Below are 235967 nucleotides of genomic sequence, written 5' to 3'. Positions count from 1 at the left end.
AGTTGTCTAAATTTAAAACAGTTGGTCTCTTCAGTAAAAATTGTTTATCTAGAATCAAAGTCTGCTCCAGAAATAGTTGGGAGCATAAAACAATTTAGAATTTAGATCTCAAAGAATCGTGGCTGTTTCATATTAATTTGAGATGAAAGTTTAAATCCAGTATTTGGAAAAATACCCTATTGGGTGGGAATAATTTGGAGTTTGTGAACTTTGAATTGAATATTCCTGATTTACTGAAACTAATCTTCCACATAGCTGAATTTCATCCCAGTTTTACTCTATGTACTGTCCTCAAGACATCTGAATTTATAAAGGATCCACATAGTATAAATTAAATCACGTTTAAGTGGCTGTAGCTTCAACAGGATATCTGACTATAAGGTTGTTCTTTGTTTCCTTGACCAGACTTCTGGAGCTCATCTAGTTAGTCTGTCTTTTTAAAAACTATATTGGCAATATCAAAAGTTCTCTACAAAGATACGGACAATCTTGAATCCTGTTTGTCAGTAGCAATCTCCTACACTAAAGTACAATGAAACTGTCAGATACCACGTGTGTAACTACTTATACAGGTGAAATTTGAACACACAACTTGAAGTAATTAGTATATATAACAGTAAAGTCCAGTAAGATAAGAACTTTATTATAATACACTCAAAGCATTTTCGTGACTGTCCTTTACCGTCTTCCTATCTGAGAAAGTTACCTGTCTTGCTGATGTAAAAGTTGTAAATTGTTTCTACAAATTTATTGAATACCTACTATTCTAAACTCTAGGGATTTGTCAGTGAGCTAGGCAGATGAGAATCATGGCCTCTCTAAGGGGAAGTAAAATTCTAGGTTATGTAGAATTCATGTCTAAGTAAAGGCCTGCCTTTTTACTAAAATAAGCCTCCAATGATCTTCACTTTATCTTAATTTTGGGATGAGCTTGGTGGAGAGGAATATTCTCTACAGTGCCTTGCTTTCTCAACACTAGTTTGCATATAAACGAGCCTAATTCCCATAGAAGAGCTGAGAATAAAAGTATGAAAGGGAGTGCAAAGGGATACAAGTTCAGAATTTATGCAACAGAAACCGCTTAACTTACATTGCAGAGGTTCTGCTCGTCCCCCTGCTCTCAGACAGCCTATCCCATTCTAAACTGCCTTGAGGACGCTGCAGTTTAGAATCAGACTAGTTCAACGGGTGTCCTGGCTGGAGATCATACTCGAGAAGCCAGATTAGGAGTGACCTTCTACACAACTTGACCTTTTGCACTGGAATCCAAAGAGTAAAACTCTTCTGCCTCCCCTCGGTCTTGTCTTCATTGTTGTGGTTTCTGATCTAACACAAACTTCCCTTGATGATTGACACTAGGAATGGCCACGTATTAGGGACTTGATTCAATTCATTTATTTTACATATGAGTAAATCTATATGACCTTTACTTACACTTATCTATGTAGGTTTCCTTATACCTTGTCTAAAACTTGCTTGTGGCTGAAACAGTGATGACTACTGCATTTTTAAGTGCTACAACTACCCCATACTTATTAGCCTCCCTTTCTCTCGCCAAACCCGCTTTCCCTACGTAAAATTGTATAGTATCTCTTCGCTCCAAATCAAAATTCAACTAACCTGGGACAAATTTAGAGCGTGGTTCCTGGATTATTGCCAGTCCTTGTAACTTGTAGGGCTTAGTACATTGCCTTACACGAGATTGGTCAAGGAGTGTACCCACAATGTGTCAAGCAGTCACAATAGAGCAGTGAAAAAGATGGGCTTGGACCTGCCCTGGTGATCCTTAATAGTCTGGTAGGGAACAAACATTACATTATTTCAAGTGCCGTGAGGTACTATGTTGGAGTGGGAGGCATAATAAATCTTACAGAATTTTGGAAAAAACATTTAAGTCAATTCTTGACCTTTGGTTCTTAATACAAAGTAATTATTGTTGATAGTCTTTTTACAGCTAAAAGTGAAAAAAAAAAGTGAGGCAATCATAAAACTTTGGAACTGAAAAATCCGAGATACTCAGCAACATAGCAATATGGAACCAACTAAGTTTAACGAAAGCTAGACCCAAGTATCAGGAGCATTCTGTCAGTACTCACTAGCTAGAAAATAGGAAACTAACCCACTCGTACTGATCCCAAAAGAGAGAGGGTAATTTAGTAGACTTTGAGTATATAAGGAGTTCCTTTGGAAGTTACTGAGTGAATTAAAGTAACAGATAAAGTGATATACCACATTTTTGGATGTAAAGAATGTTAAATTACTATAAAAATGTCTGCAAAACCGTGAAGCTTAACAAAATTCTAACAGGCATATCCTCCAGGAAAGACTATAGTAAATCACAAAGTTTTAAAAAATATGGTCAGATTTAACAAAATTACAAATCTGTGTATTAAAAAAGGGACTGCAAGGGACCGGCCCGGCACCCAACAGCATCAGAATACACATTGTTTTCAAGTGCAGAAAGATTATTTACCAAAATGGACCATATCTTGGGCCATAAAATAAGTCACAAATACATTTAAGAGGATTGATACCATGTAGGCCATGTTCTTTAACCACACCAGAACTAAACAAGAAATCGATAACTGAACTATCTGGAAAATCCCCCAAATATTTGGAAATTAAACAACATGCTTCTAAATAACTCACATCTAAGAGGAAATTGCAAGAGACATTATAAAAATTTTTAACAGGAGAATGAAAATTATATCAAAGCTGTGGGATTAAACTAAAGAAGTGCTTTTAAAGGATAATTTATAGCATTAAATGTAAATATGAGAAAAGAAGATCTTGACTCAAGGATCTAAGCTTCCACCTTGAGGAACTAGAAAAAGAAGAGAGAAACAAAGTAAGCTGATGGAAGGAAATAATAAAGAGCAGAAATCTATAAAGTTGAAAACAAAAACAATAGAAAAATGAAACCAAAAGCCACTTTGAAAAAATAAAATTGATAAACCTCTCCTCTAGTCAGACTGAACAAACCCCTCTCCCATGCCCACCTCCCACAGAAGACACAAATTACCAACATCAGTAATGAAAGAGAGGACATCACTGCAGGACTTACTGACAATAAAAGGATAATAAAGAAATATTGCAAACAAGTTTATTAAATAAATTCAACAACCTACATGACATGGGCAAATTTTTTGAAAGACAAATCACTCAGGTAACTCAAGAAGAAAGAAGAAATAAAGTCTAGTAGTTCTGCAAAAAGTTAAACATAGAGCCACCATATCTCTCTGCAATTCCATGCCTAGGTATATACTCAAGAGAAATGAAAACGTGTCTATGCAGAAACTTGTACCCAAATGTTCATAGCAGTGTTAATCACAGTAGCCAAAGAGTGGGTGGAACCCAAATGTCCATTAACTGATGAATGGATAAGCAAAATGTTTCATCCATACAATGGACTATTATTCAGCCATAATGGGTGAATTGTATGGTGTGTGAATTTTATGTCAATAAAGGTGCTACCAAAAAAAGGTCAAATATTAAAAAAAAAAAGAATAGATAACTTCAATAGCCTTATATATATGAAAGAAATTGGATTTATAGTTAAAATTCTTCCCACGAAGAAAATTCCAGGCCAAAATGGATTTTCTTGTGAATTCTATCAAATATTTAAGAAAGAAAGAATACCAATTCTACACTCTTTAAGAAGATAGTAGAGGAGGGGCCAGCCCTGTGGCCGAGTGGTTTTGTTCAAGTGCTCCGGTTTGGCGACCCAGGGTTTCGCTGGTTTGGATCCAGGGTGCAGACATGGCACTGCTTGTCAGGCCACACTGAGGCAGTGTGCCATGTAGCACAACTAGAAGGACCCACAACTAAAATATACAACTATGGACTGGGGGGATTTGGGGAGAAAAAGCAGAAAAAAAAAGAAAGATTAGCAACAGTTGTTAGCTCTGGTGCCAATCTTAAAAAAAAAAAAAATAGTAGAGGAAAGAATATTGCTTAACTCATTTTATGAGAACAGCATTTTACTGATGCCAAAACCAGACAAAGACATTACAAGAACACTATAGATCAGTGCTCCTCATGAAGACAGGCAAATCCTTAAGAAAATATTAGTTTATCAAATCCAGCAATTTAGTAAAGTGGTATCTCATTGTCACATAGGATTAGTCCCAGGATTAAAAGGTTGATTTAACAATTGAAAATCAATTTGTGTAATTCATCATAGCAACAAATTTGAAAGAAATATGTGATTATCTCAATAGGTACAGAAAAAAATATTTTACAGAATTCAACACTCATTCATGATAAAAACTTTCAACAACAAAAGAATAAAAAGGAACTTAGTTAGCTTGGAAAGGGTATCTATTAAAAACCTACAGCTACCATCACGCTTAATAGTGAAAAACGGGAAGCTTTATGTCTAAGATTGGGAAGAAGGCAAGGATGACTGCTCTCACTATATTCAGGTGAGATATATACATATATATACTGCTCTCACTATATTCAGGTGAGATATATACATATATATACTGCTCTCACTATATACAGGTGACTGCTCTCGCTAGGTACACTATATACTCTTCTCACTTCTATATAGTATCGCAGTGGAAGCCCTAGCCTGTCCAGTAAAATAAATAAATAAATAAATAATCATGAAGATTGAACAGAAAGAAAGAAAATGGTCATTATTTGCAGATGATATGAAGTAGAAGACACTAAGATAACTTAAAAAAAGCTATTAGAACTAATAAGTGAGTGTAACATGGTCACAGGATACAAATGTCAATTGTATTTCCAGCTACAAAAATTACAAATTTAAATTTAAAAGATAACATTTACAATAGCATAAAAATATGAGATGTTTAGGGATAAATTTAATAAAATATATGCAAGATCTATATACAGAATGCTCTAAAACACTCCTGAGAAAAACTTTTAAAGATCCAAATAAATGGAGAGAGAACATACTCATGAATCTAAAGACTCAATATTAAGTTGTAACTTCGCCAGTTCGAATCCTGGATGTGGACATGGCACTGCTTATCAAGCCATGCTGCAGTAGGCGTCCCACATATACAGTAGAGGAAGATGGGCATGGATGTTAGCTCAGGGCCAGCCATCCTCAGCAAAAACAGGAGGATTGGCAGCAGTTAGCTCAGGGCTAATCTTCCTCAAAAAAAAAAAAGTTGTAACTTCTCCCTAAATTGAATTATAGATCCCAGTCAAAATTTTAGCAGGCATTTTTTTTAACTTGACAAGCTTAAGTCTATATGGAAATGCAAAGGACCTAGAATAGTTAAAAGATTTTTTAAAGGAACAAGAAAATTGGAGGACTTACACAACTTGACTTCAAGACTTATAAAGCTGCAGTGATCAAAACAGTGTGGTATTGGTGTCAGGATGGACAAATAGATCAATGGAACAGCATAGAGTCCAGCAATGCACCACACGTATCTGGTCAATAGAGTTTTGTCCAAGGTACAAAGGCAACCCAGTGGAGGAAGGATGGTCTTTACAATTGGTGCTGGAAAAATTGATTTCCCAATGCAAAGATATAAACTTTGATCCATACTTCCACAATATACAACAACTAATTTAAAATGCATCATGGATCTAAATATGAAACATAAAACTTCTAGAAGAAAAGACAGGAGAAAAGTCTGTATGACTTTGTGTTAGTGAAAGATTTCTTAGCTGTGACATCATAAGCACAATCCATTAAAGAAATAATTGATAAATTGGACTTAAAATTAACAACTACTATTTGGAAAGCATAGTTAAGAGAATGAAAAGATAACCCAGGAACTGGGAGAATACATTGCATATCACATATCTGATAAAGAATATGTATCCAGAATATTTAAGAACTCTTGAAACTCAATAAAAGCAACCCAATAAAAATGGGCAAAAAATTGCAACAGCACTTCACAAAAGATAACAAATGGCTAATAAGCATGAAAAGATGCTCAGTATCATTAGTCACTAGGGAAATACAAATTAAAGTCACAATGAAATACCACTGTACTCCTATTGGAATGACTAAAATTTTAAAAGACTGACCATATTAAGTGTTGACAAGGATATGGTACAATTTAAATTCTCATACTCTACTGGTGAGAATATAAAATGGTGCAACAACTTTGGAAAACAGTTTGGCAGTTTTTTAAAAAGTGCACTTACCACATGACTGAGTCATTTCACTAGATATTTACTCAAGTATTACCAAGGAAGATGAAAGCAAATGTCCATACAAAGATTTGTATGCAAATATTCTAGCATCTTTATTTATAATAGTCAAAAACCGCAAACAATCCAACCGTCCACCAAAGTGAACATATATGATATATCCATACAATGGAATACTACTTAGCAACAAAAGCTAATGAATTATTGATATGCACAACAACGTGAACGAATCTCCAAAAAAAAGTATGCTGAATGAAAGAAGATAGACAAAAAAGAGGATATACTGAATGATTCCATTTATATAAAATTATAGAAAATGAAAACGAATGTGTAGTGACAGAAAGCAGATTAGTGGTTGTCTGGAGAACAGGATAAGACAAAAGTAAGGAATTAATAAGGAGGATGAGGAAATTGGAGAGCAAGATGGGTATGTTTATTTTTAATTGTGGAGACAGTTTCACAGATGTATATATATGTCAAAATATCACGTTGTATATTTAAATATGTTCAGCTTATTGTAGGTCAATCATACCTCAATAAAGCTATTTTGGTTTTTTTTTCAAGATATAGATTGGGTGAAAATATTTGCACAATGTATATCTGAGAAAGAACTTCTATCCAAAACACACAAAGATAAGCATTCTGATTTAAAAATGGGCTAAAGATTCGAACAAACACTTTACCCAAGAAGATATGTAACCAGCCAATAAACATACGAAAATAGGCTCAACACCGCTAATAATTAGAGAAATGCAAATTCAAATCACGAGAGACCACACCCATAATAAGGGCTAGAATTTAAAAGACTGACAATATCAACGGTTGGAGATGAAGCGGAGTATCTGGACGCTGCATATTTCGCTGTTGAAAACGCGAAATACTATAACCACTTTGGAAAGCAATCGGGCAGTGTCTTTGGGAAACACAGAAGTAGATTTTAAAAGTTGACCATTCGCTTGTAGCGCTGCCACTCGTTTCTGAAAGTTTCTAAAAAGAAACCGCAAGCGTGGACAGCCTCTCCGGCCGCGCGCGCATCTGGGGCCGGGCGCAGGGCGAGCCCCCACCGGCCTGGCACCAGGGGGCGGGGCGCCGGAGTTGGGGAGAAAGGGCTGCATGCCGCGCCCTCACCCTACCAGGCTCCGCACGCAGGGGACCCCAGAAAGGAGGAACACTTTGCGCTGCCCTCGCCTTCAGGAGCTGGGAGAGAGCGGATGGGGCAGAGCCTCGAGCCGCCCCCTGAGCCGCCCCTCGCTTAGGCTGTAGGCGGCCCGCTCCCCTAGTCATTCATCCCCAGGAGTAGGAAAAGAGATGTCACGAAACGGAACTGGAGATAAGCAACTGGAGTCGCGCAAAAAGTCTTTTAGAGCCATTGAGAAGTCTTAAGGATGTGGGTGAAAGATTCACTCGAGCCGCGTGAGACCAGTTTCACCTGGCCACCACATTTCATCACCGGTATAGGCACTGTAAACACAGGCCACCTAGCCCGGAAATTGGACTGGTTCGATTATTTGATGCCATCCTCTCATATTTAGTGCAGTAAACCAATGTTGAATGGGCAAAGCAAGTAAAAAGATCCATGATTACAATTTGGGCTTCTTCAGGAATGATGATTAAATTATAAAGCTAACATTGAGATCTTTTATCAAACAGAAATTTCTCTTATTTACACTTCTAAATTGTGCCAGAAAGGTATTTTTAGCGGTGGTCTATATTCTGTTTTCTGAACCATCAAAACTTTTCTGATTTTACTTTAGACTCTGCATTGTAGTTGTTTAGAAAATCATACATACCCTATACATATTTATTAGCTAGAATAGTTTTGTAACCAGAATACCTTATATTCTGATCACAATGGAAATTATTTCCTATAGCTGGACGTAGCATCCCTATTAGGCTCTGAATCCTTTCTCATCTGCAGCTTGGATTTGGGTGCACTAAGTCCATTCAGAGGCTAATTAGACCTTCATATGCTGAGATGCAAGAGTTAAAGAAAATTTCCAGACTGTTTATGGTACCATAGTTTATAAGCAACACTAAAGGCCTTGTTTCATCATAGCTTTTAAACTGCCGTACAAACACAAGACGCAGTTACTGTTTAACTTGACACTTTTTCTCAATACTAGGTCAGCTTCCTCTGCACACAGGCTCAAGTAATTCTCATTATGCCATGCCCTGTGTTCACCTTCTGGAAGTTACCTGGTCTAGTCCTTGGACATCTAAGATCTGGGACATTTACAAACCCGGTTGGGGAAGGGTTTGGGAATCTTTCACCACCAGTAGGTGGAGGACACCTATTTCAGGAGGGGAAGGGTTATGAAATGTGAAGCGAAACCAGGAAAAGGGAGTCGTGACCACGGTTCCAGGACTCCACACTCATTTCGGAGTTAGGGAACCCTCAGGTCTCCATTCCATCACCGGCGGCTCTACATGTCCCAGATCTAGCTCTCTAGGCACCCAGGCTTGAGATTCCAAACCCCATCTCCCAATGCCACATATTCTTTCCCCCACCTGGGAGGACCCCAGGACATTTCGGAACACAGTCATCGCCAGTTCGAAGGAATCCGTGCTTTGTTGCAAATGAGGGATGACAGATGACCACAGTCTACAAATTCGAGCAGCGTCAGGTCGGCAACGATCTTCCAGTGAAAGGGCAGTGAGAGACGTCTGGATTCTCTTCTTCCCCACCTCTTATTACAGAGGCATCATCCCGCCTTCCTGCCTTCTAGGCTAAGAGGAGCTTTTTAATTATACTTGAAAGCCTTCCGTTCCCTCATCCTTTCTAGTTTTCCCACTTCCAAACTCCACCTGAAAGACGTGGAAAGCAGAACAGACAACGGAATACAAAGAAGTTTCTTAAAAACCTGCTTTTCTAGGTTCTCAAGGCGTCCCCTTTAAGGAACCAGGCCCACCTCTTTCCCATTCACCTACTGGCTTTCCTCCCTGCCCATCACTCTACCTTTAAGAATATTTCCTGTTCCTTCAACCCAACTTGCACACCTCCGCCCCCCGGCCCTCCTCATTGGGCCGCCCGAGGCTCGTTGACTCTCCGGTTTTCCCTCCACCTCCTCCCGCCCTCCAGCCTAGTGCAACAGCGTCCCGGGTTCTGATTGGCTACCGCGGCAGCCTCCCCGGGGCCGGGTTGGTGGGCTGAGTGGCAGGGGCGGGAGCGCGGCGCACCCAGGGTAGGCTGTTCGCATGCCGAGCGGCGGCCGCGGGAGGGGCGGGGAGGGGCGGGGAGGGGCGGGGGGAGGGGGGCTGGGAAAGTTGAGGCCGCGCTGCCGCCGGGTCTCCGGCCTTGAGGGCTCGGGCTCGCAGCGGCGGCGGTGGCCGCGAGAAGAGGCGGCGGGGGCGGGGGGAGAGGAGGGCCTGGGCCCGCACTCCCCCAGCCCCAGAGGAGCAGGCGGCGGCCGCGGACGGAGAGATTCGCCCGGGCGGTCGGACACCCCTGCTGTACCCGCCTGGGATCATGACCCAGGCGGGGGTCGCCGCCGCCGCCGCCGCCGCGGCCGAGACCGCGCAGCCCCCGGGTGAGTGACTGCGGGAGGGGGCCGCTGACAGCGGGGCGGGGGGCCGGGGCTGTGGGGGCGGCTCCGGGGGCGGCTCCGGGCTGCGCTCCACCCACCCCCTCCCTGCCCCGGGAGGCGAGGGCAGCGCAAAGTGTGCCTCCTTCCTGGGGTTCCCTGCGTGCGGAGCCCGGCGGGGCGCGGGCTCGGGCGGGGCGTGCAGCCCTTTCTCTCCGACCCCGGGCGCCCCGCGCCCCCTGGTGCCAGGCCCGTGGGGGCTCGCGCTGCGCCCGGCCCCAGATGTGCGCGGGGCCAGAGAGGCTGTCCACGCTGCCCTGGGTGCATAAAGAGCTGGGCGGCCAGGGTCCCAGCGGATGGCCTCTGCCCGCCGTCGACACCTTTTCCTGTCTCCTTCGTCCCCTCTTCGTTCCTTGCCCTCTGGATTTCCTTCGGATCCCCTGGGCAGAATCCTGTGACTTGCTTTTTAACTCTCACCTCTGTGTCGGAGAGTTACCCTTGCGTTTTCTTTTTAGAAGCCTTTCTTTTCTTTTCTGAATAGGAGCGGTACAAGCGAACGGCCAACTCTTGAAATCTAGTTCCAGATTTCTGAGGAAAGCTCTCTGGACTCTTGTTCATGTTTAGCATTTTGATTGTTGGATTCTCCCATACTCACTGCCCCCGTCCCCGCTTCCTCACTCCCTCCCCCCTACGGTTACAGTGGGATATGGTCCTTCGAGTTTATTAACTTTATCTGGAAATAAGACTGCATGAACATGTGCGTGGAGTCTCAGCTGTAGGCATCCAACTCACGTTCTCATACCATTTTTACCATTAAGTAGATATAGTGACCTAACACCACACAAAACAAGACAGTTGTGGTTAACTTAAGTTTACATAAAGAAGACCCTTCCTTACCTATAAACAAAGTACAGATTTCTTGAATAATCCCTTCTGTGAGTAACATGGATGCTGAAGCATATTTGTACCTTTGCTTTTACTTAAAAAACAAGCAAGCAAGCAAACCAACCTGCTTTTGGAAGGGTCGACATGCTGTCATAATACATAATCACCTTGATCACATTTTCCTCCCACACTGGACGCTTGTTTAATGTAGTACAGAGTTGCTGTATGGGATACATTTGTTGTTTCCCTTTATTTATGAAGTACTTTGAAAGTATTTGTTACAAAATAAGCAAATTACTTTGTAATCATTGCACTTCTGAAACCAGGAACAGGCTAATGTCTCCAGGTACTGCAAGAATGAGTACTTAATCTCACATTTTGCTCTAGTCTAAGTGATATGACTTTTGTGTGCATAGGTATTACATTCTCTCTGTATTTAAAAGAGAAGTTCTGTAAAATCCAGACATGCATGCAGCCTAGAACATTCTTTAATATAAAGCATTTCGTTGCAGAGATCTAAGGGCAGCATAAAGTTGCGAGAATTATTTTCTAAGTTGTCTGTGGGATGTCATGGAAATAAAATTCTACAGTTGCAGACTGTGCAGTGAACCAGTCATGTAGGAGAAATTGATGGGTTATTTTCAGAGCTTAGCATTGTCAACAAGGGAAAAGAAACTCTAAGAAAACTGAGAATGTTTAACTCAGGTTAGAAGATAAGCTTCCACAGATAATCAGCTCAAAATTGTTGCTTATAAACAGGGACGGAAATCAAGCCTGGGTCTTAACTATGTCTGTCATGTCTCACCTTCCTGTCATCTAGCCCAGTGGTCCTCAGTCCGGAGTGCTCAGTGGAATCACCGTGTGTGCTTTGATATTTTAATCCCAGGCCACTCCCCACAGAGATTCTCCTACTTTTGCTATGGGGTGAGCCTCAGGCATAGGTATAGTTTTTAAAGCTCCCCAGGTGTTTCCATTCAGCAGTCAGGACTGAGAACTACTAAGAGTCAAGAACAATGTCCAGTCTGCTAGGCTTGTGTTCCAGGCTCTTCTAAATTAGGCCTTCACTCACATGTCTAGCTTTTTCCCCACTGCGTCCCACCATGAACCTCTGGACCTCGTCATGGTCCCGCAGATAAGCAGTTCGGATCCTTGCTTTTGTGAATGACGTTGATCTTTCTCACCAGATGGACGCCCCCCCCCCCCCCAACAATAGTTCTAACTCTGCTTTTATGGAGGTTTTCCTGACAGCTCTCTTAGTGATTGGCTCCCTTTGAACTTCTACGCCACATATTGTTTGAAAGACTCCCTTTATGCTTATACCATGTGGTGGTTTAACTTCTCTTGTATATGTGTTTCATTATTCTCAAACTTAATGGCAAGGAGTATCTTATTGTTTGGCTCTTCTACAGTGGTTTGCTTTGAGTTGTACTCGTTTGCTTTGAAGCCCTCTCGACTCTTCTTGCACCATAGTTTCAGGTTTGATTCCATCCCAGATGTTTCTGTCTTGGTAGCTTCCTCATACCTTAACTCTCATCGAATTCATGTACGGATGTCAGTTCCTTCCGTATCTTTTCCTGATTTCTTCAGTAGGTTGATTATGTTCTCCTCTGTGGCCCCGTAACAGCTTGTACTTAGTTATGTGTTAACGTTAATCATATTGCACTATGTGTTTGTCTGCCTTCTCCACCAGACTCCTCCCTGCAAAGCATCCATGTTGAGCAACTCCAGGAAGTATGGCTCATGTTGTATTCTTGAGTACCATTGCCACATGGCAGAGCTAGAGCCCCAGCAACATAGGAACTGTGTTCTCTTCATCTTTTTATTACTGGGACCTAACATAGCACTTGTCATTAGTAGGCACTTAATAAATGTTTGTTGAACAAGTAAATGACTGTTGTGTTATATATTATGCAAAGATAACCGTATACATCTGTAGCATAGGTTGACTCGGCGTTAATTGATTTTGCTATTAAATATTCTTATGTCTTGTACTCCTATTATGCGTTTGTTAAGGCTTAGTAGAATTTAAGTAATGATGGTTGTGACAGGCCCCTTAAACCCGTAATCTTCCTTCCAATATGCACAGGGATATTACCTTGAGTCTTTTACTCTGAGCTCTAGAGGTTGACTCTTGTTATCCATAAAATATTTGTGGAACTCTCAGTAAGAGAAAAGCTGTTAACTGTCCAATTGGATAATTTTTCTTTTTCTCATTAAATTTTCCATATGGGTACAATTGCACTACTTCAGAAGGCCAGATCTTTTAATTAGATCAGTAGGGCATGATAAGTTGCTCCTATTAATGTGCTAATACTGTGTTTTTAATTCAGTTCATCAAGTATTTATTGAGTACTTACCACGTGCCCAACACTCTTAGGTGCTAGAGAGAATACAGAAGTAATAACTGGTGTGGACTCAGCTCTTAAGAAGTTTGTAGACTTATTAGAGAGATTGGGAAACACCATGTCAATTAATTAAGGGGCTGAATACAGTATTCATTAGATGCTAATTTAAAGAAATAAGTATTCAAAATCTGTGATGCAGTTGTTCATACCATGGAAAATTTGAAAGGACCAGATATTCTTTCAATGGACATTTATTACTCTCTTACTGAATACTAATTGTTGGGGATACAAATATGAAAGATGTGGTGTCTACCATTTAGAAGCTTGCAGTCTAGTGGGAAAAACCAGTAAGCATGTAGAATGTATTTTATGTAAGGACATTGTGGAGTGTCATGTAAGGGTTGTGGACACTAACCTCTAGGGATCAGAGAAAGTTTCAAAGGGGGTAATTAGGAGTTCCCAGTTGGGAAGTTGGTATTAGCATTCCAGACAAAGTAACTGGTACAGAGCATGGAAATGAGAAAGGGCGTTTCTTGATTAAGGAACTGCAAGTAGATTGATATCAGTAGAAAGTAGTATGTTAAAGAGCATGGACTTTGGAGTCAGACACATGTGGTTTGCAAACTTTTATTCCACATGGTCTGAACCCCTGCCAATCTTGCTGATCTTGTGTAAGGTGGCAGTAGTCTATTTGGTAACTTCACAGCTAGTGTTAGTACAAAGAGGTATCTCAGGATTCCCCCAATTCCCACCTATGCTCCTTGTAACTTCCCTTTTGTCTATTGCCTGGCTACATGAGGAGCCCCAGACAGCATTACCTCCCAATTAAGGAAGCCATTATTGGGTCCCCTGGCAAAAGCATTCTCCCCTTAGCTACTATAATTTCTTTTCTTTCCTTCCTTTCTTCTTTCTTGTATAAACTGCTTGTTCAAGGAGTTGGTTGGGAGGGAGAAAGCATGGGTACACCTAGAAGCTGTGGCAAGATCAGAAAAAAAATCATTTTTACTTTTTAAATGGAAAAAAATGAATAAGGATATATCTTAATAGAAAAACACTAATAGGGAAGGAAAGATTAATAATATCTGAGAGAAAAGATATATTTTGTAACAGGATTATTAAGAAGTGGAAGTGATAGAGTCCAGAACAAAGGTAGAGGGCTTAGTGTTAGCTGGAAATATTAGGGAAGGTTTTATTTATTTTTTTCATTTTTTATTTTTTTGCTGAGGAAGATTCACCTTGATCTAACATCTGTTGCCAATCTACCTCTTTTTGCCTGAGGAAGAATTGCCCTGAGCTAGCATCTGTGCCAATCTTCCTCTATTTCGTATGTGAGTTGCCACCTCAGCATGGCTGCTGATGAGTGGTGTAGGTCTGTGCCTGGGATCCAAACCCACAAACCCAGGCTGCTGAAGCAGAGTGCACTGAACTTAACCTCTAGGCCACGGGGCTGGCCCCTGGGGGAACATTTAGAGAGGAAGACAAACTTGCACTAGACTTGAAAATTAATAGGATTTGGATAAGCTGAGCAAAGTGGAAAGGTCATTTCAGTGGGAAAACAGCACAGATTTAGCAAGAAAATGAATGGGCTGATAGGCAGCTCAGGGCAGAACCTGTCTGAATTGGAGAGCAGGGAATAGTAGGTGACGTGGTTAGCTATGACCCTGCTCCTGTGTGTGATGTACTAGGTGGAAGTGGATGAGGGAGACTGCCACTGAAGAAGGTAGTGTTAGGGTCATGAAAGCTGGGAAGCAGGAGTTTGTATTCGATGCAGTAGATGTTGGAAAATAGTCCTGTAGATTCGGGAGCAGGAGAGGCACATGATGGAATACAGTGAACTGGTCAGATTACTGAGACATTGGAATCTAAAACCATGGAAGAATAGGGAAAAGACTGGGAGCAAAAAAGACTATTAACAGCCAGATGTGTAAAATGAGGCCTAATCTAAGGTGGTGGTAACAAACAGGAGGCCATGAACATCGTGAAAGGAATCGATAGGATTTGGTGAGAAGATTTGAAGATTATTTTGGGGTTTAGAGCCAGGTTAAAGTTTGATAAAATGGAGAAATTGGAAGGAGGTCTCTTAAGAGGCAAGGCAATTTAACATGTTGCACAAACATGTTAATTGGTTTTGAAATGAAATGTTCTGAAGAGAGCTTTGCCTAACTAAAGATTTGCAGCAAGATCAGTGTTGAAAGGTAGCTTTATTATAAAAACATAATGGCTTTTACACAGAAACAATTTGAAACTTTGTAGGGAGAAAGCAAATAGAAGGATTGAGCCTTGAAAGTCAGCATGAGAGAGACCAGGATTCATGTTAGAGAAAGAGGGTGCGTAATTGGAGAAGAGGAAGACAATCTGGGAGGAGAATTTCAAGAAAAAGAGAGCAGCATCTCAAATCCTGCAGAGAGGAGAAGGAAGACAGAAAAAAAGACCTCTGATTTGGTGAAAAATAGTCCCTGACCTCCACGAAAGCAGTTTCGGTTGGCGGGAGCCGTCAGAAGGCGTTCTGCCTCGGGTTTAGGAGGGATTGGCCAGTGAAGGAAAGGCCAGAAGTGTCACAGAAATAGTAGGAGAGAAACGGAATGAGAGATGGAAAAGACAGTAAATTCTTGTTTAATGTGAGGAAACTCTTTGTGTTTTGGAAGCAAAACAGAAATGCTTATGAGGAAATGAAGCGCTAAAGAGGGAAGAATCAGGTATAGAGCGTCTCTCCTCAGACAGCACAGTTAGCCTTAGGATGTTCTGGCGGGCTGAAAGGATGGATGTATAGGCAGGGGTCTTTTATGATAAATGTAGGATCCATTAAAGAATTCATGCCAGATAGCCTCCCTGTTCCCAGTGAATTAGGGGGGAAATGGAAGAAAAGCAACTAATATGTCTGAGCTCTTGTTGTGTACCAGACATTTGCTTGATCCATTAAATGTATTGTCATGTAAACTCGTAACAGTCCTCTGAGGGGTTGGTAATAATCTCCCAGTTTTAAGTGAGGAGTTGCCCAGACTTCAAGGAATACTTATTTTAAAACCAAATAGCTAGTGAATGTCAGCTTTGAGGTTTGATCCTGGGTCTGATATCAAAGACTGGTCCCATTCCACTATACCATTCATTCATTAATGTGGGTGAAAGATATGTGGGGGCTTGAGAGGATCTGTACTGGTGATTACAGTGACTGTGCCTCAGAATCACTTTAGGGGCTTTAAAAAGTTCCTGCACCCTACCCCAGCCATTCATTCCTTCATCAGCATACTTACTGATTACACACTAATTAGCCAGGGTTCCCCAGAGAAACAGAACCAGTAACAAGGTATATATCACAAGATGAGCCTGGAGCATCTTATAGTGCCCAAAAGTAAGGAAGTCCTAAAAATGGGGGTGGGAGGGAGGTGGAGGCATGTGAGAAAGACACGGGAGCCAACCTGAAAGAATGCCCAATGGGCAAAGCTTCAACGATTTGAACAACAAAATAACTATAGCATTACATTTTGACCTGAAGAATAACATAAACACCCTCGAGTCCATACTGATACAAATAAATCATTAAGTAAATGGGGGAGAAGAGACAAATCTCCTTTGTCAGAAGAATTGTAAAAAATATATTTAGATGCTCCCTTCTGGAAGAGATAGAGATGAATTTCCCTCTCCTTGAGTGTGGACTTAGTACTCACTTTCAAAGAATACAGTATGGAAAGGGAAAAAGAGTAAGAGCAGTAATTACTTGAGTAGTGTTAACAGGAGATTTGAGGAGGAAATTGGTGGGGAAGACTCCTTTTACCAGGTACATCCTTCAGTATGATCTGAGTAGTTCAATATAAGCTTGTTTTTGTATAATGGAAGAGTCTAGTTAAGTAACACATAAAAAGAATAAGAAAATAGAAAAATACGGATACATCTTTATTAGTGTTGAAAAACTGGGAAGGGTGTCATCTAAAGATCAAAAATTTGAAGGAATTTATGAAAAATGCAAAGCATTTGGGATCAGATTGATGGAAAAACCTTAGAGTATGGAGAACTCTGCAACCTAACACAGGCTTAAAGGGGAGATACTAGGAAAGTGAGTTTTCCCAACGCAATTCTGGCTTTCACACAAACCGTAAAGCTCAGAGACGTCGAAAAGTAGAAGGCGGTTGAGGTTGGTTTTCATAGTCCATTTGGGTGGCTGTAACAAAAATGCATAGACTAGGTGGCTTATAAACAACAGAAATTTGTTTCTTACATTCTGGAGGCTGGAGTCCAAATCAGGGTGCCAGCATAGTTGGATTCTGCTGAAGGCCTTCTTCTGGGTTGCAGACTGCTGCCTTCTTGCTGTATCCTCACGTGGTGGAAGGGGTAAGCACGCTCTCTGGGCCCTCTTTTATAAGGGCACTAATTCCATTCATGAGGGTTCTGCCCTCATATCCTAATCATCCCCCAAAGGCCCCACCTCGCCATACCATCCCTACCATCACCTTGAGGGTTAGGATTTCAACACAGGAATTTGCGGGGGGACGCAAACATTCAGATCATAGCGGTGGTCAAAAGCTAAGCTGTACCAAGATCAATTAGAATAGCTAATGACAGTGTTCACTCACAGGTTAGATGCTAGAACATATTTGGGGGTATCTCCAGTGTGGGCTTTAGGGCCAGAGAGAGAATCAGGGTTCTACCTCAGAGAATCAGAGACCTTCTAGTTACCACTGTGAATGTGGAGCTCTTCTTTCCTTCAGAAGGTGCCCATCTAGCTGCTTGCCACCACCCATGTGCCATACTCTTGATAGCCAGGACTCGTAATCAGCGTGCACATTCACGGCAGGGAGAAGAGTGATTTTCACAAATGGTAAAGCAGTGGTTCTTAGTGGTTGATCAACATTCAAATCACCTAAGGAGTTGTTTTGAAAAAAAGGTGATTTCTACAGTGCATTCAGAGTCAAGAACCTGTGCTGGGGAAACCAACTTTAGCTGCCAATTCAGTTAACCAAGACTCACTAAGTATTTAAGGAAAATCAACAGGGAGAAAGAGGGACACCAAGCTGAACAAACAGAGGAAGCGATCTTTGAGAAAAGAAATTGAATGTGATAGACAAAAAATAATATTTTTTGTTCAAAAATATCCTCAGAGATTTGAGAGAAGATAATTTCCATAAAATAGGAATGGGGTGCTGTGAAAAAGAAATAAGAACAAGCAAGTTTTTGGAAATTGAAAGTGTATGTTCTGAAATAAAAACTTCAGTAGCAAGCTGAATAGCAGCATGGTTGTAATACATGGCTAAATTAATGAACTCGTACATCAGACCAAGGAGTGCTTTCAAAATGGTACAAAAAGGGCACAGAAGAAAATTATGAGCTGTTGGACGTGGAATATAGATCTAGGAGGAGAACACTCTAGAACTAAGACTCTACACAATTTCAGTAAGTCTGTGGCAGAGGTGGGTGATGGGCAGTTGGTGGGTAAGAAATAGAGCATGTTAAAATACTTGCAGGGCCTGGCCTGGTGGCGGAGTGGTTAAAGTTCTGCATGGTCCATTTCAGCAGCCCAGGATTGGGGGTTCAGATCCTGGGTGCAGACCTCCTCTACTCACCAGCCATGCTGTGGTGGTGCCCCACATATAAAATAGAGGAAGATTGGCACAGATGTTAGCTCAAGGCTAATCTTCCTCAAGCCAAAAAAGAGGAAGATTGGCAACAGATGTTAGCTTAGAGCGAGTCTTACTCAGCAAAAAACCCCCCAAAAAACCACTTGTAGTGCTAGAGGAGGAGACCATAGATACTGTTTTTAGTAGGAAGAAAAATGTATTTAAATTTTAATTTTAGTATATTTTAGGCTATTGATATGTGATTCCTTTTCTCTCAACTTTGTCTTCTCAGCTTTGCTTTTCTTTGTGTGAATTTCATTCTCAGACTGGCTTCCTTCTTTTCCAAGTTCAGTATTTGGAATGACATGCTTTCTCCTTAAATTGAGAAGAGAACGAGCATAGCTACTCATACCATCAAAGAAAAGGCTGAGCTTTGCTATAAATGGGCCAACCTGAAACCAGTCACTGTAGCCAGAAAAATCAGAAGCACAAGGCCTGGGTTGGGAGGGGCACACATCTGAGTGAAAATGGGACCTCCATGAAGTGGAGAGGAAAAAATATCTAACAAATGTCCACTACAGGATGTTTCTTAGCATTGTTAAAGATATTCATGAATAGAATAGATATAAGAGGAAAAAAGACCTTGAGGAAAATAAAGAGAAACAAAAAATCAATCAAGGAAAAGTAAAAACTTAATGGGAGAGGGAGGAGAGAGAGAACAGAATAAGACCAAATGTAACAATAGCTACAATACATGTGACTGGAATGAATTCTCATCTTTAAAAAAGGCTCTTAGATTGTATAGAAACAAGTCTCCAGATTTGTGTTATTTCAAGCAAATATAAAACAAAATAATGCACAAAAGTTAAAAGTAAAATACACACAAACACACTCCAGGCAAATGTTGAATGGAAAAAAATGCATAGTAATTGGTTATCAAAGTTTAATTCCAGACAACAAACATTTAATTTTTTAAATATTTAGGGCCAGCCCTGATGGCCTAGTAGTTAATTTTGGTGTTCTCACCACTTCAACGGCCCAGGTTCGTTTCCTGTTGCGGAACTGCACCACCCGTCTGTCAGTTGCCATGCTGTGGTGGTGGCTCACATAGAAGAGCTAGGACGACTTCCAACTAGAATATACAGCTATGTACTGGGAGGCTTTGGGGGGAGGGAAATTAATAAAACTTTGTACCTGAAGAATCAATAATACGTACTCTTTTCATATACTCATATAACACTTAACAAAAATATATCATGTAAGGCTACAAATAGAATCTCAAATTCTAAAAATTAGATATTTTTTATTGCCAATCATAAGGCAAGGAAACAATTCACACCCACGAGTTAACAAAAGGGGAACCAAAAGATATATAACTATTTGGAAAGCTTTTTACTTCAACTCAGGTTGTAGAGGATATAAAAGTTGAAAGTACAAGGAAGAAAAAGTCAAGATAGTGAAAATAAGCAAATCACCAAAAAAGAAATATATATGATTCATAACATATCAAAGGGTATTCAGCCACACTAGTCATCAAGGAGACGCAAGATAAGTAGTAGTGAGCTATCTTTTGTTGCCTTTTGGACTGATAAAAATTTGTAATATGTTGATTGCAGCCCTTTTTTTGACATTGTTTTTAATAACAAATAAATAAATAAATGAAAAGGGAGAGGGAAGAGAGGGGTTTTCATGAATGGGGAACAGCTAAATAAATTATGGCTTATCCGTGCAATGTAATGGTATGCAAGTAGTAAAAAGAATAAGGTAAATTGATATGTACTTACCTGGAAAGATGTCCATAATATATTTCTAAGTAAAAATAAAGCATCTTTTGGAGCAACAAATATAGCATGATTTAATTTTTATGTAAAAAAGATATGTGCATATATGTAGAAAGATTTATATATGTAGAAAGATCAAGAAAGTTCATGCCACATTGATTCCCAACTGGGAATTGAATAGGATGGAATTGAATAGGTGATAGTGGGGGACTTTAATTTTCCTCCTCAAAAAAGGATGTGATTAATATTTAATTTTTCGTTTTTAAGTATAGTATTTTTAAAATAATTTAAAATTTTAATTGAAACTACATACTATTTAGAAATTAATGACTTAAAAATGTTACATTTCAAAATCTGGGCTGTGGACAAAGTTGTATCTTGAAGAAATAGTATAGTCTTAAATGCATTTATTGCAAAGACTGAAAAATTCATATTTTGGAAAAGAAAATACATGCATGTGGCAAAAAATTAAAATTGTATATGAAGATGTACAGTGAGTCTTCCTTGTACCCTGTCCCTCATTTCCCCTCCTCGAGGCAATCCTGAGAAATTTTGTGCGTTTATTAACATACACATATATATTCTTCTCTCCATCCCAAAGGATGGGTATTAGATGTAAGTTGGTAACTTAAAAAATTTATATATATATTTATAACTAGCATATTACATATTATTTATTTATATATATATATAAAATACTAGTTTGCTAGGGCTGCCACAACAAATACCACACACTGAGTGGCTTAAACAAGAAAAATTAATTTTCTCACAGTTCTGGAGGCTAGAACTCCAAGATCAAGGAGTCAGCAGGTTTGGTTTCTTCTGAGGCCTCTCCCCAGCTTGTAGATGGCTGCTGCCTTGCTCTGTCCCCACGTGGTCATCCCTATGTCTGTGTGGTCTGTGTTCTGATCTCCTTTTCTTATAAGGACACGAGTCCTACTGGATTAGGCCCCATCCTAATGACCCCACTTTAACTTAATTACCTCCTTAAAGGCGCGATCTTCAAATACAGTCACACTCCAAAGTGTTGTGGGTTAGGACTTCAGCATATGAATTTTGGGGAGACACAATACGGCCTGTAACATATATGTATTTATTTAACTGTCAGTACATATAACTATATTTTATGTGTAGAGCTATTAGATTGAACCATCTGAAATTGCAGTTTCTAGAGGCAGAAAAGATCAAATATGGGCAATTTCAGATGGTTCATCATAATACCATGACATATTAAATCAGTCAGCTTTTGATGAGCCTCTCCTTGTGTTTTGCTACTCACATGCATGAATATACTTGTAGGGTAAATTTCTGGGGGTTGTTGCATTAAAGAGGTATATGCGTCTATGGACCAGGTGTGGGTTCACAGCATGTCAGGAGGGAGCTGGTCAGGGCACTCTGCTGCAGGCCTTCCTGCCAGGCAGGGGTACCTCAGCAGAAAGAGACTGGGCTGTAACATCAGAGGCAGAAAGTGGGAGATGGGGAGAGAGTGTAAGAGGCTGTTGTCGGGGAGACATTACCCACATCAAAGGAACTGTATTGAGATATTCCCAATCGATCGTTTTTGTGACTAGAAATGACTAGAGGATTTTTATTATGTAACTGTGACCAGTAAAGTCATGGAATCTGCCCTAAATTTTATGCAGGGAGCAGGATCACCCCACAGGGGAGATATGAACTGGCAGGGGAAGGTATTTTCTACTACTTGGGTTTTGTGTGTCCTGCTCTTTCAGTGTAACGGTTACTAACATGTATGTAAGTAACTGCTTGGGCATACATAGGGAAAATGTTGGGAATTGATACCATCAGACTATTCAAAGTGGAGGGGCCTTGGTACTGCACGTGGCTCTGTGCTGTTTGAAATTTTTACAATGAGCAGGGATTATTTTTGCAATTGGGTTTTTTTTTTAAAAGCCTTAAAGCATAGATTCTCTTCGGATTTACTTATGATATAATTTCTGAGTCAGAAGTATTTGTAGTTTGTATGGGCAAGAGCAAGGAAAAGGTCTAAAAAATGCCAAATTCTTTAGAGTGGTTACTCCTGAAGAGCATGATTGTAACTTTTCCATTTAACGTTATACATTGCTGTACTCTTCAAAAATATTTTTTTAATAATACTACACTGTATATTTGAACGTTGCTAAAAGAGTAGATCTTAAAAGTTCTCATCACAAGAAAAAAATTTGTAACTGTGTTGGTGATGGATGTTGACTAGACTTACTGGGTGAGCACTTCACAATACGGTAGTCCCCATGCCCCCTTACCCGCCGGGGGTGCATTGCAAGTCCCCCCGTGGATGCCTGAAACTGCGGATAGTACTGAACCCTATGCAGACTATGAATTTTCCTACATTTACAAACATATGATAAAGTTTAATTTATAAATTAGGAACAGTAAGAGATTAACAACAATAACTAGTAATAAAATAGAGCAATTATAACAATATTTTGTAATAAAAGTTACTGTAGATCTGAGCAACCTCAGGATACGATTTCTTTCCTTTTTGTATTAAATCGAGAACTTTCACCTTTTCACTTAAAGGAAGCACTTTACGGCTTCCCTTCAGCGTATCCAAATTGCCAACATTACTGCTCTTGCACTTTGGGGCCATTATTAAGTAAAATAAGGGTTACTTGAATACAAGCACTGACATATCACGACAGTCAATCTGATTGATAGCCCAGAGGGCTACTAAGTGACTAATGGGTGGGTGGTGTGTACAGCGTGGACCCTCTGGACAAAGGGATGAGTCATGTCCTAGGTAGCACTGAGCGGGTGGCACAAGATTTCGTCACGCTACTCAGAATGGCGTGCAATTTAAAACTTACGAATTGTTTGTTTCTGGAATTTTCCATTTAATATTTTCAGACCATAGTTGACCATGGGTAACTGAAACTGCAGAATGCGAAACTGCGGATAAGGAGGGACTACTGTATATACTAAATATCAAATCATTCTGTTGTATGCCTGAAACAAATATGTCAATTATATCTCAATAAAAAATTTTTTATACAAACAGGTTACTTGTGTAGTTTAAACATAAAAATTTAAAACTGTATTTAGCAAATTGTGCCTTTTGGCTGTTATCTTTTTCTGGAGATATAGTTTGACTCAATTTCACAGTGAAAGCTCTGGTGGCAGGACTTCGTTATTTCACATTCTTATATATGTCATAGTATCTCAAGTTTGGCACTTATCAACCTCCATGACTGACTGCTGCCAAACATGACGGCGACGTGATTGTCAGGAAGGAGCCAACAGACATTGTTCAGGGATGTAAGATCTCTGTAATGGCAAAGGCAGTTAGAACTTCTGATAGCAGTTACACAAAACAGCAGACAGACAACACAGCATACTCACAAACAGCTCGTCGAGTTCCCACTGAGATGGACAGAGCTGCTGAACTCACAAACGTGGAGGAAGGATTCTTTGGGTGTGAAAAGCATTGGTGCTATCCTTGTACTATAATGCAGATATGCTGGGTTTCAAGGTTTCAAGTTGAACCAGGTAGATCAGGTAATAGGACGTTCCAGGAGAGGATTATTAACCTAAAAGGCTGGAGAGGATAAATGCACATGGTAGGTCATGTAGCAAAATACAGAGAGCAAAGCTGCCTAAAGCATTAAGTAAGGTGGTAGGAATTAGACTATAAATATCCAAGATATTAAACATAAGTGCTGTAATCACGATTTTGAATATTTGGTGACATGGAGAAATGCTCACTTTAAGTAAAAAGCAGAATACAATGTTGCTTATAGTCTAATATTTGTAAAAAATCAGGTGTGTGTAGAAAAAAGTTCAGAAGGAAATCCATCAAAATGTTAACAGTGATTCTTGCGGATTCTTGTTGAGTGATGTGATTGAGTAGGCTTAATTTTGTTTGTATGCTTTGCTTTGTTTTCTAGGTACATATTACTTTTATGATAAGGAAAAACTGCTAAAACAAGATGATCAAAATAAGGAGACATCTTTGTTACAGAGTGTCAAGTGGACTCGTGGTATAATGACTGTGACCCAGTCCAGGGAATTGAGCTTAGTTGATTTGTAATTTCCTTAGATCATATTCTAGTTCAGTAGGCAAGTCATTTTGATTGGAGACGACTGAGGATTTACTAGAGATCTCATAGAAAGAGATAGAACACATTTAAAACTGCATGTCGGGGCTGGCCTGGTGGCATAGTGGTTAAGTTTGTGTGCTCTACTTCAGCATCCCAGGGTTCGTGGGTTCGAATCTGGCTGTGGACCTACACACTGCTTGTCAAACCACGCTGTGGCAGGGTCCCACATACTAAATAGAGGAAGATCGCCACAGATGTTAGCTCAGGGGCAATCTTCCTCAAGCGAAAAGGAAGATTGGCAACAGATGTTAGTTCAGGGCCAATCTTCCTCACCAAAAAAAAAAAATGCCCCAACAAACTGTATGTCTATCTAGTCATTCCGTAAAACATTTTTAATAATTGTAAAATACTTAGGAATGTATTAAACAGCAGCAAAACAGAAATACAGAGGTTGACAAGATCATCTCAAACCATGGACAAATAATGTTTAAGCAATGTGCCATAAGATATTTTCAATTAAGACACTTTAATTCTAACTTGGAAATTTTATAAGAATTACATTTTTCTCTTCATTGTATCTAAAGACACAATTTAAATTAAGCTTTACCACTAATATGCTTCTTGGAAGGAAGAAAACATAATTTGCCACTGAACAGTTAGACCAAGTTTTCCCCTAAATATTGTGAGTACTTCTTTTCGGTGGCTGCACATTTTCCCCGTATTAGGGAAATTGAGAATGATTGGTAACTAAATAGAATTTTGAAATTATATGTTGAAAGAAAGCAGATGTATAAACTGATGAAAAAAATGAATGAGTAGAGAATTTCAAATTACCCAGAGACTTCTATCAGAGGGTTTCTTTTTTTTGTTTAACAACTCAATTGAGATACAATTCACATACCATAAAGTTTACCCATTTAAGTGTAATTCAGTGGTTTTTAGTATATTTGCAGAGCCGTTCAACCATCACCATAATCTAATTTTAGAACATTTCAGCATCCCGAAAGGAACTCTGCCCCTGCCCCCCTCAGCAGTCATTTCCCATCCTCTTCAGCTCCTGGCAACCGCTAATCTGTTTTCTGTCTCTATAGACATTTCATGGAATGGAATAATACAATACGTGACCTTTTGTGTCAGGCTTCTTTCACTTAACGTAATGTTTTCAGGGATCACCCGTACGTGGCATCTATCAGTACTTCATGTCTTTTGTTGCTGAATAATATTCCTTTGGGTAGATATACCACATTTTATTTATCATTCATCATTTGATGAACATTTGGCTCGTTTCAGCTCTTTGGCTATTATGAATATTGCTGCTACAAACATTCCTGTACAAGTTTGTGTGTGAACGTGTGTTTTAAGTTCTCTTGGGGATATACCTAGGTGGAATTGCTGGATCATATGGCAACTCTGTGTTTAACTGTTTGAGGAGCTGCCTGTTTTCCAAAGTGACTATAGCATTTTACATTCCCAACCAGCAATGTATGAGGTAATATCATACTTTTGAATATATACAAATATTTTTCTGCCTTTATCGACATATGATTGGCAAATAAAAATAGTATATGTGTACAACATGATGTTTTGATATACGTATACGTTGTGAAACAGTTACCACAGTCAAGCTAATTAACATATCCATCACCTCACATAGTTACCTTGTGTGGTGAGGACACTCAAGATCTTCTTTCTTAGCAAATTTCAAGTATACAATACTTTATTATTAACTGTAGTCACCATGCTGTGCATTAGGTCTCCAGAACACATTCATCTTGTAACTGAATGTCTATACACTTTGACCAACCTCTCCCCATTTCCCCCACCCTCTAGCCATTGGTAGCCACCATTCTCCCCTCTGTTACTATGAGTTCGACTTTTTTAGTTTCCACATATAAGTGACGTCATGTAGTATTTGTCTTTCTGCATCTGGCTTATTTCACCCAGCATAATGTCCTCCAGACCGATTCATGTTGCCACGAATGTCAGGATTTCTTTTTTTTTAAAGGCTGAATAATATATATAATATTTTCTTTATCCATTCATCTGTCAATGGGCACTTAGGTTGTGTCCATATCTTGGCTATTGTGAATAATGCTACAACGATGGGAGTACAGATGTGTCTTCGAGATAGTGATTTTATTTCCTTTGGAGATATACCCAGAGGTAGGATTGCTGGATCATACAGTAATTCTATTTTTAATTTTTTGAGCAGTCTCCATACTGTTTTCCATAATGGCTGTACCAATTTACATTCCCACCAAAAGTGCACAAGGGTTCCCTTTCCTCCACGTTCTCACCAACACTTGTTATCTTTCGACTTTTTGATAAAAGCCATTCTAACAGATGTGAGGTGAGATCTCGTTGTGGTTTAGATCTGCATTTCCCTGATGGTTAATGATGTCGAGCATCTTTTCACATACCTGTTGATCATTTGCATGTATTCTTTGGAAATATATATTCTTCTTTGATTATATATTTTGAGGGGGAATTTCAAGGGATTAAGTGGCAGGGACCTCAGGAGAGCCTCTTGAGATGCTGGTAGTGTTCTGTATCTTGATCTGAGTGGTAGTTACATGGGTGTATTCATACATAAAAATTTACTGAGCTGTGAACTTAAGTTAGTGACTTATTGTATATAAGTTATATATCAATAAAAAAATTCTTACTTTATTCCTCTCTTTTCCATTTTACTGTCAGGGGGACTTTGTTTCAGACCAGTGCTAGTGGGTGGATTGCTGTTGGAGAACCACTGATCTTAAGATAAGATCCGAATACATTCATCAGGCATAGAAAATTCCTTTGCAGTCTGGTCCAAGTTCTCTTTCTGCCCTTGCCTCCTGCTTCTTTCCCTCCCTCCCATGTTTCGTATATTCTCCGGACGGTGCTCAGACTCACCAGGCTTGTTTATGTTTCACAGCTCTTGCAATTGCTCATCCTTCGGCCTTGTATCCTTTTTCCTGTTCGTTTCCACCTGGCAAAATCCTAACCATTCTCCAGGACCTCGCTTTCTTTGGGTCCCACAGGAAACATGCTTGATGCTCTGTTCTCACATAGCATTTTATTAATAAATCTTTGAGGTAGCACTTACAAATTTTTAAATTCACTTTTAAAAACTTTTTTATTTTAAAATAACTATAGATTCAAAGGAAGCTACACACATAGTTCAGAGTCCATGTACTCTTCATCCAGCTTCCCCCAATGGTGACAGCTTGTATAGCTGTAGGACAGTATCAAAACCAGGAAGTTGATGTTCATTAAACAATTTTTTCATCATCTTTTTTCCTACTTTTTCCATTCCCTGTGCTGTCCATTACACTAGCTACTAGCCACATGTAGCTATTTAATTTAAATTACTTAAAATTATATAAAATTAAAAATTTAATTCTATGTTCTCACTAGCCACATTTCAAGCACTTAATAGCCACGTGTGACTAGTGGTGACCATATGGACAGTGCAGAGAATATTTTCATTGCACAGAGTTCTTTTGGATAGCCCTGATCTGGACTGCATTCTTCTTGAGGGCAGACATGTCTCATTCATCTTTATAGCTGCAATTCCTAGGCAGTAGGGGTACTCAATTCATAATTGAATGATTGAGTCTAGTCCTACCCACTCATTCTAGAAATGAAGAAATTTAACATGCTAAGTTATGGTAAATAAAATGATATCTAGCTACTGAATAGCAGATCTAGAAATAGAACTTAGGTTTCCTAAATTCAAGTTCATTGGTCTTTCTATGTGGATCTTAATTTATGAGCTTTTCGATTTATATCAGTTTTCGAGGAAGGAGTACTAAAGTAATGTAATACTTCCCAAACTTTAGGGTGCGTAAAGAATCAACTAGGAACCTTGTCAGAACTGCGTTTTCCTGGACCTCTCCCTCCCATGGTTCTGACTCAGTAGGTCTTGGGTGGGGTATAGGAATCTATATTTTAAATATATGCTTAATCAGGACTGTGTAGTAATAACGTAAGGATAGATCAGAATAGAGAACCTAGAAATGGAACTGCACCAAATGGACGTTTGATTTTTAAGAAAGATACCATTGAGGAAGGGAAATGTCTTCAGTGAATGGTGTTAGAACAACTGAATATCCATATGAAAAAAGAGAACTTTGACACCTACCTCTTGCCATAAATAATACAGATCATTTACCTCAATATGACAATTAATTATTAATTAACATAATTAATTATAAACCTTCTAGAAGCAATCATAGGAGAATATCTTAGGGATGGGTAAAGGTTTTTTGGACAGGACACAAAAAGGAATAGTCATAAAAGAAGAAGTTGATAAGTTATACTTCATCAAGAACTCTTGGGTCACCAAAAGACACAATTAAGAAAATGCATAGGCAGGCCACATTATGGAAGAAAATATTTGCAAAATATATTTCAGACAAAGGACAGATATCTAGTAGATATAAAAATTCAGAATATATAAAGACTTCTATAAATCAATAATAAAAAGGTGTACAATCCAATTAAAAAAAACTGGCAAAAGATAGGCAGACAAAAGGAAATCTGCAAATGGCCTTAATATGCACATAAAGTATTCAGTATTATTAGTCATCAGGAAATGCAAATTAAACTATAATGAGATACCACTATATACCCACCAGAATGGCTAAAATTAATAGGTTGACAGGGGGCCGGCCCAGTAGTGTAGTGGTTAAGTTTGGGGTGCTCTGTTTCTGTTTCGGCAGCCCAGGGTTCGCAGGTTTGGATCCCAAGCATGGACCTACACACTGCTCGTCAAGCCATGCTGTGGCAGTGTCCTACATACAAAATAGAGGAGGATTGGCACAGATGTTAGCTCAGTGACAGTCTTCCTTAAGCAAAAGGAGGAAGATTGGCAGCAGATGTTAGCTCAGGGTCAATCTTCCTCACCAAAAAAAAAAAAAAAAAAAAGACAAAACCCAATGTTGGTGAGGCCATGGAGCCACCTGAACTCTTCTGTATTGTGAGTGGAAGTGCAAAATGGTACCATTGCTCTGAGGAAAGTGTGGTAAATGTTCTTGTATAAGTCTTTTTGCGGATGTCGTCTTTCACTTTCTTGGGTAAATATCTGGGAGTAGATAAGTAATGCTTATCTACTCCAAGATAAGTGAAAGACGACATCCACAAAAAGATTTATACAAGAATGTTCGTGGATAGCAGCTTTCTTCTTAGTAGCCAAAACATGGAAACAGTCCTGGTGTCCATCAACAGAAAAGTGAATAAATGAACTGTTATAAATTCATACACAGTTATGTATTCATACTCAGCAATAAAAAGGAACTACTGGATGAATTTCAAAAAGGTTATGCTGAGTGAAACTTGACCCAATGGAAATTCTCAATTAATCCATTGTATAAAGTTCTTTGGTGAGAAAAATGAGAACACTGGCTGGCTCTGTGGGAGCAGGGAAGGATTGATTGGGAAGGGGCATGAGAGAACTTTCTGTGGTGATGCTGTACCTTGTAGGTGTGTGCATCAGTCTGCACTCATTGAATGTTACACTTAAGATTTGTGCATTTTACTCTATGTAAGATTTACCTCAAGGGGAAAGAAAAGTTTTCAAAGATGTGAGTTTGATGCAAGTGATCTGAAGACCACACTTTGAGAACCATTTGGTTTGACTAATTTCAGAAATAATTCTTTCTTACCATGAAAAATAAGAATTCATAGATTACTAGTGTAACATTTTGAAATTTTTATTTAAAAATTCATGGCACTTTAAATATTTTAAAGGATATATTTGTACTTAGTTATATAAATATTGTATTAGACGTGCCATTTCCTCATTAGCAGGTTAGTTAATAAGCAGACAAAGATTTATGACAATATTAAATAGCTCCTTATTCCAGTGAATGTTCTTTTTTAATGTTAGGAATGCAATTTTAATATCAGGAGGAACTGGACATGGAAATAATTTTGCATTGACTTAGATGTAATTGAATTGGTTAGAATGTGGTTTGAGATGGACATTTAGAGTGACATTTGGTGAACTGGATGATTTGACTTGCAATTGTATTCCTCTTTCAGTTAAACTCTGGCTTTGCCCCAGTGCGGTGAATACCTCTAGTGTCACCTACTCGAAGATTCTAGACGTTTAGGAAATTAGCATTTTTACTTCTTGTGTCTTAATTGTAACATGAACCTGCAAACTTTCAAAAGTGCTACAGAGGAATGAAGGGAACTGTGATGCTGATGACCAAATGCTGACTCACATGGCTTTGAGGCAGATCTGATCCTACTGGTTTATAGGTGAAACGACATGGTCAGCTGTCATGCCACATCCCAAATAATCTCTCCTGCAACAGGGTATCGGTCAGGTGCTTGAAATCTCACCATTAAATGTACCTACCTGTTTCCAAATTTTCCCGATAAGAATCACCTGGAGCAATCAAATTTCAGACACTCCACCCCCCCTCCCCCATTAGAAATTGGAATTCCTTCCTTAGAGATTGGTTCATTGAGTCTGGGATGGGCTGAGAATTTGTATTTTTTAACTACTATTCTCAGATAGGAAACGTTGCCCTAAAGTAGAATTAAGTTTCTCAAACTTTTTTGTACCAAAAAATGAAGAAAGTAAGAAAAAAAGGAATCACCCAGAGACCTTGTTGAAAATACAGATTCCTGGGCCCTACTTCTCATTCGTCTGAGACGAAGCCCCCAAACCTACATTTTTTTAGAGCACATACAGCACATAGATCTGAGGGCTGTCTTCCTAGTGTCACTGCCTTCGTGGAAGGGGAAGGTCCTTGAGTAGGTTTTCAGTCACTCTCACAAGAGAAAAGGGGGAAGTAGAAGATCGAAGGGAAGATAATTTTAGAATTGAGCACAGATCTTCGAGTAAGAGCTTGGGGGAGGGGAAGGAGAACCTAAGGGACAGTGAGCACAGGTGAGAGAAAAGAGAGAGTCCCCTCGTGGGGACCAGCCAGTGGTGCAGGGCTGCCATCTTTGTGGGGGTGGAGCGTGGGTAACCCATTGGAAGTGACTTGAAAGCAACTACATTCATTAACTTTCAAGTGGTGGAGAGAATTCAGGATCATTCTATATGCCACTAAAAATCTGCCTGCACGCCATAGGTGGCCAGCCCTTGTTTTACCTGCTGCTAATGGAAACCTAGCGACTGTAAACATTTATTGATTTTTCTCCTGTGTAGTAAGAAGAAAACATAACTTATAGACCATCTTCTGGCAGAAGATGATAGATTTGGATCAGAAACGGGAGGCGTTGGAAGCCAGGAATCAAAAGTGAAGAAATTCTGCAAGCCCTGGGTGAGAAAGGTGACAGGGATTTCTTGATTTACTCCCATGTCCCTCATTATCATTCTGTGGTTATCCAACGTGCACCTGTTGCTTTTAGGCTGATAGGTACCTTCACAGAGGTTAGGGGGAAGATGGAGTAAGCTGCTGGAAATAGGTCTGGAGCTCACATTTCTCCTCAGGCTGCTTCAGTCAGTACTTTGTGTCATCACCTTGTCTGTATCCACTTCTACTTATTTCCCAGGACCCTTCCCCCTCCTTTCCAGGGCTAAAGTCTTAACCTCAAATAGCTCATTAATATTCATAGCTAACATTTATTGAATTTTATTACTGTTACGCACTGTGCTCTCCCCGCACTATTTCATTCCTTTCTTGAAACAAGCCAATGATCTAGCTTCTGTGGTTATGATCCATTTTGTAGAGTAAACATCTGAGGTTCCAGGAGGTTCTAGAACTTGCCCAGGCTCTCACAGCTGGGAAACACAGAACCAGATGTGAAACTCATGCTGACTTCTGATTACATACTTGCTGCCTTCTTTCTCTCTTGGAAAGAAAACGAAAAACCACACGTGCACCTCCTCCAGTTACCAGAACAGGTATCCCAACTTGACAGACCTCTTTTGAAAGGTTGTCAATTCCTGGGATATGAAAGCATTAAAGTTTCATTGTGGAATTTTTGAAAATCAGAGAAGAGAAAGAAATCACTTATAATATTTCTGGCCTCATATAACTATGATTGATATTTTAATATATTTGCTTTCAGGCTTTTTTGTCATGTGTACATTTTCCTTTGGTACATAGAGTCTTTAGTATCATGATTATTTTAAATATAAATAGAATTATATACTCATATTCAGATTTTAATGACTCAAATGATAACATAAGACTTGTAGCAGTGTGCAATGAAAGAAGCCTAGCGAATGAGTAAATGAGTGAATGAACGCTTGCTTCCATGTATGGAATATTACATGTTTGTGTGCTCGTCACTTTTGTGTTTTTCTCTGTTCAGAGCGGGAGACTATTGTTCTGGTTTAAATTTTGTATCGTGAGCAAACAGCATCAGGAACAAAGAACATACTCTCCCAACTCAAGTATGCTGTGCCTATGTTTCCTGGTCTTGCTCAAATCCACACCCCCTTTAAGCTTTTCTTGATTTCCAAGCCCGCAATGATCTTTCTCTACTCCAGTCTTCTCAAGCACTTTCTGGCTATACCTCATATTTGACATTCACCATGTTTGCCATCTGCTAGTTATAATATTTTTTTGTCCTCTTTTCTTATAGCTTTTTCTATCCACAACCCCTAATGCAGTGCTTTTTCAGGATGTTACTTTTATTTTTTTAGCATTTTGATAGTTAAACCAAATTGCTATTAGTCAATTTCTCTAAGATACTAGAATGACTTTAAACTTTCTGGCCTGTCTTTCCATGCCTTGCAGGTTCCTATCACTGTAACCATGCCAGAAATGACAGAGAATGAGACTCCTACAAAAAAGCAGCACAGGTATGTAACCACAGTCCAAAAATATGTAGTTTCAGCAGATAAAAAGCAGAATTAGTCCCTATTTTGCTAAGTAGGTAGTCCTTAGGGAACTTTGATTTGAATGCCTGGAAAACCATTACTCTTCAAAAAGATGTGTGGTTAAATATAAATAGATTTACTCAAAGGGGTGTATAGTTAAAATTCACCTGTCCTCCTTATTCTACTGGTAGTGTAACAAGTAAAATGACTATCAGTAGTTAAAATAGTATAATATCAAATCTATGCCAAATGCTTAGCTTCTCCTGAAAGTTTTACTTGCATACAGTGTTAGTCTTTGTGGATCCTAAGTTCACTTAGGCTGAAGTCAGTTACTGAATAGACATTTTGTGACGTTATAATTCATTAATGTCAATATGCACATCAGTACAATATTACTTCTGGTTCTTTGTCTAGCACCCCCTTCTGAATTCTCTCCTTTTGGGCAGTGTTACTGCTTAGAATTGTATGGCCAATGCTTCCATTAAAATTAAAATCACTATTCTCTTTCCTTACCAAATAGCTATTAGAGAATGCTAATGTATTGAGTAATTGTACATAAAAGGGAAAATTGATGTTTTCAGTAGAGAAGCATTTAAGAAAATTTAAGAGTTTGGATAACCTAAGGTACATAAATGCAAAAGATGGCTCACACGCTAGTTGTCAGTGCAAGGCTGCCACACTTCCCTCCCTGGGGATTGTAGGGTTCCTCTCTACTGTTGCTCCTCTCCTTTACACACTCACCCCCACTCCTGGCCGGGTGCCAGGGCACACATCAGAAGGCACCTTCTTGGAACATACTTTGAGAATTGACTAGCTCCTTAATTACATTTTTCAAAAAGCTGAGGTTTTCAGTGACTGATTTACTTCCCAGCCAATGATTTCTGGGTATGGAAGAGCAGGGTATTATAGTTACTTTTGGAAATTGTGCATTCTAAATTTGTATTGATATGTCTGCAGTTAGGTTTTCATACCATAATACATATTAAGAAAATTTTTCTTCACATAGTTTCTTACTGATGCAACAAATGTAAATTTATAAAATTTATTTTTATGGTTCTCAAAATATAAAGTGGTGAAATGTTTTCCCATTATTTTCATTTTCCTTTTATCTCCACTTTTTGTTTCAGGAAGAAAAACCGGGAGACACACAATGCAGGTAGAAACAACAATTTAAATTTTATTTGCTAACGTTTTTTGCATTGGAAATGATTATTCTACTGTTGATTATAAGTTTTTATGTTATAAACAAAGAATCATTATTCATTATGTTTTAGGAAAGTGTTCCTTTGTTGATTTTAATTGACAGAACGCTCCCTGAGTCTCGTGAAGATGGTTTGCTATCGTCTGCTGATTCACCATCTATTTAGATAATTTAAGGATGAATATACCTTTGGAGCTAGTGTTTTTAGTGATTTCACCCACTGAGGAATTCTAGATATACTTCTCTTGAGTAGAATGAAGAGTGTATGTCTTTGCAGAAATTCCAGAAGGGGCTGGCTGCCTAGAGGAGTAGGAAGAGGTGAGCAGGAGGCTGTAGGTCTTAAATGTACTTGAAATGTGAACAGTCTTCGATTACATTGCAGCATCCTCAATTATAGGAAGAAATGTAGAAAATAAATAATTGGTTTTATCTCAAACATCAAAATTATAGGCTAAAGCCAGGTAAACATTTATAGAAGTAATTGTGCATTTACAATTGGGTACATTTTATAACATTTTATTTTCCATCAGGGACTGCAGTCAGATCTAAAAAAAATATTTTAGAAGTTGATTTCTATTATTCTATAAATCATATCTTCCTTTCCCTAAGGAAAGGACCCTGGGGAAATGTTATCTATGGAAAGATGTGTTGAACACTGGTGGGATATTGCTGTTCCCCACATGGAAGTTTACTCCATTGAATTCCCCTTTATCACTATGGGTAAAGAGTTTTGATGTTGTTGTTTTTTTTACCTCTGCACATTAAAAAATCCACTCTTAGGGGCTGGCCCCGTGGCCTAGTGGTTAAGTTCGCGTGCTCCGCTGCAGGCGGCCCAGTGTTTCATTAGTTCGAATCCTGGGCGTGGACATGGCACTGCTCATCAAACCACACTGAGGCAGCATCCCACATGCCACAACTAGAAGGACCCACAATGAAGAATATACAACTATGTACTGGGGGGCTTTGGGGAGAAAAAAGGAAAATATAAAATCTTTAAAAAAAAAAATCCACTCTTGGATAACAACAAATACTCTTATTAGAGAATTCAGAAGAAAGATGAGCTATACTTTATTGTTTTGCTTTTTTTTGGGCCATATGAATTAAATCTGATTTCTTTGGTTGTATTAACTAAATCTTTTTATTAAAATAAACTGTCATATGCTGCCATAAATATGTCCTGATAGTAATTTATTAAGAGAGGGCAATTAGATGTCATTGAAAAGAGTGTCCTTACTGCTAGATTATGAAGCAAAAAGTACATAGTTTGCAAAACAAAACCTACTTATGCTATGATCTGAAATATCGTCCTCCTAGAAGCACTGGAATCCTTTGTTAGAAAGGAAGGTTTTAGAAAACTTTCTAACAGAAAATAGCCAAGGCTAATGTTTCTACTTACAGTATCTTATAGAAATTATTTAGGTCATTTCTTATATCCTCTTGCCCCTTCCATACAACTTTTAAAGTTGCAGCATGCAAGCTTGGAACATTTCTCAGTTAATTGAGAAGTTGTCAGTTGCCCAGTTTCTCAGATAGGAAAAATACTACGTGGCCAAAGTGAACAGCCCAGACCCTCTGGAAAAAACCAACCCTTTGCCTTTTTTTGGTCTGTTTTAAGTCATAAATAATAGCTGTTTCTATTCCAAAAGTCCTTCTAGTCATCCTGAAGGGTATTTTAAGGTACTTTAATCCGTCTAGAAATGTCTCGTTTGCCCATTTGCTATAAAGAGACAGCTTTCTAGTAACTAAAAAAAGAGAGAGAGAAAAAAGAGAAAAAGACAAAGAAATCATATTATAGTTTTTTGTCTTCAGTAGATACTCGTTTATTTTTGTTTTTTCTTTGGAAGATTAGCCCTGAGCTAACTACCACCAATCTTCCTCTTTTTGCTGAGGTAGACTGGCCCTGAGCTAACATCCATGCCCACCTTCCTCTATTTTATATGTGGGACGCCTACCACAGCATGGCTTTTTGCCAGGCGGTGCCATGTCTGCACCCAGGATCTGAACCCGTGAACCCTGGCCTGCTGAGAAGCTGAACGTGCAAACTTAACTGCTGTGCCACCTGGCTGGCTCCTAGATACTGTTTGATAGCATTTTCTTAGAGATTTCTTTACATAAAATTTCTTTACCCGGGGAGAATGAGGCACTTTGGCAGTAGTACTATAAGGTTTGATAAATGGACTTTTCCCTCTATCTAGTGGAGAGGCACAGAAAGAAGAAAATCAATGCTGGGATAAACAGAATAGGAGAGCTGATCCCATGTTCCCCTGCACTGAAGCAGGTAAGTCCACTCATATTTTCATTCATTAGTTGTTAACAGATAATTCCCTAAGTTGTTTCTCTGCTCAGAATGATTATTTTTGTTCCCTGTCATTTATGGGTTTTTTTGGAGTTAATAATTGCCTCATTGTTTTTCATTTGTTTAATTTTCTATATGCCTGTCTTTAATTCTTCCACACTTCCAGCAATCTTTTAGTACAGTTTCCTACATAATCAAATGGACCATATAATTTCTAGATCTTTAATACTCAGTTCCACGATTACACTTACATATGTACCACTGTATTTACCAGACATTTCTTTTATTTTCTGCCAGTCATGTTCTATACTGTCTTTAAATTCTTAGCTAGAACACTCCAAGGATCTCTTCTTTATTTTATTCTCCGTGCTCTACCAACCTCCAGTAGTACTTAAATCGCGTCTTAATAAAGCTGACAGTTTTCCCTAATGAAGATAGTTTTTGTTTCCTCTGATAATGAGGATAAAGTGTGCTCTCTGCAAATAAAACAAAATTGAAACAATATGGAAGGCATAAAGAAGTTTAAAAAAAATTGACATCCTACTCGCAAGTTATAACCACTATTAAAAGTGTTGTTACACATCTCTCCAGACATTGCTTTATGAATGTATCTGTATACATACCCAGTGCTATTTCATAACCTGCTTGGCCATTTCCACAGTGGTACTAGTAGACTTTTGGTTGTAGATACCTTTCCTCGTATGAGCTCCTCCCTTTTTAATGGTTATATAGTATTCCATTATAATGGAATATCAAAATTTGTTTTAGACTTTGTTGGTTAGCTTTTAATTAAATTAACATATGCAAAAATCAATTTATACACATAGCAAAATAGCACTAAAAAGCTTAAAACAACAAACATTAGTCTCCTGCCTGCCTGCTTTCCAACTCTAGCTCCTTCGAGGCAACCATTCTCAACTGTTTCTTCTGGTGTTTATTTACCTTTGTATTTTGAAATAACGTGCTTATATTACTATATCTTAATTTTTCCATTTTAGATATTATCTATTAACTTCCTATTGTCCTTTTCCCTTGGCTTCCCCTTGTCTAATCCTCTCATGTAATTCTCCCACAACTTTTGATTAAATCACTATTTAGTTTTCATGTTAAGACTGTGTAAATGTTGTTTACAGTTGAGCCAAGTAGTATACTGTTATTATGTTTCATTTCATATGTAACTTTTGAAAGTTTTTGAGTTGATAATTGCCTCATTGTTTTTCGTTTGCTTAATTTTCTATATATCTATCTTTGATTCTTTCCACATTTCCAGTATCTCTTAGTATGGTTTCCTCATGGTCAAATGTACCAATTCATTTCCATTTTCCCTTTTTTTTCCTTTGAGACTTTACTTCTGGAACCCTCTACCCTTCTTTTTCAATTTCAATTGGTTGATCTTCTCCAACTCTTCTGTTTTTAATTTTAGCTCTCTTACTTTTAATTTTCTCGAGTCTTTCTTCTTATTCCCTTTGTTACCTTTCGTACCACGTCTTTGTTTCATGGATGCAATATCATCTCATCTCCGAGAATGTTACATAGGATTTCAAAAAAATTTCCTTTTCTTTTCTGTGTTGTCTTTGTTTCTTTTGATATCCTCTTTTTCCCCATTGTTTTGATGTTTGGTCTTTCTTTTGGGAGCCATTCCTTAAATGTTGAGTTTTTCATATTTGAGAATGAGGCATTAAAAAGCTGATTGAATAGGCTTGTCTTTTAGTGGCCCTAACTGTTGAGTGATTAGGTGGTGAGCTAGTATTGTTGTGGAACTCAAAAATATCAGTATTTGTAGCTTTTTTTCTTTTGAGGGTAGCTATTAATTTTTACTTTCCAAGGAAGAGCCTTCAGCCCCCTACCTAGGTGTGGGCATAGTGGCAAGAGGAGTATAAGGCTAGTTGCCATTTTGTCAGAGCTGGGCTGGGAAGGGGATGCTGAAGAGTCTCATGCTTTAGGAGGCAGAGTTTTACTTTACCCTCCTTTTCGCTTAGGAGCCTGATCTTGTCCACTTCTGTGCCAAGTACCCCTGAGGCTGAAATTCTCAGTTCAAATTCACAGAAAATAAACTCGTCTCCTGTGGCTGGAGCAGGAAGGGGAAGTCATCCAGCTGCATAGGGTGTGTGTGGGGGGGGGGTGGGTTGGTTCTTATTACTGCACAAGAAGAGTCTTTCCACCACTCCCCTCAATTTTAACCCCATACCTCACCCCACTTTCCATGGTAGCTGGAGCTTCCCAGTCCTGAACCTTCCCAGGCTTCCGGAGGGCCAGATTAATATGCTCGCTTCTTAACACTATCTCGCTCGGCAAGGTCTTACACTTAGTTTCTTTTCATTTTCCCCTATAGAGTGGTACTTAGTCTTGCATAAATATGTTTTTCACGTGTTTTTTAAAATGTGCTTTGTTTCCTTAACACAATAACAAACTTAAGGGCAGACATGGTGTCTTCTGATTGTTTTTCTTTCTCTACATCTCAATGTATAGTAAAAAAAAAACTTCTCAGTAAATATCGGTGTTTTCCCAGTAAAATCTTATTTTCCTGCTCTTGGCTTTTATTCCTACATGTTTCTCTGAAAGGAAACCATAGTCATTTCACTTCCTTGGTGTCCTAGAACGTGCAACAGAAGTCAGTATTTGGCTCCCAGAAGCCGAGTAGATTAAGATTTCCTTCACTATTGCTACTTGTCCCTACCCTGTCTGCAGTAGAGAGGCAGTAGGTGGCCATTATCAGGTTCTGCCTTTGTCTCAACTCTTGCTTTAAGAAAGGACAATATCAGTTTTCTCTCTTTAAATTAAAGCGTTTCCTGGGTTATATTGGGTCTCTGTTAGGACTCAGTCTAAGGAACCTTGAATTGTAACTTATTGAACCAAAGCCCTAAATCACTGACTCCAACGTGAAAAGAGCTGATACGTACTGGAGATCTTTAATAATATACATACTGGAGGAGAAGTTAAACATTCACTGCAACATTTTTCATAGCTGAAGCATTGAAAAACTGGAATGCCTTTTACACAGCTTAAATATGTATCATTAATAGAATGGTTAATGAAATAAATATATCCTTTAGAAAGTCTAACATAGCTATAGATATCTAAATGCTGTATGGAAGTATCTCCAAGAGATATTTTTAAACTAAAAAAAATAATGTAACTTACTAATTTTAGTATCCTTCTATCTGGGTTTTCAAAAAAGACATATAGAGATGCTCGTATTGGCATAGACTATTTCTGGAAGGATGCACAAGTAACTTCAAGGTGGTGCCTCTGGAAAGGGGTCGAAAGAGCTAAAGCCAAAAGGAATTTTATATCCCTTCATATTATTTACATTTTTTGCCATATGCACATATTATGTTTTCAATTTTAGAAATTGTTAATTAGGAATAAAGAATAAAGGGACATTTGACAATCTTTTTGAAAAAGTTTAGGACTGGAATATACTGGGAGCATGACACCAAAACTCAATCAAGTGACACTGTTTTCTCACTCTATAATTTAGAATAATGTGTAGCTGTGGTTGACAGTAAAGAACAACATTAAAATCTAAAGTCTCTATGCAGTCTTGAAGGCCCTCTCTGGCCTCTTCTTCTGCCACTCTTCCTCTTTATTCTCTGCTCTAGTCCCGTTCGCCTCCCTGCTGTTCCTCCAGCACGCCACACGCTGCCCTGCTGGAGGGCCTCTGCCTGCACTGATCCCGCTGCCTGCACTTCTTGCTGCAGATATCACAGGGCATACTTCCTTGTACTCCTCAGGCTTTTGCTCAAATATCATCTTACAGAGAGGGTTTCCCCAGCTTCCCTATGCAAAGTAGGTTATAGCAGAATGTCTTAGTCAGTTTGGGCTGCTGTAAGAAAAATAACGTAGACTGGGTGGCGTAAACAAAAGACATGTATTTCTCACAATTCTGGAGGCTGGCAAGTCCAAGATCAGGGTGCCAGTCAGTTCTCTTCCTGGCATGGGCTCTCTTCCTGGTTATGTCCTCACATGACAGAGAGCGATCCCCTCTCTCGTGTCATTTCTTCTAAGGGCATTGATCTCATTCACGAAGGGTCTACCCTCCTGACCTGATCACCTCCCAAAGGCCCCCCTCCAAATACCATCACATCAGGGCTTAGGGTTTCAACAGGAATTGTAGGGGGACACAAACCTTCAGTCCATGGCACAGAGTAACCTCTGCCTTCTCTCTGGCGCCCTCCTTATCCTGCTATATTTTTCTTCATAGCACTTCTCACCACCGGATTTAAATATACATATATAATATACTCCTCAAGGTCAGGAACTTTGTCTGTTTTGTTTGTTATATCCCCAAGGCCTAGAACAGAGCCTGACATACAGTGCCTGCTCAGTAAATACTTAGGAAGTGGAGATGAACAGTAGAAACTTTTGAATATGGTGCCTGTTTTAAATTTTGAAAAGCTGTATATCACATATATGTGATACAACCAAAATTTTAAGGCTCTTCTGGTAAATTCTTACCCTGCAGTGAAACTTTTAAATGGTTAATTTTCTTTGGCAGAGCAAGAATATGATCCTGGACCAAGCCTTTAAATACATCACAGAATTGAAAAGGCAAAATGATGAACTCCTGCTTAACGGAGGAAACAATGAACAAGGTAAAGATTTTAAGATTCTTACTTTTTGTTATTTTTTCAATATTCAGACCTTTGTGTCCAAGGCTTTTTTTTTTTTTGCCTAAAAACATTATTAAGACCATGTATTTAATGGGTCTGTGAGAAAAGTATTGCAAATAGGTTCTTCTTAGTTTACCTCTTTTCCCCTTCTGTGAGCAGCTCCAATCTTGCAGGCATGCATAATTTCGATTTGTGTTTTTCATGTTTGCTTAACTTGTGACACAAATAATATTGAATCTCCTCTATTCCAGTTGGATCTTCCAGTGAGGGGAATCCTATAAGAGGATGCAGGGGGAAGATCTGCTCTGTTTTTAAGTGTAACTTAAAAACAAGATAAGGGTATGCTTGTGCCAAGATCCAACTGTGAATTAACTCAAAAGGCCAAAACGTTCTGTTCATAATTGTTTGTATTGTATATAATATGTGCATCAGATTGCCTGATCAGTTAATGATATTTGATTTTTAGGTAGAGTGACTTTTTTATGCTATCAAATGAGGTCTGTTTTTCTGGTTGCACTGGAGAGAAGGTCTCCTTATTACAGCTGAAAAAAGTATCCCAGGCAAGTGTAAATTTCAGAATGGTAGGCCAGTTTGAATTGTCCTTCATTTATGGCGCTGACAAGAGCAGTGAGAGGATTTCCTGTGACAACTCAGTAGGTCACTTTAAAAGGAGAGAAACAAAGGCAGGATTTGCTGAGGTGGGGGCAAAGCTGGGCCCTGTTAGTTCCAAGAAGTGGGAAGGCTGTTGGAAAGCCTATCCAGAAGCTCAGCCTTCTGAATTCTCCTTGTGTACTTTTAGTTACATGACAGTTAAACCCCTCACCTACGTCAGCTGTCTTTTATGGTCCAGGACCTGTTTTATGATGCTGTTGGGTAGTTAGATACATAATATATGTTTGATAACCATTTTGAGGCATCTGACAAAAAGGTTGTTTAGGCTAGAATGATGTGTAGACTTTTCTAAGGAGGGCTCCTTTGGTTTCACAGCCCAGAGGCTGAGGCAATCAAGTTACCTTAGGGAAAAGGAAAAGTTGAAAAAATACATGTTGCATGGGGCTCAGGAAAACTGGACAGCCAGGCCACAGGCTGAGGCAGCACGTGAGGCAGCTTAAGTCTGTCTCTGTTGTCATCATCCTTTCTTTGGTTCTTTTGGTGCATCTCCTCTCCTTTTCTTCTCCCAACAGCTTCTTCCACATACTCACTGTCCACATGACGGTCTGTGCAGTGGTCAGAACAATGGCGTTGGGAGTCGGGCTCACCTGTGTTTGAACCTCAGCTTCATTTACTCACTCAGTACCTTTGGCCAGTTACTTAATCTCTCCAAGTCTCAGTTTCCCTATCTTAAATGAGGATGATCATAGCATCTATCTGGTTGACTTTAGACAAATTATGTAGCAACTCTGAGCCTGCTTCTCACATCTGAAAATGGTGATGACAATAGGTAGTTCCCATCTCATGTTATGAGGATTAACAGGGATAATGCAGGTAAAGCACTTAGAGTAACGCCTGGCTCATAGTAAATGCTTGATGAATGTTACCTGTTATCACTGTTGTTGTTATTATTGTTATCATTATTACTAAATGAGACAGTGAATAGAAAGTGCCAGACATACAGTAAGTGTGCAATAAGTGAGAATAATCATCATCATTATTTGGTCCATAATACTCATCCTTTAATTTCTCATGTCCGTGGCACATTGGCGTCTTTCTTCTGAGCCTCTTAGTTTAAATGTCTGAGTAAAATAATCTGCTAGTCTCAGCTCATCCTTGTGAGAACAGAACTTCTCATGTCAGGCTACCTCATCGGGCACTGGCCTTGAGGATTGGCTGCCTTTGGCGGGGGGGCGGAGAGGACTTACCATTCTGGTAAGGCAGGTGGGGAGGTAAGTTTGGGGTCACAGAGCATAAATGCCCACAGCCAAGGCTGCCCCCATTGGTAGGATCCATGGGTAAGTTCTCTCCCTATGAGAGGAGTCGGGCTGTGACAGATGCCTTCATTACTCAGTAGCACACATACATGGGCCCCACCAAGGAAAATGCAAGTTCCGTTGTTCATGATTTCTTCAGTGGTTACCACTTCTTGCATATTCTACTTCGTCTCTATTGTTTCAAAGGGTAAAGTAGAAACTGTTTTAAAGCTATTTATAAAAGAGCCTATTACCACCATAAGTACAGTTAGCTGCGGCAGCGTTTAAAAGCTATTATATTGATGTTCCTAGCATGTTACCATCATATCAGTGTCTTCACTTGGTTCACCTTTGTAGCTGCCCTATTGGGAATTTTTGAATTGGGAATTTTGAGATTTCTACATTATGAGTAATTTTTGACCTTTGAGTTGTTGATCTTTAACTTTTAAAAAGATGAGATAGAGGTTTCAGATTCCATTCTAAAAAGAGGAAAGAATTTAGAAAAGAGCTGAAGATTCTCAATTGAGGTATTTAGAATGCTGGCATTAGAATTTAGTAGTTCAGTACACAGTTCTTTCTTAGGTTGTCAATACTGACATTTATGGGTATTATTTTCCTTTTTATTTTTAATATTGTAGCTGAAGAAATTAAAAAGCTACGTAAGCAACTGGAAGAAATTCAAAAAGAAAATGGCCGATATATTGAATTACTGAAAGCAAATGACATATGCTTATATGATGACCCCACAATCCACTGGAAAGGAAATCTTAAAAACTCAAAGGTCTCTGTTGTTATTCCCAGTGACCAGGTTCAAAAAAATATCATTGTTTATTCCAATGGGAGTCAGCCTGGTGGACACAGCCAGGGAACAGCTGTTCAGGGGATAACCTTTAATGTTGGTCATAATTTACAAAAGCAAACCGCCAATGTGGTGCCAGTACAGAGGGCTTGCAATCTTGTGACTCCTGTGTCTATTTCTGGAGTTTACCCTTCTGAAAACAAGCCATGGCATCAGACCACGGTTTCTGCGTTGGCTGCCAACCAGCCTGTTCCTCTTTGTCTTCCTGCTACCATTTCTGCTCAAAATATTCTTGAGCTTTCCACCTCTGAAAGTGAATCGAGCGTGCTTGGTGCCACCGGTGGCTCACTGATCACTGTTCCCATTGGGCCTGAACCTCACCAACATCATTCCTTGCACACATGTCTAAATGATCAAAATTCTTCTGAAAATAAGAATGGGCAAGAGAGCCCCAAATTATTGAAGAAAACGGTCCCTTGTGCCACAAGCATCCCCTCCAGTTCCTCAGCAACTGCCATTAAAGTGCACCATGGAAGCAAGTCCTGCCTGAGCATACAGGATTTCAGAAGTGATTTTCAAACCACCTTTGTTGTTTCAGTTGCCACCACAGTCTGCTCCCAGCCTCCCAGATCTGCAGGTGATTCTTGTCCTTCGAGCATTGGCAAGGGTGCAGACACAACAAGTGTTACCGCAGTGGTGGCCCCATCTGCCCCTGGAGGAGGGAAGACCACCACTCCTGTAAGCAGTCTTTCTGCAAACCCTTTAGACAATGTCTGGACTCTTTCTTGTTCTTTGCCTTCTTCAGCTGTTAGTGCTTCAGATTTGAAAAACATTAATAGCCTCACCCGCATTTCCTCGGCTGGAAACACGCAGACAACGTGGACTACTTTGCAACTGGCGGGAAACACTATTCAGCCCTTAAGCCAGACACCGTCTTCTACTGTGACTCCGGTATTAAATGAGTCTAGTACTAGTCCCACCACAACCAACCCCAGTAGACATGTGGCTACAGGCATCAACTTGAATAATTCCTTTCCAGGAGATGGGCAACCAGTTGAGCAAGTAGTTGTCACCCTGCCTTCTTGTCCATCTTTACCTATGCAGCCACTAATTGCCCAACCACAAGTTAAATCTCAGCCTCCAAAAAATATCCTTCCATTGAATTCAGCAATGCAAGTGATCCAGATGGCTCAGCCAGTGGGGTCGGCTGTTAATGCAGCTCCAGCAAATCAAAACGTTATCATTCTTCAGCCACCCAGCACCACCCCTTGCCCAGCAGTGATGAGGGCAGAGGTTCCCAACCAAACAGTAGGTCAACAGATAGTAATCATACAGGCAGCTAATCAGAATCCTTTGCCACTCCTCTCGGCTCCACCTCCTGGTTCTGTTCGATTCCCTGTCAATGGAGCCAATGCTATAATAGGGTCTAATAATTCAGTGCAAAATGTTTCGACCCCACAGACTTTTGGAGGAAAGCATCTTGTCCACATATTACCAAGGCCTTCATCTTTATCAACATCTAATTCAACACAGACGTTTTCAGTTACCATGTCAAACCAACAACAGCCTCAAACCATTTCGTTAAATGGACAGCTCTTTGCTTTGCAGCCTGTGATGTCTTCATCAGGAACTACAAATCAAACCCCTATGCAAATTATCCAACCCACCACCAGCGAAGATCCAAATACCAATGTTGCCCTGAATACATTTGGCGCGTTGGCCAGCCTCAATCAAAGCATATCGCAGATGGCTGGCCAGAGCTGTGTGCAATTGTCTATTGGCCAGCCTGCCAATCCTCAAACTGCTGCAAACAGTCAAACCACCCCAGCTAACTCCGTTTCATTAACAACAACCATAGCACCTCCCATGACAACGGAAAATTCAGCCACACTACCCAGTACTTATAATGTAGTGACTACTCCCTCAGTGAACACTGCAGCTTGTTTGCCTAACATGAAGTCAAAGAGGTTGAATAAGAAGCCAAGTGTCAAGAAACACTTAGCAGCTAGCAAGTCAGTGTGCCCCCAGAATCCAGTCAGAGATGTGGGCAAGTTAGACTGCCCCAGCGCTGAAGGCTCAGCAGAGCCGTCCTGTAGTGATGAGCTGCTGGGGAGCCTCCCTGTGGTGTTACCATCTGTGGCTGTGTCCCAGGAAAATAGCGTAAATGTTTCTGGTTCACATTCTTTGGATGTTCTGAATTCTGAACCAGTGATACCTGAGTCAGTACCCAAATCTAAGTCAGCAGAAGAGTCTAGCTCGCCCTCCCAAGAATCTGTAACAAGTGAACATTTTGCAGTGGCCCCAGCAAAACCCAAAGATTCTGCCCCCATTTTGCAACGAGCGACATCTCAGGATAAGCCACCGACTAGTTTTGCATTGTCAGATGCTGCCAAATCCTGCCCTTCAGCCCACGTGTTGATTCCATCTCCAAATGATCCCCATATTCTGGTTTCTCAGGTTTCTGGCTTGTCATCTACCACAAGCACTACAAATACTGACTGTGTTTCTGAGGTAGAAATCATTGCTGAACCTTGCAGGGTTGAGCAAGATTTATCAGCTACCATGCAAACCACAAGTCTCTTAAAGGGGCAAGGTTTAACTGCATTGCTCTCCGGTCTTGCTAAAGAAAAAGACCCCCAGAAGTCATCTCTTCCAGTCCAAGTGGATCATTCTGACTTCTCTTCAGAAAATTCTAAAATAGTTGATTCAAGTGTTGATTTACATCCCAAACAGGAGCTATTACTGCTGAACAGTGATGATAGAGATCCAGGACAGCATCATTCCTGCCTCCCTGACCAGGAGGTTATTAATGGTTCTTTGCTCACCAGTAGGCAGGCTGACTCTCCCATGTCAACCAGCTCTGGCAGTAGTCGTAGTTTCTCAGTTGCATCCATGCTTCCTGAAACAACCAGAGAGGATGTCACCATCAACACAACAACTAATACGTGTGACAGCTGTACCTTTGTAGAGCAAACTGATATAGTTGCTCTGGCAGCAAGAGCTATTTTTGACCAGGAGAACCTTGAGAAGGGAAGAGCCGGCACCCAGGCTGATATAAGAGAAGTTACTTCAAAGCCTCCTGAAGCATCATCTTTAGAGGGAGACCAGCCTTTCAAAACACAGGTATCTAAAGAGACTGACCCAGGACAGGCGGAAGCAACACCAAATGAATTTAATTCTCAGGATTCAGTTGAAGCAACTGTGGATAGGCCCCTTGAAAAACCAAGTTGTTCTATAGGAATTAAAACATCAAATGCCTCTTTGCAGGTTTCGACTTCTCAGCCATCAAGCATCACCAGTTTAAGTGTGAATAATCTTATCCATCAAAGTAGCATCAGCCATCCTCTGGTCAGCTGTGCTGGCTTATCCCAAACTTCAGAGCAAACTACCGTTCCTGCAACAGTGAATCTGACTGTTGCATCTAGCTCCTATGGCGGTCAGCCTCCTGGGCCATCTCTGATGACCGAATATTCCCAAGAACAGTTAAATCCTATGACCGCTACCATACCAAATCCACAGATTCAAGAGTCACTCTTAAAGCCAAGTCATGAAAGCCGTAAAGACTCTGCTAAGCGTGCTGTCCAAGATGACCTTTTACTCTCTTCAGCTAAACGTCAAAAGCATTGTCAGCCAGCTCCCCTCAGGCTTGAAGGTATGTCTCTGATGAGCCGAACTCCGGACAGCATTTCTGATCAAACTCAAATGATGGTTAGTCAGATCCCTCCCAACTCTTCAAACTCAGTTGTGCCTATTAGCAACCCAGCGCACGGAGATGGCCTTACACGATTATTTCCACCTAGTAACAACTTTGTGGCCCCTGCCTTGAGGCAAACTGAAGTGCAGTGCAGTTCTCAGCCTTCAGTTGCCGAGCAGCAGCAAACCCAGGCCACTCAGCATCTCCAGGCCCTGCAACAGCATGTTCCAGCTCAAGGGGTATCTCACCTGCATAGTAACCATCTCTACTTAAAGCAGCAGCAGCAGCAGCAGCAGCAGCAAGCAGGACAGTTAAGAGAGAGGCATCACTTATATCAACTGCAGCATCACGTACCTCATGCAGAGAGCTCTGGCCTCTCTCAGCCCCATAATGTCCATCAGCAGAGAACTCTGCAACAGGAAGTTCAGATGCAGAAAAAGAGAAATCTTGTTCAAGGCACTCAGGCCTCTCAGCTTTCCCTACAACCGAAGCACCATGGAACTGACCAAGCCCGATCCAAGAGTGGTCAGCCTCATCCCCACCATCAGCAGATGCAGCAACAGATGCAGCAACACTTTGGGAGCTCCCAGCCAGAGAAGAGTTGTGAAAACCCTTCAACTAGCCGGAGCCACCATAACCATCCCCAGAACCATCTCAATCAAGATATTATGCACCAGCAGCCGGATGTTGGAAGCAGGCAGCAAGGTTCAGGGGTTTCTTCTGAACATGTATCTGGGCATAATCCAATGCAGAGGCTTTTGACATCAAGAGGCATAGAGCAGCAGATGGTGTCCCAACCAAGTATTGTGACGAGACCTTCAGACATGACGTGTGCTCCACACAGGCCAGAGAGAAATAGAGTTTCAAGTTATTCTGCTGAGGCACTCATTGGAAAGACGTCTTCTAATTCAGAGCAGAGAATGGGTATATCAATTCAGGGTTCCAGAGTCTCAGATCAGCTTGAAATGAGAAGCTATCTTGATGTTCCCAGAAATAAAAGTTTGGCCATTCATAATATGCAGAGTCGTGTGGACCATACTGTTGCCTCAGATATCCGCCTTTCTGACTGTCAGACATTTAAACCAAGTGGAGCCAGTCAACAGCCCCAGAGTAATTTTGAAGTACAATCTTCAAGAAATAATGAAATAGGTAACCCGGTATCATCATTGAGGAGTATGCAGTCCCAGGCTTTTCGAATTAGTCAAAATCCTGGTCCACCATCGATTGACCGCCAAAAGAGATTACCTTATCCACCAGTTCAGAGCATCCCAACAGGAAATGCTATCCCACCAAGGGACAGTGAAAATACATGTCACCAAAGTTTCATGCAGAGTTTACTTGCTCCTCACCTTGGTGATCAGGTCATTGGGAGCCAGAGATCACTCTCAGAACATCAGAGGAATACACAATGTGGTCCGTCTTCTGCAATTGAATATAATTGTCCACCAACTCATGAAAGTGTCCATATTAGAAGAGAGAGTGACAGTCAGAATAGGGAAAGTTGTGACATGTCCTTAGGTGCAATTAACACCAGGAACAGCACCTTAAATATTCCTTTTTCAAGTTCTTCTTCTTCAGGAGATATTCAGGGTCGAAACACAAGTCCCAATGTTTCTGTACAGAAGTCCAATCCCATGAGGATTACTGACAGTCATGGAACCAAGGGCCACATGAACCCTCCAGTCACAACCAACATGCATGGGGTTGCAAGGCCAGCTTTGCCGCATCCATCTGTGTCTCATGGAAATGCTGATCAAGGGCCTCCTGTACGTCAAACTAATTCTTCAGTTCCCCAGCGATCAAGGCATCTCTTGCAAGACAGCAGTGGTTCCAAAATTCGTCAACCTGAGAGGAATCGTTCTGGAAACCAAAGACATAGTAATGTCTTTGATCCAAGTCTTCCCCATCTTCCTCTGTCTACTAGCGGCAGTATGATTCTTGGACGCCAACAACCCACTACAGAGAAGAGAGGAAGTATTGTTCGTTTCATGCCTGATAGCCCACAAGTACCTAATGATAACTCAGCGCCTGACCAGCATACACTATCGCAAAATTTTGGTTTTCCTTTTATTCCCGAGGGTGGCATGAATCCACCAATTAATGCTAATACTTCTTTCATTCCACAGGTCACTCAGCCCAGTGCCACTCGGACTCCAGCCCTCATCCCTGTAGATCCCCAAAATACCCTACCCTCCTTCTATCCCCCATATTCTCCTGCTCATCCTACATTGTCCAATGATATTTCAATTCCCTATTTTTCTAATCAAATGTTCTCAAATCCTAGCACAGAGAAGGTAAACAGTGGAAGTTTAAATAACCGATTCGGATCGATTTTATCTCCTCCCAGACCTGTTGGGTTTGCTCAACCAAGTTTCCCTCTCCTCCCTGAGATGCCACCAATGCACATGACCAACTCCCACTTATCCAATTTTAATATGACATCTTTGTTTCCAGAAATAGCTACAGCGCTTCCTGATGGCTCAGCAATGTCACCTCTGCTTACAATAGCAAACTCCTCTGCCTCTGACTCTTCCAAGCAGTCTTCAAACAGACCTGCCCACAACATAAGCCATATTTTAGGTCATGACTGCAGTTCAGCTGTTTAGTAGTGACAGACTAAACCTAAATGTAATGGGTGAGACTACACATGTATTTGTGTGTGTATACACACACACATGCACATGAAGAGAGAGATTGTGTGTGCGTGTGTCTTTTTGTGTGTATACAATTTCCAGTTATCTTCTGAATGTGGGGAAGCCATGTCAGAGATGGTGTAATCACTGGGTCGTCAAAAACAAATTCTCTTTCATTTTTAACTGCATGGTGTGCTTTTTTAATTTTCCAAGGAGATTTACATTTTCAAGTTTGATCTGTGATCTTCTATTCCCTAAATATTAATCAGCTGGAAATTGGGGGAGATCATCTTGGTATGTGCTGGGTAATAGGAAGAAACCTAGATTTTAAACTTGATTATTGATAATTTGTAAAATAGATGGTTGAATTGCTCTCCAAAAATCCAGACAGTTCAGTACAACAGTGACTCATAACCAAATGCTGGCCGATGTCAGCAGCTAGGACAGTTTCTTACCCATGGCAGGTGCTGAACTGATGTAGAACGAACGTCCATGGTTTAAGTTAGGCAGTTGGGAAATCAGTGAGTTCTTTAATCAGCTTTCATTCCCAAGGTTTGGTTAGAGTAGAGGCTTCTTTCTTAATTGTAACAATTCATGAATTACCTGAATTTCATGTCTTGTTTTTCAAATTAGGGAGCTACGTTATCCTCAAATGTGCCAAGATCCCGTAAAGCAAAGATCTTCCTTAAACAATTAGCCTTAAAAATAGAAAGCTAAAAAGCAAAGGATGTCGATGTTCTCCATTTTGTCCTTGTGTTTTGTATCAGGCCATAAGGACGAAAGCAGTGGCGTAGTGGGTTTTCACATGTGTTTAGTGAAAGGTTGTTCTTTCATCAATTGAATTGTATTTTAGTATTCTCTCTTCGTCCTATTTATTTGATCTTGAAATAAATTCTTTTCCATTTGTTTAATCATTAGGGACTGATCAGTAAATAGTGTGTTTGGAATCTACACAGTTATTTGAGCCTTACTTTTTAAATATTTCTGAGCAGAGTCTTAAGCTCTGTCAGTATTTTCATTTACTGATATTTATATTTAAAATATGGCATTGTATATTGTATTATTATCCTTCATAGTAGAGTTATAATGAGAAAATGAATTTGTTCCTTATTTTTCCAGATGGTAGATGTGAAATGGTGCTTCAAAAAATTGTCTTTGTATATGTCCATATGTGTGTCTGAGTGTGTGTACACAGACAAATTTTAAGGTATATACTGGTCCTCTGAAAAGAGGCCTGCCATCTAAATGGGAAATTGAGACCTGAGACCTGCTGAAGTATAGAAAAACTTAATGCAAGGGTTTCAAAAAGCCTCACAGAAGTTAGTAATAAATTAAAAAGCGTGTATATACTCACGTATTAAATTTTGAAAAATTTTTTAAAAACTAAGAAAACAACCACATATACTCATATTCTCAGACTCACTACTTGTTGTTGTTCTGTTCTGCCAAAAATGGGACGGAGTCGGGGAGATGCATATAAATTGTTCTGTCTGCTCAGTTAACAAAATGAACCCAAGGACCAGAGTTTTATTTTTTCCTCCTTAAAAAAGCCTCCCAAGTCTTGGTGAGATCAGTGAACTGCAGCCAATACCTGTCCTAACGACCCAGCCCGAGGGCCGTCCGTGCCTCTGCACCTGTTCTCGCCAGCCCTTCCTGGCTCTTCTGCAGCCCACCGAAGCAGCCTCCGGGGGCAAAAAAAAAAATAGCGCAAACAAGAAAAACTCCTGTATTTTCTCCCTTCAGGATGGTCATGGGGAGGAATAAGAGAGCTTCGTGAATAAGTTACTTAACAAAGGCTGCAGACAGACACAGCAGTGAAAACTTTTAATTGAGAAAAAAATGTGAGATTTATGTCTGACAATTTCAAGGACAGTTTTCAATGCGTTTGACTATTCATTCTCTCTCCCTCCCTCCCTCTCTCTGTCTCTCTGTCTCTCTCTGTCTCTCTCTGTCTCTCTCTCTCTCTCTCTCTCTCTGTCACACACACACACACACACACACACACATCCACACACAGCACAGGGACTGTTAGATGTAATTGGAACCAAGGTAACAGGCTAAAGAGAAGCTTAGTTTGAATGCTGCAATGGAAAGACCTCACAGCCTGGTACTTCCAGATATTTCTCTGTTGCATTGATTGTATTTTTCTGCTCAGCTCTGTTCAGAGATAGCATTTACATTTCTCAGAGCTTTCATTCCAAGCATCCAACACTTGGATCCCAAATGAGTCTCTACCCCTAAGTAAGGCTTATTTGACCATCTGAGGAAAGACATGACCATCTGCAAATAATTTGGCTCCTGCGTACCTGTAGCTCTAACTGTCTTACAAACGTGTGCAAATATATGTAAGAGGTCATTTTCTGTATGAACTCAATTCTGAAAGTGTTCGGAGCATAGTAATCTTATTTGACTTAAAAGCACAAGTGTGTGAGATTCACCAGCAGTATTAAGTGTTTGATAATTAGAACTACATGATTTGGGGGAGGAAACTTATTACTTAATACCTAGCAATCTCTGGATATAATTTTTGGCAAAGCAATGGCAGAGAACATGGTCAATTTTGGTTATCATAAATTTAATGTTATTCCTAGCTCACTAATATATTCCCATAGAATGTAAAACCATTTCCATAAATAATTTTGTAATTTCTGGAAATATACAAACTTACGAATGAGTCGTAAGTGAGAGCCATTGATAAATCATTCTCCTCTCTTTTAGTGTTATTGATCATATAGAATCAGTTACAGAAAATCGTTGCTTCCTCTAAACATTTAGTACAGTAACTTCTAATGAGGTGAAAATTTTCAGATTTCTCATCATGTATAAACTTTTAATGTCAATCATGGATAGAAGAAATCAAGTTTGAAGTCATTTCTTTTTTTGGTACATACAGGTTGTTTGGGGATGTTTTATACCGCTTCAGGAAATTTATTTTTGTTTTTATTGTAAGACATTTTGGGGGTACCAGAGATGGCACCCTTTTTCTAAGTAAGGAGTGAGAATTCCGGAGTGATTGTGCTTTATAAAATTTAACATACCAGAACTGTGGAAAGAGAAGAATGAGGAGGGCATGTTCTTTTGCAGCAATTTCCAGTCACATATCAGGGTGAACTGCAATGAGGATCAGCTTTTTAAAATCAGCCTTCTTAAATACACAGTTATTTAAACATTTTAAAGATAATTCATTTGCCTTGTTCTTGCCTTCTAACGTTAGCCATTTCATGGAGAGGCTAAAGTTTGTACTCCAAAAAAATGTGGAAACATATTTTAATAGGAGTAAAGTTTTAAAAATTGGAGAAAGGGTAAAGACTTACTAATATGCATCTTCTTAGCTTTATTCTTTCTTTGATACATAGATCCCTAGGCCCTCATGTTCTTCCGTCTGCTCCCTATCAAACAGGTGGCAGGGAACCTGGTCATTTCCTTAGCAGGATCGTTACTCCTTTGCCTTGCCAAGTTTCTTGGGTTAGTTTATTGGGTTGGTGTGTGATAGGGAGTCATACTCCCAAGGTGTGATCCTCAGTTCTTGGCTTTGGGAACCACTAGTCTCCTATTCTATTAAGAGGCAACAAGAATTTCTTGAACTAAAAATAGTTCACAGTTGATTTAAAATATCGAATGTGCCATATCGCTCTGTTCCTTGTTTTGGTGAGCTTGTTTTTTTCCCATGGAGGAGTGAAGAAAAGGCAAAGGTGGTACCAAAATCAGATGACTTTGGGTTGATATCCTTAGGAAGCTGGAAGTCATTGTAATTCTGTTGTGTGTATCAATCCTGTCTTTGGAGATAATCGCCCATGGCTGTGTACATCCAGTGGGCAATAGTAATAGCCAGATACACTAGTGTGAAGTTAATCTGTGAATGATGATTTTATGATACCTATACGCAAATTAAAGGCCAGAAATTAGTTTCTTCTTGAGATAGCTTTTTGGCTGGAGTGCTACCATTTCTCCTTCCCCAGAATTCAACAGAAAAGGGTCTCTCTTTTTTTTTTTTTTTTTTTTTTTTTTTGTGGACTTAACCATAGTCTCCCTGCATTCTACACTTCCTGTGTGAGCTTGAGAGTTTCTACTAGAGTCTGTGGGGGACATCAGGTTTCGAGTGAGGCAGTCCAGACATGCTGGTAAGAAGTGGTGAAGACCTTCTTGGACACAGAGCTCCTAGTTCTGCCCACACGCCTCTACCCTGGTACTGCACTTGACCTGAAACTGTGCCTCTGGTCCTAAGACCAGCCGTTGGAACATATGTCTCACCTGCTCCTCTCTTGTAGCAAAGGACCAGCTGGGATGGTACATGCTGCGCAGTTCAACACCTAGAAGACAAGTACAGCGCATGTTTCTCACTGTTGCCTTATCATTCTCTGAGCCATCTTTAATGCCGATCTTGTAAAAAACTTAGTAGTTAGAAGCAAAACTCCTTTTAAACTCAGAGCTTGTATGTGGTGGTCATTCAACATCCTTATTTCTAGATTTGCACAAACCCTATCAACCGTGATCTTTTTCTGGCACATACATGTATTAAGATGCTTCATAAACATGAGCCAACTTGGGTTGAAAATATTGGGAATAATATCCAAATTGGTGTTACTTTGGATGACTGCATAATCTGTCACTAGGGATTTCATGAGGCGTAAAAGATAACTTCATTTGTAATTTAAAACTTAAAAAAAATTATTATTACTATTATTTTTTGGCTCAGTTTTGTGTACAGCTACACGCCGTACTATGTCATAGGAACTTAATGTTTACTCCATGTAAATCCCCTCTTGACTTTTCCGGATCTCTGTTCCCCTATCCCCTAAGTCTTAAAACCATTTTCCATCTGTGAGGTCACTGAGGCACTGGGCTTGACTATGTTGGTAACCTTTAAGGGGAGTTGAACTGCTGATTTTCCAAGAAGAAAGGGACCAGACAGTGTTGCTTAAAATGCTGCAGTTGTGTTACTGTGAAGAAGAGATTGCTTCCACTTTCAGCAGGCCATATATATATATATATATGTATACATTTTGGTAAAAATAGGTGGAAAAATCTGAGAACATAATTACCTTCACAAATTATTTATAGATACACTGGGTGAGAAGCTTACTGTAGGGCAGTCACCAGAAAAAACCTAACTGTAGTGTCATATTTGTATGTATTCCCATGCCAGCAATATCTGCTGTGCACTCTGTCCCATTACTGTAAATCCCCTGGTTTATAATTCTAATGGGAATTAATTTGTTTTGTAATGGAATCCAGAGCAGATATGTATAATATGATCAGGATTGTCCTACAGTTGTAAATAAGAATAGGTCCTGTTTATTTTGACATCTTTTTACAAATGCATTGTATTAGGGTGTGAATATTCTGAACCATGCTCTTGTTTAAAGTTTTGAAATTTTTATTGGTAAATGTAACATTTTAATGGTTGTAATAATTATTTGTATAGATATGAATATAGTATTTTATTTAAGAAAATAAACTTTGCATTTTTGCATTGTGAATTCTGTCTTTTCTGATCATTGCATGTGCCACTTCAAACCTAGCATTAAAACGACTTGCATACTGAAGTTTTATATTCAAGTGACCTTTAAATTTTGCCAAAGTGTCTAAAAATGACACCATGACATGTTTCTCCTGGGGACTGTGTTCCTGGTGAAAGAGTCAACCTCAAATAAATCCTAATTAGGACCGGTGCTGTATTGTTAGAGTACACCATACACCTCTGTACTTACTGTAAAAAGTAAAATTAGGATCTCAGATCTGGAGAAGTGTTGAGAGAGGATTCAGGTTAAACTCTGCTTCTGTATTTATAGTGGAGGAAACTGAAGCACAGAACTTTGGGACGAGAATTAGGTTTTTCATTACAGCCACATCAGCTTGGTCACATCTCACAAGCAGGACGTTTGAGGGGAAAAAACAAGTTGCAGAGGAACTTACACAGTATAAAGCTGTATGAAGTTTAAATGCCTACACAGCAAACGATTGTTTAGCAATAGCCTGCAGATGTAAAAATTATAAATTAGGGAAATGATAAACCCAAAGTTCAGAAAAATGGATACTTCTTAGGAAAGAAGGGAGGGACATGATATCAAGGAGAGGCGCTTCAAAAACATTGGTATGTTCTGTTGAATTGGATAGCAGACACCTGGTGTTTATCTCATTTATACCTGGAGTTTTTGTCTTACGAATATGTAAAATATATCCTAATGTCAACACAGGTAAAACGAAGACCTTCAGAGATTATTTACTCTCACATGTGCTCTAGGAAATTAATGCTCACAATATTTTCCTTGTCCTAGCTTCACAGTTCAGATTAAACCTCAGTATTCTGACTATCAAGCGTTTGGTGTTTTCCTACTGTTGCACACTGCCTCTCATACAGAGGTCATGGATGTATCATATAGTTTGATTACACAAGGAGCCCTTATGTGCCATAAAGGGTATACAATCCATACAAATGCAACTGCTAAGCGTAAATTTGATCTCCCTAAAATGAATGTGCAAGTTATAATAACTATATACTTTAAAGTTTTGTTAGCTTTACAGTTTAGTTAGATGTTTGAGGTGAAATGATTTTAATAAGTGACATCTCTTTAAAAAGCTATCCAGGAGATTGTCACTTTTAGGTAAGATATAGTAGCTAGTGGCAGGTCATCAGTCCCACTCCAACAACCAGAACAAAAAGCGAGAGATTAGAAAAATCATTAAAAGATCCTAAAACACATCAAATATAAGAGGACTAGCTGAACAAAATTCCACAGAGAGAAAAACCTTCCCAAGGTGAGCTGAGATCTCTGGCCTGCCTTTTTCCCCCTGGGGATGTTTGATGAGTCTGGGTTGAATAGAAAGAGTGAAAGCTCCCAGAGATTCATGAAGGTTAGAAGACATTCCTACTGAAGGGAGCAGTCTCACCCTGCAGACATTTACAACCAGAAGTCAACTGAACCTAACCACAGCTACATCCCAGCCCTCACCCAGCTCAACTCTCCATCTGCCTAACAAAGCAAAAGCGTGATCCCTGTCTGGTGAAAGAGAACGTTAGCTTCAGCCTCTGCAGTTCTTTTATGTACAATGTCCAGGAAATATACACAACATCCAGGAAAATGTGACTGATAAGCAGAAGGAAAAGCAGACATATGATAGAGAAAATCAACAAACTCAAAAGTTGATCCTTGGAAAAGGTTGAAATGCAAACAAAAACTCCTAGAAAGACAGATCAGGAAAAAAAAAGAGAAAATACCAATTACCAATAAAATGAATGTAAAAGGGAGCATCACAAAAGATCATATGAAAATTAAAAACATAAAAGATTATTTACAACTTCATGCCAATGTCCTTGACAACTTAGCTGAAATGAACAAAATTCTTGAAAAATACAACTTACGGAAACGGACACAAGAAGAAATAGAAAGTCTTTATAGTCCTATACCTGTTAGCTAAATTGAATCTGTAATTAAAAACTTTCCTACCATGTATTGTATGATTCCATTTCTGTGAAATGTCCAGAGTAGGCACATCTGTAAAGACAGGAAGTGGATAGTGGTTGACTAGGGTTGGGGAGTTTGGGAGAATGTGAAGTGTGACTAACAGTTACAAGGTTTCTTTTTCAGGGTGATGAAAATGCTCTAAAATTGATGTGATGATGGTTGCATAACTCTGTGAATACACTAAAAACTGTTGAATTATACACTTTAAATGGGTGAATTTTATGATATATGAATTATATCTCAATAAAGCTGGGTTTTTTCTTTAGCACAAGGGGTTTTAGTGGAAACGTCCTCTATTAAAAGAAGAAGTAACACTAATCTACTCCAAGTCATGAAATGGGAAAACAAGAATCACTTCCAAACTAGTTTTAGGAAGTTAACATAACCTTGATACCAACCTGTCACAACATTATAGTAAAAAAAGTTAGAGGCCAATATCCCTCATAAACATAGACGTGAAAATTCTATAAGATTGTCAGCAAATTGAGTCTAGTGATAGAAGAAAAGAATAGTACATCATGACCAAATGGGGTTTATTTCAAGAACGCAAGTTTGTTTTAAGATTTTAAAATCAACTTATGCAATTCATTGTATTAACAAAATAAAGGAGAAAAAAACATACAATAACTCAGTTAGTAAAATTGAGCATCCATTTATGGTAAAAACTCTAAACAAAATAGGAGAAGGGAACATTCTCAATCTGCTAAAGCATGTCTACAAAAAAACAAAACCCAAAAACTACAGCTAATATCATACTTAATGATTTCCCCCAAAGTTGAGACAAGACAAAGATGATCTGTTTTTTTTTTTTTGAGGAAGATTAGCCTTGAGCTAACATCTGCTGCCAATCCTCCTCTTTTTGCTGAGGAAGACTGGCCCTGAGCTAGCATCCGTGCCCATCTTCCTCTACTTTGTATGTGGGACGCCTGCCACAGCATGGCATGCCAAGCGGTGCCATGTCCGCACTTGGGATCCGAACCGGCGAACCTTGGGCCACCGAAGCAGAACGTGCAAACTTAACTGCTGCGCCACTGGGCCGGCCCCAAAGATGATCATTATCACCCATTTTTTCAACATTTTATTGGCATTCCCAGCCAGTGTGTTACCAAGGAATAAAGCTACTCATCAAACACTATAAAACATTGCTGGGAAAAATTAAAGGAGACCCCAAAAATAATACATTGTCATTAAGATGTCAATTTTCTTCAAATTTGTCTATTGATTCATGCAATTACCACTGAAATCATACAGGGATTTTTTTCTTGGGTTGAAACTGACAGCCTGATTCTAAAATTTATGCAATATTTTATATGTAAATATTTACATAAATGTAAATAATTATATAAATGTGTAACATTTATATAAATATTATGTATATAATAATTATATGAATGTAAAAGCCCTAGAATAACCTAGACTATCTTAAGAACAAAGTTAGAAGACAAACTACCAGATTTCAAAAATTGCTATAGAGAGTAGATCTTAAAAGTCCTCATCACAAGAAAAAAAAATTTTGTAACTATGTATGGTGACAGATGTTAACTAGACTTACTGTCGTGCTCATTTTGCAATATATGCGAATATCAAATCACTGTGTTGTACACCTGAAACTAACATAATGTTATATGTCAATTATACCTCAATAAAAAAAATTTTTAATTGCTATAAAATTCCAGTAATTAAAACAGTGTGATATTGGCACAAAGATAGACAGTAGACCAATGACATGGAACAGAAATTTCAAAAATAGATTAATTACAATATAGTCGATGTATTACTATATATTATATATTTTTTTTAAAGATTGGCACCTGAGCTAACATCTGTTGCCAATCATTTTTTTTCTTCTGCTTCTTCCCAAAGCCCCCCAGTGCATAGTTGTATATTCTAGTTGTAGGTCCTTCTAGTTGTGCTATGTGGGACAATGCCTCAGCACAGCTTGATGAGTGGTGCCAGGTCCGTGCTCAGAATCTGAACTGGCAAAACTCTGGGCCGCCCAAGTGGAGCACATGAACTTAACCACTCAGCTACGGGGCCAGCCCCATTACTATATGTTATTATACAGACTATAGAATACAGTATAGTCACTTCATTGATGACAAAATTGCCAACTGCATTCAGTGAGTAAAAGATGGTCTTTTCAATATATGGGGCTGGAGCCATTGGATATGAGGATGGAGAGGGAAAAAAAACCATAGACCCCCCTACTTCACACCATACACAAATATAGTTTGAGTTGGGTCATAGACCTAAATGTAAAAGGTAAAACACTAAAGCTTCTAGAGCAGTGGTTCTTCAAATGTAGTCCCCAGAGTCCCTGGGGTTCTCTGAGACCCTTTTATGGAATCTGTGGAGACAAAATTATTTTTACAATAGTACTAAGATGTGACATGCCTATACACTGTGTTGACATTTGCACTGACTGTGCAACAACAATCAAGGCAGTGGCACCACTACTGTGTATTTTTAATTGTCATAAACTCACAGTAAAAAAGAAAAAAGCCAGTTTCACTTTAGAATGTCCTTGATGAAGCAATAGAAAGTAATAATTTCATTAAATCTTGACTTCTGAGTAAGCTTCCATTTCATATTCTTTTTAAACATTACACTAATATTTAGTATTCTGTGAGAAGATGGAAGCGAGCATAAAGCTCTTCCACTGCAAACCGGAGCTTGGTGGCCGTTGTAAGGAAAAGCACTGGTGTTTGAACCATGGACTCAAACAGTGGCTTTCTTCATGGAATATTATTTTAGTTGCAACAATGACTAAAATCTATGCCTTTTCAGATTTGAATATTTGGCAGACATTTTCTCAAAAATGAGTGAAATGAGCCTATCACTGTATCCACTACTGTGAGCTTGACAGGTTCCCACTAACCTCTTTGATGAAATCAGTGGTGATATCAGTGACTGGTGTGTATATATATTTCTTTATTAATAATTATATAATTAAACGTGTAAATATTGGGAAGACTTGCACAATTCAGTGAACCAATATTTTCCAAGTGACCAAGGCATGCTGTTACAAAACCATGCATGGGTAAAAAGATCCATTCAAATTACAAGATAGACCAACAGATTTTAACGTTAGAAAACATGAAAAGTTCACTGATATGGTTTCAAATTCCAGTTGCAACTAATCTTTGGGAAACTACTATTTGCTGAGTTTTGGTGTAGTATCAAAGAATATCTACAATTATCTGGAAAGTCTACTTCCTTTTCCAGCTACATATTTATGTAAGGCTCGATTTTCTTCCTTTTAAGCAAAACCCATGCTTGCAGCAGAGTGAAGGCAGAAACCAACATAAGAACCCAGCTATTTTCTATTAAGCCAGATGTTAAATTGATTTACAAAAATGTGAAACACTGGCCCTCTTCCCACAATTATTTTGTTTTGGAAAATATAGGTATTTTTTCATAAAATATGTTATTTGTGTTATGTAATGAGTTTATCATCTTTAAAAGAATTAATAAATATTTGTAAATTTTCCATTTTTATTTCTAAAGTGGTAAATATTGATAGATATAACTCACATAAACAAAAACCCTTTAGGGTCCTCAATAATCTTTAGGAGTATAAATGGGTCTTGAGACCAAAAAATTTGAGAACTGGTGTTCTAGAAGAAACCATAGGAAATATCATCTGACCACAACCATAAAAGAAAAAATTGTTAGATTAGACTTCACTCAAATTAAGAATGTTTCTTCATCAAGCCACAGACTGGCAAAGATTTTTTTTTTTAATTTTAGTTTTTTTTTGTTTTTTTAAAGATTTTAGTTGTCCTTTTTCACCCCAAAACTCCCTGGTACATAATTGTGTATTTTTAGTTGTGGGTCCTTCTAGTTGTGGCATGTGGGACGGCACCTCAGCATGGCCTGATGAGCGGTGCCATGTCCGTGCCCAGGATTCGAACTCGTGAAACCCTGGGCCACCGAAGCAGAGCGTGCGAACTTAACCCGAAGATTTTTATATATATCAAAAAGAAAAAGATTCATAAGCTGATTTAAAAAATAGGCAAAGAATTTTTTTAAAAATCCCTCACATAAATGGCCAAGAAATCTATGAAAAGGTGATCAACATCAGTAGTCATCAGAGAAATGCAAAATAAAATACAGTGAGAAACCATTACACTCTCACCCAGAAATGCTAAAATTGAAAGAACTGACAAGTGCCAAGTGTTGGCAAATATATGGAATAACTGGAACTCTCATATGGTGTTGAAGGGAGTGTAAACTGGTACAACCACTTTGGAAAACTGTTGACAGTATCTTTTAAAACTAAAGACTTATCTACCTATAACCCAGCAATTCCGCAGTGCACTGCGTATATATCCTGGAAAAAAAAGTTTGTAAAAGTTCACCAAAAGACACGTATAAGAATGTTCATAGAAGCTTTCTTTACAATGGCCACAAACTGGAAACAACCCAAACATCCATTAATAGGCAAATGGATAAATGAAATGTCATATGTTCACAATATGAATGAATGAAGTTACTGATACAGCTGAATCTCAGAGACATTATATCCAGTGAAAGAAGTCAGACAAAAAGGTGTACATACTATATACTTCCATTTATATGAAGTCCAAGAACAAGCAAAATTCATCCATTAGGAGAAAAGTCAGAAGAGTGGTTATCCCTGGGGCAGGGATTAATTTGGAATAGGCACGAGGATACTGGAACTGTTTTGTTTCTTACTGTGGGTTTCAGTTACATTGGTGTATATGTGTGTGTGTGCACACACATATAAATAAAAATTGACCATTTTATGTGCAGTTAAGATTAGTCTACATTTTGTACATTACTATATTTTATACCAAAAAAAAGGTTAAAATAAAAACTATCTATGTAAGTCGGAACTGACGTTGGTTTTCTCTTGATAAATTTCTTGAGTCAGCAAAATCGAAACATTATTTTACTATTGTGATATTGTGATTTATGAGAAATACATATTTGGACATTCAGATGACAAAAATATGTTCTCATATATACGTGGTCTTCTTCACAGTTCCTGGCTCACAGCTCCCAAAACCCTTGGAATTTCCTAAGTGTGAGAGTGATAAAGGTGTCTCATTTATGTTAATGAAGGTGACCTTTGGACCCCACCCCAGGATGGGGGCTGGTGGCCAGCAGAACCAGCCATGTGACCAGATGACTGGAACTTTCGGTCCCATCCCCTGATTTCCGGGGAGGGGAGGAAGCTTGAGGTTGAATCAGTTGCCAAACGACCAATGACTTAGTCAATTATGACTACCTAATGCAGCCTCCATAAAAAACCCCAAAAAGAAAGCTCAAAGGCCTTTTTTCAGAGCGCTTCCATGTGCCACTGCGCTGGGCCAAATTCCTTTGTTCAGGACCTCGCCCCATGTATCGCTTCATCTGGCTGTACATTCGTTTCCTTTAATATCCTTTGTAATAAATTGGTAATCTAGTGAATAAAGGTTTTCTTGAATTCTGTGAGCTGTTCTGGCAAATTAATCAAACCTAGGAGGGTGGTCTTGTGGGTCTGAGCCCTTTACCTGTCGAATCTGATTCCATCTCCAGATCGACAGTGTCAGAATTGAGTTGAATTCTCAGACATCCTGCTGGCATCTGAGAACTGCTCTCTGGTGTGGGGAAGCCTACACACACACACACACACACACACACACACACACGTGCGCGCACACGTGCATACGTTGGAATTGGATCTAGGAACCTTTTGCAACTGTCGCTCTTTAGAAAAGGAAAGAGCGATGGCACTATTTTGTATCTGGCTCCCGTTACCTGGCTGTGTGACTTTGGGTAAGTGGCATAACCTCTTGGCATCTTAGTTTATTTGTTGGTACATTATCTGTTCTGTCTACCTCACAGAGTTGCTGTAAAAGACAAATGAGGTTGTATATTTGAAAATATTTTCATTATGTTGCAAAGGAATATTTAAAGGTAAAGTGGCAATTATTTTCCATGACCTTCCTCATTTCCATCTCTCCCACACATGAGACTGAAACGCAGGGCTCCAGGAGAATACACTTTGTTTGTCAGTGTCAACAGCTCCTTTGACTTTTTCTTCTTCCTGTGAGAAATTAAGGAGATAATACTAATTTGCTTAGGTTCAGAAGTCAGGGAGATTGCTCAGCTAGTAGCAATGTGCCACTTAGTTTCTCACACGATCAAGTAAGCTACAGAATTTTGGGAGGATATGAAAATCCAGCTTTTAACGACATTTGTGCTGTGCAGGTCTGGTTGTTGTTGGCGTTTTCTTACATTCCTTAATCACATTCAGATCTGAGGTTTGGAAACAGGCTGAAGCCAAACTGTAGTGGTGGCGAACTTACTGTTTCAAGGAAGTTTTCTGAGAATTCATGATTCATTTAGGCTAAATCCTATTTTTTGAATGCTTCGGTGTGGTAAATGTGGAAATTCACATTAAATGTTAAAAAAAAAAAAAAAGCCCAAAAGACAGCTTAGTGTAGGAGAAGAAAATTTGTTAGTATGTCAGTGTTTCAAACCAAATCATTGTGTACCCCAAATGAAGAATTACGATTTTCCAGTTCAGCGCTGCCTGGTCCCTCTGCCTCAGTTTGGCCAGATGAAATCACTCCCCTGTAGGAGGAGAGGGCTGGGCCCCACCACTGAGAACAAAGATGGTTCAGTCATTGATGGGAGTCATTGATTCGGCCTCATCTGTTGAGCCAGCAAAGATCAGCTCCAGAGGCAACTTTGGAAGACTTTTTGACTCTTGACAGTTTTTTGAGCCTCTCAATGCTTTGTAGGAAATTAAAAAACACATTATATCGCTGTGCTTTCTCTCCATTGTTAATGTTGTTTCTGAAACAACAGGCTCCCAGTGGAAACCTGACACCTCACGCCATGTATATTTTAATTTAGAAGGAATCTTTGGTCTATAGCCCTTTGCCAAGTGCAAACATTGAATTTATAAAAAGGACTTTGGTTCTTAACTTTCCAAGCTTAGAAACTGAAGCAAGTCTTCACGTGAATCCAGCTGTTCCAGTTTCTGGAGCCCAAATGATCCAAGGCGGTGTTATTGGTTGGCTTCCCTAAAGCACAGTACGTTTCATTGCTGCTTGGGTTCAGATAAAGGACAGATCTTCTGAATGTTGGAAAAACCTTCTCTTTTTGTTAATACGTTCAATAGTTACATAATTCCAGGCTGTGCTATTTGCATATATAGATACGTGCATAAATACAAATTGAATCTTCTTTGTAACACAATCTGTCTGCCCTTTCTCTGGTCTCCTTACCTGAACTACTCATTTCTGACTACAAATCTAGGTTTCTGCACTGTTCACTTCATCTCGTGAACAGCAACTTTTCTACCTTTCAGTTTCTCCATCTGGGAAATAAAATAACAATACTGACTTCAGCGGAGGGTGTGTTTCAGGATTAAATATGGAAATGTATATAAAACCCTTGGCAGAATGCCTGATGACAAATGTTTACTGTTTCAATGATCAGTTCTGCCAACTTTAATGGTCTGGGGGTTAGAGATGGGAATTGAGGGCAACGCTTCCCCATATTAAGATCCCACTAAAGGACAGACCCGGAAGTGCAGTCCGTGCTTGTCCTCCAGCAAGGAGCGGTTGTTGCGATTCCTAAGGCTTAGGGAGAGGGAGCTGTTTTTATATCTTCAAGGATGGATTAAGATGATCCCACCACAACCTTCTCTCTCTAATCTCTGTTCTCTGCTGGGATTAAATCTGGAATTTTCATTTTTCTTAGGAAAAATTTGAGATGGTCAGTTCAAAGCATCTCTCTTATTTTTCTGATTTCTCCCCTTTTATGTAGGAGGACACAGTGATTCTTCTCCTCTGCGCATGACAGGGCAGGTTGTGAGAGTCCAACGGGTTTATTCTTCCCTCCTTGTCCGAATATGACCTTTTCGAATACGGCCCAGCTCTTCAGTCTCAGCTCAGTGAGGCCAGGGGTCTCTTTCAGGTTGCTTCCAGTCTGCCTGAAAACAAACAAAATCAAACCCACATATGCACCACATCAAATGTTTATCCCTCTCCCTTTGGGCCAGTAGCCTTCCCATCCCTTTTTACAGAGTTCTCACTGGAAAGACATCCCTTAGGTTCTATCCATCTTGAGTGCCGCCAACATGGCCGCCCACTGCTTCTCCAGAAGCTAAACAGCTTTCTTTTCCTTCTGGTTTACTCTTTAACTTTCATCACTCAGAGAAGCAGTTACTTTCCCCTCCATGTCCCAATCAAGTCTCAGTTTACCCTCTTCCACATTTATAGTTTTTAGCGATCGTTCAGGCTGAAATCTCGTCTGTTTCCCTCCCCTTAGGAAAACACTCCTGCTTGAACCTGACCTTCAACTGAATCTCATTAGGTGTTCCAGGTTTACATTTCTTTTTCTTGTCTCATTTCAGTTTTGTTTCTCGTTAATGCTCCATCCACCTAGTTACTACATTGTTCTAGTACTCGAAAGTCCATTTGAAAGACATATTTGGAGCAATCTTAGCAATAAGCCTATTTCTTCAAAGTCACACAACACCAAGAACTAGCGCCCTCCTCTCTGATACTGAGCAGGGTCTCCTCTGCTTATTTCATCTCTTTCTTTGATTGTGTAGTAGAACTGGGAACCACAGATGGAGAAAACCGGTACCTCCCTGAAGAGGTCTCTTCCAGAGACCTGTCAAATGTTCTTTCCAGGAATTTGGTTGTGAGAGATGCCATGTTGTGTCAGCAATTTAGGGCTTCACATCTGGGAATAAAAATTGATAATTATTGGGATTTTTTTTTGTTCTGCACCTGAAGATAAGATTCTTATAAGGCCATTCTCTTCTTGGAGCTTTTTGCCCACTTATAGTGAACAACTTATAATTATTTGTTTCATGTCCATCCTCCCTTTTGGACCATAGGCCCCACAGTGGAAGAGACTGTACATTCTGCCCATTGCTGTGCCCAGGGCCTCAGTGCCTGGCCGGAATATTTCTTGATTGACTATGGACTGAGCAGTATTTCTGATTCTATGTAAGTGAACGGAGAAGTCGTGAGGAAGGAGGGGATAAAGGGGAAATGGACCCCCTAAAAAACAGGTGACTTTACCAGGTGTCCCACATTGAGAGAGAAGCAGAGCAGCCCTCAGGCTTGACTGCCCTCTTCCTCGAAGAGGCCTGCCTAGAACTGGGTGCTGAGCCTTGAGACAGGCTCAGATAAGCGACATAATAAAAATCATAAAATGCAAATCAACTTTTTCTGTGATGGCAACATTATAGCACCCTAAAATGGAGAGCTTTTGAATTATTTCAGATAATCTTCTGTTTAAATGACTTAGAGCCTGAATTCATGAAGAATGTTGAGAGTTAGAGGAAATTAAGGGCCCAGGAGCTGGCCATTGTAGGACTGTATGTCAGATTCCTCTTGTCCTGACTTGAGAATCTTTCACCGTTTAATATCTTGTTTTCTAAATCATAGCTATAATGCTGGGACAAGGGGTGAGATACCTAGACTTTATTTAGTACTTGACTCAAATGTGATATGACTTCAAGGCTATTCCATGTTAAAATATGGTGGTTGGCTATTATTCATCTCTAATGAAATGGGTAAGTCATAGATGACAGGAACTTCAAGGCAATGAAAAGGATGTAGGATAGAGGCAAGGAATTTTTCAAAACTTAAAGTTCAGGGAAAATGATGAAATCTCCAAGTCTAGAGATATTTAGGAAAAGGGCAGAGCTCCGTTTCCCTAAGATTGGGGGACCAAAGGGTAATTCTATTTAAATGATGGTAACAACATAGTCTTCTTTGTATTTTGAGAATAGCAAGACCACAGTTCAGGACAACTGTAGGATGTAAAAGGTGCCCCTTGGAGTTCACAGAGTGGGGGTCTCTTTGCAGAGGCGTCCCGTCCAAGTGAAACTCTATTATGATGGCCTGTTGGAAACTCGGCAGTGAAGGCTGATCTGCGACCCTTGCCAAGGTTATTCAAATTCACACGTGTTAGGGCCCGAGATTTAGCAGGCACTTAACCTTGTTGACAGTGGCACTTTAATGCTGAGGAGACATTAAAACTTAGTCACACGAATATATCTTGTCTCCACCAAACAACGTTAAAAACAAAACAAAAAAACTAGTATACACTGGGCAGAAGCACTGTAAGCAAGGGTGTCACATGGCTCGGGCAGAGGCAAATCATATCTTTACTCATAATGCTTTTCCTTAGCGTCACCAGGGGACATTAGAGTCATTTCCAAACCTGAGGGACCCTCCGCTGCTCCCTCTTTCTGGGACCTGTTTGTCCCCCGCAGGCTGAAGCCTCTTTTCATCCAGGCTGAACATGCAGGCTCCCCCTACAGAACACATGGGAGAAGGGCGGGAAGGGTGGGGGCACACTGGCACATGGCATTCCCCGAACCCGGGCAGTAACGGCTGCTCGAGAGAGGAGAAAAATCTAGATTGTCTTTGAGGTTCCCAGGGCAGAGACGGTAGTAATGAGGTGTGACCTTATACACAGCCAGACTTTCCATTTGGCCTTAGCTTTGCTAGCAATTTCTCATTTGAGTTGGACTGAGTATTAAGGGCCACAGGCAGTGAAATGCAGCCATAAAGGGCGAAGAAGGGCTGGGGCTGGGAGGTTTGATCACTCTGGGTAGTGTCTCTGAAGGTGAAGAGGCCGCCTGGAGCTGAGGACAGGAAATGGAACAGCTGGTTTAACTGGCGAGTCCCCGCTGAGGGATCCGCTCTTGCCTTGGCCCCGTTGGACTCAAGAGGTATGGGGAGAGGATCTTCTCTGCGCCAGCTCTGCTCCTGGTGCTCTGCACACTGCCACCTTCATCACCCTCATGTAGTGTCAGGTAGCTGTGGTAGGTGAGGATCAGAGAGTTCTGGTGACTTGCCCAAGGTCAAACAGCAAGCAAGTGAACATACTTGGACTAAAGTCTGACTCAGGAATCCTGAAACTCAGAACAGGAATCCTGTTCCTTCCATGGAGAAAATTTATCTTTGCTTCCCCTTTCCCCCAAGTTTTACATGAGAGACTATCTCCCAGAATGAAGAAACATTTGGGTATTATTCACTTTACTGACACATGCATTTTACGACCCCACAGAACGTTCTGGTAGGTGCTTGGAGCTACAAAGGAAGCAGCTGCCACTTTCTTTGCCCCTGGAGCTGGCTCAGTGATCCCTTCGGTCACGGAAAGTCCCTTCCCCAGATAGATTCCAGTTTCCACTGGCTTCTCCGGCTGCTAAAATAAACCCGGGCTAATCCCTCACCGTCCAGTGTCAGCAGGTGCGCGGCCCAGCCAGCCCTCGCCAGCGGTGAGAAGAGGTCATGTTTCATGTGCACAACTTTGTCCCTCTGGCTGCCACATCTCTGTCCCGCTCTAGCTGAACTGCTCTCATTACTCTGCACAGTGGCTGTCTCTCTCCGGTTCCCCTCCTGCTGATCTCGGCTTTCAGAGATGCCTGACCCTTCTCTTTTCAAGAGTGACGTCCCTGAGCACAGGCACAAGTCGCACAGGCATTGCACCACATGTGGACGAGTGACCGCTCAGCTATTAAAAACTGGTTGCCCCTCCACCCTGCAGTCTTATCGACCCCACAGATGGCAGTCACTGGCTTTCTTGTGTCCTCCAACCACGAGATTGGCACTGTAGAAAGAATTAGCAACAAGGACATTTAGAATTGATGTTTATAAGAGCAGGCTTGGGCTGGGGTTTTAGTCCTGCAGAGAATAAAACTGACCACAATATGTGAGTTTATAGCACATGACAGACATCATCAGGAAACGGTGAAGAATACAGCAGCACGATCCGTCCGTTTCTGCAGGCTCCCCCGCCCTTTTCCATGGACTTATTTCCCAAACAGGTTACTGAAGAGTGAACACGTCTTAAAATTTACTGACTTCAGGCCACAGGGCGACTTAACAAGCTTGGTTCACATATCCTTAGCAGATCTTTCTTGGATTTGAAACCATTAATGCATTAAAATAAAAGAATTAGGTCAAATCAGCCATAGTTAAACAGGTTTAAAATTTGTTTTAGATCTTAGATTAACACAACCACTTAATAGGTAGACTTCCTATGGCCTGTGGAAGCCAACAAGTTTTCAGGAATAAAGAATAACAGAGGGGCCGGCCTGGTGGCACAGCGGTTAAGTTTGCATGTTCCACTTTCGTGGCCTGGGTTCACTGGTTCTGATCCTGGGTGTAGACCTACGCACCACTTATCAAGCCATGCTGTGGCAGGCGTCCCACATATAAAGTAGAGGAAGATGGGCATGGATGTCAGCTCAGGGCCAATCTTCCTCAGCAAAAAAAGAAGAGGATTGGTGGTGGATATTAGCTCAGGGCTAATCTTCCTAAAAAAAAAAAAAGAATAACAGAAAACCAATTAAAAATTTAGGGGCATTTTAGAAAAAAAGTCACAAAATAGTTCATTAAAAGCATCTTTGTGTTTTTAAAATCAGGGAAAGTTTGCTGTTTGAACGTCCAAAATGTTCTTTTGAATATTACACAAGAATTTTAGAGACAGAATAATAAATTTTTAAAAAACGGAATGCCTGATCCATTTCTCTAATGAATGGTCAGGAAAGCAGAGGGGAGAGGTGGATCAATTTCACAGGCAAACATACATGTTTGCACATTTGTGTATATTTTCTGATGACATCATACTCCAGGTAACAAGGGAGTGTGGTCAGAATGGGACTTCTTGGGGGCAGAGCTGCCAGACAGTGGGAGTGAAGTGGGAGCTTTTCAACACCTTTCTGGGGAGACGACGGGAGTCAGGTGCAACCAGGAGACAGTCCTAAATCGGCTGGGTTCTTTGCAGCTAGAGAGGAGGAGTAGAATGTGTCCACCCTGAGAGGTACTTTTAAAGAACTTCAGGGAGAAAGTCCGGAGCCTCTGATCTGCATAGGGTGACAGAGAAGGGGCCTGGTGGGTGGTAGAGGACCCCTCATGCAGTGCCCCTGGTTAGAACACCTATTTCTTTGCCAGAGGTGAGGTGGGCACAGAACTGAGCTCTGGAAACTGGAGGCGTGAGGAAGCACTTTCGCCTTCGCTCATTTAGCTCTGTGTGCCCACATCCTTAGGGTAGGCCTGTTTGCTTGGTGCTGCTATTGCCAGTCTCTTAGTGCTGCCGGTCATTTCTCTGGCTCCTCCTGCTGCTGGGAGAGTGTCCCCGTTTCCCCTTCCACCTTGGAGCTGGGCTGTGGAGTGACAGGGCCTTCCTGAGAAGGCAGAGCCTGAGTTATGGGTCAACACACAGCAGTGAGATGAAGACACTAAGGAGGAGGTAAGCACCAAGACTTGGTCCCAGAGATGGTCACCCGTGAGGAGGACAGTGTGACACAGCCCAGCGTGAGTCCTTCGAATGGGGTCAGGAACCTGGGGGAAACCTACAGCATTCCTTCTGAGGAGGCGACTAGCTGGTGCTATTGGAACATCTGTCCCAGTTTGGAAGGACCTTGGGTCCACCCCTCTACCAGACTCCAAGGAATCCCGTCAGCCCAGGACCTTGGAGAAGAGAGCTGGTGTTGGGATGCCCAGAGTATCGGACGTTACAGAGGTGCAAAGGGGGCCAACCCGAAGTTTCTAGAGGAGGGAGGGGGAATCCGAGCTGCTGGCCTTTCCAGGCATGGAGGCAGCTGGAAGGAAGACGGCAGCATCGTCCTGCCATTGCTGGCAAATCTCCATGAGGGTGGGAGGGGTCTCAAGAGAGCAAGCTGACTCTGATGCAGCTTTTGTCCATGTCTAGCTTAGAGTTGCAAAGGAATGGGATGGTGTCTCTCGACCCTTAGGCCTCGCCTCTGTCACAGCCGTGGCCCCACTTCTTGCAGGTTTGAATCTCCCCATGCCTCTCTCCTCTCTGTGTCAACGCATCCAGAGCTGACTCCACAGAGGCAGGTGGAGCATTTGGCAGTGGTTACTTTGCTGCAGTGCCTGTATTTTCAGGAAACAGCACCAAGATCGATCGCTCCATCTCCCCCTCTTAATGCTGGAAGGCTCAGAAGACACGGATCTTGTCTCTCTGAACCATATCCAGATCATCATCCAGGGTTAACAAAACCTGAAATGAGAGGGGCAGAGAAAGGAAAGGAATGCACAGTCACAGTAAGGCCCCACTTTCTCCCTAAGACTCACGCAGACTGAAAACTCCAAGTGTCCTCATGCGTTTTCCTGTCTTCTGCAGCTTTCTGCAATGCCGTGCTCTTAACAGGCACTTATTATAATTACATAGTTCATTTACTAATTAATTCAAATGCTTATCAAGGATCTATTACATGCTATCCTAGATGCTGGAGATATAGCTTGGAATGAAAGAGACAAAAATCCCTACCCTCCTGGAATTAAAATCGAGAGAGTGCTTCAGATATGACACAAACACAGGAGTAAAATACAGACGTTAGATAGTGATATATTCTAAGTACAGTATGTTAGGTAGTAATGTGTACTAAGGATAAAAATCAAACTATGGGGAGAATATAGGAAGTATGGAGTGGAGGGAGGTAAAAAATTTCGATAGGCTGGCCAGGGAAGTCATTACTTAGAAGGGACACTTGGGTCAGGACCTAAAGGGAGTGAGGTCTTACTGCAGAGGGTATTGCTAATCTATAAGAAACGGACCCTCCTCCTCCCTTTTTAGTTCCCTCCTCCATCCTTCTCTCCACATGGAACCCTTAGCTCCACTTTTGTTGTCCCCATCTCTCTAATGAAGGTAACTATAAAAAATGAAATCCTTAAGGAACGTTTATACAGATTGGTTAAACTTCCCAAGCTGGCCACCAGGGGGTAGCCCTGCTCTACTTGAGGTTATATGGCAGAGACTAAAGTGGGCAGTCCGGGAGGTCTAGCGGTAGCGTTATTTGTCAAATGATCTTGTGTACAGGCACCAAGGACTTTTAATTTGGAAAAGTCAAAATTAAGATGAAAGGATGCCGAGGGTTATCAGCCAGGGTTGGTGTAATATGCATGGCTCCTGGGAAGGTGTTTGGGCAAAAAAATGGAGGGACCACAGGAGAGACTTGGAAGAGACTGGTTAGAAAGCAGGAGAGGCCTGGCTGCTCTCCGGAGCCACTCCAGGAATTTGTAACATATTTGTCAGAGATTCAGTGAGACTGGAAGGCAGGGAGGAACGTGAGTACAGCGCAAGAAGGAGTGACCTAATGTTACAGAAATTGTCATGGATGCTAAAAGTGGTTCCTGGTGGGATTCTGGGCATGTGAGTTCTCATAACCAATTCAGTCCAAACATTATGCAACTGAAGGAAAATCATTTTGTCACTCTGTGTCTTAAAATATTGAAGAGTAAAAAGAAAAAGAAAATAAAGATCTAACTGAAGGATACAATGTGAAAGAAAAAGATAATCTGTACGTTGAATTACAATGAGGACTTGGAAAGGGAAATGAGAGGGGAACACAAAGGGGGATATCAGGAAGAGGAGAAGAGAAAAAAGGAAAGTACAGCATTAAAGAGAGAAGAAATCAACGAAAAGGTATTATAAACTCACCAAGAATGAGAAAAACAGGGCAGTAGCAGAGAGGAAGTGCCAGATGTCATGGTCATCAAAGAAATCGAACAGGATACACCGCCGGTTCTTCTCCCGGGATTCGGCTGGGGTTCCCTGGAGGGAATGGAGGCAGGATGTTGGTGGGAATTCCCACAGTTCAACTGCCAAGAGGGCTGTGCATCTAGAAAGCTACAAAAATACTACTAGATGCCTGGCTCAAAATGTTCACTTCCAAGAAAACATATGTCCACACCAAAACCTGTACACAAGTGTTCACAGCAGCAGCATTCATAAATGCCAAAAAGTAGAAACAACCTAAATGTCCCTCAACTGATGAATGAATAGATAACAAGCAGTATATCCACACAATGGAATATTATTCAGCAAGAAGAAGACATGCAGTGGAGATACATGCCACAGTACGGGTCATCCGCGAAAACATTCTTAAGTGAAAGAAGCCTCACACAAAAGGTCACACATTGTTTTATTCTATTTATATGAAATGTCCGGAATAGGCAGATCTATAGACACAAAAGATAGATTAGTGGTTACCTAGGGCTAAGCGGTTAGGGAGAAATGGGGAGTGACTGCTAATGGTGTAAGGTTTTTTCTGGGGTGATAAAAATGTTCTGAAATCTATTGTGGTGGCTGTGCTGATGCAGAGCAGCGACTTCTTCCCAGTTCTGTGCCTCAGCTATATTGCTGATTTCCTAGGCCTCAACTTTCCTATCTATGAAAGGGATTTATAAACACCTGCACTTGGGGATCTGTTTATGAATGGTGATTATAATGAGAAAGGAGGGGAAAATACAGTAATCAAGCTTTTTGCACATGTTAAGCATCCATCAGGAACAAGATCATATGAACAACGCTTAATGAAGGTCAGATTTGCAGTGTCAGTGGGGCTTACACATTTAAGAAGTGCTACCCTGACAATGGTGACAACATGCCATCTAGTGACCATTTATGTGTAGGTATTAAAAATCATCCCTTTTAGAGAAAGTTTTCATGTTAGAGAGTATAAAAAAGATGAACAGCAACAAGCACATGAGGACAGGGAGGTGGGAAGGTCAAAAAGGCAGGACGGAGAGAGCATCTTCTTGGACAAGAACACTGTCCTCTTACCTCCCAGCTGCTGAGATTCTGGAAAAAGAAATACAGGGCAGCGGCCCACACCACAGCGGTGGCGACGATGCAGACAGATGGAATGGGGAGGACCCTCTCGTTGCTGCGCAGCTGTGGGTGAGAAGCAGATGCTGCCAAGCTGCAGGCATGGCCTGGGGAGGGCCCCGGCGCTGCCCGGCTCCCAGCTGCCACTCTTACCTTCATGATGATATAAAAGGCCAGGTAGAGCAGCAGGTTACAGATGAAGATGCCCAGCATGTAGGAGGCGAAGTCCCTGGGTCGATAGATGAGTCCAAAGAAGGCACTGAGCACACGGGGAGAAATTATTTTGCAGCCATGAAGGTGGATTTGTAACATTATTGGCTTTTTTACTCCCCTACTCCCATTTAGGGAGGAGCGGAATTTAAAAAAAGCCGCTTTAACATGTCATAAGTAACTTTTCACTTATTACGTCTCCCTCAGAACATTCACTGTTAATGATTGCAAGGTTCCCATAGGTGGGTGTGCCATGAAGAATCGTCTTTCCTCTCTGGCTGAAATAAAGTGTTTTGCCTTCGCACTTCAGTTTTCCACGATTATAAAGACCACTGCAACGGATAAATGAATACCTTCAGACATATCATGCTTTTTTTCTTTTTGCACTTAAGATTAATTCATTAGACTAGATTACTAGAAGCAGAATTATTTCAATAATTGGCTTGACACTATAAAATTTTTGCTAGGTGTTTATGGTCTTTAATACTGAAGTTTATTTTGGTTGGAGTTCAGCCTTAATTTTGTTCCAAATTTCTACTGAGTTATAACAAAACTCTATTATATAACCCTTTCTTATTTCCTTGTTTTGGAAAGCTTGTTTTTAATAAACACACAAACACGCACATAGATAGAGTTGGATTTCTGTCCTCTTCATTCTGATTCACTAATTTATGTTTCTGATTTTGGATCATTGTTTTATAATATGTTAGACTCTCTGGTTAGGCTGGCTTGTACTACCCGATATGGTAGCCACACATGGCTATTTAAATTTCAATTAAAATTAAGTAAGATTGAAAATGCACTTCCTCAGTCACAGTAGCCACATTTCAAGTGCTCAGTAACCACATGTGGCTAATAGCTACCGTATTGGACCCTGCAGTGTAGAACACTTAGATCATTCCAGAAATTTCTATGGATAATGCTGGGCTAGCCCTATACATCTCTGCCTCTCTTTCCTTCTGTTAATTTTCTTTTGAAGAGACCTTTGAAAATTTTGCCTAAGTAGGCAAATAAATTTCAGAATAAAATCTTATTAACTTAATTCCAAATCTAATTCTATATTTTTACATTAACTTGAGAATTGACATCCTTACAACAGTTAATTTTCCCACCCAGGGCATGACATCACTATTCATTTAGCTATTTTCCTTTATGTCTCCTAATAAGGTAATTAAATTCTGCACATCTTTCAAATTTATTCCTAAGTATTTCAAGTGTAAAGCTGTTATTAATGGACTTTGTTTTTGTTTATTTTTTATTGTAACCAACTCTGTTCTATATAATAGAGGAAATTTCCTCCTCTCAGAATTTGAAATCTTTAGTATAACAAAAAAGCTCTTGTATATTCTTCAGTCAGACTCATCAATTATTATATTAGTTTTATTATGTGCACATTTATTTTATTCTCTCTCTGAATATACATACATAAGTATATACACACATACGTACATACGTCTCTCTCTACATGAATACACACACACACACACACCATTATTCTTCTTCAAGACTGTATGAGAGTGATTCCTCTTAAAATAACATTCAAGGTTCATATGAAATCACTCCATGTCTTGTCCACAGGTACTGAGGACGACGAGAGGGAAGAAACCCTCTACCAGGTAGTCACGGTATTAGCGTGTCATCATGCCTCATTTATTCCCTCACTCCTTGGAGTCCCACAGAGCTCCTTTCCAAGAAGAGAGAGCCCATTCACTCTGTCTTCTGACCAGAGTGTGGGTCTGATCTTAGTTATATAAAGAGGCAGGGATAAGCCAGGTGATTCTGAGTGCTGTGGACAGTCATTGGTTGCTCACTATTAAGCAACTGGTCGCCTTTCTCCCACCAGCACCCTGAACGCTACCTTACAGAGTCACCAGCACTGTGGAGTCTGCCATAAAAGGGTGGTCAAGAAAAGCACCTCAGGTGACCACTACCAAGAACCACCATTTCCACTTGCCCCCAAGTAAATGAGGGGTCCTTCACAGGTCTGGACCTTACCCAAAGGTAATCCTTGGGGTGACAACATTATGGGAAATTTCTTCCAGAAGCATATGGCACCCAAATAAGATCTGAATTCTCATGACTAGATTCTGGCTTCCCCTGAAGGTGTGCCTCTTTCTTCATCCCTCTTATGTCTTAAGGGGGGCAGGAGTAGGGAGGCATATTTCTATCAAAGATCATCAACCCAGAGGAGAACATCAAGTAAGAGCCACTAATAAAAGCAGCTATACTAACTCACCCCTTTTTTGAGACATCAATATTTCACTCATTCACTTTTGACTTTTTTGGTGAGTAAGATTGGCCCTGAGCTAACATCTGTGCCAATCTTCCTCTTTTTGCTTGAGGAAGAGTGGGTCTGAACTAACATCTGTGCCAATCTTCCTCTATTTTGTATGTGGGATGCCGTCACAGCATGTCTTGATGAGTGGTGTTTGGGTCCATGTCTGGGATCTGAATCTGCGAACCCCAGGCCAAAAAAGCAAAGTAGATGAACTTAACCACTATGCCACTGGGCTGGCCCCCTCATTCACATTTTTAAATTGAGAATAGGTTGCATAAGATCATTACAGCTAGCAAAAATATACATCTGTTGTACTGTTTTATTTTGAGGCCATCTAAGGAAAAAAGGCCAAAGTGATGATGGAAAAGAAAAGGAAGAAAAATAATACACGTGGAGTAAGAGGGATGAGACCTAGAGAGAAAAACATAAAAGGAAGGAGATTTGCTCATACACATGTGCACACACAGACATACACACACTTAGTAGGAAAGAGAAATGCCTACTGGGTAGCTTTTATGGAACGTTCTACAAAAGAATTTAAAACTATGTTACATTTTTTTTTTTTTTGAGGAAGATTAGCCCTGACCTAACTACTGCAAATCTTCCTCTTTTTGCTGAGGAAGACTGGCCCTGAGCTAACATCCATGCCAATCTTCCCCTACTTTATACGTGGGACACCTACCACAGCATGGCTTTTGCCAAGCGGTGCCATGTCCACACCCAGGATCCGAACTGGTGAACCCTGGGCCACCGAGAAGTAGAACGTGCGAACTTAACTGCTGCGCCACCGGGCCGGCCCCTATGTTGCATTTTCGCATCTACTGGCATAATATCTATCTATCTATCTATCTATCTAATCTTCCACACACATGTAACAAATTTGATGTTGGTCTTGTTGAGCAAATGAACTCAATGCATCAATGCATTGGACTCAATACTTTCAGAGAGGCTACTATTGGTACACAAGAGCTTCCTAGTGCATTCTTTGCAGGAGAAAAATACCTTTCTTTCAAATCTCTAGGGCAAGCACAATCCTACACTCTCCTTAATTTCAGATTTCTTTATAAAAATGACAGGCAAGGAAAGCTAAACCACAGTGCTATAGACATTCATAAAGAGAAAAGCATGTTTTCCTAAGACTACTTACAAGAACCAGTTAACCAGATTCCCCATGATGAGCAACACCATTCTGTCCTGGAAAGGAGGACGGAAAACACCAAATAAGATGCCGCACACATTGCTTTTCTTTTAACCTACCGTAGGGGAGGCATCAACTATGGGAAAACAATTGCCTTGGTGAAAAGGAATTTTCTATGGTTCTAAGAGAACTGTGCCTACGGTCAAACCCTAATCCTTGATGCAGACTAAATGGCAAAGCCTCTGACCAAACAGACATGACCTTGTCTCTGGAAAGGGAAATGTGGCAAGTAAAGCAAGACCTTGCTATCTCCCCTCAGTGTTTAGGGAGCTGGGCACCAGGGCCCACTTCTTGGTTGGGAGATTGGTAAGTGTGTCCTGATTAGTCAGTAGTTAAAAGAATTCTGCCACTGGTGCTACAAATCATTTCCCTGGGTTGTGTTACTTGGTGGGCTCCAAGGCAGCTCTCGAAACTCATCCATGAAGAGTTGGGTTTCCTACAAATTACTCTGGCCCCGAGGAGACCCTGCAGCTCCCAGGCTCCTGGTCTCTAAATACACAACCTTAACATTAAAGGTATTGGTAGGGGAGAAAATAGAGAGGAAATGTCCATCTCAAAGGACAGCTGCTCTGATAGAGATTAATTCACAATCTGGTCCTGCTCCTTTGCATGCCACTTAAACCTTCTAGGTACTATCCGATCATACTTTAATTTGCATGGCCACTCATCTCCTATTTATTTATTTATTTATTTATTTTTTTTTTTTAAAGATTTTATTTTTTCCTTTTTCTCCCCAAAGCCCCCTGGTACATAGTTGTGTATTCTTCCTTGTGGGTTCTTCTAGTTGTGGCATGTGGGACGCTGCCTCAGCGTGGTCTGATGAGCAGTGCCATGTCCGCGCCCAGGATTCGAACTAACGAAACACTGGGCCGCCTGCAGCGGAGCGCGCGAACTTAACCGCTCGGCCACGGGGCCAGCCCCCACTCATCTCCTATTTAAAAGCAGTGATTCTCTGTCTTTTGGGTGATCCACCCAATTTGAGGAAATGTTTTTGTTTAAAAAAAAATAATTCACCTATCAGAACGGCCAAAATCCAAGGCACTGACAACACAACATGCTGGCAAGGATGTGGAATAACAGGAACTCTCATTCTTTGCTGATGGGAATGTAAAATGGTATAACCACTTTGGAAGACAGATTGACAGTTTCTTTGAAAACTAAACATACTTTTACTATATGATCCAGCAATTGCCATCCTTGGTATGTACCCAAAGTAGTCGAAAACATATGCTCATGCAAAAACCTGCACACATATGTTTACTGCAGCTTTATTTATAATTGACAAAATTCAGAAGCAACTAAGATGTGCTTCAGTAGGTGAATGGGTAAATAAACTGTGGTATGCCCAGACAATGGCATATTATTCAGCACTGAAAAGAAGTGAGCTACCAAGCCATGGAAAGACATAGAGAAACCTTAAGTGCATATTAACAAGTGGAAGAAGCCAATTAGAAAAGGCTACCTACTATATTATTCCAACTATACGACATTCTGGAAAAGGCAAGACTACAGAGACAGTAAAAAGATGACTGCTAGGGGTTAGAGAGGGGTAAGGGAGGGATGAACAGGTGGAGCACAGGATTTTTAGGGCAGTGAAACTGCTCTGTGTGATACAATGATGCTGGATACATATCATTATCCATTTGTCCAAACCCACAGAATGTACAACACCAAGAGTGAGCTGCAATGTAAACCACGGACTTTGAGGATTGTGAAGTGTTAATGTTGGTTCATTGGCTATAACAAATGTACCCCTTTGGTGGGAGGTGTTGATAAAGGGGAGGCTGTGCATGTGTTGGGGAAGGGAGTATACGGGAAATCTCTGTATTTTCTGCCCAATTTTTCTGTGAACCTAAAACTCTAAAAATAGTTTATTAAAAAAAAAAGATAGCCTGTATCATTTAATGTAAACAAACAAAAACATTAATGTCCCCTCATGGTTCACAGCTCAGGCATGCTTCACTCTCAAAATACTCACAGGTCCTAATGGGTTTTTAAATTCTTGCTGAAATAAAATCCTCCAGCCTCAATTCCCTCAGTTTTTAGTGCCTATCACTCCTGCCCGATCTCTATGGAACTGAAAGACCCTCACATTCCTTTATGTAAAAATCCTTCAGATTATACATCATTAGCGGGTACTTACTGAACTCCTGTGTGCCAGGCCCAGAGAGCATCACTAGTTCTGACTACAGAGTTATGCAAGGGTTCAGGCAGTGGCTCAGAGGAGGTCTGTAGCCTTCCCAAGGCCACTGGCCAGTGAGCCAAGACAGCTGGGACCAGGGCCCAGATCCCTCTGCTTGGTATAGAAATGTATAATCTACTGAAAACTATAAGGGAGAATTTTTAAAAGTTATATTTCAACCATCAAACAATAACCACAATTTTGAAAAGTATTCTTGCTCATTGTAAAAATCGAACAATGTATAAAAATCAAAGAAATATATAAGGTGGAAAGTGTAAGTTCCTAATGAAAGTGATAGGAGTGACCATATGTCCGTGTTTGCTGGGGACAGTCCTGGCATATGTCTGCTGAACTGGGGCAATTATCACTTTCAAGGTGAAATAATCATACCTCTTCAGATGATGATTTACAGGGACACCCTATCTTGATCCTCCCCTATAGTAATTAATGATGTGGAATAGTTCTGTTTATATATATATATGTATTTTTTTTCTTCTTTATATACTAGCAATATTTCACGCACAAAAAAGGAACCACCCCCGCTTGTCATTTATGGGTGAGAGTCAGCAACACGCTTCATCCTCCACCACCTGGACCTCCGCCACCCTGGGCCATCTGGCCCCCTTGATTTGGGAAGCCTGAGTGACTGCCCGAGCCTGCCCCTCCTGCTGTTCCCCTGCGCTCTGGGAGAAGGCCAAGGAACACAGGAACACGCACGTACCGTGTACAGAGGCCGGCTGCACTGCTGGAAGCAGTCCGTGTAGACCACCGTAAGGGCGCGCCGGAAGATTCCCAAATCTGCTGGCGACACAATTGCATAGTAAGAAGGCTCAGTCAGAGGTAACACAAAATACTCCCAGATGGCCCAAGCCTTTGAGGCCAGAATGATGTCATCTTCACATCGTAAAAATGGTGCTTTGCACCTAATAGGTCAGCAATAAATGTTTGCTTTAAAAAACGGCTCCCACAACCACCTGTGCTGTCATGGAGGACACATGCCATGTCCATGCATCATAAACAAGAAGGGCAAGCAAGATGGACACCAGGAACAAACACAAATAATTTGGGTGGTTGGCCAACCCTTCTACGATCTCCTTCAGCTAGATTTCCCCTCGTTTACAATTTCCTCCAGCAGTGTTTCCTTTAGAGCAGAGATGCTACGGGGCCCCTCAAACCCACCTTAAAACCTCTGCTCTCTCTAGAGGATGGGAAATCTTAGCTTGCAAAAGTTCTACTCTGTATCTTTCAGTGCAGTTATAAGTCAGTAAGAATCGACCCAAGGGATACTGGGGTCTACTAAGCATGTTCAGAAAGCCTAAACTCGCCCTGAAACAATAGCCTAGGGAATGTAAGTTAAGACAGGGAGAAAAAGAGAGGAAAGGTTTTTTTAATGCAATCCTTCAAAAGGATGGTATGAAACACAGCCAGTGGGTGTGTTTTAATTGTTACATGAACAGAGTCAGAGTCACGGGTGGGGCTCTCTTTTTTTTTTTGCTGAGGAAGATCAGCCCTGAGCTAACACCTGTGCCAATCTTCCTCTATTTTGTATGTGGGTTGCCGCCACAGCATGGCCACTGATGAGTGGTGTAGGTCTGTGCTCAGGGAACGAATCCAGGCCTCTGAAGTGGAGCGTGTGGAACTTAATCACTAGGCCATGGGGCCGGCCCCTGGGGTTCTCTTTCTATGAGCTGTCCACACTGTGGACATCACATACAAGGCTGGGGTCTGCCCAGAGCAAGGGTTTCAGGGAGGGGGATCCCAGCTCTACTGTGAATGCTGTTCATCTTCAAGGCGACTCCCAAGGTCAATTTAACCAGCTTCACCAGACTAGCTATACCGAGGGAGGACGGGGATGCGCGTCCATGCAGTAGTCCAGAAGAGGCGCAGTGTGGCTGGGCTGGAGGGCATGCTGCCTCTGAGCCTATTGGGCTCCTCCTCCCACTGGTCCTGCCCAACCTGTAAGGGGTGTGCAGGGAGCAGAGCTGGCAGGACAGATTGTTAAGCAAACAATCTAGGACCCTGGGAAGGGCGGCTGAACATTACCTGTGTCAGACACATCTGAATCAGTGGGAAGCAGAGAAGAAATGAGAAAAAAATGATTTGTAAGAAGGTAGCCAAAAAAGTAAACTACTGATCTTTTTGGTTTTTTCTCAAAATGGATGACTTTAATTTTACTTTCTGATTATAAAAGTAATGTCTGTTCATCATAAAGGACAAAGAATCCTTCTTCCTGTCCAAACATTCAAAAGTTCACTATTCCTCAAAGAAAGAATCAGACTTTTCTCGCTCCCTGTCGACTTTTGTGCACCACTTGCAGCGTATAATCCATCCTCTCAGGAGCCATCCCTGCAGCCCTTTGCTGGGGTTCTGGTAGCAAGGGACATGGTATGATCCGGACAAGCAGCTCCACAGTTTTCTGTCCTACTTATGAAATGCTCCACTGCACCGCTGCTGCCTCTCCTGTGTCCATGTTTATTCCAGGCGTGGCCTGAGGGCCACAGAGAAAGGAGCACGTGACTTGAGAAAGCCAAGGCAGCTTGTGAAATGGGCGGAGAGGTTGGTGTTGCCTGAGCCACTGTCCACTAACCCAGCTTCCTGCCTTTGGACTCAATTTAGATGCAATTGTCACAATGAAATAGCTAATTTTCCTTTTGACTTTGGTAAATCTGTAACCCCTTGGGGAAGACTCCCAATGTCCAGAAATCCAAAATATTCAGTTGAGCTGTACCCTGGCTATCTTCCACTTGCCCTTCCAGATGCACTTGCCACGTCTCTCTGTCCTGCACCATGCCCCGGAGGCTGACTATCTGACCTCATCAGTGGATTTCCTCATTCCCCATGGATCTGGACAACAGGAACCCAGGCAGGAGACTAGAGGGACAGAAGGAGAGTGAGCTCAGAGTATTTATCTACTGGTGACCTCCCTGTGAGGTTGCCTCAGGCTGGCTGGGTCTGTCAACTAAAGGTCACTGCTCCTTCCAGTGTGACTTCCTCTTCCGGATGCTTTCCTTACATGTTTTGGTAACCACTTCCTCCCTGTCCTTCTGGGCTTATGGGGATAGTAAAAGTTACTCTGCTATTGACCTCAGGTTACTGTGCTACCCTCTTCATTCTTTTCTACCCCATCCTTGTCTTATGAATAGTCCCTTTGTGAAGAAATCCTTCTCTCACTTTGCGTGTGACATCTTTTTCCTGTTGAGACCCAGACAGATATATTTTATTGTTAGTGCCGTCGAGTCCACTCTGACTCCTAGTGACCCTGTGCACAGCAGAGCGGAGCCCTTCCCAGTTTTTTTGCACCACCCTCTCACCTTCCGGCGATGTACCAGACAATGCTCCACTGCTATTCATAGGGTTTTTCTGGCCAATTTCTTTGGAAGTGGGTTGCCAGGTCCTTCTTCCTAGTCTTAGTCTGGAAGCTCTCCTGAAACCTGTCCACCATGGGTGACCCTGCTGGTATTTGAAATACCAGTGGCATAACGTTCAGTGTCAGAGCAACACGTGCTGCCAGAGTATGACAACCAACAGATGGCTGGTGTGGTTCCCTGACTGGGAAGCGAACCCCGTGGCGGTGAGAGCAACACCTCTTAACCACTAGACCACCAGGGATGGCTGACAGATATATTACATTGGTCATAATATAATACACTAAATTTCTCCTTTTTAAAAAGAGAAAATAATTCCATGTTGTAAAATTGTATGGGGCAAAGGTGGTATAAATATATTAAAAGCTCCTCTATGTATTAATGGTCCCTACCATTGGATATGTCTGCAGTCCAGTTTATTTTTCCAACTCTGAGAGAACCCAGAACAACAATGCTCCAAAGCATTTTCCTTTTGAAAGCTTTACTTTGTATGACTTCACTCAGCTTTGAGTCTGGAGGATGGGAAATGACCACAGTGCTAAACCAAATGTTCTACACAACCAGCTAATGATGTTTCCACTGGGGGATTTGGAGGCACACTGGCCGTGTTAATGCCAAGGGAAAATCTACTGACCAAGCCAACAGGGAAAACCAAACCACGAAAATGAGAAATTGTCTTACTCAGCCTTCTAAACTTAGAGCCACTTGTTTACGGAGAATCTCTCTTAGATCTGGTCAAGAGGGGTCTTATATTTTAGAGGCCCTCATTCCCCACTGAGTGAAGAGTCTGCCGGGCAGGGGCCTACTCCTTCTCCTTCTAGGCCACACTCCAGATTCTCTGCCCAGATGGCCATGAGCCTGTCTCAGAGTCTATATGGCCCCTGCCCTAGTCTATCTTCCTGAGGGCAGATGGCACCACTAGACGGTACACCTCTAGGGGCAAGGAGTGGCCAACCGGATACTGGGCAATGGTGCCCATATGCATACCTACAAGAACTCTGAAGATGTAGGACAGAGATGGAGGTGGGAAGAAAAGAGGGGCAGAGGTTGGGGCCAGCTGTCCCATAGAGCTATGCTCTGGAGTGTTCTTCTGAGGAAATGAGAATTCTAAATTTGAACCTGGACCTTTTAGATTGTTATGATGGCATATTATATTTATCAGTTTGTTGGTCTTCCTTTCTTCTCTCTCTCCCTCCCCCACTTCCTTCCTTCCTTCCTTCCATCCTTGCCTTATTTCACATGCTTAGTAGTTTTTCAGTCTGCTATATAACTTTACATTTTTACAAATATGGTATGTGTGCTTTTATTTGAACTCCTGCCCTGGGCTCTGCAAACATTAGGCATAGGCTTATGTTATATAGAAATATAAATGCTCTAAAATAACTTAAACCTGCTCCCAGGAATGATGTCTGATCAATAGCAGATCAGAAGCTGATTTCTGGAGAATACTCAGTGTTCTAATGTGATGCATTTACATGGTTGGAGGGAGTTCTGCAGGTGTCCTGCCTCTAAGATTGGCATGTTGGTCTCAAAAAATTCTAGTCCTAGAATTTGAAAATAATATATAATTAATTCTTGATAACCCTTTAGCATGGTTAGAGAAAATGCTCCTTTTAAATGCTACAAACCTAAAAATATTCCGCTGGGCAGAATAGTGGTGTAATGATCATACAGTGCTACAAACTCACTTTCAAAGTTTGGTGGATTGTAAAGTGGTTAGGACTTGGAGCTGGAGGTATGACTGAGCTCTGAGGACAGCAAGCTTAGTTTCTCAGCTGAACATAACCAGTGATCATAGTTTATCGCAATCCTATAGAGGAGAGGAAGCTCCTGGGGAGAATATATGCTATTAATTAAACACAACACAGAACCCGGTAACACTTCTGTTTAGGATAAGCAAAGACAATGCTTTCTTAGGCTAAGTTAATCAGCATGTTTAATAAAGAGTAACAGGTGACTCACCTATCTTGAAGCGACCCATGTAGTAGATCTGAGTGCTGAGGGCCAGAGAGGCCAGGATATGGATTGCAGAGAAGATGACCCAGAACCACGTTTCATTTTTTCCACACACCTAGGAGTAAAGATGGAAGTTACCTTCATCTGGGGATTTTCCCAGAGAACTCACTAAAATCATTCTGGCCCTCATGTATGCTTAGGGAGTCAAAACCAAGCTATGCGTGCATTTTGGATGCCCTCTTCTCTGAGCTTACACAGCTCTTAGTGCACCCAGGGCAGGAAAAAGAATGGCTACCTGGGCAAGTGAAAATGGAAAAGGGAAGAAATGGGTGAGGCAGCTGAACAATAATGGCGAAGGGGCAATAGGCCTAAAGTTGGGGGCTAACGCCCTTCAAACAACTGAAGACAACCAATTAGTTGCTGTCTATGCACATTTAGAAAGCAGTTTCTGTTCTTCAAGTCAGTTTCTCCAATCAGCTTGTACATCTCTATTCAGTCTCACATGAGTCAGGTCCCAGCTTTACATTAAAACTCTCTAGGGGTGATTTTACAGGGGTCTGTTACATTAATAAAAATATCTAGCTAAATAATTAAATAAAATGCCATGAATGGACCAATGGTGGGAGTGTGTCATGAACCAAGGATTATGATTAATTCAAACCTGTTCACCCAAAGAATAAACAACAAAAACCTCCCAAGAGGGCGCTTTTTGTGAGCTGGGCTGGAGGCTGTGAGGAGGGACGCACCACTCCGAGGACGGTGACAGTGATGACCCCGGCAAAGGAGGCATAGGCAGCATAAGCACTGGCATTGATGTCTGGGTGGCGGGTCTGGTAGAGCTTCAGCATGCAGAGGCCAGCAATCATGTACATGAAAGAGGTGTCTGCGGGCACAGAGGAAGGGCCGAGACAATCAGGATCCAGTAGATGACAGACGGATTTCTCTTCAGCCTTGGAGACTCCCCTCCCTTCAGGCCTTGGAGTATTTGCTGCCCTCACATTGTGTGGAGACCTCCAACATGCCAGCCTCCCCAGGGACATTCTCTAGGCAACCTCCACTTACTCCACTTCAACCACCCAAGGCTGTTTCTAGTTCACAGAAGAGAAGTATCTGATGATATGATAAATAGTTGACTTTCTCTACTTGCAGGAGTATTTGCATTTAAATGCTGATGTTCAATGACAATAACAAAAGAAGCCATCATGGTGACAGTTAAGGCAGTGTGACAATAAAAACAATCGTAGGTGGGTGTCAGAGGTCCTTCTCAGCATCCTGAAATATAACCACATTGATTACTGCTCATCTATAGCTTTATAGCCGAGGGATGGAAAACAGCTAGAAATTAAATGTGGCTTAGCTGCATGAGAGTTACAGAAATGCAAATTAAAACAACAATGCAATGTCCACGTTGTTCAAAAATGTAGCAAAAAAATTAAATGTCTAACAAAAACACGTTAGTGATGATGTAGGGAAATGGGAACACTCACTCAGCTACTGGGAGTGGGAATTAATACTGGATAGAAACTTGGCAGCTTTTGGTAAAATGGAAGGAGTGTAAACCAGGTGACCCAAAAGTTCTACTTCCAGATATCCCAGGGAACCTCTCTCACATGTGCACAAAGATAAGTATATAAGGATATTCATTGTAGCATTGTCTGTAATGCAAAATACTGGCAGAATCTAAATGATCAGTAGAGAAATTGATACTTATGATATATTTTTTATTACAGAATATGACAATCCTTAAAAATGAATGAACTAGATGTCCTTGATTCAATATTAATAAATCTTGAAAACATACTGTTGAATAAAAAAAGAAGGTTTCAGAGGAGTGATGTCAGCATCATGGCAGACTGAACTCTTCCCTTAGACTCTCCCCCCTAAGATACAACAAAAAGCACATTGATAAACTAACAGAGGACATTCACACAACACAAAATACATGTGAGAGGCCCACGCAGCCATATGTCTGAAAGTGGAGGTGCTGGACCTCCTGGAGGAAGTGGAAAGAGGTAAGGGGATCTCCTCTCCCTCTCCAAATGTCAGCAACCCAGGGCACAGGACTGCACATGGCTCTGAGAAAGGGGAAAGGGGCAGCTCTCCAAGGAACACCTTCACTCTCCAAGTTCTGTCACAGCCCATGGGAAAGCCCCAAACAGAGGTGGCTAAGCTATTGTGGGGGTGTTTTCATCAAGCCAGCCCCTCAGGAGAGCAGACAGTGAAGGCAAAGCAAGAATGCAGCCGGGATCACACAGGTGAAAGATAGTGCCCCTCCTCCCTCCCGGTGCTCCAGTTAAGCTGGTTGGCCAGAGTGCCTGTGCATAAGTTAGAAAAGCAGCAGCTGTGAGTGAGTGAACTGGAAATCACAGATAGGACCTGTCAGCATAGACTACAAAGGACAGGCACAGTCACCAGGGGTCACAGTGGCCTCAGAATACACAGCTCTTGATTGCCCCCAGTGGTGGCAGGTGGAAGCTGCAACCACATACCATCACTATGCAAAGGCAAAAATCCACCCCATCAAATAGGATGAAGAGGTATATTAATACTCCAGACCAGAAGGAAAATGACAAGCACTCAGAAATCAATCCTGAAGGCACATAAATTTATAACCTAATGACAGAGAATTCAAAATAGCTATCATAAAAAAACTCAACAAGTTACAAGAAAATACATATAGACAGTTCAATGAAATCAGGAACAAAATTAATAAACAGAGGGAATTATTCACAAAAGAGATTGAAACTATAAAGAAAAACCAATCAGAAACTTGGAGATGAAAAACACAATGGCTGAGATAAAGAAAAATCTGGACTCCCTGAATAACAGAGCTGCTATTGTGGACGACAGAATTAGCAGTCTGGAGGACAGAAATATAGAAATACATCAGATGGAAGAGGAGAGAGAACTAAGACTAAAAAGAAATGAAGAATTCTCCGAGAAATATCTGACTCAATTAGTAAATGTAACATAAGGATTATAGGTATTCCAGAGGGAGAACAGAAGGAGAATGGAGAAGAAAGCTTGTTCAAAGAATTAATAGTTGAGAACCTCCCAAACTTGAGGAGGGAGCCGGAAATATGAGTAAGAGAAGCTAATAGAACTTCTAATTATACCAATGTAAAAAGACTTTCTCCAAGAATGTAGTAGTAAAACTGGCAAAAGTCAATGACAAAGAAAAAATATTAAGGGAAGCAAGGCAAAAAAAAATAACTAACAAAGGAACCCCTATCAGGCTTTCAGAGGATTTCTCAGCAAAAACCTTACAGGCTAGGAGAGAGTGGAATGATATATTCAAAATTCTGAAAGACAAAAATTTTCAGCCAAGAATACTCTATCCAGTGAAAATATCCTTCAGATATGATGGAGAAATAAAAACTTTCCCAGATAAACAAAAGCTAAGGGAGTTCATCGCCACAAGACTCTCCTTACGAGATATGATCAAGAAGGCCCTCGTACCTGAAAGAAAAGGAAGTGGTTTAAAAAGCCTTAGGAAAGGAGATAAATACACAGACAAAATGAGAAAATTGCAGCTCTCTATCAGAACAGGTTAGCAAACATTTAATTAACAATAAAGATAAAAGGAAGAAAAGCATCAAAAATAAATATAATCTCATCATTTTAACCACAAACTCACAACACAAGATGGAATAAATTGTAATAATGATAACTTAGAAGGGGAAGAGGAAAGAGATGGAATTGCCTTAGTCTAAGGAGATGAGAGACTATCAGAAAATAGACTATGTCATCTACGAGATTTTTTACACAAGTCTCATGGTAACCACCAAACAAGTAATCAGTACTGAGACACAAATGATAAATAAAGAGAAAACTGAGAAAACCATCATAGAGAACTACCAAACTGAAGTGGTAGTCTGAAATACATGGGACAAGAAACAAGAGAAATACAGAACAATGGGAAAACGAGTGATAAAATGGCAGCATTAAGCCCTCATATATCAATAATCACTCTAAATGTAAATGGATTGAATTCACCAATCAAAAGACACAGAGCGGCTGGATGGATTAAAAAACAAGACCCAAAAATATGCTTCCTCCAGGAAACATATCTCAGCTCTAAAGACAAACACAGGCTCAGAGTGAAGTGATGGAAGATGATACTGCAAGCTAATGGCAAACAAAAGCAAGCACATGTTGCCATACTTATATCAGACAGAGTAGACTTCAAGATAAAATAGGCAGTGAGAGACAAAGAGGGGCAGTATATAATGATAAAAGGGACACTCCAGCAAGAAGACAAAACACTTATATATGCATGTGACACAGGAGCACAAAAGTACATAAAGCAACTATTAACAAACCTAAAAGGAGATATCAACAATAAGACAATAATAGTAGGAGACCTTAACACACCACTTACACCAATGGATAGATCATCCAGACAGAAAGTCAACAAGGAAATAGTGGCTTTAAATGAAAACCTAGACCAGGTGGACTTAATAGATATATACAGAACACTCCATCCAAAACCAGCAGAATACACATTCTTCTCAAGTGCACATGGAACATTCTCAAGGATAGACCATATCTTGGGAAACAAGGTAAATTTCAATAAATTTAAGAAGATCGAAATCATATCAAGTATCTTTTCTGACCATAATTCTATGACACTAGAAATCAAGTAGAACAAAAAAGCTGGGAAAGTGACAAATATGTGGAGACTAAACAACATGCTACTAAACAACTAATGGATCAATGAAGAAATTAAAGGAGAAATTAAAAAATATCTGGAGGCAAGTGAAAATGAAAATACACCATACCAACTCATATGAGATGCAGCAAAAGTGGTCCTAAGAGGGAAATTCATAGCAACATGGGCCCACCTTAACAAACAACAAAAATCTCAAAGAAATCTTAACCTACACCTAAGAGAATTATAAAAAGAAGAAAAAACAAAGCCCAAAGTCAGCAGAAGGAGGGAAATAACAAAAATTAGAACAGAAATAAAGGAAATTCAAACCAAAAAATAGTTGAAAGTAACAATGAAAGTAAGAGCTGATTCTTTGAGAAGATAAAAAAACTTCACAAACCTTTAGCCAGTCTCACTAAGGAAAAAAGAGAGAAAGCTCAAATAAATAAAATTAGAAATGGAAGAGGAGCAATTACAACAGATACCACAGAATATAAAGGATTATAAGAGAATACTATGAGAAACTATATGCCAACAAATTAGACAATCCAGAAGAAACAGATAAATTCTCATACTCATACAACCTCCCAAAACTGAATCAAGAAGAAATAGAGAATCTGAATAGACCAATCACAAGTAAATAGATTGAAATAGTAATCAAAAAATCCCCAAAAATAAAAGTCCAGGACCAGATGGCTTCTCTGGAGAATTCTACCAAACATTCAAAGAAGATTTAATACCCATCCTTCTCAAACTGTTCAAAAATGTTGAAGAAGATGAAACACTTCCTAACACATTTTATGAGGCCAACATCAACCTCATCCCAAAGCCAGACAAGGACAACACAAAGAAGGAAAATTACAGGCCAAAATTGCTGATGAAATAGATGCAAAAATCCTCCAACAAAATATTGGCAAACTGAATACAGCAATACATTAAAAAGATCATACACCATGATCAGGCGGAATTTCTACCAGGGATGCAGGGATGGTTCAACATCTGCAAATCAATCAACGTCATACACCACATTAACAAAATGAGGAATAAAAACCACATGATCATCTCAATAGACACAGAGAAAGCATTTGACAAAATCCAACATCCATTTATGATAAAAAAAAACTCTCAATAAAAAGGAGATAAAAGGAAAGTACCTCATATAGTAAAGGCCATATGTGGCAAACCCACAGCCAACATCATACTCACTGGGGAAACACTGAAAGCCCTCCCTCTGAGAATAGGAACAAGACAAGGGTACCCACTCTCACCACTCTTATTCAACATAGTACTATGGTTTTGGCCAGAGCAATTAGGTAAGAAAAAGAAATAAAACAAACACAAATAGGCAATGAAGAAGCAAAACTCTCACTGTTTGCAGATGATATGATTTTATATATATACAGAACCCTAAGGAATCTATTGGAAAACTATTGGAAATAATCAACAACTACAGTAATGTTCCAGGGTACAAAATCAACCTACAAAAATCAGTTGCATTTCTATACTCTAATACCGAACTAACAGAAAGAGAACTCAAGGATAAAATCTCATTTACAATCACAACAAAGAGAATAAAATATCGAGGAATAAATTTAAACAAGGATGTGAAAGACCTGTACAATGAAAACTATAACACATTTTTGAAAGAAATCAATGATGACATAAAGAAATGAAAATATATTCCATACACATGGATTGAAAGAACAAATATAGTTAAAATGTCCAAACTACCTAAAGCAATCTACAGATTCAATGCAATCCCAATCAGAATCCTAATGACATTCTTCATGAAAATAGAACAAAGGATCCCAAAATTCATTTGGAGCAACAAAAGACCCTGAACAGCTAAAGAAATCCCGAGAAAAAAAGAGCAAAGTTGGAGGCATCACAATCCCGGACTTCAAAATATACTACAAAGCTATAGTAATCAAAACAGCATGGTACTGGTACAAAAACAGACACACAGATCAATGGAACAGAATTGAAAGCCCAGAAATAAACCCACACATCTATGGACAGCTAATCTTTGACAAAGTAGCCAAGAACAAACAATGGAGAAAGGAAACTCTCTTCAATAAATGGTGTTGGGAAAACTAGACAGCCACATGCAAAAGAATGAAAGTAGACCATTGTTTTTGCCATACACAAAAATTAACTCAAAAATGGATTAAAGACTTAAAGGTAAGACCTGAAACCATAAAACTCCTAGAAGAAAATATAGGCAGTACACTCTTTGACATCAATCTTAGAAGGATTGTTACGAATACCATGTCTACTTGGGCAAGGGAAACAAAAGAAAAGATTAACAAATGGAGCTTCATCAGATTAAGGAGCTTCTGCAAGGCAAAGGAAACCAGAAACAAAATGAAGATACACCCCACCAACTGGGAGAAAATATTTGCAAATCATGTATCCGACAAAGGGTTAATCTCCAAAACATATGAAGAACTCATACAACTCAACAATAAAAAAGCAAATGACTTGATCAAAAAATGGGCAGAGGATATGAACAGACATTTTTCCAAACAAGATATATAGATGAGCAACAGGCAAATGAAAAGATGTTCAACATCACTAATCATCAGGGAAATGCAAATCAAAACTACACTAAGATATCATCTTACACCCATTATAATGGCTATAATCACCAAGACAAAAAATAGCAAATGTTGGAAAGGATGTGAAGAAAAGGGAACCATCACATACTGCTGGTGGGATTGCAAACTGGTGCATCCACTATGGAAAATAGTATGGAGATTTCTCAAAAAATTAAAAATAGAAATACCATATGACCCAGCTATCCCACTGCTGGGTATTTATCTAAAGAACTTGAAATCAACAATTCAAAGAGATTTATGCACCCCTTGTGTTCCTTGCAGCATTATTCATTAATAGCCAAGAAGTGGAAGCAATCCAAGTGCCCACCAACTGAAGATTGGATAAAGAAGATATGGTGTATGTATACACACACACACACACACACACACACACACACACACACACACTGGAATATTACTCAGCCATGAAAAAGACAAAATCATTCCATTCGCAACAATACAGATGGACCTTGAGTGTATTATATTAAAAGAAATAAGCCAGACAGAGAAAGACAGACACCGTATGATTTCACTCATATGTGGAAGATAAACTAACACATGGACAAAGAGAACAGTTTAGTGGTTACCAGAGGGGAAGGGGGTTGGGGGGTGGACATAAGGGGTGAAGGGGCACATTTATATGACAATGTGACTGACAAATAATAACATACCACTGAAATTTCACAATGTTATAAACTATTATGACCTCAATAAAATTAAAAAAAGGAAAAAAAGAAGGTTGCAGGACAAAGTGCAATAAATTAATTTACTACAAATATAGTAAAACTAAAAACCTGGAAGGATAAACATCAAATTTATCATAGTTGTTGCCTCTAGGGAAGCAGAGAGGGAAACAGCTATGGAAAGCAGTTCAAAACAGAACCTCAACTTTACACAATGTTTTATTTCTTAAAAAGTAGATGTAAGGCAAATATTTTCAAATGTTGGCATTTGTTCATTCTGAGTGGTGAATGTTACTGTTCTCTACGGTGTTCTCTGTTGAAAATGTTTTCTAATTAAAAAAAAAAATTGCAGAGAATTTCTGTGGTGTTCTGAGTTACCAGCCAGAGGCTAGAGCACAAACATAAAAATGACTCTTTAAAAAGATTCTGATAGTACTTGAGAGTGAAGGACATTGTTAATTGCCTACCACCAACATCAACTCTTCTCTTCCTTCTTCCTGACAGAGTATTGATAGTGACTCAAATATCTTAGCCCCATTTCAACTCAGACATGCACACCCTCCCAGTCCATTTGCTTTGGTAAGGCTAGCTGCACCCCTGGTTCCAGGGATGGCTCTCATTGGTCTACAGGTCGTCCCATGTCCTTTGCCACTGTGATTGGTGTAGCGACCAAGGCCTGAGCCAACCATCACGGGAAGGATGCTGGAATGGGCTCATGACTGTTTAAACTACTGAGGTGTGAGGGGATATCATCTGGGGATTTTTGCTCTTAAACGAAGGCTCCTGGAAGCCAGCTTGCTGCATCCTCCAAACATCGTTGGGTAGAAAGAGAAACCCAGGACCTGTTGTAGCTATTTTTGCCACCATCGGTTCCCTGATAGCCTGAGGATAAACCAGCATGCAGGCTGGGCACAACCAAAGGGTTCTCAGAGAAAGGGATCCAGAGTCACTAGATAGACCAACCACACGCCCTTTCTACCTTGGGATTTGCAGAGGGTGACCTGATAAATGTCCATATTATTTAATCCAATTGAATTCGGTTTTCTAGTACTTTCATCCCAAAGCAGCCTATTGCTAAGTTAGGTCAAGTTATACTGAGGGACCTTTCCAGATGTCTGTTGGTGGATTCTACCTGACCTGCTGCCTAACACCTAGCGCACGGCCCACCTACAGATCCAGCCATGGGATCAACATTCAGTGTCGAGCATTTTCTAGTCTGAAAGGTAGTCAGAGAGAAAAGATGGTACGACATGCAGAAACCACGCCCTGTGGTGAGATGCCCTTAGATCACATCAATTCAAGTAAAATGTCATTTAATTCTTACAGGCATGACTTTGGCATTTTTTTGGAAGGTCCCAGGATAAGACTCCTATAACTCAAATCCATGTAGTTGATGTAAATTCTAATTACCGAATTGGAAGTTGGAGTAATTAGGGCAGACGTGGTAACAAGCACTGAGCACTCCTTCCATCATCAGCGCGATGCCCATAGCATAGAAGAGACCAAAGTGTTTGGGGATCCCATACTCCTGAAACAGGAGAAAGCACGGTCAACAGAAAGCTACTCATTAATGACATAGCCACAGAACCTAGAAACCTAGGCTTCTGGCCTTGTGTGGTTCATTGCACATAGTCCATCATCACATCATCAAGCCAGATGTCCCTCCCCTTTGCAGATCCTATTTGGAACCATAACCCTTCCTGGCTCCTACTTCTGATTTACCCTCCCTCTCCTCACCATGGCGAAGATGTCCTTGGCTTCCAGGGCTCTTCGATGGAGAATATCCCGGTGCAAGACTATCAGCAGGAAGAGGAAGCCCAGGAGCACGTGGCCCAGGTTACTGAGGATGTTGTTGAAGGCACTAAAGGGATGAGATAGAAACCATGAGAGTCAAGGCCATCAGAGATTCAGAGAACAAATGAATCATGAATGAGTGAGTGAACTCAGCTTCTCGTATTTTCCACCACTAAACTTTCAAGAGATTTCAGGACTGGAAGATCATCAGGAATCATCTTTAACCTAGCTCCTTCATTTTAGGATGCGTAGACTGTGATAATGTGTATGTTTCCTCTCAGCAGTGCCTGCTTAGCTTCCCTAGCACCCGCCCAAGCCTCTCTTGTCCCGGTGGCGCTGGCATGGAACCAATCCTAGGAAAGAGAGCTGCTCCAAAGACAGCAGTCTGGCCAAGCTTCAGCTATACTGTGAGAGGGAATTCTCATAGATGGGCCCATGTTACGTGTCAATATTTCAGCTGTGGAACTGTGAATTTCAGGATATGTGTCTGTTGGTCACAGCCAGCAGCTTTATTTCAGGAAACTGAGGCTGGTTCAGTTCTGGAACAAGATGCCAGGCTCCCAACCCCCAGGCAAATGCTCTTCCCACTTTGTCATGTTTTGGTGGCTAGAGCATGACCTTAGAGGCAGCAGGCCTGGGTTCGGATCCCGACATCACTAACAGCGAGGGACCTTCAACAAGTCCTTACACTCTTCATCTTTAAAAGAGGTGAGAATGACCCCACCTAGCTTATGAAGCTATTTAACAGATTGAATGACTAGCAGCTCATGTCCATGCATGAGCGTCATCACAGCCAGGGACCTCATCTTTTCAAAGACATCCCTGCCTTCTCCTCAGCAGTTTATTAGGAACGTTTCCTGAGGCCCCCACACAGGAATGAGAGGAGCATAGGTTCTTGATTTTATTCTTTTTACCCTTGACTGGGGTAGTTTTCCACAGTTGTTTTTAGTATTTTTAAAACCTGAAATCACAACATTACGCAGAAAGGAATCTCTAAATGCCTCAAGAGTAACTAGAGGACTGGGTCTACCTCAGGCTGCCCAGGGGGTGAGCACAGAGGAAGTTGTAGTAGCAGATGTCCTGGTTGCCAGTGACGTGGACCACCTGCAAGACCAAGAGTGAGAAGAGGAAATGCAGATTTTCTCCGTCCCCTGAGCCCAGCCTGAAAGCACAAAAAGCAGACTCTGCTCACAGTGATAGTCAGTGATTTCCAGTGTAACCAGCGCCCCTCCTCGGCAGGGGATGGGCCATTGTCTGCCACCTTTCCCCAGCACAGGCACATTTCATTTAAATGCCACTGTCTTGCTTTGAACTGAAATATTCTGTGTCCTCCATGTCATGGCCTCAGTGTGGATTCAACTGAGTACGTTCCCTTTGTTCTCATTATACAAGAAATGTGAAAAGATGCTGACATTGGGACATGCCTATTAGGACTGTCATGATATACGATGTCCTATTTTCTAGACGAATGCTCGGAGGGTAGGGAGCTGTCCCATCCTCTATGTGGAAATGATAACCACAGGGCAGGGAGACATGGGAAGATGTGTGTTCAGTTTTCCATATTTATCATTAAGAACCTAAGAACATTCCCAAATCACAGGACAGCTATATCTTCTGACAAGGCCCCTAAATATTCAGAAAATATTTAGATTATAAACTGTGGTGCTCAAACCTCATAAAGGCCTTGTCCTCATCAGATAATAAGTATGAAATTGGCTAAATATTATAAAACCATTGGCTCCAAACTTGGCTGTATGATGGAATCACTGGGAGTTTAACCAATGATGTGACTGGTTCCACTGTCAGAGACTCCGATCTAATTGGTGTGGGGTACAGCTTGGACACTGGGACTTTAAAAAGTTCCCCAGATGATTTTAACGCACAGCAAATTTTGAGAGCCATTGCATTAGAAACACCTCCAGCCTCATGGTATTCTAAAAGGACTTTTGCATGTATAATAAATCCTAGAGAAGGTTCTATGAAGGAACAGCGGGGATTCTCAAGCTGTTTTAATTATGATATTTATTTGTTTATTGTAGTTTTTATTTTCTATTTTAATATTTTATTAGTTTTGTGAAGATGTTTTTAGCTTTACAAAAAATATTTACCCTCAATGAGAGGGCACGGACTAAATTAGACATAAAGTTTCTTTGTTCTGCTCTAGAACTTTATTCTACTCATTATCCCACGATGGTGGAAAGTTCAGACAGGTAAATAACAGATGCAGTTGATAGATTTGATGACTGAATGAGTGCAAGAGAGAATATTCTCAGCTTGGTAGACAAAATAACACAAGAGGTCCCAGGTCCCTCTGTGATAAAACAATCAAGAACTAGACTTAAAGATCAGTCAAATATGAATTATTAGAGAAGTCCGATTGGAACCCAAACGGGAAATAATTCTTGGACTGATCCCAAGTTATGCTTTTCTCTGTAAGTCATAGCAAAGATCTCTCCCTGCAGGAGGAAAGCCAAGATTCTGGGGTTCAGGACAACACTTACTGTCTGGTAGGTGATGACCAGCTGGATCACAGGCAGTACATAAAACACAGCAATAGTGATGATGTTCCTATGCAGGCAGAAAGAAATAGTTATTTCTGAATTAACAATGGAATCTTTGCTCACTTTTTTAAAAGAATGCTTGCACCTTATAACTCCCTAGTTAACTCACAAAAGTAATCAGAAACTGATTGTGTGGCTCCTCTTTCTCCAGTCATTTGTAAAACAGTGTCAACTATACTTGCTTCTGGTTTAACCAAATTATTAACGAGAGCCTATCTCTTTAGGATCTTGTTAGATTAAAAGTGACCAGAGTCTAAGTAACGGGTGATGGATCATATGAAAGGGATGTGACCCTCTGAGGTATCGCTTCCAAGGTTCCGGGGTTCCAAAATGATGGTCCCATTACGGAATTCCATGTGGCCCCACCTGTCCCTTTTTTCCCCCCTCAATATCCTTATCCAGGTAAAAGAGCAGAGAAAAGAATGGGAAGAGCTGTCACAAGCATCAGTCTGGGGTTTCTGAGGGGAGGGACCAGTCCCTGCCAGGCAGCTCAGCCTCTCAGCTCGGAGGGAAGCTGCTTCTGTGTGTTTGACCATCACATGTCTATTTATCATTGGCTGGTGATAAATAGGGTAGTTTCCAGCTACTCTGAGAAGCTCTAGGCATCTAGTCCCTGAAACCAAGAGCAAGGCCTGGTGAGGAGAGGAGGGAATGGGTACAGTTTAGCAAGTCTCCTAGAAGGTAGTGACATTAATGTTATTGTTAGATTATCTTTCTGGAAGAAGACTTTGGGTGCTCCCTAAACATATGGGATTCTGCTACTATTCTTTTTTCTTTTTTTTTTATTGAGTTAATGATAGGTTACAATCTTGTGAAATTTCAGTTGTACATTAATGTTTGTCATTTGTGTTGTAGGTGTACCACTTCACCCTTTGTGCCCACCCCCACCCCACCTTTCCCCTGGTATCCACTAAACTGTTCTTAGTCCACATTTTTAAATTCCTCATATGAGTGGAGTCATACACAGATTATCCTTCTCTAGCTGGCTTATTTCACTTAACATAATTCCCTCAAGGTCCATCCATGTTATTGCAAACGGGATGATTTTGTTCTGTTTTGCAGCTGAGTGGTATTCCATTGTATATATGTACCACATCTTCTTTATCCATTCGTCTGTTGATGGGCACTTAGGTTGGTTCCATGTCTTGGCTATTGTAAATAATGCTGCAATGAACATTGGGGTACATAGGACTTTTGGGATCGCTGACTTCAAGCTCTTTGGATAAACACCCAGTAGTGGGATGGCTGGATCGTATGGTAGTTCTATTTTTAATTTTTTGAGGAATCTCCATACTGTTTTCCATAGTGGCTGCACCAGTTTGCATTCCCACCAGCAGTGTATAAGGGTTCCTTTTTCTCCGCAACCTCTCCAACATTTGTTACTATTAGTTTTAGATATTTTTGTCATTCTAATGGGTGTAAGGTGATATCTTAGTGTAGTTTTGATTTGCATTTCCCTGATGATCAGCGATGATGTCTGCTACTGTTCTTATTTTTACTTTGTATTTATTTAATTTAGGACCAGTTTCCTTTTTTAGCTTATTTTTGTTTTTCCTATGGAATGTGACCTGGATCCTTGAAACACCTATATGTGCATCTCATTGAACACTGAGACCCGTGACATAAGTAACTGTGGCTTTTTTTTTTTTCTTAATTTTTTCTTTTTGAGGATGATTAGCCCTGAGCTAACATCCGTGCCCATCTCCCTTTACTTTATACGTGGGACCTCTGTCACAGCATGGCTTCATAAGCCGTCTGGAGGTCTGCACCTGGGTTCCAAACTGGCAGAGCCCAGGCCACCGAAGCACAGGGCACAAACTTAAATGCTACACCCCCAGGCCAGCCCCAAGTAACTGTGGCTTTTACAAAGAAAACTTTAATTCTACTTAAGGGAACCATGGTCCTGCTGGTCATCTACTCACCAAAAATAAATCTTGTACTTTTTGCTGATAATTCTTCGATCCTTCCTGGACAGATCTGACAGGTAAAGGAACATCTGGATGCCAAATAAAAAGAGAAGGCAAACTGTACTTGGCTTTTTTCTGCATAAGATACAAAGGAGAGCTTTACAAATTTCAATTCAATCCCTCACTAGGGATTAAAATTATTTAACAAGACTTTTCTTTTAATTTTGCTTTTCCCAGAATACCTTAATAAAAATTCTAGTATTTCTCTTGGAATAATAAGGATTGGCTGATGTGGGAAATCTGTTGGGAGTCTTGAATGCCTCTTATATCTCAAGAATTGGTTTCCCAGTTTTCAGAGACGTCCACTGTGTGGTTCTTGAATCACAGGGTTGAAATTATGCAATTCACTGCATATCCCTTACTAGATACAACACAATATAATAAACACACACAAGAAAGAAATGAGCTCCATTCCTGAAGGATGATATGTACAGAACTGGGCATTTTCCCAGGTACATCCCTCAATGAATCCTTTCTTCCATCTGGTTGGATCCCTTCCTCCTTTATTATCCTCAGTCAGCCCCTTCAGACTCTGGGGGTTGTTTAACGCTCTGTTCTCTTTAATGCTCTCACTTTCTTCCTCCAGAAAGAAGTGCTAATTAACAGAGTGTTGCTTTTAGTCTGTAATTATGTCTTATCTAAAAAGCCCTCTGGGAAATCTGACTTCCCCTGAAGGGAAAATAAAAAAAGGGAAACTGAGGCATTGCTGAAGTTGTATTCGACTGCCAACTTGGTGTCCTCCCCAAGAGTATGGCCAGGCATTGGTACCTTGGTCCGGATGATGTTCTTATCACTCTCAATATCCGGCATGGTGTCGAAGTCAGTCTCCTCGACGGAGCTGTCCGTATCTGACTGGTAGGTATGTCCCCCGTCAGAGGAGGACATCTGCCTGCCAGGACTGGAGCTTGACTCATCTGAAACAGAAAAGACTCAGCCACCTTCCAAAGTCCAGAAGAACCGATGGAGCCCACCCCTTCCTTTCTTCAAAAAGCACAGAGCTGACTCATTCTTGAAAATGTTGTGTCGGTAAAAACTAACTCCTTACCCATGACACATGTTCTTTCTCTCAATTCCTCCTCAATGGACTTCTAATTTTCCTCTTCTCCTATTTTTATATTTAGATTGTCTATTTCTAGGGCTGAATACATATGAGAAATATAAAGGCATCTGCTCTGTTAACTATTTGGATGAAAAGATAATATTATGCTTATATTTCATGCTTCATATTTTAAAATATGAACATAAATATATAACCATACACATGCACATAGTTATGTATAGCATCCACCACATATATGTGTAAGCACATACATATCCGCAGCTAGACATTTCTTGTAGATAAAGTATTTGTACACAGAAATCCCCCACATGCCATATCTGTGATTATATAATGAAAACAACATTCTCAGGAAGAAGAGTCCTTGTGTTCCCATGAATGTTTCCCAGAGCAGATGGGAATTTGTGCAGCTTGATGAGCACATGAGCCGAGCCTACCTTCCGCTTTATTTCTTCTGTTCAGATGGTTAAAAAAAAAACCCTGTTCTTGCAGAGCCAGAAATAAGTCGCCTGCACTGAGCCCACATGCTCCTCAAAGTTACAGAATGAGAGGGCAGGGATCCAGGATTCCCGGTCCCTCTACACTGACATTTAAGGCACTTCATAGGCCCACAGGTGCCAGGGAAGTGCATGGAAGCATCAACGCACCCCTACTCTGACAAGACAGGGGTAGGATTTCTGGCCCTTTCAGGCCACTGAATGAACCCTGGGGGTTGCGTGTGCATGACTGGGTGGCAGTGAGCAGGTTCAGTTATGAAGTTAGCCCAAATGGAAGATCATCAGGCCTCAGCCGTGTTCACCTGTAGCACAGCCTGAGTCTTCTCATCGCCCTTACTCCACTGAAACCTGAGAATGAAACAACTGGTCAATTGATGGGCTCCCTGACATCAGACTCGGACACATCTTTCATGCCCTAACTCAGGCTGGGTGTGAAAAAATTCCCATGGGGGCTTTAGAAATTGATGGCAACCGTAGTAGGGAATTCTGCTCAAGGATGGCTAGCGGACCCAAGAAAGAGAACAATAGAACTGGAGAAAGTTAGAGCTGGAAAGAGCCTTCCAGATCATCCAACCAATTCATCTTATAAACAAAAGACAATCTTCTATGATGACTGTCTTGCCAACTCTCACAGTTATTAGTGGCTGGAAAGCCCTCTGTATCCTATTTTCTGGAGAATAAAGAAACACTCGCGTGAACGGACTCATTGTAGGAAATACCTATTGCCCCATAATTGCTCCCTTCAGGGGTGCTGGCAGCAATGGGATGTGACACCGCCATATTTCCAGAGCCTGTTAAAGAGAAAAGCAAAGAGGCAGCCACTTTATGTGCAGTTGCTAAAACAAAAGAACACAACTCTAAGTAGTTTATTGAAACTTTCTGTGTATCAGCCACTCTTCTAAGTTCTTTCCAGGAATTTACTTTTTTAATTTTTCAACAACTCTATGAGGTGGGTACTATTATTCTCACCTTTTTAAAGACGATAAAAGGGAGGTGCTGAGAGATCAAGTAATTTGCCCGGAGTCAGTCAGATAGTGGATGGATAGTGGTTCATTGTATTGGTCTCGGTCAATTATTAAACTTAATTGAAAAAAAAAAAAAGAAAAAATACAGGAATTTTCCTTCAAAACATGAATAACTGGCACTAAGTGTGTTACTTTCATGGAGTGCTCACGAATATGCTTCAAAGGAGACAAGGAGGTTGAGGCTCATTTGCATCTCGACCACGACAAACTCACATTTTAAAAGGTATCTAAGCACAAGTCTCTTGCTTTTTAGCTTGACTGCTGCTGCCCGTGTGCCCCTGTTGGGTCATGCTAGTGCCTTCCTTCTGCCTAGTTCATTGCAGGGAGCCTCACAGAAACCACTGTACTGGCCTCCCCGCCGGCCCCGGTGATGGTCTTACATTTCCCTCAGTATCCTTCATGTTTTCTCTTTTCAAGCTTAAGCTCCCTTTTTTTAACCATTAACTGATGTCCCTTATTTAAGATGTAATTTTTAAAAAATATTAAACGTGCAAATAGCAGGTAAAGAATGACACTAAAATCCTAACCCCCAGAATTTTTGGCATTTTGGTGTTACTGGGAAGCCCTCTGCTGTGGGAAGAAGTGTGCATAGGAAAATGCTTGAGTTCAGTTGTGGCAGGAGGTCGAAGTGGTTTGTGGGCACCAATGTTTTTTGGGTCTGTAATCAAAAAAGGAAAAAGCACAGAGACTAAAATCAAAGGAAGCAAGCAAACAAGAATGATCCCTGTTTTGTTAGGCAACAACTTCATTAAAGAGTCAAAGCCAGCCGTGTGGGTCCGTTCAGACCTGGAGGTATCACGGATTTCGGCGCTCTGCTCCGACTTGGATCCGCGCGTGATCAGGCTTTGACTAGTCGCCAGTCCCTTCACCCTGAGAAACCGCAACACAGGCGGTTCTGTGATGGACAAGAGCATCGAGATGTTCATGTGCAATACAACTGCCAGCACATAAAAATGATTTAAATCTATGGGCTTTTATATGCACCATTTAAATATGAGACTGGCCAACATGGGATAACAGCAGTCTGTCAATTTTTCTAATCTAAAGCCTTCCTAGAATGCAAAAACTAAAGCATTCTCTCCCGAACCTTAAGTATGATCGATGCTCCCAGAAGGCAAGCCACACATGTATTTAACTATACGGTGTTTAGAAAGCAGAATTAAACACAAAATATCAGTTTATAGGACAGACCAAGCTGTTCCGGCCAGAAAGAAGCACACGTATATGGTCGTGAGTGGGCTCATCTCAATGAGCAAACTTGTTCTGGTCCGTTTTTCTCTTAGCATGAGCCTTTTGCCATCTGTCACTTTACGAACACAGAACAGCACATGCTTGCATGCTTGCTTTTTATGTTAAATGCTCCATGTAAGGAGAAAAACTTCATTTCATTTTGAGCATGTTTGGATCTTTCAGGACTTCATGATTATAATTGTCCTGCCCCGTTCTGTTTCTGGATTCAGGAGGTTGAACTCTGAAGAGGGAGTCAGAGATGATGTGAACTCGCTGCCATGAAATTTCACTTTTATCCCAGTTGGCTACCTATCCCAACCAGTTTCATGTTTTGTTCCAAAAGCTGAGGAGAAAATGAAGAAAACCACCAATCTTTACAGATTGATGTAAAAGTAAAATTCTCTAGAAGAAAACGCTAGGCAACAAAAGTCAAGGAAATTTGGAGAAGAGCAGAATTAGAGTCTGAGACCCATTGCCACAGAACCTGATAATGGCCTGTGCTCCTTGACTCCTCCAGTCTCAACACACTGCCTGTCTTATTCCCTCTGGACCCCGCTCTTTGCTGAGAGGCTGATTCAGTCATGGCTCTATCCAGGGAAGGATTTGATTGGCCACTTAGTTCTTAAATCTACATACTTTACAGGTTTGTCGAGCTCTCTCACTTGAGAAAGCAACCCTCACTGATGCTTCACTCCAGGTTCGTGTGGTCCCAGAAGCTGGTGAGGCACGCTTCATTCGTCTCTTTCCAGCTGATAACTGAATTTCTGTACAGGCTCTTTAACAATGGTGAGAAATGTGGGATTTCTCCACTCTGAGAGGCACTGGAGGAAATGTTTTTAGAGCACAGAGCCTTTTCTAGTATCCCTCAGATTCCCACAGAAGCACCTGTCTTCAGTACTAAGTGACGAAGGGAGAATACAGTGTCTGTTCACTCACGCCACAGTAATCAAGTCCCTTCACAGCCTGAAGCAGCTCTTTATCAACCTATTTTTACTTTACCTGGCCTCTAGGGTCTTATCTCCTTCTTTATCCTATGAAGTATGAAAGAGATCCTTTTGCTATTTAGTATGGTTGGAGCCAATGTCAACATTTTTCAAATACAACTTAAAGAACTGAAGGCAAATCAAAGAAAAACAAATGCAGAGTTGCTGACAGATTTTCCAACGGCAGCATTCCTATCATCATGCAACTAAAACAGAGCTGCCACCAATTTGGCAACTTATAGGGACCTGGCTCTATTTCCTCCACCTGAAGCATACCTAAGGTGAAAGCATTAGGCCAAGTTCCTCAGATGTCTAGCTCCACATTGATGTGGGCAGACACCATGCCAAGTCTAGTGGGATCCTCTTCCTCTTTCAGACACTGCTCCTAGCATTTTCTCTGGGCACCAGCCCCCAGGGCATTTCCTATAGCTCTGAGCTCCACTGAGCTTCCCAGAGCCCCACAGCCACGCTCGCTGATCCTGTCCCTTGCAAGAGAAAGACATTTCTGTCTCCTTGCTCCCCTCCCTGAGTTTCTCATACTAGCTTTCAGATAAGCTTTTCAGATAAGTGCTTTTCACTTGCTTCTGTCTCTTGCTCCATGCTGGTTTCCCAATGCTCTGTTGATGTGCTCAAAGCAATTACTAACTGATTCTTCCCACAGGTGGAGCTTGTCTTCTCTGCTCTTGTCTTAAGCATCTAGGTCTTGTCTCACTAGCGATCATGTGCCATCTTTCCCTGTAGCCTGTCTGCACGGCAGGGGTTTCTTGTCCCCCCCCCCCCCCCCCCCCCCCGATTTCAAAGCCCTTTGTGGTGAACATTCCTAGTCGCTACTTCCTAACTCAGCTGGGATTTTGTTCAGGTATCCTCACCTATGCCTGGCAGCCAATGTATATAAATCAGTGATTCTCAGTTGCAGGTGGGAGACTGTTTTGCCCCCAAGAGGACAGTTGGCAACGTCTGGAGACATTTTTAGTCGGTACAAGGAGGTAGTGTACTACTTCTAGCAGGTAGAGGTGAAGGACGCGGTGAAACATCCTACAATGTACAGGGCAGCTCCCAACAACAAAGAATTATCTGGCCTGTAATGTCAATAATGTTGAGTTTCAGAAACCCCGGCCTTGGAGAAAGATGGTCCCACTGTGATTTCATAAGTAGAGTTGATTGATCTGCAGGTAAGTCTATTCCTTTGCAGTGACTAGTATAACATGAAGGATGTGATTCACTCTAGGCCAATGAAACATGAGAAGAAGTTGCTGGGAGCTTCTGAAAAAGTCCTTCCTTCTGGACATTGTCAGGTGAGAGCACGAACCTGATCCCTCTCGCCATTGGCACTGAGAGTAAAGCAGAGGTGAGGGAATGGCAGGACCAGAACTGCTGGACTCAGTCAATCCTAAAGCTCAACCTTCCGCTCAACTTCCAGGGACAGAAGCCTCTTCATCATTTAAGCTTGTTTCAGATATATTTTGTAGTTACTTGCAGCCACACGAATCCTAACTGATGCATCTTTATTCTTTTTTTTGGTCACTCATTCATTTCTGCTTGCCCTCTCAAGGGTGCCTCTAGCTCTCAGCTACTTTTCAGAGCTTTCTTGATCTTGGACAAGGATCTGGCTCAAGTCCCAGCTCTGTCCACCTATGCTTCATTGTTTGGGGGACCCTTCCAAACATGGAATTTCTTTAATTCTCATTACAGTAATAAAATAACTTCATTTATACAATAAAAATAACAGACCACTCATTCACAGAGCACCAATGGGATCCAACCAGTCAGGCTTCCCAAGTTCAACCAGGCCTAAAATAAGAGTGAAACCTGGAGAGCACTGGAGGAAAATGATGAGATCCAGATAGAAGATAAACTCACTTAAACATTTTATGAATAAAGGGGAAAGTAGCACTTAGCATTTTAGACACTAGAGCAGGTGTCCTTTCACAGTCTTTTACATTGTCAGCTGAATGTTACTAAAACAAATTGCCTGGGTGGCTGGAAAAATAGACATGCTGACATTAAGGAAGACAAAAGTCAAAGGGAGGCAGGAGAAGCATCCTTCCAGCAGAGGGAGAAACGTTCCTGCTGGGTGGGGTAGGGGGTCGATTTGTGTCTTTCTAAGATTCTGTGGGCTCGTTGTAAGACTGTATTGTATATTTGAAAGTTTCTAAGAGAGTGGATCTTAAAAGTTCTCATCACAAGAAAAAAAATGTAACTATATGTTGTGATGGATGTTAACTAGACTCAGTGTGGTGATCACTTTGTGTGCCACATAATAACGTTTCGGTCAACAATAGACCGTATGAACGACAGAGGTTCCATAATATTAGTACCATATAGCCTGGTGTGTAGTGGGCTACAACATCTCAGCTTCTGTAAGTACACTCTATGATGTTCACACAATGAGGAAATTGCCTAATGATGCATTTCTTAGAATGCATCCTCATTGTTAAGCGACACATGACTGTATATACAAATATCAAATTGTTTTGTTGTACACCTGAAATTTATACGGTGTCATATGTCAATTATATCTCAAGTTTAAAAAATGACATTTAATTTTTTTTTTAAGTTTTGATGACAAGATCAGGCAATTGAATTCCTTTGTTCAAATTCTCAGAATGGAGGAAAGGACACATTACATTGGCTGGATAATCAATTACTCTGGATTTCCCAAAGTTGTTACACTCTTTATTACACTTGCTGGTCTCAAATATTTCAGTTTTCTAGCTTCTTGACAAAAAAGCCCCTATCTCAATTTGGGAAAAGTAAATTCTGTATCATAGCTGACACAAGTTCTTACCCGTTCACAAATCGATTTTGGGATAAGATAGGTATGAACAATTTATGTCCTAGAAAAGATTAAACATTTTAAAAAGATGAATGGCTGCCAAATGGGCCGTGGATAACTGCCAGGGACACTCCAAGCACAGGTTCTCAGTGTGAGCTCCGTATCTCAGTAATTATCAGTTCTAAAAATTGGTTCTCACCAGCTCTGCTTTCTGCAGAAAGACTGGATTAGACTACTCCATGGCATAGGAATCAAGGCAGGGTTTGAAAATTACAAAAGGCAGAGGGACAAAAGAAGTACCAAATCGGATGTTGCCACATACTTGACATCATTTTGAATTGAAACCAGGGATTTTCTTACCATCACTGGAGCCAAAGCCTTTACCGATGGATTTTCTGTGAAACCTGCAAACAAGCACATACACATGCTCCTAAGACAGTGAAACCTCAGCACTTTACATTGGTTCCCTATGGACTTTGTTGAAGATTTGTCTGCTAGGAGCTCTTAAAAGTGAGCCTTTGGATGTAGAGAAACTGGAACTCTGATACATTGCTGGTGGGCTTGTAAATGGTGCAGCCACTTTGGAAAACAGTTCAGGGGTTCCTCAAAAAGTTAAACACAGTGGTACCATATGACCCAGCAATTCCACTCCAAGACATATACATATAAATTCATTAATTTATTGTCAGATAATTCAGACCATAAAATTCACCCTTTAATGTGCACAATTCAATGAATTTTAGCATGTTCACAAAGTTGTGCAACCATCACCATCATCTAATTCCAGAATATTTTCATTATCCCCAAAATAAATTTTGAACCAATCAGCAGTTACTCCCCATTCCCCACTCCTTGCAGCCCCTAGCAATCACTAATCTACTTTCTGTCTCTATAAATTTGCCTATTCTGGGCATTTCATATAAATGGAATCATACTATATGTGGTCTTTTTTCACCGGCTTCTTTCACTTAGCATAATGCTTTCAAGGTTCGCCTATGTGGTAGCATGAATCAATACATTGGTCTTTTTATGGCTAAATAATATTCCAGTGTATGGATAGACATGTTTACCTTACTTGTTTACACTTCATGGACATTTGGGTTGTCTCCACTTTTTGGCTGTTTCCACATTTTGGCTATCATGAATAACACTATTATGAACATTTGCATACAAATTTTTGTGTGGACATACATATTAAATTCTCTTGGGTATATACCTAGGAATGGAAGTGCTGCTTATGAAGTAACTCTACGTTTAACTTTTTCTTCCAAACTGGTGTCCACAGCAGCTTCATAGCAGGAACTATTTTACATTCCTACTAGCAATGTAGAAGGTCACAATTTCTCCACATCCGTACCAACTCTTTTTCCATTAAAATTTTTTTTATTATAGCCATCCTAGTGGATATAAAGTGATATCTCATTGTAGTTTTGATTTGCATTTCCCTGGTGGCTAATGATGTTAAATATCTTTTCATATGTTTATTGGCCATTTGGATATCTTCTTTGGAGAAACGTCTATTCAAACTCTTAACTCATTTTCTTTTTTTTTTTGGAGGAAGATTAGCCCTGAGCTAACTACTGCCAATCCTCCTCTTTTTGCTGAGGAAGACTGGCCCTGAGCTAACATCCATGCCCATTGTCCTCTACTTTATACGTGGGACACCTACCACAGCATGGCTTTTGCCAAGCGGTGCCATGTCTGCACCCAGGATCTGAACCAGCAAACCCAGGGCTGCCGAGAAGTGGAATGTGCGCACTTAACTGCTGCGCCACTGGGCCGGCCCCGATAATGTCCTTTTAAAAGCACAAAAGTTTTAATTTTAATGAAATCAAATTTATCTATTTTTTCTTTTGTTACTTATGCTTTTGGTGTCCTATCTAAGAAACTATTGCCTAATACAAGGTCATGGAGATTTACACCTATGTTTTCTAAGAGTTTTATAGATTTAGCTCTTACATTTAGATCTTTGATCAATTTTGAGTTAATTTTTGTATATGATGTGAGGTAGGCGTAGAGCTTCATTCTTTTTCATGTGGATACCTAGTTTGGCAACACCATTTGTTGAGGAGAATATCCTTTCTCCATTGAATTACCAAAAATTGATTGACCGTAAATGGAAGGGTTTCTTTCTGAACTCTCAATTCTATTCCTCTGATCTGTGTGTCTTCCCTTATGTCAGCAGCAGAGTTTGATTACTGTAGTTTTGTGGTAAGTTTTGATACCAGGAATTGTAAGACCTCCAGTTTTGTTCTCCTTTTCATGATTGTTTTACCTATTCTAGGTCCCTTGCATTTCCATGTGAATTTTAGGATCAGTTTGCCAATTTATATAGGAAAGTCAGCTGGGATTTTGATAGGGATCGTGTTGAATCTGTGGATAAATTCAGGGAATACTGTCATGTGTTTTAGTTTCTATTGCTGCTGTAACAGATTATCACAAATTTAGTGGTTTAGAACAATACAACTGTATTATCTTATGGTTCTGGATGTCAGAATTCCAAAATAAGTATTATGTGGCTAAAATCAAGGTATCAGCAGGGCTGTATTCCTTCTGGAGGCTCCAGGGGAGTATCCATTTCCTTGCCTTTTCCAGCTTCTAGAGGCGGGCTGCTTTCCTTGACTCATGGCCCTTTCCTCCATCTTCTAAGTGCATCACTCCAACCTTGGTTTCCATCAACATATCTCCTTCTTCTGCCTTTGACCCTCTTACCTCCCTCTTATAAGGACCCTTGTGGTTACATTACATCCACACAGATAATGCAGGATAATCTCCATAACTTTATCACATTTGCAAAATCTCTCTTGCCATGTAAAGTAACATATTCACAGGTTCTGGATATTAGTACATGGATATTTTTAGGGGCCATTATTCTGTCTACTACACCATTTTAACAATATTAAGTCTTCCAATCCATGAACATGGGATATCTTTCCATTTATTTAGATCTTCGTTAATTTCTTTCAAGGATGTTTTGCAGTTTTCAATGTATAAGTCATATTTAGTTTGTTAAATTTATTCTTAGGTATTTTATCATTTTTGACACTATTGTAAATGGAATTGTTTTCTGAACTTCATGTCTGGATTGTTCACTGCTAGTGTATAGAAATACAATTGATTTTTGTATATTGATCTTTTATTCTGTAATCTCGGTGAACTCAGAGTTTCTTTTTGGAGGTGAGGACAATTAGATCATGGTGATGGTTGTGCAACTGTGAATATACTAAAAACCACTGAACTGTATAATTTCAATGGGTGAATTTTATAGTCTGTGAATTATATCTCAATAAAGCTATTATTTAAAAAACCAGATATACTATTTGGGAATGTCTATCAAAAATTACAATGTGAATTACTCTCTTCCCCCTAAATGAGCTTTACTTTTGGATGTAAGGCTGGGGAGGAGGTGGTGGGAGGGGGGAAAGTTGGGACTAGATGTGTTTGGGCTTTGGTGCATGCTCTCATTTACTTCCAGGTTGGGACTCTAAAAGTTGCTCACTCCAGATCTTGGTATGTTTGGTGGAAGAACTTCTCTTCACACCTCTTTTGTTCCTAGACATGCAAACTCATCCCTGCCTCAGGACTTTTGCTTTTGTTCTCTGCCTGGGCCGCCCCCTCCCCAGATCCTCACATGCAGCTCCTTCTTGTTATTCAGGTCTTGGTTCTGAGAGGTCTTCCCTGCTGAACAAATAAAATCTAAAGTAGCTTCCCCAAGCCAATCATTCTCCATCACACCACTGTGTTTATTCTCCTCCTGTCACTAGCTGAAATTATTTTCTTTATTAACTGCTGGCCTACTTATATGTTTCTTCTCTTACAATGTAAGCGTTATTAGAGCAGGGATCTAGACTGTCTTATTCACCCCTAAGCTGTAGGACAGGGCCCCAGTGCATAGGAAATGATGACTAACTATTTGTCAGATGAAGAAGGCATATCATTAAGGAAGCAGTTACAATTTGGCCTGACTGTTCTGGCTGGCAAATGAAGCTTTAGTGAAATTTTATCCACAATTTGAGTGATATTGACTGGCAAGCAATTATATGGACTCATAAAAGATGACGTGTTTGGATTCTGTGTTTGCATTAGCAGGCTTTACCCACACTTGCCCTAGGTTTTGGAGCTGATAAAATTCTTCATTAAAGGAGTTAAATGATTGACAAAGCTCGGTGAGGCAGGCAGTATACAATGAATAAGGGAAAAATAGTAAATGAGAACCAGGTCAGATTGGTTGCAAAATGGCTACACCTTGTCTTGCATCCAGTTCATTCAATCTAACGGGGGGCTCTACATTGTTACCTCTTGAATCTAGACTGGCCTCATGACTTATTTTAATCAATAGAAGGAGGGGGGAGTGATATCGTGCCACTCCTGAATGTCCTAAGTCTTAAGGAGGCCTCACACTCTTCTGCTGTCTCTCTTGGAGATACAATAAACCAGGGCTAGCCTGCTGGAGGGTGAGAGGCCAAATGCAGCTGAAGGCTGGTCTAGAAGAGCCAGCTCCTGGCTGACCTGGCAGCTGATTGCATTCTATGATGGCACTCAGCTGAGCTCTCTGAGCCCAGTCCTGATTAGCAGAATCATCCAGCTGAACCACAGATTTGTGAGCAAACTTGAATATTTATTGCTGTATGCCATTGGAGCTTTTATGGTCGATTTTTATGCAGCATTATTGTGGCAGTAGATAACTAATACAAGTTTGAACTCAATGCCTGGCAGGGTGGTGGAAAGGAATGACTAAGAGAACATGTGTGCAGTGCTTGGTCCAGGGCCTGTGCATTCACTGTGGGGGCTCCCTAAATACTTATTGAATGGATTGGAGCTGGGGATGGGAGGGGATGGTGTTTAGGTTCAAGCCAATAAGGCATAAAAACACGCTGGATTCTTAGCTCGCTGAGGGAGGGGGCCGTGACTCTTATCAATGTTTCCATCCTGATCTCATAGCGTGTACTGCAAGCCCCACATGCGTTAATAACAGGTTCAGGGGACTCATCAAGCAAATGGCGCTATGCTTCAGGGCTGGCTTCATTTGGTTATGGAGAAAACTTTATTTCTGATTAGTTCAATGAAGGAAGAATTCTGCTGGCATTTTCCCTCAGTCTAGTCCCCTGTTTAGAATGCCAAATAGTTCTTATGTCTCCAGGACCCTATTTTCAGTTTGTCTATATTTGGACAGAATCTATGCTTGTGCAATTGACTGTAGCAAAATAATCTGGCAGTGAGAGATTTCAACAGAGCCTTATACGATGACTTTCAAAACCTGTACTCACTTCAGTAGGCTGAATAACAACTTTAGAGAGATGGATATCCAGCGATCAATTTGATTTTTTGTTTATATGTTGATTACGCATGCTATCTAACTAAACAGGTGACGTCCTATTTTCTAAAATCTAAAGCATCAGGAGTAGAGACAGTCTTCCTGAGAGGCAGAAGAGAGGAACTTTTTTGATGGTGTTGGAGCTTATCCGAGTCAAAATTTGGACTCTTTTTCAATCAAATCCATGCTGGAGTGCCAGGCTTTTGGTGTGGCCTCCTGTCCTCTCTCACACGCCTTGACCATCTTGACTCCAGATTCATCTTGACCAGCCTGCTTAAGAGCCAGGGCTCTGGAGCCAGGCTGCCTGAGTTCACGTCCCAGCTTCTTCATTTACTGGCTGTGAATTCTTGGTCAAATTCCTTACCTTTTCTATGCCTCCATTTCCTTAACCGTCAGATGGTGACAATACTAGTAGCCACGGTTGTGGGGCATTAGCTGAAACAGTCTGCTTAGAGGGCTCCACCCAGAGCCTAGCACAGAGCAGGGACTGTTAAATGTTAGTGAATATGATCTGATAAATCAACCGAGCTGATGATCAATTAGTGTATATACTTTCCAGAGATAATACTTGCCTGCAGACTGGGGTTTTTGTTTTTAACTTTTTATTTGAAAATTTGGTGGTGTCCCCTTATCCGCAGGGGATACGTTCCAAGACCCCCAGTGGATGCCTAAAACCATGGACAGTACTGAACCCAATATAGACTATGTATTTGTTACACATATACACCTATGATAAAGTTTAACTTATAAATTAGGCACAGTAAGAGATTAACAATAATAACTAATAATAAAATAGAACAATTATAACGATATACAGTAATAAAAGTTATTTGAATGTGGTCTCTTTCTCTTTCTCTCAAAATACCTTATCGTATATATTTTTGGACCATGGTTGACCATGGGTAACTGCAACCACAGTGAAACCATGGATAAGGCAGAACTACTGTAACTTCAAACTTACCGAGAAGTTGTAAGAATAAGAATAGAAAATATAACACCTAGATACCCTTTACCTAGATTCACTTGTCAGCATATTACCCCATTTGCTTTATCATTCTCTGTCTATATGTGTGTGTATATATATGTACACACACATTCATACTCATATGTATATATAAAAATTTCTTTCTGAATCATTTGAAAATAAGTTGCATACGTCACGTATATTCATGCCTAAATATTTCCAAATAATAAAGATATTCTCTTACATAACCACAGTATAGCTATCAAATTCAGCAAACTTAACACTGATGTGATACTCATCTAAAACTACTGTCTATATTACAATTTTGCTATCGACCCAATAATATCCTTTATTGCATATTTTTCTTCTAGTGAAAGATCCAGTCTGAGATCAGGTATTGTCTTTAGTTGCCACATCTCTTTAGTCTCCTTCATTCTGGAACTTTTCCACAGCCTTTCTTTGTCTATTGTGACACATTTTAATAGAATGTTTGTCATTTTGAGTTGTCTAATTTTTCCTTATGATTATATTCAAAATATGCATTTCTGGCTGGGAGACTGCATACATGATGTTGTGTCCTTCTCAGATTGTCACATCTGGAGGCACACAATGTCCATCTTCCCCTTGGTCATATTAATTTTGATCACCCAGTCAAGCCTATCTGATTTCTCCACTGCATAGTTAAATCTTTTTCCCTTCAACTACTAAGCAATTTGTGGGGATACACTTTCAGTCTATGCAAATATCCTGATCATCCTCAGATTTCCTCCTAGTTTTAGTATTCATTGAAGATTCTTAACCCGATCTATGCAAAATGATGCTTTTCCAGTTCCAGCCCTCCTTCCACATTTGCTGTCAGCTTTTGGCATTCTTCTGTAGGCAAGAGTCCTCGCTTCTGCTGTCAGTCTTTGCTAAGGCCTCCTTTCTCCAATGCGTACCTGTTTTAGTAACTTTGTTGAACTCAGTGGACGTATACCTGCAGCTATTTAGGTCCGTCCTTCCTTCCTTCCTTCTTTCCTTCGCTCTTTATCAATACGGACTCATGAATTTCTATTTTTCTCAATGGTTTATAATTCATTATTCTCCTTAATTATTTTGGTCCCCAAATTGTCCCAGATGTGGCCAGTGATAGTCCCAAGGTCTTTGAAGCCAGTTTCTCAACAGTAAAGCTTCACGCAGGTCACAGAAGGGAGTTATTTTTGTCACAGAGATAGGCCTATATTGCAAGATGGTTGGATCACCGGGGTAGCCGTGAGGTTTTACTACAGCTGAAGTTATTCGTGCTCAGTAGTCTGAAAACTTGATGCTGGTTTGTTTTCTTTAGGTGTTCTTTACATATTGTAAACCTCCTGCCATTCTTTCGTAGTTGTTTCACAGAGACCACCACAAAGAACAGCATTCTCAAAGTTCAGGTCTGCTAGGAAGACTGGAGCTCCTTTTATTAGGGGCTCCAAACTCTTGGGAAGGGAATTTTCTTTGATCAAATTACAGCATGATTATCTCCCTTTTTTCTCTCCAGGGACATTTTACTAGAAAAGTGATTCTACAACAGCAAGAAAGCACCTAGTATATTGCCCTCATATTTATTTTACCTCAAGATTTATTGTAGGCATTAATTTTACTTTTTGATGGAATGTTTAAAGCTGTTTCTAAATCTCCATGTTAGGAAGAATTCATCATTTCCATAAGATTCATAGTGAGTATTTTCTGGTCTAAAAAATACCTAAGCTGTCTTTCTGTTGAGTTTTCATTAACTAGGAAAATCAACAAACCTCTACCGGCACTTAGTCTATGTAGGACATCAACATAAACACCGCAGTTATACTATTCTATGAAGTTAATTATTAGCTCATTTTACAGATGAGGAAACTAGAGCACAGAGAATTAAGTAACTTGCCCAACGTCACACAGTTAGTGGCTGAGGCAGATTTGAATCCAGTCAGTATGGCTCTAGGGCCTAATGCTCTAATCACTAAGCAGAGATAGGCAAAGAGGATTAAGATTTCTTGAAACTCTTGACCTACCTGATATAATGAACACATGCGAAAACCAGGTATCCCACATAGAAGGCGAAGAAGGTGAAGAAAGTGAGAACACTGACTCTCACATACACGGATTCTGAGGGAAGAGAAACAACTTTGGTCAGGATGTCCTCCGGAGAAAAGAGAAATATGTTTGGGGCAAGACAGCTTCAAGGGCCCATCTCCATCACACCCATTCTTTAGTCCTCTAAGATATTTCCATTCAAAGCAGCAAAGCTACTGGAGGTGACCCAGACATTATCCACAAATGGCTGCCTTTCACAGTGATGACTTCCCAGTGGAAGCTGGGAAGGACTTCCTGTATACGACTTCATAATTGAGTTCTCTTTCTTTCTGGAAGAGATTTAAAAAAATGCTTTGATTCTCTCTTCTATCTCTAAGGTAAACATTTAGTTTTCTTATGATGTTTATTGGAAAAGATGACATCAACGTTGAGTTATGTGATTGACTTCCTGACATGGGAATCTCTCCACCGAATCCTAGAGCCAATACTGACTTTTAACGGATGGAACGATGGTCACTTTAATGTTCTTTGTTCGCTGTAGATTCCAGGTCTGGTTCTCCTTTTCTGGTAAAAAAGAAAAAGACACAATGGATCAGATACTTGGTTCTTGGCCTCTCATGTGAACTTTTGTTCAAAAACTGTCCAGAATTAACTCTGGTTGCTGAATTTTTTTTAGTAAGAACTAGAGGAAGGCCTAACCCTAAACCTGCAACCACCTAGTACCCATTTTGGTTCAACTTTCAATCTGGCCTTTGCCAGTGCATTTTGATAACACTAACTGACACAAATGAGACTGCAGCCTCCCTTCTTGAATGAAGAAGGCTTGACCTTCCTCTGATATCCACATGGCTCAACATGCCACAGACATTGGAAGAAAACAACTGCAAAAATAGAAAGCTACCTCGTCTTTTGCTTTGCATTTTTCTAGCCAGGGAGAATTTGTGTTTTCTTATATAGTCATCAAAGGACTCGTGTTCTACCAAAGAACATTGGACACTGGCAAAACTCTAGAGCTCTGTGATTAAGAGATTAAAGAATACACAAGCAGAAATTTCACCTAAATACAAAGGGAACCATGTTACACTCAACAGTAAACACCCTCTGTGTTGATCATATATAGCTCATCAGCTGCTGGGCGACTGTATTTTCAATCAACAGCCTATTCCATTCCCAAGGTACTCCATGGGTAGTTACCCATAACCATTTGTATTATGCCTAAGAGCTCACACAACCCGTCATTAGGATAAGTTGTCCCACTTTGCTTTCTTACCGTCTTGCAAGATATAATTTTGGCAACTGGAATTGAGAACTGAATTTTCCTTGTACGTCCTTGTGGAAATGATGACTACTGACAAATATAAGTGGCTCCACTACTGCTGGCTACCAAACCGATCTTAGAAAATGGACCTTGATCTGTTGTACAAAATCATTACTTTATAATAGCAAGTATTTGCTGCATAAAAGGCCAACTGAGTAAATAGACCTCACACGGTCTGAGGGAGCATAAGACTTTCAGAAGAGGCAATGCACTAAGTGACATTTTGTGGTATCAGTAATATCTTTAGATCTATCATCTTCTTCCCTTTAATTTTTCTCAAGTCTCTCAGACTGCCTTGCAAGTCACTGCTGATGACGGTCACTTAGTGGCTACTGGAGGTGGTCATAAGGGGCCAATGGGATCTTTTGGCTTCCCTTCCATTTCATTAGGTTTTTCTAAGTAGCCAAGTATTCCTCACTATCACTTACCCTGGATGAAGAAAGATCCTCCACAGGCATAATCTTCAGGCTTTATCACAAATACTACGAAGAACTGCTCTCCTGGAAAATCCTTTTTCTGCATAAGATATAACAGTCTTATAACCAGGCAGGAAAGATAGAAAGAAGGGAGAAAGTCCATGGCAGTGGGGGTGGGGCCAGAAAGAAAGAGGAAAGAGAAGAAAAGTAAAGTTCACCCCGCCCCAGAGAGGACTTTCACATACCCACGATCTTCTCCAGATTATCCACAATGAAATAATTGTTACATCCAAGGAATTAAAGCGATAGATACACTATTCTAATTTCAATCTATCTTGTGTCCACTTGAGTGCTTAGAACTGTAATAGGCCCCACGTAAAGAATATGTCAACAGCCTACGTTTAACAATTAATATTGCATATTGTTTTTTTAAATCATTAAACTTTATTTTTTAGAGCAGATTTAAGTTTGCTATATTAAGTTTTTATTATTTAAAAATCTAATGCTAAATGACTTTCCTAAAAGTCACACAGTCAGCTGTTAAGTAACTAATTTAGGTCAAGGAGGCAAAGACTCAAGTGAGGAGACCTGAGTTACAGTCCTGACTTTGACCTTCTGCACGTGTGCTTCTACGTGTCCCGTCGCCTTACCCAAGAATGAATGAGAGCGGATATTTGGGATATCAAATCTGAGGCACTGGAAGGTTAAAGCCTGACTGATAGGAGTTTTCAGGTCTGATACCTACATTATAATTAACCTCTCCTCCTCCTTTGCTTGTTATTCAACAACAGTTTCACTTCACCTAAGAACAGATCAAATTGTAGGTACCTCAAGTAAGTATCACCTGAAGGCAGGGACAGAATCTCCTTGAAAATTTAGTGACCTGATGAGTGTACACTTTAACTATAAAATTACCATTGAAATGATTTAATGGTAAAATTAAATGCCAAAGGGCAAACTGCTGTACCAATGTGGTCCATATTCCTCTGAACCTATCCATTCCGTCCAGAGTTGAAGGCCTCTTTTGGTTACTGTTATTGGTATAAATTATTAGAATATGTTTAATTGTTGTAAATGGATCAGGTAAACTTTACCCTAAATTGGCATCCTCCAAGGAGCAGACTATAATCTGACCTTACCTCTCTAAGCAATCTGTCAGATCTATGTCCCACAGTTCCCCAAGGGGAGTGGGGCACCTGGCAGAGTAGCATTGTCCACCATCACCCAGGCTTTGGTTCAAGAACAGCTATCTTTGTTTTAAAACCAATCAGAAAGGAAAGAGGTTCAAGGTACACAGTGAATGACCATTCCCTTTGGGATGCTGGTCCACTGGTAACCCGACTGTCAACTGTGCATTGTCATTGACAATGGTGACCAGAGAAGTAATGTCTCACCTGTAGTGTGATGGCAGCTTTCTTGGTCATGGACTGATAGACACCATTAAACTCCACATTGTCATCGAGATCATACACTGGGCACTGTAACGCGCATGAGGGATAAAAAAGAAAGCATCACTAAAGTCACACTACACGTACCACACACCCCCTGGGTCACAGAGGAGGAGGTTCCTTACTAAGCCGGAAACCATGAGAAGTTTCCCCCTAGAACAGTCATGAAACAGTTTTCCTATAACTTGGTGTCTTGTCCTCTAAAGTTGCTTTGATATAAAGACCACTTTAAATCAAAGAGAACTGAAAAGATTGTTTTAAAGTATGTCACACCTTTCTCATTTTTTGTTAGCACCTTATGAGACAGAAAGGGCCTAATGTTATAATAAAAATTAAAAAACATAAAACAAATGGTAGATTTCTATTTTTCTTGTGCAGCCCACAACTTGGTCTTCCTTGTTCTTTGTCATGATCCTCTCGCCCTTCCTTCTTCTATTTTGGTGACGAGTCAACTATTCTCTATCTCCCCAAATCAGTGTCTCCAAAGACAGACTGCCCAGTTGTGTGCACGAGACACTGTTTTCATTATTTAGCAGTTTTGCAGGAGACATAGTAAGAGGCTGACATGGTCCCCACCCTTCTCTTTGATTTCTCCTGGGACAACATAATGGTCCACATTGGAAGGTTGACAAGTTATTAAAACTCACCATGACATTCTGGACTGAGACAACAGAACATGGATAAGCCATTTCAGACTCGACTTTAATGATAACTGAGTCCACATCTTCAGGGAATTTGTATAGAAAATACTGAGAATAAGAAAAAGAAAGACATGATTCATAAATATTAAGAAATGTTTAGAGTTACAAACTCAAAACTATTTTCACATGAATAGGATTGTTTCCTCTAATATTAGGCACACAGGTCAGATGTAAAACTCCATTAATTCAGTCAGCCATTTATCTCATACATATTGAGCAACTGCTCCATGCAGAGAGAGAGCCCTGTGCTAGGTACTAGGCAACAAGACCAAGCAGCCATTTCATGCAATGTTGCCGTTCCATTTTCTACGGTATTTCTTTCTCAACTAAACTTTGCTAAACTTCATTCCACTTTCTACTTAAGAAGACCCCTCCAACCCTTTGAATTAGGGATATGTGGGATGTAACATGAGAAAAGGTTTACTTCTGTGTACTCAGTTTGAAATATGAAGCTCCATCTTAAAAAGCAGACAAGCTTGTTCTTCAAGAATCTTAAGCATCTTCCCATAGGCAAGAATTAGCACTAGATCCACCCTTCCTGTAGATGTTTTGCTAAAGAATCTACTTCCTGGATGGAATATGGTGAGATGACATTTAGATTCAAACCCCAAGCCCTCCAGCTGACCCCCTGAAATATGTTCACAATTTAGGGCATGCTGAGACATCTTTAAAAGTATATCTCAAATATCATCAGAATCAGGAAACATTTATAATACAAAAAGTTTACACCATTTACCTACTTAGACTATGGATCTACCAGAAAAATTTATTAACTCTAAGTTTTAAACATATTGCTAATAATGAAGAAAAGGGACTTTTGCCCAATAATTATAAATATGGTAACTGGTTGAGAAGCTTGACATGAAACACATGATTAAGATTTTGAGGAAACTGACAAAAACAACCCCCTATATCTTAGGACTCTAATAAAGCTATCACTTTAAGGGACAGGCAAAACACGTTAAAACTTAATTTTGTATTCCAACATCGTCTTGACTAACCTTATTCTGAGAACCAGAGCAATAAAAATAGGATGGTTTTCAATAATCCAAAGCCTTCTGATGGGGAAAAAATAACCTCAAGATTAAGGAGTGTCCTTAACGCTGCTGTTTGGAAGTCTGTTCACGCCTTGTAACAGATGGCAACACTCCCAAGAACCCACTTCCTTTTGCGCTTTCATTTTGGAGTTTGATTCAAATACATGAAATATGGCTCTTCCACAGGTGAATACTCTGGGATTCCCAAGAGGTGTTTTTGGTTCTTAGGGGATCCTGACTTTGAAGCTCAAGAGCATTACTATGACTACTGTTAGCAATAATGATCATCATATAAACTCCTATATATTACAGGAGCTGGTTTTGTGCAAGCAGTAGATATCTACTGAAGCCTTACCTATATGCCAAAATGTTATCAACCTTCCCTATCTTTAAATTACCATAAACCCCAAATAAATGTTTTTGACCCTAGCCTTGATAATCTACATTTTCCAGAAAGAAGCAAATGACAAGTACCCAAAGCAATGGCTGAAATTTAGTCCAAAAATCATCATCTAGGGTCCTGATTACCTGCCCAATTTTTTGTAATCCACTTCTATCTACAAGAATAGAGGTATACAGTGACAGTGAAGGTTGTCGGAGAATGTGCAATAGTTTGGGTGAGTTTATAGGAATAGGAAATCTTTCCTACAGTTGAAGGCTAAAATGGGAACAGTTAATAATAAAGTAAGACTTTCATAGATATCAAAGAATTTGCATTTTGCTTTATTTATTCTATTTACTCTAGTTTGGGGTTTATATACAAAATACTTAGGCTTTAATATTTACATAATTTTTTAAAATAAAAGGAAGCCATTTTTAGTCTACAAACTGGAAGTGCATTATGACATTCAGTATATCATATTTATTCTAGCTCTGCACAGGACTGTGAGACTGGCCTCTTTCTGTAGTTGGAGTACAAGTTTTTTCCTCCCTTTCTAGATATCTCCCATTGCACCTAGCAACCAGTGCTTTCAAATATTTCACGAATTAAGTGGCCAATAAATGTTAAGGGCATGTTTTGTATGTGGGACGCTGCCACACCATGGCTTGATGAGCAGTGTGTAGGTCCATGCCTGGGATCTGAACCTGCAAACCCTGGGCTGCCTAAGCGGAGCATGCAAACTTAACTACTACGCCAGCAGGCCAGTGCCCCTGTTCTCTCTTTATGACAGGAGAAACTAACTTATTCCACACATAACACTAAAAATTAATATCTGTCTTATTTTTATTGTATTTGCAGATCAATTAAATATTTGTGTATCTGTTTATAGAGTTGGCTTTCCACTCCCTGTTCCCCCACTTCCATCCCGATTATAAGGTCCATGAGGGCAGAAGTTGCTCATCTCTCTTCTTCATCCTTCTATCCTCAGCACCTGGTACAGTCTAAAACTGTACTTGGTACATAGTAGGCACACGATTTGTTAAATGAAAGTTGAGCCAACAAACACCTACAAACTAATGTCATGCCTCCCACTTCACACCAATTAAGGTGATAAGGTTAAAAACATGCTGTGTCCAAAATCCCAGTAACATGAGCAACAGTCCAAAAATACAAATATATCTCAAGTTGTGAAAGATCCAGGTCAACACCACGTGCTGACTCTACCTGTTACCATGGTTTCTTTGGGTGACACCTACAGGTAGACTCAGGATAACCTTGGAGTCCTTCACTTACCTGAGGTTGAGAGGGGCTGGCGGTGAAGTGAAAGGCAACATTCGTCCTGAGAAATGTAAGTGGGAGAGCAGAAAGGAGGAAAAGAGAGAGAAAAGCATAAGTTAGCATGTAAAAAATATTTATTTATAAGAAAACCATCTTGAACTAGACGCAAGGAGAGCCTTTCCCTTTGTGAAGGGAGTTCCAGTTCCATCAAACTGACAAAGTAAACTGCATGGGGACTTGGTGATTTCAGTTTTCAAGAATGATCAAATTGGGGAGGGGATCAATTTTATGTCTTTGTATACCCATGAAGTCACACCTATAAAAGTAAGTACTTTGTTTACTTTTGTAGACACTTTTGCCTTTGGATTCACTTAAGATGTTACAGGGTTTAGTTGTCAGAAGTGGGCTAAAAGAGAGGAAAAGAAAGTTTGAGGTCCTTTTGGATATTGTAGGTAACAAATCAAAATGTTTGTTTGTTTGTTTGTTTGTTTTGCTGAGGAAGATTTGCCCTGAGCTTATATCTGTTGCCAATCTTCCTCTATTTTTTTTTAATGTGAGTCACTGCCACAGCACAGCCACTGACAGATGAGTGGTGTAGTTCCATGCCTGGGAACCGAACACAGGCCACTGCAGTGGAGCACGCTAAACTTAACTGCTAGGCCATTGAGGTTGGCCCTCAAAATAATTTTGATGTATCCATGGCAAAAGGTCATTTTTTAAAAAACATGGTGAATAGATAATCACCATGGGAGGGTCCTTAGGGACAGGAGTATGCTCTTCCTGCCCCCAAGCACCTCCCCAATTGCCTGCCACGCCAGCTGAAATTCTTCTCCAAGACTGTGTCCTCTTTGGGTTAGGCACTGCCTTCTAAGGGCCTCCATTAAAATGCAAATACCACCAAAAGAACAAAATAAGTTATTTTTTTCTCCAATTAGTAATTTACTGTGAATTATTTATTAGATGTTTTTATCCTTCTGTGAAAGACAGCACGACCCAGCACTGAGGAAAGGACAGTGTGAGGAGCGTGCAGGGAGCATCGATTTGCAGCGCAGAGTGCTGTCTGGAATGAACACATGTGAAACAGCCAGAGGCTGGAAAACACAAAGACAAATGTGGTCTTCTCTATGGGTTTCTAAGGACTCTTATGCTCCTTCTGGCTCATGCCTCATCTGTAGCTGTGAAGATCATTCATATAAGCCCACTGTGCTCTCAAGGTCTACACCTGGGAATGGCATGCCCCCACCCTTCCAATGTGGCTGCATTTCTGGGACCCTGAACCTGAACTTCTTCTCTGGTCTCTCCCCAGCTTCATCCTCTGGTGCTCTCTAAAGGGTCTTTCTCTCCACTCCTAATTTTCCTTTTATAAAAGTTAAGCAGTTTAAAAAATTTGTATTAAAAACTCCTTTGGAAAGGGCATGTCAGGACATTTAAGCAAGAAGTTTATAATTGGAGGTGTTGTTTAGAAGTCATAAAATTTGAGCACTATTTCTGAAGGTAATGACCAACAATTTAGGCTGTCGGTGGACTAGGTTCAGAATTTAGTAATGGATGTAATTTTTACATGTCCGCTCTCAACAGAGATCATCCATCAGTGTCAGGGTTTGGCTCTGTTAAAGCACAGTTGAAAACTTGTGGCCTTAAGTCACCTAAAGAAGCTAAAGTCAGTGTCAAACCCTGTTGTGTGTGTGCTCCTGAGATCCCACGGCCAGAGGCAGGCCCTGCGGTGCTGTGTGTGGCTGGGCAACACCCTCTCAGCAGTGTGGGGAGTGTCATCTGCTGTTACCAGGACAACATGGGGCCTTCAATCCTGTTCGTTGCCAGGTCAGGGGAATGAAAAGGACACTGATTTTCTTGGCTAGCAACAGAAAGCATGAAATTTCCAGAAGCAACCAATTTTCTTTGGCCTGAAATTTGTTTTTTATTTCTCCCCTCTCATATAAATTCCAACTGTAACATTGAGTGTATGGACATCAATATGAATTTTCTGGGTTTTTTTTCACCTTGTTCTTTATGTTTTCTTTACTAGCACAACACTTACAAACTTTGAAAACATATTGTTTTCTTTAGGCTATCACATTAAGTCCTCTCTTTCTCATAGAGTCAACAGTGTGTACAAAATAAACATTGTGTCTATTACAAATGAAACTTAGTGCTTCCTTCCCCATAGGCCCTGACAGAGGTGGGGAAGGTTTATTTTATCAAGGGTCATTCACCAATAGAACATAGCGAATTAAGACTCACATACACGTTTAGTTTTAAAAAAAGCAGTAGAGGGCCAGCCTGGTGGCGCAGTGGTTAAGTGTGCACGTTCTGCTTTGGCGGCCCAGGGTTCGCTCGTTCAGATCCCGAGTGCGGATGTGGCATCACTTGGCAAGCCATGCTGTGGTAGGCATCCCACATATAAAGTAGAGGAAGATGGGCACGGATGTGAGCTCAGGGCTAATTTTCCTCAGCAAAAAGAGGAGGATTGGCAGCAGATGTTAGCTCAGGGCTAATCTTCCTCAAAAAAAAAAGTATAAAATTTCCAACTTATTTGTTTTTAAAAAATTAAACACAGGAAACAAACGTTTATTCAATAAATAAGAAAAACTAAAAACGGACTTTGTTTCCTTGTTTTGGCTAGTTTGAGGGAGAGAGGAAGAGAAAACGAACAGATGAAGTCAAGAGAGGTGGATGTACAGATAGGGAGACAGAAGAAGAGGAGAAGAGGGACCCCAAGGTAGAGAAAGGAGAAACACATACGGAGTAATCAAACAGAAGAAAAACAAAAAGGGGATGGGAAGAAAGGATAAGTGGGAAGAGAAGCAGGGACAAAAGCCAAGTCATTTTTGAGGTGAGTACCAGAGAGGACTGTGAGATTCATGACACCTTACTCATCTTGTGATACAAGCCCCTAGCCCAGAGCACAGGGGGCGGTCAAAACCTCCACTTGTTTGTTGAAGGAAATCATACCCTATTATTCATTTGTACTATGGACTTCAGAACAGCATTCCCTGTTATCGCCTTACTGCCATCTGTCATGAACACCATTCATGAATCCTCACCCTTCTACCAACCCTCTTGTCTCGGTAACCCATCACCTCATTGCTCTGGTCTAAGTATAAACTCTGCGCATGCGCTAAGTCCTATCCTTTCTTCCCTTCTCTGAGATTTCGCTTCTCCGAAATTCAACTCTCTTATAAATTATCTGCCTTTCTACCCCTTGGTTTATAAATACACTCTATTTGCAACCATTTTCAAAATAAATAACAAACAAAAACGCCCCAATAAAATTCCTCCCTTTTCAATGTATTTCCCTCCTTTGATGTCATTCTATATCCTCTCTCTCCTTCACAGACCAGCTGCTTAAAAGAGCCTTCTGCTCTCATCTCTCATTCTCTCTTTCCTCTCCCTACTGCTATCAGGAGTCTTTTCCCACCATCCCTCGGAAGTTGCCTTTGCTAAGGGTAACAGTCACCTCCTAACTGCTAAATCCCGTGACTTAATCCTCAACTTTCTTTATCTCTCTCTGACATCTGACACCGACAACCACTCCTTCTGTCTTGACATTCTTTCCTCCCTTGGGCTCTGTGGCACCCACCTTCCTGGGTTTCCTCCCACACACCTGGCTATGCCTTCTCAGCTTCTTTTGATAGGCCCCGTTTCTCAGACCATCCCTTACATGAGAATGTAACCCACGGTCCTGTTCTTGATCTCCTCGTTTTCCTAGGCCACATACATTTATATATATAAATATTGTATTCAATTGCCATGAAAATCCCAATTATGTGTATCTTCAGTTGTCCCCCAAACCCACAAAAATGCCAGTGAATCTCAAGTCTCCCCGTCCAGCCCAGGCTCTCTACTGAGCACCAGCCACAGAAGAGTAGTTATCTGCTGGCCTTCTGCACTTGACTGTCCCTCAAACTCCACACAATCAAAATGGAAGGTACCATTATTGTCCTGATCCTGACCCACTGCTCTCTTTGTCAGTAAACCTCACTAGACTTCTGACATCAATGTCAGAGTCATCTTGGTCTCTTCCCTTTTTGTCAACTTCTGCATTTGACTGGTCACCAAGTCTCACTGATTCTTTTAGCGTAAAAGTACCCCTGGCACCTGCTCTGACCTGAAGCCACCTTTGCCCAATATAGCATCTAATAAGAAAAAAATTGGAAAGTAATGTAAGTCATTACTGTCATCTACCCCTAAATACCAAAGGGTGATTACATAGCGTGACACATGGGAAAATAGTCTAAAAGCCTCTTCACTCATCCATTTCCTCAAAAAATTGACCACTTTTCACAGCCTGGTAGCTAAGCTAGCTCACTCAAAACTCTGTCTCAAAACAAAGATTCAAGGTCCCCTGTTAGAGGGCTAGAGGAGGGTTGAAGGCTTCAAGCACTCCTGTAGGACTATATTTTTGATTCTGCTACATGTATTTTTCGAATTTGAGAAGTATCCCCACATGTATTACTTGACTCTGTTTCTCCCTTAAACTTTGCTGCTGCCATAATACAAGATCAGGCCCTAACCATTTTTTATCCTTCTCTATTCAAATAACTTTACCTTTGACTATTTGCCTCTCCCCTCTCCTCTCTCCAGTTCATCTTCCACACTGCCACTAAAGTCACCTCTAAACATCAGATCTGCTCATGTTATTCTGTTACTTAAAATCCTTTAGTGGCTCCCATAACCTGAAAGGTGAAGTCTGAGCTCCCTGGTGCAGCGTACAAGATCTCAGAGATGGAGGATTGGGTCCCGCCTGGTCTTCCGCCCTATTTCCTGTAACTGTGCCTTGGGCACCATGCGGACCAGCCTTCTGAAGCGCTTCTACTCAGTCTGCTGTCTGTAACTCAGTCCTCTCTCCTGGGCATCATACAGGTATATATCCAACACTCCACTGGCCATCTGCACTTCAGGTTCAACATGGCCCAAAGTGAACTTATCATCTCTTCCCTCTCTCCTCAAAATTCTCCTTTTCTCTTAATGGCACTACCATCTACGCGTTAGACGGTCATCCTTGACTCTCCCATTTCTCTTACTGCTCATATCCAATCGAGTTTTGTCAATTTCACCTTCATCACTTTCATTCTTCAATTTATCTCATTATTTATCTTGATTACTGCATCAGCCTTCTAATTTCTCCACATCCAGTCTTATCCCCCTCAAATCCATTCTCCACGCAACTATCATAATTTAGACAATGCCTAAAATTTTTAAGAACTTTTCCAATCTCCTTCTACCCCATGATCAGGCGGCTGCCCGCTGCTACAGCCTCCTGCTCTTCCCTGTCTGCAACTTCACACTCTGCAACATTGACACCAGGGCGCTGGAGTTTGGGAAAATGAGTGCTGGTAAAGCTAAGTGGAGGTGGGTGGGGGAGAGTTAGATGGCAGTGAGCAATGCTTTAGGGCAGAATTTTATTTTTAAAGCTAAATTTAAAGAAATAAATGCTTCCTGGAATTGAGAAACATATTTTGGGAGAAAATAAAAATTGGGAGGACATTTTTAAACAGAAAGTAGGAATAGCATGTTATAGTGGGAAGAGCTCAGAATTGGGAGTCAGAAGTAGAATCTAGTCTTGATTTTATCCTCTTCTAGCTCTGTGAGTTTGGACAAATTACTTGAGCTCTCTGAGCATCAGTTTTCTCATCTGTAAAAATGAGGTGAATGGATTCAATTTCCAAAGATCTTTCCATTCCTAAAATTTATGATTCTGGAAAAAAAATTCCTAGAACATATTTCATGTATCTTCTAATCTGCCACTCAAAAACATACAACAGAAACTACAATGTTAGGAATTCTGAGTTAATTCTTCAGTGTTTCTCTCAATACCTAGAGTCCCGATCTTACCACCATTCTCAGCTCCTACTCATTACCATCATCCTCTGGATTTCTGGGTCACCAGCAAGGCTGGTGTGGGACAACCCAGAGCCAGGGAGGAAGAGACACATATATCTCAGTTACCATCGCTTCTCAGGCTTATCTTATTTTCATAAAAGCCCTGGTAACTGCGTGCATTGAAATGATCTGGATGTCTGGTTGCTGAGGTCAGGTCACATTGTAAGGGGTGGAAACAGAAAACAATGTGAGGGAACAGATTTGCAGTTTCCCCAGCACACACATCATTCATTAACACTTACACAGAGTTGTGACCTTATGACTTCAGTTTCACAGAATTCATTTCTCCAAAGGGTCTAATTAGCCTCACAGAAAATGGCCCTAGAATTTAAGTACACTGTCACCAAGTGCCAGTGACAGGTCAAAGACACAGAAACCAAACAGTGAAGGCAAGGCTTCTCCAAAGTTCAAACCGCACCCTGTTCAAATAATGTGCTGCCGCCTCCTTCAAAGGTATAACCATGAATTCCCATATTGCTTAACGTCATAAATAGATTTAACTGTTAAAACAAACGTAAGCACCATATTTAGAAATTGCTTAAGTGTAGTGGTTCTTAACTCCGGCTACACGTTAGAATCGTCTAGGAAACTCTAGAAAATATACACTAATGCTCAAATCTTCCTCCTAGGACTCTCGCTTAATTGATCTGGGGGGATCTTATCCACCAGAGAATTTTTTCCTGCCTTTTTTTTGTGTGTGTGTGGTGGGGAGGAGTGTCATTCTTTGTTCTTGAAATTATCATGTCACCTTTTTCTACAACGAAATTAATGGAGGAACTTGGAAAAACAATGCTGTGACTACTTCTCCATCCTTCATTCCATTCATTCATGTATCTGTCCATCTGTCTCTATGAGTATAGCACTGTCAAGGGGTATTGAGAAGACCAAGACAAATATTTGATTCCTATTAGTAATTCCATTGGCTACAGACTTCTTTACAAACTGCCTTAGAAAATTTAAGGGGAGCTTTATAATAGAACAGAACATTCTGATCAGAAAAATAAGCTGTAAAAAAGTAATATATACTATTTTTAAATACATATTCTGACTTTTAAAAAATTAATCTTTTCATTGGAATATAACAAACATACAGAAAAGTGCACAAGTCATAAGTATACATCCAAATGAATTCTCACCAGGTAAACATAACTATGTATTTTCCCTTTTCTCCCCAAAGATACCATTTTCCTGACTTTTAACATTATCGAATAGTTCTGCCTGTTTTTAAACTTTATATAAATGGAATCAAACAGTATGTGCACTTTTTGTCTGACTTCTGTTGCTCAACATTGTGTTTGTGAGATTTATCTATGTTGTTAGGTGTAGTAACAGTTTGTCCATTTTTACTGTTGTGTAGTATTCCGTTGAATGAATACTACAATTACATATGTAGGTGCTGGGTATACAGCTAGCAGTGGAACTGCATTCATTGTCAGTCCTTTCAAATTACAACAATTTGGTAGTTATAGTGGAATCTCATCATCATTTTAATTTGCATTTATGATAGAGAAGGAGGTTGTGTTTTGGGAGCATTTGAATAGCTTCTTTGGTGAAGTGTCTGTTCAAGCCTCTTGCCTATTTTTTTTTTTTAAAGATTGACATCTGAGCTAAGATCTGTTGCCAATCTTCTTTTTTTTCCTTCTTCTTCTTCTCCCCAAAGCCCCCCAGTACATAGTTGTATATTCTAGTTGTGAGTGACTCTGGTTGTGCTATGTGGGACACTGTCTCAGCATGGCCTGATGAGCAGTGCCATGTCTGTGCCCAGGATCCAAACCGGCAAATCCCTGGGCCGCTAAAGCAGAGCACGTGAACTTAACCACTCGGCCACGGGGCCGGCCCCCTTGCCTATTTTTTTTTTAATGGGCTTGCCTGTCTTTTTCATTTTTTAAAAAACAAGAGTAAAAATAATACTAGTCATTTCGAATAATTGACTTGTGGTTTGGTTCATTTTGTCCATTGTTGATTTGTTTTCTATTTCATTGCTTTGTGCTATTTTAATTTCTTTTACTTTCCTTGAGTTTTATTTTCATTTCTTTTTCTAACTTCTTAAAATGAATGCTTAACACACTGATTTGCAGCCATTTTTCTTTTCCAATATATCCATTTAAAGCTATACGTTTTCCTCTAAGCGGTGCTTTAGTTGCATCCCAGAAGTTTGGATATGTCATATTTCCATATCATTCGTTCAAAATATTTTCTAATTATTTTCCTTGTGATTTCTTCTTTGACTCATATTTGTTTAGAAGTAGACTACTTAATTTCCAAACATTTGGGGATTTTCTAGATATCATTTTGAAGTTGATTTCTATCTGAAGTCCATATACAGCATTTCAGTCCTTGGAAATTTATCAAGATATGCATTAGAGTTTGGCAATTTTGGTAAATGCTGCATATGAACTTGGAAAGATTAGGCATTCTATCAATTTTGAGATGCAGTTTTCTAAATATATTAATTAGTTCAAGTTTGTTAATAATGTTGATCTGCTCTTTCATATCAGGTGTTGGCCAACTTTTTCTTAAAGGGCCAGACAGTAAATATTTTAGGCTTGCAGGCCATAATGTCTCTGTCTCAACTTCTCAACTTTGCCACTGTAGCACGAAAGCTGCCATAGACAACATGTAAATGAACGGACAGGGCTGTGTTCCAAAAAACTTTATTTACCTAAAACAGTGGCCACCCTATGAGCCATAGTTTGTCAATGCCTGTTCTACTTATTTACTGTATACAGCATATGTATTTAAAATTTTTGGTCTTGTTCTTATTCTTATTCTTTCAGCTATAGAGAAGTCACCCACAAATGTTGTGGATTTGTCCTGTTGTCCTTTTCATTCTGCAATTCTTGCTTTGTATATTTTGAAGTGATGATACTAAGTGCATACAAATTTAGAGTTTAAATTTGTGTCTTGGTAGCAAATGATTCTTTAAGAAATATGAAATATCCTCTATCTCTAATAATGCTTCTTGCACTCAGAACTATCTTGTATAATATTGATATACTATACCAACTTTCTTTTGGTTAGTGACGGTATGGTATTTCTTTTACTATCTTTTTATTTACAACATTTATATGTTCTTTTATTTAAGGTTATACTCTTGTAAGAAACATATATTTAGTTTTCTTTTTTCTAAATCCCATTTGACATTCTTAGTCTTTTACTTGGCATATCTGAGTCCATTTATTGGATATATTTACCCATTTTATTGGGTAAATATAAACATGGATTCCCCTTCTGAGACTCTTCTGTCTCTGTCTCAAAGTTCTGGAGAGAAGTCCAGGTCACAGGATGTTTTCTCAAGTATAGTTTCTGCTCCTGAGATTTCCTCACTTTTTGCCTCAGAAAACATATTTGCTCTAGTGAAGCTGAGTCTGGATCTGTTGGCACACAGACTCGTACACACCTGTGTACCAGTCCCCACCCTGAGCAGTGCCCAGACTCACAGGCTCCAAGATTCTTGCCCATAAGAAGCCAGAGCCCACAGAAGGGTGGGTGATAGTGAGAATAGTAGTCAAGAACTTGCCTGTTTTTCTTATTGATTTGTAGGAGTTCTTTATATAGTCTGCATATGAGCCCTTTGTCAGTTATGTGTGTTGGAAATATATTCTCCTAGTCTATGGCTTGTCTTTTTGTTCTCTTAATGATGCCATCTGATAGGTACAATTTCTAATTCTAATGTAACAAACTTAACAATATTTTCTTTTAAAATTTATTTAAAACACTGAGAAGAGAGGAAATGGTTTGAACCCTTGAGAAGCCTTGAGTTTAGAGTAGGGTAAAACAGAAGTTTATGGTCTTATTAAGGAATAACTTTAGGATTTCTGCTTAAACTTTCACACAGATTTACACAATATCTTATAAGAGTAACCTCTGGGAGAGAGCAGATCCCTTGGAGACAATGCCCCCAACTGCACTTATTATACTCCAGGTCTGATATAAACAATTTGAGATGATATATCCCAACTGATTTGGCTTCAAAGGATGGTCGTGCAAGGAGGAGGAGGAAATGGTCATTAGTTCTTGCAAAGGACAAAGCTGCATTACATATTATTTTCTACCTTGCTACATTCCTAACCTGGAAGGAGAAAACTGGAAGAGCAACAAGGATAGGAAAAACAGCTTCAGGTTTTCCTTCAAACAAAAACAAAACTTCCTTCAGGAGAGTGGCACTGGTGAGTAATACAAAAGAACGCAGTCGCCAGTGCCTCTGGCCTGGACTACAGGCAGGACAGGGCCCTCCCAGAGACCCCCGGAACAGATACACTGGTGAGGTCACAGCACTTCTGCTCTGCACTTCCACCTTTCTGTGGCACAGAAAATATAAGGCCCTGCTGCCAGGAGGAGAGTTCAGAAGGTGCTGAGATAATAAGCCAAGTGGATAATCTCCTTCCTGAGTGACGATCTGGAAGGGGGAAGCTGGGTGGAGCATGCACAGCACAGGAAGAGCAGATGAACAGAGAAGGGCCACAAGGAGTCCTGCTTACTGCAGCTGGAAGTGCTTGATCTCGGTAACCAGCAGTTTGTAGTGGGCACCCAGGGGTGCCATGGAGGCTACGTCTACAAACATCAGCTGCTCCAGCGGTCCTGTTTCGTTGGTGGCTTCTGAGGGACATAAGGTGCGGCTCACTTCCTGGTAGTTGTATCTCCTCTGATACCTGTAGCAGTCAATGGAGGGGAAACCCAGCAAGAAGAAGAACGAGATTCAGTGAACCGGCAGGGAAGGCAGCCTGTCTCATTTCACCTCTCCCCGAACTTGATTTCAAGTCATTAAAAATTTCAGTTTTGAATTTCAGACTGGACTTATTGATAGTGATTTCAGAGCTAGTGTTTTTAGCATAGGGTTGTGTGACATAATAACAGGGATGTGAGGACTGTTCAGGGCTGGCCAGTTCACTCAGCCATGTCTACATTACACTAAACCATCCTCCTAATTCAATGAGGAAAAAATATCAGATTTTGAAGGGGAAACTGTCTTGATAAAACAACCAGTTGATTCCATTTTTCCACGCTTTAAGCTTTTGTTAAATGGGACATAAAAAGTCCCAGAGTCCAAGTCAAGACTATCAGAGTCAGTATTTCAATCCCTAAATTCCTCAACCTCTAAAAATGATTTAGCACCAGATTATGTGCCCACGCCTGAATGCCTCCTGGGTTTTTGTTATCAGTGCTACAGTGCCTTATAGAGTACTCCCTGCGAAAATAGAAACTCCCTGAGGGCAGGGACTTTGATGGTTTTTTTTTTCTTCCCATTGCGGTTCCCTAGTATCTAGCACTTAGTAGTGCTCAATAAATATTATGAAATGAAGAATGCACACTCGGTAGGCATTTTGAAGTATAGCGGAGGTGTTGCTCATTTAAGTGGACTGCTGGGCCTAGTCTTGTCCTCAGTGGATGCTCCACTAACCGACCTAGAGCTACAGAACGTTCTGGATAGAATTAAAATGCTAGAAGTTCTTCCAGGTGTTACAAATCTAGGCAGAGTGCTTATCTGAACTTCCAAGAGGATGGAAATTAAACAGAGCTGAACAGTCAGGGTATGCACCATGACCACTGTTTGCACCTAGCATGCATAATATGTCAACATTTCAAATGTCTGATCTCTCACTAGGGAAAAAACCAATTAAGGTCTAGGACATTGAAAGAAACCAAATGTAGTGAAGTTGTCTGGGAAAGATCCACTTACAGTCCTTGGAAGAGCAGAGGAACCTGCCAGGACAGCACCTCTTTCTGTTGGCGAACCACAACGAGGACTGGGTAATCGAGGTTCTCCGAGGAGCTGTTCACATACACCCGCACGGCGATGACCTGTGAGCAGGACAGAGAGAGAAGTACTGCAAATCACACATGCACACGCACAGACATCATAGCTGCCATCTGAAGCTCTGAAAAACTTGAATTTCTCACATTTGCTTCTGACCATAGATAATCCGAAGGCCCCAGCTGTCTTTTCCTCATTTATGTTGTAAGCACAGTGGGTCTCAACCTTGATCACACGCTGAAATCACCAGGGGAGATTTTTAAAAACTGACGCCTGGGTCCAGCCCACCGAAATTCTGATTGAAGTGGTCTTGGGAAAGCCAAGTTACGGAGGCTTCAAGGCAGGCTGAGGAGTTTGGACTGGGCAGTCAACACAAGATTTTGAGAATAAGGCCAGAACAGAAAAAGAAAGACACTGATGTGCTTCTCTTCTTATTTGAATCAAAACACTAAAGATAAAAATATCTTAAAAAGAAGAGAAAAAGACCTACAAACGCCTCAATTGCTGACAAACTTTAATTTCAGTTTAGAGAAACATTCTGTGCTTCAAACCAAAATGCTCTTGCCATGTTTTATGAAAGCCTAGCAGACGGCCTGATGCTCCTCCAGCCACAGGTCCGTTGGGGCTGAGGAATCCTCTCTTTGTCCTGCTCCAAGGCCTACATCAAGCCGACACAAAATGCTTTTTTATAGCAGCAGCTCCATGGCTCCTTCTGAATATACATGTCAACCCAAGGATTTAATACTATCATGACTGTTTTAAAGACAGGAGATTGAACTGTGGCCGTGGATCTAGATGGTTTTGGTGCTTTCCTTCAGTTTTTATAATACCGTAGACAACATGCAAAGAGCAAAATAGAAAAAAGCAAGGTAAAAAAAAGAAAAAGTAAAATTTGACCTTTCATATGAGATTCCCTCCCACCCCCGCCAATGAATTAAAGCCTTATTGTTCTTTTGAAAACTCTCTTATTAGGGGAAGAAATGAACAGGAAATTCTTGCAGTTGAACTCTGGAGATCCATCACATGTTCAAAACAGAAGCTGAGAGGAAACAGAATAGCATGGATAGCACACGTTACCATTTGGTTCTCTTATATTATTCTCCTTGATTAAGCCACTTTGCTTTTTTAATGTTAACACAGTCCAAAGTAATTTACTAATTTGATAAGAAGTGCTTGCTCAGGAAGGGAGCATTTTTTCATGCCCACACTCTACAAGTTTCCATGGAAATTATGCTCCAGCTGAAAATTGCCGAAACCCTATCTCTGGTGCAGATCTCTTTCTACAGCTCTGGATGATCCACAGGCACCTAAACTCAACCTGTCTGTGATGGAACCTATCACTCCCTTCACCCCTGACTTGAATTTCTTCTGAATTCCTTTGCTTGTCGAACGGCTTCACCAGGTAGCCATTCATCACGCCTCAAACTTGAGAGTCATCCTTGACTCCTGATTCTGTATCTTCCTCAGTCAACAGGTCGTCAACTCTGATAATTCTCTCTCCTTCACACTCTCCACACCCAGAGCCTCCCTTCCAGCCCCAATGACATTCTCATAGTCCAGTCCTTTCTCACAGTGACCCTCATTGACAGCACCTTATCCACTCTTCTAATCCCCAGGGTATGCCCGCTCCAATGCCAGTTTCATCTTTGTGTTCTCCTGTGAAAAGGCCTCCAGTAGTTCTGGGAATTTTCAGATTTACCCCAAAGTAATGAGAATGGTATAATGAATCTTCATGTACTCATCATCCAGCTTTGATAATTATTAACAAATGTACCACTTTATTCATTTATACCTTCTATTTCACACACACAGTCTTACTTGATTATTTTAAAGTAAACTCTAAAGACAATATCATTTTTTCTGTAAATAGTTCAATCCATATATATCTTTAGGAGATAAAGCCTCCTCTTTTTAACGTCAACACATTACCATTATCACAGTTAATGAAATTAATAATTATTTAAAATTATTCGATATCCACAGTGTTTGAACATCTTCATTTGTTTCAAAAATGGTGGGGGTTTTTTTCCAGTTTTAAAAAAAAAATTGGGGTACAAAATTTGAGGAGACTCTTGGTGGGCTCCTGGATAGCTTTAGAATGGAAGCTGGTCACCAGAAAGACCAAGCCAGGATTAGAAGCTTGGAACTTTCAGCTCCACACCCTATCCTCCGGGAAGGGGACAGGAGGTGGAGATTGAGTTAATTGATGCGGGGTCGGTGAGCCGAGGGGTTGAAAGAAAGATTTCTTGGACTCTCAAGATCTGGCAGTAGTGCTCTTTTTATTTAGAGAGTAGTGTGGAATAGCACGGGGACAGGACCCATGGGCAGGCAGAGCAGCTGCTGCTGCCCCCGCTGGCATGGGGACAGGACCCATGGGCAGGCAGAGCTGGTGCGTGGGGACAGGACCCACAGGCAGTCAGAGCTCCTGCTGCTGCCCTGAGTTGAGGGTTAGGGCTAATTTTATAAGGCATGGGTACGTGACTTATTTTTACTAGAAAAAAGAAAAGATGATGTAAAAAGTCATTATATGATTTCAGTGCAGATGGGGTCTGGTTATTGTGCGGTCATATAACTTTAGCTACGAATCTGGCCATATAGATTGGCATGTAGGTGAGGATGCCCTGGGCTTCTCTCCCTGGGGCAGCCCTAATTCATACCATAAAAAAAGTCCACTGGGTCATATAGTTTGGCATGTAGGCCAGGTCACCTTGGGCTTCTCTAGCTGGGGCAGCCTTAATCCACATCATTAATGATTGATCATGCCTACACAAAAATCCCCAAAGTACAAGGTTTAGAGAACTTCTGGACTGGTCAACACAACCACGTGCCCAGAGGATGGTGCACCTCAGCTCCACAGGGACAGAAGCTCCTGTGCTCGGGACCCTTCTAGACCTCACTCTGTGCTTCTCTTCAATGTGGCTGTTCCCAAGTTATATCCTCTTATAGTAAGCCAGTAATACTGTTTTCCTGAGTTCTGTGAGCTGTTCTGGCAAATTAATTGAACCTGAGGAGGGGGTCACGGAAAACTTCAATTTATAGCCAGTTGGTGAGAAGCATAGGTGACAACCTGGCCTTGCAATTGGTGTCTGAAGTGGGGGGTGGGCAGTTTTGCGGGACTGAGCCCCTAACCTATGAGATCTGATGCTAACAGCAGGTAGATAGTTTCAGAACTGGACTGAATTGTAGGACACCCCATTGGTGTTATAGAATTGCTTGATGTGTAGAAAACCCACACATATGGTGTCAGAAATGTTGTGTGCATGAATAGAAGAAAATAGAAGTGAGTTTTTCCTATAGACAACCACAAAGTATTTTTTTATGTAGTCAAATTTCTTACTTTTTTCTTGGCCATTTCTTCTATCACTTTAAAAAACTGATATATAATTCATACATCACACAATTCACTCTTAAAGTGTACAATTCAGTAGTTTTTAGTTTATTCACAGATCTTTGCAACCATCACCACTCTCTAGTTTCAGAATATCTTCATCACCCCAAAAAGAAGCCCTATACCCATTAGCAGTCACTCGTCATTGCCTCCTTCCTCCCATCCTTTCCAACCACTAATCTAATTTCTATCTCGATGGATTTGCCTATTTTGGAAATTTCATACAAATGGATAATATATGTCATTTTGTATCTGGCTTATTTCACTCGGCAAAATGTTTTCAAGGTTCTTCCACATTGTAGCATGTATCAATCCTTCATCCCTTTTATTGCTAAGTAATATTCCATTGTATGAATAGACCACATTGGTTTATCTATTCTTCAGTTGACGGAAATTTTAATTGTTCCCACTTTTTGGCCTTTACAAACAATGCTGCTATGAATATTTGTATACAAGCTTTTGTGTGAACATATGTTTTCAATTCTTTCAAGTGTATACCTATGAGTAGAATTGTTGGGTCACATAGTAACTCTATGTTTAACTTTTTAACAACTGCCAAAATGTTTTCCAAAGCAGTGCGTCATTTCACATTCCAGCAATTTACCTTGCCAGCAGTGTAAGAGGTTCCAATTTCTCCACATCCTTACCAACACTTATTCCTGTCTGTCTTCTTGATTGTAACCATCCTAGTGGGTGTGAAGTGGTATCTCATTGTGGACCATATAGTATTTTAACTCTTAGTTTACCTGCCTGGCTCTTCTAGGAAGCTACAAACTTCATCTTTGGCGTCCCTAGTGCCTGGCAGAATGCATTAGCCTAGAAGCAGGCTCATTTTTGAGGTTCGTAACACAAACACTAGCATCTACAGCACATGTTTTTAGAGCACTCTTGAGTCTGGCTTAAATCTATAGCAGTCAGAACCGAGGTAAACCCAAGGAAAGCTGTGAACTAGGCAAGCTGTATCTTTAGCTTGTCTGCTTCCCTTTATGTCACTCAGGATTCAGCCCCTCCTCCCTTCTTAGGTACTTAGTGCCAAAAAATATTTCCCTCCTTTTTTCTCCCTCACACTTTACTTTAAGGCAGTGATTCTCAAATTTCAATGTGTTTTTTAGCATTCAAATCCCTCAAGCCCACCTCCAGCCTTTCTGATTCAGCAGCTCGGGAATGGAACTTAAACATATGCGTTTTTAACAAGCATGCTGGGGGATTCCGATGCATGTGGATTGGAGCCCACGCTTTGGGAAGTACTGTTTCGAAGACACCGTCGAGTGGATGACCCCGTTATTATGAGATGCACACTCCTGAGATCACCAACGTCACTAGCACACCTGGAAGCTGGTGTCTGGGAAGGCTGAGTCTGGGCTGGGAGAATGGAGGCCTGCCAGGAGAGCAGAGCAGATGTGCCACTGCCACGGGGATCCCACTCCACCGCTCATCTCCATGCCCTAATTTTGTTCCTGCTCTGGCTCTTGTAATCTACTTACATTTTATTATTTAATAATGATCTTACTAATTATAATAAAACCACACTGAGAGATACTGGCGTAATAAGTTACAAGAAAATATATTAGAGAAGGAGATAGCAGACACCGGGCAGTTTTTCAAGATCAACAGATAATGCATTACCTCAGGAAAGGATAAAGAGTCCTGTTCAAAATTTGCTTTGCTTTTCCAGAGGCTAATGTGCAACTGAGAAAATTGGATTACATTTGTACAGTGAAGTAAGCCGTGTAAGGCAAAACTAAATGACGGGCAGGGTGTTGACCACACATAATGGACCCTGACACCTTGTAACAGACCATTCCTAAGAGCCAAGATTTTCCTCCCTGTTGCTTCTTCCTGTTGTCATGACAACAAGAGCACTTTTATCATATAGCTCTTGCTTTCTTCCCGTGTTTACTACAAACACGGAAGTGCATTATAGCTAAGAGAGAAGAATTATTTAAGTACTCCCTTCTCAGATGTTATATAGATTACCATATGAAAGATCTCAAAGCTTAGAGACTGTCTTTTAAATCTTGTAACATGTCAGTAGGGAAAAGTTCAAAATTATAAGTAATATAGTTCTGTTGAACGAAGAGGATGAAAATGAGTTTAATTCAAAATCTAGTTTGGTTTTGCTAAGATAATGAGGTTGTAGGCTCTATTAGTGGAACATTATATTAAGAATCAGAAATTACTGGTTTCTATTATTTAGCACACCACTGTTTTCCCGAGTGATCTTGAAAAACTGACTCCACTTGTAAAAGAACTACAATAGTATTTGCTAATGCTTCATTTTACTAAGCTATAACTGTTTTAGTAACTCTATTATGTTCCCTGGGGGTATATCTGGGGGTGTTTAGGTTCTCTGGTCCTCCTTTCCTTCCCTTTCCCCCTCCCTCCACCCATCCCATGCTCCCTCCATCATTCATCAAACATTCACTGAGTCAGGAGCTATAGAAGGTGCTGGGCCTCTACTAAAGGCAGCTCTGACCTTGAGCAGCTCATGATCTAGTCAAAGAGACAAATGGAAAACCCACCACCAGCAGCGTAACGTGATGATAATATGGTAGCAATGTGAGCAGGTGCTGTGGGCACACAGAAGACAAAGAGGCTACCCCTGTGGGGGAGTCAGGGAAAACAAGACAGAAGCTGGTCAGTCACTTCCCAAGTTGTAGCAAAGTTGGGCTGGTCCGCATAAGTCCTGCCATTGCCTGGCTGGTGCACGTGACCTTGACTCATAGTGTTAGAGAACCTTAAATCTGGGAAGGTGCTCAGAGAGATCACCTAGTCCAAAGATTCCATTTTCAGACAAGGAGCCTGAGAGAGAGAGGTGATGTGACTTCCCCAAGGATACTTAGCTATAGAAGAATCATGACTAGAACGAAAGCTCCTTGCACCCCAGTCTCCACACAATGCTTGGTCAGATCATGCTATCATCCCTATTTTGAATCCCTGGTTCCTTTGAACACTACAATGGATATAGGCTTCTCCTACTCTTCCACTGTGAGATCTGTAGGCTTCTCCTATTCCACTGTGAAGCTATATAAACCCTGTAAATGAAGAGAAGAGACAAGCCACAGACCAGGAGATGTTATTTGTACCTATATAAAAAACAATGTCAGTATCTTGAATATATAAAGAGCCCTTAATACTCATAAGAAAAACAAAAAACCAACAGGAAAATGGGTAAAGGATAGAAAGAGCAACTGAGGAGGAGAAGAATGACCAATGACCACGTGCAAAGATGTTCAGCACATCAGAAAGGTAAAGCCTCAAAGGTATGACGAACACCACGTTTACAACGGTGCAGAGAAACAGGAACTCTTGCATATCATGCATGAAAGTGCTATTTGGTCCAACCACTTCAGAGAGCAAGTTGGCAATATCTGGTAAAGCTGAAGATGCGTTCACATCAGATTCCAGCTTTTCCATTCCTAAGTTTATACCCAAGATAAACTCTCTTACATATGCACAGGGAATCATGAGCAAGAATGTTAATTGCAAGCATTGGTTGCAATAATAAAATGTTCAAACAACCTAAATAGCAAGAAAAATAAGCTAAATAACAGGAGTATGAATAAGTAAATTGTATTCATACAATGAAATACTGTTCGGTGGTTAAAAATAAATGAACTAGAATATGGATCATTATGGATAACTCTCACAAAGATAAAATGAGAGAAAGAGCAGGTTGCTGAATGGTACATACTACATGACCCCATTTATGTAAACTTTGTAAACAAGCAAAACAATACTATATTTTTATATATAATCTCTAGTAAAATATACATACATGGAAATAATAAACACCTCAATTTTTTTTCCTCCATGAGGAAGATTGGCCCTGAGCTAACATCTGTTCCCAGTCTTTCTCTTTTTGCTTGAGGAAGATTGTCTCTGAGCTAACATCTGTGCCAATCTTTCTCTACTGTGTATGTGGGAGGCCGCCACAGCATGGCTTGATGAGTGGTGAGTAGGTCCATGCCTGGGATCTGAACCTGCAAACCCAGGGCCACCAAAGTGGAGCATACGAACTTAAACACTACGTCACCAGGCCAGCCCCTAAACAAAAATTTAAGATAATGGTTTTCAAAAGCTTTGAAGGATCTGAGACTTTACCCTACTTGTCACAGTTTCATTGATGCTCACAGAAGACACAGACTCCTGGGTTGGAAATAAAGGACTTTATTGCTCTTGTCACAGGAAGTAGCATTAGCATCAGCAAATTTGCATCAGTTTCTCTGCCCCCAGGTACCATGAAGGTGATGTGAATGGGCCCAGATGGATGCCTACATACATGAAGTGGGCTGCACTACAGGAGAGGAACCATGAGCTTAGGCAAGTCTTATCTTCTATCATGTGCAGTAAGCCTGCCTGACCTTTACTCCAGAGACGGACACTCTATCTTCTGAGGGTGTTCGCTATACAAATGTCCTTGAAATGACAGTATAGGAAAAATTTCAATTGGTGCCTTCCTATAAGATGGGCAGAAATCGAGAAACCTATAAAGAATTGTCTCCCCAAAATGGTTACTTTTGGGGATGAAGGAAGAGGATGGGTGGGGTAAATAAGGAACTCTATTCTTTTTCTTAGGCTGAGTTGTGGGTACACAGGTGTTATATTATTTTTTAGACTTGTTTATATACCTAAAATATTTCATAATCATAATACAAAAGAAGCCATAATGTGGCCTTTGTGTTTGCTCTCTTCTGAGTGACACCTCTGATTTTATACAGGCTCTTTGTTATTCAGGGATGTGGCAAACATGCAGTCCCCAGACAGTCCTATTGCTCTCCTGGCTCACTTTGCCATAGTCTGTCCTTACTGTGGTGCTCCATCTGCTTATGCTAACTTCATTGATTACAGTTTCTCTCTCTAGATAAATAAATAAATAAATATATATATAGCTCAGGATATGGTGCTGAAGAAACAGTGGCTCTTAGCTGCCTCTCTTGTTGTCTCAGCCCAGCTGTAGAACTTTGCATTGTCTTTGGTCTCATTAACATGGTTCATGTCTCCATTGCTCTACCCTGGAAAAGAAATATGATTGGGGAGTCTGAAACAAAGGTTTCAGCAGGGCCACGCTCCCTCTGAGACTTGGGGTGCAACCCTTGCTCGCCTCTTCCTAGCCTCTGGCGGTGGCCATCAATCCCTGGTGTTGTTGGCCTGCAGCCGCACCACTCCCACCTCTGCCTCTGTTATCACGCGGAGTTCTCTGTGTGTCTCTGTTTTCACATGTGATTTTCCTCTCTGTGCATATCTGTGTCCAAATTTCCCTCTTCTTATAAGGATTGCAGTCACATTGGATTAGGACCCACCTTAATGACCTCTTCTTAACCTGATGACATCTGCAAAGATTCTGCTTCCAAATCGGCTCACACGCACAGGTCTCAGGGGTTAGGACTTCAACATATATTTTGGGGGGACATAAATCAACCCGTGACATTAGATTTGGACAATTTTTAAGATAAAATCATTCTCCAAGACTTTACCTTTCCCTGGCCATCAGTTTATCTCCAGCTTGTACCTACCTGCCAAGACCCTTCATGGTGAGTGAAGGCAGGCCTGCGGGGAGAGCCCCCTGTGGGTGACTGTTGTATGAAAACAGCTGCCCTGGAGCCAAGTGGCCTTACAGTTCTGAATCTCTTTCTTATTAGAGGCTAGAAAGTCCTATTAAATGAAGCATTTCATAACTACTGTAGGGAACTGAGCTTCCTCAATAATAGGTTAGACTTTTTTTTTTAAGACAAGCATTGAAATAATTCCTGTAGTTATTGATGTGACTGTTTAAAATTCCTTCTCCCTGATTCAGCCTTGGAAACCAACTTCTGTAGACTTATGCCATAATGAAGAAAGATATGTCGACCCGGGCTTTGTTTCTAGCACTAGCATCTACTGTCTGCGTGACCTTGGACAAATCACTTACATTCTCTGGGCCTCAGTTTCCTCAACTGTCGACTGGGAACAGTAACATCCAGACCATCCACCTCCTTAGACTATGGGTGACAGTTTTGTGACCTGCAGAGTAGAAGGCAGACCTGTCCCACCAGGAAATTCAATAATCCCCACACACTCACCAATCAACCAGTTATTGATTGTCTGTTCTCCATGTGTGGAGACCCATTTATAAGCCCATTGCCCCTGGCAAAGGAGCAGGTTATGTTAATTTCCTTTCACAACTTGGCTGCTACCTTTCCTGGAACAGCTCATTCATCTCATTGAAAAGAGCAGTTTACCCCTTGGGAACTATTTATTCTCTATACTTTCAGATTCTCAGTATTTTGCATTCAGAGTACTTTTCTAAGAAGAGCACTTTACAGACCTCATCTTACCAATTTCATTATGCCAACAACCACCTAGACACAAATACATTCATACAAGCTTTCCTACTTAGTTTATGAGCTAAATTTTATATTGAAAATTTCAATTCCAATAAACATGGGAAAACATTGAAGAGAAGAATAATAATTAGCAAGCCAGGAATAACAGAACAGTGTATAGCCCAGATTCTAGCCGCTTTAAGATGAACTTTGTTCATTCAATAAGTATTTGACTGTCTATCCTGTGCCAGGCATGGTTCTGAGCACAGGAGCTAGATTACTAAGCAGTGTAGACATAGTCACCGCCTCACCGAGACCACAGGTTTGCACCTGAAATGGCAATTCAAGAAGCATTGCATTAATGCTGGAGCTCCTGCGGAAGTGCATGGCGTAGACTCTCATGGGGAATGTTTTCCTAAAGGATGAGGAGGAATTAACCAGAAAAATGTGGAACAGAGCAGGAGAAATTTCCAAACAAAGGGAACAGTGTAGTAGACATAAGGAAGGAGGGAGGGGAGGAGAAAAAGAGAAGAGAGAGATGGCAAGAAGCATGTTTGAAGAATTAGGAGAAAATCAGTCTGGATGGAGCACAAGGTGCATGAAGGACCATTATAGTCCTGAAGAGTCTTACAAGTCATCTTAGGGAGGTTGCGGCTTTACTCTGAGGGCAATAAAAAGCCTTTGGAAGGTTTTAAGTGCCACCACCCCATTGCCACGGGCATCCCTGGAAACACAGTGTTGCCTCTGTTGCTGATGAACAGCTGCTTCCCTGCATCATTGGTTCCCCAGTCAGTCTGGGGAAAGCAGATGTGAAGGGCAGCATGGAGGCCATATGCCCATGCCTGATCTTGGGGGTGTGATTTAGGTGTTGGGCAGTGAAAACACAGCCAAGTTCCACTCCACGTGGAACCCCTTTTACATGCAACACCAAGACTATCCTACAGAACAAGCGTTCCATAGAACAGACTTTGGGAAATGCTGCCCTAGATAGTTTTCACAAGAACTGGTGTCAAGTTAGGTATTTCCTGAAGACCCTAAGTCACCCCAGTCTCATCATTTTATGCTCAAACTTATGGACTCTACTACTCAATTTAGCAGGTTACAGTTATAAAGAGGAACCAACTGAAAATCCCAGATTTTAAAAATAATGCTCTTTATGTAAAGACCTCAGCAGGGGGTCAGAAATTAAAATGAATAATGGATTAGAGAACTGAAGGATCAGATTGAAGATCTACCTAAAGAAATGTAAAATAGAAATAGAAAAATTAAGGGGCCAGCCCCATGGTGTAGTGTTTAAGTTTGCGCACTCCACTTTGGTGGCCTGGTTTCATGGGTTCAGATCCCAGGCGCAGACCTACACCACTCATCAGCTGTGCTGTGGTGGCAACTCACATACAAAATAGAGGAAGATTGGCAGAGATGTTAGCTCAGGGCGAATCTTCCTCAAAAAAAAAAAAAAAACAGAGGGGCCAGCCTGGTGGTGCAGCAGTTAAGTGCACACGTTCTGCTTCAGCAGCCCAGGGTTTGCTGGTTCGGATTCTGGGTGTGGACATGGCACCGCTTGGCAGGCCATGCTGTGGTAGGTGTCCCACATATAAAGTAGAGGAAGATGGGCATGGATGTTAGCTCAGGGCCAGTCTTCCTTGGCAAAAAGAGAAGGATCGGCAGCAGATGTTAGCTCAGGGCTAATCTTCCTCAAAAAAAAAAAAAAACCAAAAAGCCAGAAAGAAATAAAAATTAAGAAATAGTAAGAGCAGAAGGAGAAGTGTTGACATCTACATAACAGGGGTCCCACAAGAAGAAAACAAATGGTGAGAAAGAAATATTTGTAGAAATAATGCTGACGAATTGAGAACAGCTACTTCCCTGATATCCTGGGGGTGTTATTTATGACTCGTTGAAAGCTACAACCTCAGCTGGACTACCTCTACTCATGTAAAAACAGTAAGTGTTTGTAGTGTATGTACTAAGTGCTGAATGCATGCTTGATTCCAAAAACGTCACAGATGAAATCCTCAAAGAGAGGCAAAACAAATACATGGAACAATTAGCAAATATTATGAAACATGAAAATATGATGTAATTGCTAAATTGCCTCTCCCTCCAAGAGCTAACCATCTTCTGTCTCTCCAGGGTTTCTCACATATTTTCCATTGGTCCCTCTGTCCACTGACCTCCCTCTGGCTTTGGGATCTCCAGGCTGGGTTCCTGGCTGAGAGCCAGTGGCCAGTGCTGATTTACCATCATCTCAGGTATCTGAGTCTGCTCACCTCCTGTTCATGATTCCTTTTCTCCTCTTTTTCTTTCCTGCCTTTTTCTCTCTATCTCCTGCTTATACTCCTTCTCCTGTGAGGGGGTTGAAGAGGGAAAAATAATTATTTTATGGTTTGAGGCAGAACTCAAGGATCTACTCCCTGGATTTTATTTATGTGCTGAGTGATTGCACTGCAGGCAAGTTTCTCCTCGAGCTATTCTGAGGCCTACTTAATTAATGCTCTGAAGATGGAAAAGCACTAGAAAATTATTGTTATGACTGTCAGAGTTATGATTTGACACTTAGCAGCCATTCATTTCCATTTATTGCCAGGCTGGTGCCATCTATAATATTAAATAAGTATTTGTCAGGATATAAGTATTACCTAAGGCAACTGCTTTCTAAATCAGACAAAACCGATCATCTGCAAACATTTTCCTCTTCTAAATCTTCAAAAAAATTTTCTTGAGATAAGCAGAAGAGGCCTCAGGGAAAGCTATGTTTAAGAGACAAAAGCATTTCTAATTGTGCAGTGAACATCGTGGCAGAGATAACATAGACTGCTTGACTTCTCTGATGCTCAGATTAGATGTTCCTCTTTAAATGGGCATAGAAAGCTACAGCACCCCAGGTTTCCTGCCTGCCACACCTTGGTCCCTGATCACCTATGTGTAGATCCACATAACCTCCGACAGGTGCCCTAGCTTGAGAACACCTCATGAAGACTTTTGGCGGGGTTGACTTTGGGGTTACCCATCATCCAAATCTCTTGCATGTTTCAGAGGCACTTCCTCCACTCCACCTCACTGTGTGAGTTTTGTGGGAGGCAGGGGTACCTGTGGATGCCAAAGGGGCCAGATACATGACCCACGCTTGGAGAGTTGGATGCTCCCACTCGGTAGTTTCAACGGTGATTAAATGATACGAAGATGAAGGGAGAGTTTTAGAATTCATTGGCAGGGGTGATACCAGCGGGGTCCATGGCAGCAGTGTCCAGGGGTGATCATATCTAATGGCAGTGGAGGAGGCGGTATCCAGGCATGCATCCCAGCCAAACCATTCCTGCTGCATGTCATTTCCTGTAGCTTAGTCTCCTTCGGTCCTCAATCATAGTCTAAGCCTAGCAACTCAGATTTACGAGCTACCCAACATGCTTCTAATAAATTCTTTTTCTGCTTATGTTAGCCAGTTGATTTCTGTTGCTTGCAGCCAAGAACCTTGCCTGACCCCACATCCTCTTTCCTTTTCTCCTTCACTCATCCTCTGCAGCTACTTGGAGCCTCACTGTCCACAGACCTCCCCAAACTGTCTCTGCACACCTAGACTTTGCTACTCTTTGCCTCTCTCCTCATCCCCACTTTTTATCCCTTTATTACCAAGGTAAACATTATCTCTCTCCTAGCAAGCTATAATTCCTCCACTCGAGTGAAGATGATATGGGAGAGAGGGGAGACAAATACAGGATCCCTTTTTGCAAATATTGGAGAGAATAAAACAAAACCATGGGCATTCACATGTTAATTTTGGGGGAGTATATCATATGCTTCCAGTTTGGTTGATCGAATACTTATGAGTCACTTTGTCCACAAAAGGGCAGCTAAATCTACAGAAACAGAAACTGCTCGTTATTCCTGTTTGCCATGGCTTATCTTCATGGCTGTTTGATGGGGATCCAGAAATACCAGTTCTCAGGGTTAATACTGCCCTGGAGCAACAGATAGGCTAATTGCTTGGGTCTCCAGGCTGCCCTCTATCTGGCACAAAAAAAGGAACCCAGCATTGATGAAAACACAGCAGGAAAATGATGAAGATTGGCCTTCTTGGTCCACAGAGAGTCAGAATAAGATCATGGTTGGTGGATGGCTCTGGCACCACAAAACACTGAGGAAAATCTGCCAACTTCACAGTTTTACTGAGTGTCAACCCTGCTTGCCTGACTTACACAAGTGGATGCCTGGACAATTTACGAGGAAAAGATGATAACAAAAACCTCTTGTTTCAATTTTCAATAAATTTGTAAGGGAGTCAGACATTAAGCTCTTAAATTGCATGATCAAACAACCTGACTGTGAAAGTATGACTATGTTATTTTAAAGTTATTTTTATTGTTGTTGATAAGCATAACAGATGTACTTTTGGGAGAGAGAGAGTGGTTTAATAGACATATCTTGAGGAAATATCTTCAGGAAGCTGAGTTTTGTTCTTGGCTTTGTTTCAAACTAGTTACATGATTTTGGACAAGTAATTATTTCGCTGGATCTCAATTTTCTCTCCCGTTAAGCGAAAAGAGATTAGGTGATTTAAAAGGTCCTTTAAGATCTTAAGTATAAAATACAATCACTTCTTACGGTTTTGAGGGATATTTTATATAAATTTATTTTAGTGGTGGGAAACAGAACAGAAAAAAATCTCAAACACAAGCCCAATTACACTTCTGTAGCTGAGCAGACTTGATGAAGAAAATCTTGACTCCTTGAAAATGAAATGATGTCACACGAAGTCAACAAAAATATATACTAACTGCCCAACTAACGTATGTTCTTCAACTTCCATCATTGGTATTACTAAAATTCTATAGCAAAACTTTGGAAATCAGGGGACCCCAGCTCTCTAGTAACTGAGATTACCCATCATGGCTCTGAATCAGGAAGTAAGGAACAAAACATATCTCCGGAGATGAAGGAGAAGGAATGTCTCTGCCAGTAGCCAAGCTGCAAACAACCCGAGGAGATCAACCAGAGAAGTGGGAGAACCTTGACGGGCCCGCAGTGTTCATAAAAGACTTGCAAGACAAAAAGGATGGGAGATGCAGAGAGACATAAGAGACACAGAATAAAGGAATGACAAGAGATTAAAGGTAGTGGCAGCAGAAGGGGAGTCTGGGAACAGTGATAAGAATGATGGGCCCCAGATATGGATCTGCTTCAAACCCTTTGGTCCAAAACAGGCTATAAATGCAAACACACATACACAATCCTGTAATACTAAAAATATAGTGTGGTCTTTTCAACAAATGGTGCTGGGACAACTGGACATCACATGCAAAAAAAATTAATCTAGACAGAGACCTTATTATACTTTTCACAAAAATTAACCCTAAATGGAACACAGACCTAAATGTAAAATATAAAACTCTAAAACTTCCAGAAGATAAGACAGGAGAAAATCTAGGTGACCTTAGATTTGGCGACAGCTTTTTAGATACAACACCAGAGGCATGATCCATGAAAAGAAAAACTTGGTAAGTGGTACTTCACTAAACTTAAAAATGTCTGCTCTGTGAAAAACAGTATTACGAGAATGAAAAGACCAGCCACAGACAAGAAGAAAATATTTGCAAAACATATATCTGATAAAGGACTGGTATCCAAAATCTACAAAGAACTCTTAAAACTCAGCAATAAGGAAACAAACAATCCAATATAAAAATGGGCAAAAGATCTGAATTGACATCTCACCAAAGAAGATATACAGATGGCAAATAAGTGTATGAAAAGATGCTCAACAGCATATGCCATTAGGAAACTGCAAATTAAAACAATGAGATATCACTTAAAATCTAAAGCACTGACAACAGCAGATGCCGATGAGGCTGTGGAGCAAGAGGAATCTCACCCATCGCTGGTGGGAGTACAAAATGGCACAATCACTTTGGAAGATAAACTTGACAGTTTCTTACCAAACTAAACATATTCTTACCATATAATCCAGCAATTAAACTGCTTGGTATTTACCCAAATGAGTTGCAAACTGATGTCCCCACAGAAATCTGCACACAAATGTTACAGCAATTTTTTTCATAATTGTCGAAAATTGGAAGCAACCAAGGTGTCCTTAAATAGGTAAACAGATAAACTGTGGTACATTCAGACAATGGAATATTACTCAGTGCTAAAAAGAAATAAGTTATCAAACCATGAAAAGACATAGAAGAACCTTAAATGCATATTGCTAAGTGAAAGAAGCAAGTCTGAAAAGGCTCCATACTGTATGATTCCAAGTACATGACATTTTGGAAAAGGCAAAACTACAGAGACGGAAAAAAGAAAATCAGTGGTTGCCAGGATTTAAAGAAAGGAGGGAAGGATAAATAGGTGGAGCACAGGGGACTTTTAAAGGGGTGAAATTATTCTGTGCAATACCATAATGGCGGACACATGACATGATACACTTGTCAAAATTGTGCAACACCAAGAGTAAATCCTAACGTAAACTGTGGATTTTAGTAAATAATAAAGACCAATACAATAGCAATGTTGCATCAATACTGGTTCGTTTTCAGCATACCACACTAATGAAAGATGTTAATAATAGGGGAAACTGCATGTGTGTGTGGCGGGGGTGAAGGAAGTGGGTATATGGGAACTCTCTGCACTTTCTGCTTAATTTTTCTATAAACCTAAAACTGCCATGAAAAATAAAATCTATTTAAAAATATATATAGGGGAACAGTGAGGAAGCAAAGTTGAAAAACTTTTGCATCCCAGGTTAGAGAGAGGGAGCCGCAAACCTTTATCTGCACTCTTAAAAGGCCCAAGGTATCAAGTGTAGCCAGGCAGCCAGAGGATGCTTTTACTCAGGACAACATGTTACTTAATGTCAGTAAACTTTAATTTTGCACCATTTTCAGAAGTAAAGTATTTTATTCAAAGACTTAAGAGTGTACCCAGGGGCTGGCCCGGTGGTGCAGCAGTTAAGTGCACACGTTCTGCTTCGGCAGCCCGGGGTTTGCTGGTTTGGATCCCGGGTGCAGACATGGCACCACTTGGCAAGCCATGGTAGGCATGGTAGGCAAGCTGTGGTAGGTGTCCCACATATAAAGTGGAGGAAGATGGGCATGTATGTTAGCTCAGGGCCAGTCTTCCTCAGCAAAAAGAGGAGGATTGGCAGCAGCTGTTAGCTCAGGGCTAATCATCCTCAAAAAAAGAAAAAAAAAAAGAGTTTACCCAAAACATAGCTGATCTTTATCCTTAAGTAAACCAATACTTTCATAATTACATATTGACATCCCTGGGCAGCCTTGGGCTCAACGCAGAAGGCTGGGTCCAAAAGAAATTTCCTTAAAATTATAGGTTGAGAACTAGCTCCTAAAAAGCTTTTCATTGGTCCAAATAGACAGAAAATCTCCCAGTTCTTGGGAGCTGTGAAAGGGAAGTGGATTCCTCTAGCCTTCTTATTAGGAAAGGCAGCTTATATTTAACTTCCTCTGGACATATCTTTCAATATAGGACACCTTCAAGCCAGCTTCTCTCTTCTCGTTCAACTCAATGAAAAATCCCCTCTTCAAGCCTGTACACAACCAACACCTGCACATCCTTCTGCCTGTCAGCAAATCATTTTTTTTTTTTGGTCTATTATTGTCATTTCAGATGAACTGAGGGAATGAGGGGAACGAGAATTTGAAGTAATTAATTTCTACAAGTTAATTTAAGTTAATTTGATTAATAACATTTAATATATAATTTTCATTTGCCGTGTAACACTCAGCTTGGCTTTTCCCTTCCCAGGAATGGGGCGCTATCTGTTAACATGTAAGTCATCTGCTCCTCCTGTACAAACAATTTTTACACACATTCTTAGAAACTTATCATATATGAAAACCAAAGGATCTTAGACTGAGGACTCAACAGAAGACAATGTTGCTCTTTTTGCTGTTTTTCAGCAGAATACAAGCCCTCAAGTTTGGTTTTGGTTTTGGATGTGGTTAGCATAGCCAACTAATGTACTGAAAAAAATCTCAAAGTTTCCATTTTCAAAATACCCAACAAAAGAAAAAAAGCAATGTCTATAGATTCATATTTTTTTTTTAGCAAAATAGAAAAGACTATGATTGTATTATCTGGCAGCCCTACGATATTTTTGATATTTTCCCTAGCATTAAGCAGAAAGGATGGTGAGGCCCCAGTTCAGATAGCTTGTTAGCTGTGCCTTTAAATCATTAATGCACCATCATGGTGTGTTGACATGGAACTTCAGTTAGCCCCAGAATTCAACAATGTGGGGAGAGCTGGCTAACATACTTTGGGGTGCTGCACAGCAACGTGTAATAATATCAACACAGCGTGGTTGCTTCTATTTGAAAAGAAGGAAGAAATGTTGGCACCTTCTAGCAGCAAAGAAGTTCCACGGTATCAGGGTATCTTCAAGACGTTTGGTCTTTGAGATTTAAGCCAACAGTGAGAAATGACATAGAAGATACTTCAAGTAACGTGTTGAAACCAAAGAGGGAAAGAAAGCAAAGCTGAAAATCCCTACATATTGCATCAGAGTCCCAAAATACCCCCTCGGAAGGGACCATCACAGCAGTAAAATCAAAACAAAACAACCAAGAAACCCAAACCAACACCACAGCAAGCCTCTCCACGTGGCAGCGTTCAGCAAGAGTACAAGCAGGAAACGCAAAGGGCTTATAACACAAGTTCAGCACCCGGGGTGAGGGTAAAGGGAAAAAACAAAACAAAGCACTTTCATGCTGTGGAGAGCGCTATGGCAAGCTTCTCAAAATGAAAACAAACGAATGAAAAAAGAGTAGATTTAGAACACAGTAATTTAAAGTTTTCACTTACTTGCTTTTTCAAGACAAAGAGTTAGAAATGAGCTTTTTGGCAAGAAGTTTATCCTACTTGTCTATAGTTAAGAAAAAAATTACAGTCTGACATATGGTATAAAATGTCAGAACACTGAATCTCAGTGCTGGAACAAGGATCAAAATGCAATCTTCTTGTCTCATCAGTGGGGAAAAGAAAGCTCAGAGAGGGAGGAGGATTTGCAGACGGTCCACAGGTACTTACAGGGCTAAAAACACACATTTCCTGATGGCCCACCCGGTGCTCGTCCCCAGTACTGCTCAGCCTCTCGGTTGTTCACTGTGCTTGCCTTAGGTAAAAGTAAAACATGCTTACTGTGAAATATCTAGAAAATACAAAAAAGAACAGTAAAATTCCCCATAATCTCACCACCCAGTGATAATGCAAAGTTTATCATGTTTCAGAAACCACTAATGAAAACCCACATTTAAAAAAATATCCTGAGGGGGCCGGCCCGCGGCGGAGTGGATAAGTTTGCACACTCCCAGGGTTTCTCCGGTTTGGATTCTGGGCGCGGACATGGCACCGCTCATCAGGCCATGCTGAGGTGGTGTTCCACTAACACAACCAGAAGGACCTACAACTAGAATACACAACTATGTACTGGGAGGCTTTGGGGAGAAGAAGAAGAAGAAAACAAAGAAGATTGGCAACAGATGTTAGCTCAGGTGCCAATCTTCTAAAAAAAAATCCTGAGAATTCCATAGTGCAGGATTTGAAATGGATACAATTATGGACCTGAAATCAGATGCTCAGGACTCCTAGCCTCAGCTGTCACTCATATAATTTGTTTCATTATTCTGGCTTTCAGTTTCTCATGAATAAAAAAATAATTAAATGCTTATCCTTTTAACTGTAAATTCAAAGTGGAAGATTACTATACTCATTAAATGATCTATGGGCAGATCTGCTTGGGACCCAACAGGTGATCTGGATAATGGGTCCCAATAAATGACCTAGATGACTACGTTGTGATTCCTTAAAAGCCCCTGATAGATCATTATTTTGCTGGTGATGGGGTGGTACAGTTCTGCACCCTTGATTACAAGGTGTCTGTTTTCTTCACACCACCAACAATTCTCAGACACCAGCTGGGTGTCCTACCATTCAACTCAATTCTGACACCATCTACCTGGAGACAGCACCAGATCACCCAGGTTAAGAGCTCAGTCCCATAAGACTGCCCCACCCCGAATATCAGACGCCAATCCCAAGTCCAAGTTGTCACCTGGGCTTCTGACCTATGGGCTACAGATTGAAGGTTCCAACAACCCCTCCTCTCAGGTTCAATTAATTTGCTAGAGTAGTTCACAGAACTCAGAAAAAGATTTTACTTAGCAGATTACCTGTTTATTACAAAGGATATAACACAGGAGCAGCCAGATGGAAGAGATGCACAGGGCAAGGTGTGCAGGAAGGGGTGCAGAGTTTCTGTGCTCTCTGAGCCCACCACTCTCCCAACACCTCCACCTGTTCACCAACTGGAGGCTCTCTGAAGCCCGTCCTTTTGGGTTTCTATGGAGGCTTCATTATACAGGCATGATTGATTAAGTCATTGGCCATGGGGGTGGGTTCAACCTCCAGGCCCTCTCCCCTTCCCTGAGGTCAGGGAAGTGGGACTGAAAGTTCCAACCCTCCAATCATATGGTTGGTTCTCCTGGCAACCAGTCCCCAAACTTAAGGGCTTTCCAAAAGTCACTTCATTAACATGAGCTCAGGTGTAGTTGAAAGGGGTTTGTTATGAATAACAAGACACCGTTATCACTCTTTTCACTTAGGAAATTCCAAGGGTTTTAGGAGCTTGTTCCAGAAGGGTCAAAGACCAAACATATATTTCTTATTCTAAACCACAATATCACAGGAGAGAGAAGAAACCTACTTTCTCGGTTAAAGTAAAAGATTCTTATTTTGCCCATTAAAGACATGAGGTATAACAGATTTGAAGGGAAAAAAATCCCATAAAACTTGGAATGGTAGGTGTCAAGGCAAATAATCCATAATCAATCTATAAATCACAATTGGGGTGAGTTTATTATGAGCTAAGTTTGAGGACTATAACCTGGAGCCTTCCTTCCCCAAGGAAAGAAGGGCACCAAAGAAGTGGGGTGTACAGAGTGGTTATATACCGTCTTGGAACAGAGAACATATATCACATATGACAGGAATATCTCGCTTAACTACCATCAAGAGACGCTTAGCTGGCACAGCAGGTCAGTGGTCAGCAGGTCAGTGGTGACAAGGTGAGCACAGCAGGTCAGTAATTAGTCCCTAGTTTCCAGGAAGAGATGCTTATCCTCAAAGAAATGCTGATACGGGGGGAAGCTCCATCCTTATCTTTAGGGGGATCATTCTTGTCTTTGGAACATAGTAAATGTTTAAAGGAGAGGTACAATGCATGCTCAACAGGCCACATCAGGCCCTTTTGGAAAAACAAGATCAGGCAGAACTAGTTTTAAACCAAATGTCTTCCTCATATACTCCAATATATACTACTGCTTTTCATTTACTTATCATAGGTTACTTATAACAAAATTTTAATGTAAATAAAAGCAATGAGTAATTGGATCAAATAAGAGTCTATAAGCCCATACTGATATAAATAAATAAATAAACAAGAGAGAAGGAGGGGCCGGCCCCATGGCCGAGTGGCTAAGTTTGCACGCTCTGCTTTGGTGGCCCAGGGTTTTGCCGGTTTGAATCCTGGGCGCAGACATGGCACCATTCATCAAGCCACGCTGAGGCGGCATCCCTCATGCCACAACTAGAAGGACCCACAATTAAAAATACACAACTATGCACCGGGGGGCTTTGGGGAGAAAAAGGAAAAATAAAGTCTTTAAAAAAAAAAGAGAGAGAGAGAGAAGGAAAAGGTCTTTCTTACAGTAGAATTTCAACTGATAAATGTAGAAGGAATGATGAATTAGGAAATCACTAGCTGGAAACCATCATAGTAATAGCTGACTCAGGCAAAGATAATCAATGGTTGCTAAAACTAATGGCTGAAACCTTGATGAGACATGGAACATTTACATAGTCTCAAGATACTGCTCCACAAATTACTTTTTTTTCAGTTAGTGATATATTATTTATTCCTCTATTACATCTTTGCAATATTAAAATGCATTTCATTATAATAAAACTTCTAACACAACTATAAAACAAGAATCAATGATCAATCAACATTCTTGGCTTTGCTTTAGTCTCTCTTTTAACCAATAAAAAGCAAATAGAGTTTTCTTCATTTATGAATCAGATAAACATCATAAACTCAATTTCCTGATATTTACGCTCCATGAGGCTTTTCGCCACCACAGTGTACGTCTACTGTGAGCCTCTTGTCTTTGGCTCTGTCACTAGGTGCTTGTAACTTCTTCCACTTCACTTTTTTGGGGAAGGTCTTCAGAATCTGATACCCTCAAGCGACATTAAGATGTAAATATCACCAACTTCTCACGATGTTTGCATTTTAATCCACCTTTTAGATTCAAATGAGTTATAGCCAATTATGGTATTTGGGGCATCTGCAGGCCAGGAAGTATGATGGGCAGCCCTAGAAGCTTTCCTGAAACTTCTCGAACCCTTCCCTCTGTGCTTAGATCACTGATGAAGATTCCGTCTACATTCCAAAATGCCTGTATTGAAAGAATAAATGCCCAGGTAAGAACCTTTGAAAATAAAGTGGGTTTGTTCTGCGAATCAGTTACATTTATTTTTGTCAACTTATAAAATCAATTACTTAATTTTGAGTGATGTGAAGACAGTTCAGTTTAAAAAATAAGAATAGAACAGCTACAGGGGGCAGAGCAAAGCCCATGGAGAAGTGCCCCTCATTGGGCATTCCCTTTTCTAGCACGCTTCCTCCATTCCCTATTCCCAATCTTGCAAGTTCCTAGATTCCTTTAGATCTTTTTAAAAAGTCAGCTCCTTTTGGAAGTCTGTCCTGGTTCTGCATGAATCCAGTGACTGACTCCATCTCTGTGCTTCCACAGCTCCTTGAGAGCCTTTAGAAGAACACGTGGGAATTTCTCCCTCAACAATCACGTCTCCCTAAGTAGGCACCTCTATGCTCCAGCTTTGGCTTTTCATCTTTATGCCCAGTGACTGGCTGGCTGAATGAATATATGCTAAGTTATTAGAGACTATAGCCAACTGCCTATTTGAATTGCAGAGTTATTTTAACGTCGGAATCTTATAACTAAGCAAAGATTAGTGTTTCTTGGATCAATAGTTGAGATCCGTGGACTATCTCTCTCTCCTTCCTGAGGAGTGGCCACTTCCTGTGTTTTTACTCAGATATGCACATTTCAGGATAGACATCTCTTAGAATCATGAATTTTTTTTTTTTTACAGTGGTCTGTAGCTTTAAAGAGTGTGAGATTTCCAGACATATTTAACAACATCCAGGCAACGCCAAAGTGTGCTGTGCACACAGCTTAGCAATTATTCAGATAATTTAAGGGTTTAAAAAAAATCCCTACTGAGGGAAAACCTAGTTTACCTTGTAGTTAACCGCCCACTTGGGACTGCCTTCTTTCAACTTGGCATCTCACATTTGAGTCTCAATCCGTCAATATAATTTAATCATTGGTGGCTCTAGCTTTAAGTCCCTGGCCCAGACCTCTCCTCTTGTTTACCCAAGTGCTTTCTTGACATCTCCATATGGATGTCTGATAGGCATCTCTACCTGAACATACACAAAACCAAATTCCTAGTCATCCTCACCTCCTCAACCCAAACCTGCACCTGCATAATTATCCCCATCTAGGTATCTTGCCACTTCAAACTCCATCCTTCCAGTCACTCAGAAAAAACAAAAACCCCCAATAAACAAGCAAATACATAACCCCCTCCACACACACATGAAGAGCAAAACAGAATCAACAATTTTTAGTTACAATTTTTAGTTATCTTGACTCTTTTCTTTCTCTCAAACCCAATGTCCAGTGGATAAGGCAATCGTTCACGACGTCTCTATAACCTTCCCACTTCTCACCACTTCCTACACTCTCAAGTTGGTAGTTACTTACGATGGCCACTTATATAATTATCCTGCTTCTGCTCTTGTTGCCTCCAGTGTGTTCTCAACACTGAAGCTTGGGTGAACCTTTTAAAACCTAAGTTAGAGCATATATTTCCTCTGTTGAAAACCCTCTAGTGATATTGCTGAAATATTATGAACACTATCAATAACAACTTGAGCTAATTTGTGTTGATCACTTACTATGGAGCAGAGCCTGTGTTGAAAGCGTACACGCCCATTATCACTTCATCCTTACCACAATCTCTTATTATCATTCCTGTCTCCCACATGAGAAAACTGAGCTTAAGCAAGATTAGACAACTTTCTGCAGATCACTCAGGTAGTGAGGTGGCAGAGCTATGCTTTGAACTTGAGCAGTCAGATTCCAGAACAGCAAGATTAAGATGCTAAGTTCAAAAAAAAAAAAAAAAAGATGCTAAGTTCAGTTGTCTCTCCTTTCTTTGAAACTGTTTAATCTCTTAACATAGCATATTGTTATAAATAAGATCTATCTGATAACCCATTTTTATCAGTAAAAAATGCCAACAATAATATGTAATATATTTTGAAAGGGTAACTTTGTGACAAAGTTTCTTAGCATCTTGTTTATGTAAGAAGTACTTAGCAGTATGCTGAGTAAACACCAACTATTTCTCTTGACACCGATGGCCCCAGTGGTGTTTTAGTCTTGCTGGAGCTACCACTTCTAAACTTTAATGTTTATCTTGCACTTTAGTCATCATCGAAATTCTGCTATCAATGTCTTATTTTGACTTTTTTACCATCAATGTATTTTTTAAATCATTGTTCTTTAAGGTGATAAATGAGTATAAGTGATAAATGCTGTTCTCAGAAAAATGCATTAATAAATTCTACTCTTCATGAGAACCATCAAGAACTAAAAAGAATGTAATTGTTGATAAAGAAGAATTTTAGTTCAATTGGGCACAAATTCCTTTTTAATTACAAAAGGAAAATAGTAACTTTAGAGTGGAGAAAACTGGGAGAGGCCGTGTTAACCAGGCAACCAAAGTTACCCACACTAGTAAGAGGAAAACTTCATATCATGTGCCTCTGGTATGATGTCCTAAGATATAACATCACGCCTGCAGTGTTCTGCCAAAATGGTATACCAGAATCTAATCATGAGGAAACATCAGACAAATCCAAAGTGAGAAACAATTTATAAAATAACTGGCTGTATTCTTCAAAAATGTTGACATTCTGAAATAAAATTCCAGATTAAGGAGACTAAAGATTCATGACAACCAAATGCAACTTGTATTGTTGGACTGGATTCTGGATAAGAAAGGGAAAAAAAACCCCACTTTTTTTGGGTATAAAAGACATTATTGGGAAATTGGTGAAATTTGAATAAAGTCTGTATCGATGTTAATTTTCTGATTGTGATAATTGTTCCATGGCTATATAAGAAAACATCCTTGTTCATAGGAAATATACACTGAAGTATTTCGGGACAAAGGAGCATTATGTCTGTAACTTACTCTCAAGTGTTTCAGGGAAAAAAAATGTGCTTATAGGGAGAGACTGATAAAGCAAATGTGACGAAATGTTAACAATTGGGAAACTGAAGTGAAAGGAATACTGGAGTTTTTTATACCGCTCTTCTAACATTTCTGTAAGTTTGAAGTTATTTCAAAATTAAAAGTTACAGAAAAAAAAAAAACAATGAGGAGAGGATTCTGGGAAGATCGTGTCAGCAGCAGCATAGATTTTGAATCTCGCTGAATATCCCCCGTGAAAACAGAGCAACTGAAATAGCAGAATCAAAATTCCATGGACCACCCCTACCAAAAAAACCCCAAGGTGATAAGGTATCCCCAAAACATCAATGAGTGGGAACAAATTATCAAGAGCTTCAACACCTCTGTGGTGTTAGCAACTATGTGGTGAAGCAGAGGGAAGGCATGGGGATCTGACGGCTCTGAGAATCAGAGAACACCAAAATTCTTCAAAAAGTGTTCACTGAAAAGATTGGAGGGCCAATCTGAGAACAGCAGTTGAAACTGGAGGGAGTTTTGTAGGCTGCAATTTGTCGGTAAATTTAAGGATACTTCAGGAAGTCCAGAGCATCCAGAACAGTGTAGACCTCATCAATTCTCAAAGCTAACTAATCAAGACTCCTTTCCTAGAAAAAGCCCTGCCTGAGGAAAAGCTGTGGCAGTGGAATTCAAACTGAGCAGGACAGAGCAGAGGTAAAGGAAAGAGAACTCCCCATAAAATGGGGGAGGGGCAGTGTGGAGGAAGACCTCAGAAAGAAAATCTCATTTTGATCATTTCACAAAGATTGCAGAAGAAAGCAAGGAAAGCTCTCCAGATCTACCTTTCCCTTCTAAAAGTAATGAAAACACACCTAATATAAAGATGAGCAACAGACGAGGATAGCAGTTGAACCCCATATAAAGTCACAGTAAGTAAAAGAGAATAAGAAGCAGAAAACATCATTTCAGATGGCTGACATAGGCCAGAAAGCCATGCCTACAAAATAGATGGAAATTATATCCTAATATTTCAAAATTAAAAATTATGAAAATTTAAAACACTATGAAAGAAAAGTATAAATAAGAATTCTAAAAATTTAGAAATGAGATGATTGGAGAAAATGAGCGTTTAAAAAAGGAAGTGGGAGAACTCGGGAAAAAATTAGAAATAAATTAAAAAATTATTTCATAAATGCATATTTCATTTGAAGGAGCACAAGGATATAACAAAAACTCAATAATGTCTTAAGGAAAATAGAAGATGGAAAGGAGGGGAAAAAATTTTAATTCAGGCAGGAAATAAAGAAAGAGATAAAAATAATTCTAGAAAAACTGATATAAAACAACAAAGAAGGGCCACCATAAGTAAAAAGGGAATTCTTAAAGAAGATAATCAAGCAGTGGAATAGACTAATATTAAAAACTCTAAGAAAAATTTCCTGAATTAAAAAAAAATCATTGAAGTTACATGTTGAAAGATTAGACTACAGACCTGGAAAAAATTGACGTACTAAACACAGTCTGGTAAAACTACTGGATTTCAAAGAAAAGGAAAACAATTCTTTCAGGAATCCAGGCAGAAAAATTAAGTTACTTTTAAGGGAAAGAAAATAATTAATTATCACTTTTGTCAGAAGACAAAGGAGTATATATACTTAAAAGTCAAGGGAAAAAAATGTGAGCCAAGGATTTTATCGTCAGCCAAACAGATCTGCAAGTACAAAGGCCGTGGACAAACTGTTATGAATATGAAAGAATTCTAGGAGTATTGTTCCCATGAGTCTTTCCTGAGTCACTTCCTAGAGAACAAGCTTTCAACAATCAAAGTGACTGGAGGACATTAACATAAGGATTAGTTGTGAACTTTAAATATATATATACTTGTAGAACTAAGACTAAATGTTGGTTCTAAGGGCAGTAGTAAAGCTTGTAATGATTATATGCTCTGACAATGAAGACACCAAAAATAGGGGGAAAGTGGAGAAAGTGTATGAAAAGTAAAATAAATTCATTAATTTCTTTATAGGTGTTAACTAGGGTTTAGATTTGGGGATTGAAGAAAGAAGAGAAGGTATCAGCTAATTTGAATATTGCTCATCATAGAGAACTAACAGACGATAGATAAAACAGAGAAGACTGAGGGCATTATTTAAACCTATCAGTAAAAAGGAAACCATTAGAACAAAAAAAAGTTTTATTTTATAGACCATACATTTTTAAATGGTCATCTATGGAGGAAGAGAGGGCATAGGGTCCCGGGGACAGGATGGAAGCTAGATTTCTTTGAATCATGCTTTGCATGATTTTTGTTTGTTAATTTTCAAACAAAATTAAAAAATGTCCCTAAAATTCAAAAGTAAAATGAAACAAATGGAAAGAACTATGCTACCTTAGTTTAAAACACAATAATTTGACTCAGCATCCATAACGAAATATACCCTGAGGTAAAAGGAACTGTAACAATAAACCTTAAACTGTTTCCACTAATGTTATGGTTGGTGATAATGTTAGTATTGTTATCTAAAACTGTTGTGTATTTATTGTGGCTTAAAGCAAATGAGTCATTGAGGGATCAGAATTGGCCACCTCAAAATGTGTCTCTTTGCCTTGATTATTTTTAAGAACAAAAGACTCTGAAAGAAACTTTGACCTTCCCCCTAACTGCCTAAAAGAATTCAAGATAGAAGGACTGTCCCAGGACTATGGTCACTGGCCATCACCATAGATAACTCTGGGGATGGTATACTGGGAGGCTCCTTGCCAAGTCCATTATCTCCCAGGTCACATTGTCTATAGATGGCGAACAAACATTTGTTTATCAAACATTTGCTTTTCCATCTCCAAGTATATTGTCTTCCTCCCCTGAAGTCCCAAACCACTACCCTCAACATCCTCCTTTGTCTTTAGCTGAAGATGGTATTTAAGGTGGTGGCTTTGGCCATGTTGATGAGTTGCTCACTTTTCCTGGGTTTCTCCCATGTATACATCTTAGAAAGTTTTGTTTGATTTCCTCCTGTTATTCTGTCTCATGTCAATTTAATTCTTAGGCCAGCCAGAAGGACCTAGAGGGTAGAGGAATTGTCTTCCTCCCCTACAGTAACTAAGTTGGTACAATTGAGAACCAGGATTTTGGGTGTGGGAGAAAGGAGATATAGATGTAAGATCAGTGAGGTTAAGTACAAACCCTGTATTTCTGAATTTGAACTGGAAGTACTAGGATGAACTCATGATATAATGTATTCCTTAGCTCTGTCCACTGAGGAGGCTTAGAAGAAAATGACCAAACCATTAGCAATAAAGGCCTCTAGTTCTCAAACTGTGGTCTCCAGAAACTACTTATCAGTCAAAAGAACCTGACTTTCCTGGAGAAATGGCTGATTTTAGGTTGGGGACAGGAACTGAACCTGATGGGCCTGAATAACTTTTCAAGACAGAAAGGAAGACATCAGAGAGCACTTGGGTTTTATCAAAAGAATTCAGGAGCCAACTCAAATTGACTTTCACCGCCCAAATACGAGCAATTTGAACTTAAATAAGGATAGTAACTGCACAGATTGAAACACACCAGATATGTTTAAATTCATGAGCTCTATCATGCTAAATAACATCTCATTGACCATTGCTACAGGATGGTAGGAGACCACTTCATTATTTTGAAAATTGGTAAATAAAGGGAAAGAATGGAGACTTCATTCCACGTTAGCTTAAGGCAACCAAATAGATGATGAGGTTTCTTGTTAGAGAAATATTCTAGCTCATAAATGAAAAAATAAATGATATAATTAAAATATCATTATCTTGCCATTCCTAATGAATTCATGAAAATAGGCAATCATGATCAGTAGTGGCTATCATCACAAAAATATCACAAAATCCAGACATTATGTGCCAGACATTTGGCAAGACATAGCCTTGCCAAAAAAGAAATCAGATATATCCTTCTATATCTGGAAGAACTTTCCCTTTTCTTTCTGCCAACCCAAGTTTTGCTTATCTATTATGACCTTTTTAAGCCTCATTTCCTCCAACAAAGCTCTCTGTGGGATGATGAGTTCTCTAAAGTCTTGTAGTAGTTGGAGCAGTATTGTCCAATAAAAATATAATATGAGCCACATATGCGTTTTAAAATTTTCTGGTAGCTACAATAAAAAAGTAAAAAGAAGCAGGTGAAGTTAATTTTATTAATATGTTATTTAACCTAATATATCCAAAATATTATCATTTAAACATATTATCAATAAAAAACATTGATATATTTTATGTTATTTTTCTCATACTGTCTTCAAAATCTGGTGTATTCTACACTTACAATACATTTCATTTTGTGACTAGCCACATTTCAAGCACTCAGCAGCCACATGCGGGTAATGGCTGCCATATTACACAGCACACACTTAGAGAATCCATTATACAATTCAGCACGTGATTATCAGGCCTAGGCAGGCAGACGGGTGCTCCAGAAAATCAGACCTACAACTGGGGTAATGTCAGCCCCTAGACACGCTTGTGACACATTGATGCTCTGTTTTCAGAACCACAGAGAAAAATGTGGTAGGCAACTGCTACAGAACGAATGTTTGCGTCTACCCTCACCCCGCCCCCCACCCCCCCCCCGCAAAATCATATGTTAAAGCCTAGTCCCCAATGTGATAAGTATCTGGAGGTGGGGTCCTTGGAAGGTAATTAGATCATGAGTTGGAGCCCCCAGGATGGGATTAGTGTCCTTATAAGAAGAGATAGGAGAGAGCTTGCTTCTCTCTCTGCTCTCTGAGCCAAGTGAGGACATGGCTAGAAGGCATTGTTTTCACATCAGGAAGGCTGCTCTCACCAGACACCAAACCTGCTGACACTTTGATCTTGGACTTTCTTGCCTCCAGAACTGTGAGAAATAAATGTTTGTTTTTTAAGCCACTCAGTCTATTGTATTGTGTTATAGCAGCCCAAAGTGACTGAGACAGTAACCAATCACCCAGATGTTGTGCTAATGCCGTGATTCTCTCCTCACAAACAAGCACTAGTCCAGTTCAATCAGAGGATGTGGGGGGACAGTGGCACAGGCTTCTCCGCCTCGGTACATAAAGGACACAGGGAAAGTACACATGAGACTGGGAGAACTGAGGCTAGCACATCGAAGTTTTAAATTCTTCTTCATAACTAGTAATATCCTGATATATAAATATACACTCTCCTTTTTTTGGGAAGATTGGCCTTGAGCTAACACCTGTCAGCAATCTGCCTCTTTTTTTTTCTCCCCAAAGCCCCCTAGTACAAAGCTGTATATCCTAGTTGTAGGTTCTTCTGGTTCTTCTATGTGGGACGCTGCCTCAGCATGGCTTGATGAGCGGTGCTAGGTCTGTGCCCAGGATCTTGTGGGGGCCTGGAATTCGCCACCCCAAGATATGTCTCTTTGGCATGATGATTATTTGAGGCTCATTACTTTGCAGACAGGAAAGCAACTGTAAAGCAGAATTTACTTACCCTTTGTAACAGACACATTGTAAAGGAACTCTCCATCTGTAAAGATATCTCCCTCTCTACCAGGAAGAAGGGGGCATGAACTTGTCTCTAGAAACTCTTAATCAATGGTGAAGGCAAGGACTTAAATCTACATTTGTTTATTGTGCTTGTCTGGTAACCTCCTGTAACTGACTTCCCCCACCCCCAACATCCTCCTTTGTCTTTAGCTGGATATGATATTTCAGCTGTGGGGGTTTTGGCCATTTTGGCGAGTTGCTCGGCTTGCCTGAGCCTCTCCCATCTATACGTTGACAAATAGAAATGGCAAGCAATGGGATGTGTTGGCGTACATGAGGAAGCCATTTGGTGTAAACCTAATTTGGCCTGATCTTGTCTTTCCAAAAGGGCCTGATGAAGGCCGAAGGCCGTTGAGCATGCATTGTATATCTGCTTTAAAACATATACCATGGCAAGAACAAAGGCCCTTGAGATAAAGGTGCAACTTCCCTCCCTCTCCCAACGTTGGTATTTCCTTAAGGATGAAGCATCTTTCTTTAGGCTAGGAACTGATTGCTGCACTCACCTGTGACCACCCACTAACCAGCTTAAGACGATAGACTTGCCTCCTGCTACGCCCTCCGAGATAGCAGACCCACTACCTGCTGTGTCCATCAAGCGCTGTGCCTGTGCCGACAGGGCAATCTTGTGACTCTTGTGGGAGGGACATTTCAATGATATGTGAAACATCCTGTTTGGGGGTATATAACCACTCTGTGCACCCCACTTCTTTGGTGCCCTTTCTTCCTTTGGGAAGAAAGACCCCAGGCCATGGTCCTCAGAAACTCTCCCATGTATACATGTTATAAAGCTTTGTTTAATTTTCTCTTGCTATTCTGTCTCATGTGAATTTAATTCATTCTCCGGCCAGACGAACCCAGAGAAGATAGAGGAAATGTCTTCTCCCCTACAATCTGAACGGGCAAACCCTGGGCTGCCAAAGCCATGTGTGTGAACTTAACCACTCGGCCACAGGCCGGACCCTCCTGATATATATTTTATTTTTCATGAGAACTAAAACAGGCTTTTCGAATCTGGATCCAAGAGGCTAGTGTAACCAGTTCTAGATATACAACTACTGATTGATATTAATAAAGCCAACGATTGTTCCTTGAGCAGAGTATATGTCATTAAAAGAAAAATGCCCAATTTAATAAACAAAATAAAAGAAATATTTCCAGGGAAACATTTCAAATTGAAAAATCAGTGGCAAACAATGAATTCTGTCACTGAAAATGTCAGAGAAGACGACACCCTGTTGCCCACAGATAGATCTTCACTGAAGGCTTCTTATCACCAGCTAGCTCAAATATAAACATCTGATTGTTGCTGCCACCTGTCTCTACAGGAGTATCCTTGTTTCCCAATAAACCTGCTATTGTCCGCATCAAACATATCCCTGGCAACTTTCTCAACAAGGTGATTTCCTTCTAGTTTAGCTCAGCCCTGTGGTTATAGAACACCCTCTTATCCACAGTGAAGCCCTCCTCCCCTTAAAAGGAGTCTCCAGACACTTCCCCTCCAGGGAAATGAAATGACAAGGACCATGGTCTTGCCTAATCTGTACCCTCAATCATTATTTTCATTATTCTCTTTAAACCAGTCCCTCCACTCTTCCAGTGATGTTTTTTTTTAATGGCCACGTCATATTTACATTACTCTTTGCCTGGAAGGCATATGAGACTTTTCCTGGTGCTGAGCTCAGCTGATGAGCATGACCAGAGACACAGTGGCTGACAGGAAAGATTAGGAGCCAAGGCCCTAGGCAGCTTCCTTTCTTCACCAAAGCCTAAACTTAGAGTAGTCTTTCTCCTCCAAGCCAATTGGAAGATCATGGCAAACATAGCAATGGCTTGAAGAGAAAAGGAAAAAAGATTAAAACTCAAAAAATTAGACTTCTTTTCCTAAACTAAATTCTTTGTTGCACTGAAGAGAGGTGGGTGGGAAATGACCCCTGCTGGGAGGGGGCCCCGATCAAGACTTTGCTCAGGTTAAAGGAAAAATGATCATGTCCAAGCTTCTGCTTTTGGGTTCATAGATCTTTATTTAGCACAGTCCTTTAGTGAGTTTGGGGTCAGCAATGGGGCAAAACTGCTTGACGTGAGAAAGTAACAAAAATTTAGAGCGTGGGAGGTCAACATTAGGATGTGTGGTAACCAAAACGATCATGACAAGCCAGGGGCTGAAAAATAGTGCTACCATCTTGAAATTTTGAAACCGGCAAACAGCCATTGATGATTAAGTATCTAGGTACTGAAGTTTTTTTTCCTTTTTGCAATTACTGATTACAGCTTCTAGCTGTTTAACCCACCCATTGTTAACTGTGCTGCTTAGGCAATGTGCTCTCTGACTCCCACTAGGCTCCTATAGATAACATCTCCCTGGAGCCTGGGTCACCATGGTAATGGGTGTGTGAGCTGGTTTTCAGGAATTAGAACTCCTTGTCCACTTCAGGCTGGTTGAGACCACCAACTCATCATCTAGGCCCGCGCAGATGTCCGATAGGCGACCATTTATGTCAAGGGGCTAAAAACTCCACCCTCAGATCATGCTAACGCCACCATTTTGTGAACATGGGTCCTATGAAAAGGCATGAAGTCTGACTACGCTTGCGCAGATCATCTATTACCTCACCTCTCCTCACCTCCAATCACCTCTCTCCACATTTCAGACCACCTTGCCCCCTATCTCATAAATATCCCTGAGTCCCTATTTTCGGAGAAGCGAATTTGAGGCTCGTGCCCTTGCTTCCTCTCGTGGCTGCCTTGTGAGTAAACTCTCTGCTGCAATCTCGTCTTCTCAGTGCTTGACTTTCTGAGCGGCGGGCAAAAACGAATCTGGTTTGGTAACAATTTCCCCTGGTGGGGAATAGCTGGTAAATTGCTACGACAGTGTTCTCTAGATTTCTGATTTAACCTATTACCTATCTTGTGTTGTTCTGCAATTCCCTTATGTTACTCCAAACCTTCAGTAAAATTCTGCTACATCCAATAGCATTGTGCTCATCATATTGGAAGGAAGGGCTACTGGTATCCACCGTGGGGCAAAAGAGACCAAGAAGAGCGGAGGCCATCAATAGAAAGAGAAGAATAGCTTGGAAGGATAGATCAGAAAAATGCCATCTCTGGAGAAATCCGTGGAAGTACTGACTGGAGGGAAAGGAGGGTCATTTCCCAAAGTAAGTGGGCTGAGGATTTCCCTGTCTTATTTGTATATTAAATAGAAGTCTCAGCTGTAAGATTGGAGGACATCTGGGTCATATTATTGCATACTGACATTAAAATAATTAAAATACTTGAGTTATTTGCCAGTTGCATGGTTCCCACCTGTTTTTCTGAGAGTAGTAAAATTTTAGGAACTGTTGGGGTTGTCAACTCTTTATTGTGTTATGCAAAGAAACTTAAAAAACTAATTATCACCATTGTTTCATAAAATAAAGGGCATTTTAACATACATGCAGGAAAAATGGAAAGGGCATAATCTCAGAACAATTTTTAAAATTTTGTTTTATCTGAAAAGATCTCACACTTTAAACCTATTGAAACAGTATATATTTTACTTTGTCTTCACCTTAAATCTTAAAAGATTCCTTAAATCTTTCCTCATTTATTTATTCATTTTTTCAAAAATAGTAAACCTCTTATTTGCCAAGCACTGTGCTAGGTCCTGGGGTACAGAGATGAATGTGAAGCTGCTCCTGTCCTCAAGATCTCACGAGTTTCTAGGAAAGTCAAGCAGGTGACCCCAACTGCAAACAGTGCACACTGTGCTGTTAGTAGAGGAGCTCACCGAATACTAAGGGTTAAAAAGCCAGAACAATGGTCAATCTATCTCTAAGCAGAAATGCAAGAAATACTGAAGTCTAGATGTCAGGACTAACTTTGCACACATCATTTGAGTTTCCTTACCAATGATTTAGGGGAAACTGACAGTATACCCCCAGAGATCATGGGGTTTCTCAGACTTTTATTGTTCTGAGCCAATCACAGGGCTAGGAACACACCTCTCGTATAATGTCAGCTGGTTCATACTCCACACTGGACAGGAAGAGGTCACTTACATGGGGTTTGGAGAATAAAAACCGCCCCCTCCCACTTGTCTACAATGGAGTGGCTCTGCACATGCCACTCTGCTCACTTTGGGACATGCGACCTGAAGGTCAGCAGAGGACAGGACAGGGTGAGGGCTGTGCTGCCTTGGTAACAGGACCTTCGGATTTGGTGCCAGACTGGAGATGGGGCACTTGCTCAACACACACAGTTGGGAGATGTCTGAGAGTGGTGATGGGCGCACTGGTCCCTCTGGCTCAATATTACCCGAAGCTACCAGGTTTCTGAGTTCTGATCTTAAGTGAGAGAGGGAGGCATATAGTTGTATCCCAAGCATCTGGTTCTGGAATTTTCCAAGGGAGTAAGAAATGCTGGCATAGAAAGGGATACCTATACACATTTATATGGGATGAAGTTCCAGAGGCAGATACCTGGGCGGAGGTTGCAGAGGGAGGGGTTCTCTTTCCCCTGGGCCCCAGAGGGTCCCGCATTAGAGGAAAAAATCTAACTGTATGCATTTTCTTACATTATATAATCAGGGTATATGTGTCAAACAGATAGTCGCTGAAACACTCATTTCCTTCCCGTGTCTCACTTCAATTCTTGTCGGAAACGGGTCTAGAACTTTCACACAATTATCCGTTCTTATTTAAAATCAAAACCTCGATAGATCAGCTGATGGCTGCAGTTTCAATATCTTTGGCTGGGTCTTCTGGTTTCTCTGAAGCACATACGTGTGACAATGGAAGAGAAACGCAGGAAGTGACTACTGAATACACACAGGTTCTGCAGCTTGCGTCTGTTCTCACACATTTCCATTTTAGATTCTGAGCAGTTCTCCCTCCCCATGAACTATGAAATCCAAGGGTCTGGCTGAATCATTCAAACGAAATGAGATTCCTTCCCCGCAGGGGGTTAGAAACAGAGGTGCGCTCCCTTCCCTCCGCAACCCTAGAAATCGCGAGTTTCCTAGAGAAAAGCCCAGCAGGGGGCCAGGACCCGCAGATGGCGCGAGGAACCAGCGCCTCTGCAAAGCCGAGAAATGCCAGCGACCAGGCCAGGGGAGGCGCGAAACCAGCGGAGTCATCCCCCGGGCCGGTTGCGGAGGATGAGGCAGCTCGGGCAGGGCAGCGACTACTTCGAAGGAGAACAGGAACAAGGGTCCTGGACCCTGAGGTCTCCCGAGGTCGATTCCCAGGGGACCCAAAGCAGCGACGGGGCTCTGAGATCTGGCAAGTTCCTGGGAGTCGAGTGAGGGGAGCGAGTGTCTTACCTGGCCGGGCTGGCTGGTGTAGTTGAAGGAGTAGATGTTCTCCGTGCTGAGGCTCACCACCCCGCTGTAGACGCGATTGAAATCTGCGCCCCTGGCGGGGTCGCGGGGGTCGCGGGGTTGCGCGGGGCGCCCGGGAGCCGCCGCCCGCAGGAGCCAGGGCAGCGCGCAGAGCAGCGCGAGCCGCGGGCAGCCCCGCATGGTGGGCGCCGCCCCGCGAGGGGGCTAGCGCGGAGCCGGTCCTTCCAAAGCCCCCCGCGGGCCCGGCCGCCGGCCGCAGCGCAGCACCGGCGATGCCCGGCAAGCTCTGCCGGCGAGTGCTGGCAACGCGCTGGCGAAAGGCCGATCAAATATTGATGCAGCCGCCTGGGGTCTCCGCGGGAGGTCAGCGGCCAGGGGCTGGGAGGGCGGAGGATACAGAGCCCGGGGGCTGCTTTGCTCTCCGGCTTCTAAGTCCGTTTCCTCCTCCCTTTCTCATTTCTGAGAATCCTCCACCTACCCAGCGAGAATTTCTACCGATCTCTTTCCCCTCAACCTCGAAAAAAAAGACAGAAAGAAAGTAAAAACATTGGAAACATTAAAAAGAAATAGCCACTAGTCTTGAAGAGTCAACCTGACCAGCCATTGAGCAGGAAATTCAGTCGGTTTCAAGTAAATGTGCACCCTGGCTGCAAGCGAAGAAATGGAAAGCAACAGAGCCTGTCCCCAAAGAGGGTGCACGAGTTCGCCTTTCCAGTCTGCTACCTGCAGAGAACTCCTGCCGTCTGAACGATGGGGTGTTAACTCTCAATTTTCCCTTCTCTAGCAGAACCCGTTCCCAGACACCTGTTTCATTTCCTCACTACCTCCTCTTTTGAACGAGAGCCTCACGTCATCGCTTTCTCTCCCGCTCGCCATATGCGTACGGATGTAAATATGTACGATCGTGAAAAAATAAATAGATAAGGTGAAGAAGACAATTTTGAACACCGCCTGAAGTCTGGTCCCGGAAGTTGTCAAAAAGGACTCAGAGTAACCGGATTTATGCAGAGGGCATTTCTTTCCGCCCCAGCTTCTTGCCTACTTTACGTCTGCAATGACTTCTTAGATTCTGGGAGAATCTCCAGGCTTCTGTATTGTTTTTCAAATGAGAGAAACCACAGCCCATCATTAGAAGGAAATACCCTTCTGGCAAAAATTAGGGAATGCAATTTAAACAGCTAAAGAGGCAGATAAAAAGCAAGTTGAGAAGATCCGCGGAAATCCTGGGAGAAAAACAATCAGTTCAGGTGGAGAAGAGGACTTGCTGTTTTATTTCAGCTTCAAGTTATTTTTAAACTAGAAAAGAATCTAATTGCGTTCAACCTGAAGGAACATTAATAAAGAAGCCAGAAAGAAGAAAAAGATCATGTTCAAAGAGTTAAGATTACAGATTAAAATCCTAACATTTAGCATTCAAAGGGAGGTTTTTGGTTTTTGTCTTGTTTTACCTCATTGAATCCCTACAATTCATTAAAACGTCAACAATGAGTACAATACATTTGGTACAAAGTTTTATAACTGTACAGTCAGGAAACAATGCTGATGGAAGACTGAGTTAGATGACTCCTTATCAGGACAATTGTCATCTTTTAAAAACTGTTCTCGAAAATGTACGGGCGTAAGAACAGAAATACAAAGAGGGTCTAGGGGTAAAGTTTAAAATAGACCTCACTGTGTTTGAGAAACATAATTTCATCCAGAATTTGAATGATGTTAAACTGCTATATTTAAAATGTCTACCCCTCTTTTTAGAATTTAACACAATTTCATAAACTTGAAGTTTAGGACGTCCTTCTAGGTTTGCTGGCCTGGCCATTTCAAGCATTCTCCAGAGCAGAAGGATCATGGAGTCGCACCCAGCACTAGGAGAGATGAGGAACTGGCTTTTTCACAAGGCAACCCCTTCTTTTGGGGGCAAGTGTCTCATTATTAGAGAGATATTTCACATTCTAAAGTGAAATCTGCCTCTCTTCCACTCACTGACATGAGTTCTGCCCTCTGGAGTCATAGGAATAAACCTAATCCTTTTTCCACATGACAGCCTCGAAGGTATTTGAAAAGACCTGTAACTCTCCAAGGCTTTATCGTAACTTGGAGCAGTGAAATCAGAAACAACTGGAACAGATCCTTTACCAGAGCACAGAACCCAAAATATTTATTTATTTTTTTAAAAAACTTTAATTGGTTTTATTTATTTATTTACTTTTTGAGGAAGATTAGCCCTGAGCTAACATCTGTGCCTGTCTTCTTCTATTTTATATGTGGGACACCTGCCACAGCATGGCTTGATAAGCAGTACATAGGTCCACGCCTGGGATCAGAACCAGTGAACCCCAGGCCACCCAAGCGGAGTGCCCAAACCCAACTGCTACGCCACTGAGCTGGTCCCCAAAATATTTATTTTAAAGCCGTTATAGATGATATCTACACCAGACACTTTGAGTGATATATCGCAAATCACTCTCTACTATGATCTAATCCTAATTCTAGCCCAAATCCATTGAGTGACCTTAGGTAATTAACCTCCCAGAATCGCAAGGTTGCTGTAAGGATAAAAGTGGGGAAGAATGTATTTGGAAGTATATTAGAAAGTTTAAGAGTTATACAGCCAAATATTATTATTATATGACTCCTAGTTCAACCGCTAAAAAGTAAAATATGGTCCATCAGCCAGGCTTTTAAAATATCTGTGATGGCAAGCTTCCATTGTGAGAGACTCAATCTACAGACAAGGGCCAGACCATATACGACAACAGAACTCTGACCCTCAGCCTCTGCAGCAACCTGTCCAGGAACGCAAACTGTAACCTCTGCAGCAAACGGCCCAGAACAGTCACAACTTGGTCAGTGACTTGTCAGTGGAAGTGCCAACTTCTGCAGTTTTCGCCCGTTTCCAACTCAGGATCAGTCAGAGAAAGTCAAATATGCTCCACAAACCATAAAATGCCCTGATTCTGGGTAGCCTGCCTCCAGCTTCCCCATGCCACCAGGAGCCAATCAGAGTTTTTCTGAATGCTTCCCTTTTTCTCATTATTAAGCTTTCCCACTACCCTGCCTGCCTTTAAGTCTCTGCCAAACACAAGTGACAGTGGCTTGCTATGCAAGCTCTGAATAAACAACCACTGTTTGTTTTCATTTGGTGGTCTTTGTGTCCATAATTTTCCTGAAGGTTCCACTGAGATACTATCTGTACTGCCTGCCACCACGAACTCCAGCCTTCACCAAGGTGTGGTACCCAGCGAGGCCACTTGTGCCCTACTGCTTGCAGCGTCGAGTACGCATTGACGTGCTCAGTCAGTGCTGGGTCTAAACTCTGTCTTGGCTTTTGAGTTCTTTGGCTATCTAGTCTCAGTTTGACATCTGGACTTTGTTATTGTTTCCCATTCGTTTGGCATCTTTGGTGGAGTCAGACCATTCTTTTTCATCTCTTTTTGCTCTCTTTTCTGCTTCTGTTTTGTGTTATGTTGTCTAAAAGTGTTGTTTGTCACAGAGCAGGGGACAGACATGGGCCCTTTAAGCCTTTTGTTTCAGCTGGCCTCACAGATCAGTGTGGTTCTCTGGACTGGCATGCTTTCGGACAAACTCTGCTATGGGTCACCAATGAAACCAGATAAGCTTATCCCTGTGTCTTGATCTTTTTGTCCTGAGAGTGTGGCTTTGATCTACAGAGATCATTCTCTCTGGTTTTCCGCCTGCCTGGAGATTTAGCTTGTTGGGTCTACATTTGGAGGCAGCGATCATCAAGTTGGGGGCTCAAGACTCAAAGTGCACAAGTATCACTTTCAACTGACCCTGGCCAGCTCTTAGGAGGCAGTCTAAGTCTAATGCCTCTTCTTCTGGAAAAACTCCTACTTCTTTTTTAAAATTTCAATAATTATTTATTTTTTTAGTTGAGATCATATTGGCTTATAACATTGTGTAAATTTCAGGCGTACATTACTATATTTCAGTTTCTGTATAGATTGCATCATGCTCACCAGCAATAGTCTGTTTTTTATCCATCACCATACATGTGTGCCCCTTTATCCCTTTTACCTTCTCCTCACTCTCTTCTTCTCTGGTAACCACTAATCTGTTCTCTTTAACTATGCGTTTGTTTATCTTCCACATATAAGTGAGATCATATGGTATTTGTCTTTCTCTGTCTAACTTATTTCACTTAGCATAATATCCTCAAGGTCCATCCGTGTTATTGCAAATGGCATGATTTTGTCGTTCTTTATGTCTGAGTATTATTCCATTGTATATATCTATATACCACGTCTTCTTTATCCATTCATCTGTAGAAGGGCACTTGGGTTGCTTCCACATCTTGGCTATTGTGAATAATGCTGCGATGAACATAGGGATGTGTAAATCTCTTTGAATTGTTGATTTCTTTCTTTCTTTCTTTCTTTCTTTTTTTGAGGAAGATTAGCCCTGAGCTAACAGCTGCTGCCAATCCTCCTCTTTTTGCTGAGGAAGACTGGCCCTGAGCTAACATCCGTGCCCATCTTTCTCTACTTTATATGTGGGACGCCTACCACAGCATGGCTTGTCAAGGGGTGCCATGTCTGCACCCAGGATCCGAGCTGGCGAACCCCGGGCCGCCAAAGTGGAATGTGCGCACTTTACCCCTGTGCCACTGGGCCGGCCCCTGAATTGTTGATTTCACGTTCTTTGGACAGATACCAGTAGTGGGATAGCTGGATCATATGACATACCTATTTTTAATTTTTTGAGAAATCTTCATACTGCTTTCTATAGTGGCTACACCAGTTTGCACTCCCACCTGCAGTGTATGAGGTTTCCCTTTTCTGAAACACTCCTACTTCTTATATGTCCACTCATTACAATTCTAATTCTTGCACCTATGTTTTAAATGGCATAACTTCACCAAGGATGATCTGGGCCTTCAGTGTCCACTCTGTGGAACGCTGGACTTGAACAAAATTATTCATTTGAGAGGTGCCTTGAAAAAGAAAGAGAATGAGATTTCTCAGACCCTGTGGGCAACATTTTTTGATTGCGTTGCAGAAGGCTTCAAATGAAATTCTATTCAAAATTGCTTCACTAAAAGATTCTTTGGTCAAAGCTAGTGAGCAATTTGGCAAACTTAAACAACCACCCAGACTCGTTTCCACAGTAAATCTTCCCCCACCTTGTTCTAGAGTTGCCTTCCTGTAGCCGGCTCACCCTCTTTCCCCTTATCCTTCTGATCTCTCTCCTTCTGCATCTCCTCCTTCTTCTTCCCCTGGTCCAGATCCCTACCTTTTCCTCAAAACTCTCCTAAAACTCCAAATGCCAATTGCCTCTAAGGATCCATCCCTCCCATGAACCAGGTATGCAGGCAACTGTAGAATTTAAACCGTGGACCTGAGATAAATTAATAGCTGTAATGAAAGATTTCCCTAAACCCAAGCAAGACCAGCAAATATTCATAGAAGAATTTGGAATTGTTTGAGTGCCTATGACCCAGGGTTACCTGACCTATATCAGCTCCTACGCATGTTGATCAGAACGTCAGATGCTAAATCCTGGATGACAAAACCTGATTGGACCAGATCCAGAGAGGGACCTACAGGATCCCTCTTTTCACAAAAAACCTCAGGGTGAAAAAAAAAGTCCAGAAAAATAGGTCAAAGTCTCCCAAAAGCCACACTTGAAACATTTCCAATTAAAGTTGATTAGACCGTAATTCAATCATGCAAACAAAAATACGAAATTATAGGAGATTTCAGGATAAACTAAAAAGTACCTTCTAACACACTAATCTTTCTACATTAAACCCTGCCATTTTTGCTCAACCTCTTCCTTGGAGTAAACATAGAACACAAGTGGTAGGCATTTCAAATAACTCACAGATTTTTCCCTATTTCCCAGCCCTTAACTACAACCCTTGGGTCCTTGACTGAAAAACATTCCTTCCTGCTCTGTGATACCACCCATACACACTTATTAGGGAGAGATATACTCTACAAATGGAACGGTAATATTAAATGCACACCCCCACTATTTCTTGGGGTTTCAGAGGACTTGTCTATTCATAATCAAGTTGTATTTGCTCTATACAAACCTTTCCTTTTCTACTATACTTGATGTATACTCCAGATGAAAATCTTGACATTGTACTTGACTCTCTATAGGTTACAGTTCCCAGAGGAATTGACATAGGAAACATAATTAATTAGAGCAGAATCTATTAAAGTTCAGATAGATCCTATCAAACTGTTACCCCAAATTCCCCAAAGCTAGAAGCTAGAGCAAAGGAAAGCCTCAAGTCTATAGTCGAGGGCCTTATATCCAAGGGCCTTTTCATAACCAGCACTAACCCTTGTAATATTCCTGTCCTGCCAATAAAGAAACCAAATGGACAAGGATATGGATTAGTTCAAGATCTCAGAGAAATCCATAAATTGTTATCCCTCCCTTCCCATTAGAACCTCATGCTAAATACCATCCTGTTATCAGTTCTTCTCCAAACCACCTCCTTCCCTGTATCGGGTCATGGCTCTGCCTTTCTCAGTGTGTCCCTACACCAGGACAGTCAATACCTTTTGCCTTCAGCTGAGAGGACAGCAAGGCCCTAAGGGTTCACTGAAGCCCTCTTCTATTTTTCTTAGGTCCTTAATCGAAAACTAACTATCCAAATTTCCGTTGTGATTCAGTTCTAATATCATATGTAGATGATATCCTACTTTGCTCAGAGTAGCTTGTAAAAGTGATTCCACTTACTTGCACTCAGCCTTAACAGAAAAGGGAGATAAAGTTTCAAAAAAGATAAATTACAATTTTGCTAAAACATGGTCCATTATTTAGTGCATGACCTATTTAAGGAGGGAAAAACATTCTCTCATGACAGGATGAAGACTATCCAAACTTATCCTAGACTCCTCACAAAACTACAACTGAGACAACATCTAGGCCTAACGGGAAATTTCAGACAGTGGGTGCAAATTTTTCTGAGACTGTGACACCTCTTTATGAAATGGCTAAGTCTTTTGTCTATTTGTGCATGAGTGTTCTGGACAAACCTTGGGGTTTTAACTCAACTTCATGGGAACCATCAAAAACCCATCACTTACTGTAGCCTCACCCTCACTCCTGTTGCAAAGGTCAATACCCCTTGACTTAGGGCAATACCGCCTCTGCAAAACTTGTTGATGCTTCTGCTGAATTAATTCTAGGTTTCCTGTTTGACCTTTTGGTTCCTCATGTAGTAAGGACTTTACTACTGACTGAGAACACCCAACGTTTTTCAGTCGGTCTGTTAACCTGTTAAGAATTTCTGTTGCTCTCTCTCTCTCACACTACTATTCAGTGCTGCAGCACCCTGAATCCTGCCACTCTTCTGCCCTCTCCAGAAGAAGGGGAACCTCCTGATTGTCTTACTTCCATTAGGGTCATACTTCAAATTTGAAACTGGAGATTACCAAGCTATCTCTAATCTAAACTTTCCTTTATAGGATAGTTCTCTACCTGAGGTAAAGTTAGTCCAGATGGCACAATTTACAACACTTGTTAGAGCTTGTCATCTAGCCAAAGACCAGAGAGTAAACACGTATACAGACAGCAGGTATGCTTCTGGAGTAGTACACGATGCTGTAGAAACAAAAAAGTTTTCTCACCTCTGCTGGAACCCCCATAAAAAGTGGACAAGTTGGGGCCAGCCCGGTGGCTCAGTGGTTAAGTGCACACGTTCCACTTTGGTGGCCCAGGGTTCGCCGGTTAGGATCTCAGGTGCAGACATGGCACCGCTTGGCAAGCCATGTTGTGGTAGGCGTCCCACATATAAAGTAGAGGAAGATGGGCACGATGTTAGCTCAGGGCCAGTCTTCCTCAGCACAAAGAGGAGGATTGGCGGCAGTTAGCTCAGGGCTAATCTTCCTCAAAAAAAAGAAAAAGTGGACAAGTTAAGGAATTTTTAGATGCACTTCTATTTCCCAGTGAGAGGGATATCATAAAGACTGAGGCCCAGACTAACACAGATAATATGGGAGTCAAAGGAAATTCTTTAGTAGACTGTTTTGCTAAACAAGCAGCCTTAACCAAGGTTATGATACTGACTAAACTCCCAAAGGATACATCTCTGGACTGAGTCAAAGAGGCCATCATCAAATCTCTACATTTAGCCCCTGATTTGGAAAAGGAAGAAAGGAAAATATATGGTGTATCCTTCAATTAGATAATCCTTGGCACTCTCAAGATGGCCATTTGGTGGCACCAGATGATTTCAAATGGATACTAGCTGAATTTCTCCACGAAACTACTCATCATGGTAAAGACAAATTGTTTATTATCTTAAATCAACATTAATGTGGAGACTTTAAAAAAAGACAGCTTATTTATTTTTGGATCATGTGTTACTTGTGAACAACATAATCCTGGAAAAACTGTAAAGATGAGGCACGGCTTCAAGAACCCTTTGAACACCTTCAGATGGACTTTAGCCAGCTCCCACTCTCCATGGGATTTGTTTACTTTCAGGATGGGTTGAAGCATTTTCTTTCTGAAAATCTTCTTTGCTGAACATTCCTTTCCGTCTCCAAAAAGCTGCTTGATTTTTTGTTTCCAACCTGGCATATACCCACTTTTATATCGTGACCAAGGCACACAATTTACATGAGCCACCATAAGAGAACTTTGTCAAGTGTTACCCCTTCTCAGAAACTAAATTGCCCTTACGACCCACAAACTTTCGGAAAGGTCATAAGAACCAAAGACATCCTTAAATTAAAATTAGCAAAATTTTCAGAAATCCTTGAGCTCCCTTGGCTAAAGGGGCCTGTATGGCCATATGATCCATTCCCTCAGAGACACATCAGTTATATCCCTATGAACTGTTAACAGAAAGGCCCAGACATTTAGAAATTTTACCCCTGATATTAGACTCTTCTCTGCTGCATGCAGATGTGGCAAAATATCGGAAGGGAGTCATGTACCATACCCAGGCCTATCATGAACAAGTTAAGGCCAGCTTCCTATGGCACTTCTTAAATAGGCCCCTCATGATCATCGACCAGGAAATTTCATCTGTTGGAAGAGACATTGGATAAAAAATGTTCTTAATCTCATTGGAAGGGACCTTATCACGTACTATTAACAACAAACACTTTAGTAGAAATTCATCAAGTCAATCCATGGCTTCACATTTCACAACTTAAGAAACAACCCAGAATTTCATATAACTGGAAGGCTACTCCAATGGAGGACTTCAAGCTGAGGATTCTCAGAGATTCTCTAGGAGCAGCCTATCCTTGGAAACAGACAGTTGACCCAAGACATTTGGAATAGCACATGGCATCAGATAATGGACAGTTTCCACCTAAGACATTGGACCAAGACCCCTGTCTAATTCCTGTTTTGTTTTGGCCTGCTTACTGATAATCATTCTCCTTCTCATTTACTGCAGACTGCTAGTGTTTTCTACCCAGAATGGCCCCTTTTCTCTCTTTTTTTTTTCCTCTTTAATATAACTGTTAGATCAGAACTTACTCATCCAAATACTATTCTTAGATTATCCAAATAATACCTTCTGCCCTCAATGTTACTCACTGTTGGATATGTCATCCATCATTGGACCTCCAGGATAAAAAACCTCTAGGCTATTCCAGTCCCATGAGAAGAGACCATAGGGAATTATAGCCAATGGTGGTTCCACTTACACCTACATGGAAAATGACCTTAAATATATTAACCTATGACTTTGCTAGTTTCCTTTCTCCCAGAGAAACAACCAATTATTACAATCTATTGATCAGACCCCAGGTAATTCTAAATCTGAATTCAACAACCTTTGTAGGGTGATTGGCCAAATACTTGCCACATGGAAGAGACCAATAGCAATCCAAATAAGTAAAGTCTTGGTTCTGACTTCATGTCATGGTCAACATCTTTTCTCTTGGATCCCCATGTGCCCTTATAGGCTACTACTTTCTTTGCAGCCAGGACACACGGTCTCGTTCGCGTTAGACTAACACTTCATGCACTTTAGTAATAGTATTCCAAGACTTGTTTATACACAGAGACTCTAATTCTATAAACCACCAAGGATGGAAATTCTGACGCAGATACAAGCTCCAAAGAGAGGCCGCCTTTGATGTTTCAGGTACTTTACTTGGAGGAATTACTGACTCATTGTTTTTCCTAACAATCAGAGCAGTCTTCCCGATTGTGAGAATTATATAAATAGAAAAGACTGTAAGAAACTTATCATTAACTCTTGCAGAAGTTATTAATGATACCATATCAGCTCTAGATGGAATATAGATCAGTCTCAACTCATTGGCATGAGCAGTGGTAGACAACTGCATTGCTCTTCCTTTCTTGTTTGCTAGTCATGATGGTGTCTCTGCCATTGCTACTACTCCTTGGATTAATGAAACAGGCAAGGCAGACTAAGCTATGTATTCTCTTAAGGAGAAAGCTACTTGACTCCCTAAGGTTGATCCTCATGACCTATGGGATTTTTTTTCTTGGCCTGGGTTGGGCATTTGGGGTTCCTGGTTATGAAGCATCTTACAGGGACTATTGATTGTTATTGATTTTGTTATAGTGGCCATGATGTTGTTCTATTTCACTCTATCTAGAGTCTTAAATACTTCTGTGCACCTGTTCTCTTGTCGGATAATTGCCATGATGATGCAACAATAAAAAGGTCAAGAAGATCACACAATACAGTTGATTATGGAGACAACTGGATTATCCCAAGTTGTGAAAATACAGATCTCTAGATTTCTCCAAATTGCTCAAACTCTTGCAAGCAAAAGAATGACCAAAAGAAGGGACTGAAAGATTGAATGTGCAAACAGAAAATGTCCAGATCATATATGACAATAGAACTTGACCCACAATCTAGAGCAATCAGTGTAGGAAGCCAAACCACAGTTTCTGCAACAATCAGCCTAGAATGGTCGTGACTTGGTGATGACTGTCAGCTTCCTTATTTTTTGTCCCTCATGACCAACCAGAGATCCATAAGATTTTTATCCCAGTTTAAGTATTTTTACATTTTAAGAAAATAAAAAAGTATGATTCTTTTCATAGTAGTACTCAAGATGAATCTTTCCAATATTAAAAAACATCAATGTCATAAAAAATATAAGCAGCTATGGAAACAAGGACTACTGATGTGAGCATAAACAGAGGCTATTTGTCCAGAACTTGATATAGGAAGGATTTCAGCTACCATCATTTGGATTGCACAGAGACTCAAAGATAGGAGAGGAGTGGAAAAGGTTTATAGTGAAATAAGAGGAAGACTTCAGAAATGGTCTAATTAGAAGTTGGAATGGGGAAGCTGGAAGTAAGCTAAGGAGCAGTGGGACATCTTATGGTTTGGGGAACTTATCTGGCTCATATTTGGACCACCCAGAGAAAGCTTCCTTTTCAATCCCAGGAAACCACTGGTCTGTTTTCCGTCACTACATTAGTTTTCATTTTCTGGAGTCTTATATAAATGGACTTACACAGTATGTACTTCTTTTTGTTTGGCTTTTTTCACTCCCCATAACTATTTTGTTAGATGAGTTTTGTTAAAATTTTGCTAAGAATTTTTGCATCTATATTCATGAGGGATATTGGTCCGTAGTTTTCTTGTAATGCCTTTCTCTGGTTAAGGTATCAGGGTAATGCTGACCTCATAGAGTGAGATGGGAAGTATTCCCTCCTCTTCAACATTTTGAGTTTGTGTAGGATTTGTGTAGAAGAATTTGTAGAATTGGTAATATTTCTTCCCAAACATTTGGTAAAATTCACTGATGAAGCCATCTGGGCCTGTGGTTTTCTTTGTGGGAAGGTGTTTTTACTGCAATTTTAATTTCCTTACTACATATAAGGCTATCCAGGTTATCTATTTTTTTCTTGAGAAAGCTTAGTAATTTAGGTCTTTCAAGGAATTTGTCCATTTTATCTGTTGTTAAATTTATTGCCATGAAGTTGTTCACAATATTAGTTTATTCGTTTCATATCTGTAGAATCTGTTACGTCTCCCATTTCTGATATTGGTCATTTATATGTAATTTTTCCCTGATGAATTTGCTTAGAGGTTTATGGATTTAATTAATCTTCTAAAAAATTCAGCTATTGTTTTTTTCTTTTCTATTTTATTGATTCAGCTTTAATCTTTATTATTTCCTTTTTCTTCTTACTTTGTATTTAACTTGGTTTTCTTTAATTTCTAAAGGTAGAAGCTGAGGTCATTGATTTGTGATCTTCTTTTCTAATATAAGTGTTTAGTGCTATAAATTTATATAAATTTACTTATATATTTCTCTTGAATTACTGTCTCAGTTACATTACACAAATTTTGATATGCTGTATTTTCATTTTCATTCCATTAAAAATATATTTTATTTTCTGTTTTGATTTCTTGTCTGATTAATAGCTTATTTAGAAGTGTATTTTTTCCCCACATTTTGAGAGATTTGCCAAGAATCGTCATGTTATTGATTTCTAATTTAATTACATTGTGGTCAAAGAACATACCTAGAATGATCTGAATCCTTTTGAATTTATTGAAACTTGTTTTATGGTCCAGATTATAGTCCATCTTGCTGAAAGTTCTGTATATGTGAGAAGGGTATGTTGGTTGTTGGAGCAGTATCATATAAATGTCAATTAGGTCAAGATGGTTGATAGTGTTGTTCAACTCTGTTATAACCTTACTGATTTTCTGTCTACTTGTATTATAAATTATTCAGGGAAGGGGACTGAAATTTCTGACTAAATTGTGAACTTTTTATTTCATATTGCAGTTCTATCAGTTTCTGCTTCATTTATTTTGAAGCTGTCTTATTAGATGCATAAATATCTTAGGATTGTTATATACTATTGATTTAATGGGCCCTTTACCATCATGAAATGATCCTCTTTATTCCTGGTAATATTCTTTGTTCTGAAATCTATTTCATATAATATTGATAAAGCCACTCAAGCTTTCTTTTGACTAGTGTTAGCACGATATGTCTTTTGTCAATCCTTATACTTTAAACTTACTTGTATTTTTATATTAATGTCTGTTTCTTTTTATAGGCAACAATTAAAAAAACCCAATCTGACAATCTCTGCCTTTTAATTGGGGGTATTTAGACCATTTACATTTAATGTAATAATTGATATGAATCTATCGACTTGCTATTTGTTTTCTATTTCTCTCATCTGTTCTTTATTTTTTTGCCTACTTTTAGATTAAGCAGGTTAATCAAGTATTTTTTTATTATCTCCTTTGGAATATCTCTTTTTTACAGATATCATCTCTTTTAGCTGTAACTCTCATTATTTTAGTGATGGTGTTAGGCTTTATACTATACATCTTTAACTTACGAAAGTCTACCTCCAAGTAATATTATAACACATCAAGAATAGTACAAGAAACTTACAATAATATACTTCCATTTCTCTCCTCTGGGCTTTTTGCTATTGTTGTCATGCACTTTACTTTTACATATATTACAAACCTTGCAATGCATTTTTGTTATATTTGTTTAAGTAGTAAATTATCTTTTAAAGAGATTTAAATAACAAGAAAAATATCTTACATATTTACGCACGTCACTATTTCCAGTGCTCTCCATTGTGTAGATCCAGATTTCCATCTGGTATCATTTTACTTCTGCTTGAAGTACCTACTTTAACATTTCTCATAGTGAGGATCTGCTGGTGATAAATTCCTTTGTTACGTGTGGAAGCATCTTTATTTTATCCTCATTTTTAAGAGACATTTTTGACAGACACAGAATTCTAGGTTGACAGGTATTTTTTCTTTCAATACATTTAAAATGTTCTACTATCTTCTTGTTTGCAACACTTCAAATGAGAAATATGCTGTTATCCTTATTTTTGTTCCTTTTTAATGTCTTTTCCCTCTGGCTGCTTTGAAGATTTTTTCACTGCTTCTGAGCAATTTGAATATCATGTACCTCAATGTAATGTTCTTCATCAACACTTTTTGGTGTTTGGGTTTTGTTGAGCTTCTGGAAAGCAGCTTTGTGGGTAAAGATGCTAATAGGAAGATTGAATTAGTGATGGAAGCCTATGGAAGTTCTCTTCAGATTGCTTCAATGTTGTCAGTGAAATAGGAAGCATGGTCACTGGCTGAGACTGAGGATAGAGAAAAGACGTGGGACATGAGAAAAGGTATAAAGTTGTCATCTAGGAGGGTAGGAGAATCAATGGAGCAGGGAACGGTAACATGGTCTTCAGGAATCTTTAAGAGCCTACTTAAAGTTAGTGATCATGGAGGCCGGCCCTGTGGCTGAGTGGTTAAGTTTGCGTGCTCCGCTGCGGCGGCCCAGGGTTTTGCTGGTTTGGATCCTGGGCGCAGACATGGCACTGCTCTTCAGGCCACATTGAGGCGGCGTCCCATATGCCACAACTAGAAGGACCTACAACTAGAATATACAGCTATGTATTGGGGTCATTTGGAGAGAAAAAGCAGAAGAAAAAAAAAAAGGAAGATTGGCAATGGTTGTTAGCTCAGGTGCCAATCTTTAAAAATAAACAAATAAATAAAATAAAATAAAATTAGTGATCATGAATTTAAAGTCAGCATGGTGGGGGGTTTTCTCCTTTCAGTTTCAGCTGCAAGGGTACAGGCACTTAGTAAATACAGTGTTGGCATGGCCAGGATTGTGGTTTTGCCAAGTGTTACAGTAACTCAGAGAGGGGCAGGAGTTGAGGATGTATGTAGGAGATGATTATATTGATTGGCCATTGAATACATCTACATCAAACTTCCTCAATCAGAGTGGCAACTATTAGAAGGCAGCTCTTTGCATTTAGAAGGTGTAGAATATGTATTTGCTGATCCATGTATGGGCGTGTCTTAACAACAGAAAACGAGGGATTAAAGGAAGTTGTCTTATTAGAGCGAATTAACTGTGTTCTAATAAAATGCTTTGCAAAGTCCTTAACATGGCCTACACTGCTCTGCCTGTCCTGGCTCCAGTCTATGAGGACAGCCTCCCTTACACCAACCTCCCAGGAGTTCAACCTCTGAACTGGAGTTCTTTGGCCCCATGCACTTGCCCCACACCTTTGCACATGTGGCTCCCTTAGCAGGAACGCTCTAACCACCGTCACTGGTGGCTTGCTCATCCTTGCTTTCCAGCTTTCCTGACTATTTCAGATATTTCTATAAGCTTAGTATCTAGTTAGTATGACTACTTTTTAGTACTTGACAGTTTTAATTTTACATTTGTGTCATTGATAGCTGTCTGCTACTAAGCTTCCTGAGGACAGGAACCTTGCCTGTTTTTAGTCCTCATGGAACCTAGCACAGTCTCTGGCACATTGGTAGGTGGTAATAAACATTTTTGAATAAATAAATAGAGGGGAAAGCAAGTAAGTGTGATAATGTGAAGCCTGGTGTGGAGAGCAACACCTTTCTTTTGGAGAATTCACGAGAAACCGGCTAATGCTACACGCCTACCCTTCAACGCTTCGCCTGGAACCTGCACAGGGAACAGGAGACGACGGCAGGACTCGCTTCAACCTTCTAAACCCTCAGCTGGCGCGAGACTTTGGGAGGCGCCTGCGCACTGGTCTCGCCGGATATACGCAAGGGAGTGGGGCGGGGCTCCGGTAACCTAGGCAACATCCCGGAAGCGGCGGGCTGCGTCAACCCGTGGCGGGCCGGGTGGTTCTGGAGCCTGAAGCTTTAGTCGTGGTGGAGGCAGAGGTCGGGAAACGGCAAGGCAGGTTGCGATGACGGGGCAGAGGCCTGCGGCCCGCCGCCCCACCGAGCTGAGGGACCGGGGCTACAGGGCGGGGAGAGCGGTGGTGGCCGCGGCTCCCCTTCTGTTCCCTGGGGATCCCTGCGCCCGGCCAGAGGATCTTGATACAGACAGCGCCCCCGCGACTCTGTTTTACGAGTGTATGTGCGTGTCAGGATGCGTGTCTGGGTGTCTGTGTGTCTAGCGCGTTCCCTCTAGGAGCATACTGAGTGTGCGCGTGCGCACCGCATTCGGGCACTTCAGCACAGAGCTAGAAATTGGGGGTACCCTATTGTGGCCTTCAAGGAGTTTACGCTGTAGCAGGAGAGAGACAAGACTACCCAGGGTACTTGGGGACAGGAGAGTCACTTAAGTCTGTTGGATGGGCAGGAAAGGGTTTATCCGAAGGGGCCGCTTGAATGAGTTTTAGGGAGTGAGTGGGAGTTAACCCCTTGGAGAAGGAAGCGAAAGTCTGAAGGGTGCTCCAGGCAGAGCGTGAAGAATGGTTGGAAGTGTATGTGAAGGCGAGAGCTTTGTTTTAGGGTGTGTGGGAGATGTGAGAGGAGAAAAGACTGGAAAGGAAGGTCAGCGGGCCACATGGAGGGAGAGGGTCTGAGTGCCACACGAGTTGGCTTCCTCTCTGCAGGGAGGAGCCATTAAAATCTTGTGAGGAAGGAAGGAAAATGCTGAGAGCCCTGCTCTGTCCCTGTATCTGGGTGGGATTGATTGAAGGGACAGTGTTTGGAAAGAGGTCTTGTTTCCCTTTGCCAGTTGTCCCCTAGTCAGAGTGGATTTGTTCAATCTCATCATAAGTCTGCTTCAGTGGCTCCCTGGAGGTCTTGAGGAGAGCGTTCAAGTGGCTGTGGCTCTGAGGCCACGATTTGGCCTCTGCCTTTCTTTTTATCCCCTTTCTGGCCTCTCACCCTCTCAAATCTGTTAATCAACCTGAACTTCTCAAACCCTTTGTAAATGCCTTTTCCCCTACCTGGAACATTCTTTCCTCCTCTTCTGACTTTTATTCGTGCTTTAGCTCTCAGTTTCAACATTTTTGGGGGAATTAGAGGAAGGAGGCAGTCTTTTCTGACTGTGTAGAGTAGGTTAGGTATTTCCATGACCCTGGACTTACTTCCTACATTACCCTTTTATTGCAATTATTCATTTAATCATGATCCTCTGATAAACTCTAAGCTCTGTGAGGGTGCAGACTATTCTATTTTCTTGCTGTTTCTGGTGCCTGGCTTTTGGCAGGTGCTTTCAAAATATTTGTTGAAGTAATAGATGGATGCTGAAGTGAGTGAGTGAATAAATGAAAGGAAGTTCAATTAAGAGAAATAGAGACTGGACAGAAATGTTCGTAGTCGAGATGAAGGGGGGGACAGATGAGAGAGATATTTCAGGGAAAGAATGAATAGATTCTGGTATCTGATTGGCTATGAGACAAGAAGGAAGAGAAAGCGATGCTCAAGTTTTAAACTGGACCAACTAGAAGGATGGTAATTCTGTAAAATTAGCTTAATTCAGAAAACATTTACCAAGCAAGCCAATTGTATATCAAGAACTAGAAGTTGGTAGGGAGAGGAGGTGTGGATGATAAGCTGTATTTTGACCCTACTGTATTTGAGATACTTGGGAGATGTGCATAGAAGGCAGTTGGAAATGAGCATTTAGTGTTTTGAGGAAAGGTGTGAAGTCTTGATTTGGGACTCATTTTCACAGTGTGTTTGTGTGCCCAGTGCATTCATAACTTTGCTCAAGGGAGTGGGTGAGATCACTGAGGGAAGATGTGAACTCCCCCTTGGTGACCTGGAAAGTAAGCTCCAGGAGAGCTGGCGCCACATTAGACTTGTTGACTATTGTATTTCCAGAAGTTGGTCAGCACCTGGCATGTGGCAGACTCTCAAAAACAGTTATTGGATGAAGAGAGAGGGTGTCCAATGGAAGGACAGGAGGACTGGGATAGAACTGGGTGAAGATCCGTGATTATGTGGTTTGTGAGGAGGGGCCAACAGAGCCTGCAAAGAGGAGGACAAAAGAAGAGGAGAAAAAGCAGGAGAAAGAGTGTCATGGAAGCACAGGGAGGGGAGGGCTTCCCGGAGTGGGAGTCTTTAGAGCTGGAAAGGACCTGAGAAATAAGAAGGGACCAACGATTTTTAGCAATTAGGAAGCTATTAGTATGTTAGATTTTCTCCAGACAGGATTAGATTTTCTCGGCCGTGCTAATTTTATTTGACTCAACATTATAAAACATCAGAATCTCTCTACAGTTTCACAAGTCAGCATGTAAACTATAGCTCGCTTACGATATCCGGTTTCTTTAAGTGGCACAAAATCCCTTTGTTAGACCAGAGAGTCTGATCCTTGATTAAGAAAAATGTGGTCACCATCGTTGGTGATGTCAGGAGGACACTTTTTAGTGCAAAGGTCATCCTCGTGTTACAAAGGTTTGAAGTGTAACTGGGGCTTCGTAAATAAAAGTGCTGTGCCTTTTATTTTTTATTTTGTATATTTAGCTATGCCTCTCCTTCATGAAGTTTGTTGGTAAACGGAAGCCCAGAGATGGGACAGTAGCTTAGTGACACCTTTGTGATCTTACATACACAGGCTGGAACTTAGACTTGGCCAGTATATTAGTTTCCTATGCTGTACAACACATTACCACAAACTTAGTGGCTTAAAACAATACTTATTTATCATCTCACAATTTCCGTGAGTCAGGAGTTTGGACATGGTTTAGCTGGGTACCGTGCTTAGGGTCTCACGAAGTTGTGATTAAGTTGTTAGTGGTCTGCATTCTCATCAGGAGCCTCAACTGGGGGAAGGATCCGCTTCCAGGCTCACCTCACTCACGTTGTTGGCAGAATTCCTTTCCCTGTGGCTGGAAGACCGAGGGATCTCGTCTTCTCATTGACTTTCTCCTAGAGGCTGCCCACAGTTCTCTGACTTCCCCGCCACATGGCCCTTTCCATAGGCAGTCACACGTGGCAGTTTGCTTCTTCAGGGCTGGCAGGAGAGAATCTCTTGCTCCCTCTCCTAAGACACAGACTTGTATAATCTAATGTAATCACAGGAATGCCATCTCCCAATTGCTTTATTTATTGCATAAAACAAGTCACAGGAAGCAAAAAGAAAAAAATCCCAAAGCCAAGTCACCAGTCCTGTCCAAACTCAAGGGGGAGGAATTGTACAAGGGCACCACTCGTTTGGGCCGTCTTAGAGTAACTGCAGCCAGCTTTGCTGGGCTAAATTGAAGTGAAAAATAAAAAGGCAACAGTTGTTTACTATCTTAGTCCATTTGGGCTTCTATAACAAAATACCAGAGACTAGGTAGCTTATGAACAACAGAAATCTACTTCTCCCAGTTCTGGAAGCTGGGAAGTATGAGATCAAGGCTCCAGTATGGTCATATTCTGGTGAGGGTCCTCTTCTTGCTTCTCCCTGTGTCCTCACATGGTGGAACTGGCTACGGATCTCTCTGGAGCCTGTTTTATAAGAGCACTAATCCCATGCATGAGGGCTTGCCTCCCAAAGGCCCCACCTCCTCTTACCATTACCTCTGGGGGTTAGGATTCAACAGAGGAATTTTGGGTGAACACATTCAGACCATAGCGTATACCTTTGTTTCATCACTGTTTTTGTTTGTTACATGAATATGGTTTCTTTGGATGTTACACTTTCTTATGCTAAAATTGATAACTTCACATCCTCACAAATAATACTCAGGCATTTGGTCAATTGTTTAAATTAATATCTATACCTCTTTGCTTAAGAAGTCTCATCTGTTTGGATATGTTGTATTTACCATTAGAAGTCACCATTAGTGTATAAATAGCTATGATAAAAAAGTACTGCTTTTCCTAAATTTTTGATATAGTTATATTGGGGGCCTTGCTAATGAAAGAAACAAGTATATGGGCCTTTTGACTGCTCATAAGCCTTTGCATGCTTTAGATTCATGTTTGGTTCTTCAGAATTGAGGCTGGTGGAATTTCAGCCTCTGACTAAGTGTATTTTGAAGAATATAACTTGAAATAAATTATTTTAAGAGTAACATAGGTTTATTGTAGAAAATTTGGAAAATATAGACTCAACCAGAGATAAGTCAATTCTAGCACTATTTTCTAGAAGGTGCATTACAATTAGTCAGTCTGACCTGGTTTTGAGTGTCAGCTCCCAGCTCTGTCCATTATTATTGGTGTGACTTGGAGCAATATACTTAATCTCTCTAAGCCCCATTTTTCTCATTTGGGAAAGAAGGTTAGTTGTCGTCGCTAACATCAGCATCATTAACTCTTAAATAGAACTCAGAGTGTGCTAGGCAGGGGTTCTAAGCACTGTATTTATTTAATTAGTTCCATTTCACAGTTAGTGGCAAAGCTGGCATGTGAACCCAGGCAGTCTGGTTTCCAACTGTACTTTTAATCACTGTTGTATATTGTCTCTCATGACAGTATGTGCCTCATAGGGCTGTGAGATTAAGTGTGAAGTGCTTAGCACAGATAAGTGCCTTATTAATAATGTATGTATATTAACATCATTGAGTATGCTATATATGCAGTTCTGTATTCTACATTTTACCCTTAACTTTTTATGTATTTCTCTTTGTCTTTAAACTTTCTTTTTTTTTTTTTAAGATTTTATTTTTCTTTTTTCTCCCCAAAGCCCCCCAGTACATAGTTGTGTATTTTTAGTTGTGGGTCCTTTTAGTTGTGTCATGTGAGATGCTGCCTCAGCATGGCCTGATGAGCGGTGCCATGTCTGCGCCCAGGATCCGAACTGGCGAAACCCTGGGCTGCCAAAGCAGAGCGCGCGAACTTAACCACTCGGCCACGGGGCCAGCCCGCAAACATTCTTTGTAATATAATTTTAATGGATGCATTATTCATCATATAGATTTAGTGACATTTTAGGGTTCCCCTTTGTTTCTGCAGAGTAAATTGAAGATCTAAGTGGTTAAAGAGTAAATACATTAGAAACCTTTTTTGAACAACTATTATATTTTTCCATATCTTTTTAAATAAGTTTTATGGAGATATAACTTACATACCATAAAACTTATCCCTTTATTTTATTTATTTATTTATTTTTGAGGAAGATTAGCCCTGAGCTAACTAATGTCAATCCTCCTCTTTTTGCTGAGGGAGACTGGTCCTGAGCTAACATCCATGCCCATCTTCCTCTACTTTATACGTGGGACGCCTACCACAGCATGGTGTGCCAAGCAGTGCCATGTCTGCACCCGGGATTTGAACCGGCGAACCCTCGGCCACTGAAGTGAAACATATGCACTTAACCGCTGCACCACCGGGCCGGCCCCCAAAACTTATCCCTTTGAAAGTGCACTGTTCAGAGGTTTTTTACAGAGTTTGCAGCCATCACCACTATCTGATTCCAGAACATCTTCATCACTCCAGAAAGAAATGCTGTGCCCATTAGCAGTCCCTCTCTATTCCTTCCTTTCTCCAGACCCTGCCAACCACTGATTTACTTTATGTCTCTATGGATTTGCCTATTCTGGACGTTTCATATAAATGAAATCATAATGTATGGCCTTTGGTGTCTGGCTTCTTTCTCTTAGCATAATATTTTCAAGTTTCATCCATGTTGTAGCATCTATCAATACTTCATTCCTTATTATTGACAACTAATAGTACAATGTATGGATACACCATATTTTATTTATCCCTTCGTCAATTGGTGGACGTTTTGGGTGTTTCCACATCTTGTCTATTAAGGATAATCCTGCTATGAACATTCATGTACAAGTTTTTCAATTCTATGCTTTCGATTCTTTTGGGTATATACCTAAGACTAGAATTGCTAGGTCATATGGTAAGTATGTTTAACTTTTTCAGGAGCTGCCAAATTGTTTTGCAAGGTGGCGACTCTATTTTACATTTTCATAGCAATATATGAGGATTCCAGTTTCTCCATGTTCTCGCCCCATCTGTTATTTCCTTCTTTTGGATTATAACCATACTAGGAGTGTGAGGTGATATCTCCTGTGGTTTTGATTTGCATTGCCCTAATGACTAATGGTGTTGAACAGCTTTCCCAAACTTATTGGCCATTTATAGTATCTTCTTTGGAGAAATGTCTATTCAAATCCCTTAGCCATTTTAAAATTGGATTATTTGTGTTTTTATTGTTGAGTTGTAAGAGTTCTTTATATATTCTGGACATAAATTCATTATCAGATATATTATCTACAAATGTTTTCTCTCATTCTTTTGGTTGTCTTTTCATTTTCTTGATGGTATCCTTTGAAGCATAAACATTTTTAATTTTGATGGAGTCCAGCTTATTTTTTCTTTGATTGCTTCTGCTTTTAATGTCTTATCTAAGAAACCATTGCTTAACCCAAGGTTCATGAAAATTTACCCTTCTAGGAGTTTTATACTTTTACCTGTTAACATTTGAGTCTGGGATTCTTCTTTTTTTTTTGGGGGGGGGGTGAGGAAGATTGGCCCTGAGCTAACACCTGTGCCAGTCTTCCTCTGTTTTATGTGGAATGCTCCCACAATGTGGCTTGACAAGTGGTGCTAGGTCCATGCCTGGGATCCAAACCTGTGAACCCTGGGCCGCCAAAGCAGAGTGCGTGAACTTTACTGCTACACCACTGGGCTGGCTCTGTGATTCGTTTTAAGTTAATTTTTATATATGTGTGAGGTATGAGTCCTACTTCATTCTTTTTCATATGAATATCCACTTGTCCCAACACTGATTATTGAAAAGACTTTTTTCTCCATGAATTATTTCTTTGCACTGTTGTTGAATATATAAACTGACCATAAATGTAAGAGTTTGTTTTGGATTCTGAGTTCTATTCCATTCCATATCTTCTTAAATGATATTTATGGCTCTGGCACTTGCTGTATAAACTTCACAGGTGGTTAACTCTTTGTCCCTTAGTTTTCTTATCTTTAAAATGGTAATAAATAGTAAATACTTCATGGGATTATTGTGAGGATTCAAGAAGATAATATACAGGAAGAGCTTAGAACAGTATGTGGCTTGTAGAAAGCATTCAATGCATGTTAGCTAATGCCGTCACTACCACTGCCACCCCTGTCACCATCATCACCATCACCGTAATGAGACACAAATGTTATTCTCTAACTTGTATGTGATTATCTCCTTTGCTTGATTGCAAATCCTGAAAGTAGATACCATGTTTAAAGAGTGAATGTGATTGATAAGAGTGAGATTGGACAGAGGGCAAAGAGGATTGAGGGCAAACTCTTGAAAATACTTGCATTTAGGCTTTTTTATTATAGTAGACTAAATGACTTTTTCTAAATGTACTTAAGAATGATACTAGAGTCTTTGTTTTGGGATAATTTGGAGTAAGGGGGTCAGCTGGAAAGTTCTGTAATTGTTTAGGTGTGTAAAGAAGTTCTGGAATAGGAGTTGTGTATATGTTGCTTTTGAAGTCATGTATACGTATTATAAAGTCCTAGTGTGCACGGACAATGAATCTTTTTCTAATTTTGTGTAATGTCTAGTCCAGCGTCCTTCACGTTACTGTTTTAAGAGTGCCAAGCAAATGTTGATAATTTCCAAATTCTATTTTAGTATCAATAATCACTCCTATTTAGTACTATATGAAGAGTATACTAGAAATAGCATCATAACTCATTCTCTAAAATTTAGCTGCCTTTATTTTAAGATAAGCACATATGGGTCTGATAGTGATATTGAGTGTCAGAGTGCTTCAAAAGGAACTCTCTTTGCCCTTCTCTTCTTGCATTCATATTGTTAAGTGTGTGACTGATATTTTCTCTATTAATTGTGAATTTGTGTAACTGATGACAGAACTTATGACTACTGTCCTAGCACTCTGCTTTAGGTCATAATTTCTGCATTCCTACAGTTCTTTATTAAGCAAATTACATAAGTTGTTGACTTGAAACCTCTTTTATTATAGTTATCGATATCAACTTTCTATTAACTATAGTGAAGGAACCAAGTATTTTGGTAGCCTGTTCCTTTCATTATGCTTACATTTTTCTTTTGACTTTTTAAAATGTATTTTTCTCGATTTCTTTGTCCCCCTCTGATGATGGTTAATTATAACTTTTTCTTTTATTTTTAAAATTTGATGTGATTCTTATTCCTAGATGTCATTTGTCAGAGTGAACCGTTATGGTCCCCGGGGAGGAGGAAGGAAAACCCTGAAAGTGAAGAAGAAGAAAACACCAGTGAAGCAGGAATGGGATGTAAGTCTCGGTGGGAGAGTAAAACAATGTAACATTACTCTGGAGGGACAGATGTGGTGACGTGGCCCTGGTCACTCAGGACGGTGCTCTGAGTAGGGCTTGGCGTGTATAGAGTGGAATGGCTTTCTGGGCATGTGATATCCTAGGTCTTGGAAAGAAGAGCAGAATCCTTTGGGGGGTTTTTGAGTATACACATGTCAAGGCTGTAAGCTCTACCTCCTTTAAAGAATTGGAATCTGGGGCTGGCCCTGTGGCCGAGTGGTGAAGTTTGTGTGCTCCGCTTCGGCAGCCCAGGGTTTCGCCAGTTCGGGTCCTGGGCACAGACATGGCACCGCTAATCAAGCCATGCTGAGGCGGCATCCCACATGCCACAACTGGAAGGACCCACAATCAAAAATACACAACTATGTACCAGGGGTTTTGGGGAGAAAAAGGAAAAATAAAATCTTAAAAAAAAAAAAAAAAGAATTGGAATCTAAGGGAGGGGGAGTGTGTTTTTAAAAAAGTGTCCCCACTTCTACATTGAGAACTCACTGGTTAAAGGGAACTCTAGTTAGTCTATGTCGCTGAAGTCTGAATTTTTTGGTACTTTTTTTAGATTTGCCTAGAGCAACCAGTGATACCATAATTATGTGAGTTGCAGTTTTGGCTAAATAAGCGGGTGATCCTTGTTCTCTTATTGTTTGTTGCTCACCTCCAGAGGCCAGTCACTCTCACCACAAAGGTTCCCTTAGATATAAGACAAGTCTCAAATACCCGGGACCATGAGCCCTGGCTCCCACCCTGGATTCTGCTTGTTATTACTAAGGGGATTTTGATCTTTTGCAGCCTGGTACCTTGGTTTGCTCCATGAGACCTTAGGGGCCTTTACTTTCTGTTGTGGAGAGTAACTAGTCGGGGACTAGTTTGGACTTGGAACCTTCTCGATTGTGGCCAACCACATTAGCCAGATATCCTGGACAAACTGATCCCCTTCGAAGTGGGACAGGGGAATTTCTCTATGTTTAGATTGCTCTGTTGCCATCTGATTGGCTATAAAATATTATAAGGGTGTGATTCTAAGTTAATGAAACTGACTAAAAGGAAAAAAAAGCACATGATAACCTAGGTATTGTCCCCTTCATTTTTCATTTTTTTTTAAAGATTGGCACCTGAGCTAACATCTGTTGCAAATCTTTATTTTTCCTTCTTCTTCTTCTCCCCAAAGACCCCCAGTACATAGTTGTATATTCTAGTTGTGGGTCCTTCTGGCTCTGCTATGTGGGATGCTGCTTCAGCATGGCCTGACGAGTGGTGCCATGTCCGCACCCAGGATAGGAACCTGTGAAACCCAGGGCTGCTGAAGTGGAGCACGTGAACCCAACCACTCGGCCACAGGGCCAGTCCCAGTATTGTTCCTTTTAGAGGGGTTACTTTGGGAAGTTCAGTATTTATTCTGTTATTCTGTTATTGCTGAAAACATAATTGAAACTCACCGTTTGGAATTGCATGTAGAACCTTCCTCATTTACTTTTTATTATCTTCAGTGCTGGAAAAATCTTTGGTTTTTGAAGGTGGACTGAGCATGAAAGTAGTTATAAGTCATTTGGAATGAATGGTAAATGAGGGAGGAAAGATCAAACTGAATAATACTGTTTGATAAAAATAGTGAGATGTTTTCTGAAATGGCTTGTAAATTAGACTTAAAGGCAATTTCAAAAAAAACAGATTTAAGCAATAGCAGTATCGATGAAATTATATCTTCTCCCATGAGAACTAATTCTAAGCATATCACTTATTTATATGCCTCAATTTTATTATGATTATTAAAACCAATTCTCATGCTCTTACAGTTGTATCTTGTACTTTTCTAAATCAGTATGAAAGGAATAACAGTTTTAGTTAGAAAAGGCTTGAGCTAAATATAAACTATGGCCAAAAAGTTAAGTCTTTAAATACATCAGAAGCTATTTCACCAGGCTCAATTGTGTATTTCTCTTAGAAGTAAAATTCTAACTTGTTTCTTTCCCAGATTTGCCTTAGGAAATCTGTGTAACAAAATGGCTGAGGTCATTTTGGAAAGGGCCGAAAAGCAAGGCTGCTGCTTTGAGCTGTGCAGGCTGTGCACTGCACAATTTCAAGGGATACTATTTTCATGGACTAGGATGTTAATGGTTCCTCTTGGAGTTGTGTAATGTGGTAGTTCTGCCATCTGGGTTTGGTGCCTTTTTATTTAAGTGACTGTTTTCACATTTTACGAAGTTGTCCGGTGCCCTCAAACTTCATCTCTCCTTTTGGAAGGTTCTATGCTTAAGATGTTTGCATGGACACAAATTGAACCTCTCCAGAGTGGTCACAGTCTGTCTTTTAGGAATCTTTAGAGGTGCCTCATTCCATGGAATATAGTTTGAACTTTAGTTAAACTTACTCATTTTGAATTGTATCCTACCCTGTTTTATTCATGGTTTTAATATAATGTATTCCTGCTTGGTGAATTTAGTGCTTATTTTCTGTAAGACACCTAAAAGTAATCCATATTAATATTTAAATTGAGAATACTGGTTCCTAGTAAGAAAGTCTTGGTCCCAGGATTTTGAATCCATTTTCAGCCATGAAAATCCAGTACATACTCATGCCTAAATACACACAAACCAACAATATCTGCTCACAGGCATGACATAACTTTCTGAACAATGTGAAAAAAGTATGGTAAGAAGTTTCAATAATAAAACTAACATTTTAATTTAAATAAATACATGTATATTATGTAAAGATATAAAATAAATAATTTTATTTCAATTTAAGATAGCAGTTTTATCTTGCTAAAATGTGATGATAAAACCCCTTAACTCTTCAAAGAAAGGTTTCTTGGAGGGTAGCATGCTTAATTAAATACACAGTCTTTTAACTGAGACCCATCTGACATGTAGGAGAAAAATGTACAGAAGGCTTAAGATATTGAAAGAAGCCTTTTGAAAAAAAGGAAAGTCAGTTCATCATAAATAAACTAAAACTGATTTCAAGTAGTTTTTTTAACCTAAAGAGAATTTTTCCCATAAGAAAATTACCCAAAGAAAGAAAATAAACATTGAAATCCTATTAAAAAAATCCAGTACGTACTAATATTTTCTAAGAAACCTTTTTTTCTTTTAAAGAAAGTTCATCTTTTTTGCAGAATACTGTGAATGATCTAACAGTTCATCGGGCAACTCCTGAAGATCTGGTAAGTTTAATATCAGAAGTTAAGATTTGTTAATGTTTATTTGATATTTGGTTTCTAACCTTCCAAATAGAAACCAGAGGCCCTTCCTGGAGTTGTTCAGTTATATTTAATCTTGCTTATGTCTATATAAAGTCAAAAAGCATATCTTCTAGACTTCCTAGTCTTACCTAGGAATATCAATTAGTGTGTATCAGAATTTCATTAGATGGGTCTGGTTTACAGTTCAAATCGCCCTGGTCCAGTGTGGTCCTGTACACATCTATTGTCTTTTTCTTGCTATCAATATCTCCAGCATTATTTACTATTACTTCTGTATACAAGCATACTGGTCTAGTCGATGTAGTAGTTTATTCCTTGAACATGCCATATATAGTTTCACGTTTGCGCCCCAAATCATGCTCTTGTCCTTACTTGGAACAGTTTCCCTACCTTCTTCCCCACCTGTTCAAATCTTACTTTGCTTCTTTATCCTAGTTCAAGTCTTACTTTTAAAGAAAATTTCTACTATAGGTTTTTCTTTATACAGAAGTTTTGTTGAGATATAATTCACATACCATGAAATCCACCCTTTTAAAGTGTATAATTCATTGGTTTTTGGTATATTCACAGAGTTATGCAACCATCATCACTTTCTAATTTTAGAATACTTTCATCTCCTCCAAAAGGAAATCTTGTACCCATTAACAGTCACTCCCTGTGCTCTCCCTCCTCCCAATCCCTGGTAACAACTAATCTACTTTATGTCTCTGTGGATTTCCCTATTGTGGACATTTCGTATAAATGGAATACAGTATGTGTCCTTCTGTATCTAGCTTCTTATCTTAGCATAATGTTTTCAAGTTTCGCCTATGTTGTAGCATGTATTGGTACTTCATTCCTTGTTATTGCCACACACTATTCCATTGTATGGATGTACCATATTTTATTTATCCATTCGTCGGTTGTTGGACATTTAGGTTGTTTTCGCTTTTTGGCTGTTATGAATAATGCTGCTGTGAACGTTCATGTACCAGTTTTTGTGCGAACATTTGTTCTTTGTTCTTTTGAGTACATACCTAGAAGTATAATTGCTGAGTTGTATGTTATCTCTTTACTTCACTTTCTGAGGAACTGCCAAACTATTTTCCAAAGTGGCTGCACCATTTGCATTCTCACCAGTGTGTATGAGGGTTTAAATTTCTCCACATCCCTTGTCAACGGTTGTTATTGTCATCTTTTTGGTTTTAGCTCTCCTAGGCAGTGTAAAGTGGAATCTCATTATGGTTTTGATTTGCATTTCCCTAATGACTAATGATGTTGAGCAGCCTTTCCTATGCTTATTGGCCATTTGTAGTATCTTCTTTGGAGAAATGTCTATTCAGATCCTTTAGTCATTTTAAAATTGCCAGAGGAAACATGTGACTACCATGAACTGGGCTTGATGAAAGGAGGGATGCAAAAAAATAAAATTAAAATAAAGTTAGATTATTTGTGTTTTTGTTGTTGAGTTGTAAGAGTTCTTTGTATGTTCTGGATACAAGTACCTTATGAGATATATGATTTGCATACAATTTTTTCCATTCTGTTGGTTGTCTTTTCACTTTCTTGATGGTATTCTTTGAAGCACAAAAGTTTTAAATTTTGATAAAGTCCAATTTATCTATTTTTTCTTTTGTTACCTGTGGTTTTAGTGTCATATCTAAGAAACCATTGTCTAACCCAAGGTTCACAAAGATTTACTCCTCTGTTTTCTTCTAAGACTTTTATAGTTTTAGCTCGTATGTTTAGGTCTTTGATCCTTTTCAAGTTACTTTTTGTATATGGTGTGTGGTAGGGGTCCAACTTAATTCTTTGTAAATGGATATCCAGTTGTCCAAGCACCAAAAAGACTGTTCTTTTCCTATTGAATTGTCTTGGCACCCTTGTTGAAAATCGATTGTCCATAAATATAAGAGCTTAGTTTAGACTCTCAATTCTATTCCATTGATCTATATGTCTGACCTTATGCCAGTACCATACTCTCTTGATTATTATAACTTTGTGTAAATGTAAAGTCCTACTCTTTGAAGCTGCCCAACAGTTGCTATCTCTTCTGGACTGTTGTTGTACTTACTACCTACATAAGGCATTGAGCATATGCCATCTAATATATATCGTTTATCTTTATATGTATATGCCCAATCTCCCTGGGCAGATTATTAATGCTTTTGAAGGATAGAGACCATATCTCATACATCTTTGTGGGCCTAGGAATCTTAATCCTAGTAGGTACTCATTAAATGTTTGTTGAGGATAATAATGCCCAACTGACTTAAAATTTTTTTTTATTATGAAAAATTTTGTGAAAGATGGCATAAGTGGAGCCATATTAAAATAGAGCCAGAGTAGCCATTTCAGAGAAATTGCCTACATGTCTTGTTTTCTTTATCTTCCAAACTGGACCAAACCGCTGACATTCCAAGAAGTCAGTAAGGACGAGAATATCCTGTCTGTAAGAATGGATGGAACTGGACTTTGCTGATGACTGGATTGCCAACCAATCAATGAAGTACAGGGCTAGCCTTTTGCCTGATGATCCAACCTCAGGCCAATCTGTGAAGTACAAACCTAGCCTAACCTCATCTAGTGCCAGTGAACTCTAATACAACTCGCCTTATCCTCCCTTTTTCCCATAAAAACCCTAAGCCCCTCTCCTGTAATTGGGACATTATTTGGGTTTCTACCTGAATCTTTGCTCCCTGAATTGCAATTCTTTGATCCCAGATAAATGCTTTGCCTCTCAAGCTGATTTCTGTTTTTGTAGGTTGACAATTTCAAATTTGCTTGAGAGTAGAGACAAAAGTATAAAGAACTCCCATACACTGTTCACCCAGATATAATAGTTAGGAAAGTTTTGCCATAGTTGTTTCATTTATCATACCCTTTTCTTCTTTGCTAAAGCATTTTAAAGCAAATCCCGGAGAACATGTCATTTTGTGCCTACATATTCAGTTTGCATTTTAAAAAATGTAGACATTTTCTTATATAACCACAATGCCATTCTCACCCCTAACGAAAGTAATAGTAATTTTTTGGTATTACCTAATTCCCAATCCATATTCACATTTCCCCAATCATCTCAAAAATGTCATCTTCATTTATTTTTTGTGAACCAGAATCCTTGTTTGGTTCTTAGTCTCTTAATGGACTGATTTTTTACTTACATGGTAAAAACTCAGTGTACATTTCATCAGATGACTTACAGGTTTTGTTCATCTTCCTAGTTCTGAGTACTGGAGTTGGTGTGAAGCCAATGTCTGCTGTTATTCTTCAGTCACTCAGTGAACTCCTCCCCTCTAACTCTTAAGCTGTGCCTTGTGTCTCTGCTTCTGCTTCAGGAAGAACACCTCCCTGGAGTTCTGCATCTCCAAGGACCCACTTCCATATGCAGCTGTTGCAGGGCTTAGTTCTTGGTAGTGATGTCAGTATCATGAAGTGAGTGTGTCTTGCCAAAGGTGACACACTGGGTTTTGTGCCTTTTACATTGTGATCCGTCTGTGTGTATGTGTGTGTATAACTGCATGTATACACACATATGTGCTTGAAAAGTTTAACAAAATAATTATTAACTTCATTATGTGCGATGTACTCTTAATATTTTCACTTCTATGTTCTATTTATTTAAAAAACGTTGGTTTTGGGGCCGGCCTGGTGGCATAGTGGTTAAGTTTGTACGCTCCGCTTTGGCGGCCTGGGGTCCACCGGTTCAGATCCTGGGCACGGACCTACGCACTGCTCATCAAGCCACGTTGAGGCAGCATCTCACATAGAAGAATCAGAAGGACTTACAACTAGGATGTACAACTATGTACTGGGGCTTTGGGGAGAAAAAAAAAGAAGATTGGTAACAGATGTTACCTCAGGGCCAATCTTCCTCACCAAAAAGCATACCTTAAGAAAAAGCCAAAAAAACCCATTGGTTTTGATCCACTAATTTATTTTACTACACATTAAATGTGTCCTAAACTGCAGTTTAAAAACACTAGTTTATTGGATAGTCTTATATGAAGGAAGTAGAAATTAATATTCTTTTCATTTTATCTTTTATCTAGGTTTACTAGTTTTAGATACTTCTTTTTTTAAAAATCATTTCTGAAAATTTAGAAGACTGAAAATTTTGGCCATGAATATATATAAAAATACATACGTTCAACCAGAAAATATAAAAAAGGTGAACTTTGTTAGGTGGTCCCACTATTGGAATAAGCAAGTTCTTTATTCCTGACACATTCTCTTATATTTTTCTTCTGTTTAGATACGTCGTCATGAAATACACAAATCGAAGAATAGAGCATTAGTACACTGGGAACTCCAAGAGAAAGCTTTGAGGAGAAAATGGAAGAAGCAGAAGCCAGAAGTTTCTAATCTTGAGAAACGGAGACTGTCTCTCATGAAGGAGGTAATGCTACACTGCGTTATCTGAAATTAGAAAGAGAAGAAAGACATAGTTTTTTTCTTTTCCCCCAAATCTGATTCACATTGGAGAGGCTCTGGTGGTTACTGCGTCCTTATACAGTGATCTACACGTGGACTTCGAAGAAAGCAGTGGAGTAACGACTAGAGTCTGCTTTGGTGTTTGCATTTCTGCTCTACAGCTTACTAGCTGTGTGACCTTAAACTAATTATTAACTTCTCAGCTTGAATTTTCTCATCTTTTAAATGAGAATGACACTCCTTGTCTGATTGTATTGTTACAAGATTTCAGTGATAGAATAAACTGACTAGCACAGTCCTTGACACATAATTAGTGCCATATATATATATAAGCTGCTGTAATTATTTTTCTCAGTTCAACAGCTGTGCTGTTAGATTACTTTGCAGAAAAAAAAAAGGTTGTGTACTTGTCCAACAAGTAAGTTAGTAAGCTGCTTGTCTTTGGCTTAATCTTTTGCCAGATGTAGGGTGTTTGGATAAGTAATCAGGTGTGTAGGATTAAACAATATGGGAAATAAAAGGAAACTGCAGCAAAAAACCCTTCTTTTATTTGGGCTGAAATCATTGTAGAAGAGATGTGTGTTGTCTGCAGTGCTGCTTCCTGTTCAGTGTTGAAGCTCGTGGCCCTTGGCTGGCTGGGTGACCTTTCACTGCAGCTTTCAATCACACTCTGTCTTTTGAGGAATTCATTAGGCTTCTTAGCAAAATGCAAAGTCTTGATCTTATATATCATCAGGGAGCATTATATCTCCCAAATAAATGTTTACATGAGCTTGTGAGAAGAACAGTGGATGGAGAGAAAATGGTCCTTTACAGATAAGTATCTTTTGGTAATCTTGGCCAAGTCATGTATGTTTAAATGTTATGTGACAATTCTCAGTGAAGGGGCTAAGAACTCAGATCTGGCCCAAGGCAGCCCCTTTGAGGTGACTCTGGGCTTCTGTTTCCCCTCCTGAGTAGCTTCTGTTCATGTCCTGAATTTCTTATACAAGAAACAGATGTGGTGGAAGTCGGGGTTGACAGAAGAGTGGTGAGAGAGGATGCGTGAAGTTTCTCTGCCTTCTTTCTGTGGTGCTGCTTCCTCAGGCTCTAGTGTAGTGTTTCTCAACCCTGACTGCACATTAGAATCATTCAGGGTTGAGAACTTCCATTAAAAAAATAACGATGTCGGGGGCCCGGCCCCGTGGCCTAGTAGTTAAGTTCTCCCACTCCACTCTGGCAGCCAAGGTTTCACTGGTTTGAGTCCTAGGCGCGGACCTACACACACTTGTCTGTCAGTAGCCATGCTGTGGTGGCATCCCACATAGAGGAACTAGAAGGACTTACAACTTGTACTGGGGCTTTGGGGAGAAAGGAAAAAGAAAAGAGGAAGATTGGCAACAGATATTAGCTCAGTGCTAAGCTTCCTCACCAAAAAAAAAGGTAAAAAGTTCTTTAAAAAAAAAACTATGGACCCAGACATATCTGTATTCTGGCTATTCTGATTTAGTGAACCTGGGATTTAGCCCCACTTAGGTATTTTTAGACAGTTCTTACATAATTTTAATATGTTGCCAGGGTTAGGAACCTCTGCTGTTAGTGAGATTCAGATATTTCCATTTAACACTGCATCTTGGAGGTTATTCCATGTCGCTGTTTAGAAACCTACTATTTCTTTTTTAGTGGCCATGTAGTATATAGTTGTACCCCAGTTATTTATTCAGTGCTTTATTAGTGGACATGTAGGGTATGTAGTAGAGTATTTTTTAAGCTTCTGGAAAAAAAATGCCCCAAATTATAGTGGTTTAAACAAAACAAATCAATTCTTCTCTTAAGAAACAGTTCAGAGCTAGGGGGCTCTGTGGTCCTTCATTGCAGGGCCTCCATCTCTGAGTACAGAATGGCTGTTCTAGCTCCCTTCAGCTATATCCCAGCCAGCATGAAGTGGGAAAGAGAATGCGTGCTACTGCTTTTACATACCACCCAGAAGTTCTGGCTTATATGCCATTGTCCAGAAATGCATCACCTGACTATTCTCACCTGTGAGGATGGTTAGGCAATCTAGCTATGTACTTTGCTGAAACTTGGGAGTTCTGCTGTTAAAGGGAAAATGGAAAGAAAGGATATCAGTGGGTAATAGCAGTGTCTGCCACCCAGAGATTTTTTCCTGCTTTGTCACTGTAAATAATGTAATGAATATCCTTGAATATGTTTTTGAGTACACGTATACTCATAGGATAAATTCTTAAAAGTGGAATTGCTGAGTCAAAGGATATGTGCAGTTATTATTTCAATGTTGCTTAATTTGTAACGTCTCTGTTAAGGGATGTGATGGTACCAAAGGAAGAAGCCTGCTTGGGCATATCCACCCAGGCATTATCGTTATGTGTTACAGCTCCCAGGACCCATCCCCCAGGAGCACGGCTCCTAAAATAACGTAAATTAAGAGGAAAGCTCTTTGGCCAGCATCATCTTAGATTGCATTTTCTCTGTAATGCACCTGTGCCATGGGAAAAGCAAAAAGAGTCCAAATCCAAATCAGGGAGAGGGAGGCTTTGGTTAAAAATTTTGTAAATTCCAAAAGTTTAGTAACTTCCCGAGTCTCTTTGTAATTTCCCAATTCCATCTGGCTTTTATTACCAGAGAACAAAAGTGCTAGAGTGAGAAGTTTCCAATCGTGTTTTTGGAGGGAACTTGACTGATCCTTTGAAAATCTAAATGTGTACCGCTACTCATAAGTTTGGCTTTGTGCTCTGCAGACCCACCTGGGGAAGTGATATGCAGAGATTGGTTTACCTGTCAAGAGGGTGAGTTTTATCAGACAGGTGATAAAGAAATCTAGGAAAAGCAAAGGAAAGCCAATGCACTTTTCTCTGGCCACTCAAACCATCTGTCCTGAGGAGTCTGGACAGAGACCAGCAGAAGGTAGCAGCTTTCCTGGAGACCTCATTATAATTAATATCCGGTCTTGATATGGTAAAATTGTTCCTCCATAATCTGCTTCTGTCAATTATATCTCTTTATTTTGATAGGAGGTCAATGGTTTTTCTTTTTTTTGTTTTTGAGGAAGATTAGCCCTGAGCTAGCATCTGCTGCCAATCTTCCTCTTTTTGCTGAGGAAGACTGGCCCTGAGCTAACATCGGTGCCCATCTTCCTCTGCTTTATATGTGGGACACCTACCACAGCATGGCTTGCCAAGCGGTGCCATGTCCGCACCCAGGATCCTAACTGGCAAACCCCGGGCTGCTGAAGCGGAACATGTGCACTTAACCACTGCACCACTGGGCCGGCTCCAGGTTTTTCTTTTTTTATTGTAAACTCTTAAACCTGCCATTAGGAAATATTCTCTATGTAAATTTTTTAGTACGTGGTAGGTTATAATACTTCATTTACTCTCTTTTCTAAGCTCCAATTGCATGTACGTGCAAGGTGGCTAACCAGGGATAGAAATTTGGTTCATGGGATGGTATAATTTAAGCTGTAACGCCATTCTCAAATACCTCTAGAGTGGTACACAGGTTTTTGTTGTGTCCACAACACTCCCGTGGGGTTGGGGAGGTGGTCCTATCTTCATTTACACCTCAGGAAACTAAGGTTAACGAGGTCGGATTTTGCTTAGTATCTCTTGACTGGGCCAAAGATGCCAGTCTTCTGCCTCCAAATGTGCTTTTTGCCTTCTCCAACTCCAAATCTTACTGTTTGTGGAAAGAACAAATTCAGGACTTTATTCTCACCAGCTGAGCCAGCCAACCTGCTTGGCCAAAGCAGGGGAAGAAGGGAAAAAGTCAGAATGTGATTCTTGTTATTTTTCTCAGTGTCCTAAAACAATAACTGAGGTCATATTGTCTACTTATTTCCATGGTCTAGAGAAGTTCTGGTGAAGAGCGTTTGTTCCCGGATGTTTTATTGATTTGAGTCTGTTGGAAACTGGGCAGTTTCCAATTTCGAGACTCCTTTCAAGTTAAGAGCACCATCTGGTGGTGATGGGTTGAGTTGACCTTTTATGCCAGCCTGTGCATCCTTGCTTGTAATTGTGAAAGTTAAGTTGAAAGTGCATAATCAAAGGCCCTACTGTAATAGTATTTTTTGAGTTCTCATCTCTCCAGGATAAAAACTCAACTTGATTATAAATGCAGAAGCATCACTTTTGTGTTTAATGCCCCAAAACTTGTGTCTTGCATCATGTTTTTTTAAGTTATAGGTCATGACCCATTCCTGGAGTATGAAGTCACTTTAGTGATTGAAACACCTCTAAGTCTATGGCTCAAAGATTCCTTTCTTTAATTAGTGTTTTTCAAACTGTGGATCACAACTTGTTAATGGATTGTGAAGTCAAGTTAGGGGGTTGAAACCATCTTCTTTTTTTAAAAAAAAGAGAACAGAAACTAAAAAGAAAATAGAGTGGTTCTCAAAGAGTAAGATTAAGTAAAACTTTTATTTTGTTATATGTTTACATTTACATTTGTGTGTATACTGGGTCACAATTTAATCACTTATTTCTTGGTTTGGATTGTAGCCAAGTATTTGAAATCCACTGATTATTGTAATAGCTCCATCTACTGGTACTTAAGGATATTGCCACTGAAGGCTCTTAGGAAGGTAGTGGCCTATGGTTATTTTTATGCTCTGTGTCTTTGGACTTTTCCTTCGTGAATTGATAAATATTTATATTTTTTTCTGAATAAAATAATATTTATCATTAACCTGTGTCTAGATTCTTTCTGATCAATACCAGATGCAGGATGTATTGGAAAAATCTGATCATTTGATGGCTGCAGCAAAAGATCTGTTTGTTGATTTTCCTCGTAGGCGCACAGGTAAAATATTCAATTCAAACAAAAGCTTCTTTTTGTTAACCGTAGCCCACAGCTAGCTATTTGGAAGAATTTGAAATCTTTTTTCAGGCATCTTATTATTTATATTACAAGTATTCTAAAGTAGATAGCATACAAATGTTAGGCATAGATTCATTATAATTTACTTTTCACTTAGAATATTAACTATTACAAACTGCTTAGCTAAAGAAAGGTAAATTGTTATTACTTACTAAAATATTTTATGGTGAAATGTATAAGATATTATAATTTAAAATGACAATTTTCAGTTTATTAATATTAAATTATCATATAATTAAAGTATCTGTTTATATGTAATTTGAGTAAAGCTTAATTTGAAACCTAAAACAACTTCAGTCTCTCTAAAAGGAACTTTGCCTCTTGTCAGATACACAGTGTTGTTCACTTTAATGTGGTTATAATCCATTGTTTATCTTAATCCCTAAAAACAGATCATTAGTTTTTCGTTCAAGATTTGAACCTGGGGTGGCCTCTTATTAGTGTGACTCTGGGCCAGTTGCTTCCCATCTCTGAGTTTCAGTTTACTGATCTGTAAAATATTAATAGTAACAAGCTCATGGGCTTTTGTGAGGGTAAAATGATTTATGTGAACGCGTTTAACACAGTGTCTGGTATAGTAAGCAGTATGTGAGTTGCTATTATTATGATTTAGGATTTTCATATAATGATACAAACCTATGGCAGTGTATAGTTCTTGTGAAGTCAATTTAGTTAAATGAAACAAAATCGTCATTACTTGTCTTCCTTGTGCAGCGTTTCCTAATGTAACAGTGGCTCCCGATTCCTCTCAAGGTCCCATCGTGGTAAATCAAGACCCTGTCACCCAGGCCATCCTCAGTGAGTCTGTTGTGGAGCCTCAGGTAATGTGCTCTGCTCACAGCCACGACGCTCATGCTGAAATTAAGTTTAAGTTGATGCAGGCATTGTGGTAGACGTTCCAGAAGCTTAGCTATGAACAAATACCAAGTCGTGGCTGCTAGAATTGTTCTCGCTCAAGCGTATTGCATTTTCTGTGAGTAATGTTTGTACTAAATGAGATAGGACTGGACGACGATAGCTGACGTTTATTGAGTGTTTACCTAGGAGGTAGGCACTATTATTATCCCCATTCAGCAGATAAAAAACTGAGGCTCAGAGAAATTAAGTGACTTGTTCAAGATTACATACATAGCTATTGGCATCAGAGATGGCATTCAGTCCAGGCTCCCTGGCTCCCTAAGACTGTGCCGCTGTCTGCCGGTTTGGAAACAGCAGGAAGTCTCTGCACTGCCCACTTTGGAGTCAGGTGGATCTGTGTTCATGTTCAGCTGCTTACTAGCTGTTTGATCGTGAGTTGATTTCTTAAGGGCTCTGAGTTGGTTCAGAGTGTTTTTGTTTTTTTGTTTTTTGTTAAATAGAAATAGAACATACCTGCTACAGTTGTTGTGAGGATCAGCTGAGATAAGTTATGCAAAGTGCCTCGCATAATACCAGATTATAGTTCTTCATTAAGTGTTAGTCCCTTCTAATGTATTAGTATGTTGAAAAAGTAGCTACCCAGGAAACTTGGAATTTATTGACAGTCACGTGGGAAAATTATATTATAGTAGTAAAACATTAATTCGCTGTATCCTAACCCAATTGGACCTCTTAATTAATCAAAATGTTGAGAATTTTGAGATAGAAAACATTTTTAAAAAGCCCATGAAGAATTTAATACTAAAATAAATACAACTTTTTAGGAATGACCAGGACTCAGTACCTGTTTAATGCAATTTGCTAAGTTGTTTGTATCTTCTATGAAACAAAGATCATCAGTTAGAGGGATGATCCTGGGAATTACAAAGTCAGAATCATAAAAGACATGACATGTGTACTCTTTTCTACTTATAAAGGCAATTAAGTAGAATGTTACACATATTTTAAATAGCCAAAACCCGTTAGCCACATTCCTAGCCGAAAACCACTTATGGTTTGGCACTTATTAAAAAGTTAGCTTTCAGATAATCATAGTCTCTCACATTTAAATGTGGATGAGCTGAAGCCAGTAGAGAGAGAAGTTGAAGATAGAGGAGAGAGAAGGGGCTCTTCGTGGAGGAGAGAGGGTTTGGGTTCTAGAACACATGTGGAGGGATTAGCTTCGAAGGAGGGACCTCTCTTCTGTTATGAAAAAAAGAAGGAAAGGATGAATGTTTATATACACTTGTTACTTTTATTGCTGTTTTGAGAAAGGCTCTTAATGAAGTCGATAATGAAGAAGAAGGAACTGTTAACAGCCAGTCAGAAGACAGTGAGAATGAATTGGATAACTCTGTTGACTCTCAGTCTAACATGAATACAGACAGGTATGTATATATGGCATAAATATCTACAGTGCTTCCCTTCTGTCCAAGAATTTCTCTTTCTTTTTTTCCCCCAGCTTTATTGAGATATAATTGATATATAATATTGTGTAAGTTTAATGTGTACAACATGTTGATTTGATACACTTGTATGTTGCAAAATGATTACCACCACAGTGTTAGCTGTACCTCCATCACATCACATAATTACCATTTCTTTTTTGGGGTGAGAACAATTAAGATCTACTCACTCAGCAACTTTCAAGTATATAGTACAATATTAGCTATAATCACCATGTTATACATGAAGTACAGTATGAAGTTATTCATCTTATAGCTAGAAATTTTTTCCGTTTTACCATCTCCCCATTTCCCCACCCCTAGCCCCTGGTGACCACCAATCTACTCTCTGTTTCTGTGAGTTTGACTCTTTAGATTTTCACATGTTAGTGATATTACACAGTATTAATATTCACTGCCTGACTTATTTTACTTATCACAATTCTCTCAAGGTTCATCCACCTTGTACAAATGGCAGGATTTCCTTCTTTCTCATGGCTGACTAATATTCCATTGTATGTATATATCACATCTTCTTTATCCATTCATCTGTTGACAGACACTTGGGTTGTTTCCATATCTTAGCTATTGTGCTTATGTAATGCTGCCATGAACATGGGAGTGCAGATATCTCTTCGAGATCCTGTTTTCATTTCCTTTGGATAAATACCCAGAAGTGAAATTGCTGCATTGTATGGTAGTTATATTTTTAATTTTTCGGGAACCTCCACACTTTTTTCCAAAGTGGCTGCACCAATTTACGTTCCCATCAACAGTGCACAAGCATTCTCTTTTCTCCACATCCTCGTTAGCATTTATCTCTTCTCTTTTTGATGACAGTCATTCTAACAGGTGTGAGGTGGTATCTCATTGTGGTTTTGATTTTCATTTCCCTCATGATTAGTGGTGTTGAGTACTTTTTTCATGTACCTGTTGGCTATTTGTATGTCTTCCTTGGAAAAATGTTCAGTTCCTCTGCCCATTTTTTTATTGGATTGTTTTTTGCTATTGAGTTGTATCAGTTCTTTATATATTTTAGGTATTAACCCATTATCTGATATATGATTTGCAGGTATTTTCTCCCATTCCATAGGTTGGTTTTTCATTTTGTTTACCATTTCTTTTGCTGTGCAGAAGCTTTTTGGTTTGATGTCGTCTCACTTTATTTTTGCTTTTGTTGCTTGTGCTTTGGTCATCAGATCCAAAAAATTGTTTCCAAGACCAATGCCAAGGGACTTTTTTCCCCCTATATTTTCTTCTAGGAGTTTTACATTTCAGCTCTTATGTTTAAGTCTTTAATCCGTTTTGAGTTAATTTTTGTGAATGGTGTAATATAGGGATCCAATTTCATTCTTTTGCACCTTTTTATCCAGTTTTCCCAACACCATCTATAGGAGCATTCAAGTTCTTTCCAGTGTTTTTCAATTACAAGAATTCTGTAGTGAATAACTTGTGCATATGTGTTTTTATATTATTGGAGGTCCATACTTGGAGTAAATTGCCAGAAGTAGGATTTTTGAGTTAAAAGGTAAATACTATGTAATTTTGTTAAAAATTGATGAAGTCTGCTTTATGGGGGTTGTAGTATTTTCCAGTCCCATTGGAAATATACAAGAGTGCCTACACCAGAGTGTGTTGTCAGACTTTTTCATTTTTGTTGATTTCATTCGTGAGAAATGCTATCTCAGTATAGTTTTACTTTGCATTTCTCTTCTGAGTGAAAATCTTTTCATATGCAAATCTTTTCATATATTTAAGGGACATTACAATGAATTGTCTGTTCATGTCTTTTATCTGCTTTTCTTTTAGAGTTTTGTTCTTTTTCTCTTAATTTGTGAGTGTTCTTTACATATTAAAGATATTAGCCTTTTATCTGTGTAATATGTTATATTTTCTCCCAGTTTGTTGTCTTTTCAATTTGCTGTGGCTTTTTTCTTTTCCCTACCAAGTGAAAGATTTAAAAAACGTATATACAGTTTGAATTTATCATTCTTTTTTCTTTTAGAATTTTGTTCTTTTAGATCTTGAGTCATACTCTGAAATTCTTTCCTAAAACTGATTTTAGAGGAGTTCACTCATGTTTTCTTCTAATACTCGTGTGCTTTTATTTTTTATATTTAGTTCTCTGATCCACTTAGAGTTTATTTCGGTATATAGTATGAGCTATGGATCCAATTTTTATCTTTTCCTAAATGGCAATCCAGTTGCCCCAAAAGCATTTATTAAAAAGACTGTCCTTGCCCACTGACTTGAGATGCTACCTGTGTGCATAAATTACCATGTGTACTTTGATCTGTTTCTGGACTTTCTATTCTAGTCTGCTGGCTTTGTTTCTCCAGTCATGCTCCAGCACAACACTGCTTTAATTAGAGGGAGTTTATAGTGTTTTAATAGACTTCTTTCATAGCCTTTTTTTCTTCAGTTTTCTTAATGATTCTTACATGTTTAATTTCCATATGAACTTTAGTATCAACTTATCTAGCTTCAAGGAAAAGCTTATTAGTATTTTTGTTACATTAATAAATTAACTAGAGAGAACTGATGTCTATTATGTTGTTTTACTATCTAAGAACAAAGTATGTTTTTCCATTTGTTGAAGTCTACTTTTCCGTTTTTGAAGAATGTTTTTCTCATATAGGTTTTGGTCATTTCTTGTTAAATTTATTCCTAAGTCTTTTTGTTTTTATGTTACTCTTTTATATGGGGTTTTCTCTTCTGTTACACTTTCTGACTAGTGTTTGTGAAGGCTAATGATTTCAGTGTGTTATCGGTATCCTGCTACCTTATTGAATCTTGGTTGAGTTAGTTTTAGCATTGACTTTCTAGGGTTTTCCAGATATTCTCTCATGTCTTCTGCAAATAGACATAGTTTTATTTGTTTTCTAAGTCTGGTTGGTTTCTTTTGTATATAGCAGTAACTATAAGACAGTGTTAAATAATAGTGGAAATAGTCAGCATCCTTGTGTTTTTCCTTATCTGTGAAAATGACTCTATTGTTTCCTCTTAAGTAAGGTGCTGGCTTCAGTACTGAGGGTTTGTTTGTTTTTTTTAATAATGCTAAGGAAATACCTATCAAATCCTATTTTCTTGAGGGTTTTTTTAAACCAGAAATTAAAACTGAATTTTGTCAAAGACTTTTTCAGATTCTATAGAGATAATCATATAAGTTTCCTGCTTAGATGTATTAATATGGTGTATTATATTATGGACTTCTTAATATTGAACTGTTCTTTCATTCTTGAAATAAATGCCACCTGGCCGTGGCGTATTATTTTCATTATTGTGGTGTTGAATGTTGTTTGTTAATATTTTATTTAGTATTCTTGCATTAATATTTATAAGTGATATTGTCTATAAATTTTTTACTATAAAATATCAGATTGAGGTAACAGTGTTATACTTGATTTCGTAAGAAGCATCTGGAAGGTTTCCTAATTGTTTAAGTCCTGGAACAATTTATATGGTATTGGGACCGTATGGTCCTTGAAGGTTTGGTAGAAATCCCCTGTGAAACTGAGCCTGGTGCTCTTTTGTGGGGAAGTGCTGTAATAACTTTATTTCCTCTATGGAGTTTGGATTATTTAAGCTTTTTATATCTATTCAGGTCAATTTTGGTAAATTGTATTATACTGGTAAATTATATTATCCATTTCATCTAGATTTATCAGTGTATTTCCATAGACGTATGCGAATAATTTCTGTACTTCTAAAAAGTGTCTTCTGTTTCAGTGCTGATCTCCCCCTTGTCTTCTCTTTTGGTCCTGCCCCCTTTTTAAAATTAGGTTGGTTAGTGGTTTGTGTATTTTGTTAAATTTTCAAAGAACCTGAATTTTGACTTATTAATTAGAGCTATTATTTTTCTGATTTCTTCCTCATTGATTTTTTTTTTTAAAGATTGGCACCTGAGCTAACATCTATTGCCAGTCTTCTTTTTTTTCTTCTTCTTCTCCCCAAAGCCCCCCAGTACATAGTTGTATATTCTAGTTGTAGGTCCTTCTGGTTGTGCTATGTGGGGTGCTGCCTCAGCATGGCTTGATGAGCAGTGCCATGTCCACACCCAGGGTCCGAACTGGTGAAACCCTGGGCTGCTGAAGTGGAGTGTACGAACTTAACCACTTGGCCATGGGGCTGGCCCCCACTCGTGAATTTTTGTTTTTATCTATATTTCCTTTCTTGTGCTTTCTTTTGGTTTACTTTATTTTTTCTAGCTTTTTGAGTTTGGGAATTTAGTACATTTATTTTCGTTCTTTCATTTTTAATTGATAAACATGTTTAAGGTTTTCAGTTTCCCTCTAATCACTGCTTTAAATATGCACTGTACATTTCGATATGTAATGTTTTGTTATTTTAGAAATTAGGTAATTTCAGTTTATATTTTCTCTTTTATCTAAGAATTATTTAATAGAAAGGTTTTTTTTAAGTTTTCAGATAGAAGAGCATCTTTGTTTTTTGTTTTGTTATTTCTAGTTTTATTACATTGCCTTCAGAGTGTGATTTGCAATATTTCTACTTGTGGTGCGATATTTCTACTTGTGGAACTTAATGTTTTCTTTGTGGCCTATTATACGATCAGATTTTTGTGAATGTTCCATGTGTGCTTGAGAAGAAGGTATATTCTCTATTTATAAGGTATAAAGTTCTATGCATATATCCATAAGATCTACCACATTGATTATTGTTTACTTCTTCCATAGCCTTACTTATTTTTGCCCCTATGTTATATTGAGAGTAGTGTGTTATTTTACTATTGGTGTGTTTCTATCTATTTTTCTTTGCATTTGATGTTTCAGTGTATTTAATTCTATTTGGAGTCAAATACCTCCATCCTTATGAAGGTGACTGTTGTATATTCTGGTACCTGGATGTCCATAAGTGTTCTATCTTCATTGTGAATTATGGCTTTTAGCGTTAAAAGTGTCTGTCACATTTGATGCCTTTTAGCCCCAGTTCTACTTTGTTTGATATCAGTGATGAAACCTCTGCTTTCTTCTTGTTTCTAATTGCCTCTTTCATCTTTGCTCATCCTTTTGTTTAGAGCCTTTGTTAATTATTTTGTTCTAGATGTATCTCTTGTATTCAACATAGAATTGGGTCTTGCCTTGTTAACCAATTTGAAGATCTTTTTCTTTTAATTGGTAAAGTCAGCTTTTAATATTTATTGATATGATTGATATTTTTGAAGTCAGCTTTGTCATTTTATAGTACCATGTGTATTATACATTTTACTTATCCATTTATGAGCTGGTGGACATTTGGGTTGTTTTCACTTTTTGGGCCCCCTACCTCATTTAAGTCTCAGGGCAATTGAGAAATAGACAAAGGAATCAGACAGCTTTGGAGATTAAAATATCAGCTTTATCAGTGATAAAGATGATTACAGCAAAAGGCTCTTCCACCCCTACAGTGAAGCTCTTCTCGCTCCCTCTCCCCTGTCCCCATCACACATTGGGCTGAGACTGCTCCAGTCACTTTACTTCAGCGATGAGCAGAGACTGTGCTCGGAGGATAGGCTCCATTGTAGGAGAGAGAGACCAGAAGGGACCAATCCATGTACTTTCTCTAGAGAAAGAAGGGGGAAGATGGAGCCCATACCACACAACTTCAGAAAGGGCAGAACACCTGCTTTAGGAGCCAACATGGCTGGGAAAGTGGGAGGGAGATGGAATGGTTCCTTCTAACACTAAAAAGACTTGGCACTTTAACTCTCTGTCTGTCTTATAAGTTAAAGCAAAACATGTTTTTCCTTTGATTATGAATTGTTAAAAGTTTCTCCCAATCAAACATATAAGCAGTTGAAAAGTTTAAATGATAGCACTTATTAATTCTAATATAGCTTGTTGTCTCATAATTAATAGATTTCTCCACCAACTAAAGGAAGATAATTCTGAATTAATTAATAAACTATGGACTGAAATGCAGCAGAAAATGGCAACACAATCACAAATAACAACCCCTCCAAGAGCTCCTTCACCTGCCCCTCCGTCAGGGGAACAAAAAGGTTTGTTCTCATGTATTATTTCTCACAGAGTTGTAGCTTGCTTTATTATGTTCTTTCTTAAACACAGTAAATTTTAAAGGAATGTTATTTGAGTTTTGACTGTCTTGGCCTAATTGAGTAAAACATTGATTAACTTGTCAATTGATATACTTAAAAATTTTTTTTTGTTCACTTGAGATATTTTTGGAAATATTCTTCCTTTTAGCTGCTCTGAATGCTACCAATGCTGTCAAGAGAATCCACAGCAGGCTTCAACCTGAAGAATCTACTGAAACTCTAGACTCAAGCTATGTTGTGGGACAAGTGCTGAACTCAAGGAAGCAAAAACAACTATTTAATAAAGGTTCATTCTCTTAATTTACAAAGATGAGTTATTAAACATGTAACTTGATACAGCTATCTTAGTCTCTTAGTAAATATCTTTTCCCTTAAACTCATCCAGTTGGATCCAACTAAGTTAGAGTTTGTTGAATGGTAGCCAAGAAATGCCTTCTTTTATCCCGTGGAACTCAGTAGAAAGATGGTTCTATTACATTCATTACAGATAATATAAACCTGGTTTAAGCTGTGTAGATATTTATGAGAAAATGGTGATAACTTCTGTAAAACCTTTTAGAAATTGTGAACAACAGTCAAAGGATTTTCGGGTATAATCTTTCCTGGTCTTAAAATGGAATGACTTCTGTCATTGTCAGTAAAAAGAAAACCAGATTTGCATGCTCCTTCCAAGCTGAAGAAAAACATATTATCAGCCAACACAGCCTCTGCAGACTTGCCAAATAGCAGTAACCCCAGCCTGGATGTCCTCAAACACTTGATCCGTGACGTGGAACACGAAGTGGAAGAATACGAGCGGTGGACAGGACGCGAGGTCAAGGGACCGCAGAGCAGTCAGGGTCTCACGGGCTTCACCCTGTCGCTGGTGAGCTCCCTCTGTCGCCTGACTCGGTACCTTAAAGAGGTGAGAGCATGGGGTTCCTAGAGTCTCCTCTTCAGAGTGCTGGCGGAAATGTGTGGGCTTTTTTCCATCTACACTTAATTTATTGCAACCTCCAAATAAAGCATAGTCAAATTAGAATAGCTTTGTTTAACTACCTCAGTTTTAGATTATCTGGAGTAAAGATTCATCCTCTTAATTTCCCTCTACATCCTGATACAGGTAACATCAGATAAGTGATGTGGATTTTAATATGAGTTTTAGTAAAATATAGTTAGGTAAATCTGCTATAAATAAAATTATATCATGTACTAATAATATTACCGTTGGGCAGTTATAGATTAATTAGAACTACTAAATGTGTCGTCATTCCACTGCTTTTCTCTGCTTTCTCCTGCCACTTTAGTTCAGTTTGGAGAGTGGAATGCCTGTAGTCTGTAGACGTAGGTTAGGAAGATTCTTCATGTGATCCGTATGACCGGTGACAGGCTTTACTTCAGTGTCTGAAGTGGGAGATATTTTGTTGTTGTGAAAATAATTTATAAAACAAGCAAGAATGGTTTCTTTAATTCATTTGTGAGTAATACTCAGACCTCAGAATGCTGTGGAATTAGAATTAACTTTGTATGTCATCTTTAAAAAAATCTATTTAAACGGTTATTTATTTTTGTATTGAAATTTGTTAAATATGGCAAAAAATGTTTAAGGAAAGTCTGTTATTAAAAAACGTTGATTTACCACTGAAAAGTTAATTCAGGTGTTTCAGTTTCTTTGGAACTGGCTTCCTAAATTGCGTTTTAATGAAAGATTTATTGTACTGTCAGACTTATGAAAGTGTTGACATTCAGGAATCTCCAGGGGTGTACCTCTGGCTCTCTGAAAGTATCACAGGCTTACAAGCAGGTTCTTTTTAGTTAATCACTCACTTTACAAAGCTGACCCATTTACACCTGTTATCATTTATTTTAAATTTTATTTTTAAACTTAAGTTTTGAATTGCTGATACATTCACGTGGTACGAAATTCAAAGATACAGAACGGTGTATGAGGAAAAATACAATTCCCGCTCTAATTTCCATTTAACCTATTTGTTTCCTTGCAGCCAACTATCATTACCAGACACCAGTGTATCCTTCTAGAGATGGTCTACATATAGTCAAGCAAGACGTATATGTTCTTCCCTGCACTTTCTTCTACGAAGATTGTGGTTATTTAATTCTGTATACCATTCTGTTTATTATCTTCTGTTTAAAGAAGGGAAGCAGATAAAGCACTACATTTTAATGAATTGTAAATCTTTTAATAAAAATATTTCAGGGCCAGCCCAGTGGCGCAGTGGTTAAGTGCACACGTTCTGCCTTGGCAGCCTGGGGTTCGCTGGTTCAGATCCCGGTTGCAGACATGGCACCGCTTGGCAAGCCATGCTGTGGCAGGTGTCCCACCTATAAAGTAGAGGAAGATGGGCACGGATGTTAGCTCAGGGCCAGTCTTCCTCAGCAAAAAGAGGAGGATTGGCAGCAGATGTTAGCTCAGGGCTAATCTTCCTCAAAAAAAAAAAATTTCATTCTCATTATCGTCACATATATACCCTGTAAGTATTGTCTTCTTCGACAGCTTTGAGTAAAGAGTTTAGTTTTCAAGCTATGATGCTACTGATGGGGGTTTATTTGATATGTTTTTGTAGAGTGAGCTCCAACTGCGTAAAGAAGTAGAGACAAGGCAGCAACTGGAACAAGTGTTAGGTGATCATCGAGAGCTCATTGATGCTCTGACAGCTGAAATTCTTCTTCTTAGAGAAGAAAATACTGCTACCCAGGTACTTCAAGAGATCCCAGACGTTTCTGTGTTTAGTGGTATAAATCATCTGTAAGACTGTATGAGATTCTCTTCTAGTTGCCTTTGGTTTAGTTGTGCTGATGTGATGACTTGTCACTTCTTTATTATCATCAATGGTAATGTTTATTGAACATTTATTATATTGGAGGTACTGTAGCTGAGACTTGAACATGAGTAGTGTATGGAATAAGTCTACTTACTATCTTTAAGGGACATGCTATTGAGTGGGGAAGACAGAATCTACATTTAAATGATAGCTACCAATACTTTAGCAGTTTATCCAAAATGTGACATGAGTGCTGGATAGCTACTTTTAATTTCAAAGCAGCAGAGGATACCCTTTGAGGAAGCCTCCTGTAATCCTGTGCCATTTTGCCATTTAAAGTTGTTTATGGTATCTTCATAGTTATAAGTCCTCTGCCACTTGTCGGGCTAGGTGCTCCTCTTTTCTTTTTTTAAGACTTATACAGTATTTCTTCTAGAAAACCTTCCTGCCTCTGTGCTGCATTAAATATTCTGCCTTTGTGCACTTGTGACACCCTCTGGATGTTGCTCTCATTGCGTTTACCAAGTTGTGTTATCCGTACGTGTGCACCTGCCTCCTAGACTGTGAGCTGCTTGAGGGCAAAGATGGTTTTATTCATCTTCTTGTTCTCGAATGGTGGTTATTGTTACTTTTATTTATCAGCCAAAAGAGACTAGAAAAGCAATAGTTAGTAGACAGTTGTGTTTGTGTCAATGGACATTAGATGTAAGACATGCAATTTTTTTATTTATACGTATAGTTCACATACCATTTAACTCATTCTTTTAAAGTGTACAATCCAGCGTATTTTAGTATATTCACAGAGTTGTGCTCCAACTATTGTCTAATTCCAGAACATTTTCACCACTCCAAAGCAGAGCCCCATACTCGTCAGCAGTCACTCTCCATTCTCTCCTCCCCCCAGCCCCTGGCAACCACAATCCTACTTTATATTTTTATAGATTTGCCTAATCTGGATACTTCATATAAATGAAATCATGCAATATGTGGTCTTTTGTGTCTGACTTCTTTCACTTAGCATAATGTTTCAAGGTTCGTCCATGGTGTATCAGTACTCATTCCTCTTTATTATCCAATAATATTCTGTAATGTGGATATATCACATTTTGCTTATCCATTCATCAGTTGATGGACATTTGAGTTGTTTCCATTTTTTGTGTATTATGAATGAATAATGCTGTTATGAACATTCATGTACAAGTATTTGCGTGAACATATGTTTTCAATTCTCCTGGGAAAATGGGCAGTTTGAAATGTAGTTATTTGTTCACCAAATCTTTATTGCGCCCCTACTGTGGGCCTGGAAATACAGTAGTGAACAAAAAAGAAATCTTTGTCTTCATGGACCTTATATTCTAAATAAATCATTTAAAAAAAAGGTGAAGTATACGGAAGTTAGATGGTGATGGTGATATGTACTATAAAGAAAAATAAGACAAGTAAGAGGCAGAGGTGGTGCCTAGGTTGGGAGGTTGTACATGGACGTGACATTTGAGTGAAGGCCTGAAGGAGGTGAAGGAACAAGCAGGCAGATAGCTGAGAGAAGAGCAGTGCGGGCAGAGGAACAGCAAGTGTTAAGATCTTGAGGTGGGAGGGTGGTGTTGACTCAAAAAACCAAGGGGACCAGTGTGGCTGGAGTGGAGTGTGGGAAGGGGAGGACAGTAGGCGACGAGAGTAGATAAGCCAGATCATGTGGAGCCTTGCAGCTGGTGAAGACTTGGGCTTTTATGCTGAGTGAGATGGGAAACTGCTGAAGAGTGTTGAGTAGAGAAGAGATGTCATCTGATTTAGGTTTTAAGAGGATCACTCTGGGCTGCTATATTGAGACTAGATCAGAGATCACCACCCTTTCTCAGTTCATGGTGCTTTTAGTGTCTCAAGATACTCCTAGGCCGAAAGAAATACCCAGCAGTTCCATTTATTAAGCAGTTATGCTCAAACAACTTAATAAGTATTTATGTCTTAGCAACTTAGATGCTGTTTGAAAAAATATGTGTAAATTGATAGAAAAGTCATACTTTTATTCATGATTAAGTAACCACAATTATTTACTAGTGGAATGTGTGTACCTGTTGGGCACTGTGCAGCTTCTCAAAGTCTGGAATCATATTGGACACCTTCACTCTGATTTCCTCGTCCACAATAATTTTTGTGTAGTATTGCTGTTTAGACACCACTGAAAACTAAGCTTCATGAAGATATGACATCATCAAAAGGAGTGTATCTCAATCTTATGTTGAATCTGTGAACTGCCTCAAGCTAGTATTTCACTGGTGCTTGATAGATGCTGAGCACCAATGCTTCCCTTGAAAATTTAAAATGTCCTGTGTTATCCCTGTGATGTAGTCTGGTGCCCCAAGGAGCCTCTTTAGGAACTTTATAGGACAAGACTCTAGGTGGCCAAGCACAGAAGCAGAGTGTTACAGACAGGAGTTATTGGAATAATTCAGGTGAGACATGGCAGCTTGGTCTAGGTTGGAAGTGGGAGAGGTTGTGAAAAGTTTCAAACTCTGAATATATTTTGGAGGCAACCAGTAGGATTTGCTGATGGGTTGGATATGGGGTGAAGGAGAAGATGGGAGAGAAGAAGACTCATGGGTGATTCCCAAGTTTTAGACTGGGCAATTGGAGGGATGGAGTTGTTGATGAGGTGGGGATGTTCAGGAGGAACATTTAGGTTTGTATGTTTTAGGTTTGAGAAGCCTATGTGAGTTCTACATGGAGATGTTGGGTAGGCCATTGGATATATGAGTGTGGAGTTTGGGAAAAAACTTGGGCTGGTATAAAAATGTTTAGTATACTTCATTCAGTAGTCTTACTAATAATATTTCTGTCTTCTGACCACCTCTAATTTTGATCAAGTGTTTGTACATCTTGGTGATACATATCTCTGAGTGTGTGTATAATATATGTATTTTTTCTCTTAACATTATTTTATATATCTTGCCATAAATTTTTATAGTGCTCATGTTTATTGCTTTAAATGCCTGTGGAATATTCTTTTGAGTGTCCTCCACCTGATGTCACTGCCTCTTGGGGGAGCTTGAGAGTCAGTTGATATCATCTATATAAAGAGGATTTGTAAATCAAAAGCCCTATAAAAAGGTTAACTGTTATTATTGTCACAGTGTATTTATTAATTAATAATATTCCACTATTTATTTAGCTATTCCTCTATCACAGGACTTTTAAAATATTTATGATTATGTATTCTTATGAGTGCATTGTTTTACTGTTTGAGTGAAATTCTGAAATTCTTAATGTATTTAAAATAATGATAGTTGTGCATATCTAGGTGATGATTTGATGTGCCAATGATGTTATTTGATTTTCTTTTCTCTAGGCGAGGCTTCAACAGTACATGGTCACAACAGATGAGCAGCTTATATCGCTCACACATGCCATTAAGAGCTGTCCTGTGATAAATTACAACAAGGAGATTCAGGCATCAGAAGGGGGGACCACAAGTAGAAGAACTGTAGACAATCCAGGTGAGTGTGGTCTTATTATCCCGGATTGGTTTTAAAATGCTCATTGTAAACAAACAAAACTATAAACTTATATGGAGTGGTTGGCTGTTTATGCACATACAGCACCATCACTACTATGATTGATACTACTATTTCCAGCTGATATTTATTGGATACTTGCTCTATGCCAGGTACTTTTTAATGTGTTTTACATGCATTATCCCATTTAATCCTCATAATAGTCTTATGAGGTAGGTGTTACTATTATCCTCATTTTTCAGATGAAGACGTTAAGGCTTAGAGACGGTTAGTAACTTAGCAAAGTCACACAGATAGAAAGTAGAACTAGCTTCCTAGACGAGTGGGTATTTAGTGCTAATACTTTGTTTTTTTAAAAAATTTTATTGAGGTCATATCAGCTTAGAATATTGTATAAATTTCGGGTATACATTGTTATATTTCAGTTTCTGTATAGGCTGCGTTGTGTTCACCACCAATAGTCTAGTTTTTATCTGTCACCATACACATGTGTCCCTTTATCCCCCCCCCACCCTCCTCTCATTCCCTTCCCCTCTGGTAACCACTAATCTGTTCTCATCGTCCATGTGTTTATCTTCCACATATGAGTGAAATCATATGGTGTTTGTCTTTCTCTATCTGACTTATTTCACTTAGCATAATACCCTCAAGGTCCATCCATATTGTCACAAATGGCACAACCTTGTCCCTTTTTTTTGAGGAAGATTAGCCCTCAGCTAACATCTGCCACCAATCCTCCTCTTTTTGCTGAGGAAGACTGACCCTGAGCTAACATCCGAGCTCATCTTCCTCTGCTTTTTATGTGGGATGCCTGCCACAGCGTGGCTTGATAAGTAGTGTGTAGGTCCGTACCTGGGATCCAAACCAGTGAACCCTGGGCTGCTGAAGCAGAGCGCGTGAACTTAACTGCTATGCCACTGAGCTGGCCCCTCTTGTCTTTTTTGATGTAGTGCCAATACTTTTAATGACAGTGCTTCAGGTTCAGGAGGAGAAGAGATGGTCTTGGAAAGAAAAAAAAATACTGAGTTTTAGAAATTCCTAACTTCTGTTCATTTGTGGTGGGGTTTTATTTTTTTTTTTGGCTGAGGAAGATTGTCCCTGAGCTCACATCTGTACCAGTCTTCCTGTATCTTGGATGTGGGATGCCACCACAGCATGGCTTGATGAGCAGTGTGTAGGTCCACACCTGGGATCCGAACCCACAAACCCTGTGCTGCTCAAGTGGAGTGTGCAAACTCAACCACTACGCCAGTGGACTGGCTCCTGTGGTGATGTTTTGAAAGCCTTTCTTCACCTCTTGTGCCATCGTATCCCATAAGTTGAATAGGACATTTAGGCTTTTTCACCTTTTTTTACTTCTAAGTAATACTTTGATGAGTGTCTCTGAGTGGCAAGTGTTTTACGTGTTTAGATATTTTCTTAGAGGGATTCTAAGTGGCTGACAGATTTAACATTGATAATCCCAGTGATAGGTCTCAAGGGCTAGGGACCCTCAGCACTTTTCTCAAAAACAGCCGCTTCTTCCTAGTGCTGGCCCCACAGGATCCTGCCTGTGAGTTACTACTGAAGGAGGATATGGCCTAGAAGGTGAAGGCTCTCGAGGCCATGTGATGTTGCCCTCTATGGAAGTGCATTTAAGTATAAATACCAGACATGTAGGGCCAGCCTGGTGGCGCAGAGGTTAAGTTCACATGTTCTGCTTCAGCAGCCCGGGCTTTGCTGGTTCACATCCCGGGCACAGACATGGCACTGCTTGGCAAGCCATGCTGTGGCAGGTGTCCCATGTATAAAGTGGAGGAAGATGGGCACGGATGTTAGCTCAGGGCCAGTCTTCCTCAGCAAAAAGAGGAGGATTGGCAGCAGATGTTAGCTCAGGGCTAATCTTCCTCAAAAAAAACCGAAAAACCTGATGTGTGCCTCTAGTCCCCCTAAGTACTAATAACCTCTCATCTTCTTCAGAGGGTCCAGCGGTAAATGCTAATGTGTCCATGCCATTGACGTTCAGAGGGGAAGAAGTGGTTGGATTCCCACAAGAAGACTTGCCTGTTAAACTGTCTCAGGTGCCAAACCAGCCAGATGGTATGAATCCGGCCAACGGTTTTTCAGCACATATATTTGAGCCGGCTGTGTTGTTGACACCACCCAGACAGAAGAGCAACTCAGAATTCTCTCCTCTGCAGGATGGTAAGTGCCCTCTTCTAAAGTTATAAGGCAGTTGCTTTTTATGCTTCATATATGTAATGTATTGTGTTCATTGTTACCTGATAAGCGGAATTTTAAAAGATACTGATTAGCATACATAACATTTAAGCTGAAGGAGGATTGGGTGTTTACATCATGTGTGTTGTACCTATGGTGGAATATGACATTGAATTTCTTGATATATCTGTTCTGTTAGAAACTGTAAGTGTTCAGATAGAAGGATCAAAGTCGTCAGCATTAAAATGCCGAATAAGAGGAATCTTGTTTGTCCCTGTGGTCCAGAGCATAGGAAAGGGCAAGAAACAAGAGGAGATTATACCCCACAGAGTAATGAAAGTTTAACCAGGGAAAGGCGAGAACTGTGACCTTAAGGAATTTGTAAGTCAGATCTGGTTATTAACCTTTTCTCATCAAAACTTGAGGGAATTTTATAATGAAAATTGATAGGCAATTAAAAATAGCTTTAGAGTCACTTTTGCAGCACGTATATAGAGTTTTGAATAAAATTTTAAAAATTTATTGTTAATCCTTAGCTCAGGGATTCTTAACTTGGAGTTCATGGATGGTCTTCAGAGTTCCATGGACAGCTTCGTTGTTTGGAAAATTACATTTATTTGTCTTGTGTGTGCATTTTTCTGGAGCTGTAACTTTTGGTTCAGTTTCAAAAGAGTTATTCAATCAAAACACTGCCTTAAACAAGTGAAAACAGGATTGAAACAAAAAAAACCCCACTAATTGGGAAAAAATATTTTCAAGTCATATATCCAACAAAGGGTTAATCTCCATAATATATAAAGAACTCACAAAACTCAACAACAAAAAATCAAACAGCCTGAGCAAAAAATGGGCAGGAGACATGAACAGACATTTCTCCAAGGAAGATATACAGATGGCCAATAGGCACATGAAAAGATGTTCATCATCACTGATCATCTGGGAAATGCAAATCAAAACTACACTAAGATAGCACCTTATACCCATTAGAATGGCAAAAATAACCAAAACAAAAAGTAACAAATGTTGGAGAGGTTGTGGAGAAAAAGGAGCCCTCATGCACTGCTGGTGGGAATGCAAACTGGTGCAGCCACTATGGAAAACAGTATGGAGATTTCTCAAAAAATTAAAAATAGAAATACCGTATGACCCAGCCATCCCACTACTGGGTATCTATCCAAAGAACTTGAAGTCAGCGATTCCAAAAGTCCCATGCACCCCTATGTTCACTGCAGCATTATTTACAATAGCCAAGACGTGGAAGCAACCTAAGTGCCCATCAATTGATGATTGGATAAAGAAGATATGGTGTATATATATATACAATGGAATACTACATAGCCATAAAAAAGGATAAAATTGTCCCATTCACAACAACATGGATGGACCTTGAGGGAATCATGTTAAGTGAAATAAGCCAGATAGAGAAGGACAATCTCTGTATAACTCCACTCATATGAGGAATTTAAACATGTAGACAAAGAGAACAGATTAGTGGCTACCAGAGGAAAGGGGAGCTGGGGGTGCGCACAAAGGGTGAAGGGGTGCACCTACAACATGACTGACAAACAATAATGTACAACTGAAATTTCACAAGATTGTAAACTATCATAAACTCAATAAAAAAAAAATTAAAAAAAAAAACTGCCTTAGAATCTCCTCCAAAGTTTTTAGAAAAGTATTATTCAGCCCTGATTTTCCTAAGTTTTTATTTCTTTAAAAAGAGTGTTTATATTCTTACATAGGGGAACAGAGGAATAACTTTTATTGTCATTGGGGCATACAAATTTTGTCAGATTTTCTGCACTTTGATGTATGTTTGCAAAAAGGACATGAAGAGGCCATGAGGGGTTAAAGAAGATGACAAATACTTGCTATCATAAAGTTTGTTTGGGCATTTATAATGCAGATGTAGAGTCTGTCAGATCTGTCTTGGGTAGGCAGATATTGCTGGGCTGAGGGTCAGAAGTGCTGGAGTCTTGGCCTGCCCACCACTGACTGGCTGTGAGGTGTGGGGCTAAGGTGCTTACCTTCTCTAGACTTCAGTTGTCCTGTGTCTAAGAGAGGACATCTTTATGTCCCTCCAGCTCTGTAATTCTGTGATTCGATATTTCCTCTTGAGAGGGCTAAAGAGTATTATTAACTCTAGCTAGATTTAGAGAATATGATTTCAAATCTGTTTTCTGTTCAGGTTAAAGTTTTATTTCTTAAGTAATTTTTTAAATGTTCGCATGGTATTCAAAGACTTGTCTAATGATCTCTTTTGAGATACTGTAAATTATTTTTCATTGGTGCTACTAAAATAACTTTCTTTTGAAGAAACAATTACAATAAATATTTTTATTCTGACTGCAAATATACTAAATGTTCACTAAGCAAACCTATTCAGGGACTGCTGTAGACTACATTTTGTTAGCTTCTTCAGCAGGTTCTGCGTTGAAAATAACACAGCACATTTCTTTTACAGTGTGCGGATAGAACTTCCTTTTATATGTATTCTGAATTGGTTGAGTTTTATGTTTTTCAGCATTTTGTTTGGAATGCTCATGTGTAAAGAATTGTTTAGTTAAATTGAACATGCAGATAAAGATGGGAGGTACATAGGGCCCTTCATGGGCATTTGGTTATGCCCTAGAACAACTCTATTCAATAGAACTTTCTGTGATGATGAAAATGTGGTGTATCTGCTCCAGTCAGTATGGTAGCCACTAGCCTCACTGGGCCGCTGAGTGACTGAAATGTGGCTAGTGTGACTGAGGAACTGAATTTAAATTTTCTTTAATTTAAATTTGAATATGAATAGCCACATGTGGCCAGAGGCTACCATATTGGACAGTGTTGTGCTAAAATTTCCCATCATAAATATTTTCCTTTAGCTACTGATTTCTACCTTCCTTTATAGCCACACTTCTTGATACAAGAGTATATATGTGCTGGTTTCATTTCCTCATCTCCCATTCATTCTTTAAAGTGTTAATTCTAATTCATATTTGCCTGTGGTTTTGAAAAAGCACACGCAAGGGACTCCTCTCCCCTACCTCTAGGCCACCCCGGGAGGCACTCACTTTTGTCCCTGTTTGATTTCTGTTCATCTGGAGGTAGTTTCCATAATTGATGTAAAATATTTTTACATCTCTTTTTTTGAGATATCAACTTTACACAATCATTATAAACTCTCCCTTCTTGGCTCTTCCCTGGTTTTTGGCCTTTACAAATGTTGTTTTCTCTGCCTGTAATGTTCTTTGCTCTACTTTTGGCCACATGTGTAACCATTTTAAAATTTTACTTCTTCAGAGAGGCCTTTCCTGGCTATCCTCAGTTTACGTTAGGCATCTACACTCGCTCTGCTCACAAGATTCCCAGTTATGAGTTAATATATGTGTTAAAATGTGAGCATAGCAGATGATTTTTCATAAGGATGCTGATAAAGCTTTAAGGAATATAAAGGTCTCTGTGCTTGATTGTTAGAGGTGCCATTGCTGGTATGTGCCTGCTAGAATAATTTAGGCATTCAGAAGCCACACCTTTCCATTGAAATACTTCTCTAACTACCATGCTGGGCTAATGAGATGATTATAGTGCCAACCTGTGGCTAAATAACACATGTTTATTTTTTGATTTTCTCTACAGCATTGAGGAGGACTGTTCAAACTCGTCCTGCTTCACGAATTCCTCCAACTGTGGAAATGATTGAGAAGGAACAAAATTGGGAAAAGAAGACCTTACCTATTGGCACAGACATTCAGAATTCAAGTGAAGAGAGTCGTCTCTTCACTCTGAGGTGGAGGGTCTCTCACATGGGAGAAGATTTGGAGAACAAAACCCAGGCTCCTTTTGTTAACCTCGCACAGCCTCTCTGCAGTTCCCATTCAGTCAGCCAGCAATTGAGAAACCCCGCATTCTCAGATGAGCCCCCCGTACTGGGAGATGGGCAACAGCTTAGAACAAATGAGGCATTAACACAAAGAAAGGACATCATGGCACGAATTGCTGACCTGACACTGCAGAATTCAGCTATCAAGGCACATCTGAATAATATTATTGGGCCAGGGGGAGAGCAAGGGGATGGACTTCGGGAGTTAAACAAGCAGGAGATGAATCATGCAGGCGACATGACCGCTGTGAGTACCAGTGTAGGACTGACTTGGGACGTGTAGGACATTCAGCACGTGGCTGGAGCATCTTAAGGAACTTCTTTACAAAAGTGATCCTGGACATCTTTGAGGATGCTACTAGATGGCTTGCGCTTTGTCATGTCCTCATCACAAAATAAGTAGAAGTTATTTATCGGTTTTTATCACACGAACAAGGACAGGATCAAATAAAAAAATGAGGAAATGAATGAGGGAAATAGGGCAAAGATAAAATGTGTAGGAAAGCTAAAATTAAGCTAGGAATGAAGTTTTGCATATAAAATTAATTTGACATGAAAGTTTGCTCCACAACTACATTTTAATTGAAAGCATTTTTACTCCTAAAGGGGCTCATAAAAGAGAATTATGTGTAGTTGGCCCTCAATTCATGAGTAGTTGATTTTTTAGGACACAGAAAACCTTTTCCTATAGAAATGATATTTTAAAGGATTATTAAAGTCAAATTTTAATGTACATACGAATCTCTGAGGATCTTGCTAAAATGCAGTTTCTGACTGAGTAGGTCTGAGGTAGGACTTGTACATTTCCGATAAGTTCCCAAATGATGCTGGTCCAAGGATTACACTTTCAGTAGCAAAAATCTGCATATTATAATGCAGGAATTTTGTAAGTTAAATAAACTGTGGGCTCATGTGTTAACTTCAACCTTCATTTCCTTGTTTGTGGGGAGAAAAGGGATTCTCAGGTCCAACTAGGGGGGTGTTGATAACACCTGTCCTCATGCTGGTCCCAGTGACGGAAGAGACTTCTTTTACACCCTCTTGAGCCAAAGTGGCTGCTGTCCGGTTCTGATAGGAGACGGGACAGCGCTGCAGCAGTGCGAAGGAGCCGGGCAGCTTGATGGACTAGGGCGTCCAGAGGTGATTCCTTCCATAATGGCTTTACCAATGGTGGATTGAGGGCTTCCTGAGGAAGGTTAGGAGGGGTGGGGATAGGGGCCCCTCTGTGAGCGCTGGCTCATGGGGAATGAGGGCAATGTGGGTATCATGGATGTGTGTACGTATGAACCGCCTCAGTTTTGAGTCAGTGAAGACGTTTGTATTTTGTAGTTTTGAAGATTATTTGAAACAGGCAACTTGGTTTAAAAAAGGCAGTGGAGTTAAAAACTGAGCTCGCCTCCTTTTCTAATTAGGATATAGATCAGGCTAGAGAGAACAAGCTTATATTACTGCCCTCACTGCCCTTTTTGTTACAATCAGAATTACAAATGATCTTTTGTTCATACTGTGTTGCTTATCTCTTTTTTTTTTTACTAATGTGCATAAGCAACAAATTAGTGATTTCTATTAGGGATTATTGCTTTTTCCCAAAAGGCCATGTTTAATGAAATGAAATTATTAAGAATGACACATACATTCTTCTCAGGAATTTTCAAATTAAACTTTTGTTATATTCCTTGGGTGGCTACTTTTTACTCTTCCCCTTACGTTCCTTTCGAGTGACCAACTTTCTTGAATCAGACACCAGTATTAGAAGGATTAGGGTCCCTTTACTTTTGCCCTGATTTTTCAATTAATTGACTTGTAAATTCTATTATTTGCCCACTATTCAAGTTTGCATATAGCAAGGGCTGTGAAGACTAACTCTCTGGCTCTTAGTGGAAGAGTTTATTTTTACAAAAAGCCAACATTGTTTGGATTATTTTTAACATGGAATTTGTGCCTTTTTGAAACAGACTTTTGCCGCAGCGCAGCCTCCGGTCCCAGGCAGCATGGAGGAACGGATTGCGGAGCTGAACCGGCAGAGCATGGAGGCCCGGGGGAGACTCTTGCAGTTAATAGAGCAGCAGAAGCTTGTTGGTTTGAATCCTTCCTCTCCACCAGCGTCACCTATTCAGTCACCTCTCGGAGCATGGACTGGTTGGTCACAAATTCATGATTTAAAAGCTAGGCACATGAGCGTGTTCGCTTTCTTGATTTTGCAGGTATATCTTGAGCTGAAAGGAATCTCAAAAAGCATATATTTCAGGGCCTTCAATTTGACATAGAAAGAAACAGAGCTAAGTCGCAGAATAAGTGGCAGAAATAGGACTAGAAGGCCAGTGTCCAGATAGAATGCTGTCCCGTGGCGCCTGCAGTTCACATTTGGTGTCTTGAGTTCCTCAGTTGCTCTACATGTAAATGGGATTCGACACAGTACGATTCACTTAGGACGTATGCTGTTATATGGCTAATTATAAAATACAAGCATCAAAATGGTAATTTATAATTTCATCAACAAATTACAAGATATTATTCTATTGAAACCATTAAAAGATTTTCTTTTTTAAAGATTGACACCTGAGCTAACAACTGTTGCCAACCTTTTTTTTTTTTTTCCCCTGCTTTATCTACCCAAACCCCCCCGTACATAGCTGTATATCCTTCCAGTTGTGGGATGTGGGACGCTGCCTCAACATGGCCTGATGAGCGGTGTCATCTCCACGCCCAGGATCCGAACCCTGGGCCACCGCAGTGGAGCGTGCGAACTTAACCACTCGGCCACGGAGCCAGCCCCCTAAAAGATTTTCATTTGTGAATTAAACTTTCTATTCTATTGTTACATGCAGGCATGTGAAAAGCTAGAGGAGATTCTAACTAATAGGAGAGTAACTGAAAAATTAGTTGTCGCAGTATTCACTTTCACAAGGGACTGATGAAATGAAGGAGATCTCTAGTTGCTCTTTAACCACAAATCGAAGCACTAACACCCCCGAAGGGTAGGGCTGCGTGTATAGAGAGATTAATTTTGGCCCAGTGTAAGAGAAGGTTCTCGTTGTCGGTAATAGATGAAGCTTTGTATTAGTGAGTGCTGTGTTCCTTGAGGTGCTCAAGCTTTGGGGTTTTAGAGGGATTCTCGTGTCCTGTGGCTGGTTGTGAAGTCGGCTACCTTTAAGGTATCTGCTAGTAAGATTTTTTCTGTCAGAAATTATTTCTTTTTTGAAACTACAGACCCAGAAAGCAGACTCTTTGGAAATTACTGGAAAATGATGGATAATACATTTCCCCAGAGTGCTTCCTCTTTGCTTGTTCTAGGCTTCTTCAGATGACAGCTTTGTCTCCTGTCCTTCATAGTCATGAAGTCTAGAGGCGACTTCTGATTAGAATGAATAAATTAAACCACTCAATATGTGCGAATACCCGCTATGTGCCTGCCATGTTCTGGGCACCGGGGATGCTGCACTGAACAGGATAAGTCGCTGCCCAGCTGGGCTGCTCCAGTATTCACGGTGGGGAGCAGGCAGTAAGCAAATGAGCAAATAAGCCTATGAGACACTGTCACCTAATGCTGAGTGCAATGAGGACAAATAAAGCAGATCACTCTTAAGAAGAATTTTGTGATCAAGGGAGACATCATCTGTTTCAGTAGTTCTTTAAGGTTAAAAATACTTCAATTTCTGTTATTCAGTCCTCGGCGCACCTTGAAAGTAGACAGAGCTGATATTATACCTTCTTGATAAAAAAGTAAACTGAGGCACAAAGAGGTTAAGTAATTTGTGTGAAGTTCTAAAGCAAATTGGTAAATTTGCACCTGTGACCTTTTCATTCTAGTGGTTCTTCTCTAAGATACTCTTTTCTAAGTAAAGTTCTTAGTTTCACAGGAACCTCTGTGGGCTTTAATGATAAAGATAAAAGTGAATCATATGCCATGCAAAACCTCTGTGGTTTGCCGGGATAACCAAGGAATATGTTATGAAATTAAATAGGGTTTCATTATCCCTTGAAGCCCAGAAATCACTGGCTTTAAGCAGCGACACCTAGGAGCCTCTGTGGAACCACCTGGGAGGGACATAAAGCCTTTCATTAGTGGACACTTAGTCAATATTTGTTGATTGGTAACCTACTTCTGAAATATTGAAAATGTGCATAATTATACTTGCCATTGGCCATATGAGCTTGTCAGCCAACTTTCCCCTCCTCATGTCTTCAGTAACAGCAATAATGTAGTAGATTTAGCAGAGTTAAAGTTTTATGAATGACTTCAGAAATTTTCTTTCTTCTTCCTGTTTTTTTTTTTTTTTAAAAAAACTTTACATAAGCTGCTTGTGACAAAAATCTCAAGTTCTTTAGGGCTAGTTCTTAATTTCTGTTTTTCGCTTCCAGATCTGACATGATACTACTTGTCTGAAGATTCTGGCTCTCTATGAATTGGCATGCTATTGAATGGACACTAGTAACTAAAGTTTCTTGTCTCACAGTTCATTTTTAAAAAATCCTTCAAGTGTATCTGTGGGCCATAATGATAAAAATATAGAAAGAACTCCCAAATTTATAATGTGAAATTTTCAGTAAGACGAAGATCAAGTTAAATTTTTATTTTAATGAAAGGTAATGAAACTAATGTTTATTTTTCTGTTTTAGAAGGAGGAAAGAGGACAATTGAGGTATCTATTCCAGGAATAGAAGCCCCAGAAAGCTCAAAATGCAGTACTATCTCTCCTACCAGTGGGATAAATACAAGAAGGTAGGGTTACACTGTGAAAAGTTACTTAAAAAAAAAATCAAGAATGTAGTATGTGTTTCATTCTCTTTGTGAAAAAAGGAAATTCATAATATCTAACTCAGGTTTAGACAGACTCACTCATGTAGAGAAAATAAAGTAATTGGAAAGAAGAATTTGGGGGGAGGAAGAAGACTCAGTGAGCAATAAGCCTTAACTAAGTAGAAAAGCACGAGTTGGCTATTGAAACAAAATGGGATAATAGCACGTATGTGGAGTACTTTATGGGTTACAGAATTAGGAGATAATCTGTGACAGGGTGGGTAAATTGAGCAGTAGTATTTTCTTCCTTTACAATAAATGAAACTGGAGCTCACAGAGCTGATTGGGTGGTTCGCCTAGGTGGGTCACATGGTTGGTAAATGGTGACACTGAGGACATCCCTGGCTCTTCTCTCTCCACTGTTCATGCTCACATGCACTGTGGTGCTCCAAGTTCCATTAATGCCCTGGCATTCTTCTTCACCCCCGCACATCCATTTTTCCCTTTTAATGTTAAAAACTTTTCGGTATGGAAATGATGCGGGGTCGGTGAGCCAAGGAGTCGAAAGAAAGATTTCTTAGACTCTTAAGATCTGGCAGTAGTGCTCTTTTATTTAGAGAATAGTATGGAATAGCATGGGAACAGGACCCACGGGCAGTCAGAGATGCTGCTGGCATGGGGACAGAACCCATGGGCAGGCAGAGCTGCTGCCAGCATGTTGCTGCTGCCACTTCTGCTGCCCCAAGTTGAGGGTTAGAGCTAAATTTAAGGCATAGGTATGTGAGTTATCTCTTTACGAGACAAAAAGAAAAGTTAAAATGGTACCAGTACCGGTAGGGTCCGGCCACTGGGCGGTCCCACAACTTTTAGATAAGAATCAACCCGGATTGAGTAAATGGCAGAAGTCACCGCTCAAATATTATCTTCAGCTAAAGACAAAGGAGGATTTTGTGGGGGGGTGGGGGGGGGGGTCAGTTACATGAGGTTGCCAGACAGTAAACAACTTAAGTTCTTGCCTTCCCCATTAAGAGTTGCCAGAGATAAGGCCATCCCCCCTTCCTCCTGGCGCAGAGAGGGAGGCATGGAGATTTCCTTCACAAATGCAACTGTCTCTGATCAAAGGGCAAGCAAATTCCACTCCTTGGAGCCTGCTTCTCCTCTGCAGTTTTAAAATTAACTAGCCTAAAATCCTCATCAATACTGTAATGGTGGATACATGTCATTATACATTTGTCAAAACCCATAGAATGTATAATGCAGTGTGAACCCTAATGTAAACTCTGGATTTAATTAATAATAATGTATCAATATTATCTCATCAATCGTAAAAAAAATTTACCACACTGTTTCAAGGTGTTAATAGCAGGGGAAACTGGGGCGGTAGGGGAGGGTTATTGGAACTCTCTGTAGCCTACACTCAATCTTTCTGTAAGCCTAAAACTACTCTAAAAAGGAAGGTCTATTAATTAAAAAAAAAAAAGATTGGTAAAAATATGTTACAAATAATTTACCTCATTTGGACCTAACTCAGCCATTCGTTTTCAAGCTCTTGTCAGTATTGAGACTTGTCAGTCTTACATAATTTTTGAAGGTTAGTAATTATAGATCACACACTCTCTCTTATTTCTCATAAATAGATCTTCAGGAGCTACTAGTCATTCTTGTTCTCCATTAAATGCCACCTCAGGAAGTGGACGATTCACGCCTCTTAATCCAAGAGCAAAGGTATGTGATAAGATGCAGTTGTGAAATGTGTGTAGGGTCAGGAGGACAAGGTGGCGGATGCAGTGATTTCCATTCTTAATTATTCTTCCTGTTATCCTAGAGATGATGTAAAATTCTCAGGAGAAAAGAATTACTAATTCACCTTCATTAGAAAAAAGCAAATAGGTCATACACTTCTTTTGTTTTCTGAAGTATCTAAGGAATAATGTAAAATTCCACTAGGATTTCAACCATCAAAGACTGGAAATTACTGGTTTCAGGCAGAGCATTCCAAATAGTGTGGCAGGGCACACAGTGTGCCTTGAAGTTGTGGGTTTACTGAAATTCTGCTTCCCTCATTTTCTTGCTGTGGCTCTGTGAGCCCTGGGGCCAGTCACTTTCCTTGTCACTTTACCCTCATGTGCTGTATCTGAGTGCTACTGATTAGGGAAGTTATGGCACAAAGGGTAAGTAAATGTTTTATGTATCATCCTTCGTGTGTTCTGATTTGCTATCAGAAAATGTATAGAATCTAAGCCTCTTACAGTATATCCGAAATTTTTGCAAAAGGCTTTTTTCTGTGTTGGTAATATAGCAAAATATAGTTCCTTTGAGTGTTTGGTCCTAGCAAATTGTGAGGATATCTTTAAAATCATAAACATTGCATTTGCAAACTTGAGCTAACAACTGTTTGATGGGGAGGGGATCTTCTTTGCTATTCTTCTCCCTAACTTAAGTAATTAGACCAAATAGTGTTTTAATAAACCTTGAGTATTTATAGCCCAAATTAATTGATAGACTCAGTTATCCCAATTGCCCAGCACTGGAAGATTTGTCCCTTCTTGTGTCTTGTATTCTAAAAATGCTTTTTAAAGTAAACTATTTTATAAAATTTGCCCTTAGTTTCTGGAACTTGGTAACATTTAGTTTATTAAGATCAAATGACTCTTTTTGTCATTTTTAGAAGTTGTATCTATGATTTGTATACAACCCTGGGTTTATCCTTGAGAAATTAGGTCTCCTAAATCAGTAACGGGATCTGTTGACCCGGGAATCAGTTATTTGGGAGTGTCTCTGTTAGAGAATAAAACTTGCCAGGAGCAATTTAATTTCCAGTACATTCAGTGGCATATGATGACTTGGTTCTATATACTTGGTCTAAATAATTGTAAATCTCAAATGATCTTATGTTCCTGGTTACCTTCTAAATCCTTTTGCTTCTTTGTCCAACAGATTGAGAAACAAAATGAAGAGGGCTGGTTTGCTCTTTCTACCCACGTGTCATAAGTAAAGTCGAGTTTTACAGAGTTTGTTTTCGGTAATATATTCTTGAGCTTCTATTCCCTTTTCCCTGCTCCTGATTTCAAGTTTTTATGTCCTCCTTTTAGATAAAACCTACAAAGATCTTGTGATTTAGTACTAATGGAACAAAGAAATAAAGCAATTATTTTAATATTTGGCCTTTTCAAATAGATTTCCAACAACCAACCAACCTACAACTTCCTGTAAATAAAATTTCGACTATAGAGAAATTAAAGTTTTGTAATCTAATAATTTTGTTAATATTTTAGGTTTTTTTTAAGTAATACATTTTTATCTTTATCTTTATTCAGACTTTTTTTGGTCTAGTGTATCTTAAATGATGTGTTTCATTTTTATTTTGTTCTGAAGAACTAAGTTACTTTGCATATAACTTACAGTAAAATGCTTCTGTGTGATTAAAGTCTGGCTTTCAGAAAAATTTAACACTCCCATTTGGTTTCTTTTCTGGGGAGAAGTTACTGTAGTCCATCACTTTTTTCCAACAAGTGGAATGTACAGCTTTAAAAAGTAGGTGTGGGAGTATTTATTTATATTTGCTTAATCAGGTAAGAGTGGTTGTATATATTATAAAATTCTTATGTAGTCTTTAAATCTGAAAATGTCGTCAATAATAGTAACATACATCAAATAAATAATGATCATAGAGCTCACATGTCTAAATACAATAACATCAATTTATTGGCATATTTAGTATTTGAACCAGAATTGAATACAAAAGTTAGTATCAGTTTTCCCAGCCCTGAATCTGCTAAACTTTCAGGGTAGGTTTTTCTCCAAGGCATCAGTTTGCCTCTCAGATGTTGGTATCTATCTTCAACTTGCTTTCTGAATTATCTCTGTCCCTTGGCTGTATGATAGGAATTCTCAACCTAAGCGAGGTGGCAGTGGGGTCGAGGCAGCACACTGAAAGTGCTTGGGGAACTTTCTCAGACAATACCTTCTCTCTTCCTGCAGTTGTAAATCACTATTTTAGGAAGTGTCCCATGCAGCCTTCATTTGAGCCTCTTCATTATTGTGGTGGCAAAAATAAAATGATTTTCTTCTGGTATCACTTATTTTATTTATATGAAGCCATCTGTGTTTATTTGTGTTATTGCAGATTCTTCCATCTGTATTGCACTCTTTGAAAATTGGTATTTAATAAATGCTATCCCTATCTGGGATATACAAGCGTTTTAATGTTATTCCTATGTTATTGAAATGTCAAGCTATCTGCTTGGTTTGTAAATGCATTCTTTTGACATGCATTTTCCTTAATGTTCTCCAGCTGG

General features: G+C 40.1%; 3 protein-coding genes across 18 annotated transcripts; 2 read left to right on the top strand and 1 right to left on the bottom strand.

Annotated features, from left to right (window-relative positions):
- The first annotated feature begins 9386 nt into the window (after positions 1 to 9386).
- Positions 9387 to 50379, top strand: USF3 (upstream transcription factor family member 3). 3 transcript variants are annotated; one of them, XM_070508850.1, is made up of 7 exons: positions 9387 to 9671; positions 31431 to 31554; positions 32971 to 33035; positions 34181 to 34209; positions 36450 to 36532; positions 41049 to 41145; positions 43709 to 50379. In XM_070508850.1, exons 3-7 carry the CDS (start codon positions 32989 to 32991, stop codon positions 50167 to 50169), a joined length of 6717 nt encoding a protein of 2238 aa, XP_070364951.1. In that variant the 5' UTR covers positions 9387 to 9671; positions 31431 to 31554; positions 32971 to 32988; the 3' UTR covers positions 50170 to 50379. The 3 variants fall into 3 exon arrangements, with proteins under 3 accessions (XP_070364951.1, XP_044627510.2, XP_070364950.1); XM_070508849.1 differs by having other exon boundaries at positions 9395 to 9671; positions 31431 to 31545; XM_044771575.2 differs by lacking the exon at positions 31431 to 31554 and having other exon boundaries at positions 9389 to 9671.
- An 18907-nt stretch (positions 50380 to 69286) lies between these two features.
- On the bottom strand, positions 69287 to 185288 carry SIDT1 (SID1 transmembrane family member 1). Of its 6 annotated transcripts, none has more exons than XM_070508853.1 (25): positions 185163 to 185288; positions 133769 to 133890; positions 132570 to 132740; positions 122221 to 122266; positions 119455 to 119556; positions 118754 to 118837; positions 117372 to 117459; positions 116118 to 116189; positions 115604 to 115697; positions 107662 to 107705; positions 102007 to 102078; positions 100502 to 100647; positions 99689 to 99762; positions 97707 to 97773; positions 96236 to 96309; positions 95149 to 95272; positions 94822 to 94939; positions 86227 to 86363; positions 85487 to 85595; positions 80881 to 80957; positions 77927 to 77973; positions 74445 to 74550; positions 74247 to 74357; positions 73122 to 73235; positions 69287 to 71681 (listed from the first exon to the last, which is right to left on the bottom strand). In XM_070508853.1, exons 3-25 carry the CDS (start codon positions 132650 to 132652, stop codon positions 71619 to 71621), a joined length of 2052 nt encoding a protein of 683 aa, XP_070364954.1. In that variant the 5' UTR covers positions 132653 to 132740; positions 133769 to 133890; positions 185163 to 185288; the 3' UTR covers positions 69287 to 71618. The 6 variants fall into 6 exon arrangements, with proteins under 6 accessions (XP_070364954.1, XP_070364953.1, XP_014694115.1 ...); XM_070508852.1 differs by lacking the exon at positions 185163 to 185288 and adding an exon at positions 177361 to 177611 and having other exon boundaries at positions 80881 to 80960; XM_014838629.3 differs by lacking the exon at positions 185163 to 185288 and adding an exon at positions 169736 to 170064 and having other exon boundaries at positions 80881 to 80960.
- Positions 185289 to 185300: 12 nt separating this feature from the next.
- On the top strand, positions 185301 to 235760 carry SPICE1 (spindle and centriole associated protein 1). Of its 9 annotated transcripts, none has more exons than XM_044771577.2 (18): positions 185301 to 185427; positions 193563 to 193661; positions 196816 to 196863; positions 201137 to 201280; positions 206010 to 206112; positions 206944 to 207011; positions 208363 to 208475; positions 214388 to 214530; positions 214736 to 214873; positions 215226 to 215491; positions 217152 to 217283; positions 220693 to 220840; positions 222818 to 223042; positions 226685 to 227175; positions 228884 to 229067; positions 231549 to 231651; positions 233307 to 233394; positions 234607 to 235760. In XM_044771577.2, the coding sequence occupies exons 2-18, from the start codon at positions 193563 to 193565 to the stop codon at positions 234658 to 234660; spliced, it is 2547 nt and encodes an 848-aa protein (XP_044627512.2). In that variant the 5' UTR covers positions 185301 to 185427; the 3' UTR covers positions 234661 to 235760. The 9 variants fall into 9 exon arrangements, with proteins under 9 accessions (XP_044627512.2, XP_044627513.2, XP_044627511.2 ...); XM_044771578.2 differs by having other exon boundaries at positions 185302 to 185427; positions 206031 to 206112; XM_044771576.2 differs by having other exon boundaries at positions 185302 to 185427; positions 206031 to 206112; positions 206905 to 207011.
- Positions 235761 to 235967: the final 207 nt, after the last annotated feature.

This window comes from Equus asinus, chromosome 5 (assembly GCF_041296235.1).
Source record: "Equus asinus isolate D_3611 breed Donkey chromosome 5, EquAss-T2T_v2, whole genome shotgun sequence".
NCBI lineage: Eukaryota > Metazoa > Chordata > Mammalia > Perissodactyla > Equidae > Equus > Equus asinus.
The sequence above is the reverse complement of the archived record's forward strand: the minus strand, read 5'-3'. Positions and strand labels throughout refer to the sequence as shown.

Coding starts and splice junctions, on each gene's coding strand:
- SIDT1 (XM_014838629.3), bottom strand. CDS start 169,933: ATGCGGGGCTGCCCGCGGCTCGCGCTGCTCTGCGCGCTGCCCTGGCTC. Junction 132,741..133,768: donor CCTCTGCTCTTCCAAGGACT/GTAAGTGGATCT, acceptor TGACTGCTACAG/GTATCAGAGGAGATACAACT. Junction 107,706..115,603: donor GCATGTGTTCATTATATCAG/GTAGGTCAAGAG, acceptor GCTTGTTTGCAG/GTTTCACAGAAAATCCATCG.
- USF3 (XM_070508850.1), top strand. CDS start 32,989: ATGCCAGAAATGACAGAGAATGAGACTCCTACAAAAAAGCAGCACAG. Junction 34,210..36,449: donor CCGGGAGACACACAATGCAG/GTAGAAACAACA, acceptor CCCTCTATCTAG/TGGAGAGGCACAGAAAGAAG. Junction 36,533..41,048: donor GTTCCCCTGCACTGAAGCAG/GTAAGTCCACTC, acceptor TTTCTTTGGCAG/AGCAAGAATATGATCCTGGA.
- SPICE1 (XM_014838631.3), top strand. CDS start 193,563: ATGTCATTTGTCAGAGTGAACCGTTATGGTCCCCGGGGAGGAGGAAGG. Junction 214,531..214,735: donor TCCGTCAGGGGAACAAAAAG/GTTTGTTCTCAT, acceptor TCTTCCTTTTAG/CTGCTCTGAATGCTACCAAT. Junction 220,841..222,817: donor AAGAACTGTAGACAATCCAG/GTGAGTGTGGTC, acceptor CATCTTCTTCAG/AGGGTCCAGCGGTAAATGCT.